General features: G+C 34.7%; 2 protein-coding genes across 2 annotated transcripts; one reads left to right on the top strand and one right to left on the bottom strand.

Annotated features, from left to right (window-relative positions):
• Positions 1 to 84,713: 84,713 nt before the first annotated feature.
• On the bottom strand, positions 84,714 to 93,468 carry LOC143231072 (ubiquitin carboxyl-terminal hydrolase isozyme L3-like). The gene is made up of 10 exons (XM_076465606.1): positions 93,334 to 93,468; positions 93,069 to 93,080; positions 91,833 to 91,961; positions 91,347 to 91,491; positions 90,471 to 90,556; positions 89,791 to 89,838; positions 88,945 to 89,020; positions 88,091 to 88,149; positions 86,728 to 86,833; positions 84,714 to 85,400 (listed from the first exon to the last, which is right to left on the bottom strand). Exons 1-9 carry the CDS (start codon positions 93,370 to 93,372, stop codon positions 86,744 to 86,746), a joined length of 684 nt encoding a protein of 227 aa, XP_076321721.1. The 5' UTR covers positions 93,373 to 93,468; the 3' UTR covers positions 84,714 to 85,400; positions 86,728 to 86,743.
• A 39,995-nt stretch (positions 93,469 to 133,463) lies between these two features.
• On the top strand, positions 133,464 to 250,150 carry LOC143231071 (gamma-aminobutyric acid type B receptor subunit 2-like). Its single transcript, XM_076465605.1, has 17 exons — positions 133,464 to 134,507; positions 191,449 to 191,586; positions 192,834 to 193,004; positions 196,942 to 197,046; positions 206,469 to 206,534; positions 207,083 to 207,271; positions 211,103 to 211,315; positions 212,045 to 212,105; positions 218,096 to 218,185; positions 221,431 to 221,581; positions 221,959 to 222,094; positions 227,860 to 227,976; positions 232,322 to 232,444; positions 233,780 to 234,118; positions 237,220 to 237,378; positions 243,596 to 243,703; positions 248,294 to 250,150. The coding sequence occupies exons 1-17, from the start codon at positions 133,479 to 133,481 to the stop codon at positions 249,152 to 249,154; spliced, it is 4,056 nt and encodes a 1,351-aa protein (XP_076321720.1). The 5' UTR covers positions 133,464 to 133,478; the 3' UTR covers positions 249,155 to 250,150.
• Positions 250,151 to 256,219: the final 6,069 nt, after the last annotated feature.

Raw genomic sequence — 256,219 nt, 5'->3', positions numbered from 1 at the left:
ATAGTGGGATTGATCGTCACTTTATAACGCCCCCACCTCTGAAAGGACGAGCATGTTTGGTGCGACCGGGATTCGAAACCCTCGACCATCAGATTACGAGTCGAACGCCTTAACATACCTGGCCATTAGTAATTTTAAGATAGTCACGTTTACCATGATAAACTGGGTATGTATTTTTAACTTGACATGGTAAGAACAGATTTAAGACTGAGCGATGTGAAAGTAAATATTGAAAAATATAATCATACCCACTCTATTCACCTAACTTTCTTTATACTCACTCCCTCTGATGAATAAATGATCAGAAAGATGTGACAGGCTGGGGTGTTCCGAACGTCGACTGCTTAGATGAAAATGTCATTTATATATCAATTTATCTCTATATATATTTCTTATAAAAATAGGAAGGCACGGTTGGTTTAAGTAAAGGATTTATTTTTTGTTGTTGATTTGTTGTTGCTATTCTGCTCCACGCGACAGCTAAACATTTATGCTTCCTTTCCCACATTTACTGAGTTGAATGTTGATATAAGTTTAATGCTATCGTAGATCACATTATAAATCACCTATCTCTTCTTTGACTTTCTGTTGGCATTTCAAATGATCTGGGGGAATACATCCATTTGAACGTTTCGGTGGATTACATCCATTATTAAGAAAGTGAATGTTTAGAGTAACTGGAAATACCATCGTGTCTTGAAAAAAAATTGTGGTTGTTTATATTATGATTGATACCTATATTAGAGAATCTCAAGCGCCACCTGACGGCTGTCCTTTCTTCATCAAGAGCGAGCTGGAAGTGTTATACTTTTTATCATGAAGATAAAATAATGATTACAATACAACACAATGGAACATTCGTTGCTCAAAAGAGATACGGATAAAAAAAGTTTATTAATAACATTAACCACGGTTCTCTTTGTGAAACATACATACAAACTGTCTAAGCCAAAAGGCCAGAATTATGGGTCTAGTGACTCTAGACTCTTATTTTATTTATACATTAGAAATACCTAACTACGCAAGTGGATCTAGTGATTCTGGTCAATTTATTTACTCTTTAAAAAAGACCTTACTATAATTTTGGGTCTAGTAATTCTAGTTGCTTTCTTTATTTGTTCAGAAAGCATTTCACAAGTCGTGTGGATCTAGTGTTTCTATTCAGCTTTAGTTTTCTATAGAAAAGTATTTTTCAGCTCTAGTTGGTTTCATTTCAGTTGTTATTGATGTATCACTATGAGTTATTTAACGTTTTATGTACCTGTATAACTGTTATCACTAATGCATAATTCCTGTTGACTTGCTTGTTCGAAATAAACCTAGGTTTATGTCTATATATTTTTATATAAAGTCTTTAGGATATCCGTTATTACATATTAATAATTATCATAACGATAAATTATTATTTTACTTGTTGTTGTTTTTTAAACATTACAAGTGAATAATTTAACCATATTATTCATTTGGAGCTCTGCTAAAATCAAACTAATTCGTTTCTTGGGAAATCCATTACAGAAACAATGAGTATAACATTTCCCTATAAATTCTTGTAATGATGTTTGTTTAAGTTAAATTTATAATTAGAAATGTACACAACATACACTGTTAAATCTGTATTGCGAAATTCCCACCTATTCACTAAAATTGCAGAAGATTCTCGAATGTAAGAGTCAACAATAGATACTGTTGTGCAGACTGAAATTTCTAGATACTATCCTTACGTCTAAAAACGTAACCAAAGCGACACACCAAGAGACAGCATATGTTATTGGTTTGCTATAGGTGATATACTATAAATCTCAGAAGTTATAACTGTGATTAACACTTATTAAACGAGAACTTCAGATATTTGACCCAGAACGTTTATAAATTTCGAACACTACAAACCGATTAACTTCAGCTGAACATACATAACTGTTTAAAAACATAAATACATAACACTGTTTAAATATTAGTCTTTGTTCGATGCTTAAGTACTTAATATGTATTTTAATATCTTTAATGTATTTAATAGTGTTTTAAAAGCGAAATAATAATATCATTGATAAGTACTCAATATGAAATGTGGATGAATATTGAATTAAAACTACAGTGTGATGTCTTTAAGGTAATTTGCTAAAGATGTATGCTGTACACTGTCAAGCTAATGGTTAATTAACCTAATAAAGTACATGCTTTGTTAATGGTCGCCATTTTGCAAAGATTAAGAGAAATGATGAAAAATCGAAGAAGAAATGGGCAAAAAAAGAGACAATGTTTTATAGATTCGAGTAAACGCAGCTGTTTTTAAATAACTCGGGAAGTGCATTAACTGTTTCACTCTCGAGCTGCTGGTCCAGATCTCCTCTCAAAAAATACGAATTTTTTCTTCTTTCACTTAAAAAATAAAAACAAAAGCAAATCTACATTTGATATGAAATAGACATAATATAAGATCGTGTTTCTTCTTTCTAATTATAACAAAGCCGAGACAAATTAATAAAGAATATGATAAAAAACAATGTAACTGACCCAAGAACCACATATAATGTTTTCATCTAAAAATAAGGTAACTTCGATTTTTTTTTCCTACGTCACTCGGGAATCTCAACGATGGGTATATAAATGTAATTTCTAACTGTATATTCAACATCTTCTTTAGTTAACGTCAGAATATAACCAATCGCGTTCACCGCAAGAGTCACGGACATATTGGAGCTTAAGATATTGTGGATTAAAACACATAAACTCTTATTAACTTCAAATCCAGATTTCCGCTCGTTTCTTCTTGTTTTTCACTGCGATCTAGACATTTTCTGGAGAGATTTCTGCTAATTTATTTCTTTATGTTATACCTTTTGAATTCATTTTTTATAACTGATATAGGTTTATTACCATTATTAATACTTTTGCTAGTACCTTATTTTCATTTTTATATTTATTTTTTCATGTTTTTATGCTTGTCTTTTTCTTATTTTAACTTGGGAGAGCAGTCACCTTTCAACAACTGCCTGCAGGCAGTGAAGGGTGATATAGATGTGGGACGTTGTGGGCTTGAGCACCCACATCTCTCTTTCCTAATTTTTAATCTGCTTATGTGAAACTAGCGAATTGGAGGTTGAGACCTATAGATGGTGTATCCCTACCGCAATGTTGGTCCTACCTACGCATTCACCTCCAAAACCTAGGAAACATTTTATAATCCCATGTTGTAGCTTATACCATAGGATCCTTTTTAAAATATGCAGCATAATTTGTTTCGTGTTAATGTGTTCTGTTTATGGCGTAAATTTTATGGTTATTATATATATATATGTGTATAGATTTTCTCCGATTAATATTCATATGTTATAAGTTAGTAAAAAGAGAAATATGTATTAAAAACAAAAGTTACACCAACTCTAATAAAAATGCAATCAATATACATGCAACTGACCTATCTACTCCATAAGTAACTGCGTTGACATTTGACCATACAGTATTCAAAATAAACTATGTTAACAGGTAATAGATTATAAATTTCATGAATGGGTGCATATGCTCTTTGAAAAATGCTCAGTTTCATGCTAATTTCAACAAGTTTTAAGCCCATGGAAGCTAGCATATGATTCCATAACGTTGATAAGGAATCAAAGTACATTTGATGAAGTAATTGCTCCATAGTAAACAATTGTATATAACCTATGTTTATGCGCTTGTTGTCTACCATTTGGCCCCGCATGGCCAAGCGTGTTAAGGCGTGCGACTCGTAATCTGAAGGTCGCGGGTTCGCATCCCGATCGCGCCAAACATGCTCGCCCTTTCATCCGTGGGGGCGTTATAATGTGACGGCCAATCCCACTATTCCTTGGTAAAAGAGTAGCCCAAGAGTTGGCGGTAGGTGGTGATGACTAGCTGTCTTTCCTCTAGTCTTACACTGCTAAATTAAGGACGGCTAGCACACATAGCTCTCGAGTAGCTTTGTGCAAAATTCAAAACAAACAAACAAGGTCCACCATTTTGATTGTTAGTACACAACGTTGTTGTATAATGAGTTTTGTATTCAGTTACACGTCATATAGAAAGTAATACAAACTTTACACATGAAGAATATCACACCCAATTGGCTTGAAATTAACCTACATTTAAAGTTTAAAAAAATTTAATAAATTATCTACAAAAAATAGAATTGCAGTGGCGCGGCGTACAGCTTACAGTTATTTCTTCTTCTTCAAATTTGGACAAAAAAAAACCAACGTCAGTTCAAGATGTTGCAAAATTGAAAAAAAGGAAAGTTAAAATTGTGGTTTGTAATAATCAGTTTAAAAGAGCTAAAGGAAAATAAAAAACATTTTCGGAGACATGCTTTGTCCAAAATATGTTACTTACCACCAATTCCGATAAATGTCGTGATGTCACCTTTTCTTATACAAAATGTCCCACAAGTGGCACAGCGGTATGCCTGTAGACTTATCCCCTAGAAACCGGGTTTCGATACCCGTGTTGATCAGAGAACAAAGAGCCATTTGTATAAATAATGTTCACATTATTGTCAGTTGCTTCGTTAATAAGACAAATATGCTGCAATATGTAATTATAACATAATTGTTTTAATCATTTTTCTTGTTGCTCTGTCTGCTGTGTCTAGTAGCTGATCTAGTACGTGTGGTTTAGTAAGTGTGATTATTCGTTAATCTGCCTGCTGTGTCTAGTAACTGATCAAGTACGTGTGGTTTAGTAAGTATAATCATTCTACAGTTTGCCATATTGTCAACGAGACACTGAAATTAAATCATACATACACATATAAAAGGCAAACATTGGACAGAGAAACGGAGGGAATATGGTGTTACACATGTGTTTATATCACAAAAAACATATAATATTATCACTTTGCTGAGTTACACTTGAAAGCAATGACATGTATAAGGAATGCTAAAGTTATATGAACGTTATTATTTTAGTCCAACTACAATTCACTATGAGATTTCCTTTTTCGTATTGAGCTGTCTGCAAAGTTACGAGTACGAACCATTCACTACAGAGATAATAATGAAGTCGTTTTCCGAGTAAGAAGGATAATGCATTTACCCTCGTAAAAAAAAACAATATCATTTATCTCTGTGTCATGAGAGTATCAGTTTAAGAGAGTCTCAGTAGACCACTTAAAGATACCCACCAATCACAATCAACCTCTTCGTGAAAAAAGTCCATCGCAGTTTCGTAGAGCGTTCACTAGGACCTTCAAAACAATAGGCCTGGTATGACAAGGTGGTTAAGGTTTTTGACTCGTAATCCGAGGGTCGTGGGCTCGAATCCCCGTCACACCAAACACACTCGCCCTTTCAGCCGTGGGGGTGTTATAATGTGACGGCCAATCCCACTATTCGTTGGTAAAAGAGTAGCCCAAGAGTTGGCGGTGGGTAGTGATGACTAGCTGCCTTCTCTTTAGTCTTACACTGCTAAATTAAGGACGGCTAACTCAGATAGCTCTCGTGTAGCTTTGCGCGAAATTCGAAACAAGCAATAAGAACATGTTTCAACTTTTCTTCAATGTAACATACACAGAAATAAAGATCCTGGTATAATACAAATGTTTAGTTTCTTTAATATTGTTTATTGAGGTGTTTGAAACTTTTATAGAATATATATTTTTCTATTCTCCTGCAACACAAGAACGCTATAATTTTGTTCTTTTTAATAAACTATATAAATTGATACTTTTTCTCTAAAGATAAGATCTAAGCATCAACTGTTGTTTGCACTTGAAATGTTGTGTTTTGCAACATATCATAACTCTTTGTAGCGAGACCAAAGTATTAGCACTGAAAACTTAGTTGGTCTAACCAATACTTACATATCTCCACGTACTTTCATCTTATAGTTTTGTTGCTTTAAACCAACCGCGTTTAACCTAAATGACAAAAAATAAAAACTATCCACTTTTACTGCTAGTTGAATCTGTGATAAAAACGTCAGAGCTCACGTGACGTTTTCGCGTACGCATGCGCAAATAGGTTTCGTCAAATTTGAGCGATTTTTATTGAAAGCATTGCACATATACCAAATGAGACTTCTAACGGTAGGTTGAACAGAACTACGAATGTGTCAAATTTGAAGAGAAAAACAACAACATACAACTTAAATATGTTTTTCTATAAAACAAACTTTCCGTACTTTTGATGCAAAGAGAATAAAAGGAATAAACTAAATCGAAACTGAAGATGTTATATTTAACATATTTCTTAATAAATTGCCTTGAATTTTGGTGTATGAGATAAGAATCTAGTGTAGCACATCAATTGAAAACGTGTGTCAGTTTGGATTACCACAGTCCGAGATAGAAAAGATGGAAAATCCCTAAACTGTCACTCATGTTAACACACATTCTGTCCTTCAGCAGCTTGTGTTGACCGCACGACACACAACCACGTGTCTTGATATCTACTACTTTTATCACCCTGAAAAAAAATCAGATCATTATTTGATTTTAGTTGAATCAAGGCTTAGTTTGATACAGTTAACGTCTTAAAGGATTGTTTATTTTTTGTTGTTTTTTTAATTTCGCGCAAAGCTACACGAGGGCTGTCTGCGCTAGCCGTCCCTAATTTAGCAGTGTAAGACTAGAGGGAAGGCAGCTAGTCATCACCACCCACCGCCAACTCTTGGGCTTCTCTTTTGCCAACGAATATTGGGACTGATTGTAACATTATATGCCCCCAAGGCTGAAAAGGCGAGCACGAACCCGCGACCCTCAGATTACGAGTCGCACGCTTTAATGCTAATACTGACATAAGTTTACATTAACGGCAATTTTAAACGAAATTCTAAGGTATTGCTTTATAAGCACGTAAAGCGTGCTCGTCTAATGCCAGTGGAAATAATTTGCGAAAATGGATCGAAAAACAGCAATTATTATTAATGCCATTTTAAACAACAGCAATTATTATTAGTGCCATTTTAAACAACAGCAATTATTATTAGTGTCATTTTAAACAATAGCAATTATTATTAGTGCCATTTTAAACAACAGCAATTATTATTAGTGCCATTTTAAACAACAGCAATTATTATTAGTGTCATTTTAAACAACATCAATTATTATTAGTGTCATTTTAAACAACAGCAATTATTATTAGTGCCATTTTAAACAACAGCAATTATTATTAGTGCCATTTTAAACAACAGCAATTATTATTAGTGACATTTTAAACAACAGCAATTATTATTAGTGTCATTTTAAACAACAGCAATTATTATTAGTGTCATTTTAAACAACAGCAATTATTATTAGGGCCATTTTAAACAACAGCAATTATTATTAGTGCCATTTTAAACAACAGCAATTATTATTAGGGCCATTTTAAACAACAGCAATTATTATTAGTGACATTTTAAACATTTTATTAACAACAGCAATTATTATTAGTGCCATTTTAAACAACAGCAATTATTAAACATTTTAAACAACAGCAATTATTATTAGTGACATTTTAAACAACAGCAATTATTATTAGTGTCATTTTAAACAACAGCAATTATTATTAGTGACATTTTAAACAACAGCAATTATTATTAGTGTCATTTTAAACAACAACAATTATTATTAGTGCCATTTTAAACAACAGCAATTATTATTAGTGTCATTTTAAACAACAGCAATTATTATTAGTGACATTTTAAACAACATCAATTATTATTAGTGACATTTTAAACAACAGCAATTATTATTAGTGCCATTTTAAACAACAGCAATTATTATTAGTGACATTTTAAACAACAGCAATTATTATTAGTGCCATTTTAAACAACAGCAATTATTATTAGTGACATTTTAAACAACAGCAATTATTATTAGTGTCATTTTAAACAACAGCAATTATTATTAGTGTCATTTTAAACAACAGCAATTATTATTAGTGTCATTTTTACACGAAAATTTCTTTTAAGTATTGTACATACTATTTGTTTATCATGTTTAACGTATTTTTAAGTGAGCTAAATGAAATTTTGGTAGCTAGATGTGTAATCCTAAAGTATGAAATTTACATAGAAATCGCTATATGCATCAACATTAAAGTAGGGTGGCACTGATATTTCGTCTTCTTAACTAACAGGACTAAAAAAATAGAATGTGAAAAATAAGTAGAAACAGTTGCAAATCACGAAAACAAGGAGAAAGAATATTTAAAACAGACTAGATATCTTCTCCATTTCTTGTTGATTCGTGATATAGTAAGTAACAGACTGATAAAGTAACAACCAACTTGGAAAAGTCTCAAAACGAAGATAGAAATTTTTTGAATTTTCCAGTCACGACGTCTGAACGATTTTTCATGTAACTATGTTAATATAAACGGTTGACAACATTTCTAACTAAAGAGAGAGAACAAGGATCTGTTTTAATGCTGTCACTAGGTAAAGATAATGTTACACCAGCTGTATTTTCTACTAAAATAAAACTGTAAGTCGAATTTGTTCTTATAAATTTATACTGACGTTTCACTACGCTCACGCTTCTGTAGGATGACGTTCGTAAGGGCTTTACGTTGATAACAAAATGCTGTCTGCAGAGAATTTGAAGCTGTTTCTATGCTGAGACAGTTTTAGTACAAAATGCAGACAAAAAGAAAAAAAAAGTCAAATCACATGAAGCTTCAAAGATGACGATAGTTTACGAGAAAACAATTATAAGAAATAAAAAGTCAGAACCTAAGAGAAAATGGAATTGCCAACATGTGGGATAAGTGGCTAAATAGCAGAGTACATATAGGTAAAGAAGCCGGGCAGTTGCTCCAAAGCCCAAAGCTCCAGAGGCCTGCCTGTCCCAACTTAGGCTTTGCTCATGAAAGGTCCGTTTGTGTATTGAATAAAATTAATAATTTTTCGCTTTCAGTATTGCGTCTGATTATAGTAGATCGTAATTATTATAGAAACATGTCTAACATACGTAAAATTAACACTTTTTAGGACCCATGAGTCCGCAGTTTCTGAAAGGCCCAACTTTATATAGATCTGGAACAGCAAACACTGACTCCTTTCTTGTGAATCGGCTGCTAGTCTTTCGTTCCTTTGCATTAGTCATGTTATATTACAGGAAACAAATGGAAAATTGTTGTGTTTTATTTACGTTACAATTTAGTGTACAAGTATATAACACTACCAAGGTTGGACTAGAGAGCTAGGTACCCCACTGTGTTAACACAGACGAAACTAAGAGAGACGATGTGGAAATACGGCAATTGAATCATGGAAATATATATTAACAACTTGTCTTAATTCTAGTTATTTACTGCCAAAGTAAGATTTTTGTTTCTTTGTTTGGGATTAAGCACAAAGCTACACAATGAACTATCTGTGCTCTGCTCACCACAAGTGTTGAAACCTGTGTTTTAGAATTGTAAGTTTGCAGACAAACTGTTGTGTCACTAAAGGGTTTTTTACAACTACATGAGAGCTATCTGCGATATTCGTACCTAATTTAGCAGTTTAAGACTAGAGGAAAGACAGTTAGTCATCATCACCCACCGCCAACTCTTGGGCTACTCTTTTACCAACCAATAGGGGGGACTTACCGTCACGTTATAACGTCCCCACGGTTGAAAGAGCGAGCATGTTTGGTGTGATGGAGATTCGAACCTGCGACCATCAGATTACGAGTCAAGCGCCCTAACCACTTGGCCATGCCAGGCCATCAAAGAGATTTTTTTTATGTTTTTCATAAAATAAAGAATTGTACGTGGGCATTCTAAAACTATCCACATTTATTTTTAGAATTGATCCGACTTTACTTGTTTGTTTATTTTTGTGTTTTTTTATGTAGCGCTATCACAAAACAAGAATTTTAATTTGGTGCGAATTTCGCGCAAAGCTGTTTAAGACTACCTGCGCTAGTAGTCGTCCCTGATTTATGTCGTCCCTGATTTAGTTGTGATGGACTAGAATGAAAACAGCTGGTAAATAACACTCGCCACCACATCTTGGGCTTTTCTTTCACCAACAAATAGTGTAATTGATCGTCACATATATTTCTCACATGGGTAAAAGGACGAACAAATTCGAAGGACAGGGATTCGAGTTCGCGAGTCGATCACCTTAACCACCAGACCAGGTCAAGAAGTAATTTTGGTACCTTGTCTTTTCTTATACTTCTATATGTTATATAAATTATATGTAATATCCTCTACCAAAATTTAAACTTTAAGTTGATCTAATTTTTTACAGCTAAGTCTGTGTTCCTTATAACCACCCTTACCTAAAAGAATATTTATTGTTTAGAATCTTTTCGAACATTTCACTTGATATTTCACGATAAAACTTAAGTCTGTTTATTGTATACATATTTCTATCCATATAAAACTTAAGTCTGTTTATTGTATACATATTTCTATCTATATAAAACTTAAGTCTGTTTATTGTATACATATTTCTATCTATATAAAACTTAAGTCTGTTTATTGTATACATATTTCTATCTATATAAAACTTAAGTCTGTTTATTGTATACATATTTCTATCTATATAAAACTTAAGTCTGTTTATTGTATACATATTTCTATCTATATAAAACTTAAGTCTGTTTGTTGTATACATATTTCTATCTATATAAAACTTAAGTCTGTTTATTGTATACATATTTCTATCTATATAAAACTTAAGTCTGTTTATTGTATACATATTTCTATCTATATAAAACTTAAGTCTGTTTATTGTATACATATTTCTATCTATATAAAACTTAAGTCTGTTTATTGTATACATATTTCTATCTATATAAAACTTAAGTCTGTTTATTGTATACATATTTCTATCTATATAAAACTTAAGTCTGTTTATTGTATACATATTTTTATCTATATTTCATAGCTTTATCAAACAAAAAATCTCTCTTAAGTCACGGATAACATCAGCTAATAAAATTACTGAAATAAGAAAGTTTTTTTTCTAAATCCTCTGAAAATTATACCATTTGAGAATAAAATATGACACTTTCAGTGACGTCTTCAGGACAAAGTTTAATATATTTTATAAAAATGACTGTATATATTTTTTAATAAAAGTTTTATTCCGTCACATTTATCACTTTTTCTTTCTACCTCGTGATAGAAATACTTAAAAGCGTTCTTCAAAGTCCGCTTTTACTTTTAGTCAGAACAAGATGTTTCCTGCTATTCAGAACAAACTGATTTGAAGATCTGCACATGAAAAATATGCCAAAGGGCCATTAAGTGTTTCATCTAATGCCGAAAAAAAACATTTTTTTAAATATGTCAGAAATAAGCCCATGACAGAAATCGGTTTACATTCAATGAGAATCTTACAAGTCGATAGAAAGCACAAAGAAACAAAATCTTGAAGTTTGATGAGAAATTAATTTCTCTGTGATCAGGTTTTCATTGAATAATCAACCATGTGTTTTAAAATTAAATAAATTTGGCAGTTTTTTCATTGGTGTGTTTTCTTATAACAAAGCCACATCAGGCTATCTACCGAGTCCACCAAGTAGAATTGAACTGCTGATTTTAGAGTTGTAAATCCGTAGACTGACCGCTGGACCACTAGAGAGTTTATTACGTCCGTTAAATTAACAAACAGAGCTTCAAATAGAATATTTTTAAACCAGGTTCGAACCATGAAAGATAACTTGAAAAATTTGTTCCTAAGAGAAAATTAATGAAATAAAGTATATAAAGAAATGGTTTAAAAATTCGCCAAACCTAATCATCAAATTACTTTAAATAATTTATAAAGATAATTCAAAATATGGGCTATTAATGCATAACCTTACAATTCATTGTGTGTTTTATTAATGGCAAACCCACATCAGATGTGATGTCCGATTTGAATCAACTGCTGATTTTATTGTTGTAAATCTGTAAACTTACCGATGTCACACTGAAGGACTTTTAATCTGTTATAAAACAAAATAACCAAGAACGACAGAAATTTAAAAACATAATATTTTAAATTTTGAAGTCTGTGCCTGTACGGAGGCCTGAACGTTGTAATATTTTGTTTTAATAGTAGAAAAAGAAAAAAATATAATCCACTTCTTTAATAGAATACACGAACACTCCATACAAAAAATGCATGCCCCACTAGTACACCGGTAACTCTACGGATTTACAACCCTACAACCACCGGTTCGATTCCCCTTGATGGGCTCAACAAATAACCCGATTGGGCTTTGCTACAAGAAAACACACAAAAGGTATAAGAACGACCCACAAACAAGCGCCTGAAAAAAAGGAACTTAAATATATATATATATATATCATTTCATTAAAGATGACAAATTCATCCACCTTTAATAAGACTTACACTCAGTTCAGACGAGTGATACAATAGCACGAACAACAGAAATGCGTTACAAACCATTATCCTAAATTGGGCTAATTACTATAAAAAATATTAAAAAGGATTAAATTTAAGTGACTCGTCCCGCTAAACAATGACGTTTTTAAAAGCTTTGTTAGTAATTTAATGACACTGGCTGGTCACTGACCCAAACTTATTGTGAATCATAAATGACCAAGAATGAGCTGTGATGCATTGAAGCATCCAACTCGTTTTTATCAGCAGTAAAAGAGCGAAGTTTTAGAACAAACCAGGGTATTCGCAGTTTTCAACTTAATAAATACGAATATATTACGAATACTAAATAATACCAATCAGATGTCTACATAGAATTTCGAGATGTCTAGTGAGAATTTTTATTTGTTTGTTTTCCTTCAAGGGCCCGGCATGGCCAAGCGTGTTAAGGCGTGCGACTCGTAATCTGAGGGTTGCGGGTTCACATCTCCGTCGCGCTAAACATGCTCGCCCTTTCAGCCGTGGGGGCGTTATAATGTGATGACCAATCCCACTATTCCTTGATAAAAGAGTAACCCAAGAGTTGGCAGTGGGTGGTGATGACTAGCTGCCTTCCTTCTAGTCTTACACTGCTAAATTAGGGACGGCTAGCACAGATAGCCCTCGAGTAGCTTTGTGCAAAATTAAAAAAAAAAAACTTGTTTTCCTTCATGATTTGGTCATGACGCTCTGAAAATGAATTCTTTGAGCAAGCAACATAGAAACAATAAATATTGTTTTAAAATTAATAAATGAATAAAACATACTATTGTTATATTTTATTTTTCGCATTCCAACATGTTCTTAAACGAATAGTGTTGTTATGGGTGTGACGTCTCTTTGATATTATGTGCCCCTCCCACAACGAGTGTCTCAGAGGTAAGTTTGCAAGCTTACGATGCTATGAAAACTAGATTTCGATACCCGCTGTGGGCAGAGTGCAGACAGCTCAGCCCGGCATAGCTAGGTAATTAATGTACTCGACTCGTAATCTGAAAATCGCGGCCTCGAATCGCCGTCACACCAAACATGCTCGCCCTTTCAGCTGTGGGGACGTTATAACGTCACGGTTAATCCCACTATTAGTTGATAAAAGAGCAGCCGAAGAGTTGGCGGTGATGACTAGCTGCCTTCCCTCTGCTCTTACACTGCTAAATTAGGGACGGCTAGCGCAGATAGCCCTCTGTAGCTTTGCGCGAAATTCAAAACAAGTTAAATCACAGATAGCCCATTGTGTAGTTTTGTGCTTAAAGCTAATCAAATTCAAATATTATGTTCTGATATAATTGAATAATATTCATACGGATATCTAAGATGCATTTTAATGAACTGGTTTACAAATAAATCAGTTCCAATCAGTTTTAACATTTTTGTGTGATAAACTAACTAATCACCAACCTATTAAAACTTAGTGACTTACAAAAGCTAGTTTAATATTAAAATTATCGTCTGTATAAAAAAAAAACGTACGAGAAATCTTCAGTTTATCTCCAAAAATAGGCCTTGCTTCATTTTATTTGTTCACCGGTTTTTCTCACACATATAAATGTTACAAGTATAACGGATAAGAAAATCAATACTAAACTTGTAAATTCCAGCGTTAATGGCTAATAAATATAATTTGTGTAAATAGTTTACACGTTTAACACAAACGTCAGATAATTCCTCATGAATAATATTAACCGTCACAGAAATCAGACTTTAACCCTAAATTAAATGCTCATTATCTTACCTTCACAGTGAATATATTTTCAACATAAGGCCTTATATAATTGTTTGTTCCAGAGCAAAGCCTCATTAGACTATCTCCTACGCATTCCGAGGAGAGTCGAACCACGGATTTTATTGTTGTAAGTTCATAAACTTACCTCTGTCACACGGGGGGGGGCTTATTAAGGCAAGTTGTTCAAAGTAAAAATCATTTATAGCTGAATGATAGATATTTCTAAGTTTAAAGATAGACCAAATAACCCGGTAAATGCAATGTTCTTTTTTTTTTCTTTTACTCGTAATCTAAGGCTCGCAGGTTCGCGCCCGCGTTGCGCTAAACATGCTCGCCCTCCCAGCCGTGGGGGTGTATAATGTGACGATCAATCCCACTATTCGTTGGTAAAGAGTAGCCCAAGAGTTGGCGGTGGGTGGTGATGACTAGCTGCCTTCCTCTAGTCTTACACTGCTAAATTAGGGACGGCTAGCACAGATAGCCCTCGAGTAGCTTTGTGCGAAATTCCAAAAAAACAAACAAAAACAAATACACATCACCAGGTTATAAACAAGATAACCAAAAAGGAGCTCTGATGTAACATACATATAATTACAATGTTTTTTCTTGTTTTACTAAAGACAACAACGTTGGTGACACAGCAGTGGTTTTGTATTATTAAAACATATTATCAGTTAAAACAATATATAGAGTCTTTTTACATTTGGAAGAAACCGTATTTGTTTTCAAGCTTATAGAAAACAAACTTGTGTGTTTTTTATGTTAGGTTCACAGTTCAACACGTTACGAGTTTATTTTGCAAACATCCCTCCACGGAGCTATTCAAATAAAAAAATAGAGAGTACGAAATTATTAGAACACAACATCGCATCACAAACATAATTCACAGGGAAAGTTACAGATAGGAAGTGTTCTGTTGGTTCTTCCTGGGTATTGATTTTCAAACCCTCAGGAGGAAACCGGAATTTCGAGTTAAGAGGCTATGCACTCCTTGCACAAATTTCACCGTAAACCGAGTTACATCGTATTGAGCTGTTTTACAAATTTAGATTTATTGAAACTTAGAGGTAAACCTGTGTGTTATGCAACTCTTAGATAATTCCTCATGTTAGTAACATTTCCTTTAAAGAAAGAAATAGGTTGTTGTTTGCACTTTTTTCTCCTTCAAATAGAGTTTATTAAGTTCCTTCCTGGGCCCGGCATGACCAGGTGGGGGCGTTTGACTCGTAATCTGAGGGTCGCGGGTTCGAATCCCAGTTATACTAAATATGCTCGCCCTTTCAGCCGTGGGGCTTTACAATGTCACGGTGAATTCCACTATTCGTTGGTAAAAGAGCAGTCCAAGAGTTGGCGGTGGGTGGTGATGACTAGCTGCCTTCCCTCTGGTCTTACATTGTTAAATTAGGGACGGCTAGCGTAGATAGAACTCGTGTAGTTTTGTGAGAAATTCTCATTCAAATGAGAAAGCCAAAAACTTCTTTCTAAAACGAGCAAATTCGAAAATATAATGTGCAACGGGGAATTACTTTGTGCAAGACAAAGTATATAATAAATATAAAATCATTTTATTCACTATTGCCCCCTAGTGGCACATCGGCATCTCTACGGACTTGCAACGCGAAAAACCGGATTTCGGTACTTGTAATGGGTAGATCATATTGTGCAGCTTTGTGCTTTATTACAAACAAACAAGGATCGATAGCCCCCCGCTTTCATGGTCCTCATTCGTACTGGAAATCGAGATCAAACAAGCATTTGTCCTTTTGCTCTACTCGAGGTTTCAGTCTTCACTGAGTTCGCCTTAGGACACCTGCGTTACTTTTTGACAGGTGTACCGCCCCAGTCAAACTCCCCGCTTGACACTGTACTCAGCAAAAACATAACATTTTTCTAAATTGGATTCTAATACTTAAATGTTTAGATTACACATGATCGTTAATGTACAGAATAATCAACATCGGCATATTGTTTGCGCCACTTAATAGCTGAGCAATAATAATTAATATCAAAACTCAAGAAAAACAATTTTAATTAATCAAAAATTTCTAGATATTGAGCAGACTAAAATGAAGACTTGAAAGTATTTTAAAATAAGGTCGATGTCCATCAAAACTCGTAGCTCCAAACCGATGAAAAGCGTTAATTTTATAAATACGAATTCATCGATTTAGTTTATTTTCTACCATGTAGGGCCCAGCATGGCCAAGCGCGTTAAGGCGTTCGACTAGCAATCCGAGGGACGCTGGTTTGAATCGCGGTCGCACCAAACGTACTCGCCCTTTCAGCCATGGGGGTGTTATAATGTAACGGTCAATCCCGTTGGTAAAATAGTAGCCCAAGAGTGGCGGTGGGTGGTTATGACTAGCTGCCTTCCCTCTAGTCTTACACTACTAAATTAGGGACGGCTAGCGCAGATAGCCCTCGAGTAGCTCTGCGCTATATTCAAAACAAACAAACAAACAATTCTTCCATGTAATTAGTATTCAATCGTAATATATAGTCAGTAATATTAAAGGTGTGTGTGTTTTTTTCTTATAGCAAAGCCACATTGGGCTATCTGCGGAGTCCACCAAAGGGAATCGAATCCCTGATTGCAGTGTCGTAAATCGGTAGACTTACCGCTGTACCAGCGGGGTACAATATTAAAGGTAACCTTTACATAGCAGAAGTTTCGTAAGTTATGAATACTCATTTATAGAATTCTCAGACTGACATTTTTTTCCACTTAAAATCTTGGACTAAATCACCAGAACATTTGATAGATATTAGTTTGTAAAAAAAAAAAAAAACAGTTTCCTTACTGGTAATAACGTCGGCTTTAAAGTGTTAGCTATGGTGGGGTAATTTCAATCTGAACTGTATTAAACTGACACATGGGGTCAACAGGTCAGGTCATAGGCTACAAGATTTATTCACAGACGCCCTTAATTTAGAGCTCCTGACTGAAGGGAGTTAAACATTCAACATCGCCCATTCATTATGTAGCCAATAGTAACCGATCAATGAGGTTGACTTTCACTTTTAAAAATTCCCACAGCTGAAAACGTAGGGTGTGTTCAGCGGCACATTGGGGGCTCGAACCTGGGACTTTTCACTCCACAGCCCGGTTAACACTAGCTGTTAGGATTCTCTCAACCTTAAAATATGTATTTCCTGAATGTGTTATATGAACCTTTTTATCAACATTTGGTTTTTATTTTAGTGAAATTCCTGATCCCCCCGATCTAAATAAAATTAATTAATCTTTTCTTATATCATAAGACATAGACTGAATACAATTTGTTCTGCTTAATCACTTCTATTAACGAGATTACTTTAAGCAGGTTATAGACTAACAGTTATTCTTGAAAGTTGACATATATATAAAATATCTACTAAAACTTGGGAATATTCTCTCTATTTAATCTACGAATCAAATACAACTTTCTGATCTTTGAGAAATACAAAACAGAAAGAAGTCTTGTATTGATAAATTTCAGCGAAGACAAAAAAATGTTATATATAAATATAACAGGTTTTTATAAGTCAGTTGGATGAACTAGTATATAATATATATACTATATAATATAATACATATACTATATACTATATACTATAAAATACCTTCATCGGTAAATTCCTAACCTACTTCTCTAGAACTACACCATAGCTATTACTTTGAAAACAAAAATTCAAATTTATGTCGTTCATAGAGTGTAATAAAACGTGGATTTGTTATAAAATCGCTCGAGGTTTTTTATTTGGATATCTCTCCCCCTTTCCACGTGAAACCAGTGTTACTGTACATTGTGTATATTACTTATTTGTTACTGTACATTGTGTATATTACTTATTATTTGTTACTGTACATTGTGTATATTAATTATTATTTGTTACTGTACATTGTGTATATTAATTATTATTAGTTACTGTACATTGTGTATATTACTTATTATTTGTTACTGTACATTGTGTATATTAATTATTATTTGTTACTGTACATTGTGTATATTAATTATTATTTGTTACTGTACATTGTGTATATTACGTTTTATTAATTACTGTACATTGTGTATATTACGTATTATTAATTACTGTACATTGTGTATATTACGTATTATTAGTTACTGTACATTGTGTATATTACTTATTATTAGTTACTGTACATTGTGTATATTACTTATTATTAGTTACCGTACATTGTGTATATTACTTATTATTAGTTACTGTACATTGTGTATATTACTTATTATTAGTTACTGTACATTGTGTATATTACTTATTGTTAGTTACTGTACATTGTGTATATTACTTATTATTAGTTACCGTACATTGTGTATATTACTTATTATTAGTTACTGTACATTGTGTATATTACTTATTATTAGTTACCGTACATTGTGTATATTACTTATTATTAGTTACTGTACATTGTGTATATTACTTATTGTTAGTTACTGTACATTGTGTATATTACTTATTATTAGTTACTGTACATTGTGTATATTACTTATTATTAGTTACTGTACATTGTGTATATTACTTATTATTTGTTACTGTACATTGTGTATATTACTTATTACTAATTACTGTACATTGTGTATATTATTTATTATTAGTTACTGTACATTGTGTATATTACGTATTATTAATTACTGTACATTGTGTATATTACTTATTATTAGTTACTGTACATTGTGTATATTACTTATTATTAGTTATTGTACATTGTGTATATTACTTATTATTAGTTACCGTACATTGTGTATATTACTTATTATTAGTTACTGTACATTGTGTATATTACTTATTGTTAGTTACCGTACATTGTGTATATTACTTATTATTAGTTACTGTACATTGTGTATATTACTTATTGTTAGTTACTGTACATTGTGTATATTACTTATTATTAGTTACTGTACATTGTGTATATTACTTATTATTAGTTACTGTACATTGTGTATATTACTTATTATTAGTTACCGTACATTGTGTATATTACTTATTATTAGTTACTGTACATTGTGTATATTACTTATTATTAGTTACTGTACATTGTGTATATTACTTATTGTTAGTTACTGTACATTGTGTATATTACTTATTATTTGTTACTGTACATTGTGTATATTACTTATTACTAATTACTGTACATTGTGTATATTACTTATTATTAGTTACTGTACATTGTGTATATTACGTATTATTAATTACTGTACATTGTGTATATTACTTATTATTAGTTACTGTACATTGTGTATATTACTTATTATTAGTTACCGTACATTGTGTATATTATTTATTATTAGTTACTGTACATTGTGTATATTACTTATTGTTAGTTACAGTACATTGTGTATATTACTTATTATTAGTTACTGTACATTGTGTATATTACTTATTGTTAGTTACTGTACATTGTGTATATTACTTATTATTAGTTACTGCACATTGTGTATATTACTTATTATTAGTTACTGTACATTGTGTATATTACTTATTATTTGTTACTGTACATTGTGTATATTACTTATTATTAATTACTGTACATTGTGTATATTACTTATTATTAGTTACTGTACATTGTGTATATTACTTATTATTAATTACTGTACATTGTGTATATTACTTATTATTAGTTACTGTACATTGTGTATATTACTTATTATTAGTTATTGTACATTGTGTATATTACTTATTATTAGTTACCGTACATTGTGTATATTACTTATTATTAGTTACTGTACATTGTGTATATTACTTATTGTTAGTTACCGTACATTGTGTATATTACTTATTATTAGTTACTGTACATTGTGTATATTACTTATTATTAGTTACTGTACATTGTGTATATTACTTATTATTAGTTACTGTACATTGTGTATATTACTTATCATTTGTTACTGTACATTGTGTATATTACTTATTACTAATTACTGTACATTGTGTATATTACTTATTATTAGTTACTGTACATTGTGTATATTATGTATTATTAATTACTGTACATTGTGTATATTACTTATTATTAGTTACTGTACATTGTGTATATTACTTATTATTAGTTACCGTACATTGTGTATATTATTTATTATTAGTTACTGTACATTGTGTATATTACTTATTGTTAGTTACAGTACATTGTGTATATTACTTATTATTAGTTACTGTACATTGTGTATATTACTTATTATTAGTTACTGTACATTGTGTATATTACTTATTATTAGTTACTGTACATTGTGTATATTACGTTTTATTAATTACCGTACATTGTGTATATTACGTATTATTAATTACTGTACATTGTGTATATTACTTATTATTAGTTACTGTACATTGTGTATATTACGTTTTATTAATTACCGTACATTGTGTATATTACGTATTATTAATTACTGTACATTGTGTATATTACGTATTATTAATTACTGTACATTGTGTATATTACGTATTATCAATTACTGTACATTGTGTATATTACGTATTATTATTTTGACTATAGATACTTTTCGAACAGTTTTCGTTCATCGTTTTCACCAGTGTAAGGTTTATATTTTGATCTATGGATTAGATCTTCAGTTATTTAGTTTTTGTTCTCTGTAATCTGCTGAGTAAAATAAAGTGATGTATTTCGTTTCAGATATTGAAAAAAGAACCGTTAGACAAACCAAAGTCAACGTTGAAAGTATAATACAAAAAATATAACTCAATATTTACGAAGCAGAGTATTAGGTCAAACAGTGACTATGATAATAAAATTAATATTACAGTCATGTTACTATATATTTAAGATATAAGTATCTAAATTTCCAATGTATTCCTCAACCATACTTCCATTCAATTTTTGATACCATTTATGTTTTAGATATTTTAATGAAGGTATACATCAAATTATGCGTGAAAGCAAATAGAATATGTCGGTCAAACTAAACGTAACTTCAATTATCATCTTAATGAACATAAAAGTTGTGTACATAATAAAATATGCTAACTTATCTTACTGAATACATTGTGGAAACGGGTTGCTCAGTACAATGGCATGAACCGACGATTTTTAATTAACCAAACTCCCAAAGTGAATTGAATATTAATGAATCAAGAGAAATTTTCCACTATAAGTTAATTATAAGGAAGAAGGGTTGGTTTAGTTTCTTTTGTATTTCGCGCAAAGCTACACGAGGGCTATCTGGGCTAGCCGTCCCTAATTTAGCAGTGTAAGACTAAAGAGAAGACAGCTAGTCATCACTACCCATCGCCAACTCTTAGGCTACTCTTTCCCCAACGAATAGTGGGATTGACCGTCACATTATAACGCACCCACGGCTGAACAGGAGAGCATGTTTAATGTGACGGGGATTCAAACCCGCGACCCTCGGATTATAATTCAAGTGCCTCAACCACCTGGCCATGCCGGACATGGAACGGTTAGCTGCTGATAATGCACATTTTTGGAAAAAATGTTCACTTCTTATGTACAATATTTATACCACATAGGTTACTACAAGTTAAGCCTTTTCTCTATAAAACCGGTCATGCCATGTAGATTTTTACTTCTTATGCTGGTAAAGCTATGGAAACCTTTTAATACTGGCCGTTTGCCAAATAAGGTTGTTTGGTGTGTATTTTAAACGATGGTCATATTTTTTAATTTTAAAAACTGAGTTGCTTATTTTAGGTTTCATTGATCAATTGCTACGTCTACAGTATTACCGTAAACGTGCTAAGTTGTTATTGGTGAAAGATTTGAAAATCAATCACATCTTGTCGTTTAAGTCGCCATGAGAATCCCTTATTTCTTCCCCGGTTATAATACTGAATACAACGTGGAGAAGCTATGTTATACATAAATTGGACACTAATTCAAAATGCTATAGAGAATCAACATTTTCTTTTCGAACATAAATGGTCCTCTTATTGATATAATCAATAATACTGCGCACACAAGAAACGAAAAACATCGTGAATTTTTGATGGAACTCAAGACATTCTGAATAAATGCCGAACGAGATTCGTTATTTATTGTTCTAGAAAAACCACCATGTTTGTAGTTAACTTGGACCTTACCGTTGATTTATTACTGTAGGTTTAATTGAATCACCGACTTTGTTACTGGCAATCGACCCGATACCACTTAACGTCGGAATTACGTTTGTGTCCTTGATGAATTTTCGGGAAAATGTGTAAAATAAAACTATAAGTTTTGATGACTGGCTGTATAAAAGTAAGAATTACACTAAAATAACAGCTTGTGTCTCTTGCGGTTAAAGTAAGTGATGTTTGATGTAAAGTTAAGTATTTCACATCACTATAGAAATGGTCCCCAAATTATTTTAGTCTGAGGCTCCCTTGAGTAACTAAAAACGTCTAAAGCTCCCATGATGTAACTAGAAACGTCTGAGGCTTTCTTCATGTAACTAAAAACGTCTGAGGCTCCCTTGATGTAACTAGAAACGTCTGAGGCTCCCTTGATGTAACTAGAAACGTCTGAGGCTCCCTTGATGTAACTAGAAACGTCTGAGGCTCCCTTGGTGTAACTAGAAACGTCTGAGGCCATTCAACTTATAAGAATTCCTTAAAATGTTATTTTATCTTTTCCCCCACTACTTTAGCACGGTAATTTAAAAACAGTAACACATCCTTTTGACATACTGTATAAGTTAATTAATTCAGTATAATGTGTATTATCTTAATGTTAATTAAAAATAAAAATTAATTCAGTACCTTAGTTTCAGGCCCATTGTTTGGCAGCTTTCCGGACCCTACTTTGGGTACACTGCCACTGGAAGGCTGTTCAGTATAAGTATTTCACCCCATCTTAGACACGTACCATAAAGAAGTAATTCTTTTTAGACACGTACCATAAAGGAGTAATTATTTTTAGACACGTACCATAAAGAAGTAATTATTTTTAGACACGTACCATAAAGAAGTAATTCTTTTTAGACACGTACCATAAAGAAGTAATTCTTTTTACACACGTACCATAAAGAAGTAATTCTTTTTAGACACGTACCATAAAGAAGTAATTCTTTTTAGACACGTACCATAAAGAAGTAATTATTTTTAGACACGTACCATAAAGAAGTAATTATTTTTAGACACGTACCATAAAGAAATAATTATTTTTAGACACGTACCATAAAGAAGTAATTATTTTTAGACACGTACCATAAAGAAGTAATTATTTTTAGACACGTACCATAAAGAAGTAATTATTTTTAGACACGTACCATAAAAAAGTAATTATTTTTAGACACGTACCATAAAGAAGTAATTATTTTTAGACACGTACCATAAAGAAGTAATTATTTTTAGGCACGTACCATAAAAAGTAATTATTTTTAGACACGTACCATAAAGAAGTAGTTATTTTTAAACACGTACCATAAAGAAGTAATTATTTTTAGACACGTACCATAAAGAAGTAATTATTTTTAGACACGTACCATAAAGAAGTAATTATTTTTAGACACGTACCATAAAGAAGTAATTCTTTTTAGACACGTACCATAAAGAAGTAATTCTTTTTACACACGTACCATAAAGAAGTAATTATTTTTAGACACGTACCATAAAGAAGTAATTATTTTTAGACACGTACCATAAAGAAGTAATTATTTTTAGACACGTACCATAAAGAAGTAATTATTTTTAGACACGTACCATAAAGAAGTAATTATTTTTAGACACGTACCATAAAGAAATAATTATTTTTAGACACGTACCATAAAGAAGTAATTATTTTTAGACACGTACCATAAAGAAGTAATTATTTTTAGACACGTACCATAAAGAAGTAATTATTTTTAGACACGTACCATAAAGAAGTAATTATTTTTAGGCACGTACCATAAAGAAGTAATTATTTTTAGACATGTACCATAAAGAAGTAATTATTTTTAGGCACGTACCATAAAAAGTAATTATTTTTAGACACGTACCATAAAGAAGTAGTTATTTTTAGACACGTACCATAAAGAAGTAATTATTTTTAGACACGTACCATAAAGAAGTAATTATTTTCACTTCACACCCGTGATTATAACTTGCTTAACACTAAGTTAAAAAACTGCTAAATACGGTGGTTGATTTCACATTAATTACAATATTAACAAGTGGCTGTTTTGTTTTTTTACAGTTAATTTTTTGTGCATGCCCAAAAGGCATAGCAATTACTATGAACTAATTGCAACTAGAAAGTTCGTTTTTTATTTCAATATACGGGGATTGAAGAGAAGGCGGCATATTCTTCAAAATCTTACCAAAGTCAGCTAAAGAGAAACTACAGGGTGTTCGGAAACTCACTGTGCACTTATACATTTATTAACAGACAAAATTGCACAGTGACTTTTCGAACACCCTGTACATAACCCATGTTGCCCTGCTGCTATAGTAAACACATTAGCTTTCCAGTCATCAATTTATAAAACGGAATGTATATGGTTAACAAGAGTTACGTAAGTGGTAAGTGGAAAATAATATAATAATGAATTTTTATTTGATTATTGTAGAGCATTGTACTGACATGTATCCATTTTAGTTCAGAGAAAATGTAAAAACCAAGTGTTCGTGTATACACGTATTAGTAGCAAACTAATACAATAATGGGAATAAAGGTTTTCTGATGTGTTCAGTTGCTTCTTGATGGAGGAATAAAAATGGCATTTCTGTTTACGTAAGTAAGGCTTCAACGACTTAAAATAAAGTGAAGCTAGACTCAATGTATAGTGTATGTTGCTGGAAATAAGAAACCACGTGGTATAATTAACATACCCGTTCCCAGTAAAGGAAAATTTTAAGTCAACCAATAGTTTCGAGTTGTTTAAGAAGGTTAATTGTGTTAAACTATTAGTTTCACTTAAAGACAAGTCTCTGAGTTACTTATATAACCCATCTCGAAAAAAATATTGTTGAGAAATGCAGTCATACTATGAGCTATTTTACAATAACATACGATGGATATACAATTAATTATTTAATTTGTTAATGCTCATTCCTAACAATTTAGTGTAGAATACCCAAATTGTTTAATTTGTTAATGATCATTCCTAACAATTTCGTGTAGAATACCCAAATTGTTTAATTTGTTAATAATCATTCCTAACAATTTAGTGTAGAATACCCAAATTGTTTAATTTGTTAAAAATCATTTCTAACAATTTAGTGTAGAATACCCAAATTGTTTAATTTGTTAATGATCATTCCTAACAATTTAGTGTAGCATACTCAAAGTGTTAAATTTGTTAATGATCATTCCTAACAATTTAGTGTAGAATACCCAAATTGTTTAATTTGTTAATGATCATTCCTAACAATTTAGTGTAGAATACCCAAATTGTTAAATTTGTTAATGATCATTCCTAACAATTTAGTGTAGAATACCCAAATTGTTTAATTTGTTAATGATCATTCCTAACAATTTAGTGTAGAATATCCAAATTGTTTAATTTGTTAATGATCATTCCTAACAATTTAGTGTAGAATACCCAAATTGTTAAATTTGTTAATGATCATTCCTAACAATTTAATGTAGAATACCCAAATTGTTAAATTTGTTAATGATCATTCCTAACAATTTAGTGTAGCATACCCAAATTGTTAAATTTGTTAATGATCATTCCTAACAATTTAGTGTAGAATACCCAAATTGTTTAATTTGTTAATGATCATTCCTAACAATTTAGTGTAGAATACCCAAATTGTTTAATTTGTTAAAAATCATTTCTAACAATTTAGTGTAGAATACCCAAATTGTTTAATTTGTTAATGATCATTCCTAACAATTTAATGTAGAATACCCAAATTGTTAAATTTGTTAATGATCATTCCTAACAATTTAGTGAAGCATACCCAAATTGTTTAATTTGTTAATGATCATTCCTAACAATTTAGTGTAGAATACCCAAATTGTTTAATTTGTTAATGATCATTCCTAACAATTTAGTGTAGAATACCCTGTTTGCGAAATACACTTTGGCATCAAAACTATTCACGTCTGTTCTATCGTCATTTCAAAAGTGAATGTTGAGCTTCATCGGCGTGCACAGTTTTGTAAACGAGAGACAGGCGAAGGCTGGGACAATCACCAGGGTTTGCAATATGTATATTAGATAGATTTGTGTCAAAATAAATAACTATTGGCTTGAAAAGTCACGATGGACAGTCTTCTGAGCGTTAAAGGTTTGAATTTTCTTTGTGGTTATATTTTTAAAGATATTGTGCAATGTTTAAGTAAACAAAGAGAGTTTATACGTACAGACCAAAGGTACTGTTATCACAGTAATTTATATAATTATATCAGTATGATGGTAGTTTAGTGAATTCAATGTTACGATGAAACATAGATTATGTATTGTGGTAGTTTAGAAAACTATGAGAAAACGTATAATTATGTATTGGAATAATTTAGGAAGCTATAAGTAAACGTGACATTATGTACTGTGACAATTTAGGAAGCTGTGAGTAAATATGGATTACGCATTGTGGTAGTTTAAGAAGCCATAAGTAAACGTAGAATTATGTATTGTGATAGTTTAGGAAATTATGAGCAAACGTAGACTTATGTGTTGTGGTAGTTTAGGAAGCTGTGAATAAACGTGGTATTAAGTATTGTGGTAGTTTAGGAAGCTGTAGATAAACGTGGTATTAAATATTGTGGTAGTTTAGGAAGCTGTAGATAAACGTGGTATTAAGTAATGTGGTAGTTTAGGAAGCTGTGGGTAAATATGGATTACGCATTGTGGTAGTTTAAGAAGTTATGAGCAAACGTAGAATTATGAATCGTGGTAGTTAGAACGAAAAGCTAAGACAAATGTTTTACTACATCCAATGTTAAAGTCTTTCACAGTGATAATTTTACTTTAGTAAACGTAAAAACTGCACAATAGAAACTCTATCAAGTTATAATTTTACTTAACTAATTCAGTCTTTAAAATACCTTTAAAAATGGTTATTTCTAAAATGAGACTATGTAAGATGGGTACATTATGAGGAATATAAATAGTTCATAGAGATATATATAAATTAATGAAGGCAATTTTATATATAACTAATAGCTCAGAGCAATTGTCGCGAACTGGTGTTGTTATATATTAGAAAATAAACTGTACACTTAAATAGCAGACCTTATTTATATGTTCTTTCATAATTTTCACGTCGTTTATCGGTTCTGTACATATTAAATATAGATAACGTTACATCTACGCAACAGAACATTTCAACTCTGTATAAGTAGTTCATGTTAGTTCATGTTGTTTACTTCGACTAATTTCTTATTCATATATACACACACACACACACGCCTCCTCTCAGGTGTTATTTACAGTGTGTATATTGTTTCCCTGCTCTGTACTATACCTCAAATAGGTTTGTTCCATATTGTTTTGTTATTGCAGGGGTTTGAAATCGCATATTATAATATATTTTCAACATTTTTGGAATTCTAATTAAATTGTTTTTATAGCCAATCCTGAAACCGAAAAACACTTGTCGCACATACTCTCTCTCTCTCACACACACATTTATAATAATTTTTAATGGAAGCATAGCTTTGGTTTGTGAATTTTGCGAAAAGCTACACAAGAGCTATCTGTGCTAGCCGTCCCTAATTTAGCAGTAGAAGACTAGAAGGAAGGAAGCTAGTCATCACCACCCACCGCCAACTCTTGGGCTGTTCATTTACCAACGAATAATGGGATTAACCGTTACGTTATAACGTCCTGCGGCTAAAAGGGCGAGCATGTTTGGTGTGGCCGGAATTCGAACCCGCGACCCTCAGTTTACGAGTCGAGTGCCTTAACGACCTGGCCATGTGTGACCGCCAGAAGTATAGGAACAGATTACAATACAGTTCAGATCTTTCTTCATTATGTTTATATTCTACAACTGTATAATGTGTCAGGAAACTTTAAGTAAAACATGTAATTAAACTAAAGAAAAATTCTGTTACACCATTCGATTTTCTTATCTTTTAAGAAATGTTGTTGCATTTTACAAGAATATTTAGCATCTAAGTACAAATAATACTTCTTTCTAGCGTGAACAAAAGACATGAAAATTGATAGAAAGAAATGAAGTAAATCTTTAAAAATTCCCGAATTTCCTATGTAATCCAGGGTTACTTTAATTAATGTCGTTCTCGACTAGCAAATACGTGTTTTGTTTTAACGTTTAATTATTTCGTAATTAAGAATAAAAGTTACCCACTAATCAAAACTTTCAAAGTTTGTTTAATAACGAAAACAGGAAGCAGTCCTTTGCTGTATTACATTTTGTTCACAAACCATTTCCTTTTGTCTCAAAATCAAATTATTTGATAAGTGTTAGAAAGCAGGAAACAAATTTTAAAATCTATTGCCAACACTGAGTTTCGATATGAAGTTTAAAGGCATCAGAGGAAGTAAAACAGCTGATGTGACACTCAGATATAATAATACACAGTAACCTGTTTATTAAGATAACTGCTGTCTGTCTATTGTCACAAAAATCGGAAAAATTTATTCACTTTATTTTTGCTTTCAGGTTCACCTTGTCAGAATGCAAACTTTATTAAAAATCATGTAGCTGCACATTTTGCGAAAAGGATTTTCATATTGAGGAAACGAAATAAATTCACTGAAACTAAGCCGAATAGGAATGCTTCATTTAATACGTCACTATAAAAGATAAAAAATATACTCAGTTGGTTAGCCGAGAAACTACCCAGCTGGCCCACACAGTCTTTACGTAGTGAATATTTCTACGTTATAAGCATGGAAATCGAAGTCAGGAATGTTTATGAATCTTAGTCTGATCTTACGCTTAAAATCATTCGATTAAAATGTTGAATAATTTAAATTAGGGTATAGATGTGATATACAGTTGGAGCGAATTTATTTCCAAATTGTATAATGTAATGCATTGCAATGTATCTTGGATATTAACATGTGAAGATTCTTTAATTATGTCAGAACATAGTATTTGATTCGTTCATTATATTCTGTTTGTTTCGAATTTTGCGAAAAACTACAGGATGGCTACCTGCGCTAGTTGTCCCTAATTTAGCAGTGTAAGACTAGAGGGAAGGCAGCTAGTCATTATCACCCACCGCCAACTCTTGGGCTACTTTTGCCAACGAATAGTGGGATTGATTGTAACTTTATAACGCCCTCACGGCTGAAAGGGCAAGTATTTTTGGGGTAACGGGGATTCGAACTCACGACCCTCATATTATGAGTTCAGTTCCCTAACCACCTGGTCATGCGGGCAATTCATGATTAAGCTCGAAGCTACACAATCGCTTGTCATTGTATCTAAACCAGTTTTTTTTCGAGTCATAAGACTACAGACTTAGCGCTGAGACACTGAGGGATGAGGTGCAGCATAATATCAAAGAGATATAATGCCCGTAATAAACACTATTTGTATGACAAAATTTTAGAATATTATAAATAAAGCACGATGGTAATCTGTCTTGGTTCGTTTATTCATTATAAATAATACGTTCATTATTTCTACACCTCTTTTAGTTTTGTTGACTTCGTTTAAATATTCGATTTTCGAGTTTTTATCACGAACACTAGTTATAGCACCAGTTGACTTTTCATAAATAAATATCAAACTTTATCATTGTTTAAGGTACAGACAAAAACAAGTGTTTGTTCTAAGTATAACATAAGGAGTCACTGCCAGAACCTAATTACACCACATTCATACAAGATATGTTGGAACATTTACGTCTGATAATTATAAGTAATTATATATATAATAATTATAAGTAATTTCAGTTATTTAAGATGCACAAAGGAAGTTGTGTGGTTCTTGTTATTTTTTGGCTTAAAATACTTTCCAAAGAGATCCTACGTTAGCATTTAAAAACACCAAAAATACACTAATAGGTCGTGCTCGTTGTATTTTTCGGACAAAACCTGAGGCTAGTCGATAAAAGTATTAATACCCTCGCCACCTGAGACTAGTCGATACAAATGTTAATACCCTCACTATCCTCTTTTTTGTACCTACTTTAACTATGAATATAAGTTAAAAGTTACTCATAACACAGTTGTTCTTTCTATTATAGCTATTCCTCTTTAAGTATACAGGTTATAACGAGAATCTATCAAATACACTAAAGTGGGTTATATTAATACAGCTTTTTAATAATTCTAAACCATGTATAGTATGAGCTAGGTAAACCCAAAGTAACCATAAACTTTTGTTTAATTTACTGTCTTTAGTTTAAAACTAAAACAAAATTTAGTGAGGAAAACAAATGGTTCCCTCTTCACGATATTGAGAAGATGTTTCTATAAAACTATGTTTTGTTTCCTCAAATTTCAATACAGCTAAGAAATATAAAAAAGCCTTCCCCCCCAAAGTAGCACAGCGATATGTCTTCGGACTTACAATGGTAAAAACTGAATTTCGATACTCGTGGTGAGCAGTGCACAGAAAGTCCATTGCTTAGCTTTGTTCTTTACTGCAAACAAAATCATATTTTTCTGAACTAAGGTAAAAATGTGGTGTGCTACTAAACCTAGTCAAATGTTAAATTGCATTCAACATATAAATTTAAAAATTCCAGTATTTTTTAGTTAAGAGATATGTTATAGTCTGCTGCTTCACACAATGATTTACAACGAGACGACATGTAATTCTGGACAAGCTGGTTTTAATAAATTATTTCAGGTAAGCTCGTGTTAGAAACTGGTGCAACATTTTAGCAAAATACTGCATTTTTTTCTAACTTAGAAAACATTATTTTGAAAAGTATAAAAAAGAACTTCCTCCAGAGAAAATAACGCTCGTATTTAACTTCCTTTATCCTTTACATGTGTACTATAGTTTATTTTATATTATGTAACTAGAGTCGGTAAATATACTCGAGTGTCTTGGCGTTCCTCAATCAGAAAGTGTTGGCTTGATAAATGTTTAGATCTCATACGAGGAGACATCTTCCAACGTTTCGAATTTTTCTGTGAGTGAAGAGTCAAATACTAGGACTAAATTCCAAAATATGTCTAACACTGGAATTGGTACAACCTACATTATTATATTCTAAAAGTTGTTTAGTGTAAAAACTTTAAAAAAATAAACAGTATAAAGTAATATAACTTTCTGGTTAACATTAATTTGCACATGGTAGAGATGGTTTAGTAAATTAGGCATATCATTCGTTAACAAGTTTCACTTTTCTTTGCTTTTCCCATCTGTGCTACGTCGCTACAGAAGCTTGTTGGATAAACCAGAACAGTTTTAAGTAAGTACCAGAAAATGCTGCTACCATAAAGGTACTAAAAAAAGTCCTGTTTTTAATTTTAAATTAAATATCAGTTGTTTACATTAGACGATCTGCCATGTTAATTAAAGAAAAAAGAACAGGTCAAATGAATGACTTAATTATCGTTACCTCAAAATGGATTTTAATAATTATATATGCTTGCAAATTTAAACTTCATTAAGCTGTTTTGTTCTAATAAATGATTTCCAATAATTCAGATAAATATATTTTGAAAATAATGCTCATTTTTCTATCAAATAATGATTTTTTACAAATCTGAAAGAAGAGGAAAAAAAACTCTTAATTAGATCAAATTATTATCTCGTTTACCACAATAAACATTTCTTATCATTGTTTGTGTTTATCGTGGACTCTGAAGCCATCGATAAGACAGACTCTCACGTCGCGATTGGCATAGAGAAATCTATATCCAGTGGTTGTCAGCATTTTAACCATAACAAAATGTGACCCGATTCCAATTAAAATTATTTAGTTACATAAAAGTACACATGGCGTTTTGTGAAAAATCTGTACGTGATGGAAAAAAATGGATATCATTTTCAGATCCAGCGTACAGGAATTGCTGTATAACATGTTAAAATTTCAAGGCAGTAAAACCATCGCAGGTATGTATTATTAAACCGTGAAGGTTTATAAATTAGGATATGCTTATTTCTCCAGAATTAATCATTTTCTGACGAGCTCACGTATCTCTGAAATTCAAACCAGTAGCCCCGCCCCCCTCCCCTTCAGAATAAAGAAAGCCAGAAATTTTCAAACATTATCGAAGAGAATAAATAACAACATTTACGAATTAGGTTAAAGTTATTCTGAAAACACAAACATGAAAATAGTAGGTCCAAGAATGAAAAATACTCGAATTTTGATCATAGAAGTCGTGAATATTTGTATGATCTTATGAAGTGTTTTGTTATGGTTGTTATTAAGTGATTAGGGTTAAAGATAATCGAAAAAATTATGAAACTTCGCTAGAAAAATACGAAAATGAAAACTTCAACACTGAAATAAAAATTGACATAATAAAACAATGTAAGAAACACATAAAAAATTAAACTTTCTGGATATTTTGAACTGGAAATAATCGTAAAATTATCATAGACATGACCAAATAATTAAGTGTATACACATCGTTAAGTTATACGAGGTAAATATTATAGCAACCCACGCTGTCTTGCTGAATTTCGTTTATCAAAAGCAGATTTTCGTGTACCTGCACCAATAAAACCTCGAAAACTGACTGTTTTGTTTTAAAAAACGAGTCGTGAGTTTAAAAAAGCGAACATTTCACGATTCCACAGTCTTGTTGAATTTCGTTCATCAAAACTAGCTTTTCGCGTCAGATGGCTTTCAAAAATAAACCTTGAGATTAGTGGTTTGGTTTGTTTTAAATTTGGCGCAAAGCTGCACGAAGGCTGTCAGTTCTAGACGTCGCTAATTTAGCAGTGTAAGACCAGAGGGAAGGCAGCTAGTCATCACCACCCATCGCCAACTCTTGGGCTACTCTTTTACCAACGAATGTGGTGACGAGCACATGTACTACTGTGTAAGAAAGACAGAGAACAACCAAAATGCTGTAGTTGTGGGGGGAAAGACAGAGAACAACCAAAATGCTATAGTTGTGGGAGAAAAGATACATAGAAAACTATAAATACTGTGAAAAATATAAACAAATAAAACAGCACATATTTAAAATAAAAAATACAACAACAAAAGATAAACAACAATCAACAACAAGAAACAAACAATCATTTCTACCAACATCCAAACAAGATAAAGTAACATATACACAAATACTCAAAAACAAGTAAAGTAAATAACGAACAAAATCATAAATAATAAACCACAGAAATAGTCGAAAATAATGACACAACAGATAACAACACATAGGAATATAATGACACAACAGAGAACAACACATAGGAAAATAATGACACAACAGAAAACAACACATAGGAAAACAATGACACAACAGAGAACAACACATAGGAAAATAATGACACAACAGAAAACAACACATAGGAAAATAATGACACAACAGAGAACAACACATAAGAAAATAATGACACAACAGAGAACAACACATAGGAAAATAATGACACAACAGAGAACAACACATAGGAAAACAATGACACAACAGAGAACAAAACATAGGAAAATAATGACACAACATAGAACAACACATAGGAAAACAATGACACAACAGAAAACAACACATAGAAAAATAATGACACAACAGAGAACAACACATAGGAAAATAATGACACAACAGAGAACAACACATAGGAAGATAATGACACAACAGAGAACAACACATAGGAAGATAATGACACAACAGAGAACAACACATAGGAAAACAATGACACAACAGAGAACAACACATAGGAAAATAATGACACAACAGAGAACAACACAAAACAATGACAACAATGACACACATAGAATGACACAACAGAAAACAACACATAGGGAAAATAATGACACAACAGAGAACAACACATAGGAAAATAATGACACAACAGAGAACAACACATAGGAAAATAATGACACAACAGAGAACAACACATAGGAAAATAATGACACAACAGAAAACAACACATAGGAAAATAATGACACAACAGAGAACAACACATAGGAAAATAATGACACAACAGAGAACAACACATAGGAAGATAATGACACAACAGAGAACAACACATAGGAAAATAATGACACAACAGAGAACAACACATAGGAAAATAATGACACAACAGAGAACAACACATAGGAAAATAATGACACAACAGAAAACAACACATAGGAAAATAATGACACAACAGAAAACAACACATAGGAAAATAAAACATGTTTGTTGACATCACCAAAAACATTTTTACAAACTTTATTGTAGAATATTTAAAACCGACACAAACCCAGAACTGCATAGAACTAACTACTAATAAACATATCAAAAACTCACTATACCATATATACCATACTTACATTAATCACAGGACAACCTCTCTCAATATTCAAGGTGCACTTGCTTCCAAGACGCACAAGATCGAAGAAACAGTTAAATAAATTAACACGTAGATTGTAATAATAAGCGTAGCATTATTGTTTGAAAATAATAGGCTTAAAATATACGGCTATTCAAACATCAGAAAAGAGAGAATCTATAACCAGGACACAAAGAGAGGAATAGCCTTATTATATAAATCAAACCAGTTTATAACAAAAACACGAATTAACAGCAATAATGAATGTATAATGGTTGATGTTTTTTTCTTAACAACCAAACGAATGTTACAGTAGCAGAGATTTATTGTTCTCCAACAAAACAAATAGATATGGATTTACATAACTGCATCTTCTCCTACAATTAAAATTTTGTATTTATAGGAGACCTAAACATTAAAAATAAACACAAAACTTTAAATGCAAAACAACATACGGAAATGTAAGAAAATTAGTTGAATTTATTGTTAGCACAAATATAGCTGTTTTGAATGATGCCACACCAACGTATACTTTTTAAGTGAACAACAATATCCTCGTTTTGTACGATAACCTTCCAAAGAGAAAAATTCAATTACAAAAACAAATTGGCAAGATATCAAAAAGTATTAGATAATTTGATAACCATCAAAATGATTCGAAACAGCTGAAAACCAGTCCGAAATAGATAAGTTTTGTCAAATAATCGCGAAGTGCCTTCAACCACACAATACAACCACATGGATACAAAACAACAAACAACGCATGGAAACCACACTCACAGCTAATAACTCTTATTAAACAACTAAGAAGACAACACATAAAAGCAAGAGGTTAAGCAATAATAATACAAATAAATATAATAAAAAAAGAAAATACGAACAGAAGTTAAATTGTTAAAACAAGAAAATTGGGACAACTGTTGCCAACTGAATGAGAAAAACAGAACTCAGACAATTCTGGTCACACCTAAAAAATGCTCAAGTAGAGAGATAACCCACCACTAACATAGGACAACACCGTAGCGCATACAAACTCAGAAAAAGCCGAGACTTTCAAACAACATTTACAAAACACGTTCGAAATACATCATGAACCTGGACATGAATACACGTTTTTATAATAAAATAAACAACTACATAATAAATAACATGGAATTATTCAAACCTAACTTCATAGTTAACACAAACAACACAAATATTAACATAACAAAAGCTGTTACTAAAGAAAATAACCAAACAAAAGCTGTGGGAAACAATCATAGCAACGAAAAGCAAACATCCGCGAGAAGATGGCATACAAACTATCCTAGTCAAAAAAGTACTCCAAAATTATGTGAGCACCTAGCGGAAATCTTTTGTTTTGTTTTTTTGTTTTTGAATTTCGCGCAAAGCTACTCGACGGCTATCTGCGCTAGCTGTCCCTAAGTTAGCAGTGTAAAACAAGAGAGAAGGCAGCTAGTCATCACCACCCACCGTCAACTCCTGAGCTACTCTTTTACCAACGAATAGTGGGATTAACCGTCACATTATAACGTCCCCACAGCTGGGAGGGCGAGCATGTTTGGTGTGATGAGGATTCGAACCTGCGACCCTCAGGTTAGAAGTCGAGTGCTTCAACCACCTGGCCATGCCGGGCTTCACTGTAGTTGATCACACAGGCCCACCATGGGTAACACCAAACCTTGTACAAACAATACAAAAAACATTACTCATATCTGCTTATAAAGTTCCTAGAATAAATTTCTCCAGCTTCATGCTCACATAGAAACATTACCAGATAGACTCCAACATAATACACTAAATTAATTTATTCAAGAAAAAAAGTTTTGTTTTGTTTTTCTCTTTTTGAATTTCGCACAAAGCTACTCGAGGGCTATCTGGGCTAGCCGTCCCTAATTTAGCAGTGTAAGACTAGAGGGAAGGCAGCTAGTTATCACCACTCACTGCCAACTCTTGGGCGACTCTTTTACCAAAGAATAGTGGGTTTGACCGTCACATTATAACGCCCCCACGGCTGAAAGGGCGAGCATGTTTGGCGCAACGGGGATACGAACCTACGACCCTCAGATTACGAGTCGCACGCCTTAACAAGAAAAAAAATATTTATTATGTGAACTTGACAGATGCTGCACAATTAGTGATGATAGTCCAAAGCACCTCTCTCCAGTGAATATATATAAGAAATAAAAACAGGTTTTTGTAGATGAGGTTGTAAAATCCAAGTTCGCTTCTTAAACCTTTTCACATACACAAAGAAAAGTTGTGCTGTGCGCTTTGAGGACGTGACTGCGTTAAAAGTGTGACTGTCAGTATTCACTCTTCAATCTGGTAATATTAACTAGCCGCCTATTCCATCAGCACCACAGTGGCACAGCGGAATGTCTGCGGACTCACATCGCTAAAAACCGGGTTTCGATACCCGTGGTGGGCGGAGCACAGATAGCCCACTGTGTAGCTTTGTGCTTAATTCTAAACAAACAAACTATTCCATCAGCTCAAAATTAAAGATAGCTGACGCCTTCATCAGGTTAGCATATGGCACATACCTCTGAGCTCAAACTAAATACAGTCCACCGAAAATTTAATTTCGGTCCAATTAACTTTCTTAACGTTATTTTTAGAACGTATAATTGTTCCTCCAGAATAATATATCTAAACATTTTGAGCTATAATATAAATAGTGGTCATAAAATAGCATAGGTATTTGAAATAGTCGATATAAAGGGTAAGCCTCTCAATGGCTCGGCAGCTTGAAGATTCACAATGCTAAAATGTAAAATTTGATCCTGGAGGTGTTTGTGTTTTCTTATAGCAAAGCCACATTGGGCTATCTGCTGAGTCCACCAAGGAGAATCGAACACCTGAGTTTAGGCGTTGTAAATCCAAAGACTTACTGCTGCACCAGCGATAAATGATCCTTGAGGTAGGCAGGTCACAGATAACCTGTAAAATGGATCTGTGCTTAACAGCGAAACAATCTGTGGTGCGAACCTTGTATTAGACGTGCGAAATAATTTAAATACATGCATAAAGACCCACAGGTAGTCCAATTCACTGATACTTGAAAATGTCACAAGAAGGTGTATTTTAAAAAAATACAAATTCATGCTTTTCAAGTTTTAACATAAAAATTCGTGAAAATCGTTTTATTTAGTGTAACCCTTTCATTGTCAGCGTATTTGGTTCAAATATCCATGAGATAACTGCTTCTATAAGATCATTCTCATCATAACGTTTTACGATGAAATTTAACTAAAAAAATTAGCATTCGATTATGTGGCAACTCTGATTATGTGGTAACTCTCGTTCCTATTGGCTCTAACAATTCGGTTACGAGTATCGCAATGGGCAGAGCACAGAGAGTCCACTGTGTGGCGTTATGTTTATAACAAAGGAACAAATAAAACTTAAAAACGATCAGAATATTACAATATCGGTGCGGCCAGGACAAAGTAAAATAGACAAAAAATATTTAGCAGTTCCTATATCTGATAACTTAATAATTTTCCATAGAACCTGAACTTCTGTTTATGTAATAATTTGATATAATTAAAACTAAACCTCTGGAGATATTAGTGAAACAAAAATAAAAACTAGTCCTCACGAGATATCAGTGATACAAGAATAAAAACTAATCCTCACGAGACATCAGTGACACAAGAATAAAAACTAAACCTCACGAGATACCAGTGAAATAAAGAACTAGTCCTCGCGAGACATCAGTGACACAAGAATAAAAACTAAACCTCACGAGATATCAGTGACACAAGAATAAAAACTAAACCTCACAATATATCAGTGACAAAAACACTAGCCCTCACGAGACATCAGTGACACAAGAATAAAAACTAACCTTCACGAGATATCAGTGAAACAAAAATAAAAACTAAACCTCACGAGACATCAGTGACACAAGAATAAAAAAACTAAATCTTACGAGACATCAGTGAAACAAAAATAAAAACTAAACCTCACGAGATATCAGTGGCACAAGAATGAAAACTAAAGCTCACGAGACATCAGTGAAATATAAATAATCAAGATCAGAAACGATCAGTGAAACAAAAAATGAAACACATTCGTTTGCTTAAAGAAATTATAGAATATTAAATTTTTTTTTTCATTTTGAAACAATATTTCTGAAAATCAACTCTTTATTAGAAAACATTTCTTCCAAAGAAGCACTTAAGAACGTCTCTTTAGGGCAGTACTGCAGTTTTGAAATGCGCTACAGATAAAGTTTTAATTGAGTTGCAACTTTTAATTACCAAGGGGAAGAAAAACAACAATTTTCGTTTTATTACAGTATTAATAATAAATAAGCAGTGCTTGTATGCATTCTAAGCTAACCCTTTTGTCAGGAAATTTCAGTTAGTTTAGAGTCAAAAGTCGATGTTCGTAAAGAACAATACACATACTTGGCTTAATAATGTACAACGCAATACTTTAAATCTATTCCAATTATCCTTGGCAACGCTCTCACAATAACAGCTCTCGCCCAGAAGCAAAATTATGCTTTAAGTAACCGTACAAAAACTGTGAAGTCTAATGATTTTCTAAATGTCTCCATCTTGTGACTGGAACGGTGAAATATTCTTCATACCTGTTCGTAGCCTAACTTTAGTGGCTTATTGCGACCTAACAGTTCTTACATTATACTGTATTTAATAGTGATATTAAAAGCTTTATATTTCTTGCCCAACGTAAGATAGGTTTGTAGTTGCAAGCACGGAAGTGTAATACGTAACGCTAATGATTTATCCCGCAGCATCTGTTGTTTACGTGTTATATTACGTAAAACAAGTGTTTGAACAGAACAAATATATTTTTAAAAACAACCTAATTTGCTCTTTACTCTGCGTCTTATTTGCATCTGGAAAATATGTAATCAACACTTTAACTAAAAGCTAAATTTTATTACTTGCTTAAAGCGCGTGTGTCTTTTTCGTGTCACCCGGTGAGGCAGTGAGTGATAAGGCTACCAACTTACGATTGTAAAATTTGTGGTTCTGTTACCTTCAGTGGACACAGCGGATAGGTCAATGTGGTTTTGTTTAAAATAAAAAGGCCCTACAAATAGATATGTTCGTATTATTTGAACAGTTCTAAAGTGGCGTGCAATTGTCGGTTTTCTTTGTCGTGACGACTTACACTTAAGTTTCCTGTTAAAGACTATGCACAGTCACAGGTTTTGCAGTCCTAGTAGAAAACTTAGCAAATTCCTGTCTTGAAAACAAAGAAACCAAATTTAAACATAGATGATATCACAGTCGTCAGATTAGTTATAACCGTCTGTAAACTGAGGTAAAAACAAAAAAACACCAGTCTTGTCCATATATTAGAATATAACAGTTTGGGGAAGGTAAGAAAGAGATACTTTAGAATTCATGGCTACTTTTCCAATACGTTCACAGAGGAAAAAAATGTCAATTTCCATCTAAATTGCTTATAAAGCATCGTGGAGTCTGCTTCTCAGCAGATGCACTTGTTTATAGCTATTCTATAAAATAAAAAAAATTAAAACAAACAAATAGCCACCAGACATAAATATGGCTGCAGAAGAAAGAGAAAAGAAAGAACGTCATTCTTTGACATCGTTTGATAGATTTGTAAAAATGATAATTATAAATTAACCATTCTTGCTACAAGATTGTTTATTTGTTTTGAATTCTGCGCAAAGGTAAACAAGGGCTATCTGCGCTAGCCGTTCCTAATTTAGCAGTGCAAGACTAGAGGGAAAGCAGCTAGTCATCACCAACCACCGCGAACTGTTGGGCTACTCTTTTACTAGTGGAATTGATCGTAACATTATAACGCACCCATAGCTGAAAGGGTGAGTATGTTTGGTGCGACCGGGATTTGAACCCGCGACCCTCGGATTACGAGTCGAGCGCCTTAACACACTTAGCCATGCCGGGCCTGGCAAACTGTGTATCAGACGTGTGAAACAGTTTAAACACATACATAAGGGCCCACAGGTAGTACAACTCACTGATTTTTGGAAATGACACAAGAAAGTATCTTTTAAAAAAATAAAATTCATGATTACTCGTTTTAACTTAGGAATGCGTGAAAATCGTTTTCTTTAGTGTAGACCTTTTAATGTCTTTATATTTGAAATGCTTAATGCTTTGATTGTTAATATTTTATTTCTATATAACTTATTACAGTTGCATAAACACCAATTTGATAACAAAACTTTTGTTTTTGCAAGAACTTTAATTGAATTTGTATTAAAATTTCCCTTATGTGCCCTAAAAATATCGTTTTATTTGTTATGAAACTGTCCTTACCCATATGACACAAAATCCGGATTTTGATACCATGGTGGGCACGTCACAGATAAAAAAAACAACAAAAAAAACAAAACTGTTTGGTTGAAGAATAAATCAGTCTAAATAAAACCTTCATAATAACCTCAAATAACTAAACAGTTTCGGTAAATATTTTTCCTAAATATTTTAAAATTCTTAAAATTTAATATTTTTTATTGTAAATATTTTAAAGTGATGTCAAAGGTAATTAATTGCTTACAGTGTAACATGTTCTTCACGAAAATGAAAAAATAAATAAAGTAACCAAAATCAAACAAATGTTTATTTTAAACTTTAACTTCTGCTGAACAAGATGCTCAATGGTACATCAACTTTTGTGGTAAACCTCCATAACATGGGCAAAAGAAAAGTGACATCTTGTTAGCTGTTGTTTGGAAAATCAGTCTTTATAATTTATACTTTTATTTGGGATGGACACTGTAGGTACTATATATTTCAACCAACTTTTATTAATAAAAAAAATGTATCCTTTTATAATAAAAGAATTATCAAATACGTTCTTTACTAAAGATAACCTGATATTTCACCGAGAGCACGTGCATCCAGTTATTTATTACAGACATCCTTATTTGTTTTTTGTTTGTTTTTTTTAATTTCGCACAAAGCTACTCGAGGGCTATCTGTGCTAGCCGTCCCTAATTTAGCAGTGTAAGACTAGAGGGAAGGCAGCTAGTCATCACCACCCACCGCCGACTCTTGGGCTACTCTTTTACCAACGAATAGTGGGATTGACCGTAACATTATAACGCCCCCACGGCTGAAAGGGCGAGCATGTTTGGCGCGACGGGGATGCGAACCCGCGATCCTTAGATTACGAGTCGCATGCCTTAACGCGCTTGGCCATGCTGGGCTCCCAGACATCTTCCAAAGCCCTCTATTGCTTTTTCTCGCATCACTAAATCAGATTAAAATCTTAAGACTGAATTGAGAGAAAAAAATATTTTTAAAGTTTTAATTTAAAAACAAAATAATAAATTTTTATTCTTATGAAAGGTGCTAAGACAGTAACATTTATCCATTCTTCGTGAAATATTGAAATTTGAAATCAAAAGGAACGACGTTTCTTGATCAATACTTTCCTAAAAGATTGGTATTCGGTTTATAAAAGATGCCAGGTGCGAACAATTTTAAACTAAGCCCGTCTTTTGTTGGTTTTGGTTTGTTTTGTTTTGAATTTCGCGCAAAGCTACACAAGGGCCATCTGCGCTAGCCGTCCCTAATTTAGCAGTGTAAGACTAGAGAGAAGGCAGCTAGTCATCACCACCCACCGGCACCTCTTGGGCTATCTCTTTTACCAATTCAATAGTGGGATTGACCGTCACATTATAAAGCCCCCACCGCTCAAAGAGCGAGCATGTTTGGTGTTACGGGGATTCGAACCCGTGACCCTTTACTGGACTGAGTAGATTTATGTGAGTGTAATATGAAATAAAGATTAGAATACAAAGTGTTTTTGTGAAGGTATATCGTACATACATATATATATTACTCAGTTGTTGATGTACGAATGTGAAACTTGTATGTTTGGTCTTAAGCACAAAGCTACACAAAAGACTAGCTGTGTTTTTCTCACCGCGGTTCTGTAAACGATTTCTAACGCTGTAATCCGACAGGTTTATAACTAAGCTACTGGAAGGAAGAGAGTAACTCTGAAAAATATATTTAATTTTTTTTTCAGCAACGTAACGTGATTCTAATATATATTCGTTTCTGAAAAGTATTCCAGTTTAAATGCACTAATTGTGAAAGAAAAGCATACCTGTGAGCAAACACTACTCGAAGAGTTCATAAATTATAGTCTAAACCTTCCTTATTTTTAATTCATAACAAAAAAATAAATATGGTTGCTAAGTTTATTATTACTACTATGTTTTTGAGAAAAAAACATCCAATTAACTCATAATATTTACTTATAATATGGCTGGATTTATCAAAAACAACACGTTTTACATCACGTGTCAAACTGCGACCTGTGAGACATGAAGCTCAGAAACGCAGAATACCAGCCAATATATGTCCTATATGCAGTTGTTTTTTTTTTCAAAGTCCACTGATAGTACAGCGGTAACTCTACGGACTTACAACGCTGAGATCAACGGTTTGATTCTCCTGGGCGGACTAAGCAAATAGCCTAACGTGGTTTTGCCATAAAAAAACGCGCTAAATAGACAATAAGCTTGTTCTTTTTATATTGATTTTCGTGTTGTTTTTACTAAATAGTGATAATTAATCTTCCTAGAAGGGAAAGTAAATAAAGTTGAAAAAATATTCGTTCTTGTAAATTATTCATCACGAACCTTAACTTTAGATTGTACATCTGTCACACCAAGCTAGAACACTTCAACCACGTGAGGGTCTGGATCATGATAGGACTTATGCTGCTAGCTGCTTAAAAACTGTTAATGCAATTTTTACACTTTTATTCAAAAGTTATAAATACATTTATAGCGTAAACAAAACAAGTTCAATTATGTTATTTGCGTACGAAATTAATCTAAATTAGTTACTTGCGTTCTACTATGGGCTCGGCATGACCAGATAGTAAGGGTCGCAGGTTCGATTCTCACACCACACATGTTCGCCCTTTCAGCCGTGGGGACGTTATAATGTTACGGTCAGTCCCACTATTCGTTGGTAAAAGAATAGCCCAAAAGTTGGCGGTGGGTGGTGGTGACTATTTGACTTCCCTCTGGTCTTACACTGTTAAATCGGGACGGCTATTGCAGATAGCTCTCGTGTAGCTTCGCTCAAAATTCGAAAACAAACAAATAATATTATATGAAGCAAACCTTTCATAATACTGTAAACTGTTTTACTATGTGCACTATTTTGCTACAGCCGGAACGAGCGAGTTGAACTTAAGCTTTGTGTTTTCTACTTTACAGTTGTCTTAGTAAAATACTTTTTTCTACAGACGTTTAAATCAAAAACTAAGTACAGTAAAAAATGAAAATGCATTTGATCACATATTATCTAACTCATCATTTTAAACACAAATAAAGAGTATAAATAAGAGTTGGGTTTCAGTTTCTGTTTACATTTCATTATTTATTTCCTATTCTTTTGGAGTGGGCGTGGCCCAGCTCTTAGCGAGTCACGAGTGTGAATACTAGAGTCTATGGGTTTCGATTGTTTGCTTGACTGTTTGAAATTCAGCACAAAGCTACAGAATGGATCACCTGTGCTCTGCCCACCATGGACAACAAAACCTGGTTCCTGGCGTTGTAAGTTCGCAGACATTCCGCTGTGCCACTGGGTCGCATTTCATTGTTCCACATTTTAAGGGCGCGAATGTTCTTATAAAAAAGTTGGGATCAATTCATACTATTCTGTAAGAGTGGCTCAAGAGTTGGCGGTGAGTATTGTTAGTGCTTTTTTTCCTTCTAGTATATCACTTCAAAATGGTGGAAGATTTGATCAAATAACTTTGATGAAAAGTTCTAAAAAAAAACAACAACAACGATTTGTTTGTTTGTTTTTGAATTTTACGCAAAGCTACTCAAGGGCTATCTGCGCTAGTCGTCCCTAATTTAGCAGTGTAAGATTAGAGGGAAGGCAGCTAGTCATCACCACCCACCGCCAATTCTTGGGCTATTCTTTTACCAACGAATAGTGGGATTGACCGTCACATTATAACGCTCCCACGGCTGAAAGGGCGGGCATGTTTGGTGCGACCGGGTTTCGGACCCGCGACCCTCGGATTACAAGTCGAACGTCTTAACACGCTTGGCCATAAGCAACAACGAACTCATAATCTCGTTTTTACGCTGACAACTAAAATATTGTTTTCTTTAAATATGATTGACTTTATTTCAGTAGTTTGAGAAGTTTGTTCCACAGAGATTACTACATGCACGGACATTCAACAGAATGAACTTATGCAGCTGACAGCGACTAGTAAAAATAATATTCAAAACCGGCAGTTAAGAAATCATTTCATCTAAAGTTATAACAAAGTAAAAAACAATTATTTTCATCGTTTTATACTGAAAATAGCTGAACACCGCACTTATATATATATATATATATACACCATCCGTGCGTGAAAACAAACATAAGATATTGGGACAAACATAGACATGTATACATAATAAAAGAAAATAACGAAAAATGTGTGGATATATACACTACATGGCCAAAAGTATGTGGTCACCCCTTCTAATTAGTAGGTTCGGCTATTTCGACCACACCCATTGCTAACAGGTGCATAAAATTAAGCAAATAGCCATGGAATCTCCATAAACAACCATTGGCAGTAGAATGGGTCTTACTGAAGAGCTCAGTGACTTTCAACGTGGCTCTGTCATAGGATGCCACCTTCCCAACAAGTCAGTTCGTCAAATTTATGCTCTGCTAGAGCTGCTCCGGTCAACTGTAAGTGCTGTTATTGTGAAGTGGAAAAGTCTAGGAGCAACAACAGCTCAGCCACGAAGCGGTAGGCCACACAAGCTCACAGAATGAAACCGCCGACTATTGAAGCGTGTCGCGAGTAAAACTCGTTTGTCCACAGTTGCAGCACTCACTACAGAGTTCCTAACTGCTACTGAAAGTAACATTAACACAAGAACTGTTCGTCAGGAGCTTCATGAAAAGGGTTTCCATGGCCGAGCAGCCGCACACAAGCTTAAGATCACCATGCGTAATGCCAAGCGTCGGTTGGAGCGGTGTAAAGTACACCGCCATTGTACTCTGGAGCAGTGGAAGTGCGTTATCTGGAATGATGAATCACGCTTCACTATTTGGCAGAAGAATCTGGGTTTGGTGGATGCCAGGAGAACGCTATCTGTCTGAATGCATAGTGCCAACTGTAATATTTTGTGGAGGAGGAATAATGGTCTAGGGCTGTTTTTTCATTGTTTGAGCTTTTTATTTCCAGTGAAGGGAAATCTTAATACTACAGCATACAATGACATTCTGAAAATTGTGTGCTTCCAACTTTGTGGCAACAGTTTGAGAAAGACCCTTTTTTTGTTCCAGCACGACAATGCTTCCGTGCACAAAGCGAGCTCCGTAAAGACATAGTTTTCCGAGGTTGGTGTGGAAGAACTTAATTGGTCTGCACAGGGCTCTGACCTCAACCCCATCGAACACCTTTGGGATGAATTGGAACGCCAACTGTGAGCCAGGCCTTCTCTCCTGACATCAGTGCCCGACATCACTAATGCTCTTGTAGCTGAATAGGAACAAATCCCTGCAGCCATGTTCCAATATCTAGTCAAAAGCTTTCCCAGAAGAGTGGAGGATGTTATAGCGGCAAAGGAGAGACCAACTTTATATTAATACCCATGGTTTTGGAATGAGATGTTCAACAAGCACATGTGAGCGTGATGGTCGGGTGTCTACACACTTTTGGCCACGTGGTGTATATATCTGTGTTTACGCGTGTGTGCGTAAAGTAATCCAACAAAATACGCTAGAAAACATGTTATAGGTTTATCTTTGTTTTTAAAAAAACAAGAAAAAAGCAAAGCAAAATATATCAAAAGAACCAAACACAATTGTACATGTGTTGAGCTAACACTTGTCCAACACCTAATCACTTTTCAAAGTTTGTTCTAACCACAAAACCACATTTGAGCTAACTTATATGCGATGAATTTATGAATATAGTGTTTTTATATTTTTATGATGTTGATATTAATGAGCAATTAGATCACGAAGAAAAGCAATGTCATAGACTTCATTGACATATTACGCTAGTCTGACCTCTTTGTTCACTTCTAATAAGTAAATAAATGGACTATAAGTCGATAAAACAGAGAAAAACATGTAATTTGAAGGAATATAACAATATCCCAGTTCTAAGATAGACATATAACAATGTTATATATATATGTATTAGAAACGGAAGAAAACAAGCGAACGTTCAAATAAAAAAACAACTTTGTTTGTTTTTTTCAATTTCGCTCAAAGCAACACGAGAGCTATCTACGCTAGCCGTTCCTAATTTAGCAGTGTAAGACTAGAGGGAAGGCAGCTAGTCATCACCACCCACCGCCAACTCTTGGGCTACTTTTTTTTTTACAAACGAATAGTGGGATTGACCAACACATTATAACGCCCACGGTTGAAAAGGCAAGGATGTATGGTGGGACGGGGATTTGAACCCGCGATCTTCAGATTACGAGCCGAACGCGTTAACCCACCTGGCTATGCCGAGCCTAAAGTAACAGAAACTTAAATGATGCAGAGAAACAAGTGAAGGTAAAAAGAATAAAAAAAACAGAAAAACAAACTGTGCTTCATTGTCTTATCTCTTAATGCAATGTCAAAACATTTATGATATATATATAATATATTTCAGTAATCTTGTTGAAATATATGAGGTGTTACATTAGTACACCATTTTGAAAACAATAAACAAAAAAACACGTAATAAGAAACTCTTCCTAGTAATGCATTCGCATAATTAACTGTACATGTATAACTGAAAATGTTTATGTCAAGACGAAACGTATTTTCATCAGAACTATTTATCAGTTTTTAACATTTATTAATGACTACCTTCACAGCTCGACCCAAGAGATGTTTCAGTGTGTAGAGTCTGTATTGACTGAAAATTAATCAGTCATTATTATATATTAACCTACGAACACAGTCAGTAGTAAAATACTACACTAATATTTGATTGGACAAAAATTTCTAAAGGATAGAAAGTACTTCTTAGCACCTAACACCAACGTTCGTACTTTGTTGGTTTTTCGAATTTCGCACAAAGCTACTCGAGGGCTATCTGTGCTAGCCGTCCCTAATTTAGCAGTGTAAGACTAGAGGGAAGGCAGCTAGTCATCACCACCCACCGCCAACTCTTCGGCTACTCTTTTACCAACGAATAGTGGGATTGACTGTCACATTATAACGCCCCCACGGCTGAAAGGGCGAGCATGTTTGGCGCGACGGGGATGCGAACCCGCGACCCTCGGATTACGAGTCGCACGTATGCTCCAATCTCGGCGTCAGTTTGAATGGCTCACCTGAGAAAAGTTTATTTCTTTTGTACTGGAATGTCTTCAAGAAAAGATAGATATCACACTCTGAGGACACTTCACGAGTGATAATGACTATCTTCTTTCATTCTTCTTGACGACACTGTCTGCTGTCTTCTCTGTATGCTCGGTTCTATCTCCAGACTCACGGCCTTAGAAAACAAGACATTTCCTAATGAAAGTCGTGCTCTGATAAAGTGCTGAAAGTTACTTGCGCAAACTAAAACAAAAATGACGTTTGTCATCTAAGAAACCGTGATAAGAACTGACGCTTCGCTTGGTAAGTTGTTTCAGTTATATTAGCTCAGCAATAACGTTATAAGTCGCCACAACGTTATTGTTTTGACTTGGATTTCCTTTAATAACATTACTATATTTAGTTCCTAAGCACGTAATTGTAACCAAAATGGTTACAAATTTCTTCATTGATAGATCTCGTGTGAAAACTGTTCTGTGTATTTAGTTTTTAATTTACAAAGTTTCCCGTGCTACCTGAATATAATGAAAATTATTGTTATTATAGAGTCTATAATATAGACAGAAGTTTCCAACGATAGCTGTATTTGTGATAACTGGTTGTAACACTGTTTTCAATTCTATTTGAGCTTTGAAATAAGTCATAATAATGTGTTGATTTTTAACTGCTGGTCTGCGAAAAAGTTGCATGAGAGAAAACTAAAATTGTTCAAATTTGAAATATTCGTTTTCAGAGTTAGGCCTAATAATACTGAGGATACAACGACTAACAGCGTAACTTTATGACTGATCTCGTGCAATGACATACATGCTAGATAACAAAACAAAAATTTTAGTTTTGAAAACTAAAAATAAGTATTGCACCTCTTGAAAACTACATTGAGTGATAAGTACGGGTATTTTACTGTACAAAGTATTTCTAATAATAAAATAATAGTTTAAACTAACCTATTCAGGATTGCTATCAGTAACGATTTTTTTTAATCTGCTATCTCTGACCAGAAAGACATTTTATAAGTCCTCAATGACACATGGAAAAGTGCTGACACTATATCTGACTAGAAAGGCATCTTATAAGTCCTCAATGACACATGGAAGAGTGCTGACACTGTATGTGACTAGAAAGGCATCTTATTAGTCCTAAATGATGGATGAGAGAATGTATTTTGAAGATGGTTGTTATGGGTATTAAAACTTTAGTTAAAATAAAGTACAGAACAACGTTTCGATCTTCTTAAGTCATCTTAATTTCTAGGGACAAGAAAATCATAAACCAAGCACGTTTTAGGGCGTAAATTGTTTAGAAAATGAGTCAGATTTATATGAAAAAGCAAAGGAGTCTGTATGGACCCCATGGGTAATTCTAAGGTTAACTTAAAGCTTTATTATTTCACTTCCATATAAACTAGCCCCCCCCAGTAGCTCAGCGGTATGTCTGTGGACTTACAACGCTAAAAACCGGGTTTCAGTACCCGTGGTGGGCAGAGCACAGATAGCCCATTGTGTAGCTTTGTGCTTAATTCAAAACAGCAACAACATATAAACTAATATTCAAGAAAAGATGGTCAGGTGCTAATACAATACCTGATTTATGATTCTATAAATAAATGGTTGGCTGTGGTCTGGTGATTAGTCTGCATAGAGTTAATAAGAAGGTCTGAGGTTCGAGTCACAATATGCAGCTAAACATGGTACGTAGTTTCATCAGCTGTGAAAGTGCTACGCCTATAGTGGTTAATCTTCCTATTAGGTAAGTAGCCCCACAGATATCGTGTGATAATGAATAATTGTCATTCCTCTAGTCAATAGTCCTAGTTATAATATAAATACATAGATATATATGCTTGAACATTAGTAGTATCTGCTAAGTTTAAATATCACATATAAAACATCAAATTTTATAAACATAGCATAACAAAAACAATGCTATTCATTATAATTTATTAATAATGTTAGAAAAACTTAGGTTCAAGAAACCTTAATAAAAATGAATAAAAACTCTACAAACCGAGCGCTTTCGAATGGTGGTCCTTTTTTTCTCAAAGGACAAACTTAATTCCCAGTTTGTCCGAAAAGAAAGGTCCATCTTTCTAAAGCGCTTGGGTTATGGTTTGTTATTTATTTTGATATGAGATATTATATTAGAGGAAAAAAAACGTATACATATATATGTATATACATATAAAAGAAACAATTGGAAAATATTGCTCATTTTTAAGGGCAAATCTGCGCGAACAACTATCTGGGCTCTGCCTATCGTAGGGATTAAACCCAAAATTTTAGAGTTGTATCCCCTTGTCCACCAGGGGACGAGTTATGAGTGTAATGGATCCTAATCGTCAATAAAAAATCGTCCGTTCGTGGTTTCTAACCTTACAGACCAAACCAAAACATGGAGGAACGTTTCATAGTGTGTTAGTTAGCAATAAAGGACTGAATGTTACTACCACAAAAGTTACCGTAAAATCGTAAAACAATCTTTACTCTGTGAGTAAATCGTAAAGACTTATAACGAAGTACGACAACAAAATTACGTCTTGCAAAATATTAGTTATCTAATAGAAAACGAAACTGTGTTTTATACGACTGCTTTTAAGTATTGTGTATAGAACGTGTTTTAGAGGAATATCAACATATTATTACATCGCAATACATATAGCATGTTTTATAGAAATGTCAATTAAGTATTCTATCATAGTGTTTAGAGAAATGTCAATAAATCATTGTATCACAGTATAGATACCGTTTGGTTTGAATTTCGCGCAAAGCTACACGAGGGTTAGCTGCACTAGCTAAGTCCCTAATTTAGTAGTTTAAGACTAGAGGGAAGGTAGCTAGTCATCACCACCCACCGCCAACTCTTGGGCCACTCTTTTACCAACGAATAGTGTGATTAACTGTCACATTATTACGCCCCTACGGCTGAAAGGGCGAACATATTTGTTGCGACCGAGATTCGAACCCGGGACCCTCGGATTAGGAGTCGAATGCCTTAATCACCTGGCCATGATGGGTCTACAAATAATGGGTTTTAGGGGAACGTTAATAAAATACTGTATCATAGTATGTATAATTTCTTGTTCAGGAATGTCAACAATATATCGTGTCAGAGTATGCATGACGTGTTTTTAGAGGAACGTTTGAGAATTGCTTCTTAGCGTGTTTTAAAATAATGGGCCTGGCATGGCCAAGCGCGTAAGGCGTGCGACTCGTAATCCGAGGGTCGCGGGTTCGTGCCCGCGTCGCGCCAAACATGCTCGCCCTCCCAGCCGTGGGGGCGTTATAATATGACGGTCAATCCCACTATTCGTTGGTAAAAGAGTAGCCCAAGAGTTGGCGGTGGGTGGTGATGACTAGCTGCCTTCCCTCTAGTCTTACACTGCTAAATTAGGGACGGCTAGCACAGATAGCCCTCGAGTAGCTTTGTGCGAAATTCCAAAAACCATTTAAAATAATTTTGAATAAGTAGTGTTAATTAACGTATCTTTCAACAATGCTAACCAAGTTTTATAACTTGTTACTAAATGACAGCATTGTAAAATCGTGTAATTTTTGGGATAGTTTTACGGAAGTGCAGTTTTTATTTACGAGTAATGCACATTTCAGATCAATATTGTGGCTATCTAGTACTTCTTCAAATAATCTTACTCAACTAAACCATTAGAAAATTTAAAATCAACTTTTACTGATAATATAAACATATGTGTGTGTGTGTTTTTTTATAGCAAAGCCACATCGGGCTATCTGCTGAGTCCACCGAGGGGAATCGAATCCCCCAATTAATATAAACATACATGGACATTTCTTAAGATACTCACACATATATATATTGTGAAAGAGAAAACTAAGCCTTTTTTTTTGCATTGTTAGTTTAGGTCACATGCTAGAGAGTTTTTTATACAGACTCAGGTAAAATACGATAGTTATTTTTAAAATCGTGATATTTTAAATATAAATCGGTAGAGAACATTGAATTAACAAAACGTACTGGTTGTCAACGTATTTTTAAAACCGTTAGTTCTGCTTCTGTCATGTTTCTAAGTATGCAAGTCTTGCTTCGTATGCGGAACTCTGTAGACGCAAGAAGTTTTTTTACATTCTCATTAAAAAACAGCTGGCAGGAGACTAGCAAAGAAGAGGAGATAAAACACGTAATACTATATTAATAACCATGTTAGGATCTGAGGACATGACTAATCAGAGATGTATTCTTGTAAGTTCACGTATAAGAGAAGATCAGATTTACGAGAGTGTAATTTAGCCTGTTGAAGCGATTTTCTTATCTCTAAATCTCAGAGAAGTGCGATTTCCTGACAATAACACTACACTGAAATGTTGCTTCAGTATACGTGAAAATGATAGGTTTCGGTAAAATCGCACATGCGATATTTGAGTGTATGTTTTCTTATAGCAAACAAAACCACATCGGGCTATCTGCTGAATCCACCGAGGCAGATCAAACCCCTAATTTTTGCTTTGTAAATCCGTAGACTTACCGTTGTACCACCAAGGAAGAAATATTTGAAAGACTGAACCACTGAGGGAAATGTATAGACTCAAAGTTGGTATTACTCAATAATATAACAAAACTACTGTAATGTAAGTAAAGTTATAACATCAATAATATAATGTATAAAATAACAAAACTACTGTAATGTAAGTAAAGTTATAACATCAATAGACCTGTTGGTATTACTCAATAATATAACAAAACTACTGTAATGTAAGTAAAGTTATAACATCAATAGACCTGTTGGCTTCTAAATTTTGCCTAGTTTTGACGTTTAAAATGTAGCTTTTAAAGATTATATCACGTTTGCATTTTATATCTTGAAGAAACAACTGACCCTGGATACGAGGGTATATTAAAAACACACAATCTGGAATAAGTTGTGATCCAAATATTGTAATATACTGTGTGTTCCAAAAATGTTCGTCCAGTGTTGTTAACTATTCTATAATAAAGGAAGGTTAGTTTTGTATTATTAAATATTTAATTATAGAGAAGGGTTAGTTGGGCTAGTTCAGTATTATTAATTGTCGTTTCTTAGACGAAAGCTAATCAAACATTTAAACATAATGTGTCGTGAGGAATATTAGTAAAATAACGTATAGTAAAAACAAAGTGTGCTTCTAACGTATGTGACAGACACAGTTTTACAGCAACGTTGTAAATCATATCTGTGCTTTAAAGTTCATTGAATTCTTAACGTGGTACACGTGACCAAGTAAAACAAAGAAATGAGCCAATCATATGAAATATTATAGAAATATCGATGCTATTATATTCAATGTATTATTATTTAACTCATTATTTTTTGTTTTATTTTTTATAATTCTCAGACGGGTGTACAATTAAAACAAATTAAAGGCAGTTACAGGCTGATTTCAGGTATTTTCGAGTTAGACCATGTAAATAAATAATAAAAGGATAAACTATGACTACAATGACTCAATTATTGTTTATGGAGATTTATATTACGAACAGTTTACGTAGGTTTGTTATTGTATGAGGTAAATAATCAAGTACCAAGATCGGTAAACACGGATGAGTCCTACACAACTTTAGGATAATAAATATAAATAATTAAGACACAAAACAAAAGTTTGTTGCACTAATCTAATTTAAGCGATCGACACTTTACTTAACCAAATCTCAAGGTTTAAATAGCTCAGTCTTTCTCTGATAAATCAATAGTCAAGGTTGAAATAGCTCAGTCTTTTTCTGATGAATCAATATTCAAGGTTGAATCAGCTCAGTCTTTCTCTGATAAATCAATATTCAAGGTTGAAACAGCTCAGTCTTTCTCTGATAAATCAATATTCAAAGTTGAAACAGCTCAGCCTTTCTCTGATAAATCAATATTCAAGATTGAAACAGCTCAGTCTTTCTCTGATAAATCAATATTCAAAGTTGAATCAGCTCAGCCTTTCTCTGATAAATCAATATTCAAGATTGAAACAGCTCAGTCTTTCTCTGATAAATCAATATTCAAGATTGAAACAGCTCAGTCTTTCTCTGATAAATCAATATTCAAGGTGGAAACAGCTCAGTCTTTTTCTGATAAACCAATATTCAAGGTTGGAATAATTTTTTATTTTCTCTGGCCAATCTTTCAGAGTTCATGAATATTAAATAAAATATACAACCTACCTTCACTACTTACGTAGATTGTGGTTCATACATCTTAATGAGAGTAAATAAAGATTGGGGAACATGCAGGGACAGATACGTTTCACAGTGCGAATCTTAATTTCAAATTACATAACTACGACAAAAAAAAATAGAACCAGAGAAACGGTTCAGGGAAACCTTGTCGGAGTGATATCGATCCGTTGTTCTCAAAAGTAAAAATAAAAAAAAATATGTGATTTAGATTATAAGTATGAGAAAGTTGTAACCTCAACAAGAAATGTGGTTTTCCCTGCACAACAAATACAACTGTTAGTTCTTTGTTTATCTTTTTACGAAAGAAAGCAATTTAAGAAATAGAAAATACTTTTTACACAAACAGTGTTATAGCGATACCTTGAAAAGAAAGACATCGCCCGAAACGTTGAAATATCTATATATTGTGAATGTTTAGTTTAATAGTTGAAAGGTGCTTTGAAGTTTTCCTTTTACACTAGTTTGACAACAGCTTTAACAGTCTATGCATTTCACTTCTTCTTAAGTAGAAACGTTGTTAAGACGAAGAGTATGTTTTTACTGAGTTTCTTGAATCTAACTGATTTTAAAGCTGTTTTATTGAAAACTATTTCCGGTTTTTACGCTATGCTTTGAAAATACATTAATGCGCTACTAATTACGTGTACGTGATATCTTAACAGTACAGAAACGCACGAGTGCCGAAAGACATCTACTTTTGTTTCTGAAAATTACCATTTAACAGAGTTCAATGTTGAGGTTAACGCTAAACTGGTACAAACAAAGTGCTGTTTGTTGATATCTTAACGCTAAACTGGTATAAACAAAGTGCTGTTTGTTGATATCTTAACGCTAAACTGGTATAAACAAAGTGTTGTTTGTTGATATATTAACGCTAAACTGGTATAAACAAAGTGTTGTTTGTTGATATATTAACGCTAAACTGGTATAAACAAAGTGTTGTTTGTTGATATATTAACGCTAAACTGGTATAAACAAAGTGTTGTTTGTTGATATATTAACGCTAAACTGGTATAAACAAAGTGTTGTTTGTTGATATATTAACGCTAAACTGGTATAAACAAAGTGTTGTTTGTTGATATATTAACGCTAAACTGGTATAAACAAAGTGTTGTTATTTTTGTAAATGTACACAAGAAACAAGCTTACATAAAAATCAACTCTCTTACAGTGACTTAGACAGTTGTAATTAAATAATACAGGATAGTTTTACAATTGAAAAAATATGTACAAAGAATAAATTCAGTGAAATACACTGCTTCTTACCTTTGTTTACTTGCACTAGTAGCGGAAAACAGGGCATTAGGTTATACCATGGCACGATTTTACGTTTACCAGTTTCGTTAAAAGTTCTAATTTTCATTTATTTCAACGTAGTTGTTGTTCTTGTTTTTTAAACTTCTAAAAACAGACGAGAGCAATCGCGTTGGCTGTCGTTAATCCCGTGATGTTTAGACTTGACTGTGGCACTCACACGTTTGAAAGATGCGGTGGGTGAAACTAACCATCTCCGCTGAGCTGAACGCCGGAATGGCCCACTAGCACTTACAGAGGCAGAGAAGGGTCTGCCAGTTGTGTCATTCATAATGGTTTATCTCCATGCTTTGACTAAGATATTTGTTTCAAACATTTGGCCAACCACATTAATATCTTTGTAATGTAATTGAAAATAGTATTTTTATGTATGTGTGAAATACTTATTAAAGCAGTCATTTTTCAAAGAGGTAAATAAATAGTTGGTGAATAAATCATGAACACTTTCTGTGGCAATAACTTATGTCTTTAAATAAATCATGAACACTTTCTGTGGCAATAACTTATGTTTTTAAATAAATCATGAACACTTTCTGTGGCAATAACTTACGTCTTTAAATAAATCATGAACACTTTCTGTGGCAATAACTTACGTCTTTAAATAAATCATGAACACTTTCTGTGGCAATAACTTATGTCTTTAAATAAATCATGAACACTTTCTGTGGCAATAACTTATGTCTTTAAATAAATCATGAACACTTTCTGTGGCAATAACTTACGTCTTTAAATAAATCATGAACACTTTCTGTGGCAATAACTTATGTCTTTAAATAAATCATGAACACTTTCTGTGGCAATAACTTATGTTTTTAAATAAATCATGAACACTTTCTGTGGCAATAACTTACGTCTTTAAATAAATCATGAACACTTTCTGTGGCAATAACTTACGTCTTTAAATAAATCATGAACACTTTCTGTGGCAATAACTTACGTCTTTAAATAAATCATGAACACTTTCTGTGGCAATAACTTACGTCTTTAAATAAATCATGAACACTTTCTGTGGCAATAACTTACGTCTTTAAATGCATTCTGTAAAAGTATTTGAGAAGTTTTTGTTTTGTGATGTTGAGATTCTGTCTGTTCATTTAACTGACTCAAATTTAAAACTATGAAACTGCATTGTTTTTTAATTTTCAGTAATAATAGCTTGTATTTTTAATCAGTAGGTTTTTATACGTAGATAAATAAAATGGAGGATATTTTATTAAAAAGTAAGATGGTTTTATCACTCACTACTTATATAATATATCTACGTTTATAAGTATGGCCGCAACAACAAAACAATAATGCAAATTATTATTAATTACGGGAACGTAAATAATATTGTAATCATTATTTAATATTTTGTACAAAATTACTTACTTTATACAGAGTAGGTAACAAATATTTTCACTTTTTTTTATTTCGCGTAAAACTACGTATACTTTAAATCATTCCAAAAATTGTGCAGGTTCATTTTAAAATATTTGTTATACGCTATAGTTTCATTTATGAATACAAACCGTTACGTAAAAACACTTAAAGATAAGAACAAGTTATTCGTAAATAAAGTAAATATTAATATCTTTGAATATATGATATTCGTCAAATTAGACCCTTGATTTTTAAATTCACTACTCTTTTAATGTTGATCGAAAAGCTCTAACTTATTTTTAAAATAGTTCTGACGAACATGTTTCACGTGGCAGACGATGGAGAATTCTATAATAAAGTTCTGACTTATAGAATATACTAACAAAACCAGCGTTATATTCCAATCCTTTAAATTCATCCAGATGTATACATTATGTACACAAAAAACATGAACTATATCTTTACAAACGTATCATAAAGAATATCAATGCGCATAATTTGTAGTCCCCCGATGGGTGTGGTTTGGTTTGAATTTCGCTCAAAGCTACATGAGGGCTGTCTGCGCTAACCGTCCCTAATTTAGCAGTGTAAGACTAGAGGAAGGCAGCTAGTCGTCACCACCCACCATCAAATCTTGGGCTACTCTTTTACCAACGAATAGTGGGATTGACCATCACATTATAATGCCCCCACGGTTGAAAGGGCGAGCATGTTTGGTGTGCCCGGGATTCGAACCCGCGATCCTCGGATTACGAGTCGCGTGCCTTAACCACTTGGCCATGCCGAGCCCCACCTCCCCGATGGGACAGCCGTAAGTTTACGAACTTAAAAAAGAAAATCCGGAGCGGATAGATACAGTAAAACAACCAATTACGTATTTCATCTGACGATAATTTTTTTATTAATCCATATTGTCCCATAACGCCTGATAATATAAAAAAATCATTGTATCTTAAGAAAACCTTATAGTAGATTAACGAATTAATTGAAATATCACGTTATGTAAAGATTTAAGTCATTTCTATTAAATAGGTTGATCCCTAGACATTTGTGCACAGTATATAGTATATGGAGATTATTTTACTTACTTTATATTTCATAAATTTCTCAATAAAAACTGGTTTGCGGCTATTCAGACTTTTTAGAATCGAGATAAATTGAAGTCAATGTCACTATAGCTTGTAAACAATTTCCGCAACTTTAAGGTTAACTGTGAGGCTTAGCCAGCTTAAAGAATTTGTAGCCACTGTAATTCACATTTCTTTAAATATTTCAAATTGTTACCAAATCTGAGGAGACTCGGGAAGAAAACAAACTTTCTTTTCTCAAACGAAATAATCTCTGTTGTGTTGTTGTTGTTTTGGCTCAACATATTTGTATTAGTTAATAGTTCTTTTAAAACTAAACGAGAAAAGATTATATCGTTCTTCGTCTGAGCTTACATTAGAAGAGTAGCAAAATTGCGAATACAGTCTGCGCCGCTTTAATATGTAGTAAATTGAACGTTAAAACGGGTTCAGTAAATTACGTTTTTTTCCTAAAGTATATTTTCGCTTGCTACACTATCTGATTTGCATGGCCAAGCGCGTTAAGGCGTGCGACTCGTAATCAGAGGGTCGCGGGTTCGTATCTCCGTCGCGCCAAACATGCTCGCCCTTTCAGCCGTGGGAGCGTTATAATGTGATGGTCAATCCCACTATTCGTTGGTAAAAGAGTAGCCCAAGAGTTGGCGGTGGGTGGTGATGACTAGCTGCCTTCCCTCTAGTCTTGCACTGCTAAATTAGGGACGGCTAGCACAGATAGCTCTCGAGTAGCTTTGTGCAAAATTCAAAAACAAACAAACAAACACTATCTGATTTTGTTTTACTTGCTCCAGGCAAAAAGATAGCAGTCTCACAAATCTAAGTTTATTCATTCAAAATTATAGAGCATAAAAAGACTTCTGAGCATAATATAGTAATAAAAAATTTTCCTTTGCGTATGGAAAAGCTGTGATTCTGTATTGTACTATATGCCACCATTAGGCCTGTTCTGATATCGTTCCCTGCTACACTGTCTACTTATGTTATGTTTTGCTGTGTTATCAGTTTTGGGTTATTTGATTTGTCATTATTAATATTTTAGCAGCTACAGGGGCGGTTTTTCGAATTAGATACAGGAAGAGAACACTTGATGTGTAAGCATAAGAAATCTCTCATTTGAACGAAAATGTGGGCATTGCTGTCTAATATTAATTTAATGTTTCTCTGACTGCTTGGATTTACAAACGCTAACAGTAAAACTATCAACTTTCCTGTCCCTTGGAAACCATACAATTAACCAATAACTTAGGTTTAATTGTTCATATTATTTCTCCATGCATTGTTATAAGGTATAAATGAAAATTTTCATATAAATGATTTATTATTTGATTGCTATGACTGTCTAATGTCTTTACGTAAAAACATATTATATTAGAAAGAAGTTCACTGCATTGCTTATTAATACGTTTAATAGTTTGTTTGTAGTTAAGCACAAAACTACACAATAGTTCATCTGTACTTTGCCCACCACGGGTATCTAAACCAGATTTCTAGCGTTGGTAAGTCCTCAGACATACCGCTGTGCCAGTGGTGGGCTTACATTTTAGAGCGGAGCCAAACTGAGCTCGCTGCTGAGTTCACTACGGGGAATCGAACCCTGAAGTTTAACGTTATAACACTTTAAAACTTATCTCTGTCCCACAGGACATATTCAACCGATAAAGAGCTTTTATACAAGATAGTTTCAATATTCATTACATTAAGAACACTTAACTCTCCATTGTTTTCAAAACCATAAATATTAGTTATTGTTTGATTATAATTATAATTATTAATTAGCATTTCACGTAGGTTGTCAAACCTTATCTTAGTCAATATATTTTATGTCTACTTTGTATCGTGTTAGTTTAACAAGTTTAACACAAGGTGAAACATTTTGGTTCTGAAATGTTAGGTTTTCACGTTATTGTCTCCTTAATTACAAGTGAAATACCACGTTGAACCTGTCACATCCGGCTTGGTGTCGAACAGGACTTCCTTGGCAGGCGATATCACGTGACCCAGAGGAAATACGCGTTGGAAAATAATTAACACAGTTTAATCAAAATAGATTAAATGGTTAAATTTCATAATTTCTTTAAGGTTGGAGTGACCTCTTAATAAAAGTTACGTTTTCTGGAAAAATCCAAAACGAGATTAGAATGTAGAAGTTGTTACCATTTTCTATAACCAGTTGGTTGGTCTATCTTTGAAATAATGTGCCAAATGGAGTTACTAAATTGTCAATATTTTAAACATTTAATGTTGCAAACACCTCATATGTTTATGTGATTAAAAGAAACAGTTCACTCAACACAAGATGGACACTGTTATGTCATTGATGGCAAGTTTGTTAAATGTTGTTACTTCTGTAAACATTCCGAAATTATTTTCGATTTAAGTTTTGACGTAAAACGTTGTTTAATATAATTTGATAAAAAGAAGACCTACAATCATTTTCAAGATGGGAAGCTAATAGGATATTTAGGTTTGTTTTGTTTTTGTGAATTTCGCGCAAAACTACTCGAGGGCTATCTGCGCTAGCCGTCCCTAATTTAGCAGTGTAAGACTAGAGGGAAGGCAGCTAGTCATCACCACCCACCGCCAACTCTTGGGCTACTTTTTTACCAACAAATAGTGGGATTAACCGTCACATTATAACCCCCCCCACGACTGAAAGAAGGATATTTATGAGAAAATTAATAAGTTTTGAGCAGTTCCTTCAACATTTTCTTTAAATATAACGTTGATCTGTTTGCGTCTAAACCATTAATTAAATGATTCATGACAAACAGATTGAAAAACAACTAACCAACGAGTTAGAATATCAGTAAACGTATAGCCTTGAGTGTGCTGAGAATAAATTACGCATGATAAAGGAAGCCACACAAAACCCATTAGAAACTTCTCTGGTCAATTAAATTATTTGCTTTAAAACCCAAGTGTGTGTAACGTTTAGTTGTTTCTATTTAATTATTTATTAATCAAACTTTGGATATTTTATAAACATTCTTTAACAGGGCGTTATAACATCAAGTGAAAAGGTTCGTTTATTCCAAGTTCTTTAGTAAAACACACGAAGAAGAAAGTTTCCTGATTTCCGCTAGGTGGTGTTCAGACACAAGTGAAACTGGAATTACGCGGCACGTAGCAAAGCCTTTAATCACTTCATTGGTGTATTTTTGTTGTTTTTTTTTCCTTGGTTCCGTATATTGATCGTCGTGGGTAAAGATTTAAAACTGTAACAACTGAGTAGATTTGAACTTCTGTTTAACAAACGTAACAAACGGCTATACCTTTAACTTGTAAAAAAAGGTTTGTTTTGAATTTCGCACAAAGCTACTCGAGGGCTATCTGTGCTAGGCGTCCCTAATTTAGTGGGATTGACCGTCATATTATAACGCCCCCACGGCAGGGAGGGCGAGCTTGTTTGGTGTGACCGGGATTCAAACCCGCCACCCTCGGATTACGAGTCGAACGCCTTAACAAGCTTGGTCATGCAGGGCCTTTTTGGCATGTGTTTAGGCGTATTCGATGGGCGCTGGCCAGGTAGTTAGGGCGCTGAACTCGCAATCTGAGGATCACAGTTTCGAATACCTGTCACACCGAATGTGCTCGTTCTTTAAGTCATGAGGGCGTTATGGTGTGACGGTAAATCATATACTATTCATTAGCAAAAGAGTAGCCCAAGTGTTAACGGTGAGCAGTGATGACTAGCCGCCTTCTTGTCCTCCTCTGAGACAGCGGTAAGTCTCCGGATTTAAAACGCTAAATTGAGGAATTCGATTCCCCTTTGCGGACACAGCAGATAGCCCGTTGTGGCTTTGTTATAAGGAAAACACGCATTCACCATCTAGTATTACACTGTCAAATTAGGGACGGCTGGCACAGATAGCGCTCGTGCAGCTTTGCGTGAATTTCAAAACAATCAAACAAAAGTTCAAGTGTTGATATGGTTGTATCTTGAGGCACACACACAACACACGTGTATCCAAGTAGAATTTTGACTTTTTACCTTTTGTTCACTTTATATATGTGTCATGCCCCTATATTAGTGCGTCAGGTACAAACAATATAAAATGTAAAGACATCTCATATGTAATTTTCTCAAACAATAAAATGAACTTTAAAATCCTATAAAGCTGTTACCCTTCTTTGTTAGTAATTGATGTATAAAGTAAGAGAACATCAAGTTTTACATCATAACCCTCGAGGTGGATTACTGTACTTGGTGAAGAGACCTCCCACAGAAAGTTCTCTATATTCAGTTCACCATCTCTGGAATCTAAACACTCACTAACGTGTTCACTGTACTCGTTCACATATAAAGGAGAGAAGGGGATCCTGGTGGTTGAGTGGTATTAGGGGCACTGCAAACCACCTTTTTGGCCTTTAATTCCTGTAGATGGGTGGTCTTGGGGTGGCTCCTCCCAAACCGGTCCGGTCCTAATGGGGTAGGACCTAATTACTGCAGGGTCCTTGTTTGACGTTGTAGTTCGTACCTTCCAAGGACTCCATGGTGGGTTAGGTCAGTGAGCAGAGAATAATTTTCTATTTATTGTATTAAACAAACAACTAAACGATAAACGACCACACTTAGACGATTATATTATACAATACCACCACAATTAGAATCTAAGCCTCGATATTTAATTCATCATCATTTATCTGACAAATTCTTGGATCAAAATGTCTTCCTTTTAATATCAGAAGAGATTACAGGGGCTTGCTGGCTCTCAGAAGTCGGCCAAAAAGTTGCACTCTGAAAATATTTTGGTGGAAACATCTACAACTACACAAAGCGAACTCCTCCTGAGGTCGAAGGCCATTTGGGGTATATCTGTTGAGGTCATTTCTCATGCAACTTTGAATTGCTCCAGAAGAGTGTCGTTCAGAGGGACTTAAAGAGCATCCCTGAGTCGGAGATCCTCTCTGGTTTCTCCAGCCAAGGAGTCTCTGCTGTGCTCCATATCTCCACTCGCTAAGATGCAATCATGCTACTGAAAAATGTCCACCACCACCACCCCTGTCTCTGACAAGGAAGGTTATATGAACTGTATGGTGCATTCATACATTTCCAATCCTCTTAGATTTTTCCATTGTCAACGGTTCGGACATTCAAAGGCATCTTCTCGTGGTTCATTGACATGTGCTTGTTGTGGTCACAAAGACCATGAAGCTCACGAGTATTAACTGGACACTAACACACTAACTGTGGTAGTTCCCAACCCCTCTTAACACTGATCTTGCCCTAACTACATGTAGGACAAAGAGGTTCAACGTTTAAGTACTGTCCATAACACTTATTACTTCATGTTTGAAACTTGTTGTCGCCAGCTTCATTTCGGACATATACTGTTGCACTACATTTAGCTGCTGCAGGGGGAATGCAGACAGATTGTTCCGTGCCCGCAATAAAATCGTTCTCAAAACATGTGAAGGTTCTTTTGTCCTCAATGGATAAGCCAGATGGCAAATCAACGTCTCCTCGTGTCTCTGACCCCATCATTCCTTCCAGTAACTGCTTGGGTCCATTTCCTTCGGCACTGACTTCCGGTACTTATTCGGGTCCCGTCTTCTTTGGCTTCGAGATGCAGAACAATTATTCATTCACGCCCTCAGTCGCTCTATCTACGCATACTGACAGAGACAGATCTGCCCATTCAACCAGGGCAAGATCCAAGGAGGCTGTAAACAGAAAGGTTCTTTACCCAGTTCTCTTCCACCTAAGTGAAAATGGTCATTTTATACAGTGTAACTCTCAAAAGTTCCATTTTAATGTGGATGACATTAAGACCTTGATTGATTCCTGTCATCTTGTGTGTCTTTTCTTTCAGAAAACACTTCTGAAACTTGTTGATACAGTCACTTTTTGGTAGTTTTCTTTATACCAGAATGAGAGGTTTTTTGATGGGCAAGTGCATGAAGACCAGCACGTGTCCATCTTGTCTGTGCCACTCAATACACCTTTAGAGGTTGTAGTTCCTTGGGTCATACCATCACTCTTTCTGTTCTCTACCTGTCTCCCTGAGAGATCTATGATCAATCAGACCTTGATGCTCGCATAGAACAGTTGCTGTCTCCCTTTGTAATCCTGGGAGACTTTAATGTACTCAGTTTCTTGTGGTGAAAATCAAACTTGCTCTTCATTGGTCTGGCCTGATGATGTTCATTATGAGATGCCTCACCAACTCTCTCCTGCCTCTTTTGCTAATCTTCTGGTTATTTTTAACCAAATAGGGCAAGAGAATGTTTTTCCTGATGCTTGGTGCTGAGCTATTGTCCTTCCTTTCTCTAATCCTGGGATGTGTCCCAGGATTCATTCTAGCTATTGTCCAATATTTTGATTAGCTGTCTCTGTAAAATCTTAAAGAGAATGGTCATTGCTCGTTTTGTTTGGTTCCTCGAATCAAACAACCTCCTCTCGTCCACTAAGTGTGGGTTTCGTTAACCGTACTCTACCGTGAAATATCCGATTTGACTTGAACATCAGTCAGGGAAGTCTTTTTCAAAAGAAAACATATTGATTCTGTCTTCTTCGATCTTGAGAGAACTTATAACACTACATGGAGATACGGCATTTTGTGAAACCTCCATTGATATAGACTGCTTTGTCATTTGCCCATTTTATTTACAATTTTTATTCGAAAAGCAATTCCCACTCTTTCCTACAGGAACTTAGAGTATCTCAAAGCTGTGTCTTAAGTGCCTCATTTTTCAGTTTAAAATCAATGCTATTGCTCATCAATTTCCTCTTACAGTAGTAAATGGCCTCTTCTTCTATGACCTCCACATCTCATGTAATCGTGAAATATGAAATTTATTGAGAGGTAGCTTCAACTAACCCTCAATTGATTGTTGAAGTAGATTCCAGCAAATGGTTTTACTTTTTATTTTTCAAACCATTTTCATGTACTTTTGCCATCAACGGGGATTGCACTCTGAACCCAAGCTCTGTCTTGATGATGCTGTTCTTCTTGTGGTTCCTGAGTCAAAGCTCTTTAGACTTATCTAAGAATGTAAGTTTACTTTCATTTCTCACATCAAGCAGCTGCATGTCAAATGTACGAGGTCACTGATCACCTACCATGTTCTCTCTTCAACCTCTTGGGAAGTGGATCAATGTTCTATGCCCAAGATCTATCGTGCCATCATTCAATCCAAACTGGACTATGAGTATTTGGTCTATGGTTCTGTCACGACTTCGGGCTTGAAGATGTTGAGCTCCATTCACCATCTGGGGCTTTGGATCTACCTGGGGGCTTTCCACACTTCTCAAGTTCAGAGTTATCATATTGAGTCCCACTTTCTTTTCTGTATGCTATAAAACTTCGATCCTTACCACAGCACCCCACCTGGGTTTTTTTATTTCCTCAGAAGCTAGGATCTTTTGGAATAGGTGGTCTGCCATTTTTTCTTTTGGCCTCTATATCCAGGTACAACTGGCTGAATTGGATCTGTCACGTTGCTGTCTCCACTGCTCATCCCATCCTGCTATAGCTTATTACAATCCTCAGCTGTGACCTTTTTATGTCATCTGAAGAAGGTGGATACTCCCTATTGGAAGTATTATCTTTACTTCGCTGAACATCATTCGAACCGTTCTTCAATTCCCGTTTATACAGATAGTTCGAAACAATGTGAGTCTGTAGGCTCTGCAGTAATTTGTTGTGGTTCTACAGTTTCTATCTTTAATGCCGAGTTGTATGTCATCTCTCTTGCCCTGAATCACATAGAAGCTATGCGATACACCAATTGTACTATTTAAACTAACTCTCTACTGGTTTTGGAATCACTTAATGTTAGTTCTCATCCTGTTCTCGTCGATGTGCAAAATCGATTTGCCCATTTCCCTCTATCTTCTTTTTCATCCAGTTTTTCTGGATAGCTGGTCATGCCGTTATTTGCAGGAAAGAGCTCGCTAATACTGCAGCTAAGTTCGTTTGCTCTGGACTATATGGACTTCTTCTTCATGTGTCAAATCTGCGACAGACATCGACGACCATGGCATGCCAGACTTATCTGTTGTCAATCCTCCTTATCAACTCGATGTTGCTCATTGAGTTCTTGGTGACATAGTTATTGAGGCTGTCGATATATTTAGTTCTTTGACACCCTCTGCTTTTCCTCCCTTCTATTTTTCAACATAGCATCTGTTTCTCTATCCCATTCTTCCTACAAATGTGTCCTAGAAATTCCATTTGTCTCTTTCTTATAGTTTTCATGAGAGACCTTTTGTATCCTGCCAGTTCCATGACTTCCACATTTGTTTTTCTTTCAGTCCATGATATTTTTAGCATCCTTCTAAGGAACCACATTTCAGCAGCTTCTAATCTCTTCTCTGTATCTTTGTTCAGTGTCCAGCTCTCACAGCCATATAAGAGGACAGGCCATACATATGATTTCAAGGTGTTAATTTTAGTGACATTTGTTATGTTCCTGTTTGTGAATATGGACTTCATTTTATTGAAAGTATCCTTGGACATTGCAATTCTTTTCTTTGTTCCTGTGTCACTCTTTGCATTTGATGTTATAGTATATCCAAGATATTTGAAGCTTTCGACTTGTTTTATTCTCACGTCCTTGCCGGTTATGCTACATGTGGGTGTAATTGATTGTTTTGAGATAACCATGCACTCTGCTTTCTTTGCATTTAACTGCAAGCCTTTTCTTCACTCTCGTCTACTGTTGTTGTGAGGAGAGTCTGTAGATTTCGTTCGGAGTCCGCAATGAGGACTGTGTCATCAGCGTACCGCAAGTTGTTGATATTGCATCCGCCTACTTTGACTCCCCGATGTTCATTGATGTTTCGTAGGATTATTTCGCTGTATAAGTTAAAAAGATCTGGTGAAAATACACATCCATGCCTCACCCCTTTTTCAATTGGTCTATATTCACTTAATTCATTTTCAATTTTGATAGCTGCCATTTGCTGCCAGTAAAGGTTTCTAAGGATTCTTAGATCTTTAGCATCAATGTTCAGATCTGACAACATGTCGAATAGGTCACCATGTCTCACTTTGTCAAAGGCTTTAGAATAATCGATAAAACACAGATATAAATCCTTTTGTACTTCCAGTGATCTTTCCATGAGCATGTTTAGAGCGAAAATACTATATTGACTACGAACTTATATTCAAAGTTCGGCTCTGCGCCAGTTAGCAGTTGGCTTGGTGTGAATAACGTAATAGCAAGCGTTTCGATATTAAATTTTTGGTTGCTCTTTGGCCATCTTGTTTCCGCAGGAATCAGAAGACGGAAGTTGTCCTAACTAGGTTACGCATTGTGTACAGTTTGTAACTCGTCGTTTTATTTCATTTGGTACAAACCCATCGATGTATGGCCTTTGTGACGCTCATATCACAATAGTTCACGTTTTACTGTCGTTGCAGTCGTGAGCGACGGCACAATTTTCTGTACACATTTTCTACGGATTCATCCCTGATGTAGTACAGTGTCATTAACGATGGTGACATTATGCAGTGTTATTAGCGATGGTGACACTATCCAAGTTGATCGTGTTTCAAGTTTTTTTTATGGGCTTTAGGCCTTTTTAATTTTATATAAGCTTTTTACCTGCTTTTAGATATTTATTTGATTTTTACCTTGATTTATTTTTACTCTTTTATAATATTTTCCTTTTGTATATTTACCACTTGTTTGGCTCAGATATCCTGGTTGGTTTGTACCGTAAGACACCAACCAAACAACTTTTGCATCACAGCTTCACATGACGTTTTAAGCAATTCATCGAAATCGTACAGGTACTTTCAAATTATGAATACTATTGAAAGTATAATTACAACTGAAGACTTATTTCTATGCACATTTCACTAAGTACAATTGTGTTTAGCAATTTTTTTCACATAGCGAGAATGCCAATTTTGTCACAAATTTGTGAACTAATATTCTCAGTTTTCCGAAACAGAAGTTTATAATATTTAACCCAGTGATTCCTGACCTTGTTGGAGGTCAAGAAGTTTCGTACTTGCATCCACTGAACCCTTCGTAATTAGAAAAATAAAATATGATTTTTTTTCAAATTCAAAACATAAGTAGATATTTTATCAGTGCACAAAATGAATCATACATTAGTTGCACACAATATCACTGTGTTCAAAGAAAAAAAACCCAACAAAACATGAATTTCACACAAAAACATAAGTCAATGAATATTTACTGCAAATCAATGTGACTTTTGCTGTTGCCTTTCAGAGACAAGTTCAGAAATACACGGCTTCACCTTGGCAAGTGCCACTCTCATATCATTTTCGCAACAAAGTCTGTTCCTTTTCTTCGTTTTTTATGTCTTCCATCCTCGAAAAGGATTGCTCGCAAAGATACGTTGTAACAAACGGTATGAGTATCTCAAGGGCTTTCTTAGCAATAAGAGGGTACGTTACGATTTGGTGACACCAAAACGTTGAGAGCGTTGTTGTTCTGAAAAGTTGCTGTTGAACCTGGCTCTGCTGAAGTTCAATGGTTTCGTTAAGGTATTCATCATTGACATCTGCTGTCGCAACACTAAACGTGAACGGCTGTCTCACCCGTGCTGGATATGACTCTCTGGTGGGGAAGTATCCGTTGAGAGACTTTGTGAGCTCATCTAAGTGCATAGCAATTACTTGCTTCAGTTCCCCGGGTACAGAAATGTCTCCGATTTCAGACACATCTTCGATCTTACTTACACAGTCGTCCAGCAGGGGAAAGTTTTCGAAGTTATCATTCTCTGTTCGTCGTTTCCATAACGATAGCTTTTTTTGAAAAGCCTTCAGGTTTTCATCCGCTTCGATGATGTTGACTTCACCACCCCTGCATCTATTGACTGAGATGATTGAGAGCATTGAAGATATCGGCCATGTACGTCAAAATGAGAATGAACTCATATTTTTCGAAGCAATCTGCATGATAATGTTGGTGCTCTCGCAAAAACAGAGCTAATTCTACACGCATGACAAAAACACGATTCAGCACCTTTCCCCGGGATAACCACTGAACGATAGAAATGGTACAGAGGTACCTCGAATTCAGAGCTCATTTCATTAAACAGCTCTTTGAAGATGCAAAGAGGGCACTATTTCGCACAAAGTTCACACATTCCACTACAATTTTTAATACTTCTTACAGTTTTGAAGGCAAGGTTTTTGTTGCCAACGCATGCCTGTGTAGAACACAGTGCGTTACAATGATGTGTGGTGCATCGGCTTTTACCAACGCACCAAAACCAGAGTTTCGTCCCAGCATGACTGGAGCTCCGTCCGAACAAACTGCAGAAACCATATCCACAAGTTTCTTCACATCGGCTGCCTTAGTTGTTGTTGTTGTTGTAAGAGGCTTACAAAATAAAAAAAAAATCTTCTTTTATCTTGTCGTTCATCACATATCGCACGAATACAACAAGCTGGCTTATATTGGAAATGTCGGTGGTCTCGTCGAGTTGAAGGCTGAATTTTGCTGGGCTTGAAATCAGATCTGCAACTACTTGAGCCAAGATGTCATCGCTCATGTCATCTATACTGCTGCTGTTAGTGTCATTTGAAAGAGGAATTTGGGATAACTTATTTTCAGCAGCTTTTCCCAGCATGGTATTCGCCATCTTCAACGCAGCTGGTTTTACGAGTGCTTCACCAATGGTGTGTGGTTTGCCCTGCTCTGCGATCAAGTACGTAACTTCGTATGTTGCTGTGAGGATCGGTTTATCGATGGGTACAAAGCCGAGAACAGGCAAAGTAGCCTTTTCATCGAACCTGGCTCTCTTTACCTTGAATTCAGCAAGCATTGTGTTCTTGTATTTCCCATCTCCATGCAGCTTTAGGGGAGTGTTCTCTTAGTTTTGCTGGTGCTAGACTAGAATTGCTCAACTTGGCATTGCAAATCATGCATTGAGGACGCTGACTCCCATCATGTTCCGTTATACACGTGAATCCATATTGTACGTTTTCATCCAACCCCTTTTTGTTTTTGCTCGACATAGTTAGTATGAAAGGACTGAAAGATTAGGAAAAAAATCACAAATGACGCACGATTATTACAGTCACAAGTCGGCTGCTAAGCGCACGAAGTTCCCTGCAGCACAGATATTAAGGCCAAGTGATGTGATGTGGTCAGCCGCAGTCAATGATGGCCAAGTGGAGCATGACGTCACAAATCATACGAGAGGGTGAACGGAACGAACACACACACAATGTGTGTGTCTCGACCTCCGTCGAACTCCTGAGACTGACTCACCGAACCCCTGGAGTTCGATTGAACCCAGGTCAAGAACCACTGATTTAAGCATATACGTCACCAATAATTTTGTCTCCAGGTTTTGAACTAGCATTCTCAGTTTTCTGGAGCAGGAATTTTACCAGTTTGTATTGTTTGTTTGTTTGGAATTAAGCATAAAGCTACACAATGGACTATCTATGCTCTAACCTTCATGGGTATCAAAATCCGGTTGCTAGCGATGTGAGTCCACAGACATACCGCTGTATCATCGGGAGGGCCTCTAGTTTGTAATTTTGAACTATATATGTCATTAGTAATTTAGTATTTTTGTCATCAGTTTCTCACCTTTTCGGAAAAGGAATTCCATTCGTTCGTAATTTTTAAGTACATGAATCTGAAAGCTCAATGTTCGCGTCCCTTGTGACAAAAGTGCGGTTCCTGTTCTAAAATCGTAGATACGCTGCATGAATTAGCTTATGCATCTTCTTAGGGACCATCAAAAAAATATATATCCGCAAGCAACTGCTCCTGTTAGCTTGGCGATAACTCTAACATTCTAGGTTCGATATAGGTGATAAAATGAAGCTAACCCACCGCGTATTTTTGCTCTTACACGAAGCAAACGACAAGTAGTTTGGTGTATAGATAGTTTAAAAAATTTTAGTTTAAAAGATGAAATGGTCCACAAGGGTAATTCTCGGATTAATACTCCTTACACTTACACTTCTACAAGATCTCGAAAATACACTTATACATTTTTAAGATAGGCTTGGAATAAGACATTGCAATATAAATTATAAGAGTTTCTGTTATGTGTGTGATGCATAACTATAATAAAAAACGCAAAGACACAAGGTAATATAGAAGTCAAAAAGCACATAAGTTTAGTCAAATTAAGCTTTGTGTAGTAATACAAATAAACTACATTCTGCAAGCTGTTTTCTCTTTTCTTATATCAAATTTAACAGAAACTTTCACGAGAAAATACATATTATAAAGAACAAAAGATGAAATTTGCGGTGCACTTATTGCGGGTGATTCAATTGAAACTAAATCAAAACAGAAAACCAAGCCTTGTTAACTTGACAGGTCTAGTTCGAATGAGCGGAATATACATTTTACGTTAAGAAATCTAATTATTTTCTTTAGCCATAATTTATTAGTATCTGTTTTCACAAATCTCCCCTCCTTGTAATTTCGAACTACAACAGGGCTTGGCTAGCATTAATAAAAACAAGTTGTTTGTCATTCTTGAGCTAGAAACGTCATTGTCAGTAACATCATCTTCAGGGAAATATAGGTTTAAATTATATAGAAAGTATGATCTATAAGATTGATAGGGCAAAGTAAATTAATACTGGCTCCATTCGAATATAAAACTAGAGATAAACTTCTGAAGAGAAAATGAGAAAATATTATTTTTTAGGTTTAGTAACAGTTACCTTAATAATGTTTCAGTTTCTTGTATTTGTCAGTATGTTTGAAATATATAGTGGAATATTTATTCCAACTGTGCATAAATTAGAAAGTATATAAACATGTATCTATCCTAAGTCACTGAATATTTTAATAAGATATGCATCATACGTATACATTAAGATTATTTCTATACAAAGAGCGCATAACTGTCCCTAATTTTGAACTGATAGACGAGTGGAAAGATTTGTTTGTTTGTTTTGAAATTTCGCGCAAAACTACACGAGGGCTATCTGTGCTAGCCGTCCCTAATTTAGCAGTGTAAGACTAAGGGGAAGGCAATTAGTCATCATCACCTACCGCCAACTCTTGGGCTACTCTTTTACCGTCACATTATAACGCCCCCACGGCTGAAAGGGTGAACATATTCGGTACGACGGAGATTCGAACCCGCGACCCTTAGATTACGAGTCAAACACCTTAACCCACCTGGCCATGCCGGACCACCAGTGGTAAGATAATTAGCCAAAAGCATCGGTCGTCAATTTCTGGGCTACTCTTATCCGGTCGAGAAAGAAGCCCCAGTATTCGAGTGAAGGTCAGTCCAGCTATTTATTTTATATTAGTCATAAAGGTGGAAAGTATTGCTGACTGGTTGTCTTCCTTTTAGTCAACAGTTTTTGCATTAAACATGAATCCTCATCAATCATTTGTTCTCTGACGTGGTTGTTTAACCCACGTGTCCCATTACATGGCTTTCAGATTGGAAATACCAAATACTCTCTAGAAATACCAAATACTCTCTAGAAACATTAAGTATTTCATACTTAAAGTAAAATTTGTTTATACTATGTTTGGAAGGTTGTTTTTATTATTGAATACGTGTCATTTCCCCCCCTTTAGAATTGTATTTATGGGAACGTTCCTACAGCTATCTGCCACCACTCCTAATTTTAAAATACTCACCAGAGGGCAAGTAACCAGTCAACATTCTACAGCTTATAATGCATCCACACAAAGGAATTTACTATCAATCTTATAACGCACAAACACCTTAAAATAGAAGAGCTAATTTGTGATATCGCACGGATTCATATTCGTCACACCAAACATGCTCGCCCTTTCAGCCGTAGGAGCATTATTATGTGATTATCAATACCACTATTCCTTGGTAAAAAAGTAGCTCAATAGTTGCCAATTAATGGTGATGACTAGCTGTCTTCCCTCTAGTCTTTCACTGCTATGTTAAGAAGGGTAAGCGCAGATGGCCCTCGTGAGGCTTGGCGCGAAATACATAAAACAAAAAAAAAAAAAATCTATCAGCTCATGTTACTTGATACGGCCCTCTTACGAACAGTCAATGTGAAACATTAAAAAGAAATCGACAGCTTTTTTCTTAATTGTGAAAAAAATTAAGTATAACAAATAAAGATTGAAAAAATTGTAATTATTCTGTTAATTCTGTTATAAATTAATATTAATTTAAATTAATATAAATTAATTTGTTAGACTTAAATATAAATGTGTGTACATGTATGCATGTGTGTGTGTGTGTGTGTGCGATTCGATTCATAGAATTCCATTGATAATTCGTGGGTTCGAATCCCCGTCTCACCAAACATGCTCGCCCTTTCAGCCGTGGGGACGTTATAATTCGACGGTCAATCCCACTATTCGTTGGTAAAGAAGTAAACCAAAAGTTGGCGGTGGGTGATGATGACTAGCTGCCTTCCCTCTAGTCTTACACTGCTACCTTAGGGACGGCTAGCGCAGATAGCCTTCGTGTAGCTTTGCGCGAAATTCAAAAACAAACAAACAAACCATTGACAATTCTTTCTTTAAGTTTGAAAAATTCCAAACAATTTTTATTTGTATTTTAATACTATTTTTTGTAGTTCAAGTTAGAGGAACACATCTAAATGTCCTTCTGAGTATCGAAAAATTGCAACGTCACTGTTGAAGAACCTAGTACTGAGTCTGAAACGTCCTCTGAAACTAAAACGGATGCAACATTATAGTTATTACAGAACACGGTAAGCACTGTAATTTATTTGTGTTATCTCCGTCTAATGTTAGCGCCTCTTTATTCCCTGGGTACTAATGAATAAAAAAGGGTAAATCTGTTTTCTTCAACCTACAGTTACCTCATTCAAAGATGGAGTATATCATAAAATAAAAATCTAAATGAGGGAAAACCAATCCAGTTACTTCTGTTTTTATCACCAAGTACTATCTACTTCACGTATTTAATCCCTTGTAATATACAGTTGTTACCGACGTCAACCGAGTATATGTGAATTGGTGATGAAATACGTGGATGCAAAAAATGTTGAATAAATTGGATATATAAATATTTGTGTAGTAAAGCTTTAAATTTGTTCGTTGTTGTTGTATTTTTTCACATTTCTTTGGCTTGTTTGTTTGTTTTTGGAATTTTGCATAAAGCTACTCGAGGGTTATCTGTGCTAGCCGTCCCTAATTTAGAAGCATAAGAATAGAGGAAAGGCAGATAGTCATCACTACCCACCGCCAACCCTTGGGTTACTCTTTTACCAACGAATAGTGGGATTGACCGTCACATTATAACGCCCCCACGGCTGAAAGGGCGAGCATGTTTGGTGCGACTGGGATGCGAACCCGCAACCCTCAGATTACGAGTCGCACGCCTTAACACGCTTGGTCATGCATGGCCTAATTTCTCTGGCAAATAGTGTGACTCGAAAATACCGAAAATCGAAGAAACAAATAGAAATATAAACCGGATAAAGAAAATAATTCCATTTTTATTTCCAGCCCAGAGTTTTTGAAGCGTGAGTGTCAGAATCTTTTAGATGTATGTGTAGCAGATTTGTTATTGTCCAGTTGCTGTCATATCTAGTTGTGGAGGGAATTGTTGTTTGCATTTTCCTACAATGTTAAATTTAAAGACGACAAGCGAAGATGTTGAGAAGGGTTTTTTTCTTTTCATTCCACTTAGAGTTGAAGGGAAACGTTACCTGGTAGGGGTGTTTGGGATCGCTACAGCCCCTCCCCCCACTAGTAGAGCGGTAAGTCTACGGATTTACAACGCTAAAATCAGGGGTTCGTTTCCCCTCAGTAAGCTGAGCAGATAGCCCGATGTGACTTTGTTATAAGAACAACACGCACTTTCGGATCGGTATAAAAAATAGTGCCTAAAATATCTTACACTAGGAACCTAAATATAACCTAAGAAGGTCGAAATGTGTTCTACACTTTACTTTAATTAAAGTTTTAATACCTATACCAGCTATCTATAGAATACATTTTTACTTCAAGTGGGTTTCTCATTACCACGTGTGCATATTGTGTTGCTAGTATTTAGGCACACGTTACATATTCATAATGTGCTGGTAGTATATGATTTTCGTTTGAATTTCGCGCAAAGCTACACGAAGGCTATCTGCGCTAGACGTCCCTAATTTAGAAGCGTAAGAATAGAGGAAAGGCAGATAGTCATCACTACCCACCGCCAAACCTTGGGTTACTCTTTTACCAACGAATAGTGGGATTGACCGTCACATTATAACGCCCCCATGGCTGAAAGGGCGAACATATTTGGTGCGACCGGGACAGCTTTGTAGACCATATTTACATGCTTTAAAAGCAAAGAAGCTTCAACGTTATTCACGTCTTATCAACATATTCCTATGTCCCTTAGTACAAACACTGTTCACACCTCGTCAGAACAGTCTTAATCTCAAGCAATTGATGCAAGTTTTAAACTGTAACTCGACATAATTAGTCACTGTTACAATACGTGAATGGGCAATTAAACTGATGAGAACTTAAAATAAAACTAATAATATCTTGACAATATAAACTTTTCAAAGAAAGGTGGAGTCATTAATTCTAAAACCAGTTTAAATATCAACAACAGAAGATAAAATTACAAATTAAAAACAAATCATACGGGGTGTTTTTATATAGTAACTATTGCAATGATTCAAGTGTTTACTACAGATTGCTACATCAGATAATTTTTTAAAATAAATCTTCGATTCGCTATGTTATAATCAAATCTCTGAAGTTTCAAGTCACTTTTCATAAACTAACTCAGTCGTTTATATTAAAGATCAAACAAGATTCAGGCCAGGCATGGCATGGCCAGGTGCTTAAGGCACTCGATTCGTAACCTGAGGGTCACTGGTTCGAATCCTGGGCACACCAAACATGCTCGCCCTTTCAACCGTGGTGGCGTTATAATGTGAGGATCAATCCCACTATTCGTTGGTAAAAGAGTAGCCCAAGAGTTGGCGGTAGATGGTGATGACTAGCTGCCTTCCCTCTAGTCTTACACTACTAAATTAGGGACGGCTAGCTATGCTATCTATTTAATTCAATTAGAATTTGAACTTTCAGTGGCGAATCAGATCTTGAGTACTATACCGAACATAACAATGAAATATAACCATTCTGCACTTCAGGGTTGTTTACTACCATAAAATCATATAAAACTGGTTGGTTGGTTTTTGAATTTCGCGCAAAGCTACTCAAGAGCTATATGCGCTAGCCGTCCCTAATTTTGCAATGTAGGACTAGAGGAAAGGTAATTAGTTATCACCATCCACCGCCACCTCTTGAGGTACTCTTTTACCAACAAATAGTGGGATTGACCATCACATTATAACGCCCTCACGACTGAAAGGACGAGCATTTTTGGTGTGACAGAGATTCGAACCAGCGACACTCGGATTGCAAGTGTCGACTGCCTTAACCACTTTGCCATGCTGAGCTTATATAACTGGTAATTTACACTCTTACAATTACTTGTGTGAGGTTTAATAATGCAGAAGACCATAATGAAGAAAACCCAGAATCCTCTTACCTTATCATTTCCCAAGCGTGTTAAGGCGTTCGACTCGTAATCCAAGGGTCGTAGGTTCGAATTCCGTCACACCAAACATGCTCGCCATTTCAGTCATGGGGGTGTTATAATGACGGCCAATCTCACTGTTAGTCGGTAAAAGAATAGCCCAAGAGTCAGTGGTGGGTGGTGATGACTAGCTGTCTTCCCTCTAGTCTTACACTGTTAAATTAGGAATGACTAAAGCAGATATCCCTCGTGTAGCTTTACGCGTAATTCAAAAATAAACTAGGTGTAATAATTATATTTCCAAATAGTATTACAAAACCAAGAAAACTGGGACTACCAAAAACTGGGATTACCAAATGTACCACTAAAACTGTGATATTCAAAGCTTTTAACCCTTTTTGTTCTAATCAGTAATTACAAAATTATTAGATTGTCTCAGTTTTTCAGTATCTCAATATGAATTTGATACACGCAGCCTGTTTTGTTATTACACATGGTTTCTATATATTTTACTTTGAGAAACACCCGACAAAGAATGATCACACTGTATAGTGTTCATTTCCTTTTTGCTATATTGTCTTAACCGAACCCGTGATTAGACAGTCGCAGGAATTATAAGTTGAAGACCTGCCTAGCCCTACAAAAGAAAACAATTTGGTTTAGTTTCTTGATAATTTCGACCAATGATAAACTATTCAACACCACTCACAGCCAACGCATGGGTTACTCTTATACGAAAGAATAGTGGAATTAATAGTAACATTACAACACCCCCACAGCTGAAAGAGGGAACATGTTCTATAAATGGGATTTGAGCTCATGACCTTAGACTGCAAGTCGAGCCCTTTAATACCAACACATGTCAAGCACGTCAAAGAAACCATTTTCACTGTCTTTTTCTAATTACAAAAACTTTTAACAGACTTTGTTTTTCTATCGTTTAGGAACGCGACGCAAGAGATACCAGATTATTTAGCAAACATAAAAAAAGTGCATTACTATGATTTCAACTGTTACAGTGTCATTCTTTACGAAAAAAAGAAACAACAAAAAACAATATCCCAGAGTGAAAAACTTTGCACAGTTCCACGATGTTTATAGCAAAAAGGTCGTAAAATTAAACTTTTTATTCAAGTGATAAACGTCAGCGTTTCTTGAAAGGTGTCGCTGTACAAAGTAATCTTCACTTTTCGAGTTAAATCTGATATACTCATTTCTTAACCTTTAATACAAATTATTCTTCGATGTTAGGCTATCTACTCTTCTGGTCCCTCCTACTAGGGAGAATATAGTTGCTATGCAACAATAACACTAAAGTGCCTGATATTTGGATAAATTTATAGCATTGGGAGGCAAATAATTGAATTTCTCAAATATAAAACGAAATTGATTTATTCTGCCAAACATACGAATAACTAGTGTGACGGATTTACTATTATGCCATTATTTTAACATCGACGTTTGTTTAAGTCAGAACTATCATGCCTAGAAATGTAACCAATGCGACGCACCAAGAGACAGTATTTATTATTGGTTTGCTATAGTCGATGCACTGTAAACCTCGGAAGTTATAACTCTGATTAAAGCTTATTAATCGGAAACTTTAGATATTTGACTCGGAACGTTTATGCATTTCGAAAGTTACAAACCACGTATAACTTCAGCGGATTTACACCAGAAATTAGTATTTTTACGAAGACATTAAATAACTTTAGCAGTAAATAACTCGACGTGTGACCAACAAAGAATACAGTGTTAAGTGAATTGCACGTAAATCAACTCGAAATTAATTCACTCATCGTGAACCCAAGACAAAACATTAGGGAAGTTCCAGATAAAAAGAAGACACAATATTGTTTGTAAGTTTGGAGAACTTTTGCATATAGATTATTACTTGCAATAAACATTATTGTAACTTGTATTATTGTTTGTATATTAAAATATATTTGTATTAACAAATGAAACTGTGTGTATCAGCCTTGTTGATAAGTATCATATCGACATTGATTTGACTTCTAAATCTAAAATTACAATTTAACTCACTTTAACTCAGGTTTTTTCAAACTGTAATAGTAACACTAGGTAAATAGAATCCAATAAAATTAGTAGAAAAAGTAACCTAATGTTTCCATATGTTGTGTTCACGTGAGCAAATCAAGTTTAGTTTCAGTAACACATCCAATTTTTGACAGATAATAAATTTAAGCTTTCAAAGTTAAAAAAGCCATATATGGCGCTTAGTAACATCTTCGAGACTGTGCAACTATTTGATCGATACAAATTGGAAAGATTTAAAATCGATTTAACTTATTTAAACCAGACATATTGAATTTGTTCACAAAATAGATCTAGAGGCTAAAAGCAATGATATATTATTTTATTTCTTTGTTTGCTCGTAGCTACTCGCAAAGTTGCAGAACAAACTAAACGTGCAGTTTCCATCATGAGTACCGAAACCCAGTGTTTAGCATTTATTGCCTTTAGACTTACCACTAAGTGTCAGAGGGAGTTAATGTGCTGTTCTAATTACTATTTTGGAACTTTATAATTTTAATCATTTAATAAATCAGTGATTTTTAAGGTTCTTCTATTTAAATTTTACACGATTAATTTTATTCGCGTCTACTAGTTGCAACGCAGTAGATAATACCAAATAAAAATATTTTAAAAACCTCTTTTGGAAATTGTTGATACACAAAAAACGGTAACATATTATTAACAATAGTTCTTCTACTTACGACTAGAATTTCAAGAAATAACAGTTTTGTCACGTGAATAGTTATTTATCTACACCAATTAATTAAAATACATTGAATAAATTTCGGTTCTTATGGTAGTTACTTCTCAATACGTGATGTGGAACTTATATTCGAATAGCTTTTCCCACAATATTTAAGGACTGCTTACAAAACATTCCCATCTATTAAGTAATTATAAATATTTAATATTTTATTTTCTATTTGCACAACATTTTCTAATCTATTGATCTAATTATTCGTTTATCCAGAAGGAGTATTACATTCATAAATAAGCACAAGTTAATAGTTTAACTCAGTAGGAAAACGATATTTTTGGTATTGTTTTTCCAACCGTTCAATGTAATAAAACATTTGCTTTCTCAATGCCATCTATTGGTGCGAAAATGTATTGGAATATGAAAACACCTTTGTGGTCTTTCATAGAAATCTAGAATTTTGGTTTATTTAATTTTATATCTAGATTATTTTAACATTAGAACTATGTATGCCATGCAGTGATGTAACTATAAGTATAAAACTAATATCAGATAAAATAATCCCTATATTTTCGGGCTTCGTCGGCTTAGCTTGATGTATGATGAAGGGCAGAGAATTACAGTAAAGAAAAAATACTGTTCTATAACCATGTGGAAACAAGATAACCTCTTTTTTTTTAAAGCAACGGTAAAATTATACATTTGGGGAGATTATTCAAACAGAACAGTGAACATAAAATGCTTACTAGTATCATATACGTTAGACACTGTAAAATAGTCTGTAATCGTTATTCTTGAATTTATACTGTTACGTATTATAATTTGTTTCGGATGAGTGTCAGATTTTTTTACGCTTTATATGTTGCGTATTACTAGCCCAAATAACTGGAAATTTGAATTTGAGATCAGTAGTTAATTAAATGATGATATGTGTTAAATTTATGTTATTTGCCAAAAAAAAATGATACACTCAATTTACTTTTCTAAAATAAATATATGTGAGTATATAAACATTAAAAACAATTCAATTTATTATAACAGTTATTATTAATAGTTATTACAAATGATAGTTTATATACAACAGTTTAACAAACTTACAGACAACACTGAATCTTACATCTGGTCTAGAACTAAATATTTTATCGACGATCGAGGTCCACGACGAATAAATTCATTCTAAGCTGATGTTGTTACACCTCGCTTAAGCTAGCTACATCTTTTATCGGCTAGCCTCACACCAAGTACAAGCTGACTTTTCCCAATGAAGATATTTAATGTTCTCGTAGAAATAATAACGTCTAAAGTAATTCACTGAAGTTGAACAGTTTGTAATGTTCGAAATCTATAACGTTCCTGATCAACTTCTGTTGTTTTCCGACTAATAGGCGTTAATCACAATTATAACTTTCTAAGCCAAAAGCACACTGAATGTAGCTGACCAATAACCTTGTCTTCCGTCTCTCGGCTAGTTGCTATTTATAAGAATCACGCAGTTTTCTAGATGCTTCAAAAACATTCTAGTGCGTTTTTCTAAATAAATATTGTCGATTCTCACTTTTAAGAATGTTCAGGAAATTCGAAAAACAGGCGAGATTTGCGTAATGCATAGTCAATAATACATGTCACATGCAAAAAAAACAACAACAAGAACTATACACTAGGCTCTAAAAATAGATGTACAATGGTAAATCCGTTACAATACATCGGTACAAGCATCACGTCTTTACTTTCAAAAGCATCAAGTACTCAGTGAATTTCTTTTTTGACTATTTTATTTGTTTGTTTTTGGTAATTCTTCCAATGACGAATAGACTGTCTGCATTAGCTATCCCTAGTTTTGATATATCTACTGTTTCAACATGTTCTTTCGCAGGTTTTTTAAATACTTGGTAGAAAGAATGCTAAATACAGTACGTGTAACGATAATAAATTATTTCTTTTTCTATAAGAAAATTATCAAAAATAAATATACGTATATACAATGTAAATGATTGTTACACAGGTTTAAAATATATTTTTGGTATATGAAATCAAACCTTCTGATAAACAATTTCAAACAAATTGGTATTGACAAAAATAAAAGTATTTTTAGTTTACATCAGATATAATAGATATAGTGAAAATGTGTGTAACATTCTTAAGTTCAAAACAAATTTACAGTTTCATAAAGTAAAAACCATATGAGAAGGCATCAAATTCAGTAATTAAACTTTACGAATCAGATAATATTTTTGTCTGTATGTTACAAAAAACAATGAAATCTTTTCATGTTTTGAAAGCTGCAAATTCAAACAAATGTCACACATAATATATGTATATATAGAGAGAGAGACTGTAAAAACTCACTTGTAGTCTGAACTATTTCATCGAGTAGGTATTTAATTTTAAAATAAAATTGTTCTTGTTGTTTTTATAGCAAAGCCACATGGGGCAATCATCTGAGCCCACTGAGGGGAATCGAACCTCTTCTTTGAGGGTCGTAAGTCCGTAGACATACCGCTGTACTAGCGAGGTGCCAAAAACCAACTGGGATCCTGAAAATTAACCTAATACAAGAGAATTCAAGACTTTGTTTACCAAAACGTATACATGCTGAGAACTTATAAGAGAAAGACATTTCATTTCTAAGAAAAATGTTAATGATGACACAGCAAACTGATATTTTAGCAGATCTTGTTTCTCACTGGTAACTTAATGATACTTTTAAAAATGTACATACACATTAAAGAGTTATTTTAATAGAAACACTGTTAACAAGACCCTTGTCCACTAAAATGTCACTACAACTCTCGAAAGAATATTTTGATTTCTCTGTTTTATGCATTTGGATGTAAGAAACGAAAAATATAACATGTTGTAATTATTTCGTGCCATAAGATGGCGCTAGTAACAATACTTTAGAACTACCGTCAAGTTATGAACATTATTTAAATACTTACCTGCAAATATTCGAGTTAAAATTCAGTTTGTAGACTTAGAATGGTACTAGATACGTAATATGGGTAAAATAATAGTTTAACGTAAATTCGTAAGTACACAAACAAAGACAACTGTACTCTTCATGAATATTTTATTTTTTACCATCACAACGTCTCGTTTGTTTGTTTTTAATTTCGTGCAATGCAACTCAAGGGCTATCTGCGCTAGCCGTCCCTAATTTTGCAGTGTACGACTAAAGGGAAGGCAGCTAGTCATCACCACTCAACGCCAAGTCTTGGGCTACTCTTTTACCAACGAATAGTGGGATTGACCGCACATTATAACGCCCCACGGCTGAAAGGGAAAGCATGGTTGGTATGACGGGGATTCGAACCCGCGACTCTCAGATTACGAGTCGAACGCCTTAACCTACCTGGCCACGCCAGGCCTAACGTCTCGTAAAAGCAGCGTTAGGAGCATGAGAAAATCAGAACCTATAAGCGCTAGTAAACAGCATACAGTCGAAAGTTGCTGTAGACTAAACACTATTTTTGTTTTATTTTCTGACTGTAGTTATTTTAAATATTCTTTGCGGTATGATTCAGTGTTTATATTTATACATAAACGAAGAATTTAAAATTTCTCTTCGGTTGTTTCTTAAGATACTTGAAAATAGCCAAAAAATATTGTTTTCCTTTCAGAGTAAAGCTGTACAATGGTCTATGTGGAATCGTCACACCACTGGAAACTGAACTATAGGTTTTAGCATTATGAGTCTATAAACTGACAGATGGCGTTTGATGAAAATAAATAACACGCTGTTAAAACTGGCATCCGTGTTGATACCCTGTCTCATAGAAGCAGCGTGTATAACGAAATTAGAGAATCATTTAACATAACTATGTATTAACTCTACGAAATAGGTTGCCCCCACTAGTACAGCGGTAAGTCTACGGATTTACAACGCTAAAATCAGGGGTTCCTCGGTGGACTCAGCAGATAGCCCAATGTGGTTTTGCTATAAGAAAACACACGAACTAAGTTGGTTTCTACATTATCCAAACCAGGCAGAAACGTTACGCTAGGGGCAGATGTTCATGCTAGTAATTAGTAATCGTGGTATTCATACCAAATTTGAATGGACTGTAAAAAAGTGGATATTTTTTGGATAAAGTATTTTTTCTGAAAAGTTTGTTTTTAACTTCGCGCAAAGCTACTCGAGGGCTATCTACGCTAGCCGTCCCTAATTTAGCAGTGTAAAATTATAGGGAAGGCAGCTAGTCATCACACCCACCGCCAACTCTTGGGCTACTCTTTTACCAACGAATATTTTTATGGGTTGTGTTTGTTACTAAAAAACTCATAATGTAAAATAGTAATCCACAAGTCATTGCAACACAATGATTCATCATACAGAACTCAACATTTCATAAACGTTACTTATATAAACTGTAATATCTTTAAATAAACGCGGTATTCCTAATTTATAAATTACGTTTTTTTTTAACAACTCTAGTTTTTAGTGCTACATTTAAAAATTGCATCAATAAAGATAAGCAAATCCGAGACTAATACTTTTATTTAAATTTGTGTTCTGCTGTGAAGGAACAGTTGTTGCCCATACAACAGTTATTTTTCATATATTCAATAGATAACGCCACCTTTCATAAGCCTCACTCACCACTTCTGGTCTTAAGATCTTGTGATATTTAAGCACAACAGATGGCACTACTGTATTTACGAGTTGGTTTCTTGGACGGCCACGCCATTGTTCCTTTGGGAAGATTTACTTTATTGCACTAATTAAACCAAAGTGATTTAATATATCATTAATTTGAAGAAATTCTACTCCGTTTCAGAAAATTACATAAATTGTTATAAGGGTTTAAGTAGGTACCTTGGAACTCTTCTATAGAAGTTTATATCTCGTATTTCAAATTTCTATGTAACGTATAATTTTGATTTCATGTTCATAATCAGAGTTTCATCGATTTCTACATTCACATGCTAGTCAACATTATTTTAATAGGTCTTTAGTATCTGTATGCATATTTTGCAAAGCACCAGAACTTTTTGTATTATTAGTATTGATTTATACTAACCCAACAAGGTATTCTACGAGTTTACTTTAGTAACAGCAGTAAATATTGTGTATACTAACAAACTGTAGCCATTAAAGAATCCATTCAGCGTGAATCTCTAGCTTTTTTTTTTTTTTATACTTATTAGACATACTAGGTGTTTTCTACCTTTAACTCTAGGTTAACATGAAAACTTTCTAAATTATCATACATATATGTAGTCTGACGTAAAACATATCCATGAAATATCTTTTCCTTTTGTTCTCTTTACCTACTATTCTTGATCATTCCACTGTGGTATCACGTGTGCTTTCTCGTAGAAGAAACTGCTATAAAGCTAAACATATGTGCAAGTGATACTTTAAAATTACTACCCCTCTTACTTGTCCATTTGAATGGCTAACTGATATGGGTAGAGTACTAGATTTTTTTAAGTACAAGTACTCAGGTTTTTCAATCTATAACAACTCTTCACAAAATCTTAAAACTCAACCTTAAGTAATGAAATTGTACTTTGTCTACACATTGTTGTTTGTTTTGCCATTATTTTACCTTTTTAAAAGCGAGATTGAGTACAATTCAAGGACAGAAAATCCAATTTCATTTCATTAAACTCTTAATTAAACCTCCTCCTATTTTACGTTAACTTTGGGAAAAATTGGTGAACTAGAAAATAACAATTATGAACTTAGCTCGGTTGATAAAAGTTCTTACTGCTAAAATCATTCAGTTCGCACCTATCATGATATGCATTTTGCTAATATAATCTTGTAGGTTTATTTCCATACAAATTTATCATTAGCATTCTTTACAACTTGATAAATTTGTATGGAAAGTTGAAACTTCTGTAATGAACTAGAACAACATATTGGTGTATTATATTTGGGTATATCTATGCAAGAGATTAGAGATTTATTTTGCGCCATGATAAAACAGTGGTACTTGAAGCCACCTATAAATAAGTGAGAAAAAAAAACTTGTGCATTTGATTTTGCAATATTGTTTCAAAGTAAAAAAAGGTACGGAAAACATTTTTATCCTGCTTGTTTATTCAACTAACAAAATGCAATACATAATGGCTTGGAATGTTAAATAATACTAAGATAACATACTAGTGAAACATCTTTAGAAGCTTTCTAGTAACTTAGTTGAAAAAGAAGAATCTGGTTCGTAAAAATTAAAATGTAACAAATGATGCTTACGTTAAAAAATTTTGTTTAAACTTTGACAGCCTAACTTAAATTAAGTACAAATATTAAAGAACTGAACATTCATGCAAATTGTAACAAAACACTTCCACATTTGGTTATGTATAAAAATAGCAACAACAATAACAAAGCCAGTAATAACTTCAAAAAACAAATATTTTCCATCACACTCAAATTATATATTTAGTATCAAATAAATGACTCAAATATTAAGTAGTCTAAAAAAGTACTACATCAAACGCATTTTCCTCATCACTTTAATAGACAAACATTGTATAATTCAGATGGTACAACTACATGGTACTCACAGAATAATCACAATTAGAATAATTTACTTGTTTTTTCAATAGCACAAACAATGCAGTGCCATAATAAAAAAAACACAGCTGCAACTTGCTTTAACTGTTGCTCAGCATTCCAAATAGATGTGTAACAAAAGGCCACATGTGTCACATAAACAAGATATTTGGTACGAAGCAAAATGTCACAGTCATGCTAGGCTGCAGACGTGAAGATAAGCTGAAATGTAGACACAAACTTCTAATACATTGTAAATATGTTGTTAAACTATTAATTTCAGAAGGTTTTACTCCTATCCTAACAACTTCACAAATTTTAGTATGCAAAAACTGTAAATATTACATGTTAAAATCAAAAACTAGCTACAAAATTAGATCCCATATTCACACCTTTATTAAGACAAACAAGATTACATTACTTACAAAACTGCTACAACTATTAACAAATGAAAGCCAATTTCATGTTAAGGGATCTATTTATTGGATTATAATGACAATGTACATCGACTGCTAACAGAAAATTTTTTATTAGATTATAGACTTAAATGTCTTACTGCTAGAAACCTGTACACGAATGTTCTAAAAAACAACAACCGTCTTTGAAAGAAACCTGTAAAGGGCTGTGCTATTAAGGATTATGGTGTTTATCCACCATTAGATTTCACAAATCTTTGTCAATATGACAAGTATCAATTTCACACACTATTTCCTAGATATATGACCAACTGTGAAAATATTAAATATTTCTAAAATAATATCAAAATATTCAAAAATATGTTCATAAGATTAACAGAAGATAATATTACTTGAATGTAGAAGATAAAATAGGAGATTTTCTGAGCACACAAAGTACTTCATGGTTAATAACATACTTGGAATACTGTTTAAAAGGTTGGGACCAATTTAAAGTGAAACTTTAAACTGTAATTAATATGTATTATCCACTTTTTGTTTCATATATTATACATACATACATATTATAATTCTGTTTCATTGATTTTTATATTAAAGGTTTCACTTCAAAATGAATACATGTATATATAGTAGATTTTGAATTTTTATTTTTAATCTTCCACCTTTTACAATTTAATTTCATTAGATGCTAATTTCTATTGTAAAATCTAGAAAACAATAAAACTGAAGTTTGAAACTTACTGTTTAAGTAAAAAGCAAATATACAAGCTATATTTACATGTATAGGTTACAAACATTAATACATTCCTTATCTCATACAAATTATCACAGATAAGACTAACTAAAGGAGTAGTCTCACACCAGGTACAACTACCTCCATTTATATTATATTTAAACCAGAGAGCTATTCGTGTAGTCAGTTAACATGTGCAAGTGTACAGTTTCAGAGTTCTGCAACTTTCATAGTTTCTCCAGTCAAAAGTACTGATTAAAACATTCAGTAGTGGCCACTATAAAGATATCGTGAAAGTATTTCAAACATAAACATTAGCTGATACTGAGTCAGCTGTATTTAAGCAGATAGTTATTACTAATATTCAGAACCAAGTCTCAATAAACATGCAAAAACTTACAATAACTGACTAAGACTCAATTAGCAGCTGCTGCCAAGGCCAGAACATGAAATCTCACATTCTCAGGATCTCGCTCTATGAACTTCCTGCACACGCTAGCAGCATCCTGTAAAATTAACAGTTCAACTTTGGTCACCTCTAAAACAACACTGAATACAAAGATCGCATGAACTTGCACAACTTAAAATTTACCTGCATTACATATAAAGTTCACAGCAATATATTTTAACACCTAGCTCACTTTCAAGTAACTGAACAAAAGGTAATGATGTACAATAAGTTTTCTGGGAGATATTGTACACATACATATAAATCAGCCTTCTGCAGCCACCTTTACACATTCAAATATCCATTTCAGCAAAATGAACTAAATCCTCAGAGAACCAACCCTACACACACTTACTAATAAGTCACCATAGGTAAGAAGCTAATTTACATAAGCACAGACAGTATTATTGTTGTAACTGAGTGTCAATCATTAACACAATCAGTAGTTCATACGATCACTGGAGTCTATTTATGATACTAAAGTAGTTGATAATCTACTGCTATTTTTAGGGATTTCCTGAGAAGTATTGTGTTTGTGATGGGATTTGATCCTAGATTTTGTTCAGGAGAATGCTGAGTATTAATAATCTACTGCCATCTTCAGAAGTCCTGATATGTTAGTGGTCAAGATTAATCCTAATGCATCTTTTAAGATATGGGATTAAAAGGACAGTTTTTATCATCAGAAACAAACATTATTCTTAGGTCTTCTCTAAAGATGTTTACATATGAGCAATTGAAAAGTAGGAAAAAAAAATCATAATTAGCACATAATGGAAAATTAAAGAAATTAATATTTTGGCACAGATGACTGTACAGACTACTACCTATGACAATGGTCTGATAAACAAAAGTTTTCTTTGAAAATCAACAAAACTGTATTAAAATCTAGTTTTACTCACACTAACCAGTCATTAACCCAATGACTACAGCTGTTCCAAACACATGTGAATTTTTTTGGAAGCAGTGAATAATATATGGCATACTTTCATTCACCTGCAGGAAGCTAACTGTACTCTATATGACAAATCAGCAACCAGTTGTTTAATGTGCAAGTTTAACATGCTGGTCCTTGCTTTTAATTCACATAATACATTTGTTATTAACTTTTACAAATGTATAAAAAGATCTCTAAACTGGTAGAGAATTAACAGATGTGTTAGATGTATTTAAAACACATTTTTCACATATTGGTCATTTTTACATTAACAATAACTGTTCATAATCATCCATTTACAATTAACAAGTTAAGCTATTAATAACTCCAACAAAGCCCTGAAATACAGAAGCAACTATAACAGTAAGAAAGTGTCACCTTCAACAGGTTCTCTCTTGAAGTTGGGCCATGATTAACTGGAAGAGACTTGCGACCATCTGCACAAATATTAAAAAACAAAATAGAAATGAGTACTCTATAATATTTCTTGGCATTTTTCAAAACTTTGTGTGCATAATTTTAATAATAGCCTACTGAAAAACTCTCAACTTTAGAAAATTTCCATATTCTCTGGTACGTATACCATATTAGGAGTGTGTTATGCATGCATATAAATACTATTTTTCCATCACTAGTATCTAAACGTACTTTCAACTCTCCTGTTACAAACCCATCTAATTATGACAACTTAGAGCTAAGCCTCCTTTTAAAAAAAGTCAGGCTTCAAATTAACTATGTAAAAATACATTAAACACAATGTGTGATTAACCAGTTTTAGTGATGTTTGTTATTTGTAAAGGGGAAAAATCAAATATTTATTTGGATTTTGTTTTTTTGAAGACTGTAAAATTGGAAAGTTCAAAACAATAGTCTGAAATATGAAAAGACTTGTTTTTATACATGAGCGATTTGAAAACCTTTACTGCTCAAGTATTATTGAAAATTATATAAACTGTATATAATATATAATAATCCAAAAAACTATATAGGTGAAATAACTGTTAAGAGCATACGAAAACAAATACTAGTGATCAATAGGAGATATGTTCAATATACACACAAACAAGTTAAGCAATACAGAAAATACAGACCTGATTATCTCCATATCTCAGCATAATATCTATACCTAACATCACAATATGTAAAGAAAACATTTTGTAAGAGTTGATTTAAACATTAAAAGAAAAAACATTTCACTTATTGTAATTATATTAAAAGAAAAGTGATCATACCAAGTTCATAGAGGTTTCCATCTACTTCAACTAAAGTCATAAAGCGAAAATCAACTTCGTCATCAATACAGGGTGTCTGTAAATTACAGAACAGTTCATAATATCCCGAGTAAAACACACAAATAATAGTTCTAACTGTCCATCATCCCACTAATATAACAGTCCATTAAGCGACCAGCAAGTCCTACAAAGGCCATCAAGCTATTATTGGAGAAACAACTAAAACTTTTCCCTCAAGTCAAGATTTAAATGTCGTAGCTGAAGAGATTCATTAGAAATATTTAAAAAAGACAAGAAACATAGTTATACAAGTGTTTAACTGAACATATCAAGGAACACAAACAACAAATTATACCTTAACTATTATACACTAGTTATCACTACATTGACAATTCCATTATGTTTGGTTTTAGAAAACATTAAGTTTATGCTTTCACAGCTTTATTCACCAACTAGTGATGTATTACAAGTCTTTTTTTCACAGTCTACTTTTGTAAAATTTAATTTTACAACTAATACAGAGCAGTTTAAATAATCTCACGATACAGATCTTACTGGATGCTCTTGTTACAAGAACCAGTATTTGTACTTTTAAGGAATACCCTAAACATATCATTAACTTTCAAAGCCTTTTCGTGAAGAAATTTTACTCACAAAAATAATTTTTTTCTCTGTCTATGTGCATTTTTTAAGTAACACCTAATATTTTGTCATTACTTTATAAGCTTTGTTTGTCTTTATATTAAACTGTATGGAGAAACAGTAGTAAACAATAAAAACACACATTAAGTTTTGAGACTATAGTCATTTCCAACACAAATTTCAAATACAGTTTTGTTAACAAACCTGAGTCTGTCCTTCCCGAGCACTCATCTCATGGATGGCCGAAATACTCTAGAAATTAAAGAAAAATAAATTATTCACCATCAACTAAAGCAACAAATGCTTCCATTTTCCTTTAGGTTTCTGAAACTTATTGCTCATTGTCTATAGTATTATTACAATGTTCCATTTTGTAAAACACACCCACAATACAAATTTACTTAAGTTTATTAGGTGAACAACATTTTTAAAGATACAATCCAAACACAGTATAAGTAACAATCATTTCAGATTATAGATAAAACTATGGCTAACCAGTAAGATATACAACAAGACTGTGCATTCTAATCACAAGCAAGACTGTGGGGAAGGCATTAAACTACCTGTATTCATAACTAGATTAGTTTCTAGTTCTATGTGGATATTCATGGCTTTCTCCAAGCACAACTTAACATTAACTCCATTAATGTGTGGATACACTATACGTAAAGATAAGTTTAAGAAATTTTTACAAAGTGGAAAGTCTTGGGTTAACAAATATTTTTGACACAGAAACACATTCTTGAAAGTATTATCAACAGAAAGTATGCAATTCAATTTTTCAACAAGCAATTACATTTTTAAAGGCTGTAATTAGAAACATTATTTAATAATTTATGGATCTACAACAGATTAACCAGAAATGGTTGAAAAATTATACAAACCTCTTCTTGTTCAAGATGTTTTCCACGTTCTTCCGGTGACAAACTTTTAGTCTCATTCAAGAACTTGGCAATAGTCGAACCATTACCTGTTGAGGTTAGCAATTGAAGAATAATTTAAAACAGGGATCGTTCAGATATGTTAAGCTACAACAGAGATTAGAACAATATTCTAAACTGGTAAAACCTTTCTTTGTTATAGCCTAAGATACTATATTAATATCTACCCTTTAGAAACAAGATGCTTAAATTCAAAACACGTTCTAATCATAATTGTGTTCCAAAAACTGTATACAAATTATAAAAACTTTAGATTTGTTTCTAAATAGTAAAACAAACTCATTATGAGTTCATAATCACCATTAGCTCAGATTTTAAAATACTAACTGTATAAATAGTACAGAAAGTGAAAATTACATGCAACTGAAAAGTCAGAACTGAAAGACGTAAACACAAAGTTAGAAAACTACAGTAAAAAGACATTTAAACCGTTAACTAATACTTAATGACTTGCTTTATTTAGGCATACTTTTCACCAGTTGTTTTTATAATGATTTTAAAAACCACAACAGATCTAATTTCAGATGAAGCTGTAATTGGTTATTATTACACTTGTTTTTCACTATCAAGCATGTACAATTAATTTCATATCAACAAGTTTTCATAAAAGAAATTCACATATGCATAAACCTTGCGATATGAATAAGCTATGCTTTCTTCCTCTATAGTCACAATTATATAGTTTTAACACCGACCCATTGTTAGCAGCTACATGCAAATTGATGCCTTATTCGATATGACCATCATTGTTGACAACTATAGCAACCTCATTCGATACGACTGTTACCGTTTATTTATCAGCTAAACACAAACTGATACCTAGTTTGATATGGTCAGCACTGTTGGCAATAGCATTTAGCAGAGCAACAGTTCCACATGCATTTCTGATAGTCTGCTGCAAAAAATAAACTTGGTCACTGACTGACTGACCAGATGCCTTAGCCATTTCTACTCCTGCTTCATTCTGTAAGATATAATAAATTGACATTCAACACTTTTCCATTACTAGATGATAATTTTCGATTAAAATACAAAATTAAAGTGAAAAAAAAAAACCAAAATGGTCAACATAAAATACAAGGTGGAATCGTTTCTTATCAAACTGAACACAATTTTCACTTGAATTTCCCCAACAATTATGTGATAATACAGGTTTAATACACATCTTTACAAAAAATTGTCCTATTTCATGGTTTTCATTAAGAATGATCCAGACAAAATAAATAAAAATTATAAACTCCAAGATCTAAAAAAAAAAAAAAATTAGTAAAAACCAATTTGGAATGTTTTCTCAGCATATTCTACCTGTTTCCTTGATGGATACAGTAATAACACAGCCAAGACAGGGCTAGGAACAGTGGCCAAAAGTTCATCATCTAAACCAACCAGATCAACAACTGACCAATCCTTCGGTACTCCTAGTTCGTGTATGAACTGAACAAAAGAAATGTACAGTGAAAATATTTAAAACTTGCCCTACATATTTATCTATCATAGTAAATATATTCTAATAACAACAACAACAACATTTTTCTTTTAATTTATAATTAACACAACATTATAGTACAGTTCACTTGGAAACAAGGAATTATACATGTAGTTAAAGCTTAAGTTTAGTAATCAATTTTAATGAAACGTAAAACCCAAATATGTCGCATCCAGCAAGTTCCCTTATTATCTTGATAAAGATGTGACTAACATGTCATTGAAACAAATTAATCCTATCATGAAGTCACTTTGGAACCATTGTTAATTAAAAACTAGTTATTCAAATCACTAGAACCGTTGCCTATAAAGAAATTTTTTTTTAAATCGCAATGTTTACTAACTTCACAGTAATCACTGATGACCATAACATTAGAAGAAAGTTATGAAACACTGCAATCCATATATATCCATTAGTTTCTTAGTCAGAATCAGTAATATTCGTTTCACATATTATTTTGGAGTAAAATATTTTTCAAACTCTATTCTATTAACATTAAACATTTTCCAATATTTGGAGAAGTACCTTGAACAAATTCACTATATCATCAAAATATTTCAACGTATTCCGATTTCAAAAGATATGCAGATACGTGAAAAACTGAAATAATAAAACAGTTACTGTTATATTATTTTTAATTGAACTGTTAATCAAAATGACAAAAGGCAATCGATTTAAAGTTTACCCAAATATCAAGTAATTACGTATTAATAAAAATATAAACGAAATTCGTACAGGCCACAACCCTTTATTATAATTAATTTATACAGCACAGACCTAATGCAACCATCGCAAATGTTTCGAAACCGTAAAAATCAATTGCCAGTGATGACGCAACTACAGCCATAGCAGTCGTAACTTAGTCGGGCTACGCTTGTAAACTTCATCAACAGTTCCTTCAGTTCCTGGAAGAGTGGCCTGTACCCAAATACACATAATGGAGATACTACTAAATTTTCAAAATACCTACCGCTACCACTGCACACAGCTTGAATCATAAACATTGAAATTTGGAAAGGAAAGGCCATACTGCATTTACACATTATTGTGCTTACCTTGTTCATTACCTGAAAAAAAAAAAAAAAAAAAACAGACTTTAAACGTAATGCTATAGTTTTCACCAAAAACAACTGTACACATTAATCACGTAAACAACAAACTTGAAATCGCGAACGACATATAAACGTAAAAACACATCGATTTAGTTCAAGTACTGAGACAGCAATGCAGTAACTAGGCTTAGGTTTGAAATATTTTTATAATTGTATACATATTAACACATTAAAATATTATCTGTAATTTATAACGTATAATACTCACATCAGGGTTTGATTCAAGAGGTAACCACTTTGCAGACATTTCTAAGACAAATTGTTTCAACCGGTTTCTACTTATTGACTAGACCAACATCTACCGTCACGCTACACCAAAAATTCTGAGTCATCTAAACTGGTATATAGCTTTATGAAGGGTTTCCGACGTCTGGGAAGAAACCATTCCTGTGAAGGTGAGATGCTAGAAAGCATATCTAGATTCAACCAAGCAAGTGGTTACAGATAAAAAAGCACAGAACAAATATTTTTCTTATTTCTCTCTGTATTTTTAAATTCTGTAAACTAACAGAATAAATAAAAATGCTTTCAAAAAGAATATGAAATTCATCGTTTATGGTGTACTTTCTGATAAATAAAAAAGTGATACTTTATCAAATACTTTCCATCGAGTAACAAACTGTTTACTATAGTTATGCGATTTTTTATTACACAGTGAGTAATCTTAATGTCAGAGTAAGCTATATCATACACACTAATTCTTTAGCAAATTATTAATTTTAATTTTGTAAAAAGCTACATGAGAGCTATCTGCGCTAGCCGTCCCTAATTTAGCAGTGTAAGACTAGAGGGAAGGCTACTAGTCATCACCACCCACCGCCAACTCTTGGGCTACTCTTCTACCAACGAACAGTGGGATCTACTGTAATGTTATAACGTACCCACGACTGAAAGGGCGAGCATGTTTGGTGTGACGGGGATTCAAACCCGTGACTTTCAAATTACAAGTAAGGCGCCCTAACCACCTGGCCATGCCGGACAATATCACACAATGGAAAAAAAATCCTAACAAATTATGGAAGCATATCAGACAGTGATCAAAGTAATTTACAAAGAGAATGGAGGGCCTGGTTAATAGCTAGATGTTCATCTTATTGTACATTGAAAAAGAACCACATTTACAAGTTTTACACAAACTTCTAATTGACAGCAGTAAGTACTATCGGGTATTTACAGCCGCTTTATCAAACACAAAAAAGAAGTTTCTATAGCAAAATTTAAGAGCAAAGTAACGAGACAGACAGAGAGAGGCCTCTGCTGAGCTCGTTGAAAATATATTTGTTGACATGCAACACATTCGCAAATGCTGTAGTAGATAAAAATATGCATATTAAAACAAATCAAATAGGGTCTGCATCTTTAAAGAAAGCTTTCCCATTAGCTATAAATCCTGGAGCGATTAAAGCCACCAACCACTACTAAAGACATATTTTAGAAATTATGGGATCGTGAGATCAAATAGCGTTAATATGTAACTTATTCTGATAAAGGGTTAAGAAATAAATTCACCAACAGGTTCTTTCGTGGAAAGTTTTGCAGCATATCGATCAAAAATGTTTTTGTAGCTACCATTGGTGAGAAAACCAGTAAATTGTTTACAGAGATGAATCAAGAAGACAGATTAGTGCTGAGGAGCAAAGTGGTCACAACGTTTTGAAAAAGGGAAGGTTGAAAGACACACTCTCTAGGGAAGCCTTACTACGTAACATGTGTAGGTATTAACCACAAAGGGAAAGTTAGGCTAATATTAATAATATACTTTATGTGGAATTACAAATATTATTTGAAGTTAGGCTTATAGTTAGTTACACTAAACTTGTAGAAGTTGTTGTTGAAAAAATAATGCATTTTTGTTGTCATTAAATGAACTAGAGTTTGCTATATTTTGCACTGAAAAATCCACAACAGTAACTGTTTCACCATTAACCAAAACAGCAACAAATTATCATTTGTGAGAAAATCTTCTTATTTGCTTATAATATACAACAAGGTGTAAAAAATAAATCTAAGATATGTTTAGAGATTCAACCGTCTGTTTTCTTCATCACTGAAGATAAGTAATAAATGATATTATTTTTATTTACTTTATGTCTGTTTCTCCGAGAAATCGTTATGAAAAATAAAAGTAAAAACAAAACGTCAGAAAAAAATATTTCATTGTATATAAATTTAATAACCTTTAAAAATAATGATAATGCAATGGTAGCTTGTTTTGTTTTTGTGAATTTCGCGCAAAGCTACTCGAGGGCTATTTGGCCTGGCATGGCGCGTAAGGCGTGCGCTTCGTAATCCGCGGGTTCGCGCCCGAGTCGCATAAACATGCTCGCCCTCCCAGCCGTGGGGGCGTGTATAATGTGACGGTCAATCCCACTTTTCGTTGGTAAAGAGTAGCCCAAGAGTTGGCGGTGGGTGGTGATGACTGCTGCCTTCCCTCTAGTCTTAAAAAATTAGGGACGGCTAGCACAGATAGCCCTCGAGTAGCTTTGTGCGAAATTCCAAAAAACAAACAAACAAGCTATTTGCGCTAACCGTCCCTAATTTCGCAGTGTAAGACTAGAGGGAAGGCAGCTAGTCATCACCACCCACCGCCAACTCTTGGGCTACTCTTTTACTAACGAATAGTGGAATTAACCTTCACATTATAACGCCTCCACGGCTAAAAGGGGCGAGCATATTTGGTGCGAATCCGCGACCCTCAGATTACGAGTCGCACGCCTTAATCTACCTGGCTGTGCTGGGCCAATGGTAGCTTCTTTTAATTATTTCTGAAAAAAACAACCTGATTCATTTTGAAAAAAAAATAACGACCTATGCTTTGTTGGTTTTTTTATCAGCACAAAATTATTAATATTTTATTCACCAATTTAGAGATAAAAAAAACGTCACATGAATTGAAAACTTCTCTGGTTTCAATACTGAGTTGTTTTTTTATTATTTTTAACTATATACATTTTAAGGATTTTATATCATAGTACCTTTTTTTGGCAGGTTTCCCGTTAATTATCCAATAAAACATTTCAATATTTTTCAAAATAAATTTGCAAGCTTCTGATCTCATACATGTTGTACAGTTTCGATTGTGAACTGAAAAACAAAGAGGAAATAATAAACCACATTTTCAACTTGATTAAAAACTGATAAGACAATAACTACATAGACTAAACTGCTTTTGTCTTTACATCAAAATAAAAACGGTAATGTGTGAAATTAGTCAACCTTAAAACAGGTTCAACCAACTTAGTTTATTTTATTAAGGTAAAAATCGTTATAATAAAAGCAGAATAGCTTATTTACTATTAATAAAATAACTTCTTTACTCCCAGTAGCACAGCGGTAAGCCTGCAGAATTTTAATGGTAGAAATCAGGTTTCGATACTCATAGTGGATTGAGTACAGACAATCCATTATCTAGTTTTGTGTTTAATTGCAAACAAACGAACTAAAAACATGTAAAAATAAAACTGGAAATTTAAATACGAGAAAGACAAATCTCTCCTTATAGGATTGGTTGGTTTGTTTTGAAATTTCGCGCAAAGCTACACGAGGGTTATCTGCGCTGGCCGTCCCTAATTTAACATTGTAAGACTAGAGGGAAGGTAGCTAGTCATCACCACTCACCGCCAGTTCTTGGGCTATTCCTTTACCAACGAATAGTGGGATTGACTGACACATTATAACGCCCCCACGGCTGAAAAACGAGTATGTTTGGTGTAACGGGGATTCGAACCCGCGACCCTCGCATTACGAGTTGAGTGCCTTAACCACTTGGCCATGCCGGGCCTCCTTATAGAGCTCCAATCCCCTGTTCTTTAGACATGTGAAATATTTAAGCTTAATATATAATTATTACTTAAGTCAACAGCTTTAAGCTAGATATTAACCCCATTAGGGGGCGTAGCCAGGAGTATTATGGCCTGGAACCACCATCACAGTATTCTAAAGAAATTTAAACGGCTAGAAATATTCTGAATCTATTAACAAACACGTTTCTTTCATATAAATCACTTATACGTTTCTTTCATATAAATCACTTAACCTGGTTGTGTTCCAGAACCTATCTATATTTTATTTTAAGGCCCACCCACTAAATGGCCCGGCATGGTTAAGCATGCCGTAATCTGAGGTGGCGGGTTCGCATCCCCGTCACACCAAACATACTCGTCCTTTCAGCCGTGTGGGCGTTATAATATGACGGTCAATCCCACTATTCGTTGGTAAAAGAAGAGCCCAAGAGTTGGCGGTGGGTGGTGATGACTAGCTGCCTTCCCTCTAGTCTTACACTGCTAAATTAGGAACGGCTAGTACAGATAGCCCTCGAGTAGCTTTGTGCGAAATTCAAAAACACACAAACAAACCCACTCAATAGTGCTGCCTTTGCCTGTGTAGATTACTCATATAATGATGTCTTAGTTCGCAATGTCTATAACGCTGTTTTAACATTTACAGACAAATAAGAACTATAACAATGGCATTTTGATTATTCTGTTGTCCTATATTATGGTTCCATTGGAACAATTTCGCTATGACGTTTTTGAACTTAACGTAGCAATTAAGAAACAAGTAGAAAACGACAGAAAAGAAAAAAGTCCATTCTCGTGAATTTCATTCATGAATGCAATTACAATACGTGCAGAAGCGATGAAATTCTGGAAATATCTACTGACCTGTGAAAAGTAACTTTGAGGTATATCATCGTAAGTCAGCATATATAACGAGTCGCGCCAAACATGCTCGCCCTCCAGCCGTGGGGGCGTTATAATGTGACGGTCAATCCCACTATTAGTTGGTAAAAGAGTAGCTCAAGAGTTGGCGGTGGATGGTGATGACTAGCTGCCTTCCCTCTAGTCTTACACTGCTAAATTAGGGACGGCTAGTACAGATAGCCCTCGAGTAGCTTTGTGCGAAATTCCAAAACAAACAAACAAACAAACCTTGTATAACGAGCCCTGGTGGCGAAACGCTTGATGAAATAAATTAGTTCTTGTTATTACAAGTAGATGGGGTGTAAACCTTTTTTTTTATTATCATCAATATATTATCATTCCTTTTAAAAGTATTTTAATAAAATTTTTATAGAAAATTAATAGTATGTTAAAATGACAAGTGTCTTACAATTGTTGGCACATAAATATTCAAAATGAAAGCGTTTCGGTACTATAAACACAACTGAAAAATACTTCAGTGCAAAGAAATATTTTGTTGTTGTTTTTTTGTAACAAATTCTATATGTTCGGGAGTATTATCTTATTTGATTCCTTGCTGCAGTCTGTTGTTCAAGCTGCTCCAAAAGGCTTATGAATAGATATCAGATCATAAATTTAAAAAGAAAGATGTAATTCTTGATACTATGTTTCACCTTAGGCTTAACGGAAAACGTTATCCTGGGTTTTCTATATAATTACTTTGCCATACAAAATATTTTGCGAGGGGTACCAAAGCAGGTATTATTTCAAAGTGGAAACAAACAAAAGCAATTAGCTGTTGCAGGTTTTATTAACTACGTTTAACACCAATTTACTTGATTTGTCTCTTTGAAGCAATGGTGATTTTTTGTTTTCGTTTTTGAATTTCGCGCAAAGCTACTCGAGAGCTATCTGCGCTAGCCGTCCCTAATTTAGCAGTGTAAGACTAGAGGGAAGGGAGATAGTCATCACCACCCACCGCCAACTCTTGGGCTACTCTTTTACCAACGAATAGTGGGATTGACCGTCCCATTATAACGCCCCCACGGCTGAAAGGGCGAGCATGTTTGGCGCGACGGGGTGCGAACCAGCGACCCTCAGATTACTAGTCCCACGCCTTAGCCCATCTGGCCTTGCCGGGCCCAGCAGTGGTGATGACATCCATCTTAACATAAGTGACGTCATGTAAACCAAATTTCAATTATTCCTTCACTGTTCTCTCATTAAAGCGACATTGACTAAAATCGAATATATTTAGCTTTAGCATGTATTTTAAACATTATTAAAGTATCTAATATCACAATGTTTATGTGTATGTTTTGTGCTGTTAACAATGGTAACAAGAGTCAAGTAAGGCTAAGAAAAATATTCCTTGTTCGACAAAACCTGTTTAAAAATGTTCAATAACGATCATAAAAAGTAATAATTAAAAAGTAGCATCATTAGAACAATGTATTAGTTTTAAAAACAACATTCAATTTCTCCCCTTTTCATATATTTTATATTTCTGAACCGAATTTACTCAATTATAAATGTGTTTATTTAATGCGATATTCGAGGCAAGTACACAGAGAGGTGATACAGACTAACAATCCAAAACGTGCCTTTAACTTTTCTGCTTTCAGTTGGAACAGGCTTGTTTCAGAGCGTTATAAAATGTCGCAATACGTATAGAAACTTCAACGCATCTATACAAATACAGATACGTGGTGCATTCCTCTTACGTCTGTGCAGTCACGAGGCAAAACTCTCGTGTATGAAGTGTATTACACTTCTGTATTGGCTTTGTAACTATAGTAACGAATAGACTTTCAATACCTTTTTGAATTTAGGAAGAATTTTCAATTAGGAAAAACGATATCTTACACGATATTATCCAATTTTCGAAGAACCGTTTATTTATTTATTTATTTATTCATATTATAATCTACAATATAAAGTCTAGAACAATACTGTGTTAACCAAAAGTAGAGTAAGTCGTCAACTATTTCTATACCTGAAAACTGAAGTTTATTTTGTTTTAATTCCATGTTGAGAAACATGTTATATCAGCTCAAAATTAAGAACGGCCATGTGCAGATAATTCTTGCACAAACAGATAAACTGTATCAAATGTTCAACGTCAAAATAGTGTAATTTATTTAACGAATATAACGAATTTAATATAATTTAACGAATACATATAATTTGTTTTTTAAGACTACACAGTTTTTTTATCTACAGCAAACGACTTAAGAAAAATCATTTAAACTTGAACAAAATATTTTTGTTGCTGTTTTAGCACAAACCTACACAATTGGTTCTCTGTTCTCTGTAAGGAATCGAATTCCGTATTTCAGTGTTGTACGTTCGTAAACTTAGCGCTGACCAACCGTACAGCCATGTTGCATATACGCTATTGTTCGGTGTTAAGAAAGTTGATTGGTTTGGTGTTTCAAGGCGCAAAGCAACTAGGCTACCTGCGCATCGGCGTTAAAAAAGTCTCGGGTTCTGAAATTTTCTAGTTTACCAAGCACTATTTAATTCAGAAGTTACACTTGAAACTTCAAACACGTGCTTTAAAATAACACTAGTAGCTCTTCGCTTAGAATTAAACACAAAGCTACATAATGAGCTATTTGTGCTCTGTCCACCACAGATATCGAAAACCGGTTTCTAACTTTGTGAGCCACTGGAAGGTAAAACGACCAGTAATGTGTAATGTTTGTTTGTTTTGAATTTCGCGCAAAGCTACTCGAGGGCTATCTGTGCTAGTCGTCCCTAATTTAGCAGTGTAAAACTAGATGGAAGGCAGCTAGTCATCACCACCCACCGCCAACTCTTGGGCTACTCTTTTACCAACGAATAGTGGGACTGACTGTAACATTATAACGACCCCACGGCTGAAAGGGCAAGCATGTTTGGTGCGACGAGAATTTGAACCCGCGACCCTCGGATTACGAGTCGAACGCCTTAACACACCTGGCCATGCCGGGGCCGTAGATTATGAATCTTATTATATAGATGAATTAAAATATTAAAAAGAAACGAATTGATTGTTTCTTTGTTTTTTTAATTTTGCGCAAAGCTACACGAGAGCTATCTGCGCTAGATGTTCCTAATTTAGAAGTGTAAGACTAGAGGGAAGGCAACTAGTCATCACCACCCACCGCCAACTCTTGCGCTACTCTTTTACCCACCTGGCCATGCCGGGCCCGAAACGAATTGAAACACATCTCATTGGTAATTTTAAAAATACGTATCACATCATGTTAAGGATACTACCGTTTTCTGAATTAGTTTTCTACTAGATGTAACTGCTGGACCGACGTGCACCTTATTAATTTCATATGTGTGGTGAAACATACTTCCAGAACTAAACACTTAATCCATAGCGCTTTTAATGAATCACTCCTTAACAACTCAAAGTACAACAGTAGTATATTATATTTTAGTATTCAGGGTGGCCCGTAAGTCCCTACCCATCCATATGTTGTGTCTAAACAACTACTAATGATGAGTTGAAGACAGCTGTTACCGCGGCAATTTGGAACAATAACCCCTGCTATGTTGAGGAAAATGTCTCACAGAACGTGGCGTTGCATAATATTATGCAGCGAAAATGAGGGACAGCACACAAATACACTGGATACATAAGATATATGGATGGGTAGGGACTTACGGGCCACCCTCTGGTGTAATACACTACACTTGTAAAAACACATCACTGCAGATTCCTTCAGTGTAGCAATATCTTAATTTTTTGGATAAGGGTTATTTGAATCTTTCTACAATTACTAAACACGTTATAAGAATCACCAAACAAAGAATCACCACTATAGGTCAACGACAAGTCCACGGAATTTCAATCCTATCGTCCCTGGTTTAATTCCTCTTAGTAGACCTCGTTACCCTGAGTGTCGGTTATTCTCAGTGTGTATTTGTATAAATTAAGTTTCTAACTTTATCACGTGTTTTTGCAAATTGAAGAATCATAGTGCTTATATTTTTCTACCCTTATAAACGCTACCGAATGCATACCTTATTTAATTAAACATTTTTATCATTTACCACTGTTTTCCTTCCGATGTGTTTATACTATAAAGTCGCGTTCAACTAAACAAACCATTCGAAGGGTTTCAAAAACAGGCTGCGATTTTCAATTCTCTTTTGTTGGTAATAATGGAAGACCAGGGGTATCTTCACCCTATAAGTCACCATTTAAATCCTACAAGGCCAAAAATATGAATACCTAAAGTTTATGACATTTTGGCCTAAAACATTGACGATTTAGATTATCAAAAAAAAATCAAAACCAGTACTTATTCTGATACTTAGTACAGAACACTAAAACATATGCAACTGTAATTTAATTTCAACCACAATAGTCTAACAAACTGCAATATTGTAAGCACGTTGTAAGATGGAATATAATTATAATATATACTCTTCAAAAAAAAAACGCAAAAGGGATATTTTTGTTATTTTAAAGAGAAATATATGTAATAACGTTACAAGCTCAGAGTATGTGATGTTACACGTGTTAAGGCACTGATTGTCAGACCAAAATGACAATAAAAGTTGTGCACTTTGAAAACGGAGGAAAACATCGTGTTCAATAAATTTGTTTGAGAGATCTGCATGTTCTGCAAGTGCAACATGTGCAAAATCCCTATAAAAGCGACGGGTTCTCGGTTTCCATAGCTCAGTGTTAAGCCACCGACACGCAATACAGTTACGCCAAGACTGACTGAAGCACAACGCAACAACGCCATTGGTCGCTTGGAAGCAGACGAATCTCGATCAGATGTTGCCAGAGCTGTGAATGTACACTCAAGCACCATCAGAAGGCTATGGAATCGTCACCAACAACATGGATCAACTTGTGACCGTCCACGATCTGGCAGACCTCGTGTGACCACGCCCGCACAAGATCGTGCGGTTACGTCACCTTCGGGATAGGACCACCACTGCGACGTCTACTGCCTCAACCATACCAGGGCTGCGTATGATTTCCGATCAGACCGTACGCAACCGTCGACGAGATTCTTAGGCCCCATGTGCAACCCATCATGGTAACGTCAACGACGTTTTTCAACATGACAACGCCCGTCCTCACACAGCCCTACTCACCACTGTCTTCTTGAGACATCACAACATCAACGTTCTTCCCTGGCTCTCCAGATCACCAGATTTAAACCCCATCGAACATCTTTGGGACGAGTTGGACCGACGTCTGCGACGGCGACAACCTCAACCGCAGACTCTACCTCAGCTTGCAGCAGCTTTGCAGGCTGAGTGGACAGCCATTCCACAGGATGTGATTCGTCATCTCATCACTTCCATGGGCAGGAGATGCCAAGCAGTTATTGATGCTCATGGGGGACATACTCGTTATTGACGTTGAGTGACGTTAAACTTCAACTAGTGAGCGTGGACTTCACCTGTGCAGACTTTGGATGTTCAGCAGTGAATGTGCAAAGTTTCACACATGTCATACAGAACTACCCGGAATAAACTTGTTAACAATTTGTCTCAAATTTTTCCTTTTGCGTTTCATTTTTTGAAGAGTTTATTATAAAGTCAAAATCGCTTTGTGTGCTAGTAATATTCCAATCCGACTCCAAATTCAGAGCTACACCTCGAAGCAAAGGCCCAGCATGGCCAGGTATTTAGAGCATTTGACTCAAATCTGAAGGTCTCAGGTTCGAATCCCCTCCCACCAAAAATGCTTGCCCTTTAAGTAGTGAAAGAGTTATAATGCTACAGTCCATTATGTAATTCGTTGGTAAAAGAGTAACCCAAGAGTTGGTGGTGGGTGATGATGACTAGCTGCCACATGAGGGACGGCTAGCGCAGTTATCCCTTGTGTAGCTTGGAGCGAAATTTAAACCAAACCTCGAGGCCAATCCACGCCCTACATGTTACTGTGTTTTGAAAGCTATTTTATGTTTTTTTGGATTATTATGGTACGTCGATACTAACAGTCTTATATCACTGAATTATCAGATTTTTTTTTTTTCTATGACTTATCCTTTCAGTTTAAGCTACAGAATAGCAGCAGTAATGTCCTAACCTGCTAGTACCAGGGTATTGGTCCTCTCAAAATGTTAATTTGTCAAAAAAAACACAAAGCACTGTAGAGAATTTTGGGATATTTAATCATTATTTGTGAAAATGCTACAGTCTTAATGTAAATAAACATTGAATACAGACTACGCGGTGACTTTAAATATGTTTGTTCATTCCAGATAAACAACGTCACAAGCTTTTAGTGTACAGCAAAGTATGAATGTTGTACTATGCGTCTACCTGATTCAAATGAATTTGTCCATTCTGTCAACTAGAATAGATTTTTGTCTCAGGATTTTTTTTTTGGGGGGGGAGAGGCAGAAACTTTTTTCTTATTAAAATAATTTATTAAATAATTATTTATTTGACCAGTAAGTCTCATTTATTAACCAAAACATTTTCTATGTCGATATAAATATACATCTATAACATATGCTAAAGTTATTTATCTATCGTGATTTTTAAAGCATAAACTTTAGAAACACTTAACAAGTTACAACGTCTCCAACCCTTTATGTTAACGATGGTAATAACAACAAAATGAGTGAGTTATTGTAGGTTGCGATTTCCATAATCTTTTTAATTATCGTGATTTTGAACTTTGACGTCACATTTCGAAGATGACGAATTTATCATTAACCGGCCTTTCAAGTACTAGTAATGTTCACTTTGTTTGTAACATTCCACCTTTGCAGACTTTGGATGTTCAGCAGTGAATGTGCAAAGTTTCACACATGTCATACAGAACTACCCGGAATAAACTTGTTATCAATATGTCTCAAATTTTGCCTTTTGCGTTTCTTTTTTTGAAGAATATATATATATGTTATAATCTGTTGTGCTTATAATGACTTTGTCATTCAAGCTGTCTTTTCTACTGATCATCAAGTGATCACAATATCGACATATCATAATGCTGGTGAATGAATTAACTAAAAATTGTATGGATATGGAATACCACGTATTCTATCTTACTCTTTCGTTGTTTACTGGAACGGAGAGTGAAGACAGATGCTAGTTCTTCATATCATACAATGTAGATAATAACGATTGTGTCTAACATCAGACTGGCCCCGGCATGGCCAGGTGGACAAGGAGCTTAAGGTCTCGGGTTCAAATTCCTGTCTCCGCATGTTCGACGTTTCAGCTGTGGGGGCATTATAACGTTACTGTTAATCTCACTATTCGTTGGTAAAAGAATAGCCCAAGAGTTGGCGGTGGGTGGTGATGACAAGCTGCCTTTCCTCTAGTCTTACACTCATAAATTAGGGACGGCTAGCGCAGGTAACTCTAGTGTAGCTTTACGCGAGATTAAAAAAAATCTAAGGTTATACGTTCTAATTTCTCAATGTCTAATTGTAGGTCAGCTGATACAGTGCTTTCTCTTGTTTGTTTTTTTCTCTTACTTATGACGTGTGTGATGAATGTACATCACCGTATTTATATTAATGGTCAAGGATCTTGTTACGTATTACAATTTTAAATAGCTTAAAGCTGAGTTAAATTGTAATTTCAAGTTAGCAGTAAATAAACGTTGATACACGTCCAATTTATGATAGTTCTATTGTTAAAATAATTTCACAATCTCGAAAATATTACTGTTTGTTTTTGTTTTGAATTAAGCACAAAGCTAGTCAATGGGCTATCTGTGCTCTGCCCACCACGGGTATCGAAAGCCGGTTTTAGCGTTGTAAGTCCGCAGATATACCGCTGAGCCTCTGGGGGGCGAAAGTATTACTAAGGACTACACATCGTTTTGTTTTCAACTTCGAATGTTTAAATTTATCGTCTGTCAAAATTTGATGTGTTACTAAAATTAAATTCGATTTGTCCACGCGAATACAATAGAAGGAAACATTAGGTTACGATAATACAATTTACAATAATGTTTATTACAAATACTAATGTATATGCATAAGTTTTTCAAACTTACAGACAATATTTAGTCAATTCTGATCTGGAATATCCCTGATGTCTTGTCGCGGGTTTACGATGAGCGAGTTAACTTCGAATTGATATAGGTACAATTTACTTCGCAGAAAGCTAAGCAGTTTTGCGTTCTTTATTGATCACACGACGAGATTTATCATCACTAAAGCTGTATAATATCTTCGTAAAAATGCTAATGTCCAATATAAATCTACTGAAGTTAAATGGTTTGTAACGTTCGAAATTTATAAATGATTATGGTCAAATATCCGAAACTTGTGATTAATAACTGTTCATCAGTTATAGCGTCCAAGGCTTACAGTACACCAACTATAGCAAACCAATAATATATACTGTCTTTTGGCGTGTCGCGTTGGTTACATTTAGAGACGTGTGGAGAGTGTCCAGAAATTTTAGCCTGCACAACAGTACTGACTATACACTACTGTCTACTTACACACATATATTGCTGATTGTTACATTAGAGAATTTTCTACAGCTTTAGTGAATAGGTGAACATTTCGTAATGCAGGTTTAACAGTGTAAGTTAAAGTTGTATTTCAAAACTAAGAACATTTATAAATATAAACTAAACTTAAACAAACATCTATATTAAAATATGTATATAATAGAAAATCGGTCACAATCTGTACCAAGTTAATTATATATAGTATAAAACATAAACCTGAAATTTATTTCCTTAAGTTTTTTATAGACCCGGCATGGCTAGGAGGCTAAGGAAATCGACTCTTAATCCAGGGTCGCCGGTTCGAATCTCCGTCACACCAAATATGCTCGCCCTTTCAGCCGTGGGTCGTTATAAAGTACGGTCAATCCCACTATTCGTTGGTAAAAGAGTAGTCCAAAAGTTGGAGGTGGGTGGTGATAACTAGCTGCCTTTCCTCTAGTCTTACACTGCTAAATTAGGGACGGCTAGCGCAGGTAGCCCTCGAGTAGCTTTGCGAGAAATTCAAAACAAACTAAACCGAGTTTCTACGTGTTTTATTCATGAAATAGTTTCAGTTAGATAAAGATTGTGTAAAAGACAAGATGCCAAGAAATATATTACTTTGAAAATTAATCTCTAAAAGATTAAATGTCCTTGAATAACTATTATTTTATTGAATTGTTGTTCACTCGCCTTGAAAAATAAAACGTTCTGGATTAGACTGTATATTTGCATCTGTATTAAGGCTTAATCATCAAAGGAGTAATAAAATAGTTATCACTAAATTATGTAGAACATCGTCGTGAAATATAGTGCTACTTCTCTTTCCTATTGGCCATTTTGTTCGGGTGCAGTGTGAAGGTGCAAACTTTGTTTTAGGATTTAATTGACGTGAAATTTGAATTCAAGATACCTAAATCATGAGGAACTCGGTGATTTAAATGTCTTGATATAGCATATCCCTAAATCATGAGGACTCGGTGTTTTAAATGTCTTGATATAACAGATCCCTAAATCATGAGTGACTCGGTGTTTTAAATGTCTTGATATAACAGATTCCTAAATCATGAGGGACTTGGTGTTTTAAATGTCTTGATATAACAGTTGTATACAAAGCCTGTTCCCCTCTTTCTTCCTTTATACTGGTAGTTTTGTTTTGTTTTTTTGTCTTTGAAACATTAAGTTTGACACATTTATAGCTCGGCAGACTGTACAAATGGATTCATCACTATAATTGCTTTGGAAAAAAGTACCTTGCAAGTTTTGTTATAAAATGCCTCAACGTACTTATAGAGCAACATTTTTTTTTTTTTCCAGATTTCGTACCAGTTTAAATGTGAGATGCTGTTAACATTCATTTTTAAGTTTGTTGAAATGTATACAGATGGTACCATCATAAAATATTTTTATTCAGAAATAATCGTATAATTAACAACATCACAAAGGGTGTTTATTCTAGATGTCTATAAATTTATATTGTTGTTTAGCCTAAAGAAAGTTCAATGTAACGTGATGAGTACTTTGGCCTTATTTTCTAACATTTTCTCTGAAGGTTAAGAATTCACTTGAACTTTGATATCTACATATTTATTGTCAGTCGGTGAAATACTGTAAAGTTGTGAATAATAGTCTCCACAAATTAAGAAAGATACGAAATTAGTAAGTGAAGTGTTAGATTGTTTTATTTGTGATGTTAGGCCTAAGAACAACCGTTGATTAGGTTAAAAGTGAAACTTGAAAAGTTCGAGAAATAAAATGTTTCTTTTATTTTTAGTGGATTCGATTTTTTCATTATTCTTCTTATTGAATACTACAAAATGTTACAGCCGAAACAACAAAGACTGTAATAATAATATCTGTGAAATGTGTTCAACTTCATATTGCAATTATCTCTTGTTTTAATCAACTCAGTTCTTGAATTTCTTAAAATTACAAACACATTGTTCATTGTTTTCAATAACATTTAAAATTATCAAAATGGAAAGGGCGTGCTTGTGGAATATTCTAAAATTACGAACATAAAAATATAATATTGAGTATCAGAAAATATGATTTAATTTGATTAAACTGAGAGTAAGGTGGCTGGCAGCTTTAGAAGTACACTATGCCCACAGTCAAATGTTTAAACAAAATTACGAATAAAGGCATCACAGTACACCTTATTCATGGAAATAATTAATACAGTTTGAAAGAAATTTCAACTAAGCCGAAAATAGATTTATGCAGTTGATATATTTATATATAAACATGGAAAACAAATTAATTCCGTAGCTTTGACCACTCATGTAAAATGCTGTTAAGAGGTTTGAATAATCAGGTGAAAGAGAGATTAATTTTATAATTAGGCTATTTCCACTTTCAATTCATCTTTACCTAAGCTAGGGCTCGGCATGGCTAGGTGGTTAGGGCACTGGACTCGTAATTCGAGGGTGTCGGGTTCTAATCACCGTCATACCAAACATGCTCGCCCTTTCATCCGTGTGGGCGTTATAATGTTACAATCAATCCCACTATTCATTGGTAAAAGAGTAGCCCAAGAGTTGGCGGTGGGTGGTGATGACTAATTGCCTTCCATCTAGTCTTACACTACTAAATTAAAGACGGCTAGCGCAGATAACCCTCGTGTATCTTTGCGCGAAATTCAAAACAATACCAAAACGTAAGCTAGAGCAGTAGAATGTTGAAATTTCATTCTTAAATTAGGAAAGAAAACAGAATTTTAATATTTCGAATTAATAGCAATTGTTATACTGAAGAATTAATTTATAGAAATACTGTAATTCCTAGAAATAGCAATGACCACACATTCGAACGAATATATTATAAGCAAATAGAGTTATTCTGGTAATTTCTGTTTGAGACCCGTGCAAGATAATCCGTATATTAATATATAAAATGTTTAACAAGAAATCCACGATATGCGGCATCATTTGCTGATATATTTGTAAACTATATAGGTATCAGATCTTAGATCTATTGAACGTACCTAGTACTGATAAAAGCGCTTTCGATGCAATAAGATATTTATTTATTTGCTGTCATTCATGTTACATATAATTTATCCCGGAGGAGTCACCGATTTAACCTGTTCAGTGCCGTAGACGAGAAAACTCGTCCAAGCCGATCGGTAACGCAGTGCCACGGACGAGTTAATTCGTTCTCAATATGGCCTGGCATGGCCTAGCGCGTTAAGGCGTGCGCTTCGTAATCTGAGGGTCGTGGGTTCGCGCCCGAGTCGTGCCAAACATGCTCACCCTCCCAGCCGTGGGGGCGTTATAATGTGACGGTCAATCCCACTTTTCGTTGGTAAAAGAGTAGCCCAAGAGTTGGCGGTGGGTGGTGATGACTAGCTGCCTTCCCTCTAGTCTTACACTGCTAAATTAGGGACGGCTAGCACAGATAGCCTTCGAGTAGCTTTGTGCGAAATTCCAAAACAAACAAACAAACAAATCGTTCTCAATAATACCTAACTTCAACACTAGATATCAGCACCATACATGCATTTGATATACTGACAAATTGTTTCACTTTCGATCCAAAATGGCGTCATGAAAAAAGTTACAAAATGAAGAAGCATTAGAGTTGTATTTTGAACTTGGTTCGGAGTTTAAAGATAGCAGTGGCGATTCAGAAGATTCGGAATTATGAAGATTCTTTGAAAAATACGGAAATACAAGTTTCAGATGTTAGTAAAGATGATGATAACTGGCCATCAACCAACACCGGTAAACGGGCGATAACACCAGAGAGTAAACGTAAAACTGCAAGTCGTGGTAAGAACAGTTCCAAGAGAAAAGTGCACTTATGACAATGATTGGAATGCTGAATCCTTTGCTGCTCCAGTTATAAACTCCTTCTCAGGAAATCGTGGTGATCAGTACCAGATATGAATGCACTGATTGCAATGTGGCTCTTTGTGTTGGCCCCTGCTTCAAAACATTTCACATGAAAGTGAATTGTTAAATGTGTCATATATTTCAATATCCAAGAATGACATTTTGTGCATTATTGTTTCGTGTTTTGTGCATATTTCTTTATTTTGTGTACTACTATAAGTTTGGCTTAGAGAAAAATAGTATTTGTTGCTTATTTCCTTTGTTTTATAAATTACTCAATTTTGCTGATTAAAACCCGGCATAGGAGGTGCCGTAGCAGCTGCAATACTTGCCAGTCAACAGGTTGACATGCACGTATGTTAACATATTGTGATTTCAAATAGCAGGAAGTTTTAATTTAGAAATTAATTGAATGTCGATATATATTAAGTTTATGATATTTACTAAAAATAATGATACACACAATTTTCTTTCTTTGTATGTTTAAATATACAAATAATAATACAACTCCCCCACTGGCATAGTGGTATGTCTGCTGACTTATATTATTGGAAATAAAACTATAATACAGGGTGGTCCGTAAGTCCCTACCCATCCATATATCTTATGTTTCCAGTGTATCTCATTTTCGCTGCATAATATTATGCGACGCCATGTTCTGTGAGACATTTTAGTGTAAATGTGCTTACATCGGCCATATGTCTCTGAAAAAAAAGAAACAAATAATACATGTGTGATTGAATAAAACATAATAACATATGGATGAGTAGGGACTTAAGGGCCACCCTGTAGTAAATCGGCCTCTTAGTGGTCAGCGAGAAAACTAGCTAAAACCGGATTTTGATACTCATGGTTAGCAAAAGCACAGACAAATGAGCCAACCACAAGAAATATAAATGTGGAAATCCAGAATTTTAAAATTATGTTTATAGTTACATATATTAATGTTAGGTTTAGAGTATCTCTTAAACAAGCATCATTTTTTTTATTTTAACAGTGTTTATATTTCAAGCAAAATAAAAACACAATCCAAATGTAGATGACGTCGGTGACAAGTAAGCGTAGACAGTAAAAATTTAAAGTTTACAAAAAAATGTGTTCCACCACATTATCAAGTTTATTAGATAGCGATGCGCTCAACAGTTTCCTAAAACTGAAATTTTTATTTCTTTACTTGAAAAGTTAAAAATGTAATTTCTGCACAAGAGTTAATTTGGTTCACACCAAATAAGGAATTGAGGTTATCTAGCTTCCCTTTTTTTATTTATAAAAGTAACGTTTTCGTAATAATTTATTTTATCGGTCGGTCTTCTTAATTTTTAAGTATAATACGTTTATTAATGTGATAAACACTTTCTATAGGTTTGGAGAAGTAAATTGAAAATTAATCAATTAAAAAACAAAGTGGCATTCCGATCTTTAATATCCATTTTACTGCCATCTAGTGTCAACATATATAATTAATTTATTTATACAAGTTTTTTTTTTTTTCAAAATTATTATCGTAATAATACGTTTCAAAACTCTGGATCTCGTAATACATCCTCTGTAGTTATTTATTGATAATAAAATATTATTTATTATATAGATTTCCATTAGCTACATCATTTAGTTTTCTCTGTCAATGAAATATATTAATTAACCTTAGTCCTATTAACAGATCATATTACTTCCTTTTATTGTTATAATGTTACAAATGTTCAAGAAAAATATTTTACCTTTGTTCCTAAACATGACTTGCAAACAAATTTTGTAAATATTTGATAAACATTCAATAAAGGTCTTTGTTCACCGTCAGAATTAAATTTTGTTTCCTGACATTAAGTTCAATGTACGAAGAAAATGATGCCTCTCACTCTTATGTTTCCTTCATCAGCTCAAATACCTTGGTTTTATTCATTAAATAGTACTTTATTTGCTGTTGATTTTTATTTATGCGCAGTCTCTTAAAACAGAATTTTCAATACACAAAGTCAAGAGTTGCGATTAAATAATCTAGAGATTAAATTACAATAAAATTTAATAAAAGCCACTAGGTGGTGACACCAGCTATATAATGAAATTTCTTGTAAAAACGTATAGAGATGAGTATTTGCAAAACAAGTATGAACCTTCATTTTCGAAGTGTTAAACGCTAGTAAAATGCCAATATAGGTATTTAAAAATATATATAAATTTCTGAACATAAGGTTAAGATTTAAATCCACGTATATGTATTTGTACGGAGTTTTGTATTATTTTTTTCATTTATTGTTTTAATTTCAAGTCTCTCAAAAGCCAATTGAAAAAAAAAAGACGACATAACATGTAAATATCACGTTTTTACATTACATGTCACCATAAAAAGGCTTCTGCACTTCGTGCCCTTGAGTGTACTTTAATAATAACGATAAAGTGTTATTATTCGATCAGCTAAAGTATCCCAAGAGATGGCAGTACTAGCTGTTGAATAATGTCTTCCTTTTAATTTATCAACTCAATATCAGGAACAGCTCTACGTAATTGAAAAAAAAAAAGAGTATATTATTACAATACTGTGCTCATTACCTGTATATACCACGATAACTTATATTAAACAGGCCTGTCACTACCAGTTGCCAGAAAACACGTGTTCCTGACATTCAAACACAAACATAACACTACGTTTTCATCACAGCTTTATTTACTCAAGCTAAAGCAAAAGTGTCCAGTAAATAGCAGGGATCCGCAAGTTTCGTGACCTAGCAAATCTATCTTGTCCAAGAAATGAAGTCCTCAGTGGCCAGAGTGATATGTCGAGAAAACTCAGAGTCTGTAACATGGGCCAAAATAAAGACAAGAACACAATGCCAAGCTGTTAAAAGTAACCGTTAAAATTTTGATTCGAGTCACTTATTTAAAGCTAATTTATATTTCTTAATATTCAACAAGATGTTATTAGTCTCTTTGGTTTAATCATAGCTGTCTTGACATAACATTACCAACAGATCTTTGTGACATATTAAGTCTCTTATCTGCATGTCATGTGTCAATATTATGAATCCCTAAAATATTTTTCCCTCTTTCAGAAATAAAAAAGTTACATTCTCAGATTACGAATCGAGTGCCCAAACCATTTGGCCATGTCGGGCGTACTTAAGCAACCTGCCTATACCACTCTTGTAAGAGGTTATGTGGAATTTTGAAAAACATTTACGCCGGTGAGGGACGTCTCAGTGGCTCAAATTAAAGGTTAAAAGGTTAAAATAAACCTAAGCAAGTTAAATTTAAAGTACAACACTTGATAGCCGGCTACCAAACACATTTAGTGCAAAAGACATTTTGAGCTGAAGAGTGGAACCAACAATAGCAAACCGTTCGACTTATTTGGTGAGAAATATCAGATCACGCGACTCTTTCCAAACTGGGATATGATATTTGGTGAAAGTATTGAAACTCAATAGGATGGTGGTACACGCACTTCAATTGTCTACAAATAAATTAATCAATTCACGCACGAAACTTTAACACACAAACACTGTTTGTTTGTGTTTGAATTTCGCACAAAGCTACTCGAGAGCTATCTGTGCTAGCCATCCCTAATTTAGCAGTGTAAGACTAGAGGGAAGGCAGCTAGTCATCACCACCCACCGCCAACTCTTGGGCTACTCTTTTTTCGGCCGTGGGGCGTTACCAACGAATAGTGGGATTGACCGTCACATTATAACGCTCCCAACTTCTGCTGTTGGTTACGGCTAAAACCCTATTTGAGCGAGCATATTTGGTGCGACGGGGATGCGAACCCTATTTGTTACTGCGACCCTCAGATTACGAGTTTCCAACAACTTTTCTTGTTGGTTACTTTATAGAACCCTATTTGCACGCCTTAACACGCTTGGCCATGCCGAGCCATACAAACACTGATAATCTCAAGGACAACAAATTCCATCCACTAAAGTCGAGTACCTTAACCACCTGACCGTACTGGGCCAAGTACTAGAGGGAAGGCAGCTAGTCATCATTACCCACCGCCAACTTTCTTTTACCAACGAATAGTGGGACAAACCCTTATTGTTATCGTTTCGCACAACTGTTCTGTCGTTACTGTTATCGTTTCGCACAACTGTTCTGTCGTTATTGTTATCGTTTCGCACAACTGTTCTGTCGTTACTGTTATAGTTTCGCACAACTGTTCTGTTGTTACTGTTATCGTTTCGCACAACTGTTCTGTCGTTACTGTTATCGTTTCGCACAACTGTTCTGTCGTTACTGTTATCGTTTCGCACAACTGTTCTGTCGTTATTGTTATCGTTTCGCACAACTGTTCTGTCGATTATTTTACACAAACTCTGACTGTTTCTGTTTCGTTCAAATCGCTGTTTGCTTGAAGAGTACAGAAAAATGCATTAAAAAACCAGAAGACATTTTAAACAAAAAAGTTGTACTTTTGTAAACTTTATGTTTCAGCGTGGTGTTCCAAATTTGAGTTATACTGTTTTACACATAACTCTTTACATTACTGTTGTATACAAAAACTAATATAAGTCTTAGCGTTAACCCAATCTCTCTATATAGAACTTCTCCTGAGTTTATACACTGTATTTGCCCGAATTGAATGCATACTTAACAAATATCTCCTGAAAAACTTGTCATGGTTTATATTTCGCGCAGATTATTTTGTCAGATATTTTATTACCACCGTATCAAGGAAGGTTTCAATAAACCAAATGGGACAGGTGATGGCAGCCCGGTATGGCCAAGTGGTTAGTGGCGCTCCAAATCCCCGTCACACTAAACATCCTTGTCTTTTCAGCCGTGGGGGCGTTATAACGTCTCGGTCAATCCCGCTATGCAATGGTAAAAAGAGTATCTCAAGAGTTGGCGATGGGTGGTGCCTTCCTAAGTCAGGGACGGCTAACTCAGATAGTCCTCGTGTAGCTTTGCGTGAAATTTAACAAAAAACAAACAAGCAGGTTATGATGATATGCTGCGTAAACCAGAGGGGAATGAAAAAAACTGTTCAAAGAAGCAAATGCTATCCGATGGTAGCGACGATTCTGGCAATGACAAAGAAAGATGAAAAATTAGTTTAGTTTATTACCACGTAAAAACTTGTCAACGGGAAAACAAACGTTTCATTCAAAGATTTCCAAAACTGTTTTAATACGTCGATAGTTGTTTACTGTATTTAGAAAGATTTCAATACATTTTGTACAATAGATTTAGAAAAAAAAACACTATAATTTAACCTATCAAAATTGGGTGAAAATTATCTTCGGGGCAGCGTTATATTCGAGTAAATACCATAAAAAAAACATAGATAATATTTAATATATATATATATATATCGTTTAGGGTTAAGAATATCTTACCGGATTTTTGGCTTTTCTTTTCTTCACAGAAGCAATAAAAAACCAATGGTAACAAAAAGAATGTTCTAATCTTCTTTTTAGACGTTAAGCCTAACCATGAACTTACACTGCAGGAACAACAACAAAAATATCCCAAGCAACACTCTTGAAGAAAATATCACAGTAACTATATGGGCATGCCTTCTGAATCGTGAAGCTAAGAAATCGGGAAATACAGTCGTTGGTTGAATCATTCAAGCTTTAACTGATGGTACTTGTATTTGATTTTGGTTCCTATGGCCACGATCTTGTTGGCTTAAGTTATATTATCACGTGTATTTGCTAGTTGATTTATTATTTCGCAATTTTTAAAGGCTGAAAAACATCGCCCTAACTTCATGAGATTTTACGTGTGACGTTTTAATAATCCAATTCAATACGAGTGTTTTCTACCATGGATTCGAGATTAGGTTAACGTCTTATGTATAATTGATAGGAGCGTATTTTAAGTTTAATGTTAAAATATATGAAAAAAAAAACATCTAGAACACTTAGGAGAAACTGTCCAGTCGAGTTAGTTTTCGATAGCGCTTGAATTTGAAACTACGCTGCTTTTAACTTTAAGCAAGGGGTACTTATTTTTGTTTAAAACTCAAGTTTCTATGCGATAAATTTAAACAAAATAGCTATTCTTACAATAAGGTGAAAGAAATCAGAGTAACTATAATAACAAGAACGCACAATTTAACTTTTGAAAACGAGAGGACAATAAATTTGGAGTCACGACAAAGTCATAATGTTATACACTTCGTCCTTGTTAACTGCTTAAAACCTGACAAATCTTTTAATTCTTCGTCTGTCTAGCCAATAAGGCAGTTTATGAGAAAATAATATCGATTGGTGTGCATAGCGTTCTGTCTTTATCGGGACAGCATTAGTTTCATTTTTTAATACGTGTTCTTAGGTTTCTTTGTGTTTCCATACGAGCTGGAACATAAACAGTAATGAAGAATTATTGTTACTGTAAATAATAAAAAAAAGAGAGTCCATTGTTAAAAGATGTACACAAATCTGACGGAGTCCGAGGATTATTTGATTCCACACGGATAAAGACTCTACCCACAAGGTAAGGTAAATACCATGCATGCTGTCTTGGCTGCAATTCTTCCGGACTGTGGACATTTTCTCAATACAAGTTACGGAGAAAGTCAACTGATATTAGAAAAACAATTTCAGAAGAATATAAATACATCAAATCTCAGTCGAAATATGTCCTTAAACTTGAAAGACGAAAAGAAAATCATGAGTATATTTTACTGAGGTTTCAAACTATAATAACTTCATATTAGGTATTTCGTTTGGTGGTTTTTAAGCACAAAGCTACACAATAGGCTGGCTATCTGTGTTTTATATATCATGGGTATCGAAACCCGATTTTTAGCGTCGTTAGCCTACAGACTTATCGCCGAGCTTTGTTTTTTGTTTGTTTTTGAATTTCGCGCAAAACTACACGAGGGCTATCTGCGCCAGCCATTCATAATTTAGCAGTGTAAGACTAGAGAGAAGGCAGCTAACCATCACCACCCACCGCCCACTCTTGGGCTACTCTTTTACCAACGAGAAGTGGGATTGACCTTCACATTATAACGCCCTTACGGCTGAAAGGACGAGCATATTTGGTGCGACGGGGTTTGAAACCTGGAGTGCCTTAACCACCTGACCATGCCGGGCCCCCGCTGAGCTAATGGGAAGATAGGCATGGGAAGTGGATGCATGTAACGTCTTCCTAATTTTGTCCATGCATTTAAGTTATAACGAGGTTTAGTCAGCAGTAACTGTATATCAGTCATTTTCATTTGTGGTGCATATAATGACCCTCACACCACCACCACCACCACCGAGGTGTTGCGAAGGGTCGGTAGTGAAGCATGACACTATGAGTGTAAGAGCATATAATTTGTATTTGAAAGCACACATCTAAAAAAAAAATTTAAAACCATAGTGCAAGTAATTTAGTGAAAGTAATTAACATTGGAAAATGATACGCCCTCTAACTACAAAAATATATTACACAGAGTGGGAGGATGTAAGTTTAGGAAGGTGACGCCAGAAAAAGTCTCTGTACCATTGATCTACATGTATAAGCACATACGTGAATACAGGGGGCGCCAGAAAAAGCCTATGTATCATATATCTACAAGTTTAAACACATAAGTGAATACAGGGAGCGCCAGAAAAAGCCTGTGTATCATATATCTACAAGTTTAAACAAATACGTGAATACAGGGGGCGCCAGAAAAAGTCTGTGTATCATATATCTACAAGTGTAAACACATACGTGAATACAGAGGGAGCCAGAAAAAGTCTGTGTATCATATATCTACAAGTTTAAACACATACGTGAATACAGGGGGCGCCAGAAAAAGCCTGTATATCATAGATCTGCAAGTATAAACACATAAGTGATCACGTGTTGCGTTTGTGTAATTCAGACTTTTAAAGTGTTTCCTGTAGTTTGGAGTTAAATTACATACAACCTTAAACTGCTTGTCCTTTTAGCTGTGGGGCATTCATTATAAGGTGAAGGGAAATCTCACAAACAGCTGATAAAAGAGTACCCAAGAGCTCGTGGTGGGTGATGTTGACCAGCTCTGCCTTCATCCTAGTCTCTCACTGGTAAATTAGGGACGGGTAGTGCAGGTAGGTCTCATGTAGATTTGCGCAGAAGTCAAAACAAACTTTAAATTGCACATAAATAACAAAGGTACATATCCTAACAGCGTAAAATATCATTTATGTATTGTATACATTGTGTATTAGAAGGGTTATATATACTAACATGTAAAAGGTATACTAAAAACTAACAAGCACTGCCGTACATGGGATTGTTTGCAATGTGCAAGACTTTAGCATACCAAATAAACCAAAATGATAAACGTTGAACATAAATGGACATGCCCCTGATAGAGATATTAAAGGTCCAGCAGAGCCAGGTGGTTAAGACATTTCACTCGAAAACTGAAGGTCGCGGGTTTGAATCCCTTTCACACCAAACATGCTCACTCTTTCAGCCGTGGGGGTGTGTAAAGTTTCGGTCAATCCCACTATTCGTTAGTAAAAAAGTAGCCCAAGAGTTGGCGGTGGGTGGTGATGACTAGCTGTCTTCCCTCTAGTCTTACACTGCTAAATTAGTGACGGCTAGCACAGATAGCCCTCGTGTAGCTTTGCGCGAATTTCAAAAAACGAAGAGAAGTACTGACTGAAACCGTAACTCTGACTTTAAGTGATATCAACATCCTCTGCCGTGTGATGTTCAGTATTTATTAGTACAACTGAACACCAGTAGAGAGAGGAAGGGGATATCATACCTGACCATTTCAGATTCAGATCCAAACGAAACCGAAGCGAAATCCTCAAATATTAATACTTCTCTCGACTGACCACGTTTTAGTAAATTCACAGTTTTTATTTCGTGCCAGAATAAATCATTCGCCTATTTCGGCGAATCACAGCTCAGCTGACTTGCTACTTCGGTTTTGGTTTTGGTTTTTATCCTAGAAGATCTCGGTTACCAGTATCACTTTAACTGCAACGTTTTTAAGCCTTTTTCTGCCTTTAAAGCGAACGAGAAGCGAGGAGGAGAAACATATTTCCTAATCGTAAGATCGGCGTCATGGGCTTAGAGCACATTCCCTGTTAACCCACGGGTAACAAAACATGATCTTACTATCACTGATTAAGTTTAACAAGTCGCAACACACATTGAAAGACAGAATCGTCTTCAAATTTACCCGCAAGTTTATCCGACTGTAAAGACGACTTCCGAGTAGCAGGGAGAGCAATTGTTTCTTTGTTTTGTCGGTTTTCGTGCAGAGCTATCTGTAGGGTAACTGCTCCAGCTGTCCATACTTTTTGAAGTGATAAACAATAAGGATTGCGACTAGTGTAGCACACTACTTGTGTTACTCTAGTCAGACCAGAAAGTGGGATTTGACTGTAATTCTTATAAAGCATTGATGATCCTAAAATGTCACAATTTTTTTCCCATCCTTTGACAGTACAACAGTGCGAAACAGAAAACTCAGCACTACACTCCGGCACACTAACCTTTGGGCCACGCTTACGTCATGTGTGTGTGTGTGTTTTCTTATAGCAAAGCCACAGAGAGCTATCTGCTTAACCCACCGAGTGGGATCGAACCTCTGATTTTAGCGTTGTAAATCCGAAGACTTATCGCTGTGCTAGAGGGGGCCCTTGAGTCATTGAATCATGAGAGAACTATGTCACGACAATTATACAAAAATAAAATGCAAATAAAGAAAAATCGCATAAATATATATGTATAATAAGTTATTACATTTATTAAATTTTCAATATTCTACTGCTCTCCATATTGTGGATTTTAAGCAAAAACTTCCGGGAAATGGAGGAAATTGAGTTTCTAATAATTTCGATTGTCACAATTTTCGGCGGTGAGGAGGGTATCACCTCGAACTTCTAATGGGTTGTTGTTGTTTTGGTTTTAATTAAGCAGAAAGCTACACAATGGGCTATCTGTGCTCTGCCCACCACGGGCATCAAAATCCGATTTCTAGCGTTGGAGATCCACAGACATGCCGCTGTGCCACTGGGGGGAGCTTTCTCATGGCATTGTTCTGTTGGCGCGAGCTCCGCCTTCTATTGAAATGACTATTTTAGTTGTATCACCTGTTTTAAAAATATTACAAAAATACGGTGTTTCGGCACGAGTTCTATGCATGTGCACGCGGTGTTGTGTTTTTCATGTTCTGGATGTTCTTCATTATTACACACGTAACGTAACAAGCATTCACCCATCGAAACGCCTCTAAAGTACTTATAAGATATCTCGCTTGTGATTCTAAAGTAGTTTTTGACTGGCAGAAATTTTAGTGAACCTTGAAGGTAAAGGTGCTTTTGTTATTATTAAGTTTCGTGGAAATTCATCAAACGTTGAAATTAATTTGGAGCCAGAGGCTTAACATAGAGAGGTATTGCCGAAGGCTTTTCGTTTGTTTGCATTAAACTTCGTCATACACTTATCTAAGCCAACTAATCGATGCTGAAAGAACATGGTACTAATGTTAACGTTTCAAAAAACTTGAAAACTACTGTTTAATTTGTGTTGTTGAACGACATACACTTAGTTTCAATCTTGACTCTTCACTCGTTGTCAGTAAGCTGTATTAAAAGGGTCTCGAATATGCAAATCAACAAGTCATGTGATCATCACAGCTAATATAAGGTCGAAGTGGAACGGATTGTATAAGAATTACATTTTGACACTGTTTAGCCTTATGCAAGTTTCCAGCGTTGCAATTCCGCGGACATACTGCAGTACTACCGGGGATATGAAGGAAGAGCATTGAAGCCAAAATTACTTCGAGACAAAACGTCGGCTAGTGGTTGTTAGATCTGTTAAATTGTAAATGTACTTTTCTTCCATAAATAACCTCGTTACTGAGACAGGTCGGTCAGTTATAGGACAAAACGTGGAGGCTGCTGTCTATTTCATCGATAGCGTATCGTATTAACCCATTGAAAAAATTTGAAATATTTACTGTTTTAACTGGGAAATCTCAGTAAGCGTACTAAAGAGTCACTTATTACTTAATTCGTTAAAGGTTCTCAAACTGTATGCCTATACAAAACTTAATTAATGTTGAATATAAATGGAATGTTTTAAATATATATCAAAGGGTATTAAAATTGTTTTCTAATGAATAATTGGGTTGAACTTAAATTATACATGATCATTTTGTGCATAACTACATGAAGGCTATGTGCGCTAGCCGTCAATAAATTACCAATAAAAGACTAGTGGAAGACAGCTAGTCACCAATCCCCAACTCATTGGCTACTCTTTTACCAACTAATAGTGTGATTGATCGTGGATTTATAACGCTCTCACGTCTGAAAGGGCGAGTATGTTTGGTGTGACGACGTTTCTCGCCTGCGACCCTCAGATTGCGAATCGAGCGCTCTAACTAAGTGGTCATGCTGGGCTATAAATAGTGTAATATCTAGAGGAAATTGCAGTGTTATAAAAAATACAGTATTTCTGTTCCGGGAATGGTTTGTTTATTGTTTATTTTAAATTTTGTGTAAAGCTACTCTAGGGCTATCTGCACCAGCCGTCCCTAATTTAGCAGTGTAAGACTAGAGAGAAAGCAGCTAATCATCACCACCCACCGCCAATTATTGGGCAACTCTTTTACCAACGAATAGTGAGGTTGACCATCACATAATAACGCCTCTAAAAAGAGCATGTTTTGTGGGACGGGGATTCAAACCAGAGACCCTTGGATTACGAGTCGAGTGCCCTAAGTACCTGGCTATGCCGGGCGTATTAAGAGTGAAAGGAAAGCATTGTTGTAACCTTTAAAAATAGCAAAGATTTTTTTTATTTTTTAACCAACTGTTGAGGAACTAAGATGCTCTATATACGAGGGCTGTTCAAAAAATACGCGGACTGTTTGAATTGCGCGGCTCCAGTTGGTTCCAGGGGAATCCGCTTGGTGTCGCTAGGTTCGCACAGATCAGCTGAATACGACGCCATTTCCCGATTGCAAATATCTTCATTTGTGTATTAGCTACACGGTTTTAAGTGAAGTGCGATTTTTTCGTTTGGCGGATTTCAGAATGAATGACCTGAAGGAGCAATGACTTGCTGTGAAATTTTGTGTTAAACTGGGAAAATCTGCGACTGAAACTTTTGCTATGCTTAACACGGCTTACGGTGATGTTGCTATGAAGCGTACGCCATGTTTCAAGTGGCATGAACGTTTTAAGGATGGTCGACAGTCCATTGAAGATGATGAGCGTCCTGGACGTCCTTCCACGTCAACTGACGACCCACACGTCGACAAAATCAACACCCTGGTGCGGGCAAATTGACATCTGACTGTCAGGGAGCTTGCTGAAGAGTTTGGGATATCAGTTGGATCTTGTTACGAGATTTTGACCGAAAAATTGAAGATGCACCGCGTTGCTGCGAAATTCAGCCCTCAGAACTCGTTAGTTTTTGGCCAAACACTCGATCACTGTTCTTCCCCACCCCCCTACTTATCTGACCTTGCTCCTTGCGATTTTTTCTTGTTCCCCAAACGCAAAAGACCCTTGAAAGGAAGAAGAGTTGAGACGATTCCAGAGATTAAGGCAAATGCGACGAAGGAGCTGGAGGACATTACAAAAGAAGCGTACCAGGACTGTTTCAATAAGTGGAAACACCGTTGGGATAAGTGTGTGCGTTGGGGAGGAGAGTACTTTGAAGGGGTCCCAGACCTGTAACTTCTAAATAAAGTACATTTTGTTTTATGACGTCAGTCCGCGTATTTTTTGAACAGCCCTCGTACTTGTATCTAGTCCTTATTATAAACCAGTTCCCGACTTGCAAGATCCTGCTGATCCTTTTCTCTTTGTTTATGCTCTTTCATGATAATTAACGATTTATATTTAAATTGATTAGACATCAAGATGAATTATATATTTATTATTTAGGCACGGTTTTTTCGTTTTTAATTTCGCGCAAAGCTACACGAAGGCCATCGGCGCTAGCCGTCCCTAGTTTATGAGTGTAAGACTATAGGAAAGGCAGTTAGTCATCACAACCCACCTCCAACTTTTGAGCTACTCTTTTACCAACGAATAGTGGGATTAGCCATAAAGTTATGACTCCTCCCACAGCTGAAAGGGCGAACATATTTGGTGTAATGGGGATTCGAACCCGTGATTCTCATATTATGAGTCGAGCACCCTAACCATCTGGGTATGCCAAGTCTGCTACGAAAAGGAACCTGTTGTCTATAAAAACAGCGCCCTCTATACCAATGAAAGGAAAAAATAAAAAGTTTTTTAGATTGTTTACTTTTAAATACAAAGCTATACAATGGATTATCTGTGTGCTGTGCCAACCACGGGTTTCTAGCTACGATAAAGGCAAGAGATATTACGAGATTTCGCAATTTAACTTTCAATAAGAACATTATCTCTGAATATTTAGTAAATTATAAACAAAATGAGTTTCAGGAAAACTAGAGGAAGTATCTTGAAGGTTTAAGCTATCACTGTTAATCATAAACAGATTCTAATAAAAATTACGCAAAACAGGATTACAGAATGCAACGGAGCGACATCTTTGTAACAAGGTTTAACCCGGATGAGAGATTAGTGGCTTCGTGTTGGAGATCTTTAATCGTCGGATGTTGTGTTAAGAAACAACTTAGCGATCTACTTACCTAGCCTTGACAGCTTATTATAGAAAATCTTTGTCATTTAATGTAATAAGACAGGTTTAACAAAAATCTTATAATATTCAACACAGTGTGTTGAATTTTGTGAGAGTTTTACTATTATATATTTATTTTAATGTCGATGCATGTTTCACTTATATATTATAAAATGCTCGTAACTTATGCTGTTAAATCTGTATTGCGAAATTCCCGCCTATTCATCAAAGTTGTAGAAGATTCTTGAGCGTAAGAATCAACGATGTATATATGTATGTATATGCCGGTATTATTGTAGAAGTTGAAATTTATAGAAAGTAAATAAATGTTATAAAAGATAACCAGTGCAACGCTACAGTTGTTATACTAAAAACCTCGAAGCACTGTGATTAACACTTATTTATTGGGAACTTCAGATATCGACCAGGAACGTTTATAGGTTTCGAACATTACAAACCGTTTAACGTCGAGAATTAACTTCGGACGTAAGCGTTTCTACGAGGACATTAGGTATCTTTGTTGGAGAAAAGTCAGCTTGTAAACAGCGTGAGACCAGCGAAGAATAGAAAGTTAGCTAGTTTATAAACTCAATTACTTAGCTCATTGTGAAAACGTCACATACCGTCGTCGGTGAAAATCTTGACTTCTAATTGGCATGTGATCAACGAAGAGCTAGCTAGCTCCCCATTACGTCAATTGTACTGACATCAACTCTAAATTAATTCACTCTTCATGAACCCTCGATAGATCAAAAAAGTTCCAGATCAGACACAAGACTTAATTTTGTTTGTAAGTTTGGAGAAAGGTTGTATATGAATTATTATTTGTAATAACTGTTATTATAAATTGTTTCATTGTTTGTATATTCAAATATATGTATTTAAAATGTGTGTGTGTGTGTGTGTTTTTCTTATAGCAAAGCCACATCGAGCTATCTGCTGAGCCTACCGAGGGCAATCGAGCCCCTGAATTTGATACATCTGGACATTTAATTAACTTCTAAATTTAAATTATCATGTAATACAGTTTCAGGCAATATTAACTTGTAATACTTAACATAATAAAATGGAGGTTCGTCCGAAATAAATCGTAATATGCAGCAGTTTAATATTCAATTATTTCTAAAAGAATTGTTTGTGTATTCCCATTTAGTTTTCTTTTTATGACCTTTCTTTAATATCAAAATAATTGAAAGCATTAAAAATTGTCCTTCAGTGAATTTCCATTCTATTTTAAACCTCAATTCTTCCTTATGTGGGTTTGGATCCCCGTTACACCAAACATGCTTGACCTTTCAGTTGTGGATACGTTATAATGTTACTGCTAACACCACTTTTTGTTGGTAAAAGAGTAACCCAAGAGTTGGCAGTGGGTGGTGATGATTAGCTGCCTTCCCTCTAGTCTTACACTGCTAAATTAAGGACAGCTAGCGCGGATAGTCCTTGCGTAGCTTTGCGCGAAATTCAAAACAAACCAAACTTAACTACCTTATGCGACACGTGGGTTAAATTGTAAAATCAGAGACCTAAAGCTCGGACCTAGCCATCTCTAGTTTCGAAGTATTGACTAGACGAAAAAAAATAGTCAGTAGAACTCGCCAGCTACCTCCTTACTCCTAACCGTATAGAGGATTTGACTATAAATGTTATAAGCTCTCAAAGCTGAAAGTACAGGGTGCGTTCAATGGCATTTTGCGGCTCCAAATTTGGACTTTCTTTCCCGTAGCCCTGCACAATAATCACCAAGCAAAGATCGATCATCATTATTACAGGATGGATATTATTTTAAAAGTAATATTCCTGTTTTAATTATATTCCTATGTATTTTTACATAATCACGTGCTCAATAAATCTTTGACCTTTTTATTAAACTAACTACACGTTTGAGAGCATTTTTTTGTCTCAGGATTAGCTCGTTCCTTTTAAATAATGCCTAAGTATGGGGGAGGATTCGTGCTTCGCGTAAGAAATATATTTGGTTGTGGTGTTTTATATTTGAATTTACAAACATTTATAAATAGTAGTACTGTGTATTTACAGTAAGTAAAACACTTAAGTGACTTACCTATACCCTCATGTATAAGATTAGGTATGTGCAGTTATGAAGGAATCTCAAAGCCGTGTGGGGCCAAACAAATCTAGCACGAAGGATACTTTGAGCCGAATGACGTGATCAAAAAATGACGAACCGAACGACTTATTTGGTAATAGATATGGGATTTTGGCGACGCCTGCAAAATCTGGATACTGGGGACAAGTATTAACACTTAACACAGTGACGGTATTGGTACTATAAGTGTCTATGAACAAATGAAGAAATTTACACATAAAACCTGAACATATAAACACTTTCATGAGATGGGGCTTTGAAGAGTGGTACATCCATTCCCCAAACACCTTTCCTTTGGCAGTTCGGGCCGGCATGACCAGGTGGTTAAGGCACTCGACTCGTAATCCGAAGGTCGCGGGTTCGAATCCCCGTCACACCGAACATGCTCACTCTTTCAGCCGTGGGGGTGTTATAATGTGACGGTCAACCCCACTATTCGTTGGTAAAAGAGTAGCCCAAACGTTGGCGGTGAGTGGTGATGGCTAGCAGCCTTCCCTCTAGTCTTACACTGTTAAATTAGCGATGGCTAGCGCAGATAGCCCTCGTGTAGCCTTTCGCTAAATTTAAAACAAACTAAATAATGTTGAACTAATAAATAGGTCACAAAATTGGAATGGGTATCAAAACGCAGATCACATGAAAAGAGGTCCTAGTAAAGCTTTCATGTCAAAACACATCACTCTTCCCTGCTGCTACCCACAATCCATTTAGAGTAATAATTTCCCACGCTCTTTTCAATCGACCTATCGCACAGAAAGTCGTTGGTACTAAATCTGACGATTTCCTGGTATGACTTCGTACGGAACAGCACAAATACTCGTTTAATTTTCTAGCTGCTTTGAAACATGAGATGAATGAACAAACATGTCGTGGAAACAACATAACTATATGTGAGTTGTATAGCTTTTCCTAACGGAAATCCTTCTTGATTATGCTGAGAACTATTGTTTGGAGCGCGTGGATGACTGTTATCACTGACATACGTGTTCATGGATTCTCACCTGTTACAAAATGCTGTACTTTGTTAACTACGGCTGAGGTACGACTTGTTGCAGGTCTATTTTTGGATGATCCTTGCAACCCAAACTGTTTTCCAATGTCATTAAGCACAAGGAACATTTCCTTTTTTGACGTTCTTAATCCTTGATCTGAACACATCTTTATGATTTAAGTTTGTGAATATTTTGCGTCAAAATGAGCTGTTATATTTCCTTCATAAAAACGATAAACAATTTACTTCAGGCCAAAGAACATCAAAATGTAGTTATGATATATTACGTTATACAGTCATTTTATAATGTCAATGTTTGTCAATGAATTGCTGACTTACGTATTTAAAATCATTTTAATATAACGTATTAAACTCTCTACGTTTATAACGCTATAAATCAGATTTCGATGCCTGCGATGCACGGAAAACAGAGAACCCACAGTATAGCTTTGTCTTTAACAAGAAATTCATCCCAGTCTACATTTGTAGTACAAAAGTTAAATAGATAAATTTCCAAAGGCGTAATCGTTTTCTAACAGTTTTCTTAGATGACACCATAGTTGACGAGACACAATAACTCAAAACTTATTTGACAAATTTGAGTTAATCATGCTGGTTGGAAAAGAAAAAATGAAATCCCAAAATTAGTTGAAAATATTACACAGCTTCGTCTCTAAAGAAAGCTTATCTTGTACCTAATATCTTTATGTCTTTCATATTTGTTTAACAATAATAGAATCTATCTGCTTCTTTTCACGAGTACCATCACTTTGTGTTTTTTTATTTTATACTGCAAGTTTCCTAATTTTTTTAACTTGGACTATTCTGGAATACGTTACAAGTTGAGAAACTTACGTTTCCTTCTATCTTGTTCCTCATTTTGTGCCTTCTGGAAGCAACCAATTAAACATTTAATCGTTTCTACATATTTTAACCCAGTAAACTTTTGGCGTTAGAAGAGAGAAGACATAAAAAAAATTTCAACAACGCTGTTGATTGTACGAACTTGCTTAATTGCGCTGTGAAGTAAGTTTTATATATCACTTGTTTGAATAGGTAAACTTACTAAAACTGCTTCAGTTATTCCTCATTAAATCTGGACATTTTTTTTTCTTGTTAATTATAATAATTGTCCTGGAGGCCTCAATTAATTTCTCCCTGGACGATTCAATCTCCATTACAAACTTATTAGTACACGATAATCACGCAAAGTTTTTGTGTTGGTTATAAATAGCAAAATGTATCCATATATCACTAAGTCTAGGTAGATAATTATTTCTTTTGACTATCAGCTATTTAGAGTTGTGCTGTAATGCACTGGAATATTTTTCAGCTTATATCTTATTTCTCCTTAATACAAATTATGAAAGGCGAATATCCCATACGGCTGTAAGATAAGTGAAGGTTTTAACCTAGCAGGTGACTGTCTGAGAGTGACATAAGTTTCCTAACGGAATTATTAACAGTAGTTAAACATTCTCAGACACCCTGTCAGAATCAGTAGTTGAATATGAAATTCTTCCGTCAAACCAAGAGCTCGGATAAAGAATACACACACACAGTTTTATACATGTATACGTTATCTGAAACAACCTCAGCGAATTCTCCAAATCATTTGAAACAATACGTACGTCATGTGTAGGTTAAATATGAAGAAATGCCCAGTTCGTGTGGCTAAAAGCATTTCGTTTTTCTTTGTACGCTGTAGACGATGGTTTTGATTGTTTTGAGAAACTAGTTTTGTTTTACAAAAAGAAAAAAAAATCACCAGAACAGGTTGTTTGTGTAGCTACTGCATGCTTAGGAATAGGATAATTGTAGTCCTTAGAAATATGAAGTGTTAGAATGATTCCTAACCTAATTAAGTAGGCTCATCCAGGCTAAAGAGCATAGAAGCAGAAACATTTAGACACTTAAGTTTTCAGGGTTACTGTCGAAAGTGCTTAGATATGAGGAGGCGATTTCTTACGAATGACATGAAGCAAACATGATTAATACAATATCTTCTCTTTCTGCAAATATATAAGTGAAGAAAAATACTGTGGTTCCCGACATTGCTCAGAGTTACTTTTCTGTGCTATATCCACTTTCCCTGTGGTAAATATAGTAAAATTAGGAAATAATTATAATAGCTTTGTTTCTTAAATTAAGCAGGATTACAAATTTGTGTAGAAGATACAATAGATTTACATGGTTTTATTACAAAACCGAAGAGGTAAATTACTTTATTTTTCTTTTGTCAAAACGCAAAATCTGTTTTGAATTTCGCCACATGAGGACTATCTGCCCCTAATTTAACAGAGTAGGGAGGGCAGCTAGACATCGCCACTTGGGCTAATCTTTTACCAACGAATAATGTGATTGACTGTAACTTTATAACGTCCTTATGGCTGAAAAGGCAAGCATGTTTGGCAGGACGGGGATTCGAACGCGCGACTCTCGGATTACGAGTCGAACGCCTCAACCACCTGGCTACGCCATGCCTCCTGTTTTGTTTACTAAAGTTTCGAATTTGGTTTGTACTATATTTAAGTAAAGGAAACGTAGGTTAGATTGTAGGTTTCGAAAGTATTTCTAAATATTGTTTCGGTCTTTTATATGTTTTTTTTTTTTGTTACAGGCACTTTACTTGTTATGTATATTTTGAATATGCTCAATTGATACAATTAAAACGGTGTCCTATTCGTGATTTATATTCATAGCACAAATTTGATATAAGGTCGGTATTCCAACTGTACATTACTTGAGTTTTTAATCTCCTGTTTTAAGAGGCTTTCTCTATGGTTTAATATTTCATTAAAAACGTTTCGGTATAAAGGGCTTGTAAGCTAGTTAGAAGCTGTTCATATGAATCGTATGAAAAATGTATGATAAAATTGAAAGAATAGCGTTCCTATTTGTATGGGCGTTAAGCCTTTTAGATTTCAGTAAACTTTTGTAACAAAGAGATTTAGAGTAGGGAAGTAAGGGGTACATCATTCTATGTCTAAGTGAAGTGTGGTGGGTGTAGTTAGTACTATGTACTGCGAAAGGTTTGTTTGTTTGTTTTGTTTTTGAATTTTGCGCAAAGCTACACGAGGGCTATTTGCGCTAGTCATCCCTAATTTAGCAGTATAAGATTAGAGGGTAGGCAGCTGTAGTCGTCACTACCCACTGTCAACTCTTGGGCTACTTTTTTTACTAACGAATAGTGGGATTAACAGTTACATTATACCGTCCACACGGTTGAAAGGACGAATATGCTTTGGTGCGACTGGGATTCGAACTCGCGATCCTCAGATTACGAGTCGAGTGCCTTAACCACTTGGCCTCACTGACACATAATTATGTTTTTAAATTTATGACAAAATGATAGAGAGAAGTAAGAAGTACAAATAACATGTTTTAAATATTCTGATTTGTGTTTTAATTACATTGTGAGAGAACATGTTTGTACTTACATTCTGTATTTATCATGACAAAGCTGTTAAGTTTATATATCTGCTGATGTTCCTAATTTTGAGTCACTGGTCGAAAGGAAAGCGGCCAGTCAGTAACAAGCATCTCACTACCCACTCTTCCAAAGATAGGGATTGCCTATCACTCTTATAACACACTAACAGTAAGAAACTTAATCAGGCTTGCTAGAAAGAAACCAAGAACCCTACCAGAGGACCAATCCATTCCCTACAAACGAGCAAAGAAATTATAATGGAACTCAATAATTCGAAATTAAACACGCTGACAGTGTAATAATTGCATTATATTTGCAAAGAACACAAAACTTTTAACCCACTAGAAAGCCTAGAACAATAGGTCTTGTATCAGAAAAAGAAAAAAAAAACCTTAAATACAGAACATTAGATATGATGATCCCATACTTTCATTACATATTCCATACGCGTCCACCAAATAAATATTCAGCAAACTCGTTAAAAGGTTCTAAAAACGTGCTTCACGATTGCTGGGAAGTACAACCCGGATATTACAACCAAAACAAAACTACAACCCGGATATTACAACGAAAACAAAACGCTTGGAACTTCATTATACATTCTTGGTTTTGTAATCATGAATGCCACAGGATTGTACCTAATGATAGCACGAAGTATCGCACTTAAACTTAGAATGCCACAGGACTGTACCTAATGATAGCACGAAGTATAGCACTGAAACATAGAATGCCACAGAACTGTACCTAATGATAGCACGAAGTATAGCACTGAAACATAGAATGCCACAGGACTGTACCTAATGATAGCACGAAGTATAGCACTGAAACTTAGTACACGAGATATTCATTGTACAGAATCCAACTCCGGATGTTAGCGATATAAGCTTTTAAGTTTACCATTGAACTAACGAGTGACCACCAAATGATAATGGTACGTATTCATTCACCGTTTGTACATATGTATATAATAACGTAATGTAATGTGAATATTATTAATTTTGTGGATGAGAGGTGACATCGATTAAACTCTAACTGATAAGTCGTTGTTTGTCCTATATGTTTGTTTAATTATCTATCAATACATATTAAACATTTAACAAATAAGCATAGTTTGAATGTAAATCAGCAAAAAATAAGACGCCAAAATAACTTCCAATAAATTACCGTGCACTCTAGTTCTATTCAATCCTTAAAATCCAAAACTAAACGTAAAACTCAACTTACTGATTGGACTTATTTATATAGACATTCCACATTTTTATATAGTTCCAACACTATATAAATAATAAAATAAAAAAGGTTGTTAGGCTTGGTAGCAAACTGGAGGTTTTGTAGAATAGGTTCATTGATTGTCTGGGTGAAGTATCGTATAGCTTTATTATAAAAAATGGCGGATAACGTCACGTCGTACAACATCAAGAAATACTGTCCTCATGAAAAATAAAACTGTGAACGTTTTAACTAAGAAAGTTCGTTTCTAATTATCTGTTGCACTTCTACGCTTCGTATTAGCTGGCTTGTTGTAAGCTGAGAGTAAACTACTGCCGATAAGAATAAATCATTTATTATTGTTTATTACTGACGTGATTACAAAAGAAGTACTTGTTCTTCTTGTTTACAGTGTTTTACTAAATTCGAATTATTTCAACACGAAAGTTTCTTACAGTGACAGAGGTTTTCTTATGATTGTTATTTAAAATTATAGCTATATCTAAAAACTTAAACTAGTATAATACTAAGGCAAAATCAAAAATCACAAACGAATAACCTCTAGGCTAGCAGTTTTATTCTTCTTTACAGGAACAGAACAAATGTTATATTAGCAGCATCATATGTGGGTTAAGTAACCTGCAACATTGCAAAACTACACGAGGGCTATCTGCGCTAGCCGTCCCTAATTTAGCAGTGAAAGACTAGACGGAAGACACCTTATCGTCGCCACCTACCGCCAAATTTTGAGTTACTCCTTTACTAACGAAAAGTGGGATCAACCGAACTTTATAACGCCCCCAGGGCGGAAAAGACGAATGTGTTTGATGTGACGTGGATTCAAATTTGCGACCCTCAGATTACGAGTCGAATGCCCTATCCGCCAGGTCATGCCAGGTAAGTGATTCCTATTAAGGGTTTTTTATTTTCTTTAATTAAGATATAATTTAGTTTTAATATTCTAAATCATATCTTTTTTAACTTATTCATATTGAGAATTTTACTTAATTAAGATATAATTTAGGATATTAAAACAATCGTTCACAATAAATATTTAATATTTTTCAACACATTAATATCTGAAAAAACAGGTGTTTTTAATAAATTACCAGTGAAGTGAGTACTGTGCTAATATGTCCTTATAAAAATATTATTTTTGTTAAATGAAAGCACTTACTTATTAGGTGGTGAAAAAACAAAAAAACAAAAACGGCCCCTAGATGACGCTACAAAAGCTCGTTTTCCAACCATCGTACCGGAACTTGCAACAGTTTCGTGTCAGTCTCGCAGTGGAATCAAACAGTGCTACAAGACCTGAGACTCATTACTTCTGTAATTCTCGAAGTTATTTGTAATTCAACAGTGTTTTATGTTGCTATCTGTTTAATAATATTTACATAAATCAGGAAATACAAGCACAAGGGCAAGGAATTTTACAGTAATCTCCTGTACGGGTATATTATCTGGTTCCAAGAATTAATATCTTCTTCGACGAATTTAACTTTGTCACGTAAAGTTTTCTCTACGAAGATCAAAAGCTTTTACTCAGCCAAATAAGAATTATTTCGAAGATAGCAACAAATCATATAATATTATATCTTTTTTGATAGGTGAAGTTACTTAATCAGACGGTCCATGCGTTTATATCGAACATAAAAAACTAAATTCGGTGGCAGTTCAGAATTTTTCTGGACTCTTTTATAAACAGTAGCTTTGTTTGGAAATCTGTACGTAAACAATTTTTATATTTAATTGCTAAAAACGTTTCTTGTCTTGTGCTATGTTTTTGCCACCTTCTCTTGTCTACGATATAACGAACATGTTTCTTCGGATTATGTTTTCTTTCTAGTAGAAACAAAAAATTCAATTTATTTGGAAGTAGATCTGTATGAAACTACCCATGAGAAACCTGCACTGATACACGTTATGAACGAGACTCAATACTAATGTTCATCTACAATACATAGATATTGACCAGGATGATTAGCCTTAAAATTCTTTTGTTAACTTGAAGAGATCTACTTGCAGAGGACTGTTCTTGTAACAAAGAAATGATCTGAAGAGTTCTAGTTGGTGATGTTAAATCTCTACATCCTTGTTCATCACACTAATGTCGAAACTTCATTTGATTCTTCTAATTTATGAAGTCTTTTCTATAATAACCATCGAGCCCGCTAACACAGATCATCAGACATCAAAATGGACAGAGAGGGTTCGTGGTCCTGTTTCTAGAACATCAGATATTTGGACCCAGTTTTCAACTCCACTATCTCTTACAAACCAATCCTCTAAAAGTTTCGGTGGACACCTTTTTGAAAAATTTAATCTAAAAATACAGGAGGACAAAGAGTATTCCTCGAAACGTCTTTCCCACGATGAAATTCCCCCATCAGTACCCAGATCCACGAAGTGGTTGGGAAAAGAGAGAACTGAAGAAGAAGAAATTATTCCACCAAGAAATGTGATATCGAACATATTTGAAAGCAAACCTATAAAACCTGAAACTCTATTAAGAAGTCAAACAAGCCAAACTGATGACACCACAAAATCGCTCAGTTTCACGCAAAATCAAAGCGTCTCTTCTGGACGTCAACCTCAAGACAAGACGTTTAATGGAAGAAATCTACCTAATGTTTTAATAAACGAGCCACGTATCACAACTCCTCCTGCATCTCAGGAGGACATCACGGACAAAACCACCGTCATTGATGACCTGAATGTCTCATGTAGGTCTAATGGCTCTCGATTGTCTGGTAAGGAAGAGAACTCACAGTCACCTCTTGACGAAAGCCCATCTTTGGGTATAATCAGTGATGTTAAACACGAAGAGAAAAGTTATTACGTTCCAACTGTTAATGACAAACCACAAAATTCCACAAATTCTTGGCCCAGGATTAAGCACAAGTTTCCAAAAAGAGAAGCTGAAGCGAAACGACATATACGTAACAAGTCTCCAAAACTTGAAAAGCTTCAGACATTTTTTATTCACGGTTTGTTCGAATTGACAGGAAATGCCTGTAGAGTTGATTCATTGGCTGGAAAAACAGAGTTGGCTGCTGCAAAATTAGCAATTAAGCACGTGAACGAACAAAATGTAATACCTGGCTGTAAACTAGACATGTACGTGGATGATACTGAGGTAAGCTGGGAGTTTGTTTATTTATTAATGGCTTAGTTTGGACAGGTAAATAGATCGATAGGTAGATCGTGTGGTATAGTATCTATCTGTATTAACTGATACCCATTTCTTAACAAGTAACTGCATATAACTTTAAGTTGCAAGTACTGGTGAAACTGCTTCAGGTTAATAAGACTGTAAGTTATGAGTACTGGTGAAACTGGTTCAGGTTAATAGAATGTAAGTTAAGTACTGGTGAAACTGGTTCAGTTTAATAGAACTGTAAGTTATGAGTACTGGTGAAACTGGTTCAGTTTAATAGAACTGTAAGTTAAGTACTGGTGAAACTGGTTCAGTTTAATAGAATGTAAGTTAAGTACTGGTAAAACTGGTCCAGTTTAAAGGAACTGTAAGTTATGAGTACTGATAAAACTGGTTCAGTTTAATAGAGCTGTAAGTTATGAGTACTGGTAAAACTGGTCCAGTTTAAAGGAACTGTAAGTTATGAGTACAAGTGAAACTGGTTCAGTTTAATAGAGCTGTAAGTTATAAGTACTGGTGAAACTGGTTCAGTTTAATAGAGCTGTAAGTTATGAGTACTGGTGAAACTGGTCCAGTTTAAAGGAACTGTAAGTTATGAGTACTGGTGAAACTGGTTCAGTTTAATAGAGCTGTAAGTTATGAGTACTGGTGAAACTGGTTCAGTTTAATAGAGCTGTAAGTTATGAGTACTGGTGAAACTGGTCCAGTTTAAAGGAACTGTAAGTTATGAGTACTGGTAAAACTGGTCCAGTTTAAAGGAACTGTAAGTTATGAGTACAAGTGAAACTGGTTCAGTTTAATAGAGCTGTAAGTTATGAGTACTGGTGAAACTGGTTCAGTTTAATAGAGCTGTAAGTTATGAGTACTGGTGAAACTGGTCCAGTTTAAAGGAACTGTAAGTTATGAGTACAAGTGAAACTGGTTCAGTTTAATAGAGCTGTAAGTTATGAGTACTGGTGAAACTGGTTCAGTTTAATAGAGCTGTAAGTTATGAGTACTGGTAAAACTGGTCCAGTTTAAAGCAACTGTAAGTTATGAGTACAAGTGAAACTGGTTCAGTTTAATAGAGCTGTAAGTTATGAGTACTGGTGAAACTGGTTCAGTTTAATAGAGCTGTAAGTTATGAGTACTGGTGAAACTGGTTCAGTTTAATAGAGCTGTAAGTTATGAGTACTGGTGAAACTGGTCCAGTTTAAAGGAACTGTAAGTTATGAGTACTGGTGAAACTGGTCCAGTTTAAAGGAACTGTAAGTTATGAGTACAAGTGAAACTGGTTCAGTTTAATAGAGCTGTAAGTTATGAGTACTGGTGAAACTGGTAAAAGGAACTGGTTATGAGTACCTGGTCCAGTTTAAAGGAAGTTATGAGTACTGTGAAACTGGTTCAGTTTAATAGAGTACAAGTGAAACTGGTTCAGTTTAATAGAGCTGTAAGTTATAAGTACTGGTGAAACTGGTTCAGTTTAATAGAGCTGTAAGTTATGAGTACTGGTGAAACTGGTCCAGTTTAAAGGAACTGTAAGTTATGAGTACTGGTGAAACTGGTTCAGTTTAATAGAGCTGTAAGTTATGAGTACTGGTGAAACTGGTTCAGTTTAATAGAGCTGTAAGTTATGAGTACTGGTGAAACTGGTCCAGTTTAAAGGAACTGTAAGTTATGAGTACTGGTAAAACTGGTCCAGTTTAAAGGAACTGTAAGTTATGAGTACAAGTGAAACTGGTTCAGTTTAATAGAGCTGTAAGTTATGAGTACTGGTGAAACTGGTTCAGTTTAATAGAGCTGTAAGTTATGAGTACTGGTGAAACTGGTCCAGTTTAAAGGAACTGTAAGTTATGAGTACAAGTGAAACTGGTTCAGTTTAATAGAGCTGTAAGTTATGAGTACTGGTGAAACTGGTTCAGTTTAATAGAGCTGTAAGTTATGAGTACTGGTAAAACTGGTCCAGTTTAAAGGAACTGTAAGTTATGAGTACAAGTGAAACTGGTTCAGTTTAATAGAGCTGTAAGTTATGAGTACTGGTGAAACTGGTTCAGTTTAATAGAGCTGTAAGTTATGAGTACTGGTGAAACTGGTTCAGTTTAATAGAGCTGTAAGTTATGAGTACTGGTGAAACTGGTCCAGTTTAAAGGAACTGTAAGTTATGAGTACTGGTAAAACTGGTCCAGTTTAAAGGAACTGTAAGTTATGAGTACTGGTGAAACTGGTTCAGTTTAATAGAGCTGTAAGTTATGAGTACTGGTAAAACTGGTCCAGTTTAAAGGAACTGTAAGTTATGAGTACAAGTGAAACTGGTTCAGTTTAATAGAGCTGTAAGTTATGAGTACTGGTGAAACTGGTTCAGTTTAATAGAGCTGTAAGTTATGAGTACTGGTGAAACTGGTCCAGTTTAATAGAGCTGTAAGTTATGAGTACTGGTGAAACTGGTCCAGTTTAAAGGAACTGTAAGTTATGAGTACTGGTAAAACTGGTCCAGTTTAAAGGAACTGTAAGTTATGAGTACAAGTGAAACTGGTTCAGTTTAATAGAGCTGTAAGTTATGAGTACTGGTGAAACTGGTTCAGTTTAAAGGAACTGTAAGTTATGAGTACTGGTGAAACTGGTTCTCTGGTCATGGTAAATAGAGGAAGATGTCTCTTTAAAATGCATGACCTTTTCTTTGTTTGTCACCATAAAATGGATGATGGGCCATGTGTTGTTTCCGCTACGGGAATACAACTCAGAATTCTTGTTTTATAATCCCTAAAACTAAGTTACCGGAGAACTTTACTGTATCGCTTTTGTTCTCGAAGCCATTTGCACAATCGGCTAAGCTCACTATTCACGCTCTTTACGGGTATTCCCTGTATAGAAGTTATTAATTTCCAAGACTTTATAGTCGAAAGTTATTAAGAAAAAAGTAAAACCACACAAACTACTGATCTACAAGTCACGTTTAAGCAGCATAGGTGTTTTATATCACAAATGTTTCATTCTCTTACAGCGTCCTAAGTATCTGATGCTCTAGATATAATCTTACATAAATGGTGCAGCACATTATCCTTCTTCATAGAGGTCATTAGCCAAACGTATATTTTATCATTCCTTCTACGTGTCAGGGCACAAGGCAACACTGTTCTAACAGAACTACCACTGATTCTTCCATTGTTATCATAAATCGGCCATATCCTCTGACTGAACACATACGTTTATATAAGTAGTAACAAAGAAAGAAAGCACTTAGAGTACAGTGTAAAAATATTTTATTGTTAATTAAGATCAGCATTGTGTTATTTCACAACAACACAGTGTGTCACGTCTAGACTTTTGTGAACTATAATCCCCTACAACATAGACCTGTGTGAACTGTAATCCGCCTGCTGAACACACACACACAGATTTGTGTGACCTAAACCCAAATGTTTCTGTTTTCTTACAACGCAGATAATATGTGGTTTTCAAAATTATATTTATGACTTGCATCGTTGTGTTTTGAAATCACTTTGTTTCATAATGTTTGAACCGTTCAAAAATAGCACATCGTGAAGACTAATCGCTATTCCTCTGAAGTTCCGAACCGTTCAAGAACAGCACTTCAGAGGAAACCAATCGCTATTTCTCTGAAGTTCCGAACCGTTTAAGAACATCACTTCAGAGAAAACCAATCGCTATTTCTCTGAAGTTCCGAACCGTTCAAGAACAGCACTTCAGGGGAAACCAATCGCTATTCCTCTGAAGTTCTAAACCGTTCAAGAACAGCACTTCAGAGGAAACCAATCGCTATTTCTCTGAAGTTCCGAACCGTTCAAGAACAGCACTTCAGGAGAAACCAATTGCTATTCCTCTGAAGTTCCAAACCGTTCAAGAACAGCACTTCAGAGGAAACCAATCGCTATTTCTCTGAAGTTCCGAACCGTTCAAGAACAGCACTTCAGAGGAAACCAATTGCTATTTCTCTGAAGTTCCGAACCGTTCAAGAACAGCACTTCAGGGGAAACCAATCGCTATTTCTCTGAAGTTCCGAACCGTTCAAGAACAGCACTTCAGAGGAAACCAATCGCTATTTCTCTGACAATGACCGAAGAAGGTCGAAACGTTGTTCGTTCTTCTATGTAAAATATTTTCTCAACCCAAACGAGCCGTTTTTGCATATAAAGATTTACTTCAGCATGGGGTGTCAGATCACGAGGAACACAGAGTTCAAAATGACATTGAAGTGGCAAAATTCTAATAATTAATTTCTTAGTAATAACTACTGCATTCGGTAGTTTCATACTTAGCGAAGATGGTTTTACTATATATTTATATATTTCAGTGTATCGATATCGTGTAGATTTTTTTTCTCGCATCATTATTTCTGATTACTGTACTTATTATAATTTATTAGCACGGTAATGAAGGTTGCTTCCAGATATTCAATAGGTAGTGATAAATTTCCTGTCTGTCTATAACCATGGCCAGGTGGTTAAGGCACTCGACTCATAATCCGAGGGTCGCGGGTTCGAATCTCCGTCGCACCAAAGATGCTCGCCCTTTCAACCGCGGGGGCGTTATAATGTGATTGTCAATCCCGCTATTCGTTGGGAAAAGAGTAGCCCAAGAGTTGTCGGTGGGTGGTGATGACTAGTTGCCTTCTCTCTAGTCTTACCCTACTAAATTAGGGACGGCTAGCGCAGATAGCCTTCGTTACGCTTTTAGCGAAATTCGAAACAAACCAAAACATGAGCTAGGAGAAAACAAAATTAGCTTTTCTCTGACACTGAAGGTGTTGTTCTTAAAGGTATATTACAACTAAAGTTAAAATTGATAAACTACTTAATGATCTAATTAACCGACTTAATCGAATGTTCGATGTTACTGTCTGAGCAAATGTATGTTCTCATTTCGTGTACATGTTTAAGAATAAGTATACTTAACTTGAACGAATCCTTATGCACGCATGAACTAAATGAGCTACTGACCAGAGATGAGGTAACCCGCCACCACTCTCCATCTTCAAGAGGACTGTATTTTTCCGAATCATTGAATCGAATAAAGGATTAACTGTCCTCTTTATAACACTTCTATAACATAAAGCGTAGATAATTCTATATCAGAAAATTTCGAGTTTTGGATCTTCGGATCCTCAGCCCAACACGCTACACACTAACCGAAAGTTAGATGCTACTCTCCAAACAAATTCATGTTGTCATTTCATGTATACTTATACGTTTAAAACTTGGACAAACAATAACTTGATTTACAATCAAAGTAATGAAACGTCTATCCAACTTTCAACTCCATGACAATAACAACATTTATGTCTATTACCTAAGAGAAAACAAACTAATTTATCTCTGTAACACAACTTCTGCCTATTACCTATGAGAAAACAAAATAATTTATATCTGTAACAAAGTTTCTGTCTGTTAATAGTAAGAAACTAATTTTTCCCTGTAATAAAGGTTCTGTCTATTCCATATGAGTAAACAAAGTAATATATACAGTCATGTGAAGAAATTAGGACACCCTATGAAAGCCTAGGTATTTTTGTAACATTTTTGGATATATAGATATTTAATCTCAATTTTAACAATACTGAGAGATTATAGGAATATAACTAAACAATTAAAACTGAAGAAAAGACTTTTCAAGATCTTCTGTAAATGTAATTCTACAAAAAATGCATATTCTAACTGAGGAAAAAGTTAGGACACCCCCACATTTATTTCCACTTAAAATGGCTCAACTTACACACAGGTGTATCACACCAGATGCACATGGTTAGAAGATCGTTACTCAGCATTTTGAATGAGGCTTGCCCTATTTAAACCTCATACATTTAGATTGGAGTGCTCCTGACTGTTGAAGTGAGAGGGAGCAAAATGGTGAGAGCAAAAGAGCTTTCTGAGGCCTTCAGTAAGAAAATTGTAGCAGCTTATGAGTCTGGTAAAGGATTTAAAAAGATCCCAAAAGATTTTGAAAACAGCCATTCCACTGTCCAGAAAATAGTCAACAAATGGAGAGCTTTCAAAACAACTGCCAACATGTCCAGGTCTGGTTGTCCAAGCAAGTTCACCCCGAGAGCAGACCGCAAGATGCTAAAAGAGGTCTCCAAACACCCTAATATGTCATCACGGGACCTATAGCAGGCTCTGGCTACTGTTAATGTGAAACTGCATGCCTCTACTATCAGAAAGAGACTGCACAAGTTTAACTTGCATGGGAGATGTGCAAGGAGGAAACCTTTGTTCTCTGAGAGAAACATCAAGGTCAGACTGAAGTTTGTCAGAGAGAGTGTAGACAAAGACCAGGACTTCTGGAATAATGTTCTTTGTACAGATGAGTCCAAATTTGAATTATTTGGACACCACAACAGAGAGCATGTTTGGCGTAAATCAAATACAGCATTCCAGGAAAAGAACCTCATACCAACTGTGAAGCATGGAGGTGGAAGTGTCATGGTTTGGGGCTGCTTTGCTGCAGCAGGACCTGGACAGCTCACAATCATAGAACCCACCATGAATTCTACTGTGTATCAGAGGGTGCTTGAGGATCATGTAAGACCATCTGTACAAAAATTAAAGCTGAAGCGGAACTGGACTCTGCAACACGACAATGACCCACAACATACCAGTAAATCCACCAAGGACTGGCTGAAAAGCTAGTCGAGAGCTATCTGCGCTAGCCCTCCCTGATTTAGCAGTGTAAGACTAGAGGAAAGGCAGCTAGTCATCACCACCCACCGCCAACTCTTGGGCTATTCTTTTACCAACGAATAGTGGGATTGACCGTCAGTTTATAACGCCCTCACGGCTGAAAGGGCGAGCATGTTTGGTGCGACAGGGATTCGAACCTGCGGCCCTCAGATTACGAGCCGAGTGCCTTAACCACTTGGTCATGCCGGATCTTCGAAATATGTGACCCAACAATTGGTTACAAAGAACTAAAATTCATACTCTTTTAGAACTTTTACACAAAAACTCTGACACTAGTTTTGCCACTCTCACTTGCCCTCTTTGGTCGGAAGGTGTTTCACAGAGAAATAGAAAGCATGGTTTTTAGTTCAACTTTAAATAATATACACGATACTGTATAAACGTCTATTCTCGGTCTTTACTGTGCAGCAAAGAAATCATCAGACTTCGTTTCTGGCAAAGCTGTAATCCATATTCAGATACGTTGCTCAGAGGGTCGGGTTCTAAATTGGAGTCGTAATTTCTATTCAACTACTTTATAATGTACAATAGAAAGGAAGGGTATTTCCTCGACGTAATTTTATATGAGAAACTATTTACTACATAATGTGATTTTTTTTTTACAGGTAACCGCATTGAATATACAGCTAATTTCAAGTGGTTTTTGGAAGCGTTCTATTATAAAGTAACAGACATTTATGCCTTGTAGCAATCTCCTCTAATAGGTTTTAATATTTGCCTTTAACTACCAGTACGTCGTTGCTTTCTGATAATCCATACTTCTGAGGAAGGCACGTATGGATTAAAATTTCAATGTTTCCACTAGCTAGTTCAACTAATTCAAGAGTAATCGAAATGAAGAACGCGATAAATGTCCATAGTATGTATTGTTATTAGTACGTGTGGCAATGAATTGAATTTGTAATTTTAATAATTTCCAAAATAGCAGTGTTTGTTTTCAATTTCGCGCAAAGCTGCACGAGGACTATCTGTACTAGCCGTCCCTAATTTAGCAGTGTAAGACTAGAGGGAAGACAGCTTGTCATCACCACCCACCGCCAACTCTTGGGCTACTCTTTCACCAACGAATAGTGGGATTGATCGTAACATTATAACGCCCCTACTGCTGAAAGAGCGAGCATGTTTGATGTGAGAAGGGGTTCGAACCCGCGACTCTCAGATTGCGAGTCGAGTACCGTAACCACCTGGCCATGCTGGGCGTTCATAACAGTAATATACGACTTTGTATAGACAATGAGAGTTTTTTTTTAATTAAAATCTTAACTTGAGCAAACGTTTGTATCGTACAATGTTGCCTAAACTTGTAATTACTGATGTTCCATTTCTACTGAGGTTTCCGCAGATTTATTGTAGACAACATTCATAACAAAATGTTTACATCGCTACAAGTAAGAAAGAAAATTTATTGTATTAAAATAATGCAAACCTTATTATTTCCCAGTTTTCAAAAACAATGTGAAGTATTTCTTTTTTTAAAAAAAGAGAAAGATTTTCCTATAATAAATTAATATAACATAACAAAACAATCTTATTAGCATAAGAATTTGCAAAATAGTTTCTTTAATATGTTTTCCTTTTCCACAATAGGTTTCTCAATGCTGTGTAAGGAATGTTGAAATATTATTTTTGGTTAGCGATTCGCAATTTTTTGGTGAGCGCAAATCTATAAAATGGGCTATCTGTACTGTACCCACTACGGTTATCAAAACCCAACCTTTAGATTTATAAGCCCTCACACTTACCCTTGAGCCACGTGGAGCTCAAGCCATGTGTATAAATTCATTAGCATTGAAGTGTAGATAAGTTTTAGAAACATTGTTCATACATACATATTAACATTGTTAGAAAATAGTTAATAAAGTCAAAGTTCCAAAATGGCCCGGTAGGACCAGGTGGTTAAAGCATTCGACTCGTAATCCGAGGGTCGCGGGTTCGAATTCCCGTCACACTAAGCATGCTCGCCCTTTCAGACGTGGGGGCATTATAATGTGACAATCAATTCAACGATTCTTTGGTAAAAGAGTAGCCCAAGAGTTAGCGGTGGGTAGTGATGACTAACTGCCCTTTCTCTAGTTTTACACTGCTAAATTAGGGACGGCTAACGCAGATAGCCCTCGCTGTAACCTCTTAATATAAATAAAATTAGTTTACTGGAGACTGAGTTTTATTTCCAAAACTAAGGTCTTTACATTATGATTTCTCTCCAGATTATTGAACAATTACGTGTGAAACAATTCTTTAAAACCTGTTATTATGCTATTTTTTAGAGGAAATGCTTCGAATTCTTGTATGAGAAACTGTAAACTTTATGGAGTGTGTTTTCTTATAGCAAAGCCACATCGGCTTATCTGCTGAGCCCACCGAGGGGAATCGAACCCCTAATTTTAGCATTGTAAATCCGGAGACATACCGCTGTACTAGCGTGGAGCAAACTCTATAGAAGCTACTCGTGGTGTTTCTATTTGGTCTGGGACAACTCTTGGATAAGTCCTGAGAAAGCAATATTTTCTTGTTGTTGCAAGGATTTTATTTTTCTAGTCCTGAGGAGTATTCCAATATCGTCAATTCCTTCTTTTTCAAAGACAACAGTTTTTGAATATTTGACTTTTTTTTTATCGTACATTGTAGGCTATAGATCTCATGTGTAATACATACTTTGCAAAATATTTCAAACTCTCAACAATTTGTTGAGTCATTCAAGAGAAACGAAAATCAAAATGTATTCGTTCCCCAGGTTTAGGTTTAGGTGTCAGAAGCATATTTATATTCTCAGTATCAACTTATTTATCTGGACATTTTCACTGCTATACGAGAATTAGGTTTCACCCAATGGACATAGTTGATTCATTTTGTTCTTTATTTTAATCGCAGAAACGAATATGAAAATACAGTATTGGAAAAATAATGTTAATTGTATATTTGGCCTCGTCCTACTTCGAACATAGTACATGCTTTATTATCTGTTCGCCGCGGGGAATCAAACTCCGAATCTTAGCATAACAACTTACCGCTGATTTCTTAGATATGAGACTACAATATGCAAAGCGTGCTTAAGTTAAATATTCTAAGATGACAAATATTATTCTAAGGAAGAGTTCGTAGTTTTCTATAAGGCAAAATAAACATATTAACATTAATACACGAATGCGTTTGAGATAAAACGAAAACAAAACCTGCTTTATTTTTGAGAGAATTAAAGTCTTTTTACTGAATTATCATAAGACGGTGACAGTTTTGCAAGTAAAACGGATGTATATTGGATACTTATGAAACGAAACTGTTGAAGTGGTGTATAAAATTCCTTGTGTTTTATATATGTGTTATTAATTTTATGTCATAAGTGAAATTGCATTTAATTATTCACCACATTTGTACACAATATGTCTCATTGTTCAACCTTCATAGATGTCAAAAGTAATTGTATATAGATTATTACACAACCCCCTTCAAACATGTGGTCAGCTATCTGTCAGTTACCTCCTTCTTTCTTTGTGAACCTGACGATGACCGAAGAAGGTCGACACGTTGTTCGCTCCTCTATTAGTACCTTGTCTACCCGTTCCAGCTGTTTTTAAATATTTAAATATGTATAGATTTTATGCGTATTCATACATATATATTAGTGTATTAAATACTGTACCCAGATCTATATATACATAATACCATACATATATAATAATATGCATCTATATCCACAAATCCTCAATTATATTCACAGTAGGGTGAAATACGTTATGTCGTAAATGATTTTGATTACTCAAATTAATTAGTTTCGTGGCACGCACAAACCATATTAATTCTCTATGAACGCGTTTTTTAATCAATGAATTATTTATACTCATGCTTAGCCAGCTTAAAAGGTGCTAATATCATAAAAATTGTTGTTATAAAAAATGGATAATGTATCAATGTTTCAATCACTACTGTCTGTTGTGTCCCAGTCGGCCTGATGAGCTCTGTATTGAGCAAAACGAGTCGTCGTCGGTGGGTGTGGTGGAAATAATAAATACTGTTATACACTGTTCTCTTTGAAAGAAATCTAAGCGATTGAATAAGAAAATATATTGTTAAAAATATAATAATATTAATATCCTTAGACAAGTACAACTAAAACTAGTATAATTTGACATTACAGTTTTATTTCGTTTAACAATACAGGAACAGTATCAGAATGACCTAGGGTTAGTCATAATTTAACGCTTGATACAGTTATCAATAGCTTGACATAGTTTCTTTTTTGTCATCGTTAATTTAACAGTACCAGGTCAACTCGATGTGAACTTAGTTTACCAATAACTTGTCTATTTGATATATATGTTTAGTTTAACAGTATAAAATCAACTTCATGTTGGGCGTGATTGGCTTAACAATACCATGTCAATTTGATGTTTATTTAGTTTAATAATAGTAAACAAACTTGATGTAAGTCGTATTTAGATAAAAATATCGAAAGAACTTGAAGTTAGAGAAGTTTGGTTGAAATCCTGGTATCATTAACACAGTATGTAGCAAAACTTAAAAGGTGAACATTTAAGTATACCACAGGTTATAATTTCATATTAGAAACAACGAGATCAACAAAACTTTGACCATTCAACGATTATTAATAGAAGGAAAAAAAAAGAAAACAAGTTAAGCATTATCGTTTCAGAATAAATTATTATTGTTATATAATTTTAATCCTAGCTGTCCAATTAATTTTGTAATAATTCTTTATGATATATTTAAAAGCGTCACAGGCTTTAAACCCATCACCTGACATTAAAACTGTTAAGTATACTAAACTTTAGGGAACGATTATTAATAAAAAAATAAGCAAAAAAGTTGACCACTGTAATTAGATACTTACATAACTGTAATACTAATAATACAATTAATTTTACATAATAGTAGTGTATGATATTTAATGTAATTTCGGCCCACTAATAAAATATTATAAGGCGAAGTTATTAAGCTGTTTCATAAAGAACCAATTATCAATTATCTTGGACGCACTAAAGAGCATCTCATTATTTGGGACGTCTATCTAAAGAGTTTTGAAACAATGTAAATAGAGAACGTTTGTCAAACTGACTGGTTATATTAACTACGTATTTCTGGGTAACAATGACGAGTTAAAAAGAGTAACATTTAGCGATTCCCTTGAACAGCGATTAAAGAAACCTCTGTCAGCGCCACCACGAACCGAATTGTCTTTGTGTAACACCAAGATATTTATAATAAATAATGGTATTGATTCCACGCAATATTTCATTTGTGGGATTCTTAGAATGTGGCTTTAGATTACAGAAATAAATTCCAAGAACCTGCAATTCTCCGATAAGGTAACTCTCTAAAGAATGTAGATGATTCTTTGTCGTTGCAAATAACGATCTTAAACTTCAAGTAAATTTTTTGAGAGAACTCATTTCGTGAATAGTCGGAAAAGAGAAATGTTATATACACACCTCGTCTCAATAAATTAAGTACATAATGTTTTTTTGTTGTCATTTTGTTGTTAAATACTTCTTTCTTTGTTTTTGAAGTTCGCGCTAAGCTACACGAGGGCTATCTGCGCTAGCCGTTCCTAATTTAGCAGTGTAAGACTAGAGGGAAGACAGCTATTCATCACCACCTACCTCATCTCTTGGGCTACTCTTTTACTAAAGAATAGTGGGATTTACCGTTACGTTATAACTCCCTCACGGGACTAGCATGTTTGGTGCGACCAGGATTTGAACCCGCAACCCTCAGATGACGCCTTAACCTGCTTGGCCATACCAGGCCCCATGCAATAGAAAAAGAAAAGAAGAAATCATAATTCTAGTATAAAAGTTGTTATTACCCCTTTTAGTTAGCTTTTATAAAGAAATTTGATGTTCTTTTAAAAAACTTAAGTACAGGGTAAAACAAGAATTACGAGTCAATAATAGATCGATTTATATGACTGTAATATGTTTATACTAAATGTTCTGTACACTATACAACTGGTGTCTTTACGGAGCCAACCCTTATATTATGTATGAAGTGAAGGAGTAAAAAACATTAGTGCACATACAGGTTATCAGAAGCTAGATATGAGAAGATAGCTGAGATAGTAGCTCTATCTCGAATGTATATTCCGCTTTTCAAATATTCAGAGTGTTCCAAGGTCGGAAACCGGCGAGCAACCAAAAACCGATATTTCACATTTTCGCCCATCGTCATATTTTTTCAACAGGCCTAGCGCTTAGTTAGTCCTAACAGTAACTATAATTTTATCATAATTTGTTAGAGCATATTTGCTCTATGCCAAATGTGTTTGTTTTTTTTTTGGAATTTCGCACAAAGGGCTATCTGTGCTAGCCGTACCTAATTTAGCAGTGTAAGACTAGAGGGAAGGCAGCTAGTCATCACCACCCACCGCCAACTCTTGGGCTACTCTTTTACCAACGAAAAGTGGGATTGACCGTCACATTATAACGCCCCCACGGCTGGGAGGGCGAGCATGATTGGCGCGACTCGGGCGCGAACCCGCGACCCTCAGATTACGAAGCGCACGCCTTAACGCGCTAGGCCATGCCAGGCCGTCAAATGTGTTGTATAACCTAGTAACCATCTTACAATGATATGAACAAGCAAGTATTAGGAAATATTATTGCTAAATAAAAAAAGCTGTTAAGGGCTAGCTACTGAACTTGTAGATTGGAACCAATAAAGATATGGATGGAAATGGACATATTATTTGTTGTCGTAACAGACGAAACCGTTTCAACTTTACATAGAGAATACAATCCTTCCATTACTTACTTCCTCACTGACAAATAGAACCAGAATGTCCAGTCGTGAAATGTTACTTTATTGTGAAATATTTATAAAAGTATTTTTCTGAAGTTAACTAAAGGAAAGGTACAATGATGAAAGCTGAGATTGTATTCAAACACCAAGGTTTCAATAGTTGTTGTTTGTTATTAAATACAAAGCTACACAAAAGGATAGTTATGCTCTTCCCACCACAAGTATCGAAACTAGATTTCTAACAGTATAAGTCCGCAGACATACCAGTAGGGGTCGCTTTCGATAGACAAAGTTAGGAAGATAGTAATGCAGGGATTTTATTCTCCATGAAAAGTCGAGAAGGCTTAGTCTGTCACTTGAATATTAGATCAATCAGGTGATAGACCAACTGTATTTCTGTCTTGTTTGGTTCCTTTTTTTTTTCAAGTTCATTAACCAGCGTCCCCAATGGCACAGCAGTATGCTTGCGCACTCACACCACTAAACACCGGGTTTCGATACCCGTGTTGGGTATAGCACAGATAGCTCATTTTGTAGCTTTGTGCTTAATTCAAATCAATCATTAGCCAGCATTACATAGCTTCTGTAGTGAGAGTTAATTTTGTCCCTAATATTTGTGAAACCAGCACCGGTTACACGAGTAACTTCATTCCCAAAGTGACCCGGCATGGTCAGGTGGTTAAGGCACTCGACTCGTAATCTGAGGATAGCGGTTTCGAATCCCCTTCGCACCAAACATGCCATGAGGGCGCTATAATATGACGGTCAATCCCACTATTCGTTGGTCAAAGAGTAGCCCAAGAGTTGGCGGTGGGTGATGATGACAAGTTGCCTTCCCTCTAGTCTTACACCGTTAAATTAGGGACGGCTAGCGCAGACAGCCCTCGTGTAGATTTGCGCGAAATTCAAAACAGACAATCATTCCCAAATAGAATTCCGTTGTATCTATTATGTAGTTTAATAACACAAACCTCAAGTGTGTAGAATTAAGCTTTGTTGAGATGAAAAGAGGAACTTAAAGGAAGTCCAACTATTCAAATCATAGTCTCAATGATCAAGATAACTCTCAGTTTCCAATCAGAAAAATTCAAAGACTGAACTCTAAAAAAGCATTCCTTATTTCCATCGACAAATCCACATACGCGAAGTAAGCTGCAGAATGTGTATAAAACTTTCAAAAAGTTTGTTTGTTTTGAATTTCGCGCAAAGCTACAGGAGAACTATCTGCGCTAGCCGTCCCTAATTTAGCAGTGTAAGACTAGAGGGAAGGCAGCTGGTCACCACCACCAACAGCTGACTCTTAGGTTACTCTTTTACCAACGAATAGTGAGATTCGTTGTACCTTTATAACGCCCTCACGTTTGAAAGGGCGAGCATGTTTGGTGTGACGGGCATTCGAACCCTCAGATTACAAGTCCAGTCACTGCCTTAACCACCTGACCATACCAGGCCTTTCGAAAAGTTTGCTATGAATAAGCAATTAATAATTTAGATTTTTGATAAATATTATTTTAGTGTCGATTGCAATAGAAAAATATATGAAAACCTTTTGAAATTATTTCTCATTAGTTAAATGTAACTGGATTTTTAACACGTTATTTAAAGTGGGTACCAACCGAAGGACCAAATAAGAAATATCATGGAAATGGAAATCTGTGTGACATTTTAACGCAATGCATGCTGGTATAAGTTCAGTGGGTACGCTTCAAGAAAGTTCTTTTCTCCGATTCCTGTGTGTAAGAATGCAAATATAATGTCATCTAATGCGGATTTCTGTTTAAGTTTAGCAGAGCAATATGTTTCACGTATATAAAGCCCTGCATGGCCAAGTGGATTAAGGTGTTCGACTCGTAATCTGAGGATAGCGGTTTCGAATCCCCTTCGCACCAAACATGCCATGAGGGCGCTATAATATGACGGTCAATCCCACTATTCGTTGGTCAAAGAGTAGCCCAAGAGTTGGCGGTGGGTGATGATGACAAGTTGCCTTCCCTCTAGTCTTACATCGCTAAATTAGGGATGGCTATCTCAGATACCCCTCGTGTAGCTTTGCGCGAAATTCCAAAAACAAACAATTCACGTATGTCATAGAACACTTAAGTTCCCTGTCGCTCACGTGACAGAAAAGTCGTACTATAGTAAATCAACTGCAGTTGTAAAGAACTGTTTCACATTCAAAATATTTCGTTCATACATGTAATAATATATTTAAAAAAGAAAAACTTTTTTTTCAATTTTGAACGTTTTAAAATTACAGCTCGTTCTCTGTAAAATCGACGTTATTTAATTTTGATCTGCGCTAGATTTTATTGAAAAGTTATTGCAGAGTCAAAATCTAGTGATGGAAATAATAATGTGGCATGCTTTTTTTTTTACTAAGCCTAATTTCGTGATGGCCAATAAAGCTTACACTAATAATAATTCTGTATCTCTTACACTTTCAATCCTTCTTTGTCCATCAAATAGTCTTTATGTCCGTCTGTCTTCCATTATTTCTTATGTACACAAAAGAGTAAAAGTTTTTCTATAACGTTAGGTCACCCTCTCGTGACAGTCCAGACTAAATGCACGTGCGTGCATATTAAACACAACTATTCAGACACCTGGTTAGCTCAACTAACGGGGCAGTATTTGACCGTTAGCAATGTATAGGAAACGCATCTCATTCTTAATTTTTACAAAGCGCATGTTGATATCCATCACGTAGGGAGTTTCTCCTTTCTTTTCTTTTTGGATGCCTTAATGGATAAAATCTTGTCTTTCACGATCGGTTGAGTCAGCAGCTGTATTCTTGTCCGTATTCTTTACCGCAGGCTTCGGTACACAGACATACAGACTTTGGACTACTTATTTTGCTGGAATACACATAAGCTCATTTTGTACAGACACGACATACTACAGATAAAGAGTTTGTTTGTGTGCGTTTGTTGGAGGTAAAAAAATATATATATGCATATAAAGATCGAGGACATACATGGTTCGTGCCAGTGGTTACATTGACTTATACGGTTCGTGTAAAAATTTATAATGACGTGCACAGTTAATGCCAAAACTTTAACACTATTTATGGCAGAGCTTACACTGACATACCTGGTTCGTGCCAAAGCTTACACTGACCTACAGTATCCATGTCGAAGCCTATATTGACTTACACGTTCATACCAGGAGCCTTTGTACCAATGTGCAAAATTCTCATCAGTGCTATCTGAAGAATATAAATCACATGTTGTCAGTAAATATTCCTCATTAACTAAACAAATCTGATACCACGACTATCCTTAAGCAGAAAATAATGTCATTTTTTTATTTTCTAATGCTATGATTTTATCTAGTTACTTGGTTTGTACTGAAAACGCACTGTTTGATTTCTATGAAAACCACACGGAAAACACCGCGCCATAATACGTCTCTCCTAAACAAGTCAGAGGGTATTTCGCAACAAATTTTTTTTTCTAACAACTATTTTAGAGAACATTTCGTCATAATGTTTTCCTAAGTCATTTAAGGAATTTTTGTAGTAAAACCTATATAAGATACAAACACATATAAGATATTGCTTTCACATAATGGCCGCCTTTTTACATTAAGATTGCGTAAAATATAAAATTCATATTCAGAAGAAACTATAAACGTTCATATTGTGGAGATGCTTAAAATACTCAGGATGTAGTTCAACAAGTGGACCCTGTGAACTTGTTCACACATGCAAAAGAAGACTTCATACAATTAAAAGCAACAGCAAAATAAGAATCGTAACAGTTATTATAGACTTTAAGAGTGGTAAGTGTTCCAAATACATGTATCTACTTATTTTGTCAGGAACCAGTTTTGCTCTACTCTATTTTGTCAGGAACCAGTTTTGCTCTACTCTATTTTGTCAGGAACCAGTTTTGCTCTACTCTATTTTGTCAAGTACCAGTTTTTCTCTACTCTATTTTGTCAGGAACCGGTTTTGCTCTACTCTATTTTGTCAGGAACCAGTTTTGCTCTACTCTATTTTGTCAGGAACCAGTTTTGCTCTGAAATCAATGCTTGAATCTCCTCTTAAGCTTTCTTTTTATGTAAGAGAAAAAACAAGTACTCAAGACACTGAAGTATTTAATTCATACTTCGGTAAAAAAAAGTCGTAAGAACTGGTAACATAGAGTGTTTTACTCGCCTCTCCAGACAAAGTAAAGAACAAAAACAAAGTATTGACACACAAAAAAGCAGCAATAAGAAATTATTATATATAATTTTTTTTGTTGTTGCTTTCGCAAAAAAAAAACACGTTATTTATACATAATTAATATATAGTTTGTTACGTATTACTAGTAACAGACAACGATGGCAATATCTAGTCGAAACGTTGCGCATTTGTTACTGTGTTCAACTTGTTCAATTTTTCTTCATTGCCCATTCAGGCCCGGCATAGCCAGGTGGTTAAGGCGTTCGACTCGCAATCCGAGGGTCGCGAGTTCGAATCCCCGTCACATCAAACATGCTCGCCCTTTCAGCCGTGGGGGCGTTATAATATGATTGTCAATCCCACTGTTCGTTGGTAAAAGAGTAGCCCAAGAGTTAGCGGTGGTTGGTGATGACTAGCTGCCTTCCCTCTAGTCTTACACTACAAAATTAGGGATGGCTAGCAAAGATAGCCCTCGTGTAGCTTTGCGAGAAATTCAAAAACAAACATTGCTCATTCAAGTCGTATTCGAGCTTTATTACCCATTGTTGGTAGATAAAAACATATCTGTTTATTTTGAATTTCGCGCAAAGCAACACAAGTGTTATCTACGCTAGGTGTTCCTAATTTAGCAGTGTAAGACTAGAAGGAAGGCAACTAGCTATCACCATCCACTGCCAACTCTTGGGCTACTCTTTTACCAACCGTCACGTAATAAAGTCTCCTGGCTGTTTAGTTCACTACAATTAAATTCAGTTATTTACCGTCTTAATATTGTAAAATAGTAAACCCTAATAAAGCTATAACTTTGCAAGAAGTTAAAATAACAAATTTATGGTCAAAAATACTGATATTCGTAGTTGTGAGAGGTATCATAACATCTAAATACATGATATCCACTTTTGCCAACGAATAGTGGAATTGACCGTTACATTATAATGCCCCCACGATTGAAAGGGCGAGCATGTTTGGTGCGACAGGGATTCGAACCTGCGACCCTCAGATTACAAGTCGAGTGCCTTTAATCACTAGGCTCTGCCAGGCCTGTGTTATGTGTTAGGGACTACTTACTTCTCTTTGAGTTAATATATGATTTTGGTAATCATTTCAACATATATAAATAAAGTCCTAAACTTACTAGAATAAATTCCTTTGCATTCACTCGAAAACATTAAATCGTAGCAACCCATTATGCTCTCACTAACGTGTTTACTTTTTGGCAGCTACGCAAATTATATCTTGTAAAAATGTATAAACACCAAAGAGAATTTTACGGATATTCCTATGGATGTGCGACCTCCAGCAATGAAACCCTTTACATCTAAATGTAATATATCGCATCTAAGAACTATATAAATGCGTCTTTCACATTTAGTTTAGAAACTGTGATGAATAAAACTAAATGCTCTTTCTGTCCCTATAACCCTTCTTTTAATGTATTTTCTCACACTGAATTACGCCTAAAAAACTTTCAAATTTACCGGATGTTTGGTGCAGAAAGCCTACTTGCTTTGCGCCATGAAACGCTAAACCTACCAACTAACCAACCAACTTTGAAATTCATTTGTTTCATATGTGGTACGAATTTAGCCTAAGGTGAATTTACAGGACAATCTTACTTTTCTGTAAAGAATTTTCACGGGAGTTCAGATTTTAAAAATGTCATTATTTTATCACGCATTTTTATATGACTTAATTATAAGTTCTTTATTCGGGTCTTTTCTTTAATGTTACACATTGTTTGTTTTAGACTTACTTTCGAAAGTTTTGTTTATGTAGGTTATTCTTTATTATAAGACATCGTTTGAATTTTTAGGCTTACCTTTAACGGTTCTTTATATAGGTTAAAATTTAATGTTACACATTGTTTTGTTTTTGGACATACTTTTAAAAGTTATTTATGCAAGCCAAACTTTAAACTTACACATTGTTTTGTTTCTTAGACATACTTTTAAGAGTTATTTATGCAAGCCAAACTTTAAAGTTACACATTGTTTTGTTTCTTAGACATACTTTTAAGAGTTATTTATGCAAGCCAAACTTTAAAATTACACATTGTTTTGTTTCTTAGACATACTTTTAAAAGTTATTTATGCAAGCCAAACTTTAATGTTACACATTGTTTTGTTTCTTAGACATACTTTTAAAAGTTATTTATGTACGTTATTTTTTATTATTAGACATCGTTTGAATTTTTAGTCTTACCTTTAACTGTTCTTTATATAGGTTAAAGTTTAATGTTACACATTGTTTTGTTTTCTTAAACTTACTTTTAAAAGTTATTTGTTTAGGTGATTCTTTAAAATTACACTTTTTTTTTAGATTTAAATTAAATGAGCTAAATTAGTGTCGTAAGTATTCCTAATCGTATTTAGTTAAAGGGTGAATTGTTAAGCATTCGTAACAAACCTTAGCTGTGTTTTTTTTGGTTTTTTTTTTTGTATTTTTAGCGAAAAGATGCACAATGGGGTATCCGTGCGATTTGTCTACCGCAGTGAATCTAATCTCGGTTTTTCGTGTTGTAACTCCGTAAATTTACCGCTGAATCATCGGGGAATAACTTGAAAGCTGTTTCATGGTAGGCTCTTCCTTTATGTTATGCGTTCTTTCTGAGATTTAGTCAAAGATAGTTCATGGAGAGACTAGTTCTTCTGTTAAATATTTTATGAAAAGGATTGTTTTAAAGAGAACTTACAGGAAGACAAGTAAGTATCTTTGCTAAAAATTTTGAAAGATTTGTCACGAACTTTCTTCTGCATTCAGAAATATAACGTATTCAGATATTCTGAGGAAAATGTTTATGCCTAATTCAGATGCCATTTTATCTCGTCATCCAATCATGTTCCTGGAAATCTCACTCGTGATTAAACATCTTAAACACCGATCCAGTCACGTGAGAGAAACTAAAAGATAAGTCGTACCGTATCTCAACGAACAAACCACTAATACTGATTATTCTATGAGAAAATCAATGATTTTGCAAAACTGATCAAATAAGAGACTGCTCGAAAGACAAGTGTTACCCAAGATTTAAAAGCTAAGTTTTATCTTTAATAATAACAATACTATGTTTTTGTCTGTCCTGACAGTGCGTATGCATTTCACTTAACTAAGTGCGCATTCGCGAGAATTTCATTTCAACATATGGAAACAAATTGCGATGTAAATATAGTTTAGTAGACATTTTGTAACAAAAGTTATCAAAGTTTTTAAAAAAGATCTAACGTTAGATTGTATAATAACATTATAAGTTTATTTATTGATAGCGTTAAGTTTGTTTCTTGTTTTTTTAATTTCGCACAAAACTACTCGAGGGCTATCTGCGCTAGCCGTCCCTAATTTTCAGTGTAAGACAAGAGGAAAGGGAACTAGTCATCACCACCCACCGCCAACTCTTGGGCTACTCTTTTACCAACGAATAGTGGAATTGAGCTCACATTATAACGCCCTCACGGCTGAAAGGGCGAAACTGTTCGGTACGACGAGGATTCGAACCCGCGACCCTCAGATTACGAGTCGAACGCCTTAACTCACCTGGTCATGCCGGGCCTTAGCGTTAAGTACGGTAAAGTTTAGCCCTAACTAAACTAAAGCAAAAAACGTATACAAGTTACAATGTTAATTTATCTCAATAAAGGCTTAACTAATGATAGGCTTAAGTTTGTTTGTTTGTTTGTTTGGAATTTCGCACAAAGCTACTCGAGGGCTATCTGTGCTAGCCGTCCCTAAGACTAGAGGGAAGGCAGCTAGTCATCACCACCCACCGCCAACTCTTGGGCTACTCTTTTACCAACGAAAAGTGGGATTGACCGTCACATTATACGCCCCCACGGCTGGGAGGGCGAGCATGTTTAGCGCGACGCGGGCGCGAACCCGCGACCCTCGGATTACGAGTCGCACGCCTTACGCGCTTGGCCATGCCGGGCCAATAGGCTTAAGACAAGTGGACATATTGATTTCAGTGTCTGCTATTAGAATTATTTTATATTATTTTAGAGATTCTGTTAGAGCACCGTTGCAATAAAGATAGCAATTTGACCGCCTGAAGAAGGAAACTTTATTCCAAAAGTATAATTCCGAACAAATTATATTTAAAAAAAGGAATAAAAAACAACAAGTGTCACCTAATTAAACCATAAGAAGTAGCATTTCGTAAGATTTAAATCAAAATAATTTAATACGAATACACTGTATTAGGTCGTGTGGAAAGACAATTTCCAAACCACTTTGGTAGCATCTAGTCGTAATACAAATAACATTATATTCAAGCTTACGAAAACATAATACATTTTACAGTAACAAACGTAATAACTCGGGCATAAAACTTGATTTTAGTAAGGAGAACTAAACAGAAGTTTCAAAAAAACCGAACTTGAAAAACACTTTATTACCTGGGGAAGTCATAGAGGCGAACTTGCATGCTCGGGAGAGAGCTATTTTTGTGAAACATTACTAGTCTGACCAGATTAACACATATTTGATAATTTCGCCCTTTGCCTAACTGGGTTTTACGTGAGAACGACGTTTTCGCACCACCCGCCCCTCTCTCATCAAGCTCTTTATGTGCTGATGCTTCTGTTTCTTAACAATTTGTTTCCTTGACTGTTGTACTTGTTCATTCTGATTCTGAAACACTTGTGGTTACTTAGTTATAAGGCAAGTGTTATTGATTAATAAATAACATATGTGTTATCTGGTTCATGCCTTTTTAAATACCGTAGTCAGTATACACGTGTGTAAAATACAACTCCCCCCAAACGGGTGATTACAAACACTAGAACTGTATGTTATGGATCGTTTTAGTCAGATAGCAAAAACAAACACAGTGCATCTCCGTAAACCAGGAACGTAATGTAGGAGCTTTCTCTGGTATAAACACCTTCTTTAATATCGAACAGAACGTGTTCTCACGAACTCTGTTACTGGAATATCAAAAACAGTAGCACTAAAATAAACCGAGACTCTAAATACAGTTACTAGTCGGTTCAACTATGAGCCCCGGCATGGCCAAGTGGTTAAGGCACTCGACTCGTAATCCGAGGGTCCCAAGTTCGAATCACTGTCACACAAAACATCCTCGCCCTTTCAACCATGTGGGCGTTATAATTTGACGGTCAATCCTATTATTCGTTGATAAAAGAGTAGCTCAAGAGTTGGCGGTGGGTGGTGATGACTAGCTGCCTTCCCTCTAGTCTTGCAACACTAAATTAGGGATGGCTAGCGCAGATAGCCCTCGTGTAGCTTTGCGTGAAATTCAAACCAAATCCAACTACGAACCTCAGGAATAACGTGCTAGAAGAATAATTAGCTCAAAAACTTCATGTGACTGCTTGAAGCAAGTGTTTCATTGGAGATTTGACTGTCTGTTTTTATCCGGGTTACTTTCGAAAACAAGAAAAAAAACTTTAGTTGCATCAGTGGTTTTCTAGTCTAGTGCACGCGCATGTCTACGTAAGCTAATTTCGGATAGAATCATCGCATACTTGTTTCTAATCGATCACTGCTCATAAACAGCGCAGCAGACTTTAAAGGTGATCGTTAATCAAAGTTCTCAATCGTTATACCTTCGATCTTTCTTACCTGTATTTAAGAGTGCTAGTATTTATATGATTCCATGTTCGTCAACATTCATACTCGTTTCCTTTCGATAAGGAAGAACATTCATTCAGCTACGTTTGTCAAATCACTCTTTCATTATCGTGTAAAATCGACATCAGTTTACTAAGTTATGATTATCTTCCTTACATTTTGCTACAAATTATCACCTGGTGGCGAAAGCTATACACAGCGATAACTTATGGAAGGAAGTATGAAGAACAATTGATCCATACTCAGCTTTGCTTACACAGAGAAACTTTAACCATTACCGGGGTAATCCGTTTCGTTACTTGGCTGTTAATAATCTATTACTTAAATTATCCCCATTACCACATTTTATTTCCTTACTTAGCATGCCAGAAAGAAAGAAAAGTCAGAATCACATTCATTATTTCATATAAGTTTTTGTTATACCAGAATGGTCCCATTACATTTCATGTTCTTGAACAATGGAATCCCCGTTAATAAGAAAAAAAAATATTTTCAACTGGTATAAACCCATTCGTCTGATTTTCTAATAACTCTTGTTGAAGACTTAATCCGATTAAAATTCGATTACAGATATCTTACACAACAGCGAAGTATACATTCTTTGTCGTAATTAATAAAAAGATTTTCCTGGATTTTTATATCTGAACAATTACTATCTCTTCTTAACATTTTCACGCTAATTCCAAATTCCTTAGATTTAAAATCTTATAATTCTTCAGAAGTTGTTACGTTTCATTTATAATTTTTGTTTTACAAAGACTTTATGTTGTCATATCTTATAAAATTGATGCTATGAAAGCTCTCGAATTTCTCATTGTGGTGTTTGTTATCCGTAACATCTGGTTATAGACTTTATTACGGAGTGAATATATATGTACGTTTTACGTACAATGTTATCACATGCAACTTGTTCACTTCACTTTGTTGAATCGTAGCTGTTTGTTCATTTTTCAACCCTTTACCTGCTATTCAAGTTAAGGTAATGAATCTTATATTTTATCAATGGCTTTGTTAAGCATTTGAACATATCGATCAGAACTAGCATAGATACAAGAAAAAAAAATCTTTTGTAAAGCATACTATTTTTTTTTTACTTTTTGTCATTACTGCGCAAGCTCAGTCACCATTATGATCTTTATCTACACCTATTTTTATGTTTCCACAGAGAGACATAATGTTTTTATATTGTTTCTTCTTCTTGCAAACACATTTCAATCGACAGCCATTCCTACATTTGTCTGCGAATTGGAGTAAATCTTCGAAGGGTCATACCATTGTCCAGTACATCCAGATAATGTTTTCAAAAATATATATTTTGAGCTCCTGTGTGGTCATACTTTAGCAATGAAAATGAAAATTTACAAATATGAATTTTAATGCGTCCAACACATTCGTATGCAAAACAAAAGTTGGATTTGCTCATTTTGAGTCTTTTCATTGTGATCAGAGCTCACAAAAAAAACATGATTAGGGTATGAGACGTTCGTCAATTACTCAGCCATATTATGACCAGTTTGCATGGGATTTGGTACAAAAATACTTTTCCGCAGATCCCAAGCATTTAAAAATATATTGCGAATTGCACATTTTTATTAATTATAGTTTGTTTGTTTGTTTGTTTGTTTTTATTTCGCGCAAAGCTACTCGAGGGCTATCTGCGCTAGCCGTCCCTAATTTAGCAGTGTAAGACTAGAGGGAAGGCAGCTAGTCATCACCACCCATCGCCAACTCTTGGGATACTCTTTTATCAACGAATAGTGGGATTGACCGTCACATTATAACGCCCCCACGGCTGAAAGGGCGAGCATGTTTGGTGTGACGGGGATTTGAACTCGATGACGGGTCGAACGCCTTAACCCACCTGGCCATACCGGACCTAGCAGGTATATATTAACACATATAACCATGACAAGGTTAGTCTACATCTACACAGTTATTCACACGAGGTAAGTGTACGTTAATACCACTGAGAGCCGGATGGTAAAAGATCCAGTCATTTCCACACAAGCGAGGGCATTCAGTCTATAAGGATCCTCTCTCCAACATGCCAATGTAGCCAGCTGCTGTTTGACGCCCCTGTATAACCTGAAGCTCCATTGTTCCATGCAAAGAGAAAGCACCCCAGATCATGATGGAACCTCGTCCACTGTGTCGTGTAGAAAATGTCTCTGGTGGAATATCCTTATCGTGCCAATAACGTTGGAAGCCATCTGGACCATGCAGGTTAAATATTTTCTTATCAGAGAACAAAACCTTCGTCCACTTTTTTACGTCCCATGTTTGGTACTTCTGAGCAAAGTTTAACCGCACTGTTTCGTGGTGTGGAAAGAGGCGTGGTCTTTGAAGACGTTTACGGTTTTTAAAGCCTTTCTCTCGTAGATCTCGTCTTATTGTCCTTGAGCTGCATTCTGCGTCCGTAAGGGCCTTAAACTGGTTCGAAGATCGGTTGGTGTCTTGTCGGACAACCCGTCGAATCCTCCTGTTCAACGCCGGCGAATTTTTTTTGGGCCGACTACTTGAAATTCTCGTTCCGTATCTCTCAGTGTCTTTTAAGAAATTTGCAACAGCAGTTTTATTACGCCCAATCTCACCAGCGATGGCACGTTTGAGAGACCTTGTTTTTGCAGCTCAACAATTCTGTCACGTTCAAACTCTGTCAACTTTTGCCATATTTTTACCCAGTGTGACACAGGAGATGTCAATGGGAGATGTTGACAACGCTAATGCTTGAACACAAATGACTAAATTTCGTTACGTGTTTACCGATTAACGCTTCGTTTCAGTATGGCCTCAAACTTTTGACCAGCTGGTATTTAGGCTAATTTCATAGTGTTCACAATTTCCCTATTAAATGCTAAAAAAGTTTTTTATTTTTATTTTCTCTTTTATTTTATTTTCATCTTTCGAAGCTCTACTCAAATAAGTGGTTGAGTCTAACAACGCAAAATGCATATTTTTTAATATATTTATTGACCTTAAGATTTTGGCCAGCAGTATATGTGCAGCTCCATCTCAACGTTGTTTTGAATCAGATGGTCCTTTGCGTAACCACAGCTCTCATCTTACCGATCAAAACGTTGATCTAGATTGGGGCATGATTTTGGAGCACCATGCTGTTCATAACTTTATACTGCGCGAAATTTTCCACAGCGTCTTTGAAACGTTGTGTCCGTTAGCTCGAGCTATAAGACTTTCTTTGAGACATTTTATTTTTTCTAATATTCAAGATATTCATAACTGCTAAACATGTTGACCGTCGTATTGCTCCACGCACCTATGGCGTTACGTCACTACATTATATCTTGCAAAATATTGTTATAGTGCCCGGTTAGCCTTCTATAAGCACATATTGCTATAAATACACGTTGCATATATAAAAATAAAGTTTACTAATCAATGAATGCAAAACAAATTCAAGTAGACTAGAAATTAACACTAGTTGTTTTTGTTTTTCCGAAATGTGAGTCTAGCGTTATGACTTAATCTCCATATTTTGTATGTTTAAATTGTTTGTTTGTTTGCTATTAAGTACAAAACTATGCTCCGATCATTGGAGTTAACAAAACACAATTTTTAGCGAGCCACTGTAGGATGGGGGTTATATAAATAACATTTCAAAACGGTGAGGGTCCATTACTGATACAACCAGAACGACATAAGATATATAGTGTTGCCATCTGGTATTAAATCCTTATTTCGCAAAAATGATTTATGAATTTTCACATTACTGCTAATCCACTTTATTAAACGAGAGACAAAATCTATTTTATTGCACATTTAGTCAAGGCTCGGTTCAATAAGTGAATAGGTAAGACAGTTACAGAAAAGATTTCTTTTTCATTCTTTAGGGACAACGCCTGAATTAAAAGTGCAATTTGAAATACGTGTGTATAAACTAGATAATTACTACACTGGACAGTAAAGGATAACTCCATCATCAGCGTAAAGAGTTTATTTTCTCCTTCATACATCAAGAGAAGTGAATTTAGAACTTTGAATTGTGTTTCCATTTAGAAATCCCAAGTGACCCAGTTTACTACAGTTTCATTCGAGTTGAAAAGTTCTTAGATCGACGCCAAGTTTTCAATTACCAAGAATGAAAAACTAAAATCAGGGACTACAAAGGCAATTTACATCTGTAAAACTAAAGTGTCGTTGTCCTTTAAATGACGCCCAGTGGATTAGATCACGTAAGATGATATTACTTTAACCGTAGGTTCAACTTTACAGTTAACGTTTAGCTAAATTAACGTTATCTTCCATACTCTCAGTGGATTGGATGACATCAGATAATATATTTAGAACCTGAGTTTCGGCTTCAGAGTTAATGTATTTATGTAATTTAATTACAATAATGTTATCTTCCAAATTCCACTCGATGGATTGGTTTGTTTATGTTAATTTCGCGCAAAGCTCACGAGGGCTATCTGCGCTAGCCGTCCCTAATTTAGCAGCGTAAGACTAGAAGAAAGGCAACTAGTCATCAACACCCACCGACAGCTCTTGGACTCTTCTTTTACCAACGAATAGTGGGATTGGCCGTCACATTATAATACCCCTACAGTGAAAGAGTGAGTATGTTTGGTGTGACGGACATTTGAACCCAACACCCTCAGATTACAAGCCGAGTGCCTTAATCACCTGGCATTGCCAGACCTCAAATGATTGGATTGGATCAAATAATATTTTTCAAATCCAAGTTTCGGCTTTAGAGCTAATATATTTATACATGTTTAACTACAATAACATTATTTTTTAAAACGTACGCAATGGATTAAAAACATCAAATAGTAATTTTCATATCTGATGTTCCTTTTAAGAGTTGACATATTTACATCTTTTAATTACGATATTGTTGTTGAGAATTAAGCACGAAGTTGCACAACAGGCTATCTGTGCTCTGCCCACTACGGGTATCGAATCCCGGTTTCTAGTATTGTAAGTCCATAGACATCCCGCTGTGCCACCAGGGGGCGCGATATCGTTTTACCCCAAATTGCACCCAGTATATTGAGTCGTAATACACGTTTTCTTTCCCATGCTACTAGTTTTAACGTTAATATATTTCTCTCGTCAACCTTTATGTTCAAAAAAGTATTTTATCTTAATTAAAGATCAGGTAAGTGAAGTAGTTGGAGCTGGCAGTTTTAATGCAAGTTAACCGTGCGTTTAATAAAGTGTTGAAGTGAAAAGAATTGTACGCATCCAAATTTGAATTCCTATTGAAGTTTCATGATTAGAAAACTATTTCATGGTAGTCAAGAAATACACTTTCTGTACATGAAAAACGATTATTGATTTCGTCTTATGTTGCTTAATTGATTCTTTGTAACTTGACCCCCTAGCAACACGGCGAAATGTCTGCGGACTTGCACCGCCAGAATCCGGGTTCGATTGTGTAGCTTTGTGCTTAACGACAAACAACAACTTTATAACTCACTAATAAAATAAAAAACAAAGATGCTTTTATCTCTTTAAAGAACAATTTATATATTTTACATTCAGCTTGTTTAAAGGCTGTTAGACCTAACTGTTTTTCACCAATAATACTGTGAAACTAGCAATGAAGAAACGTTAGTTTGGATATTCAAACCTTACAAACAGTTTTTTTTCAGTTTTACTCGTCTTGAGTTTCAACTGCCCAAAGGTTCACCAAAATGTAAATCACAGCAGTTATTGAAAATCCTTTAACGATGTGTTAAACCTCATGTAAATACATTCAAACATGACAAAGTAACCATTATGTTCGGCTTCCTTACAACTACGGAATATACTATGCTAAGTACGTGTTTGTTGCACTTTATTTGCTGTTTGTTATTAAGCACAAAGTTACACAAAGGATTATAAGTGCTCTGCTCACCACGAGTATCGAAACCCAGTTTATAGCATTATAAGTATGCAGACATACCCTTGTGTCACTAGGGTGAAGGGCTCCACATTAATTAAGAGATCACATCTGACCCCGCATGGCCAGATGTTTAGAGCACTTGACTCACATTTTAAGAGTAGCGGTTTCGAATCCCCACTAAACCAAATATGCTTGTTCTTTTAGCTGTGGGGCGTTATTATGTTAAGATCAACCTCAATGCTCATTAGAAAAAGAGTAGTCCAAGAGGGGGGCAGTGGATGGTGATGACTAGCTGCCTTCCCTCTGGTTTTACACTGTTAAATTAAGAATGGCGAGCTGTGCAGATAGCTCTCGCGTAGCTTTGCGTGAAATTCAAAACAAACAGATCACATTTGAGTTATTGAACAAAAAATTGTTAACATTTTTTCTCTTTTTAATCACCTGTCCTCCATGCCTTGAATATTTAATGTAATCTTTAAATTAACTCAATTTGTGAACATTTTACCATGTAGAAACAAACGTTTTAAAGGCTTTTTGTTAGTTTTTTTTTGGGAGTTGGTTTTCTTAGGTTTGAATTTCGTGCAAAAATACACGAGGGCTATCTGCGCTAGCCGTCCCTAATTTAGCAGTGTAAGACTAGAGGGAAGGCAGTTAGTCATCACCACCCACCGCCAACTCTTGGGCTACACTTTTACCAACGAATAGTGGGATTGACCGTCACATTATAACGCCCTCACGCTAAAATGACAAGCATGTTCGAGGATTCGAACCCGCAACCCTCGGACTACGAGTCGGGGTCCTTTTACCACCTGGCCTGGCCGGGCCTTTCTTTGGGGGGGGGATAAGTTTTAACAGTATTTGCACCCAACTCGGTATTATCAGGGCATGTTGCGTTTTAAGCAGCTTTATTATTATTATCATTATTATTATTATATTATTATTATTATTATAGCTTTGTACTATTTATACTCTTCCAAAATCATTAAATGGGCTTCACTCTTTGGAACTTGTTTTATGTGCTTACATTTAAGTTAGAAAACACCCGTTAATCTGATACTCTGCACCTAGTGAGTCGACGCGTAGATGCTGATTATTCCATACAGAGTGGAAAGCTTCAAGCGTTCCTATTTATTAGCACAGACATGTTCTGTAAGGTATTAATCCATCATCTTATGCAGTAGGAAGTAACTATTGACAACAGACCGACGAGAAGGCATAAGCTGGTAGACTGTTATTAAGCTATTTTAAGAATATGCAATTGTTAAACAGGAACTTTAATGGCTCTATATCCGTTACATGTTTCTCGAAACTCATGACGTTAGGCCTATATTTACAAATTAAAGTGTTCTGAAAACGCTTGAATTATTACACCGAAATACGCGACTTTTTCACGTAAGTCACCTCGAAATTAACAACAGTATTTCGTGTTTTTGTTCTTTTTTCTTACTTTTATTAATGTATTTAGATGTCCGCCGTTTTTTTTGTTTTCAGTGTAACCACATCTAGCGGTGATTTCGTGTTAAATACATTTACCATCCGGCTCTCAGTGGTGTTTACGTACACTTAGCTCATGTGAATAACTGTGTAGATGTACACTAACCTTGTCATGGTTATATGTGTTAATATATACCTGCTAGGTCCGGTATGGCCAGGTGGGTTAAGGCGTTCGACCCGTCATCGAGTTCGAATCCCCGTCACACCAAACATGCTCGCCCTTTCAGCCGTGGGGGCGTTATAATGTGACGGTCAATCCCACTATTCGTTGGTAAAAGAGTAGCCCAAGAGTTGGCGGTGGGTTGTGATGACTAACTGCCTTCCATGTAATCTTACACTGCTAAATTAGAGACGGTTAGCGCAGATGACCCAAGAGTGGCTTTGCGCGAAATTCAAAACAAACAAACAATACACTTGCTTTTCGGCGATAAGTGATGTTCATGCGCACTTTCTTCAAAGTGATTATCTGAGTTAATGTACATTCACCTTTCAATGGTTACTTTGGTTAATGTACATTCACTTCCCCATGATTAACAGTGTTTATGTGAATTAATTTCCTGACGGTTAATCGTATTAATGGAAACTCGCCTCCTCATAGTTACCTGAGTTAATGTACATTTACCTTCCAATGGTTACTTGAGTTAATGTACTTAAACCATCTAATGGTTACTTGGGTTAATGCACATTTAATTCCCATTGATTAATGTACATTAATTTCGTGATGGTTACCTGTGTAGTGTACATTCATCCCGTGATTTCCACCTGTGTTAATGTAACCTAAAAACTAGTGAAGTGTAATAAAACAATGACTTTCCATGCATCTTCTCGTATTCAAGTTACATTAGTTTTATTTACCGAGTTTTGTAATATCACCCATAATTCCACAAACTGTAATTTAACAGAACTATCCACATATTTTTTATTGGTTTATACCGACCGAAATTTAAGGAAAATGCCTTTATATTCTTTATGGCTGGTTTAGTGCACACAGTCTACCAATGCGAAATGAGGCTTTAGGCCAAGAAAAAAAAAATATTTTTTTAGTAATCAAACAAACACAAAACTCAAGGTGCAGTATATTCTGGTGGATTTACTCTTTGCAATATTTAAGCAGAAATAAGGTTACGCATTAGGTTTACAACATCCTAAATATGGACACGTTGGTTCCTGTTGTTCTTTCGTTCGTGACATACTGTGTTTGTTCTGTAACCCCTACAAAGCTGTAACTAGTAACTGTTATTCACATATGACGTCATAAAGATGGTCGATTTATACCTTCGGGGGAGGAGTTTATTCACTTATAAAGCTCTGAATTTGAGAAGGGGAGACAAGGATCCTCACGGTTATATTTAATGATATTTTAATTTTTGAGTTTGTAACTCTGTATTTGGCAGACATAAATCTGATAGAAAAAAGTAACGGTAACTGACTTGAATAACACCGTTACGAAAAACGTATTCCTAGAATAACACCGTTACGAAAAACGTATTCCTTGAATAACACCGTTACGAAAAACGTATTCCTAGAATAACACCGTTTCGAAAAACTTATTCCAATATTGTTAATTATCAAAAATAGGTAAACCGATATTTCTTTCACAAAACATTAGTCGACCCAATGATTGACACATGATTTGTGTCAATGATCAATCGATCTGTTTCAGCCGAAACAATAATTTATGCAGTCTATTTTTTTCTTTTTTCTCACGCCAAAAAGATACTCGAAGTTTCATTTTCTATTGACGGAGAGTCAGTTGCAGTAAATGTTTTGTTTCACATAAACAGTGAATGAAGTAAAAACTAAAATAGAACGAAACGCTAAATATAGTAAACAAGGACATGAACTTTATTTTTTTTAAGTTGTTCCAAAATTTTTTGCCCCGATTTTAAAAGGAGCCTCTCGCTATTTAAAGGCTTGTTTTTAAATTTCGTGCAAAGCTACACAAGGGCTATCTGCGCTAGCCGTCCCTAATTTAGCAGTGTAAGACTAGAGGGAAGGCAGCTAGTTGTCACCACCCACCGTCAACTCTTGGGCTACTCTCTTACCAACGAAGAGTGGGATTGACCGTAACATTACGACGATCCACGGCTGAAAGGGCGAGCATGTTTGGTGTTACGGAGATTCGAACCCACCACTATCAGATTACAACTCGAGTGTCTTAACCACCTGGCCATGTCGTACCCCTAAATTCTGAGCAACTGGTATGTTGTATATCAAAATATTCACACATCGTATACTTCTAATTAAACATACAACAATATGAGCAGTGTATGGAACCATATCTAAATTGTTTAATGGTAGTATTAAAGCATTGCAAAGATTATTCCTTGGAACACCGAACAAAGGAGGGGATCGTTTTTCTTTTAAAAAATAATAATGACGTTTGTTTTGCATTCAATATAGCTACGTTCGAGCAACACTATCGTTGAGAACTTTGGATACTTTGAGAGGGCTAAGATACAAAAATATTTCTCGTGTCTTTTTGATCATGTTTAGTAATCGGAGATTGTCTTTGATACCTTTGGACACTTTGAAGATGTCCCACACACTCTTCGTGTGAGTGATTGTGTATGATACTCAGGCACTATCTTTGAGACCTTTGAGTATTTGAAAGAGCTAAGATACACAGATGCTGTTTGTGTGTATGTTTAATACTCGACGGTACTAGAAACTTGGTCAGGATTGTTCTATAATAATGAGGCCCTCTTTAACTATCTCCAAAGTGATGGTCGAATTTAAGGCTGGAGACACATAGACGGAAAATTCGATTATGACTAATCCATCATTCGTGAAGAATTATAAGTTTTCACATTGGAAGTGAAACCTAGTTTTAAAATTATATACACAATAAATGTCTGAGTTTTATTTATTTGTTTGTTTTAATTTTGCGCAACGCTACACAAGAGCTAACCGTCCCTAATTTAGCAGTCTAAGACTATAAGGAAGGCAAATAGTCATCATCCCCCCCCGCCAATTTTGGGCTACTCTTTTACCAACAAATAGTAGGATTTACCGTAATTTTATAACGCCCCCACAACTGAAAGGGCGAACAAGTTTGGTGTGACGGGAATTCGAACCCGCGTCCCTTACATTGCGAGTCGATTGCCTTAACCACGTGGCTCTACCGGTAAGTATGATTTGATATTAAGAAATATAAAATTAATATACCTCAGGACACAAAGCTGGCTCTTGTTTTAGTCAGCAAGGTGTGGGTGTATGTTTTCTTATAGTAAAACATCATCGGGCTATCTGCTGAGTCCACCGAAGTGAATCGAATCCATGATTTTAGCGTTGTAACTCCATAGACTTACCGCTGTACCAACGGAGAACATAAAAATATTGATGTATTTCTTAGAAAAATATATTAAATTTAGAATCAGGTTAAAAACAAATAAAGTTAACACTCTGAAAATCTTTGAAAACATTGATGATTGTATTATTAAATTACTAAATAAAAACTTATTACCTCCTTGTTTTTTTTTCAAATGAAAATTATTATTTATTAATTCCATAAAACTTTAAATTTGTCTAAATATAAAATAGATATTCCTTCACTAATTTTAAAAATAAAACTAAAAAATTTCATAAACTATTTATTATAACATCCATTGAAAAAGCCAGTTGTAATTATGGTTTTATATGTAAAAAGTTATATGCACATATCTTAACTAATGAAAGCGATACACCAAATACATTTACAAAAATGATTTTAAATAAATATACAATGTTTACTAAGTTAAAGAAAGCCATTGATATGGAACACTAATATAAAGGCCCTACATGGCAGCGTGGTTAAAGCATTCGAATCGTAGTCTGAGGATCGCGGGTTCGAATCCTCGTCACATACTCGCCCTCTCAGCCGTGGGATCATTATAATGTCAATCTCACTATTTGTTAGTAAAAGAATAGTCCAAGAGTTGGTGGTAGGTGGTGATGACTAGCTGCCTTCCCTCTAGTCTTACACTGCTAAATTAGGGACGGCTAGCACAGATAGCCCTCGAGTAGCTTTGTGCGAAATTAAAAAACAAACAACAATTTAATAATGTTTCATTTTAGAAAATAAATTTACTGTTTTTAAATCATTCTGACAATTATTTTTGTATCAGAAAAAATATTCCTGTTTTGGATTGATCAAATAGTTTCAACCACTTTACAAACGAATAGCTAACTCTGTTATTACTTATGATTTCACAACATTAAATACCAAACCAGGTCTAAATGATTTTAATACGGTCTTTAATGACCTATACGATAAATCTATAGATCTAAAAATAATTATTCCAAATCATAAGTTCACCAAATATCAACGTAAAAATATACTTGGGATTTGTACATATAATAGTTCTATGACCTTTAATGAAAAGGTATACAAACAAACAGTGGGTATTCCAATTGGTGTTAATTTCTCTTTTAGCATGGCCAATATGTATCTGCTTTTCTATGAAAGTTCTCTTTTGAAACACGTATTACATCTTAACGTTTCGTTACACAGACGATTTAATTTCACTCAATAACATGAATTTTGATCAAAACATAACATACTCAAGTTATAAGAGAAAGAAGCTATAACAGTGACGTCCATGTTCATTATTTAGACGCAAACACTAAGTTAACAAAATACAGAATACAATTAACTATTTTTAACAAGAGAAGCGAATCTGATTTTCTCATTCTTGGTTTATCCACACCTAACAGCACTGGTCAGTCGATACTGTTGGTTTATCCACACCTAACAGCACTGGTCAGTTGATACTGTTGGTTTATCCACACCTAACAGCACTGGTCAGTCGACACTGTTGGTTTATCCACACCTAACATCACTGGTCCGTCGATACTGTTGGTTTATCCACACTTAACAGCACTGGTCAGTCGATACTGTTGGTTTATCCACACCTAACAGCACTGGTCAGTCGATACTGTTGGTTTATCCACACCTAACAGCACTGGTCCGTCGATACTGTTGGTTTATCCACACCTAACATCACTGGTTCGTCGATACTGTTGGTTTATCCACACCTAACAGCACTGGTCAGTTGATACTGTTGGTTTATCCACACCTAACAGCACTGGTCAGTCGATACTGTTGGTTTATCCACACCTAACAGCAGTGGTCAGTCGATACTGTTGGTTTATTTACACCTAACAGCACTGGTCCGTCGATACTGTTGGTTTATCCACACCTAACAGCACTGGTCAGTCGATACTGTTGGTTTATCCACACCTAACAGCACTGCTCCGTCGATACTGTTATAAGAGATTTATCGTTTTCCAATTCAAAATATTTTAAACAGTAATTCATTTTATGGATAATGTTAAATTATTCAAAAATAAACTGAAAGATAATGATTATCAGGACTGGGTTCTTCACATTTTGTTTACAATTGTGTAATAAATATGAAACAATGTTAAAGGTTAAACTCTCTTTCACGGACACTACATTATGGAAAAATTAGAGGACAATTGTTGTTTTGAATTAAGCACAAAGCTACACAAAGGGCTATCTGTGCTCTGCCCACCACAGGCATCGAAACCCTGTTTTTAACGTTGTAGGTCCGCAGACATACCGCTGAGCCATGGGAGGGGGGGGTGGCTAGAGGGCGATAGTTTCTTGGTCTGAGTAGCTAATAATCACCTTTAGAATAGTTCAGGATACCTGGGCGGAATGATCAACCTCAGGTAGCTAAGCTTGCAACAGCTCAGCCGATTTATACTTGAATAGTAAGGGTGCTGTTTTTTTATTTAACATAGTTATTAAATAAAAGAATAGAAGTTCATGGTTCAATTTTGCAAAACGTTTGGGGTTAATTAAAATATTTAGAAATGGTAAAGGTAACTGGCTGCATACAGTGGAAGGCAGTCGCATTTCAGACATTGTGGATTAAAACACTCAACTGCTAACCCTAAACTAATTCTCCTTAGTTTCTGTCAAGTTTTACATCGGCGAAGGGATCTTGTGTGATAGATGGAATCTTCCGCAACGCATTTGGGTGCTGTGACCCCAATCATTATTCATTATGACTGGAAGACGACGACAAGGAGTGATGATAGCATATGCATAATTTTGAATTTCAACTTCGTTATATTGTTTATGTTTTATATTGTGCTCATTATTGTTTTACTGTGGTGATTTTAATCGGCTATAAACAATTAATATATTGCAGAACATTAAGTATATTGATTTATTTACATACAATATATACCTAGTGTGCCGAACGCTGTCTCATCTCACTAACCCTTGACTTTCAAAGTTGCCAAGCACACTTGTGTTTAGCTATTTGTTTCCAACGTCAATGTGAGTCCGGAAAAATCGAAAGTAATAAATTCTAACACTTGTCGAGCAAAGGTTGCAGTGCATGAAGGTGTAAAATCCATTATTACTTTGATTACAACTTTCAGCTGAGATGAGCAGTAGTAGTAATATTATGAGCATCCTCATAAGGTAAAAAATTACTTCTGAATCAAAAAAAAAGATCACAGTAGGCTGTCGAATTTTAATTCGTGTCTTTAAAAAAGAAAGTTATTCTCAGTGGAGAAAGATACACAAGTGTCATCCGTGGCTCACGTCAAATAAAATGATTCATAATATAGGTCGCTGCTTGTTAAGTGCGTGGTGTATTATAAAAATTGTGTTTTAAAATACACACCATGGGATTTAACACATTCTTAGAAAACTTGCAGGGCAACACACTACCAATATACATTCAATGATATGTAGTTACAAAACTACTACAACTTATTGTATGTCTTGGATAATAATGACATTTTAGGGTTTTGTGCTTTGAAGGATTTTAAGGCAAAATTCAAATGGTTTACCGTTCTTTTTCTAGAGTGGGTCGTATTTTAACAGAAATATTTTAGAATAATAATGAAGGATTTTAATAGTTGTTTCCGGATTGTTTGTGTCTTAATAAAGTCGATGTGTGCAAGTGTCAATGGTTAAAACTTTTATATATAATTATATGCGTTTGCAGCGTCAATCGCTTTAGGTGCGTATTATACAACTTAACCCAATTAAGTTTCCTAGTCGGTGATTGGTGCACATCTTTCAGGTCATATGACCGTGCCTAAACCAATAGAATGAGATATATCAAAGATGTTTACTTTGTTTGTTTGAATTTCGCGCAAAGCCAAAGGAGGGCTATCTGCGCTAGCCGTCCCTAATTTAGCAGTGTAAGACTAGAGGGAAGATAGCTATTCATTACCACCCACCGCCAACTCTTGGGCTATTCTTTTACTCTTTGACCATCACATTATACAGCCCTCACGGCTGAAGGTGCGAGCATGTTTGGTGTGACGGGTATTCGAACCCGCAACTGGCAGCAACTAAACAATTTCACAAAAATAACTTAAAGTTTGTTCCTAAGTGTTTAGTGAACGCTTTTCGAATACATTAACTCCAAACGACCGGTACTTAAATAGCGATCGAACTTGAGAGGTCCGTTCCTATGGGTTGATTACTGGTTACATTTATTAACTTCTGGCACATTTAAATAACTATTCATATCAGTTCGACTATGAAACTAAAATAAGTTTTCTTTTTGATGACTGTCTTTTAAACATGACATGTATACATTATTGTTGAAATTTGAAAGCACGTATCAAAATTCCAGTAACAATATTTTACTTCCAATAAGTAGCACAGCCAAGCTTACACTGCATATTCAATAGCTTCACAGTTTCGCTTACTTTTAGTTTTGGAAATATGCAAATAAAACATATTTCATTTTGAAAAGTATTCTCTGAAGCAAGCTTGCAAGGCAAAATTAAACATTACACTTGAAATGAACTCAGAATAAAACTACTTGTATCTTAATGACGTCATTATATATGTAATAATTTTCATACCCTATAGCTGGCCAGGCATGGCCAGGTTGTTAAGGTACTCGATTCGTAATCCGAGGGTTGCGGGTTTGAATCTCTGTCACACTAAACATGCTCGCTCTTTCAGCCGTTGGGGCGTTATAATTTGACGGTCAATCTCACTATTCGTTGGTAAAAGAGTAGCCCAAGAAATGTCGGTGGGTGGTGATGACTAGCTGCTTTCCCTCTAGTCTTGCACCGCTAAATAAGGAACAGCTAGCGCAGATAGCCCTCGTGTAGCTTTGCGCGAAATTCAAGAAAGAAAGAAACAATACCCTACAGCTGAGTTGTTTGTTTAATATAAAGTATATTCATTCTTTAAATTAAACACGATAATTTATATGTGTGTGTAAATAATATTTTAAGATTTACATTCGGGTAAATGTTTCTAAGTATCACAACTTTTCAAATAGTATTTTATTCATATTACACTACACGTAATAAAATGTTTACTTTTTCTTGTTCCTGGACAGAAAGTGTTATTTCCCAATTGTTGATGCCTAAAATGAATGGAAAAGACCTATCTTTTCTCTTCAAACTTTGCTTTTGTGACCTGGGAGCGTATAATGAAAACATGATGTAAGACTATATTTGGGGGCTGATACATGAAAGTGATTTACATTACAGTCGCAAATCTTGAAAAACTACTCACTTCTAAACATTTTTGTATATCTTTAGTATAAATACATGTAAATCTTGATTCATATGTTGTTTTATTCAGACCTTATATAAATGAAAATGTGCAAATCTGTCCGTTTTTACATTTGTTTGTTTGTTTTGGAATTTCGCACAAAGCTACTCGAGGGCTATCTGTGCTAGCCGTCCCTAATTCAGCAGTGTAAGACTAGAGGAAAGGCAGCTAGTCATCACCACCCACCGCTAACTCTTGGGCTACTCTTTTACCAACGAATAGTGGGATTGACCGTCACATTATAACGCCCCACGGTTGAAAGGGCGAGCATGTTTGGTGCGACCGGGATGCGAACCCGCGGCCCTCAGATTACGAGTCGCACGCCTTAACAGGCTTGGCCATGCCGGGCCCCGTTTTTACATAGAAAATAGGTTAATTTCTAAATTTCGTTATACAGGTCACAAAAGCAAAGTTTGAAGGGAACAATGGCTATTTTCTGTATTTTTACAATATAAGCACTGAAGAAATAGCACATACTATCCACGAATAAAATTTGTGTTACATAGTGTTATTAGAAATATTCTACCAATGATATAAAACAGTTTATTTGAAATTTATTATGAATAAAACTTTTTGTCTAATTTGTCTTCTAAGGTGGCTTGGGTCAAATAATATAGTATTAGAGTTGAACTTTACTGGTCTCTGTCTGCCTGAAGCCTAGTATTAGTGGACGACACTCTGGTCATTATACTATGATTGCTGTTATAAAGGCTTCCACATAGAAAGTTTAATTTTTGTCCACCTAAAGAATCCAAGCAAATTTAGTCCGTTAATGATTCGGTATTGCTTTCTGTAATACTTTTACACCGTGTGGTATCAGTTATATATTATATTATTATATATTATATTATTAGTGTTTACGAAAGTTAGATTTTGTCGTTCATTTTTTCTTTCTTTTTTTTAACCAAACGACTGAAAAACAAGTGACTAATTGTACTTGTTTTAAATTTCATAGTCATTTATAATAATGATTTACATAGTGTCTTGTGTGTCTTGTTATTTTTATTTATTGTATTACTTGATAAATATTCAATAATTTCGTATAATAAAGCATTATCTATTTATAAACTTTGTGTAACTTCTCAGTTGGGCCTAACATGGACTGGTGGTTATGGCGCTCGACTCACAACCCACCAGTCGCGTATTCGAATCCCGTCACCAAACATCTTATTCTTTTAGCCGTGTAGGTGTTATAATGTGACGGTCTACATCACTATTTGTTGGTAAAATGATAACTCAAGAGATAGCAGTGGGTGGTATTATATAGCTGCCTCTTACTTCAAAATTAGGAATTGCTAGCACAGGTGGACTTTGACTACCTTTTTGCGAAACTCAACAAACAAATAAACAAATCTGAATTTGTTCTAAAGAGCAATATTCTCCATCTATGTTGATACCTAAGTATGAATTCCGAAAACGTAGTCTCCAATATTCCAACACGAAGTTACAGTCCACTAACTGAAAGTTACTGTCCACTAACAGAAAGTTACAGTCCACTAACAGAAAGTTACAGTCCACTAACAGGAAGTTACTGTCCACTAACAGAAAGTTACAGTCCACTAACAGGAAGTTACAGTCCATTAAAGGTCTTTCTCTGAAATGAATAGTATTCTCGTCACTTGCTGAAGGAAGAAGAAAAAACGATATTATACTTACAAGTTACTAATGACCCAACTAATTAACTTTATATCATTCAAAGAAAGAAAATTCTTCAGTTAGGACATTATAAAACTTAATGAGTATTATAAATCTTGGATCTATGAAATAGTGCTATCATAGTGAGTTCATGCACAGTAGAGTATTTCTAACTGATCAGACAGTTTTTGTAGAGAGTGGTTCTGACTCTTCATTTTTATATTTTGGCAAAAGACAGGTTACATATTTTATTTTCTGATAGACAGTTTTGAAGCATATAACATCAACATTAGAATAAATCAACAGGGTGGACTCTAATCATATGTTTTGTAGAATGATTATAATATAAAAAATTTACTTTTATGATCCCTATGAGTTTGTGTGTGTGTGTGTGTGTGTCTATATATAAAGCAAAAAGAAACTTCTAATAGGGCCAACATGAATGTTTCGTATGGTTGTTATTTCCAAACTAATTAAGCTAAATGTTTTTCTAAAACACCATTATACCAACAGAAATATATTACACATTATCATAGAATAACAATACTGTCATCTGCTTTATTCTTCAAAGCGTATTTTGTAATATTTTCAACCTGAATAGCACTATGTGCGACACGTCAGTTGAAACATCAAGCCAGAGTTCTAATTTAGAATTATTAATCAGAAGAAAGACATAACTCAAAAACACCTGCTACGTAAAAAAGTAATGCTACCCAAGTATCTGGATTGGCAGTTGCGTTTACACTGTTGAAAATGTGGTCAACGGCCTATCGCAGCTCGAACCTTAGACTTTTTGGTGGGCAAAACGACACATATTTGGCTAAGTGCGTTCAAAGCCGACTTTTAAAACATGTAAAATTAAAACCTATCAGTATTCAATATCCCGTGATTACTGGTTACAGGAAGTAACACGATGTTTTCCAGATGGCACAACGGGTTTAATTAGTCTTCTGTAGCCTAGAGCTGTATTTTTTTTTGAACAATTGCTATCACAAATGGGGTCTGAATCATTAAGAACGTCATCTTAAAACTATTGCGTGTGAGTGAAGTTCGTTACCCTAGCAAAAATAAATCATTATCCACCATTTATAATTTCTTATGAACAAGGTACAGGTTTTCGAGTTTCCCTAACCTCGATCTAAGTTTTACTTATTTTGATATATATTGAACATAAAAGTGATTAAAACCTCATTCGATTACAGATCACAGGTTTCTTTTCGCTTTTCTTAAGCAGTCCTTAACGAATTTCGAATTAGTGTTGTGTAAAAGTGGTATGAAACGAGGCCTTAGCCACCAGGTCCTGCCCAGCCTTACACCATTTATTATTCTGGCAAATCTAAGGAAGTAGAGATTGAAGTTTCGGTCTTCTAAAATACGTAACTGATTTAATTAAATCAATGGCACGTTTACAACTCTCTAGATTTTGTGTAATTTGATAAAATTTCAAACGTGGTTTAAACTTTCAGGGACGATGTATTAACAGCATAAGAATTAGATAAAGTTTCATGACGACTTTATTAGAATGTCTTACGTTTGTCTGTTGTTGTTTTTTAATTGGTTATAGTTCCATGACGACTTCATAATGTCTTAAGTTCGTTCATTCTGTCTTTATCGGTTATAGCTCATTTTGTTTTTTCACCCAAAATATTCTTTGTATTTTCGCATTTGTAAAGCTTATATTCACTTAGAAGACGAATAGGCTGAGATAATGTTTACTTAACCATATATTTGCCTTGAATAAAACCCAGTTTTAAAATACAGTTTTGGTTGTTTTCCTGAAAAAGGTATTACAATATTGCACTTCCAATTTTGTTCTTCTCGTGAGTCTGAGAATTAAGTTTTCGAGGGAACTTCGTCTTTAATCAATCTTGAAAAACGATGTGTTAGGTCCATCAGTGACACAAAATCTGTCCACCAAAATTAATCGAAAACTATGCCTTATTTTTCTTCTAATAACATTGTTTTTAGCGCAAAGATAAAAATAACCAAACACGATTAAAAATTTATAATAATTACGGCGACATGCAAAGCATGCAACAGAAGGGGCGCGTATGACGTTTTCTTTCATACAACTAAATATGAAAGTTAAGACTAAAATATAACAATACTTTAACAGTTTTAAAAAAGCTTGCTCGTTAATACTTTTTCGTACAAAAATACTTTTCTTAAAGCTTGATATAAAAAAAAAGATATTAGACCCGACATGGCCAGAAGTTAAGGCACTCGACTCGTAACCTGAGGCTCGCAGGTTTGAATCACCGTAACAACAAAAGATGCTTGCTCTTTCAGCCGTTGGGGTTTATATGTGACGGTAATTCCCACTACTTATTGATAAAAGAGTAGCCCAAATGTTGGCGGTGGGTGGTGATGACTAGTTGCCTTCCCTCTAGTCTTGGGCCGGCATGGCCAGGTAATTAAGGCACTCGACTCGTAATCTGAGGCTCACGGGTTCGAATCCCCGTCACAACAAAAGATGTTCGCACTTTCAGCTGCGGGGGCATTATAACGTTACGATCAATTCCACTGTTCGTTGATAAAAGAGTAGCCCAAGAGTTGGCTATGAGTGGTGATGACTAGCTGCCTTCCCTCTAGTCTTACACTGATAAATCAGGGACGACTGACGCATATGTATCTCGTGTAGCTTTGAGCGAGATTACTATTCTTATTACAAAACAGAAGTCGCAATAATTTAAGGTGAAAAACGAAACGGAATTATTTTACAGGAAACTAACACACACAACAACGAACTCTCAAGTGAACAAATTAATAAGTCACCACAAATTAAAATGGCATCACAAATCCAAACAAACTCAAGCACAGCAAAAAAGAATACTTTTAATCAAATTCTGGGAAACAATGAGTTGATTAGATTGCCCCCATCCAGAGCAGACAGTTAAAACCGGTGCAACAGGTATAATATTTATACTTACAGGCTTACAGAGCACAAATAGTATGATTTGAGCCCATGACGTTTGAAATCGTTTTATAAAACCTAGTTCTCAAAATTATTGGTTACTTTTATTGCAATTGTTCTACCTACATAACTCTTTTGAAGTTTCTAATCGTTACTCAGAGAAAACGTAACTTTATAGCTGTTCAACTGGATTAAACATAGTCAACTAATATCACTTTCTCTTGTATTCACGAAGCACCCGCCAGTCACGAGCGCTATCGGTTGATCTCTTATTTTCTAAAAACGATCACTTTATCGCTAAAAAAAATGAAATTGTTTTCCCCTTAGACTTCAAAGTTCAAAACAGTTACAACAAGGTCATTTTCGTTAAATAATTAAACTAGAAATTCGAAAACTGTTGACGTTAAATATAAAATTCCAAACAAAATATTTTATTTTTCAGTAAAACAAAATATATACGTACTTGTGTTTATCGTGAACCAGATGTCAGTAATCCATGTGGTCTTGTGTTTTCTTGTAGCACAGCCCCATCAGTCTATCTGCTGAGCCCACCGAGTGGAATCGCACCCCCGATTTTAACGTTGAAAATCCGTAGACTTACCGCTGAACTAGCGGGGGATCCATGTGGTTTTACTAATTCCCAACGCTGCTGACAAAATTATATTTCACATAACAACTTCGCTCTACAAAGGAATATCTGTAATAGGGTATTGCCTAGATATTATTGTACTGGGCTGCGTGCCTGGAAGTCTAAGGTTCAATATGTTTCTTTTTAAAAATAGAATACATATGCTAAAACAACTTCTCCAATATCATTTCCTTCGATAGCTCACATAGATGTTGAATTAACATTGATGACTACGGATATTCAAAAAGCCACAAAAACGTATAACATAACCATTCGTGATTTTAAAAAGTCATACTTTTATATAATTTTGCGTAACAACTAGACTCTGGACCAAATATATAAATATCAGAAAAGTAAACTTCAATAACACGACCTCCATACAAGACAATAAAAAAAGGTCAACTACAGGTCAACTGTAACTTTGCCAAGTGTAGAAACAAAATAATTCAAAAGTATGAGCTAATATTTCAAGTATATTTCTACAAAAAATTAGTATTAATTAGACTTTCTTTATATTAATTCACTTTTGAATGACAGTAAAATACTAATCAGAAAGTTTTTTATCAACATTCGCATTAAAAGTTCTTTCTTGAATTGGCTTAGGAAATAGGTACACAAGTATTAACACTGGAAATACATTGGGTGATAGAAGTTGTACATCTTTGTAAGTGGTGTATCAAGAGATACATTTTGAGCCTCAACTAACACCACAAAGAGCTCGGCATGACCAAGTAGTTAAGGCGTTCGACTCGTAATACGAGAGTCGCGGGTTCGAATCCCCATCGCACCAAACGTACTCACCCTTTTAGCCGTGTGGGGGCGTTATAATGTGACGATCAATGCTATTATTCTTTGGTAAAAGAGTACCCCAAGAATTGTGGTGATGACTAGCTGCCTTCCCTCTAGTCTTATACTGCTAAATTAAGGACGGCTAGCGCAGATAACCCTCGTATAGCTTTGCGCGAAATTCAAAAACAAACAACACATTGCAAATTATGCTTACATGTTGATGATTATGAGTTGTTTCTTCAAACAATTTACAAAACACAGTCTCATATTAGTCCAACTAAAATGACTTTATAATAAGGAGATCTATTAATTAATATTTAAACCTTTTTTTGTTTCATAAACCTAATCATTGACATATAAAATAAGTACAAATTCGCATAGTTTATTATGTTTAAACCTAAATAATATACATTGTATTACTTATGTACATAGTGAGCGTCCAAAAACAAATCATGGTTTATTAACTTTAGTTAACCCTTACATGGAAAGGCTGTATGATCTACTTGTGTAACAAGTTAATGTGTTGTTGCTATTTTTAGCCCATATGTATATAATGGGCTATTTACGGTCTGTCCACGGCGAAGAACCATAAAAATTGTCTTTGATCCGCCAGGTTTTGGTTTGTTGTGAATTTCGCCCAAAGCTACAGGAGGGCTATATGCATTAGCCGTCCCTAATTTAACAGTGTAAGACTATAGGGAAGGCAGCTAGACATCACCACCCACCGCCATTTCTTGGGTTACTCTTTTACTAACGAATACTGGGATTGACCGTCACTATCTAACGCCCCCACGGCTGAAAAAGCAAGCACGTTTGATATGACGGGGATTCGAACCTGCGATCCTCATATTACGAGTCCAGTGCCTTAACCACCTGGCCATGCCGGGCCTGATCCGCCAGGAGACAACTAAAATGTCGAGTACGTTTGTAATTAAATTTGTTCTTAGCTATAAAATTGTATTAAATATTTTGTGTCCTTTGATTTCTACCGACGAGTCCCCAGCTAAAACGGCGGTAAGTCTCCCGATTTACAACGCTAAAATCAGGGATTTGATTCCCCTCAGTGAACACAGCAGATAGCCCAATGTGGCTTTGCTACAAGAAAAACCCACATAAACCCACCTCACCGACGACCTGTTTATAACTTTAATTGATTCCGTTTTTAAGTAAAAACCTGGTAAAATATTGTTAGTCAAAGTTCATTACCTTTTAAACATCAATTATCATCTAAACCCGTACAGTATCACTAATCTGCGAATATGATATTATCCACAAACCTATCACGTGTCCAAGTTAACAAACCGTGTCCTCACGGTATTAAAGATAGCGATGTTGTAGACGGGGATAAAACAAAGTGTATACCCAAACCCAGAAACGTGACCGTGATACACGACCATCAGTTATCCTGTCAGAAACAACAGATAAGAACTATTTAGTTATTTATTCATGCCTCGGGATTCTCAACCACCATAACAACAACGATACATATGCATCGGAGAATGTGCTATGTTGGCGGCCGCATTAAAGCAATACAAAGGTCACTTGAATTTTATTTTCTCCAAGTCATCAGAAGCTAAATATAAAGAGCTATCTGGCATATTCACCCTAGTTTCGGTTTTTATGCCAAAGTCGAAAACCGACGAATAACCAAAATTTAGTTATACACACCTTCACATTTGCCTATTCACTCGTGTCGACGCCACTTCTACAAATGTGTGCACATGTGGTACAGGCATTCATTTTCACTGATATATCCATTCCAATGTGCAGAAATATTGATTTTAATGTGAATATATGATCAAATGTCCATTGTCAGTTTACAATGTGAATGTGTTTGTAATCGTGATTATGGTGTTTTGATTACCTCCGACAATGGAACGTTTGTAAACTATACAGCTCGAAAATTATGGGTTTTAAAAAGAACGCCTCCCAGTGCCATCGCAGTATGTCTGCGAACCTACAACGCCAGAAACTAGGTTTCGATACTTATGGTAGACGTTTGTGTAGCTTTGTGCTTAGCTTCAAAATAGCAACAGGTTTTAGAACTTATAACTTTAAAATTCGATACTAAGGAATTAGATTAATTGGTAAAATGGTAAAAATTAATTGAATACTTTCAGTAACGTACTCTGGCAACAAAATAACACTATAATGTTTCGGAAACTGTTAGCTTATCCTTTGTGTATCATCCATTACAAAAATGCAATTTTATTTCGTTCCTAAGAGACCTCTATTTCGACTAGAAGAGGAAAGCAACCAAAAAAATTACAAACTGCTGATGGAAATTGGTAATGGAAATTAATACATTGTACTCTTTCGTATATTAGCTCTATATTATAGCGGTGAGAAGAATCGATTGAAGTTATTTCGAATTATCAGATACATGTTTAAGTATTTAACGACATCTGGAAATAAATAAGGGGGGAAAAAACTCTTAATCAACGTAATTATAGCTTTAAAAAGACGAAAGTTGAAATTACAAAGTTAGGACTAAGCCTAACTAGTATGGTCTTGCCATTGAGCTAATTCGATAAATTAGGCCTAAGTAGCATAACCATTTTGTATTACATTTTTGTTTGTATTCTGTCTCAGGAAGACAATGCACGCGTATACAAGTAGCAAGTGAAGTTTCGAAAAGTCCAATTTATTTAAAAGTTGAAGTACAACAGTATTCTGAGAGCTCTTGTTTCTCGTTATTCTGAGAAAACTTAAGAAACCTCGTTGATTCGGTGTACACCGTGAAACACTCGTACAAGTTTCAGGGCTAATTGGCTAGTGTCACTAGTAGTTCAACAAAGCTAGTTAGTTAATTCAAGTTCAAAATTCGGATTAATTAGTTTATTTTATATTACTTCCAAAATAAATATAGAACGTAATTTGAACAATATTTTGCTCTAAACAATTTCTTCCAAAAAATCAATAAAAAGACTGAATTCCATATTAACTTTTCTGAACAACTACTGTGTTATTTTTGTTTTGTAAAAGTCAAGAATTTTAGCTGCAAGAAAGGTTGTAAACAAGACTCTTCGTTTAGCGCTTTTATTGTAAAAACATCCTATTCGAGCAGAACTTGTAAATTAATAAAACTTTGGAACATTGTAATTAACACTAGAAGGAAATCTTAAACATGCCTGCTTAAAAATGTCTTTAGTAGTTGGGGGAAAGTGTATCAGGGAGAACTGTGACTTCATTTAGCAGCTGAGTTAAGGATACTTTGAAGGTTTTGTAGTGTAAGTTAAGATATAAAGTTAGCAGCAAACTATTACAAGTAAAAAGGTCATTTTAAAAAGTTTTTAGCATTGCTAAGAAGAGAAGGGCCCGGCATGGCCAGGTGGTTAAGGCTCTCGACTCGCACTTGTTTCTTCGCGAGTTCGAATCCCCTTCCACCCAAACATTGCTCGCCTTTTCAGCCGTGCAGACGTTATAAGTCACTATCAATTCCACTATTCGTTGATAAAAAGAGTAACCTAAAGGTTTGTGATGGGTGGTGATGACTAGCTGCCTTCCCTCTAGTCTCACATTACTAAAGTAGGGATGACTAGCACAGACAGCCCTCGTGTATCTTTTCGCCAAATTGAAAACAAACAAACATACACCATGATTTCTTTCTATATAGTTCATGAAACACTGCTGTTAACCAACGAACACTACGCTTCGTTCTCCGTGGTACAGAGAAACAAACGCGCTGTGAAAGGTTGCTTGGTTACTTATGTACATGTGACTTAACGCGTTATGCTTGTGTTATACCTTCTTGATTTCCTGAACACAGAGAGTAGAAAGCGTCTTCCAGTAGTAACTGGAAATTGCATTTTATTTATTGCGCAGGATAGCACGTGTACTCTTTTCCTATTTCTACTGTAACACCAAAGTATCGTGTTGGTGCTGTACAAAAGTGTAAATTTGCAGCAACATACCAATTGATTAGCATAAGAACCTCGTTAATTGTGTCAGGCCTTCGCGCTTATGGCCACACAACATCTATTTATGCAAGCCGTCCTTAGTCTTGAACCAATACATTGAACCGAAGGTAGCTAGTCAACAACACCCACTGACAATGTTTGAGCTTCTGTAATCAAATAGTACGATTTGACTATTACTCATATAACGTCATATAAGTCAAGACATAGAGCGCGATTGTGCTGCAATGCAATGCATACCATGGATCCTCAGATTCATACTCGAGAACGTTAACCACAATCGGTCTGAATTCGTTCCAACAAAGTGCGTTTAATGCTTCAAAGTTCACGTTTTCACGACTAAGTATGAATAGGAATCAACCAAAAATATCGTTTTTTATTAAAACAGATGAAAAATAATTTGACCGTTATGTATAGACATAATTTTAAGACTTATGTAACAGTAACCTGAAGAATGGATGTTAGATCTTTTAACCGTTTCTCTTGTATTATTTTTGCGTCCCTCGAGGTGAGGAAACGTTGCAGGGAAGGTTCTGTATTTTCTGTCTGCCATCCACGTGCGAGGCGATCCGAGGAAGGAAGTAGAGGATCATGATAGTTGAGGGGTGTGGTTCATTGGTCAGTTATGTCAGTGGCACTTTAACACGCTAGTTTGACTCTGAATTACTAGAAACAGCGGTCCTGAGGTGATTCCCCCGGGTCAATCGGCTGGTTTTGTTTGGCTAGGGTCAACCAAATAGCACTTTGAGACATTCTTAACGGGTATTGTGGACATTGTTTCTGATACTAGTGTTTGGATATAGTGCCCACGAAAACTTGGCGTCTCCACAATGCTCGGCATTAGCGTTGTATTGCGTCTTCTTGTTGGACTCCATAGTGGGTGGAGTAAGTGGACACTGAAGTTTTTCCTTTTTCATGGATCCTACACACTGTGGCCCAATAAAACAACAACAACAAAAGAAAAACGTTGATTGGAAAGCGGCCACGTTTGGAAGGCTCTAAACAGCACTATCCACTCTATTCTGTACCTATACCTCGTATCTTCATTATGTACAGTGGGGGGCTAGAGGAGGCTTAACCCTACAGCCCATGGTCTTAATTTTATTGGTACTTTTATTCTGAGTAAAATTACATGGAGTGTAAGGCCCACAAAAATGATTAGCCCTTTGGCCCACACGACCTTAAATCCATCATTGATCATGCATTCATTATCAGACACTTTTAGGGCATATGTTTCCCTTTTTTGTTCAGAATGGATTAGAGAAGCTTGCTGACTCTCCAAAGGCAGTTAAGAAGCTACGTTCTGGAGATGTCTTAGTGGAAACATCTACATCGAAACACAGGTAACTCCTCCTGAGGATATACCCATTGAAGTTGCTTTGAATTCCTCCCGAGGAGTGAATGTTGAGAGGAATTTATGGATCATTCTCAACTTGGAGATCCTCGCTGGTTTCTGCAGCCAAGGAGTTTATGCTGTGCGACATATCTCCATTATTAAAAAAAGAAGTTATTCTGTCCACCAATGTTCTTGTATTGATGTTTACGTCACCACATCCGCCTGCCACTGCTAAAGCAGATTATCTGAACTGTAGGGTAAGTCTTTATATTTCCGAATCTCAGGTGTTTCCAGGGTCAGCAGTTCGGACATTCTAATACATCTTGTTCTATGACGTGTAATCGTTACGTAGGGAAAGATCATGACATCCACGAGTGTCATCTGGACCCTCACTGCGTCAGTTCGCTACCAAACTTCAAGTTTTACCATAGCATCCCCGCTGACGGTGTCATTAGCGACAGTGACACTTCCAACTTGATTAAGTTTTTATTTTTTTTTACAGATCGCTGGTCCTTTTTCATTTTTGTTGATTTTTTACCTGACTTTTGGGCATTACTTTGATTTTAACTTATTTCTTTTTTACCTTTTTATATAGTTTTACCCTTTCATTTTATACCGGTTATTTGACGCAGATAGTACTGTTGCTTTGCGCCCAAAAAAAAAACACAACAATTCCAAACAACCCAGCAACAAAACTTATTTACGCTTCCGGTTGTTTATTAAACAATTTTCAAAAGTAAATCAGCTATAAATAGTTCTGTTTTGTACCTAACCTCAAGATAACAAGTGTAATCGTGTAACTTCACGCAAAATTCCAGACAAAAGAAACCATAACACTGTTTGTTTTGGTTTAAGCACAAAACCATATCTGCAGCCAATGCAAATATCGAACCCAAAATATTCTCACTATTAGCCCACATGCTTAATTCTAATCTACGGAAAAATGTTAACAAAAATGATAATAAGATAAAATATGATTCTCTAGATCGGTATTTGTAAAATAATACACTGAATACTTCAACATATAAAAATATCGTTGACGTGTTATAATAAATAACATACAAGCACTTTCGTTCAACTTTTAATTGCAATCCTATAGGCACACCATTTATGATATTCTATAGTTCCATAATATTCTCAAATAAAATAATTTTAACTTCAAATATGACATTAAAGAATACGAATATTTTTTAATGTAAGCTAATAATAGTTCAGATTGTTAAGAGCTTATGTCCATATGAAACTACAAGAGTGGCTACAGGCGACAGGTTTTAATTTTATTCAAATTAAAAAATATATATATCGCACAGAAATTCGTAATCATCATAAAATATGGTAAAAATCGAAGTTTTGTGAAATTGGAAATAAAAATATTTTCCCTTCGCGAAAGATTTTTTTTTCCAAACCGACGAGCTAAATCGGACTTCAGATGGTATTATTGGATTTTGTTATTGCTTGAGGTAACAAGGTGCTTGCTCCAATGAGCAATAGGAAGTTCTAAGTCTCTTCATCTCTCTTTCAATATGTCCTTACCCTTGTAAAAAAAAAAAAAAAAATTGTGATGACTGACTTACAAACCATTTGATTTTTCCCAGCCCTTCAATATAAACTTTAGAATTTTGGAGTTGAAACTGCATATAGCAGTGAGTCAAGGAATATTTACTTGAACAACCCCATCTGAAAACTGTTAAAATTAATCCTTGAGATAGGCCTTTTATAAACAATATTCTTCACAAAATGCGTTCTATTATAGCTGTTAAATTCAGACCTTTGATAATCTATAAATTCTTGGAATGTTTTACTGTACTTTAAATCGTAAGTAGCGGGTTTATGATCATATATGATTCATCTTTCAATCAAGTTATTTCGGTGTTGTTTAGTACCTGGAATTGTATAATATTCTATTATACAAAATTCACTATGTATTGCACATTTCGAGTTTTCTCGAATTAGCTCATAATTAGGAAAATATCAAGTGTGATAAGATAAGACTTGCAATGGAGTTAAGTTTGTCTTAATTTGATCTGGTTCTGTTTTTTAAGTCGTCTTGACTATTATTACATCGGTATATAAGTTACATTTTTAGCATACTTTAATAGTTAATTTTGGTGTTGCTTTTCTCAAATCTATGATGCCAAAAAAACATAAGTTTGTAATAGACAAAAGAAAGTTGAGACAAAAGCCAGTACTGTACGGTTTAAATGAAACATAAGCTCGTGAAACATGTACATGAAATATTACTTTAATAGGTCCGAACACAATTTAAATCATGAATACACCAAAAGCTATATATATCAATACATTTCACAATGTAGAACACGAGTATGGAAGGTTAATATAATTTCGTAACAACTATTTGAGTGTAGAGGATCCAAAACCGTGGCGCCACGAGTGACTTCTTTTCATAATATATTTTATTCTTGACGAATTCTCGACCATTTGACAATGACAAGAAGTTATGACACTGCAGTTTTCTTTTGAGGGGAGGAAATATTCATACAAGTAAAACAGCTACATAAATTTGCTGCATGCAAATACTTTTCAGAAACGGTTTTCATCTGTATAGCACAATGAATCGCAACAACACTTGTACGAAGATGTAAAACCACCTAAATATCATCCAATTGCACGCGGGACTGCATCTGTACTGCTGTCAAAGCTCGCATATATATATGGCGTGCAGGAAAACTATCCCACTCAGAAAGAATCTGGCAACTTCCAAATCAACTGGGCAGAAGATAATTTACTAAAGCAAAATCTTCGTGAAGAAGCCGCAAAGCAACAAGTCACATCACAGATGCTTTCTTTGGTGAGAAGAAGTCAAAGTGTCCGGTGAGAAAGACGTGAAAGTCGTTAAAAGCCATTCACGACATTCAGGGCTGCTAAAAATGCAGAAATAAAAAAAACAAGTGATCGTCCATGAAGACACAAGAACTTTAGAACGTAGTACAGTGAATGTGGAAAATAGTTTTTCTTCGGTTTGATGGTTGTCACACGTTTGTCATATAATGAAACTTTAAACGCTACAAAGTGCAAAGTAAAGCAAAAAAAAAAAAGTTCTAGCTACGGCCTGGTAGTTACCATCTTGTTTTTATATTGTTCACTGTTGCCTGGGTCTACAAATAGAGTAAATTTATGTTTTTGCCTGTTATGACAGTTGGTGTAATGAACAACATTTGGTGAAACCTCTTTACCTTCGTTTTTATGGAAAGTGAACGAAAAAAGCCAGCAGGAATTCGTTTAATTGATATAATTTTTTGTCCACAATTTTTGGACCTACAAGCAAGTTTGTTGCATAAGTGTTTCAGAAGAATACAGTTGAAAACCTGATAGCCCATGTATCAATAACTCTGAGGTTTTAAAGGGCAAAGAGCTAGAAAAAATACGTTTTAGATATTGATGTTATATATAGAGGGAGTGAGTGAGTACCATAAATAATAATAATATGGAAAATTGCAGGAAATACTCATAAAATGTAGTAACGACGCCGCCACAAGGGCCTATCACGCTACCTCTGGCATAAACAAGTGGTTAGGACGCTCTACTCCCATTCTGCGGATTACAGGTTCGAATTCTCGTCACACCAAACATACCCGCCCCCTTTAGCCGTGGGGACGTTACATTCTCACTGTTAGTTGATAAAAGAGTAGCCCAAGCGTTGGCGTTAGGTGGTATTAACTAATTACCATTCCTCTAGTGTTATACCGTTAAATTAGAGACGGCTAGTGCGGATGGCTCTCGTGTAGCTTTGCGCGAAATTCAAACTATATCACGTTATTAAAAAAACATTTAATTTTCAAATCATACTGTTTGATCTGAAATAACATAAGGAAATCTACATCTTAGAAATGCTTGGATTTCGTTTCTGTACAACAACTAGTTGGATCGACAAAGTAAAAGTTACCACTGACATCGATTTAATAAAGATAAAAAGAATTAATTGAAAACAGCATGTGTTTATAGTTACATAAAGCTATCTTTCAGGTTAACCATTTAATTCACTCTGCCTATGAGATTGGAGGTTAAAGAAGAAGTGTTGTGCTTTGTTCATCGAGGCCCGGCATGGCCAGGTGGTTGAGGCAGTCGATTCGTAATCTGAGGGTCGCGGGTTCGAATCCCCGTCGCACCACACGTGCTCGCTCTTTCAGCCGTGGGGCATTATAATGTTATGGTCAATCCCATTATTCGTTGGTAAAAGAGTAGCCCAAGAGCTGGCGGTGGGTAGTGTTGACTAGCTGCCTTCCATTTAGACTTACACTCCTAAATTAGGGTCGGCTAGCGCAGATAGCTCTCGTGTAGCTTTGCGTGAAGTTAACAAAACATTTTCTTCCAGGTTTGCGTGATTTGAAAAAATAATATTTAAACGCGCATTTATTTTTATTTTTACAAGCAGAATTTGCTATGGAAATTGCTGATTCGAATGTAAATGACTGAGGTACTAAAGTACCTCTGTTTTCTTGAAAATCAAGACCGATGGAAAGCACTAACTTTTCTTCCTACTTACATGTTTTACTGAAACACTTCTTCACAGCGCTTTATCACTTTTGACAGTCTGCTTTTCTAAACACACGAAATTCTATATTCGTGCTTTAAATGTATACGTTACATAAACATGTTCGTACACTATAAATTTGATATACCATGTACGACTCTCCGCGTACGTATTGTTAACAGTGTTGACTTGTCATTCATAACAGCGTGTGCATGTTGTTTTCTTATAGCAAAACCACATCGGGCTATCTTCTGTGTCCGCCGAGAGGAATCGAGCTCCTGGTTTTAGCGTTGAATCAGAAGATTTACCGCTATCCCAGATGGATAAAGTAGTTGGAAAGTCCTTGAAATCCGTGAAGCGTATATACTTACAAATAAATGCCGATAATTTAAATACGGAGCTGAAATTCACGTGAAACCTTTTCAATACATGTACAACGCAATACTGGTGTTGTTACAATTCTAATCGATCCCTCTTTGTTCTTACAGAAGGGTTATAATCTTTTTTTTTTTGGGGGGGGGGTGAGATTGCTCGTCTATATGCATTGAAAATCCAACAGTATGATAATGAATGGTCCTTCTTGTCTTCATTTATTGGATGCCATGTCGGTAGCCTCCCCTCAAACTACGAGATAAAGCACGACGCTTTTCCCTTATTCTTAGAGACTAGCGACAGCGAGTGATGACAAATTTATTTTTGGAACCACTATTAGCCCTCGAGGGGCAGCAAAATACCATAGTCAGACACCTCTCTGTCACGAACTGCCCTCGCAGAGTTTTGAAGCACGTTACCATTGTCTTTGTTTTATCTATCAAGATCAGATTACCACTTTTATAATGAATTTATGATTTTTACACACCATTGTTGTCTTGGAAACTCAGTTAACGTGAAAATAAATTCTAGTGAAGGGTAAGTGAGTTCCTTCCTCGAAAAATACAGATGTCAACGTATAATAAACATATCACTGAATTATTCTATTAGTGTTGCTATAATCTTTAAAAAAATGTAAAATTGTAAAGTTGCTATTATTATTTAAAATAAGGTATGCTGTATAGGCATACTGAATTTCAGTGTTTGGTATTTTTATTGAAAAGGAAATAAAGAGGCAAACGAAACGCCATTGTTATTATCGAAAATAATAGGTTGCATTCGATATTAAATCGTTATAAAAATAGCCCACTGTATCCGCTATTACTGCTATAGAAAATAGGCCGATTCAATATGTTAGTAGTACTGTAGAAAGCAGACCAGTTTCATCTACTTTTGATGATATAGAAGACAACCCGGTTTCATCCACTAATGGTCCTATAGAAAAGGAGATAGCTTTGGTACTCTAAAACACGGGTTAGTTTGATCCATTATTGGAGTTATAGAACAGAGGTTGTTTGATTCATTGTTGGTACTATTGAAAATAGACTAGTTTGATCCAATATTGCTGCTGTAGAAGACGGACTAGTATGATTCATTATTGGTGTTATTGATTGTGTGTTTTTTTTTATTTCGCGCAAAGCTACACGAGGACTATCTGCGCTAGTCGTCCCTCATTTAACAGTATAAGACTAGAGGGAAAGCAGCTTCTCATAACCACCCATCACCAACTCTTGGACTACACTTTTACCAACCAATAGCGGGATTGACTGTTACATAATAACGCCCACACGGCTGAAAGGGCGAGTATGTTTGGTATGACGGGGATTCAAACGCGCGAACCTCAGATTACGAGTCGAGTGCCTTAACCATCCGGCCATGCCGGGCCTGGTGCTATTGAAAATAGGTTAGTTCTATTCATAATTGATGCTTATAAAACAAGTAGACTCTACCCATTATAAGTCGTATAAGAAAACAGGCAGATTCCAGTTACTTTCGTTCGTTAATTTTGTAGAATCTTAGATGATTTGGAAAGACGATTGGGAAAGAGATAAAAAGTAATTGGATCTTTTTTGTTAATGCTGTTTGCTGGGAAGTTATTGAGAATATTATCAAACAAATGAAAACAAATATTAGAAAGTCATGTAAGTTAAATAGTATAAAAACATACTTCTCAGAAACATACATTTGTCTCTCTGTTAAACTTTATAATCTAAAAGAATTTTGCAACAGTAAACAAAAAATAAAACTTTTTTTCTTTCAAGTGTGACTCTGGTGTCGCCCTCTATGCATTTTTCAATGCTATTAACCGGAAACCTCGAATGGTGGCAGTTATTGGCCCTACTGCTTCCGACGTCACTGAGCGTCTTGCAAGAGTCATCAACTATTGGAACATCGTCCAAGTAAGGAAGTTAAATTACTTTTAATATAATTATAATCTAGATTCCAAAAGGGAAAATAAGTTAGTTATTTATAATAGATCATCATTTTTGTATTTACATATGTTGTTTTGTTTTCATCAGCTTTTATAAACAATTTTAAGAAATCATTACACATTTCTCTTTAAACAACTGGTTAAAATAATAAGAAAATCTAAACAGATCAGTATTAGTGCAACCATAAATAATTCATTCCTTTAACTCGCAACATTCAATGTGCTGTTTGGGCAAGGATTAATACACCTGAATTAGGTTATATTAGTACAAGTTACATTCTGTTGATTTTAGTACAACCGTAAATAATTTATATCCTTTTATTCCCATCATGCCATTAGCTGCTTTTTATAAGGATGAATAGACCTGAATTAATCAGGTTATTACAGTGCTAATTTTGTCTTATAGGTGTTGGTACTATCGTGAATAATTCGCACCTTTTACTCTCAAACGTGCCATGAGCTGTTCGTATAAGGACGAATACACCTGAGTTAGTCAGGTTACATCTGTACTAAGTTTGTCTTACTTGTCTGTATTATGTCTTAGAAACAAACTCTTTTAATGTGAGGTATCAAAAGATAAAATATTAAAACATGGTTATTATAATAATTCATTCATCATCTGTAACTCTTATTAAGATCATAATATTTTGGAAAATAAATATTTTTATGTAAAGATAAAAACTGTATTTTTTCACTGTACTATTATGCTCCGTTTCTTTCCCTTGTGTTAAAGTTAAGTTTACTACTCATCTAAAAAAAAAAATGAAATAAGAATAAATAGTAATAAATAGTAATTCTGAGAGACAAAAGTTTATTTTGTTTTTCTACAAAGAAAATAAATAGGTGATGTAAAAATAAAAACACAGAAGCTTTCTTTATTTAGCATTTAAGTTGCAGTAACATGTGTTTGATTAATTGACGTTCTAACTTTCCGTCAATGATAAGCATCTTGCTTTCTAGCTAAGTCGTTTTATTATAAAGAATAAAAATCATTTTTTAACATGCTAATGTTATCTAATTAACACATCGTTCTGAACAACAAGGTATGATTTATGTCAAATTAATACAATAAAAATTACATAAAAGGTCATATATCTTGTCAAGTGCTCATGCAGGTGGTCTTGTATGGTATGTATTTTTTTTTCGGAGGTGGGGGCGTTGTATTTGTTAATGATTCATCAGTTAAAGTTTAATAATATATTATATGTTTTACAGATCTCCTTTGGGTCGCTGTCTCCAGCTCTTAGCGATCAAGAAAATTATCCCCTGTTCTACCGCACGGTGGCACCCGATTCTTCCCACAATCCAGCGCGTTTAGAATTTATAAAGTATTTTTCCTGGGATGCTGTTGCAATACTCCATGAAGCTGATGACTTGTATTCTCTGGTAGGGCAGTATAAAGATAGCCCGATTAAATTTGCGTGACTTTTTACATACTGTCATTGTTATGTATTAGAAACAAAGATACTGACTTCCAAATGGGAACTATTTATATTTAAACTTAAATTGTGTTGTATCGTTTGAACTAATATTAGTTAATGTTATTTTCATTATTCCATAATTTTCGCATCGGAAAACATTACATTTTGTCAAAAATGAGCCACGTTCTGTTTATAACATTTATCATATTAGCTTTAATTTAGTTTTAAAAACATTCGGTTTAGTTTTAGATGTTCCTGTAAGAAATTAAGCATAGTTTAATATTAGCCTGGTCTTTACTGTCATCTGGGAAATATAACTTGAAACGCCTTTTAAGAGTAACAATTAGAAAAAATAACGTTGTTGTTTTTATGGCACAATAATATGTTTGTTTCTTTTTTAATTTCGCGCAAGACTACACGAGAGCTACCTGCGTTAGCCGTCTCTAATTTAGTAGAGTAAGATTAGAGGGAAGGTAATAGTCATCACCACCCACCGCAAACTCTTGGGCTACTCTTAAACCAACGAATAGTGGGACTGACTGTAACATTATAACGCCCCCATGGGTGAAAGGGCGAGTATGTTTGGTGTGACGAGGATTCGAACCCGCGTCCCTTAGATTACGAGTCGAGTGTCTTAACCACCTCGCCATGTCCGTGTCCGACAATAGTTAGTAAAATTATTTAGCATAACTTACTGCCGACTAATGTTAGAAACGTGTTACCAGACCGCATTAGAAGGAAGGTGAAAACACATGCTAGACTAAACTATAGAAAAATTAGTTTATTAAATGCACCAAAAAGTAGATACGTATTATAGAAAATAAATAGAAGGAAATTGGGAGATCAAACACTACTTGGTTTCAAACTATATATCAACACGAATAAGGACAAAACGTAACATGCTTAAAGCACGGTAAGTGTTGTAATTATAATTTTTAGATTGATTGAAACAAATTATCCGTAACTCTCTCAAGACCTGAAAGATTATACTAAGCGTTTACAATCACTTCTTTTCCAAATCGTTACGATCTTGGCTTTGGCGATTACGTTTTTCAGTTGTAATATCGTAAACAACTATATACGGCTTAACGTTACGAATTTTAGCTTCAAGTATAGGTATCAACATGAGTAAGATGAACAAAAAAAAAAATTTTTTTCATTCAGAAATGAACTATATGCCTATGAACCTGTCTGAAAACAGCTAAGCCTCACGTCATTCTGATAGATAGATTTTAATTAAAATGAACGATAATAACTGTAGCTTATAGTGAGTGGGTGTGTTTGTATGTTTTTTTTTCTTATAGTAAAGCCACATCGGACTATTTGCTGAGTACACGTAGGGGAATCGAACCCCTGTAGCTTATAGTCGACCACTATTACCGTCAAGCTTACACACTGAATTTGGATACATGTGGTTAAGCAATTTTTAAGACAAGTTTTTACCCTCGGTTTTGTTATCTACGATGAGTACAGTATAGAGAACCAGTTATGTAGTGGTGTACTTAGCAATGAAAGAAATAAACTATTAGAACAATAACTGTCTGAATACGCGGTTAAACAATCCTTAAGTTCTATTTCTTGTTGTTTTGTGTTTTTTTTCCGTACTGAGTAGCTTTACGTTTAACAATGAAACAAACTTTAGGTGTCTTAGTTGTGTCATTCACGAGTTTTGAACGTAACATCCATCCTTATGTGTTAACTATAATTCTTCTATTTTCTGCTGATCACAAATTATGAAATAATACATATATTTCTAATTGCAAACACCAAGACAAAACATATAGTTACAGTGCGTTATAGGTGTTATAGTTGGATAGATATAACCCAAAATATCGCAATATCGGTCATGTAATAAAAGAATAGTCGCCAGGGGTGGTTTAGTGTACCGGCCCGGCATGGCCAAGCGTGTTAAGGCGTTAGACTCGTAATCCGAGGGTGGCGGGTTCGAAGCCCGGTCGCACCAAACATGCTCGCCCTTTTAGCCGTGGGGGCGTTTTAATGTGACGGTCAATCCCACTATTCGTTGGTAAAAGAGTAGTCCAAAAGTTGGCGGTGGGTGGTGATGACTAGCTGCCTTCCCTCTAGTCTTACACAGCTAAATTAGGGACGGCTAGCACAGATAGCTCTCAAGTAGTTTTGCGCGAAATTTAAAACAAACAAACAGTTTAGTGTACCAGTACTACAAATCTGAAGATTCACAAACGACATCATGTTGCTTTAAATACGTCCTCCACACTTTGGGGTTTGCTATAAGAGTAACTGTCAGATTCAAATACTTGATTACACGATAATATGTCAAGACTTGGTAGTGAACGCGTTATTGACAAGACGTCTTCCTTCTACGCACAGACATCTCTTGTGTAACTACGCGCGGAAATTATCAGGAAAATAAAAAGAAATACCCTTTGAACTATTTGCTCAAGGTTGGTCAGAATACTTCATGTTTGCCTCTGTTTTTACTTTTCAACCTTTGTTTGTCAAAGTACCTCTAACTGAATACCATCTTTGATAACCTAGCTAGTTTGCACAAGTTAGATTGTTAGAGTACTCCTAAATAAAAACTAGATTCCTATTGGCGCTACGATGTACAAGTTAGACTTATGTATAAGACTATTATTTTTTACTAAATGACAGACTCGCCGTTCCACCTTTATTTTCGTCTAAGTGTAAATGGTGAATTACAGCCAGACGTTTTGCTTAGTTTTAAATGGTTTGTTTGTTTGTTTTGAATTTCGCGCAAAGCTACACGAGGGCTATCTGCGCTAGCCGTCCCTAATTTAGCAGTGTAAGACTAGAGGGAAGGCAGCTGGTCACCATCACCCACCCTCTTGGGCTACTCTTTTACCAACGAAAAGTGGGATTGATCAGCACATTATAACGCCCCTACGGCTGAAAGGGCGAGCATGTATGGTGCGACTCTTGGGCTACTCTTTTACCAACGAAAAGTGGGATTGATCAGCACATTATAACGCCCCTACGGCTGAAAGGGCGAGCATGTATGGTGCGACCGGGATTCGAACCCGTGACCCTCGGATTACGAGTCGAACGCCTTAACACACTTGGCCATGCCGGGCCCTAATTTTAAATGGTATGATATCATATTATCCATTTAATTTATAATAGTTATCATTGTTAACTTGTATTTACTGTTTAAATTTGTGCTTAACAACCTAAAGAGCATTGTTTCGCATACTGCTAATTTACTAGAGATTCAGAAAGAAACAAACAGTAACTTTTGTTAAGACGTCCTTTGGTGTCACTATTTTTATTACTGTGTTTTTACGGTGTTTAACGGTTAAACTTTTAAAGCGAGAAGGCTTAATATATATATAATGAGAAATCGGTTTTCTCAAGCGATGTTTCCTTTTCTCCATAGTATTTTTTGAGTCAGTCCTTTACAGATTTTACGCTAGAGGTGAAAAGAAGATATAATCTCAGGTATATATTTTGCCTAATTTTTAGGCACCTCCCGCAAACCTTTCCACTCAATAGTAGAAGTCATCATCGTTAAACCTATATTGAAGATTTTCATGGAATTACAACAAGAAGTTGTAACTGATTTGCAATAACAAAAGAAATGAAATACGTGAAGTTCTTGTCATATTGAAAGCTCCTCATTGTCAGATTCTCGGATCTGTTGTGGCTCAATCTGCTTCCTTGGTTGCATTTAGTTCATTATACATTCATAGATTAACTCCTTTAAGATGGCGGCCGTATATTTCAATACTTTCACTTTTGTTTTTAAGTTCTAACAGTTTAATACAGTGCCTGTCTTTATAACTAATAACTCTATGATCGGATTAGGAACAGTTATAAGTAAAAGAGTTACTTGAAGCACAAATGTTTTCTTGTCATTTCGCTAAAATTTTTATACATAAAAGTTTCTCCACGTTTCCCCACAGGCACTGAACGAGCTGGTGACAGACTTGGAGCAGGCTAATATCACCTTGACATTCACGGAAAGCATAACGATTTTGGATTACAGGGACAGCCTTTTAATGTTGAAGGTAAAACTTGTTTGTCTCTGTTTATCTGGTTACTTTTATTCCAGTGAATTATATCCTAAGGTAGAGGACCAAAACCATTTGTACTGTATGTGTATCACAAGTGACGACATAGCTGTTTCATTTATAACATGGTTTAATTTCTAACTTATCTCACTGTAATAAACAGTTATTAAACAATTTTTTTTTGTTTCTACCAACCGTATAACTTTTGTCCCGTACTGTATTTGAATTACTTCTGAAAATGTAACCTTTGTGAACGTTTATGGAATTTTTCAAAATGATCTTAAGGTTACAGAACTTAATCAATGTTAAAATTTATTATATATATATATTTGGGTTGTTTTATTCCATTCTTTTTCTACAAACTTGATTTAGGCCTCAAATACAAGATCAACTCGATTCAAACAGAACACGTTTTTTTTTATCTGCTTCTGTTTGGATATTTCATATTTGTCGGTTAAAACCAAATACAGTATGTACTAACTTTTCATGTCAACACCATTACCTAAGACAAATTACATTATGTAACAAAATGTTTACTTTTTCTTGTTCCCGGGCAGAAAGTGTTATTTCGCAATTGCGAATGCCTAAAGTATATGGAAAAGACCTATTTTTCTCTTCAAACTTTGTTTTTGTGACCTGAGAGCGTATAACGAAAACATGATGTAAGACTATATTTGGAGGCTGATACGTGAAAGTGATTTACATTACAGTCGCAAATCTCGATAAAAATCTACTCACTTCTAAACATTTTTGTTCATTTTGTATAACTTTAGTATAAATACATGTAAATCTTGATTCATATGTTGTTTTATTCAGACCTTATGTAAATGAAAATGCACCCAATTTGTCCGTTTTACATAGAAAATAGGTTAATTTCTAAATTTCATTATCCAAGTGACAAAATCAAAGTTTGAATGGAATAATGGTCATTTTCTGTACCTTTACAACACAAGCAATTAAGGAATAACACATACTATTCAGGAACAAAATTTGTGTTACATAGTATTATTTCGTACAACAAATTATTTAATACAACGCATATATAACGTAGCCCTAGAGGTGCAGACAAATCGTTTCCATTTACTAACAAAATTATCCAAATAAACAGTGAATAGCATTCTGACGAATATGCTAAAAAGAAAGTTCGTTTCATTTCTCAACTGATAGATATACAACTTTAAGCATATTTGGAAACTCTTATCGTATTTACGGAGTATTCATCCTAACCTTTACAAAACATTTCGTTCTCTATTTAGCAGACGACATTTCATTGATTAGAAATCAATAAAATGAAATAGGATGATAAATTGAATACAGCATTCAGCATGCCTGCGCACGCCATCTTCCGGTTCTTTTATCTATAGAGAAAAAAAAATCCAAGACACCAGAAAAACAAAATCGAATTTTAATTTGTATCGTTTATGCAGTTTTACTCGTGGTATTTTGCGATACTGTCCAAAGAATAAAATAGTTTATGTCGTTCACTTTAAATCATGAATATATTGTTTTTGCTCTGTGTTATAGTTTGTTTTTCAGTTTCAAATGTGTGTTTTTTTTTCTGCTGACAATAATAGATTAATAAAAATAAATAAATAAAACAAGCACAAACGTGTTACCGGAACCTCAGGATTTATGCGATGTTTTGATTTTAGCACAAAGCTGCACAATGGGCTATCTGTGCTCTGCCCACAACGGGTATCGAAACCCGGTTTTTAGCGTTGTCAGTCTGCAGACATACCGCTGAGCCACTGGTGGGGGCGGATTTAGGCGACGTGAGCGCTATTAAAAATCCAAAGCTCGCGAAACTCTTCATTTGTAAACATTGAGACTGGTATACGCATGTGCACACCTTTTAAATGTATGCTTTCTCATATTAGGAGGATAAATACACATTAATAATATAGTTGCTTTTCGTAAAAGTGTTATATACTGAATCCAAATTTTTTATGGACTACAGTTCCTTAGAATTTAAAAATAGATGATAGTTCCACCGATTTGAACACAGAACTCGAAAAATCGTTAATTCATGTAGGTGTAGTTCATAGGAAACTTTGAACCTATACAATAATGCACGTATTATGGATTACTGACAACAAAACCACTTCTAAGTCATTCTTATTGTTATGTTAAAAAACGGGGGAAAAAACAAGTGAGGCTTAAGAAACGTAAAAACTTATTTGTTTTATCTAAAAAAAAACTGCTACTGAAACAATTTAAACTAGGAAGCGGGGACACATCATAACATGCACTTTGTAGCTTAGGAAAATTTTAATGGCATTACGAGAAAGCGCATGTATTTTCTATCTTATTTCTACGAGTATGAACAATTTTAATAGTATTATACCGACGTTAAAATGTTTAAGTTGGAATTTTGTTCTAATATTTTTTTCTTTCTCCAATTTGTTTCCCTACTGTGAGTACGTTTTAGAATGAAAAAAAATGTTTGCCAGATTCAAAACCATTCAGCGTTTTCTCTCCAATGTCTACTAACAAAATCTTCATTATTATAAAGAAATTATGACGTGTTCTGCTTTTAGGAATTACTTAAATGTCAGTTGTTTTTTATGGGTTTTTTTTATAAGTTTGTTTATGGTTAGAAATCGAATAGAAATGAAAGATTGTTAAATTAAAAATAGACATTTCATTTGTCTGATCTTAGATAATTTTGCTTACCTGGGAGATTCACCGGAAGAAAAAATAATTAAATCACATAAGACGTTCAATTTCTAATATATGTACATTAACTGGTTGTTTTAACAAATTTATTGTCAAGAATATTTTCTTAATAGATTAATTAAGGAGTATTTTAGTTTAATTAGAGATTAGAACTTCCATTAAAATACATTACACTGCACAGTTTCCTATTATATTAGGCCTATATTAGCTATTTATTTCGCAGAACAGTAATATTTCATAATACACACACTATATTTATCTAGGGTTTACAAAGTTACAAGGTGGGATTTTCATGTACTTAATTAATTTAAATGTACAGTTTTTTATCTTTTAACTTTATACTCATGTTGAAAGCTAAACTGAAGAAACAGTGTTACAGGTTAATATCACCATATTTCGTAACAAAACAAACTGTGTTCCCCACGCATAAAGGTGAATTATAATATGGTTGTTGTAGCGCCACAAATGCAAGCATTGTTTTCTAACGATACAAATGACGTGTAGTTTTCAATTTAAACCTATCTTTATTTAGATACATGGTTGTGCTGTGAAGCCATATTTTCACTCTATGTCTGTATTGTATAAAATTAAACACACAAACTGTATATAAGTGTACATAGTTGTGTTCCATGTTTTGACAGCCCACAAAGATAGTGATGTTTTAACCTAACATTTTGGTAGCCGTTCAAACAAGTTCCACTGATCTCAAATCGTGTAGTTTTAACACAGTATTGCTGTTTGTTTGTTTGTTTGTTTTAGAGTACACGTCTTATTTCACGAGATACAACAATACAGAGTTATACAAAAGAGAAAGGAAAAGTAGTGCTAATAACAATGCATGTGGTATAATCTTACATTTTTCTGTGTTGTTCAGTTTTGGTATCCGAGTAAGTAACCGGTAATGTGGATGTCCTTTGACATGCCATCAACTACAACCCTCCGGGAAACAGAACAACAAGAAATTCACACAAAAGAAACGAAAAACAATTCCACATTAGTTCGGGCATCTTCAGTCTTTAGATATCCACTTCTATTCAGTTTCAAGCTACCTCACGCTTCTTCGATCTTAAGCGTTATAAAGTATTTTTCCAAAATATAGTTCCAAGACACCCCGCGAAAATCTCCCGCACAGTATTTCGTCTCTCATATTGTGTCTTGGTTGGATATTCACCTCGAGAAATAAAAAGAACAATATACAGACGTAATGATTTAAGGTGCTTTTTCCCTATCTCCAGGCTCACCATGACAGATTTATTGATCTAAGTTCATATATATGACCTTTCCTTTTAGAGGTTTTTCGATGGACAAGCCTGGACATAGAACGTGTCACTTACCGACGTATTGCATTCATTTTAAAACCATATTTTCAATTTATTTAAGTGCATTATACTGCCGTTGTTTTTTTATAGGACGAAGTTAACAAATCACTTCGTAACACACAGTGTTTAACATAGTGTCTCTGAGCTCTTATCACTTAAGATAAATATCACAAGTTTATCTCATAAACTTTATATCATTATAAGCCTGATAGTTAAAAAAATCCTTACCTCGCGAAATGATGTCTAATGATAAAATGTTTTTGTTTGTTTGTTTGAAATTTGCGCAAAGCTACACGAGAGCTATCTGCGCTAGCCGTCCCTAATTTAACAGTGTAAGACTAGAAGGAAGGCAGCTAGTCATCACCACCCACCGCCAACTCTTGGGCTACTCTTTTACCAACAAATAGTGGGATTGACTCTCACCTTATAACGCTCCCACGGCTGAGAAGGCGAGCATGTTTGGTATGACAGGGATTCGAACCCGTCATACCTCGGACTACGAGTCGAGTGCCTTAACCACTTGGCCCTACCGGGACCTAATGATAAATAACTTGTGTTTTATATGACTGTAAGAGTAAAATCAAACATCTTCTCACATATAAATAAATGTTAATACTTGGATAGTTCTTTTAACTTTGACTTTTTCTCTGTAAAGTTATTCATTGCACATTTTTACACTCTCTTTCTCATATGGCCCGGCATGGCCAAGGGTGTTAAGGCGTGCGACTTGTAATCTGAGGGTCGCGGGTTCGCATCCCGGTCGCGCCAAAAATGCTCGCCCTCCCAGCCGTGGGGGCGTTATAATGTGACGGTCAATCCCACTATTCGTTGGTAAAAGAGTAGCCCAAGAGTTGGCGGTGGGTGGTGATGACTAACTGCCTTCCCTCTGGCCTTACACTGCTAAATAAGGGACGGCTAGCGCAGATAGCCCTCGAGTACCTTTGTGCGAAATTCCAAAACAAACAAACTCTTTCTCATGCCAAATTTACGAAAGTTATATCCCGACTTTAACACTATTTTTCTTTTCTTTTTTTCCAAAACTCTGTATATTTATGACGTAACGTATTCTTAGCCAATTGTCATTGAAAATTTGTGAGCTCCTTTCTCGCTGCTGATCATTACGAACGATATCCGTTTTTTTTTAGAAATTTCAATCACATTTGGTGTGAGTGGACCCAGTATTAGAAAAACGAAAAGAAACTCCAGGAGTTTTATTACCAACTTTATGAGTTTGATACACTTAGCAGAACAAAAGAAGTGTAATTATTTATAAAAAGTTCAGTTATTACTTATCGCGCCTTGCAAAAAGATCCACCACTCTTCGAAACCCGATCCAACAACAAAAAGAAACTTTACTTGGTGAAATAAAGTAGAATAACAATTGTATTAAAACTGGAAGTTTTAAATATAAAAGTGATGTTTTTTTAATGTTACTGTTGGGCAAATCCATTGCAATAAAACCGATATTACAGCGCCCTCTGCATAATTGTCAAATTATCATTTTATTACAAATATAATATCACGTAATTTCATAATTAGGAGTCATTTACATTCGCAATTATTATATTTATAGTTGTAATACATTAACATTTTCATCCACTCCAATTACATATCTCTTACGTCCACATCCTGCGTAATTTCTCGCGATATTTTCACTTTTTTCTTTTACACATTAAAATTTATCAAACTGTCTATATGAGAAAAAAAAATCACCAAATATACAAAAGTTAAGATCTTATAACGTTTTTAAGCTATGCATTTTCCCTTCCACCTAGCTGCCTTCCCTCTAGTCTTACACTGTTAAATTAGGGACGGCTAGCACAGATAGCCCTCGAGTAGCTTTGTGCGAAATTCCCAAACAAACAAACAAAAAAAATCCCCTTCCACCACCCCACACACAGTAGTTCAGAGTTAAGTGTGAGGGCTCTCACCCTTAAAAACTGGGTTTCAATACTCCTGTTAGGCGTAACACAGATAACTCATTTCGTAGCTTTGTGCTTAGCCAAAACCCAACAACAACAAAAATTTACTGTCCCTAGTATTAATGACTAGAATGTTTTTGTTCGATTGTTCTTGTCTTTAAAAGTACAAAAATGTGTGAAGTCTTATGTTTAACTTTGAGATCAAAGGCTCATAATATACGTTTTGTGTGTTTGTAAGTTTTAAAAATTCGGCTGAATTTAGAAAATTTATTTCTGGTTAACATTCTAATACCTTCCTTGTTTTATATTAACATAACAAAGTAACAAAATATAATTCATTTTAAATGGGTGATTGTTTCTTATAGGAATGCCTTTTATTGTTTAAGACCAGATGAAAAGCTTTTCATCTATAAATATCCTAATTTATGCTTGTATAACATGGTGAATTATAATTCTATAAACGGACCTGCGAAAAGCTAATCTTCACGTGTATTACAATACTGCACATTTACATAAAAGACTATTTTGACATAACTCGTTACTTCCACTAAAGTGCTGTGAAAACGTAACATCCTCCTTATTAGAATTGATGCAAATGTAACGTGTGAGCTCTCAATGCGTTATTTCACAGTTGACGTGCTATTATAGATCCCCTGTTGTTAGATTAATATTTTCCCCCAACTACAATTACTTCTCTCTTAAGTTCGTGTCTTGTGTATTTTTCGTGTTGTTCGCTTTGCGGTTTTTTTTTTTTTAATTGTGCAAAATGTATCGAGCGATTGATGTGAACAAAATACAACCTAATCTATTGTGCAATAGTAATACATTCAAAACGTTTCACAGCTTAAAATTCCTTTCAGTGCAGAAATGTGTTAGGATTTCCATGGATTATCCTTCAAACGGAACCTATATTTTCTGTTACGGATTTCATGTATTATCTTCCAAATAGAACCTATATTTTCTGTTACGGATTCCATGTATTATCTTCCAAACAGAACCTATATTTTTTGTTACGGATACCATGTATTATCCTCCAAACAGTATACGGATTCTATGTATTATCCTCCAAACAGAACCTATATTTTCTGTTACGGATTCTATGTATTATCCTCCAAACAGAACCTATATTTTCTGTTACGGATTCCATGTATTATCCTCCAAACAGAACCTATATTTTCTGTTACGGATTCTATGTATTATCCTCCAAACAGAACCTATATTTTCTGTTACGGATTCTATGTATTATCTTCCAAACAGAACCTATATTTTTTGTTACGGATTCCATGTATTATCCTCCAAACAGAACCTATATTTTCTGTTACGGATTCTATGTATTATCCTCCAAACAGAACCTATATTTTTTGTTACGGATTCCATGTATTATCCTCCAAACAGAACCTATATTTTTTGTTACGGATTCCATGTATTATCCTCCAAACAGAACCTATATTTTCTGTTACGGATTCTATGTATTATCCTCCAAACAGAACCTATATTTTTTGTTACGGATACCATGTATTATCCTCCAAACAGAACCTATATTTTTTGTTACGGATTCCATGGATTATCCTTCAAACAAAACCCATATTTTCTGTTACGGATTCCATGGATTATCCTCCGAACAGAACCTATATTTTCCGTTACGGATTCCATGGATTATCCTTCAAACAAAACCCATATTTTCTGTTACGGATTCCATGTATTATCCTACAAACAAAACCTATATTTTCTATTATTGATTCCATGTATTATCCTCCAAACAGAACCTATATTTTCTATTATTAATTCCATGTATTATCCTCCAAACAGAACCTATATTTTCTGTTACGGATTCCATGGATTATCCTACAAACGGAACCTATATTTTCTATTATTGATTCCATGTATTATCCTCCGAACAGAACCTATATTTTCTGTTACGGATTCCATGGATTATCCTCCGAACAGAACCTATATTTTCCGTTACGGATTCCATGGATTATCCTTCAAACAAAACCCATATTTTCTGTTACGGATTCCATGTATTATCCTACAAACGGAACCTATATTTTCTATTATTAATTCCATGTATTATCCTCCGAACAGAACCTATATTTTCTGTTACGGATTCCATGGATTATCCTTCAAACAAAACCCATATTTTCTGTTACGGATTCCATGTATTATCCTCCAAACAGAACCTATATTTTCTGTTACGGATTCCATGTATTATCCTACAGACGGAACCTATATTTTCTATTATTAATTCCATGTATTATCCTCCAAACAGAACCTATATTTTCTATTATTAATTCCATGTATTATCCTCCGAACAGAACCTATATTTTCTGTTACGGATTCCATGGATTATCCTCCAAACAGAACCTATATTTTCTGTTACGGATTCCATGGATTATCCTTCAAACAAAACCTATATTTTCTGTTATTAATTCCATGTATTATCCTCCAGACAGAACCTATATTTTCTATTATTAATTCCATGTATTATCCTCCAAACAGAACCTATATTTTCTATTATTAATTCCATGTATTATCCTCCAAACAGAACCTATATTTTCTATTATTAATTCCATGTATTATCCTCCAAACAGAACCTATATTTTCTGTGTACTTTAAACATCGACTAACAACATTTAGAGCTTTCTGGATTACGGTCTGACTCTTTACGATATGGATCAGTGATTTTTGTGGATTGCGAAAATGAAAAATGAAACAAAAACTTAATAGCTATTTTAACTACGTTATGGGAACGTAAACAATACAAATAACTCCCATGTATCCTCAGAAGAACCGTGTTAAAAACATTATAGATATCTGGCTAGTCTTTAATAGAAGAAAAAACAACCTATAAATCACAAACGACACTTGAACCAAATAATAATGTATTATAAACACTGATAACGATCAGTGTTGTTCCTCATACCCCTAACCTTGTACTTGCATGCTCTATCGACTTCAGCAACCTACTCATGACTTCGGCAACGTCGCAGCTTCAAACACCGGTTAACCTGATTCCTCGCGAAGATCAGAGGTTTGGCATGTGTCTTCGAAATCCGAAGCTAATTATGGAAGCGATTCTACGAGCTTCAGAAAGCAGGAAAATTGAGTTAACCTGTGCTGCGTAAAACTTGTAAGAATTTCACGCTTTGTCGCTTCCTCCTCTCAGTTATTCCCCTGTTCTGCTACCAGAAAATTAACCCGAAAGTTTATGAAAATGACAGGGTAAAGGTACTGAGTCACAATATGAGATATTATATTCAAGACGTGTCCAATGCACGATTGTAGAGATAGATTAACGCGACATGTGATATGCAAAGTTGTTAAATATATATATACGTCACCATACACGTCATGCGGAATTTATATATATATATATATATTAAATGTATTTTTCTTTCAACAAATTAACTTTTCATCTCGTTTGGAGTTCACCTTGTTTTTATTTTAGCTATTACACAAGTATATATTCAACGAGTGGTAAAATAACTCAATTTTTTAACAGGAAAAAGACTTAAGAATAATAGTTGGGAGTTTTTCGAATTCTCTGGCTAAAAAAGTATTCTGTGAGGTAGGAAACATTATTTTAATTGTTATGTAGCCCATAACAACAGTTATAGTCTTTGCTTTTAAAGTTCGGCTTTAATTAATATATATTTCTCATAGTTGTAAAGACAATAAGTTCATTCAGGAAGTCGAATACATTTTTTTTATATTATAGAATCACACTTCTCTCTTCTTTATTGTACTGATTCTTAGCTAATGTAACAATTACTACACAATAAGTAACTTTTTGATACGTATCGATATTTATAATTATACTTATCTACAAAAACCAGTATATACCATTTTCTTATTATTGTAGATATTAAACATGTTGTTTTCTAGCACATTAATGAAACGTTTTGAGCAGATGGGAAACTAAAATTATTGACTGTGGTTCTGTCATGTAATAACAAACGAAATAATTACAACGATGTGTTTGTTTCGTACTTTACGGTGACTTTTGGTATCAGATTAATGTGCGTCACAGTTAAAACTATTAAAATATTTAAAGCGTTTTGAAGGAAACACTTTAAATCTTACAAACGTATTTTAATTTAAAATAAACATTTCTAGGCCTATCGCCTTAACCTTTATGGTGGATACTATGTATGGATTTTGTATGAATCTTCTGAAGATGCCTGGTGGAAGAATTCAAGCGACACATTGTGTTCTAACACTGAACTATTTGCTGCTGTGGAAGGTTCATTTGTAATTGCTAGTTATGCGGCTACTCCCGAGAATGCCACTTCTCTGTCAAACACGGTTTGTGATTAATTGTAGCTCTCTCTCTCTGTATAAATAAATACACCCACAAGTAATGATGTACTCTTTATACGTGTATATGTTTGGTTACTGTGCCTGAGAAATTAGCTATTTTATTTTCAACTGAATATCATATTAGCTAAATGTTGTTATTTTCACATTTCTTGTTTGTCTTTTTCAAACATCACTATGGTTTCTTACTGACGAGAAACCCACTTGTAATAAAAATGTATCTCAGTACGGCTGTTATGGGTATTAACACTTTTCCTGATAAGCAGAAAACAGCGCTTCGACCTTCCTAGGTCATCTTCAGGTTGCATCAACTCTCTCTTTCTTAACATGAAGATGGCCAAGGAAGGTCGAAACGTTGTTCCCTCCTTATCAATAAATATGATATTGCCCATACCAGAATTCTGAGATACATCACTATAGTTTCAAGATTCACCAATGTTGGTGAATAATTTTATTTTTTTATTCTTGAAATACATATAAACGAAACAATACAAAAACGACTTTAAAATATTCTATAATTATAAAATATTTCTACATGGTGTTTTTCTGCTATGAAACTTATCCTTTGATTATGGAATATTTCTTTGAAAATTTGAACCAAATGAGCCCTAACATAAAGTTTACTTTCAAAATAAGTAATTTAAATTTATCATTTTTAAATATATGGATTATACAAAGTGATTTGTGTTACAAATCTATTAATTCACATCAGTTTATAGACATTTGTGATCGTTTTATAATATGCAAAGTTAGATATTCATCTCTAACTAATTCAGATAATTGTTCTATTATTTCTAGTCTGAAGGTCAAAAACATAAACCGATAGAATTAATATTTTACCTGAGGATCTCTTATTATCCAGAAGTTGTAATAAAGAAAGGTTTTATGTTATTTAAGATTAAAAAGAAAACTAATAATAATTATAAAGGAACAAATTATTCCTTTTATTAAAACGCATTACCCTGTAGTTAAAATTAATATTAATAACATCCAATAAGAATTGGAAAGAATTTTAGATGCAATTCTAAATATTAAGGTTGAAAATAAACAAATGTTATTATTAATAACACAGCCTAAAAGTTTGTATGTTATCTTAAATCAGAGAAATAAAGCAAAGAAATATGAGGAAGGAATTTTTTTTTCCCTACTGTAAACCAGACTATTATATGTGTGGTAAAAGGTTATGTTATATACACTAAATATACTACAGGCCTTACTTGGAATATACCTGTTCAAGAATCCGCAAGCGATTGCGGCTCCATGTTCCTTGATGGAATCTAATGGTGATAACTAACTAACTAACTTACTTGGAATAAAATACTTTTTTTATAAACTCTAAATATAGTTGAAATTCACCTAATCGTATTTATGTATGTTATTTTTGTTGTATTCGTTTGGCTTGTTTTGGATTTCGCATAAAGCTTCACGAGGACTATCTGCGCTAGCCGTCCCTAATGTAACAATGTAAGACTAGAGTGAAGGCAGCTAGTCATCACCACCCACCGTAAACTCTTGGGCTACTCTTTCACCAACGTCATATTATAACGCCCCCACTGCTGAATGGGCGAGCATGTTTGGTGTGACCGGGATTCGAATCCGCGACCCTCGGATTACGAGTCGAGTGCATTAACCACCTTGCCATGTCGGAGTACTTTTGTTGTAAGCAAATGTGTACCAGAGAAACATAACATTTAAGTTTGAAAATAACTTTACACAAATCTCATGTCAGAAGTTTAAATAATAGCCTATTACCTGTTAACAAACACATTAATCATTAACATACACATTAATCAGTGTATTATACACATTAATCATTAACATACACATTAATCAGTGTATTATACACATTTATCATTAACATACACATTAATCAGTGTATTATACACATTAATCATTAACATACACATTAATCAGTGTATTATACACATTAATCATTAACATACACATTAATCAGTGTATTATACACATTTATCATTAACATACACATTAATCAGTGTATTATACACATTAATCATTAACATACACATTAATCAGTGTATTATAGAAAAATATCATGCTTTACAAGAACCTTTTTATCCAAAAACTTCCATTTTAATATTCTAGTGAAAAGAAATGAAATTATTTTATCAAAATTATTTTGTTAATAAATTTAAAACCACATTTAATGTTACATTGTTTGACATACAGAGGGAGTTTGAAACTCATGTCAAGAAACGCGGGAAGATTTTATATTGTTAAGTAGGTCATGTTCATTATTGTGGAAACTCAAAAGTGTTCTGAACAATAAGAAATCGGTGTTTTATACCTTTTATGCATTTGTGGTTTTATTTATTTTTAACTCAACAGTAATAAATAAAGAGTTTTAAATATTTTAAAGTCAACTTTGTATTGTTTCATTTTTATTAATCATTTTCTACGGTTTATTTTTTGTTTGTTTGTTTTTTTAATTTCGTGCAAAGCTACATGAGGGCTATCTGCGCTAGCCGTCCCTAATTTTGCAGTGTAAGACTAGAGGGAAGGCAGCTAGTCATTACCACCCACCACCAACTCTTGGGCAACTCTTTTGCAAGTGATGAGTCGGATTGACCGTCAAATTTTAAAGCTCCCACGGCTGATAAAGCTAGCATGTTTGACGCGACGGGGATTCGAACCCGTGACCCTCCGCACTTTCTACAGCAAAATATATTTGTTTCCTTGTGTGTGTATATACATATATATTAAAGTGTTTACTATATTCTTGTTCAAACTATTTTAATGGAAGCCTACATAATGGGTGATTTGTGCTGTGCCCACCGCGTGAATCGAACCAGGAAGTCTAGCATCTTGAGCCATTAAAGTTATCGTTGAAATTTGTTGTCTTTTATCACCTTTAATCCATTACGATTTTAGTTCATCCCCACTCATAGCCCAACATTCAACTCACCCACAAAGTTTTAATTCTGGGACATGGGCATGGTAATCAGATGTTTTCTGAGTGGGGCATTTGCTTTGAAAACTAAGTTAGAGAATAGTATGCAATCACCTCAAGAACGACGAACATTAGTTATAATAGTTGCTCAACAAATGTATCAAAATATATGCTTAACATCTATGGAGTTGTACCTTCCTTACTGTACTTCTTTTAATTTTTTCTAAACTCCTAATCTGAGGGTCGTGGGTTCGAATCCCCGTCACACCAAACATGTTCGCCCTTTCAGCCGTGAGGGCGTTATAATGTGACTGTATACCGCACTATTCATTAGCAAAATAGTAACCCAAGAGTTGGCGGTGGGTGGAGATGACTAGCTGCCTTCCCTCTAGTCTTACACTGCTAAATTAGGGACGGCTAGCGCAGATGGCCCTCGTGTAGCTTTGGGCGAAATTCAAAAAACAAACAAACCAATTGATTAATTTCGGAAGACTAGTCCTCCAAAGTTGGCGGTGGGTGATGCCTATCAGTTACCTTCCCTCTAATCCGTCTCTTCAGAATTATGAACGCGTAACGCAGATAACCTGCGAGTATAAACTTTGCTGGAAATCTAACATACGAAATGTTTCTTATTTTCTTAACTCTTTTATATTATTATGTAAAGCTCCCTTTATTATAATGATATATTACATAACTTACTCTATCGGTCGAATCACTCACTTTATTATTGTTTGTTTTACTTTAACACTCCAGCGACAGTTGTCACATGTGGTCTGTATTAGACATCGATGATGTTGTTTGTTGTTGTTTTGTAGACGGTATTTCAACGAAAAAGTTTTCTTGAGGTAGAAAATAAAAAGGTTTTTGGTCACCTTAGACTACTTAATTGACTTAAGTACATTTTATCACAGACAACACAGGGATTCATCAACATGCTTGAAGAGGGAGGTCATTTTACTTCAGGTTTCGTCACTCAGGCGTACGATGCTGTATGGACAATAGCATTAGCACTGCAAGGCCTAGAAGACACGAAAAGTACCCTAAGAAATTTTACTTTGACGGACCCAAAATTTACACGGAAGTTCTCTTACAATATTCTAAGTACCAAATTTATGGGTGTGTCGGTGAGTATAAGTACCACATTTATGGTGTTTTGGTGAGTATAAGTACCACATTTATGGTGTTTTGGTGAGTATAAGTACCACATTTATGGTGTGTCGGTGAGTATAAGTACCACATTTATGGTGTTTTGGTGAGTATATATACCACATTTATGGTGTTACGGTGAATATAAGTACTATATTTATGGTGTTTCGATATGTTGAAGTAGAAAAGTTAAATCTGTTTCATTAAGTTTAACCACCATATATTTGGGTATATCAGCAAGTTAAATCTGTTTCATTAAGTTCAACCACCATATATTTGGGTATATCAGCAAGTTAAATCTGTTTCAGTAAGTTCAACCACCATATATTTGGGTATATCAGCAAGTTAAATCTGTTTCATTAAATTCAACCACCATATATTTGGGTATATCAGCAAGTTAAATCTGTTTCATTAAGTTCAACCACCATATATTTGGGTATATCAGCAAGTTAAATCTGTTTCAGTAAGTTCAACCACCATATATTTGGGTATATCAGCAAGTTAAATCTGTTTCAGTAAGTTCAACCACCATATATTTGGGTATATCAGCAAGTTAAATCTGTTTCAGTAAGTTCAACCACCATATATTTGGGTATATCAGCAAGTTAAATCGGTTTCAGTTAAAGGACATAACAGTACCTATGAAACTTGTTAACTCAACATTATAACGAATTTATATTCCCTAAATAAACATTCTTTAATTTCAGGGTCCAATTTCCTTTAAAGGATCTGACAGAGTTGGTGTGACAGCCTTTTTTCAAATTCAAGGTATATTTTTATACGAGTAATTATGCTAATTAAATATAAAAGTCTGTAATAAATATATCAAAAATAGTTAAGTTAAAAATAGTAACACGTTGTAATGGTATTAGAGTAACACGTTGTAATGGTATTAGAGTAACACGTTGTAATGGTATTAGATTAACACGTTGTAATGGTATTAGAGTAACACGTTGTAATGGTATTAGATTAACACGTTGTAATGGTATTAGAGTAACACGTTGTAATGGTATTAGAGTAACACGTTGTAATGGTATTAGAGTAACACGTTGTAATGGTATTAGAGGCTGGTTGGTACACATTCTCGTTCGATACGATCGTGCAAAAATATTTATGTGTAAACAGATCTTCACCTGTTTTCGCTGATCTTATTAGCTGATATCAATATAACAATGCTATACCCATGTTTTTATGTATAGTGAAGAATCAATACTTTTATCTTAGTAGTTGTGGTTCTTTGTAAAACCGTATAATTACAAGTCACAAACTTTTGTGTTTTTAGGCGTTGATTAAGCCTTTTCTATGTATGTTCATTTTTAAGTCGAGTGTCAAACGTTTGACGACTGCAGACACAAAAATGTCAATAGTTCTGCCTGACTTTATGTCTCAGCTTTCGGAACATACTTTTGACACTTGTCAATACTCGAGATTTCCATATGTTCAAATAATCTTAACATTATTATAATAATACGGTTATTTCTACTATCTTGGTGATTTAGTAATTTCAGATCGGTTTTTTTCATTAAATGAATTTTTATCATGATTACTGTTCTTTCCAATTTTATTTTGCGTCTTAAGAGAGATAAATGTTTAACTTTTTTTTTCCAATCCTTCAAACTACTGTAAGTTGTTTGTTTGAAATGTTTTACACAAGGCTACACAAAGGACTTTCTGTGCATAGACGCCCCTAATTTTCAACTGAAAGGAAAGCAAACAGTCAATATAATTCTCCACCAACTCTTTACTGATGAATATGAGGATTTGATCATCACTCTTATAACGCATTCAGAAATCTATAGCGTGAAGTGCAAGTTTTTTTTAGGCAAACGGATATGAGCCATGAATTCTCGAATTACTAGTCCAAATCCAAGCATGATGAAAAATCCACGTCTGGCACACAAACCTCATTATTTGATCTTCTTTCCATGAGAATCCCCCAGTGGCACAGCAGTATGTCTGCGGACTCACACCGCCTAAAAACCGGGTTCTGATACCCGTGGTGGGCAGAGCACAGATAGTCCAGTGTGTAGCTTTGTGCTTAATACCAAACAAACCATAACAAATTACAAATAAAACATTAAACACGTATTGTGTCTAAACCAGTACTTTTTTTCTACTATAGTTGAAAGTGTGATTATTCAAGTATTACATATTTTAAATTTTGTCCGTCTGTTCAAGATCGTTAAAGATCATTTGGCTTAAGACACATCCAAATTTGTAACGCAGACAGATTCCTAGAGCTTCTGAATGGATTGCAATGAATCTTGGGAAATATGGGCAAGTAACTAGGATGTGTAGTTCTGTTCCTCGACAAGACGTCATCAGTCAAACTAGCTTCAGAACAAAGCAATCTACTGTCGTCTACCTATGCACGTGAGACATGCCATCGAAAGATTTTTTTCCTTTAGTGCAATTCCATTTGTTTTCTTAGTTCTGCACTACTTTACTGCATAGCCAGATGATTAGGGCGCTCGAATCTTAATCTGAAGGTCGCGGGTTGGAATCCTCGTCACATCCAAGACGCTCGTTCTTTCAGCCTTGAGGGCGCTTTTTTTTTTATGCGGTCAATCCAACTACTTGTTGGTAAAAGAGTAGCTCAAGAGTTGGTGGTGGGTGGTGATGACTAGTTGTCTTCCCTCTAATCTTACACTACTAAATTAGAGACTGCCAGCGCAGATAGCCCTCGTGCAGCTTTGCGCGAAATTCAAAAACAAGCAAACAAATTTTACTGGTATTCACAATGTCACTCTTGTTCCGTATCAATATTTTAAAATGCAAAATAAAATAAATAACTAAACACTTGTTTTCGTTTCAAAAGTCGTGTTTAAGGACGGACAGCTGGCCCGGCATGGCCAAGCGTGTTAAAGCGTGCGACTCGTAATCTGAGGGTCGCGGGTTCGCATCCCGGTCGCGCTAAACATGCTCGCCCTTTCAGCCGTGGTGGCGTTATAATGTACGGTCAATCCCACTATTCGTTGGTAAAAGAGTAGCCCAAGAGTGGGCGGTGGGTGGTGATGACTAGCTTCCTTCCCTCTAGTCTCACACTGCTAAATTAGGGACGGCTAGCACAGATAGCTCTCGAGTAGCTTTGTGCGAAATTCCAAAACAAACAAACAAGGACGGATATTCTAATTTGAAGATTTTAATTTCCACCATATCCGGCTCTCGACATCATGTGCAGAGAGTTAGTTAACTACCCATTATGTAAACAATTTCTATATGACTAGACAATGACATTATATATGAGAATTGTGGCGTCACCAGCGACATATCTGTTTCACGGTAAAATCCCCACCATTCAACAGTACACTGTCGCCAAAAGTAGACTTACGCCTCTAAAGATATGTTACAGTTCTTTTAAAAGCAATAATACTCATACAACAAAACAGCAAACAGCTGGAAAACCTAAGGTATACAGCCACAAAAGTTCTGTTAAAAATAATGCTAATGTTCCTTTTTCCATAATACATCTGACATTTCCTTGTTTAATCTTTTCAACGCAACTAGAAGATATAATATTACTTGGTTTTACTTGAAAACTAAATAAAACTGTCAATATAAGAATTTGCCTATTGTCTTTCGTCACCATACACTGTGAAGCTTTTGTTACGATTTTATATATATATATATAACGATTAATCGTTTCTCCAAAATTAAAACTAACACAAAGGCTTAAATAACTGTTTTATTCAGTACTTGACACAGTAAAATATATCAGATTCAAAACTATCTATTAAAAGATAGGAAGTAGTGAGGAATTTTGTTGTCTTTACGACAATCAGTGGAGAAACTTATTATTTGATAGGTATGTCTTTCACTTATTAGTTTTGAGAAGTACCAAATATCATAATTATTTTGTTTATATAACTCTCTTTAAATATTTGATATGTTAAATTTAAACTGCGAACTGTTGAAATAACAAGTTAAAATGTGTGTGTGACAGCACCAACAGATGTTTTGTTATGTACAAACAAAAGAATACCTGGTGCCGGTAACTTGTGGCCGATAAAGACAAATAATTCACATTAAACCAGAACTGGTATTAGCATACTCTCCTTCATATTTATATCAGGAAAAACGTTTCTGAGGTGCATGAACAAAGAATACTTTGAAAGGAAACTTTGACAGACATATGTAAACATTTACCCATCTCTGAAGGAATGTTTCCAAATCATCATATTGCAAAGAAAGTTTTACAAACGAGGACACGACAACAGAAACACATTCGAAAATAACTTTCCAAAAATTTAAGTAGCCGTAATTAAAGATCATTTACCAAACGCGACAAGAAAAGAGACTGTCCTTCGCTATACTAAATGTTCCTTCTTGAAAGACCACCTGTGGGTCAACGGTAAATTTAGGGATTTACAATACTAAAATCCGGTGCTCGGTTCCCCGTGAAGAACAGAGCAGAGATGGTTTGCTGTGTAGCTGTACATTAAAACTAAGAAACAAAGTAAAACCTTCTTGAAATGAAAACTCTACAGAAACCCACTCGAATGTAAAGAGATAAATAGGGAATACAACAAAACTATGATTAGCTGTAAGATTAGATTAAATCAAACATCTTTGGATAGGACTATATCCAGCTTTATCATCAACAGCAAGGACACCCTTACTTATGACGTCATGTTACCTTATGATTGATTTACTTCTGTGATTTATTCATTTGTAACGTTACATATTTTTAGTCAGTTCATTATACTGAAACAAGTTTAGTAGTTAACGTACACGTTATATTTTAATTATTTTAATTCTGAGATGTATTGATTTCTAAAGTTATGTATTTCTCGTGATCTTATACCTAAAAGTTGCATGTGATGCCAGAACTAGAATCGGTATTGGTTTATTGTATATGATATGTTGAGAATAATATCTATTATCACATGTTTTATCACTGGAGTTTTGACTGGTACTTCATCTTTTCTTTTCATAGAATTATAAATGTTTAATATATTAGCTTTGAGTTCCGACTTCTCTCAATAAGCGAATCTCATCCTTAAAATCGGCAATAGCATGAAATGTGCGAAACTGGTGACTCCCACGCTCTAGAAGAGAACGTGAATGTGTCTACGTGACTAATTGCACGTTAGGCAGGTGCGTGCGCGATTAACCGTTAATATGCGGGCAGGTCAAACTGAGCATCTTATAACGTTTCAATGAATTACATTCAACATTTAATTAAACTATTTATTTATCATGATATACAAGCAATCTTTACATCATACCATAGATAATAAAGCAAATTTTAATATTATATAAGTTTTAAGTTTTCAATTTATAAGGAAATATTTAAAATCAACCTCAAATTCCCCTAGTGTGAGGATTTGAACATTTGTTCTGGAGGAAACAACTGTAGGGGTAGACAAAAAATCACGTATTATATTCTCTATAATTTTATCGTCAATAATGTGATGCTATATTTTTATATTCTTCAATCTTATGGGTCTAAGCAGCAACGAAAAAATTCAGAAACTACTTTCCACGCCTACATCTGACATGCTTTAATTTACACTTTGCTAACAGATTTTTCTGAGGCGGACCCCCATTAAATTTATAACCAATAAAAAGCCTAAATTTCAACTGTTTCCTTGTTATAGTCGTCATCATACCGGGCTTACACATAATTGACATTTTGATTTGATGTGAAAAACAATTTTCCCCGGAAAAAACACATTGAAAAGAATAATTGAATGTTTAACTGTTTAAGTCACATGATTAAAATTTCTCGAGTACCGGTATTGCCTACCTAGTAACGCCACTACTATTACAAACCATGGTTATACCGACCTAAGTTCATTAATGTATGTGTTATTTTTTTTAATTATTTTAATCCTGATCGTTAATATACTTACTTTTGACCCAACATTTTTAATAAATATAAGACACGGAGCACTAATTTTAATCAGTTTTTCAGATTAATAGAATGACTTTGATTTTCATAATTTATATTTTTATCGAATTGATTGATCACATTTTATAATAATCTGACATGAAAAAGAACCCGTTGGATTTATGCTCTGGTGACTGCGCCATTTTCTTTTCGGATGATATAATTTTAATTTTTTGATTTCTGTTTGTTTTTCAACAGAAAACCTTTACAATACTCTTTATTTTAAATTACTTTAAATTGTTTTTAGCGAAGATGAAGCTAGCAGTGCTGCGTTATTCAAAATTCTTTCATATCGTTTATATCTTGATTTGATGCGTCAGTTCCTACTAAGACACTCAACTGAAGGTTTAACTACTCGTGAAATTTCTTGATATATAAAAAAATAATTTGATAATCACGATAGTTTGAAGGGTTTATTTATGAAATGCCTGTTTCACAAAATTTAATTATTCGCAAAGATAGATCGAAAAAGGTTTAAACCTTCTGTATGTTGAAATGGAAATTTCTTAAGGGTACAAAGCTTCTAAGAGGTTTTTCATTTGATTATTTGAATTTCGCGCAAAGCTACACAAGGGTTATTTGCGCTAGCCGTCCCTAATTTAGTAGTGTAAGGCTAGGGGGAAGGCAACTAGTCATCATCACAACCCACCGCCAATTCTTGGGCTATTCTTTTACCAACGAATAGTGGGATTGACCATCACATTATTACGTCTACCACGGCTGAAAGGGCGAACATGTTTGGTGTGACGAAGATTCGAACCTGCGACCCTCAGGTTACGAGTCGAACGCCTTAACCCATCTGGCCATGCCGGGCTTTTATTTGATACCAGCCTAATTATAATTTTATATCATTTCACTGTTCCAGGTGGAGAACCCCGTCAGGTGGCGTTATTTTATCCAAACCGAACAAAGTTATCTTTTACCTGTTCAGAGTGCGTTCCAGTTGTATGGAAAGGTGAATATATGGTATATTTCCAATAGACATAGTTTTAATTACTGTGCACCATCTTATATGTTTTTTTTTTACGGTAAGATTTTTTTTACATACGTTTGACAAAAATATGGAAAGCAGAAACAGTTTGAGTTTCAATCTGCACACATCCCTTTTTCTTGTGAATAACCAAATAATTTTAATTACCACTAATCTCTCTTCAAAATTAGGCAATAAACTTTGAGCTATCTTTTGAAATCTTCTTGAATTGGTCATGAGAACTAAGCCTCCTCTTCCACCTTAGCAAAGAACAAGTAGAAAACAGAAGACCAGAGAGCCAGCATTTTCTGTTCACAGTGGAACTTGTCGTTTCTTTAATCATCGTTGAAACCTAGAGACCTTTACTGTTTTACTGTAAATTCAACGTGAACTTTTGAAATTTTTCTTTTGACCTTGTGACCAACGTTTGTGACAATATTCTCCAAACATCATGTGAGAAATAATTTCTGTCGAAGGAATGCTTTTCGTATGTGTTTTCACACAAACACACACAAATATAAAATTATAAATTTAGAAAAATGAACATTAATTAATTATTTAATAATTTGTAGAATTTCTAAGCAAAGCTACATAAGAGGTATCCTTATGTACATATGTAGGTATCCTTACATAAGAGGTGAACAGTCGGATTCAGTATGGACCCGCTAACCACAGAACCACTTTCATCTCACTTGGCTACGTATTTGGTTCAGGAAAATGGCTTACTATTTCAAAAACAGGCTTCAACTCGTGGCTTAATGGCGTGTTTTGTTCTTTTGTTTATTAGTTTTATTATTTTCGTCGCAGCTTGTAATGTTCGAGCTAGATTTGATTTCGTGTATGATAAAAAACATGTTTAAGGATTTTGTAGAAGGTTCCACATTGCTGACTTTCTTATAGCTGACTCCCCATTTTCTTGTCTACGAAGGATAACTACTTTACCATGCTGAAGTGAGAACTGAATTTCTGACTAAAACAGTCTCCATTGTTCCAAACAAGTCGATGATAGACGATATTATTCAGTAGAGATTTATGTGTCCCTAAGTAATAGTGAATATCATCTAGTGGAAGTTTGTGTGTCCCTAAGTAATAGTGAATATCATCTAGTGGATGGTAATACTTCCCCAGGTGATAGTGAATATCATCCAGTGGAAGTAATAGTGTGATGTCATTCAGTGGAAGGTTATACCTCTAGTGATAGTGAATATCATCCAGTGGAAGTTTGTGTGTCCCTAAGTAATAGTGAATGTCATTCAGTGGAAGGTTATACTTCCCTAGGTGATAGTGAATATCATCCAGTGGAAGTTTGTGTGTCCCTAAGTAATAGTGAATGTCATTCAGTGGAAGGTTATACTTCTCTAGGTGATAGTGAATATCATTCAGTGGAAGTTTATGTGTCCCTAAGTAATAGTGAATGTCATGCAGTAGTTGGTCTATATGTTTCTAGGTGATAGTTAATGTCATTCAGAGGATGTTTTACCTCTTCGTAATAGGGAATGTTATCCAAATACACAAAAGACGGCTTTGAGTGGACTTTTCACACACACACACACACACTTATTTCTTTAGCAAAATATTCGATGTAGCTTTTCCGTTTCCCAAGTAGATCTAGTACTCTCAATTTAGTAAACAAACATGTTTTATGTCACAACGTACACAACTCCGGATGAAGAAAGCCCGAATGCTCCAATCTAGTCAAAATGCCAGAGAGCTTGAAACACAGTTTTACCATGAGAGAATGAACACAAACCTCTACCATTAACAGCGAAGAAAAATGTATGCAAAGGAATAATTAGCTAGAAAATGTTATATTTTAACGTGAAGCAAGTACTGAACGCATAATTATGGTTTAAATAATTCTTAATGTTATTTTTCGAAACGTTTAACAACTACCTTAACATGTTCTTTTTTTAAAAAAAACAAAGCCCTTGACTTGTCGTGAACAACGATAATAAAAGAAACAGTACAAAGAAGTAGCCACCTTATGTAAACCGTGCCTAACTCAGGAAGTTTAACAGACATAACGGAAGATTGTTTTTAACTTACGCGTTTGCTTTCTTTTGTTTTTCATAGAAACCTTTGGTGGAATCGAAAATTCTACACGTTGAAAGAATAAACAAGGAAACTATTGCTTTAAATAACAGAAACGTATTGAACTCTTTAAATTATCACGAGTCTTGAAATGTTGATGGTGTCTGAGTTTTCGAAATTATGTAAAAAGAGTTAATTGTCTCATGGTTTGAACAGACTCGATAACTGGAAATCAATCAACAAAGGGAAAGTGTTTCAATGAAATGGTTGAAAGAAACATCGGTCGTTTTAGCTAAAAAGAAAATTTATAAAACTTACAATTTTAATGATTAAAAATAATTCCTTCCAAAATCGTAAAACATATAATTAAATACAACAACCGGCGAATTACTTATATGTAATTGGAAATCTGAATGAAATATTTTTAACCCAAATATTGAATTTATGTGAAGAACATTTTGAAGTCGGAAAAGAAAGTTCCTATAAATTAAAAGCCCATATGATGGATACCTGGAAAGCGCGAATTAGGGTTAATACAGTGACTGTTTCAAAAAGACTAAAATACAAAGAAAATGGAAGCAAGTGGTACACAGCAAGCGAAAGTATTAATTATGTTAAAATCGCGTTCTTAACGGTATCTGATTCAACGATGTTAACTTCCAGAAATTACTTCGTACACTTAATGACATTGTAACTCATCAACTTTATTTCTTTCCTATTTAAATAGAAGGCCCGGCATGGCCAGGTGGTATAAGGCGTTCGACTCGTAATTTGAGGGCCGCGGGTTCGAATCCCCGTCGCACCAAACATGCCCGCCCTTTCAGCCGTGGGGGCGTTATAATGCGACAACCAATTCTACTATTCTTTGGTAAAAGAGTAGCCTAAGAGTTGGCAGTGGATGGTGATGACTAGATGCCTTCCCTCTATTCTTACACTGCTCAATTAGGTACGGCTAGCGCAGATAGCTCTCGCGTAGCTTTGCGCGAAATTCATAAAACAAACGAAACAAAAACCAACAATATTTGAAATATTTAAAAGGTTAAGCAATTGCGATTTAAATATCAATTATTTTAGACAAAACTATTCTTTGGATCAAATTTTATTTTATTTTAAAAAAAAACTAAAAATGAAATGGCGGGCATGTACGTGTACCCTTTTATTTTAAACATTTAAATCTCTTAAATATTATTACCCTACAGCTGGTGATATACCCGTTGCCCACCGCACTCTTATTCGTCGTATAGCCACTATACACAGAGGTGCATTTGTCGTCATGACAACACTGGCAGTGATTGGTATGACCCTCGCCATATTGTTCCTCATGTTCAACCTTTACTTTCGTCACCTGAAGTAAGTCATTCCGTTTCTTTCGTTTTAACCCTGAATATTAACAGGTTAACAATTACGTAATTGCAAATGTTTTTGTTGCTGTTGTGTTTAGGCGGGAAGATGGAGTGTTTGATTCTTTGATGTCCTTCACTTCAAAGTGTGTTTTGATATACGATCATCTGAAGTGTCGAATAAATCAACCAATAAATTGCAAACAAAACTTTTTTCATTTAGTTTCATTATCACATTAATTCTAGAACAATATTCTACTGAACGCTTCAAAATCTTGTTGATACATATTGTGCTCTGTGTTATATCCTTACTATTTGTTCAGTTGTTTGTTTGTAGTTTTTTTTTGTGTGTCTTTTTCTCGTTTGATAATAGCCTAACTCTTTTAGGTACATTAAGCTGTCTAGTCCAAAGTTAAACAACATGGCGGTCATTGGTTGTCTTCTAGTCTACGTGGCAATAATTCTACTTGGCCTTGATTACGGCACTTTGACAACTGAAAGTCATTTCTCTTATATATGTTCGGTAAGCCTTATTATTATAAACAGATAGTTGCGCGTTATAAATGGGCAGCTAAGTGTACACGAAGACGAGAATATGATAATTTAAATAATTTTGGCAGATATCACTGAACGTCAATATCTTTGTTTATAACAAAAAGTAAGTGATAAATAGTCTCATGGTAACCTCTAAGTATTTAATTAATTAAAATATGAACAGAAAGTTTTTAATCCCATTTGTCGAGTGTACATGTACTTTTTCTTTCTGATACTTTATATAAAAATACAATGTTTTTTTCTTAATATATTTTATTTGGAAGCTAAGCCTAAACTATACGGTGGACTATCAGTGTTGTGCTCCACACTGGTATCGAAATCCGATTTTAACGTTCTAAGTCCGTTGAGCTACTGAGAAGGTAGCTTTTTCTTAACGCTGTAAATCATTAAACTAACGAAAAGCAAATTGATCTTCGTGTTTTGGTACTAATGTGTTCTAGTGCAAAAACCAAACTACAAATGAACATAGATACAGTGTACAACTTTTTTAAAGACGGATATTAATCATAGAATATGTCGTACGACGGAGCTTTGAATTTGTCCCAGCAGGGGACAGATGTGAATGAAAACATGTACAGTGATTTCAATATTTTCACTTTGGATTTTTTATCTCTTTAAACTGGGAAACACTGTAGACCTCATTGTGCTGTGTTGTCCTAATTTGAAGTGGACTGTGCGTGGTCAGTATATCTGAATGTGAATCACAAAGCCTGAGATTTAAAGCTTGATACCGCCGAGAACGATTCAAGCTTTCAGCCGTAAATGTGACTCTGAATTCCTTATTCAGTAAAGGGAAAGTAAGCAGATGTTCGTGACTGACTGGCTTCCATTGGTCAGTAATTCAAAATTAAAAACAACTCTAGCGGTAACCTAGGATTCTCTGACATAGCCGTTCAATGCACAATGAAGTACAAATATTTAATTTGAAAAACTTAATAAAAATTTCTCGACACACCTCTTTCTAATAGTGCAACATAAAGTAAATACTGAATTGGAATTAAAACAACTCTTGCTAATAGTGCAACATGAAGTAAATACTAAATTAGAATTAAAACAACTCTTGCTAATAGTGCAACATGAAGTAAATACTGAATTGGAATTAAAACAACTCTTGCTAATAGTGCAACATGAAGTAAATACTAAATTGGAATTAAAAACAACTCTTGCTAATAGTGCAACATGAAGTAAATACTGAATTGGAATTAAAACAACTCTTGCTAATAGTGCAACATGAAGTAAATACTGAATTGGAATTAAAACAACTCTTGCTAATAGTGCAACATGAAGTAAATACTGAATTGAAATTAAAACAACTCTTGCTAATAGTGCAATATGAAGTAAATACTAAATTGGAATTAAAAACAACTCTTGTTAGTAGTGCAACATGAAGTAAATACTAAATTAGAATTAAAAACAACTCTTGCTAATAGTGCAACATGAAGTAAATACTGAATTGGAATTAAAACAACTCTTGCTAATAGTGCAACATGAAGTAAATACTGAATTGGAATTAAAAACAACTCTTGCTAATAGTGCAACATGAAGTAAATACTAAATTGGAATTAAAAACAACTCTTGTTAATAGTGCAACATGAAGTAAATACTAAATTAGAATTAAAAACAACTCTTGTTAGTAGTGCAACATGAAGTAAATACTAAATTGGAATTAAAAACAACTCTTGCTAATAGTGCAACATGAAGTAAATACTGAATTGGAATTAAAACAACTCTTGCTAATAGTGCAACATGAAGTAAATACTGAATTGGAATTAAAACAACTCTTGCTAATAGTGCAACATGAAGTAAATACTGAATTGGAATTAAAACAACTCTTGCTAATAGTGCAACATGAAGTAAATACTAAATTGGAATTAAAAACTACTCTTGCTAATAGTGCAACATGAAGTAAATACTAAATTGGAATTAAAAACAACTCTTGTTAATAATGCAACATGAAATAAATACTAAATTAGAATTAAAACAACTCTTGCTAATAGTGCAACATGAAGTAAATACTAAATTGGAATTAAAAACAACTCTTGCTAATAGTGCAACATGAAGTAAATACTAAATTGGAATTAAAAACAACTCTTGCTAATAGTGCAACATGAAGTAAATACTAAATTAGAATTAAAAACAACTCTTGCTAATAGTGCAATATGAAGTAAGTATTAAATTGAAATTAAAACAACTCTTGCTAATAGTGCAATATGAAGTAAATACTAAATTGGAATTAAAAACAACTCTTGTTAGTAGTGCAACATGAAGTAAATACTAAATTAGAATTAAAAACAACTCTTGCTAATAGTGCAATATGAAGTAAGTATTAAATTGAAATTAAAACAACTCTTGCTAATAGTGCAACATAAAATAAGCACTAAATTGGAATTAAAAACAACTCTTGCTAATAGTGCAACATGAAGTAAATACTAAATTGGAATTAAAAACAACTCTTGTTAATAGTGCAACATGAAGTAAATACTAAATTAGAATTAAAAACAACTCTTGCTAATAGTGCAATATGAAGTAAGTATTAAATTAGAATTAAAAACAACTCTTGTTAGTAGTGCAACATGAAGTAAGTACTAAATTGGAATTAAAAACAACTTTTGTTAGTAGTGCAACATGAAGTAAATACTAAATTGGAATTAAAAACAACTCTTGTTAGTAGTGCAACATGAAGTAAATACTAAATTAGAATTAAAACAACTCTTGTTAGTAGTGCAACATGAAGTAAATACTAAATTGGAATTAAAAACAACTCTTGCTAATAGTGCAACATGAAGTAAGTATTAAATTAGAATTAAAAACAACTCTTGTTAGTAGTGCAACATGAAGTAAGTACTAAATTGGAATTAAAAACAACTTTTGTTAGTAGTGCAACATGAAGTAAATACTAAATTAGAATTAAAAACAACTCTTGCTAATAGTGCAACATGAAGTAAATACTGAATTGGAATTAAAACAACTCTTGCTAATAGTGCAACATGAAGTAAATACTGAATTGGAATTAAAAACAACTCTTGCTAATAGTGCAACATGAAGTAAATACTAAATTGGAATTAAAAACAACTCTTGTTAATAGTGCAACATGAAGTAAATACTAAATTAGAATTAAAAACAACTCTTGTTAGTAGTGCAACATGAAGTAAATACTAAATTGGAATTAAAAACAACTCTTGCTAATAGTGCAATATGAAGTAAGTATTAAATTAGAATTAAAAACAACTCTTGTTAGTAGTGCAACATGAAGTAAGTACTAAATTGGAATTAAAAACAACTTTTGTTAGTAGTGCAACATGAAGTAAATACTAAATTGGAATTAAAAACAACTCTTGTTAGTAGTGCAACATGAAGTAAATACTAAATTAGAATTAAAACAACTCTTGTTAGTAGTGCAACATGAAGTAAATACTAAATTGGAATTAAAAACAACTCTTGCTAATAGTGCAACATGAAGTAAATACTGAATTGGAATTAAAACAACTCTTGCTAATAGTGCAACATGAAGTAAATACTGAATTGGAATTAAAACAACTCTTGCTAATAGTGCAACATGAAGTAAATACTGAATTGGAATTAAAACAACTCTTGCTAATAGTGCAACATGAAGTAAATACTAAATTGGAATTAAAAACAACTCTTGTTAATAGTGCAACATGAAGTAAATACTAAATTGGAATTAAAAACAACTCTTGTTAATAATGCAACATGAAATAAATACTAAATTAGAATTAAAACAACTCTTGCTAATAGTGCAACATGTAGTAAATACTAAATTGGAATTAAAAACAACTCTTGCTAATAGTGCAACATGAAGTAAATACTAAATTAGAATTAAAAACAACTCTTGCTAATTGTGCAACATGAAGTAACTACTAAATTAGAATTAAAACAACTCTTGCTAATTATGCAACATGTTCCATGTTTTGGTTTCCAATTTAACTTCATATTTGCGTCACGTTTTCAAGTACTTCCTTTTGTAGCCGTTTGTGTTTTTTCATGAGCAATAAATTCATAACATTCCACGTTTAGTAGACTTATATTTCCTCATTAGCAATGAATCATGATGTTCCACGTTTAGTAGACTTATGTTTCCTCATAAGCAATGAATCATAACATTCCACGTTTAGTAGTCTCTTGTGTTTTCTCATTAGCTATAAATCATAACGTTCCACATTTAGTAGACTTATGTTTCCTCATTAGCAATGAATCATAACATTCCATGTTTAATAGACTCATGTGTTTCCTCATTAGCAATGAATCATAACATTCTACGTTTAATACGCGATTATGTTTTCCTTTTGCGATATATCATCAAATTACCTGTTTTTTCAAAGAGCTCATGATTAATCAATGAAATTTCATGAACTTATAGAGTTAAGAAAAGTTTATTTTTCACTTTAAAAAGAAATCGTCAAATTGTACTTTTCTGTACCTTTTTTAACAATAGATCCACAGTTTTTCGATTTTGAAGACGCTTTTGTTTTAATTTTTAAAACAGATCTTCCGGTATCGTTGTCAAATAATCATGTTTTGTATCGTCGCTGTGTAAACTGTTTAGGACTAATTTGCTTTCTTTTCGTTCGTTGCTATCTGCAATAAAACACTCCAAGTAGAATTCGGTCTTCTGCACATTTTATCGAGTTTATAAAATTAATCTTTTAAATGTACGATGGTTTAATCACTTTTCGCAATTTTGAAATGAGGTAACAGTAATGTAATTTATAATTTAAAATTAACGAAGAAATCTAAACTTACTATTAAAGTGTTTGTTTGAATGTGCCTGCTCTTTTGAATACGATGTTTCAGAAACTTTTAAAAAGAAAATCTTGATTTTATGTGTTATACAAATTCCCTAGGAAAAACTGTACACATTTTAAAATATAATGAATTTAAAACGATAAAACATAGACTTGTGGTGAAGTACACATTAGCCAAAAAACTTCGCGTTTTACTTCATCTTGCAAGTGTTGAGCTCCCTAGCGGCACTTCTTAAGGCTTATAACACTAAACACCCGGTTTCGATACTCATGGTTGGCACATCACAGATGGCATATAGATAACAACCTTTGAACTGAGCCAAGACTTAGGTTCCGTTAACAAACGGCGTCAAAATGGTAATCGCTCAGGAAAAATTAACGGACATTTGATACGTGGAATATAACTATCAACAATCTATGTAGCACATAGAATCGAACCCTGGGTTTTTGGATTGAAAGTGCGCAATCCTATCACTGACATGGCAACACATTGAGAAGTACGCATTAATTAAAATAAGCCATCGGAAAAAGAAAATTAACAAATTACGTCACTTATACCTGGTGATATGTAATTATAAAGCTTCGAACGTCAATAATATAGTCATTTATATAACCAGTAGGAATGGCTACCGTTTACTCTGTCGAACACAGTTACCAGTTAATTTACAAACCAGTTTGTGTCTTTCTTGTAGCAAAGTCACATCGGTCTATCTACTGAGCCCTCAGGGGAATCGAACCCTTGATTTTAGCGTTGTAAATCCGGAGACATACCGCTGTACTAGCGGGGTGCAAATTTACAAATTAGACACGTGGCCAGAGATCTTAACATTATAAGTTATATTTGATCACAATTTTTCCCCTCAGTTTTATACAATACTGAAGAGGCTTTCGTTTTTGTTGTTGTTTGTTTTTTTTCGGGCGCAGAGCATTATTACAGTTTGTCTTTCACGTGTTTTTATGTATATCTTAGGCTCGAGCGTTTCTTCTGTCTGGGGGGTTTTCCCTCGCTTTTGGCGCCATGTTCATTAAGACCCATCGTGTACATCAAATATTTATGCGGGCTAATACAGGGTTAGTAAAGAGCAAGGTAAGAATAACTTTCAGTTGTGTTTACGTTTTTAAATATTTTACAAGACCCAAGATTCGAATAGTTGATCATTTGTTGTTTTCTTTAGATACGTTTGTAAAACACGACTTTTAAGTATATCATAAACCGTTTGTACTGTAAATACAAATAAACTTCATTCACGACTTCAATCTCAATTAGACGTCGTGAAATTGTGGTCTATAAAGCTAAACTATTCGTTAGAGTTTGATTTACAATATATTTAGTAGTGATATATTGTTTTCTCATTTATTCCTTTGTAACTAATCTCGAAAATTCAAATGAGAAACTTGAACTTTTTATATATTTAAATAAATGATTGTTTACATTTGGTTTATTTGTTTTTTTGAATTTCGAGAAAAGCTACACCCGGGCTACTACCACTAGCCATCTCTAATGTAGCAGTGTAATACTAGAGGGAAGACAGCTAGTCATCACCACCCACCGACAACTCTTGGGTTACTCTTTTATCAACGTATAGTGGGATTGACCGTCACATTATAACGCCCCCGGCTGAAAGGGCGAGCATATTTGGTGCGACGGGGATTTGAACCCGCGACCCTCAGGTTATGCCGATCCTAGTTGTATTTAGATATACATTTTTAACATTAAGTAGATTTTACCTATAATTAAATGCTCGCCCCAGGTAATGTCAAATGAAGTGTTTTCACTGTAAAATAACTTACTTTTTTATGCTCAATATGTTTGCATTCAGGTCAGACAGAAAAAGATAAAGTGAGTGTTATGAAAGTTACACTGACGGCCTTTAAAATTACTAACTTGTCATTAGTTCTTGTATCACTGATTTACACACACTTCTAAATTAACCTGCATCATTCACAAACGAGAAACATCACAGCTTTCCAGACAAACAGAACATCTTCCTCAACTTTCTCAGTTTGAAAGAAAAGGAGTTTTAGCTTCATAAAACTTTTTAAAAAGCATCTGAGTTTGCGATTAGTTTTATGTTTTTCTGTGTTCTCAGTTTAGTAACGCCTCATTTCTTGTTCGGTAACAATGAGAGAAGATCAGATATTGAAACTCGTGACAATCGATTTCTAGGACAAATGCTGTGCTTTTGGAAGAACCATCAAGAGACAACTGGTTTAAGGAAAAATTTCCTTCACTGTAAACAGAGATTCATCTTAAATTATTTTCTTTTTGAACATGTTTTTAAAATAGTTGAAGTTTCAAACGCAACAGTGAAAAAAAAACTTTCCAACTAAAGAATTTCATCACCATGGACCTTAATTTCTTTTGTTGGTAAAATAATATTTTTAACTAAGCCTAATCAGTTTGACTAAACTACTCAGCTTTCATACTGTTGATTTTGTTTTATTGTACTCTTCACTGCCGTGAGGTCCACACGTACAGTATCACACTGAGTAAATTGTATGCTTTTGCCTATTCGTACGCTTAGTGGAAATAAATGACCGAATAAAAAAACACTAATTCTCTCTGTATGTTACGTGAAAAGTCCCAGCAGTAATTAGTGGGATTAGATGCAACGTCGATTGTTTAGTTGGTTAAATGTTTCATTTTGTTATGTGGGAACTCTGTAACTAATAAAATAATGGATTCTCCAAGAGTTTGATGTGCAAAATAGTTTTAAAATTATACTTTAACAACTTGTTAACTCTATGAAGTATGGTGGTAGTTCTAGGGTCATTAAATTCTGTTTATCGTAGACGCAACATGTCATTTTTGGCAATGCATATCTTCCTTTCTGTTTACACATGTAACCAAGATATCAGGAAAGCAGTTGGAAAACATATGATAGGTGATAAAATGGGAGTTTTTTTTACTGTCAAACACGTGACTGTCATTATTTAAAACAAAACGTGTTAGGTGGTTCGTCAACATGGTTAATGGTTTTCTATGGGCTGATCATGCCTTCTGCGTGTTTTGTTCTTCAGAGTCCGAAACGTCGACTCCAAAACCAGACAGAAGTAATCTTCAAAAAACTGTTCAAGACATGGTGATCATTTCTTGCAACTGTTAACTACATTGTGCTGTAGTCTTTTTGGTGATTCTGCTATATATAAGATGGTAATAACCCTAAAGTCTATAGACACTAGTAAATGTAAAGCAATGGAATTGTGGGTAACGTTACCACACTTAATAAAGCGATTATGTCAAAACGAGTGATGGAAAAATGGCAAAATACATTATTCACAAAATTAATCGTGTAAACTATTCATCATTATCCTCCAGTGAAGGGCTTGGCATGACCAGGTGGTTAGGGCACTCGCCTCGTAATCTGAGGGTCGTAGGTTCGAATAACCGTCACGCCAAACATGCTCGCCCTTTCAGCCGTGGGGGCGTTATAACGTCACGGACAGTCCTACTATACGTTGGTTAGAAGAGTAACGCAAGAGTTGGCGGTGGGTGGTGATGACTAGCTGCCTTCCCTCTAGTCTTACACTGCTAAATTAGGGACGGCTAGCGCAGATAGCCCTCATGTAGCGTTGCGCGAAATTCAAAACATACAAACAAACTTCAGTGAAATGTAAACATTTGGAATAGAGATACTGATTTTTTTCAAATGTTCATAACTAGTTCTTTTTGTGGATATAATGGCTTACCACACATAATATCCACACAGTAAGCAACTGCACTAAGTCAAGCCTGCTCTCCTTCTAGCTTTTATTTCTCATTTTACTCCAAAGTTAACTACCACAGAAAACAGTGATAATTCTTTTTTTATTATTTTAATCAGATTAAAGCAAGAGTGTATAAGTGAAGAACACATGGATGAGGTGGACAAGATACCAGACTACCATAATGTTTTGGTACTATAGATCTAATGTGATCTTCACAGGAAACATGTTACTACAGGACAACTATCTTTTGGGTCACCCTGCATGTTAAACTCTTCTTTAACAATCTGAAAAGATTAAGTTTTATTGTCGTTTTTGCAAGATACTGATATTAGGTACATGTTAAAGTGAGATTTATAGAGTACCATTTTAATTTAAAATTTGAGACCAATTAATTAATACTGAAAACAACTTATCTAATAACGAAATAACGACTTAAGAAAAACTTGATAGATTATCTTTTTAAAGTTGCGTTAGTTTTTATGCCGTATCTATTAAAATCAGATTTTGGTTAGTGTTTTTTCAGAAAAAAAACTATTTTAAATATCTGGGTTATCTAGCTTTACGAAAAAATACCGACCCATCGTGTAGAACTTAATAGTAGCTTTAAATTAAACTCGTCATTAAGGCTATATCATGACCCACATTATACCTGTTATTAAAATTGTATTATGACCCAGTTTTCAGTAAAAATGTAAGTGCATTTGTTTGGTTGGTTTCTCACGCATTTGGAAACTGAAATACATCTTTTAATGACATTTTTCTGCCATTTTTAAAAATGTCTCTAAGAACAAACATGTACTACAACACAATCTGTTGGGAGTACAGTTGATAATATCTTTCTTGATTTACCTAGTTTAATAACACTATACATAGTTCTTTAGTTGGGAGTACAGTTGATAATATCTTTCTTGATTTACCTAGTTTAATAACACTATACATAGTTCTTTAGTTGGGAGTACAGTTGATAATATCTTTCTTGATCTACCTAGTTTAATAACACTATACATAGTTCTTTAGTTGGGAGTACAGTTGATAATATCTTTTTTGATATACCTAGTTTAATAACACTATACATAGTTCTTTAGTTGGGAGTACAGTTGATAATATCTTTCTTGATCTACCTAGTTTAATAACACTATACATAGTTCTTTAGTTGGGAGTACAGTTGATAATATCTTTCTTGATTTACCTAGTTTAATAACACTATACATAGTTCTTTAGTTGGGAGTACAGTTGATAATATCTTTATTGATCTATCTAGTTTAATAACACTATACATAGTTCTTTAGTTGGGAGTACAGTTCTAGTTTGATAAAACTATATGCAGTTTTTTAGTTGAGTGTACAGCTGTAAATATATTGTTCTTGATTTACTCATAATACAACTACCTACAGTTCTTTAGGTCTTCTTAGGGCTTAAAATAACGACCTTAATTTATCTAGTGTAAGTAAACTATACGCAGTTTGTTAAGTGGTATTACTCTTTAAAATATCGTTTTGAGTTTTCTGGGCTTCATTAAAGTTTACGAAGTTGGCGTAGCTCATTGACATCTTGATATTTCTATTTTATTTCAAATTATGATGGTATCCACGCATATTTATAATAATTATGTTCTCACATCTAGATGTGCCCAGCTTTGTAGTATTTTTGAACGTTTTCATCCGTATAGGTTTCTCTAGGGTTTGTCACTTGTCCGAGTGTAATATTACTCTGTATTCGTTCAGCTTTTGCAAGACCAGCAGCTCATTGGAATGGTGTGTGTTCTGGTTTTAGTCGATATATTTCTGGTAACTCTGTGGGTGACTGTGGATCCAATGGAACGCCAGTTACAGAATTTGACACTTCAGGTAAGTCCGTTATTTTTATCCTTTGTCAACTTCTGTTACAAGTTTTAAATTATTAAAAAAAAGGTAGAAATAACAAAAAACTATGATAAAATCGATTTTTTATAAGTTTGAAGAATGTTAATAATACGCTTTCTTTCAAGTATGTGGAAAACTTTCAAACAGTCAAAATCTACAAATTAAATATTTCGGTTTTCACGTATATTTGTTTACTAATCTTTAAAACGCAGTCAGCAACTGGCGTAATAATTTATGAAAATAATTGACGTGTTACTGAAAACTGTCACGCATTTTCAAATAGTGCGTATTATATATTTCGTTCAAGTTTCTAAGGTATACATGTATTAAAGCATCGTCTACTCAGTTGTCTTGTAACATAATTCATCATTTGTGAATATTATGAAAGTGTATGAGTTACGATACTTATCAGTAGACTCTAGTTTAAGATATTATCGGCTGTCTTTAGTTCATCTCACCAAATTTGTTTAATTAGGGAGATAATGAGATATATTTTTCTTCAATGCCCTTTTTTATCTTATTTAAGCAGGAAACTAAACATTCGTCTTACTTGCTTGAACGTGTAAAACATAATATGTAGATTATAATAATTAATATTTCATGATTAATAAAGATATTTTTATACACTTCGAGGAATAGAGGTAACGTGAAATTTTAAAATTTAAAAAATCATAAACAATTACTGATACTTATATATATCGACTTTTAATTTTGAATTCCAAATTAACTGAGTATTTTACAGGTAGTGTTACGCCAATGAAATTTAACTAGAGTAGTGCCAGGTCGATCCGCTAGGTGGAACAAATTATTTTAGCAGGATCTTTTCTGAGATAGTTTTTTTTTCGAATCTCTATTTCTTTACAGAAGAGTATTTGGAGATCTTAAAACAGTGATGTATATTTTCAAATCCTATATAAATGTAGGCTTATCATGGTGAATACAAGTTGACTAAAAACATACCAAACTTAATCTTACAATTTCTGTTCAGTAGCTTAAATATATTGATAACTTATTTTAGCCGTCGATCCAAACAGAATGAAAAAGTTCGATATAATTGGAAAACATGTTCTAGTGTGCTTGCTGTGAATTGCTAATTGAGTTATTATAAACGAATGTTAAATGATATAAAAAACTTAAATAAAACTAGAAAAAAATCACATCGACTTGCCAACTAATCAAAACGCTTGAAATGATTGCTCACTTTGAAGAAGGACATTGGAAGGAAACATAGACCTCTCCCCTGAGTGGATGGCTTCGCTGTATAACGTGCTCTGTTTTGTTTATTTATTTATTTTGTTTTTTGCCTGTGTTTTTTTATAGTTCAGTTTGGTGGAAAGGAATGTTGAAGTTATTCCACAGCGTGAAACGTGTCATTCGGTGCACATGACAAAATGGCTTGGTGTGCTTTATATTTACAAGGGATTGATGTTAGCTGTCGGTTGCTACATGGCCTGGGAGACACGGGACGTGCAGATTCCAGCTCTCAACGATTCTCAGTACATTGGATTGAGTGTTTATAACGTCGTGATAACTAGCATACTCGTGGTGGCCTTGGCAAATATTATATCCACAGAACATTACACCTTAACGTACATTCTTGTGACGAGTATGATATTTTTGTCTACCACGGCCACATTAATGTTGTTGTTCTTACCCAAGGTGAGTTTATATAGAGCAACCGTACTTAAAAGATCAGTATATTAATGTTACCTTTAATTAGTTTGTCTGAGCTAATAATGTTCAATTCTAAACTATCCACCGTGTTTGTAAAACGGTCCCCTTCGGTAAGCACGGTGCAGTCACATTTATATTTCAATAGACTTCGTGATTCTAATGGTTAAAAATAATTACGAATTGAAATTGTGTTTTGCCAAAACTCAGATAAAGCTATGGACTTAAACTATTATCTGAAGGGGCGAAAGAAAAGTCGCCCCTCAAAAAATACGACTCTTATTTAAAAACAAAACGCGTATTAATTCAATAATTATAAAATATTTATGTTTGTTTTAGGCATCTTTATTTTCTCTATTTATTGGTTAACGTACGATACCAAAAAACGCGTTATTTTTGTCACCACAGTGATTATCATCTGTTTGTTAGACACCACCAAATAAAGAATGAGTAACCACTTTATTGAAGCATTACGTAATTGAGCTAATCTCACAGCAACGTCGTTTATATATTATTTATGACCAAGTTTACTGTTGGCCAAATAACACTTTGATAATAATTTTTAAACTCGTGTGAAACTAGGCTTAGAAATCAAAGCTTCTAATCGCAATAGCTTGGTTTCGATACCAGTACAGTCAGAGAGATTTAATAGTTTTGTTTGTTTTGAATTTCGTTCAAAGCTACGCAAGGACTATCTTCGACAGCCCTCCGAGGGAAGGCAGCTACTCATTACCACCCACCGCCAACTCTTGGGCTACTCTTTTACCAATGAATAGTGAGATTGACAAGCACATTATAACGCCCCCACTGCTAAAAGGGCGAGCATGTTTGGTGTAACGGGATTCGAACCTGCGACCGTCAGATTACGAATCGAGTGCTTTAACCACCTGGCCACGTGTGGCCTAATAGTTTAAGCTTTTTTAATTTATATTAAGAAATACAATGTGTATTTCAAAGGATTGACTTGTCTCAGTCTATTATTCTCGGTTAAACCAAATTCGGAACATACTCGTACCTCCGTTCACTAACCCTACTATGTGTCAAAACAAAATGCTCTGACCAACCACGTGTTTAAAAGTTATAGATTTTATTAGCGTTGACTGTATTTAAATGTTTTTTTTTTAAAATGGCAAACGTGAAGACATTTTGAAGTAATTTAATTATGAGACTCAACTTATTTATATTTAACTATTTTTGAAGAGATTAATGTGTGAACTACAATCTAGTCTTTTCATAACATCATAGGTGTCGCATAACTCAAGTATCATTTCATTAGTAAATATGTTTTTGCAATTCAAGTCTTGTGAATTTCCTGGACAATATTTTATTTTATATTTGGAGAACAGTGGCGCTGATAATTCCTCAATTTGATTTTTTTTTATCAGAGCATAATTTGTTAGCGTTTATTTTCATTCCGAATGTAATTTATTCAATTTTAACTGTTCTGTTTGGAAGGCAATCGCTTAAACTTTCCTTAAGAGTTTTAATCCAATGAATAGGTTGTGAAACCAATAAAGGCAGCAGAACAATCTAACAGAATAACTAAAGCTTTAAATGTCTCTGCACAGCTTAAACTAGCAACATTTTTTTTTTACTTGAAATAACATTGTTGCGTCTGTGCTGTTCAAAAGTCTATAATTTTATTTTTATTTTGCGTAAATCATGATTTTATCGATTTTTATAGAGCTAAAAATTATACACGTGCACTGCAGTGTTTCCGAGTTCATAACAGGCTTTATCTTCAGGTTACAATCATAACACTAGCTTGAAACAAAGGATCTCTTTCGACTTACATTTGCCGAGTTTGAAGACCACGTTGCTCTGTACCTAACTCAGAGAGTTACGTGCTAACTTACCTACCAATGAGACTTCGCTACTAACTAAGAATATCAGTTAAAAATGTATAATAATGACATAAACTATGCTTTATCCGAAATGTTTGTTCCTGTTTATTTCCAGTTAAACTTATAAATACACAATGAACTATTTAAAAGCTCTGAAACGTACTGTTTTTGCTGTGTTTGGAATTCCAAAAGCGTAATTGATAGCTGTATATATACATATATATATAATGAGTAAAGACAACACCTGTGGATATATGTTACATTTTATGTGTCAAAGTTTTATGATGTACATGACACAACTTAAGTTATTAACTATAAGTCTTCCGGTGGAACAGCGGTAAGTCTAACGAATCACAACGCTAAATTTCGGGGTTCGATTCCACGCATTGTATACAACAGATAGCCCGATGAGGCTTTGCCCTGAAACAAAGTTAGCTACAAATCCTCACAAATGGAAATAAACAAAGAAGTAATTAACTATAGCCCTCCAATGGAACAGCGCTATGTCTTCTGACTTACAACGTTAAAATTAGGGGCTCGATTTCCTGCGGTATGTACAACACCTAGTCCAGTGTTTTTTGTTGTTTTTTTTTTAATTTCGCGCGAAGCTACACGAGGGCTATCTACGCTAACCGTCTCTACTTTAGCAGTGTGAAAATAGAGGGAAGGCAGCTAGTCATCACCACCCACCGCCAACTCTTGGGCTACACTTTTACCAACGAATGGTGGAATTGATCATCACATTATAAAGCCCCCCACGGCTGAAAGGGCGAGCATGTTTGGTGCGACGGGGATTCGAGAACCCGCGACCCTCGGATTACGAGTCGAACGCTTTAACCCATCTGGCTGTGCCAGGCCTAGTCTAGTGTGAGTAGCCGCTCAGACAGATCTTTAAAAATCTTTGATTTTGTGTTTCATAAGTAACAATATAGGTCGCTTCATTTAAGATACTATTAATCATGCTTTTGTAAGCGTTCTATGCTTTTTGATTTTGTCACTTTTAGTTATTGTTGTATTTCTATAGTTAACTGCTAAAGAAAAATCACGAAAAGCTTGAAACATTCGTTTTTAAAATACATTGTTCTTACCGTCGTTTTTGTCTTCTTATCAAATTGTTTTCCTACATATAAAGCAGGTGCAAACTTTAGTCTTAATCAGTAACGTTTAAAAGGTTTTAGTACGTCAAATATAAATACTTCTATTTAGTTATTATTAATATATATTTATTTTTTAAATCTAAAACAGGTTCACAATATCGCCAGGAATCCAAAAGGCGATGCTATAGTGGCGTCCTCTGGTGTCACAGTGGAAAGTAACACTAGACGTTTCGTTATTGACGAACAAAGGGAAATTTATTACCGAGCAGAAGTTCAAAATCGAGTTTATAAAAGAGAAATATTAGAGGTAACACACTATTTGTAACGGTTAACTATTAACATATAAAGTGCGATTACTCTTAAAGGTTCGTGGATTGTATTTTAAATGGTTAAACTTAATGCAGTCATGTTTTTCCTTTTAAATGGTGCTTGCCGTTTCTTCAGTGTTTCTTTTTTTTCCATCAAATTTGAAATCGCTTCTTGAAAATTCTTACAATTTAAGAACAAAGACCGTAATTTTTCTTTGTCTTTCGGTAAACGGTTTATTGGTAAAAAATTCAGTACGTTAAATATATTTAGTCAGAAAAACGAACCTGGTGTTTCGTTTGTCTTGTGGATATTGGTTTTTGAAATAGTTTCGTTGATAAAGCCTTGATTTTATAGTCTCGTGATGCAGGATGAGATGGTGCGAGATCTATAACGAACACTACCAGTGTCGTTATTTTACTACGAGTTTATTCGCAAAAAAAAAAATGAACCACCCTGGTGGAAAGATTGAAAAGGAATTAGATTTTTCACTTTATGTTATTTTTAAATGGTTTTCAAGTGTAGAAACGTGTACAATTTATTGTCCTCTTCAGTAGTCAGCTCCCAATATTCAACTATCTAAACACACTTCCGAAAAGAAGACTGGTTTATGGTGTGAATGTTGTTCAACCATCTGAATACACTTATGAAAAAAAGACTGGTATATAGTGTGCATGTTGTTTAAACATCTAAATATACTTCTACAGTCATGTGAAAAAGTTAGAACACCCTATAAAAGCCTGTGTATTTTTGTAATATTTTTGGATATATAGATATTTAATCTCAATTTTAACAATACTGAAAGATTATAGGAATATAACTAAACAATTAAAACTGAAGAAAAGATTTTTCAAGATATTCAGTAAATGAAATTCTACGAAAATGCATATTCTAACTGAGGAAAAAGTTAGGACACCCCCCACATTTATTCCCACTTAAAATGGCTCAACTCACAACACGGGTGTATCACACCAGGTGCACATGATTAAAAGATCGTTACTCAGCATTTCGAATGAGGCTTGCCCTATTTAAACCTCAGACATTTAGTTAGGTATGCTCCTGACTGTTGAAGTGAGAGTGAGCACCATGGTGAGAGCAAAAGAGCTGTCTGAGGCCTTCAGAAAGAAAATTGTAGCAAAATTGTATGAGGGATTTAAAAAGATCCCAAAAGATTTTGAAATCAGCCATTCCACTGTTCGGAAAATAGTCAACACGTGGAGGGTTTTCAAAACAACTGCCAACATGCCCAGGTCTGGTCGTCCAAGCAAGTTCACCCCGAGAGCAGACCGCAAGATGCTAAAAGAGGTCTCCAAACACCCTAATATGTCATCACGGGACCTATAGCAGGCTCTGTGTACTGTTAATGTGAAACTGCATGCCTCTACTATCAGAAAGAGACTGCACAAGTTTAACTTGCATGGGAGGTGTGCAAGGAGGAATCCTTTGCTCTCTGTGAGACACATCAAGGCCAGACTAAAGTTTGCCAGAGAGAATGTAGACAAAGACCAGGACTTCTGGAATAATGTTCTTTGGACAGATGAGTCCAAATTTGAATTATTTGGACACCAGAACAGAGGACATGTTTGGCGTAAACCAAATACAACATTCCAGGAAAAGAACCTCATACCAACTGTGAAGCATGGAGGTGGAAGTGTCATGGTTTGGGGCTGCTTTGCTGCAGCAGGACCTGAACAGCTCACAATCATAGAATCCACCATGAATTCTACTGTGTATCAGAGGGTGCTTGAGGATCATGTAAGACCATCTGTACAAAAATTAAAGCTGAAGCGGAACTGGACCCTGCAACACGACAATGACCTACAACATACCAGTAAATCCACCAAGGACTGGCTGAAAACTAAGAAATGGAAAGTTCTGGAATGGCCGAGTCAAAGCCCAGATCTTAATCCCATTGAGATGCTGTGGGGTGACTTGAAACGAGCTGTACATGCAAGAAACCCCTCAAACATCTCACAGCTGAAAGAATTCCGCATTGAGAAGTGGGGCAAACTTTCTTCAGACCGATGTCAGAGACTGTTAGGTGGCTACAAGAAGCGTCTCACTGCAGTTATTTCAACCAAAGGGGTAACACTAGCTATTAGGAGGTAGGGTGTCCTAACTTTTTTCTCAGTTAGAATATGCATTTTTGTAAAGTCTTTTCTTTAGTTTTAATCGTTTAGTTATATTTCTATAATCTTTCAGTATTGTTAAAATTGAGATTAAATATCCATATATCCAAAAACGTTACGAAAATACACAGGCTTTCATAGGGTGTTTTAACTTTTTCACATGACTGTAAAAATAAGACTGATTTACAATTTGAAAGTTGTTCAACCATCTAAATACAGTTATGAAAAGAAAACTGGTTTAGGGTGTAAATGCTGTTCGACCATTTAAATACATTTCCGAAAATAAGACTGGTTCATAATGTGAATATCGTAACATATATATATATAAGCATTTACAGCTGATATCATTGTGATATTAATTTTTTTCGTTATTATAAAGACCAAAAGACTTTCATGATATAAATCAGCAGTTGCTGTTTTTTTTAATAGAATATGGGAATTTTATTTATGAATTAGTAACTAAACTTTGTGTTGGCTAGTGACATCTATATCACATTGTTTTAATTAATTCCATTGGAAACAAATATCGTTACGAGTTCGCGCTTCCTTTAACTTCCCCTGTCGGAAGATTGTGGTATAGGTTTCAAGTTGAAAAGAAACTGAAATTCATCTATACACAAAATAAATAATTATTAGTTTTAACTAATTAACGATGATTCGAGTTATTGTAGAAGGCCATTCTCCTTTTAGAAAATTGGAAAAACTATGATTAGTAGCTGAATATATTGGTGGTAATGCAAATATTCCAATTTTACGTAATGTGTTATGGATACCCTTAGAGTTACATATTCAAGAATACCTGAGAGGATGGGGATGGGGTAAAATCCATATGGTCAAGTATGCCTGTTTCAGAAAGCGCTAACGGCACATGTCCAAGTGGGGATTTCAGAGGGTGCATGTAAAAGAAATGTTACAAAGATTTAAAAAAAAATTATAACCAGCCTCCATTTCGTCAAATAATTTTAATAGTGAAAAGTTAAAACGTTTCACCAGCGTATGATAATATACTGTTTATTATTGTGAAATAGAAAAATTAAAAAGTTAGGAGGCGCTTCTTGCATATTTTAAAATGAAGCGTACAATGTCATCAAGCATTAGATTGTAAACATTAAATACCTTACACTGTGTAAATCAAGTATATACAATATTTTGATACTGTGGTGTTAGTATTTAATATAATTTTACTATAAGCGTAACATTCGAATTAAAAGTTGTAATCGTCACACTATGACTCAGAAGTTCACAGATCTTTAGTGTTAAAAAGTGAAGTTTACCTTGTTTCAAAGTTTTAAACACAACAATCTGAAAGTATTCATGCTGTTGGCATGCATATATAAAACAGCAAATTCCTGTTGGTTTCCTAAGCCTTAAGCTACTGAATTCTGAACCTTAACTACCTACAATTTTAACCATGCGCAGTTTGGACCTGTGAGAGAGCTCTGAATTTCGAAGTTGGTAGGCCAATGGGATTCAAATGCTTGCAATATTACAAAGTATTTTCCACACTTTAAACTATGGAAATGCTATAAGAGTAGCAGTAATCTCTTTAGCGTGAATAGCATATGAACGTGGGCTGTTATACTATAGTAATAGTTAACTAAATTTATACACTAACTGTGGGTACGCTATAGGAGTGACACTCAAATCTTTAGTGTGAATGATGGTTGATAAGATGCTGTTATACTATAGTAATAGTTAATTAAATAATGATAATATTACTTCAAAAGTATTACTATGTTATTAGCTGGGATCCGTAAAACATTTATTAGTATCTTTATTGCAGCATACAGTATTTCTTTAAATACAGGATTTATAGAATAATACAAAATATTTGAAATCGAAGACAGCGAAATCTACAAGTCCACTTTTCTTAGGCCTAATACAAGTTAAGCCTTTATATATTACGTACAGCATACATTACATAAAGAGAGAAATTTTCACTGTAACGTGTGTAGTTTTTTGTTGTTGTTTTTTAGTTAAGGCTAAATTTTACATCGTTAATACTTATGTTACTTCACGGTAAAACGTTAGACTTTTCCAAAATGTTTGATATGCTGTTATACAACATGTCTACTAAAGTATATTTACATTCTTCTTATGTTTACATCTGTTGGAATGAAGTTTGCACTCGTGTAGCAAGGTACGCGCGCCCTATCGGAACCGACAGAAACAGAGTATTATCATAATGGATTAAATGCTATGCAATGTTGGTCTTTCTACGCGGAAAATCAAGCATGCGATTTTAGTGTAGTAATTATTATGCAATGTCCAAGTAACGAAGTTTACAGATGGACTAGAATATGAATAGTAGATGTTATATTTATAGAGTGCTGCAATATTAAGGTTGTACTTGTTGTGTATAATTAATGTAGTATTTTCTACGTGTGAACAATGTAATAATTGTTGCCTTAATAGCCTAGTAGGCCAGGTGGTTAAGGCACTTAACTCCTAATCCGAGGGTCGTGGGTTCGAATCCCTGTCACACCAAACACGCTCGTCTTTTCAGCTGTGGAAGCGTTACAATGTGACGGTCAATCTCACTATTTCTTGGTAAAATAGTAGCCTAAGAGTTGGCGGTGAGTGGTGATGACTAGCTGCCTTCCCTCTAGTCTTACGCTGCTAAATTAGGGACGGCTAGCGCAGATAGCCCTCGTATAGCATTGCGCAAAATTTAAAAACAAACAATAACCTGGTATTTATAATACATGATTAAAGTTTTATTTACTTATTCTGCGAATTTAGTCATTTTAACAGTTTCTTGATAAGAATTACGAATTATTACTTCAGTTTATAGCCAGAACACGGTCTTATTGTATATATTATCATCTTCAATTTTTTAATAAATTATCAGCTTTAAGTTGAGAAAAAAATTAACATTGTGTAAAAAAACAGGCAGCATTAGAGATATAAAGTTTCAAGAGATAATGTTAAAATCTAATACTGTAACAATCGTTGTTGAGCTAAAGGCTTTAAACCCAACAGTAATCGTAAGCCGAGGGTTGTAGGTTCGAATCCCCGTTACATCAAACATGCTCGTTCTTTCAGCCGTGGGAGCGTTACAATGTTTCGCTCAACCCTACTATTCATTGGTAAAAGAGTAGCCCAGAAGTCAGCGGTGAATGGTGATGACTAGCTACCTTCCTCTTGTCTTTCACTGCTTAATTAGACACGGCTATTGCAGATAGCCCTCGTGTAGTTTGCGCGAAATTCAGAAACCGACCGACCAAACAAGCCTTTATCAAAATACCTGTCAGACTTCCGTGAAATCTGAATATGCGTCTATTTTCCATGCCTAACAGATAGACAGATGTTCTTAGTAGGCAGAGTGACGGAAGATGGTGAAAATACATATGATAAACAAACATGGAAAATACACAATATATATATACTTATTTATTTATTTATCATTTTAACTTTAACGGCAAGCAGTTGATTGTTTAAATCTAATCAATATAAATCAATTTGTACATGGTTGATAAACTAGAATAATAATTACAGCAACAAAAAACTTAATAAAACTTTGTATTCACGAATTACCTCAAATTGTTTACCTTTTAACTTTATACCTCAGTATTTAAAAAAACAAAACATCCTTTTTACCATCGTGAATTCCAAGCTAAACTTTTAAGGTCTTGCACTGCGTTTGGGGCACGGCATGGCCAGGTGGTTAGGGCACTCGACTCGTAATCCGAGGTCGCGAGTTCGAATCCCCGTCACACCAAACATGCTCATTGTTTCAGCCCTGGAAGCGTTTTAATGTGCCCCCCAATCCCACTATTCGTTGATAAAAGAGTAGCCCAAGAATTAGCGGTGGGTGGTGATGACTAGCTTCCCTCCCTCTGGTCTTACACTGTAAAATTAGGAACGCCTAGTACAAAGAGCCCTCGTGTAGCTTTGCGCGAAATTCAAAAATAAGCAAACAAAAAACAAAACAGGCACTGTGTTTGTCATAGCTTCTACTATTCCGCCTAACTGTGCAAGTTACTTTACTCTCACATGACATGAATAAACTTTTATTAGAGAGTGTGCCCTATTTTAATGTTATTTTTTGTCCAATATATATATATCATTTTGTAATTTATTTTGCAGATAGACAGAGAAATAGAGAGGCTGCAAAATATGATAGAGACTACATCAGAACCACCTGGTGTTGAATATGATAACTCACTTAAGGAAGTTTTCTACACAAATGTTCAGGTAATAAATATTGCTAATAAAAATGCTTTGTTTCATTTTGATAACTTAGGGAAACACTATTAGCTATTTAGTCAATTTCTGCATTGTGATTCACAGCGAGATGAGTTATATATTGTAGAAATGTTTAACATTTTCATAGTTAGTCGATCTTTAAGAGAAACGTTGAAGCATTTCAAACACACCAACTATTCTGTATTTTCTACTATTGGAAAATAACAGCTTTACAAAATGTGTAATGTGACTGGAGTGAAAGTGTTATCTATTCTCTTTGGATTAATAATGTACACGTATAATTGTTGTTACTTTCATACATCACGTATCTTGTAAATCGGCTCTTTAATGTCACTAATAAACAACCTTATAACACCAAAAGTTATTCTTCTTCTTTGGTTACGCACTCGCTTCGCTTCATAGATTCTCTCGAGAGTGGCCCTCTAAAACACAAACCGTAACAGTTACAGGAACTGTGAAACGAAACGTTGAGAGTTTATTTAAGAAGAAAAGCGAGTTTTGCTGCTATAAGGTCGTTTATTATTATTATCTAAATGTCTTTTGTACTCTAATATGCACTACGAAAATAAACTATACCGACTCTAGCTTTAATGACCTTAGGGTTGATAACATTTACCCATGTAATACACGTTAGTATTAAAGACCATACACTATGTAAATCACGTGTATACGATATGTCGGTACTATACTGTGAGCACGTGTTTTTACCTACATAATATACTTTATTCATATACATAAAATCCTGGTAGAAAACTTGAAATATTCCTAATGTCCACATCATGTATTGTGCATGTTTCAAGCTGTCGGTCATAGATCACGATGCAGCAAACAAGGAGTAAAACAATGGAAAACATGTAGTTAATCCTTTGAAACAACATCAGACGAGAATATATGGATGAAAGAAACTGTTCGCTCTGTTTTCTGAACCATTTTTCATTGAAAATGTACATGACCCAACAACTACATTCCTGGCAAAACGTCCGAAACTGTGGACCACAAGCTCATCTTAACTTCTTTTTTTCTTTCTCTTTTTGCCACAGACTGTGAAATTTTGCTTTGATCATGAATCAAAACTGGACTATATTGATGTACACTGAATGACAGATATATATATATATATATATACGCTTCATTTCTCTCCACACTAAACCTTCGCACGAACAGTGTGAATCGGCAGAAAGAAACTAGACCTTAAAACAGCATTCGTTTTCGAATAATTTGCAAATTTCGTTTGTTTTTTTAATAAAATTGTAGTTTCACTGAAAAATATTTAGTTTCATAGAAGTTTAAAATACTTTAGACGAAAACTATCTTTTTTTTAATCCCGTTACTGAAGCAAACATGTTATGTGTGTAGTTTAGAAAATAACGAATGACTAGGGAACCTTAAATTAAAAATAAAAATGAAATATTTTCAAGATGATGATTTACTCTGATGATTCACGTTCTGCGTTGTTCACATTTTATTAATACTGTGTATTAATTAGCCTGAATGTTTTGCTCATTAAACGTATAACTTGAGTAAGCCTTTTGTATTAGTAAAGGTATTTTATTAACGTTTTTTTAATAAGCAGGATAATTTAAGTGTATTATTTCTAGTTCCTTAGTCTCATGTCAACAAAACGTCAGCTGATAAAAAATCCAACTTGGAATTAAAGCTAATAATGAGAAACGAAATTTTACTTTTTAATTACGAAACATTTTAAATTAAGATTGAGGTTAGTAATTATCCAAAAACATGAGGCGTCAGCTAAGAAACATTTCGACTTTAAAGTAAGACTGGTAGTTATAAAAATATCACTTCTTAGCTAAAAAAGTGACTAGATTCGAAATAAGGTCTAGTAACGAGAAACAAAAATCACATTTCAGTTAAGAAGCTTTCAAACTTGGAACTTATATTTTTTTCTTCTGATAAATTAGATCGCATTTTGTCTTTACAAACACTGTTAATTGAATGTATTGTTAGTGGGGTTTAGTAGCACCTTTCATAAAACGAAGCTTAACTAGTTTTAATAGAGAGCTGTTGCATTGTTCCTATTTTATCTCAAATTGGCCCGGTATGGCCAAGTAGTTAAGGCGACTCGCAATCTGTGGGTCACGGGTTCGAATTCCCATCACACCAAATATGTTCGCTCTTTCAGCCGTGGGAGCGTTATAATGCGACGGTGAATCCCACTATTCTTTGGTAAAAGAGTAGCCCAAGAATTGGCGGTGGGTGGTGATGACTAACTGCCTTCCCTCTAGACTTGCACTGCTAAATTAGGGACGGCTAGTGCAGACAGCCCTCGTGTAGCTTTGCGCGAAATTCAAACCAAACCAAGCTCAAATGATAAGTGTTACTGCTATGTCGTTACTGACACCCATTTATTATATGATTTTATATCAAAATAAATTCCTAATAACAGGAAAAATAAAAGGTGGTTAAACTGAGTCTACATATAAACATTACTATGAAACATCTTCGCTAATTTTTGTGAATGCTGATAAATATAAATTTCGTGTAGGTGACACAAGAGTAATATTACTGTAAACAAAACTAACTTATTTTATTACTTCGTTTTGTGGTATAATAATTCTATTTTACTACAATACGTTCATACTTTCATTGTGTATCCAAAGACATTGTTACATAACTATTTCTTTACAATGGTGTTTCCCTAAAAGTATGAAAACAAGTAGTCTTGTTACAATGCATGTAATAAAAAAACACCATGAATGTGGAGGGAAAACCATTGAACGTGTGACTTAAAGGAATGAACTCAAGACTAGCAGCTACACTTGTAGCATTGACGAGATTATTATAGCAAATATTCATTCATTAGTTAGACAGGCTGCACGTTTTGTTCATCTTGGGGCATGGTGGTGGGTGAAACAAAATACGAAACATAGATAACTAATGAATGAATATCTGCTGGCAACTTCTTATCAATGCTATAAGTGTAACTACCAGTGTGACCTCTAATTCTGATTCCATTCCTTTAAGATGCGTTGCTCAATCCTTCGCACTTAAAGCGTTTTTGATAAGATATGACTTTTTGTCAGTACAGACCTACAAACCAAACTAAATAAGAAAGCGACACTTGATAATAACCAGCATTAGTTTTGGGATCGTAACTCTATTATTTGGGACAGACTTATACTTTACAGAACCAACCAGGTTCTCTAAAATACATGATGGTAGTTTTCCTCCTCTAAAACAGTGTTGAATCTTCCTTTATAGTCACGCCATGGAATCTAGATTAACAGTTTGTTGTAATCACCCGCATGTACTCGGGACAGCCGTATCAAGCATCATTATTTGAGCTAATTGCTAAAGTTAACACCACGTAATGAGAAATTCATTTTTAATTAGGAGAGTTTCATAAAATTTAACAAATCTATACTAAAATGTTGGCAATCGATAATAATTGTCATTAGTATGATTTATTTTTTTTTAATGTGAGGTTGAAACTGCTAATTTAGTTTGCTTGGCCTAACCAATAGTTATGCGTCTTCACCTTAATCCAAACAATATGACCGAAATCAGTCCACTTTTACTCTTAAGTAAAGCTGTGGTAAACATTTTAGATCGTTAATTCAGATGACGTTTTGCGTAAACGTTCGCAAATATTTCGGTCAAACTTTAGCGATTTTAATTGAATAAATTTGCACATCTTGATTATATTTAAACCAAATGAGAGATTCCTAATTGTGAATTGGAAATATCCATCAGTTTGCCAGGTTAAAAAAAAAATCGTAAAAGTTAAAACTGTTTTTTCAAATAAAGTTTTCGTACTTTCGGTGCAAAGAAAATAAAAATTTTGTGTTGTTTTGAATTTTGCGCCAAGCTACACGAGGGCTATTTGCGCTAGTCGTCCCTAATTTAACAGTGTTAAACAAGAGGGAAAGCAGCTAGTCATCACCACCCTCTGTCAACTCTTGGGCTACTCTTTTACCAACGAATAGTGGGATTAAGTCTCACATTATAACGCCCCCACTGCTGAAAAGGCGAGCATGTTTGGAGTGATGGGGATTCGAACTCGCGACTCTCAGGTTACGAGTCGTGTGCCTTAACCACCTGGCCATGCCGAGCCTAATAAAGAACCATCAGGACACTCAATCTCACAAGCACTGTCACAAAAGTCACTTTAATAAAAGCATCTGAAAATAAAAGTGAAAAATGTCAATGAAAATTTGAGATACTTATATATCGTGTATTTCTTACCGGATTGCCTTGAAATTTGGTATGTGAAGAAAAGATCCAATAAGGTACATTCACTGAAAATATACATTAATTTGTATTACCGAAACCCGAGTTGCTAACACTCATGGTAACAGCACAGTGAGTCCTATAAATTGTTTTGGCCGCACGACACCCTACCGTGTATCTTGAGTTTAAAACATCATAAAGTATATTGTAAATACCCTCCTGAAAGTTATTATGAGCATTATTTCTAGTTATCAGGAAAATGAAATGAAACTGTTAGAACATTTCAAAATAGTTCACAAGCTGTAGGCTACATTTTTCTAACGCCATATTTAAAGAAGATTATACCTTTTTTGAAATACAGAAATAGTACAGCTTTCTATTCTTATTTAGGTGAACTGTCCTAATAGTCCAAGTACAACTCTTCTGACCCAAGAGAACAAAACAGGCTCTACAGGAAGTGACGTCAGTCAATCTCGAGGGATGGGAATTTTCAATTTTTCCTTCCTAGGCAGCTTTAAAGGAGGTGTCAAAGGTAAATCATTACAGACTAACAGGTTGTATACATCAAAGCAACAAGGCCATCAGAAACGAAAACCTCGTCGTCTGAGTTTAAATCAAGATACCCACGGGACCATCCGAGGGAGTTTACCGACAATCATAATATCAGGCGAAAAGCAAAATGAGCAGACTAGCTGTGTGAGTCAATGTCGATCTCACCCAGCTCTTCAACAAATAACATCAATGTACAGTCGAGAAGAAAGCTTACTACAGGACGATCAAGAGAGATGTTCGGACACTCGTCTGACCAGCGCTGGTCGTGTGAGTGATGGGCGCGAACAGGTATATTCTTTTTCCGTTAACACACGTGAGGATACATATTTTAATAAAACAGCCGAGCGCAGTCTCTCCTCTTCTAGTTCCACTGGAGACTTGATAGTCAGTGAGGATACTTGGGTCACAGCACCTATTAACTCCAGTTTACTGTCCTCTCCAGACGACTGTTTTGTATCGATGAAAGACATTTCTACTGAGATAAACGTGACTCCGTCTGGTGAGCCTGGATCTTCGTTTTCGAATGACCTTAGCTTGTCGAATAGGTCGTCCCGTGACCCCGTAATTAGAGAAAAGAGCTTCAAAGAACTCGTCAATGAAAAAAGACAAAGAGCTGAGAAACTTCGGGAAGAACTGTATACACTGCAGAGGGAGCTGATTCTTCTCGAAATTGACCAATCAGACGGGGTCGACTTATAACAAATGAAATATAAATTTCATGTTCAATCTCGAGCCTGGTAAATTGGAGAGGGGGAGTGATTCTTCTAAAATTGACAAATCAGGTAGAATTGTTTATAAAAAAAAAATTATATATAGAAGTTTCATGTCCAATCAAAACCTTTGTCGAGTACCAAGGGCGGTCACTGTTTTCGAAATTAACCAATCATACGGGGTCAGTCCCTGTTATTCGATACATATTAAAACATGAAATCATTAGCTTTATGAAGGAGCAGCGACTTTTGTATACTATTCATTTTCTATGCTCCTTTTTTGTTTGCCGACAAAGTATTTAAAATTACGTATGTTTGCTATTAACAACATATTCAATAAAAATAAAGAAACCAACTTTGATAATTAAGTGTAATTGTTTTAGAAATAACGCCAACGTCTAAGTGCTTTTAGTAATCATTTCAACAGCATTCTATAATAGTTTAAACCAACTTTTTTATCAACATGTATACTGCGCAATCAACATAAATACCATTGTTGTCTTAATATAGAAAAAGTCCGTGCATAATTCTACGTATAACGTAATCAGTTTTAATAAAATATAATCTGCTAAACGACGATGCATACTGTTCAGCGTTGCCAAAATAGAATTACGACCACAGGACAAAAACTAACTTTTATATATACTAGATATAAATTGTGATTCAAGATGGTTTTTACTTCGACAGGAAAATATATACATAAGAAATTTCGAAAATTTTCGTTTCTTAACTCTTTGTTTCTTCTTCTTATCAAATTTTTCTCTGTTGATTTCAAATGCTTAAAAAAATTAGGTTTTGGTTTCGAACATTAGTAACAAGATAATCCATTTTGTAACTCGAGTTTTTAATCTTTGAAAATTTAAAAATGAAAAAATAAATAAATTAGAAAACAAAACATGTATCTTTCGTGTAAAGTTTAAAGATAAATTCATTCCTTTCCAAAAAAAAAAATGTTTAAGTGTTTTCTAGCTTTTTATAGTTTTTATACTGACGTGTAGTCTGTGATGCTACGAAACCTGTTAAATAAAGAATAGTTTGCTTTTCTCGTGCGTTGTAGAAATTATTTTAGTTCCGTTTATTACGTGAGTGATCAGTGAAAGGTGATTTTGGTAGAACTACATAAATACATGACGATTATAGAGAAAAACACTCATATTTGAAATGTTTATGCAGTGTGATTACATTAAGAATCGTGAGTTTTAAACGCTGCACATTTTTTAAAGCATATATCACACTGTATAACTTATTCACTTCTCTCCAAAATCACCATTGTTGTCACGTCTCTTTTCCCTCTCTTCTTCACAATACGAGATCAACATTTCGAGTAAAAACTATACAGGATAATACGAATTTGAATGAACACTGTCTAGGATGATTTTTTTTAAACAGTAGTTGCTTTTAGGAATAGGCCTTATGCGCTCATTGAGAATGATCAGACACGGTTTGAGTCATTATGGTTCTAAATGTGCCTCTGGTGAAATTTAGTTTCATACATCAAGCACTTTTTTAGATATAATTATTTTAGGTTTGGAGTTTCTTTTATTATCAACAAGTACTTGCAAATATGAACATCCATAATGTGATTACGTCATATAAACTAACCCTTAAAATGTTTTGAATATGCATAACTGACACTTTGGAAAACTCCTGGAAAATGTTCCTTTCTAGGATAGTGTTAACGATTTCCACTTAAGAGGTAAACAAAAACAGCCCAGATTTGAAATTCGTATTTACAAAATAATTATGAATATACATTCCTTATAACGATATAAAATTTATCTTAGCTGTGCAGGTTCGAATGTGGTACACGTTAAATAATATGTCATTATAACCTAACGTGTATATGATAACCGAATTCAAATGGTATCTGTCAGTTTAATATTGTCCTTAATGTAAATGTGATTCAGTAATCTTTATTTTAAAAACAACGTCCTATGGAAACTAATAAGTCAATCCTCCATAAATAATTTTTTTTATAAGAAATAAAGTTATAATGCTAATATCTGATGGCCCGGCATGGCTCGTAATCTGAGGGTCGCGGGTTCGCATTCGAGTCACGCTAAACATGCTCGCCCTCCCAGCCGTGGAGGCGTTATAATGTGACGGTCAATCCCACTTTTCGTTGGTAAAAGAGTAGCCCAAGAGTTGGCGGTGGGTGGTGATGACTAGCTGCCTTCCCTCTAGTCTTACACTGCAAAATTAGGGACGGCTAGCACAGATAGCCCTCGAGTAGCTTTGTGCGAAAATTCAAAACAAACAAACAAAGCTAAAATCTGGGTTTCGATACTCGCGATGGGAACACTACAAATAGCCAGTTGAGAAGGTTTGTGCTTAACAACAACATAAGACTAAGTAACGAGTACATAAGAGTATTAATGTTTTATTATGATTTTGAAAAAAACGAGAAGAAAAAACAAAAACACCTCAGGCTATTAAGTGAAGAAAATGAAACTTTATTTACAAAATAATATAAAAAATGGATTGAAATATCAAATACCATATAAACCTCTTAACGTGTAGACTTCTAAGACTGAAAGGATAAAAGAGCTTTCTTCAAGGAGTCATTGACTAATAGTTACCAGCCATTAAGAGAGCGAAAATTTCGCCGACAGTGCAAAGAAAATCAGTACCGAAAGTGTGTTTTTTATCTTTTTGCTTACAACGAAGGTTCTCACAGTTTTATTGGATGTAACTTTAATGCACGTTATTAAATATTAAATTATGTATCTCGCATTCATATTCATAGTGAAGACTAGCGAGAGTCCTGCATAATAGATATGCATGTGCACGTTTTATACGGGGTCACAAGACGCGCAGGAATATAATAAAAATTCTAGAATCTTAAGAAATGTGAAAAACGATCCCCTGGTGGCAAAAAAAGTATTAAAGTGAAGAAAACTCTTGTATGCTTGTTTGTCTAATTTCACGCAAAGTTGTTTGAAGAATATCTACTCTAGTACTCCCTACGTTTGAAGTGACAGACTAGAAGAAAGGCAACTAATCAACATTACCCACCGCCAACTCTTGGACAACTCACCTCACGACTGAAAGAAAGGGTAAGTACGTTCGGCGACAGCTTTCGATCCCATGACTCCCGCCCTAATTACCAGAACATGCCAGCCGACTGCTGTAAGTAAAATAAAAATTAAACTTTACGCCTTTTACCAATTCGCTAAGTTTTACTATCAAAACAAAATTGAAAGGCCTAACCTTAGATGTCGTAAACAGTTGCGTTTTAAATAGATAAAATTTACCTCAGAGATTTCCTATTTATATCCATTTATCTGCATGCTTTATAAATCGCCTCTTCTCTCCTTCTTCTGAATAAAAATTGGTCTCTTTTTGTTCCGCGAATACCATAATTTCCTAATAAATACTATTTTATCTGAACTAGGTAGTTTGTTACTGTTTCTTAAGCCTTTTGTCTTATTATTTCGTTGACTATTATTTCTTTTCCACATAAATCACTGTTGTTGTTTTATTTTTGTCCACACTCTAGTGTTTCTTATTATTTCTTTCCAATCATATTGTTTTAGTTTCATCAGCTTTCACGTCTTGGAGCCACTTTCCTAAAAACCTGTCGTTGATATAAAACAGTGACACTGAAAACATTGATATTATTCGTGTTATTGTATGTAATAAAGTACCGATATTAGACTTAAATGACTTACCTCACAATATCCACCTCCGACGCATAATATTAGAGTACCTTACAACACATCAAGCTTCTTAACGTGTTAATCTCGCGCTGATCAAATAATTAGTTCCCGTAGTGAAAAATATTGAAGACACAATTTGTATCGAATTAAACTGCTTGATTCTGACAATCCCCTTGTGGTGAATTCTGGAGTTATACATCGTTAATTAACTGAGTAACTAAATCATCTGAAACACTGTGTGTGTCTTCAGACTAATATGAGTGACGTAATATCACACGTCATCAGGTTTCATATCAAATATTTAACACCTGTTCTCTAAACTATGTACGTAGAGGCTGTGTTGATCCAAGTCGTGCAAGCAAAGTTCGGAACTTGTCGTGTTTGGATCTTTCTTCCTGTTCCAGGTACGTTGTTAACTACTACGCTACAACGGAGTTAGTAAAAACTTAAAAGCGTGGTCATTTAAGACTTTCTTAGTGACGTGAAGATTTCAAGAGAAACATTATCTCCAGGAATCTATTCTTCCTACCGATTTAATCCAAATCTGTGCAACAGAGTTACTCTCGTACCAATATTGTGGTGATTTGTTGACCAGACCTGAGGTTCATACTGTAATCCGCTCATGTTTACTTAAGTGACCTCGACGTAACCTCTGTCTACACGATCAGAAATAGTATCGAAGAAAAGTACAGAAAACGTTCTTAAGACAATTTATGTCTTCCAGATGTTATAGTTTTTACAAGAGAATACATCCATTATGCGGTATAACAAAGATCCGAATTGTAGTTTAACATGAAAATATATTCACTATGCTGTGTAAAAATGATACAGATTGTAGTTTTACATAATAATATATTCACTATGTTGTGTAAAAATGATACAGATTGTAGTTTTACATAATAATGCATTCACTATGTTGTGTAACAATGATACAGATTGTAGTTTTACATAATAATACATTCACTATGCTGTGTAACAATGATAGAGATTGTGCTTTCATGTGATTATACATTCACTGCCCCCCCCCCGCTAGTACAGCGGTATGTCTCCGGACTTACAACGCTAAAATCAGGGGTTCGATTCCCCTCGGTGGGCTGAACAGATAGCCCGATGTGGCTTTGCTATAAGAAAAACACACAAGAAAAACACATACATTCACTGTGCTGTATAATAACGGTACATGTGTTGTATATTCACATAAGAATAGAATCAAAATGCTGTGTAACAATGATAGAGATTGTACTTTAACATAATAATACATTCATTGTGCTGTATAACAATGGTACATGTTGTATATTCACATAAGAATAGACTCACAATGTTGTGTAATAATAATAGAGGCTGTATTTTCACATGACAATACATTCATTGTACTGCATAATAACAGTACAATTTATACTTAAATTAGAATACAATCTCTATGCCGTGTTATTTGGCAAACACACTAATATATAAACGAAACCTGTTTTTACAAAATCTAATAAATGTATACCGCTATCTGGAGTCATGGTATTTGAACAAAAAATTTAATAATAATAGCATAAGCCATGATTTGACTGAAGTAACGGTCTTGTGTAATGTTTGGTTTGATAAACACCTAACGGCTTAAAGGAGAACTGTATCTAAGTTTTTTTAATATTTTCCATCATTTCAAACGCCATACGCTTCGTGCACTTTATTAAAGAGGAAGAAAATCTCTAGAATAACAACGAGAAACGTAGTTTATCACGGAGGTCTTGCTAGCCTACAAGACAAGATTTAAAATTCTAATTTCCGCATATTCCACTACAATTCACACGCTTGCAGAGTGAGAGTTTCGCTCATGTTTCGTCTGTCGTAGAGAGCATGATAGTAAACGGTTTACAATACACGTTTAATAGAGAGCATGATAGTAAAGGGTTTACAATACATGTTTAATAGAGAGCATGATAGTAAAGGGTTTACAATACATGTTTAATAGAGTGCATGATAGTAAATGGTTTACAATACATATTTAATAGAGAGCATGATAGTAAATGGTTTACAATACATGTTTAATAGAGAGCATGATAGTAAAGGGTTTACAATACATGTTTAATAGAGATAGTAAAGGGTTTACAATACATGTTTAATAGAGAGCATGATAGCAAACGGTTTACATGATAGTAAATGGTTTACAATACATATTTAATAGAGAGCATGATAGTAAAGGGTTTACAATACATGTTTAATAGAGAGCATGATAGCAAACGGTTTACAATACATATTTAAAAGAGAGCATGATAGTAAATGGTTTACAATACATGTTTAATAGAGAGCATGATAGTAAATGGTTTACAATACATATTTAAAAGAGAGCATGATAGTAAATGGTTTACAATACATGTTTAATAGAGAGCATGATAGTAAAGGGTTTACAATACATGTTTAATAGAGAGCATGATAGTAAATGGTTTACAATACATGTTTAATAGAGAGCATGATAGTAAACGGTTTACAATACATGTTTAATAGAGAGCATGATAGTAAACGGTTTACAATATTCTCTTATCTCTCCAAATGATTTTCTTTTCCTATTTATTGTTTGAAATACTATCGCTAATAATTTTCTTTAAATATTCGTCGAAATAGAAAGGGGGAAGGTAAAGTCACTAAATCTCTCACGTGTTTAATAAAGAAAAAAAAATCATGTTTTTATATATGCTCCAAGCAGTTTGTGACAGATTAGAAATGAAGGTTGTTCGTTTGTTTGTTTTTAACTTCGCGCATAGCTACACGAGGGTTATCTGCGATAGCCATTCCTAATTTAGCAGTGTAAGACTAGAGACTAGGAGGAAGGCAGCTAGTCATCACCACTCACTGCCAAGTCTTGGGCTACTCTTTTACCAACGAATAGTAAAATTGACATTGAAAGCAGCTAATCATCACCACCCACCGCCCACTCTTGGGTTACTCTTTTATCAACAAATAGTGAGATTGACCATCACATTATAACGCTCCCACGAGATTCGAACCTGCGACCCTCAGATTGCGAGTCGAAAGCCTTAACCGCCTGGCCTAGAAATAAAGAAGTATGCAGAATGTGATTTCCAAGCTATTGCAGTCTGAGGTTCCCTTAATGTGAACAAAAACGTCTCAGGCAGCCAGCTTATGTGAGTTTAAAATATCATTTCCCCATTACTTTAGCATGGAAATATAAAAACAGTACCATAGTAAAAACGATAAATCTATTCATATACTGTATAATTTAATTAATTCAACATAATTTTTTATTTAAAACTAAAATGAATTCAGCATCTCTATTTTCGACACATTTTTGAAGACCCCAGTAAAATATTTTACGGCCCCTAAGTGAGGCCACAACCCCCACTTTTGGTTTGTTTGTTTGTTTGAAGTTAAACACAAAGCAACACAAT

The sequence above is a fragment of the Tachypleus tridentatus genome, chromosome 10 (genome assembly GCF_004210375.1).
Source record: "Tachypleus tridentatus isolate NWPU-2018 chromosome 10, ASM421037v1, whole genome shotgun sequence".
NCBI classification, from domain to species: domain Eukaryota; kingdom Metazoa; phylum Arthropoda; class Merostomata; order Xiphosura; family Limulidae; genus Tachypleus; species Tachypleus tridentatus.
This window is presented reverse-complemented; position numbering and strand designations above follow the sequence as displayed.

Coding starts and splice junctions, on each gene's coding strand:
- LOC143231072 (XM_076465606.1), bottom strand. CDS start 93,372: ATGTCTGCAAAGTGGTTACCTCTTGAATCAAACCCTGAT. Junction 89,021..89,790: donor CTCGGGAAGGACAGACTCAG/GTTTGTTAACAA, acceptor TGTAATTTACAG/ACACCCTGTATTGATGACGA. Junction 88,150..88,944: donor TGGAAACCTCTATGAACTTG/GTATGATCACTT, acceptor ATATTTGTGCAG/ATGGTCGCAAGTCTCTTCCA.
- LOC143231071 (XM_076465605.1), top strand. CDS start 133,479: ATGTCGAAACTTCATTTGATTCTTCTAATTTATGAAGTCTTTTCTATA. Junction 234,119..237,219: donor TGTTGTTGTTCTTACCCAAG/GTGAGTTTATAT, acceptor AATCTAAAACAG/GTTCACAATATCGCCAGGAA. Junction 237,379..243,595: donor ATAAAAGAGAAATATTAGAG/GTAACACACTAT, acceptor TTTATTTTGCAG/ATAGACAGAGAAATAGAGAG.